General features: G+C 40.8%; 2 protein-coding genes across 3 annotated transcripts; one reads left to right on the top strand and one right to left on the bottom strand.

The window, feature by feature from the left end:
* Nucleotides 1-100,763: 100,763 nt before the first annotated feature.
* Nucleotides 100,764-217,578, bottom strand: LOC124607184 (PHD finger protein 21A-like). Of its 2 annotated transcripts, XM_047139403.1 has the most exons (11): nucleotides 217,524-217,578; nucleotides 217,154-217,397; nucleotides 216,143-216,175; nucleotides 215,974-216,039; nucleotides 109,159-109,436; nucleotides 107,475-107,599; nucleotides 107,104-107,216; nucleotides 106,516-106,912; nucleotides 105,199-105,387; nucleotides 102,075-102,178; nucleotides 100,764-101,792 (listed from the first exon to the last, which is right to left on the bottom strand). In XM_047139403.1, exons 2-11 carry the CDS (start codon nucleotides 217,229-217,231, stop codon nucleotides 101,664-101,666), a joined length of 1,512 nt encoding a protein of 503 aa, XP_046995359.1. In that variant the 5' UTR covers nucleotides 217,232-217,397; nucleotides 217,524-217,578; the 3' UTR covers nucleotides 100,764-101,663. The 2 variants fall into 2 exon arrangements, with proteins under 2 accessions (XP_046995359.1, XP_046995360.1); XM_047139404.1 differs by lacking the exon at nucleotides 102,075-102,178 and having other exon boundaries at nucleotides 101,705-101,792.
* LOC124607185 (nuclear pore complex protein Nup50) lies at nucleotides 217,520-258,794 on the top strand. The gene is made up of 5 exons (XM_047139405.1): nucleotides 217,520-217,646; nucleotides 217,848-218,070; nucleotides 223,994-224,715; nucleotides 244,305-244,448; nucleotides 258,144-258,794. Exons 2-5 carry the CDS (start codon nucleotides 217,888-217,890, stop codon nucleotides 258,451-258,453), a joined length of 1,359 nt encoding a protein of 452 aa, XP_046995361.1. The 5' UTR covers nucleotides 217,520-217,646; nucleotides 217,848-217,887; the 3' UTR covers nucleotides 258,454-258,794.
* The last annotated feature ends 29,564 nt before the right edge of the window (nucleotides 258,795-288,358 follow it).

The following is a 288,358-nucleotide window of genomic DNA, read 5'->3' as shown; positions in this document are numbered from 1 at the left end:
TCAGAAAGACAGAAATGCCAAACTAATCTCTTGCATACATGTTGCTGTTTATTTACCCACATTGAAGTTACACTATGTAGCACGTATGCTGCAGGTGCATCCTCAAACAGAAACTTTTTGAGTGCTCCTGACGCAGTCCTTAATATTTTACATGCCAAGTTTTGTTCTAGTTGTGCCACAGGACAATGAGTATCCAGATATAAATATTTCATATGTGTTGTATCCGTATCCCTACGATGTCTGGGTGGGAAGCCATACCAGTCCCCGGTACGAATCCGCCTGGCAGATTTGTGTTGAGGTCCAGTGTGCCGGCCAGTTTGTGGATGGTTTTTAAGGCAGTTTTCCATCTGCTTCAGCAAATGCGGGTTGGTTCCTCTTATTCTGCCTCAGTTACACTATGTTGGCGAGTGCTGGGCAAACACTTTCTCCCCGTACGCGTACACCACAATTACTCTACCGTGCAAACATTGGAGTTACACTCGTCTGATGTGAGACATTCCCAGTGGGGTCCACTGGGGGCCAAACCGCACAATAACCCTGAGTTCAGTGTAGGGCGGCAGTGCAGTGAGTGGAGTGCTGTAGCCTGTTGTGGGGTTGTGTACCACTGCGGGGACGAAGCCTCTCCGTAGTTTCTAGGTCCCCAATTCCAAACGATACAATACAATACAATCCCTATTATGAGTTAAGTAATTCTGTCAGTTTTCAGGTGGTATTACAATTATATCCCTTATTTCATATTAAACTCTATCTGTCTGTACTGTTGAATATGACAAGAAGTCAAACCAATATAAATGAAAAATAGTTATAAAATTTCAGAGACAGATCGGCTGGTCAGGCTTCAGGACATGAAATTCCAGCACTGTCAATCAACACATTAAAAGTGAAAAAAAATTAATCATACTAGGTAGGAAAGAGGGATACTTTGGGGAGTTGTAAAGGCCTTGCAGGATACTCAGGCACTAGGATGAGAGGGACCCATCTGTAGTGAGGACAAGGGGATACAAAGATCACAAATGGTTCTGTTTTAATAGGCCCTCTTTACCACTTCATCTACAGTCATTGTATATAACCTCCAATCTTATATATATCGAATGGTTTTACTGCTACATATAAGTATCTTCAATCAAATGAAAACATCTGCATTTGACAACTAGCTCAGAGCACTCAGTCAATTAGTGTAGTGTCCTCCAATCACTATCAAATGCTTGAAGAGGGCACTGATCTATTATTTGCTCCTCCACTCTGCTGTCACAGTTAGTAGATGGATCGAAACTCAACTTTTTCAATGTATAACCACATCTTCCTTGGCTTGTTGTAACGCAATTCAGCTTCAACTGGGTTTGACACAGTAGCTGGAATGTATCAACCTTCTTTGTTGGATCATGAACAAGGTGAGCATTCTAGGGGACTGTTTGTTTCAGCTTTGTCACCACTTGGAGGTAAAATGTTGAAAGAATTAGCAATTAACCAACCCAGGGTGGTTTGATGGTTTCAGACGAGTTGTTGGTGGTTCTTGTAGGGCATCCTACAATGGAGAGTTCTTCTGAGAAGTTATCTTCTTCAGCATGTTTGCCTTAGCTGCTTTCCTCTGTAGATCTTGTAGAACAGTATTAGCTAGGACAAACAACCACTGAATTGGGGTAGCTGTAACAGTACCAGTGATAACTCTCATGGTTTCATTAAACTGCACATATGGCAGCAGAATACACAAATCTTTGTCCTCCAGATGCCTAAATATTCAGTAGATGGGGTCAGGTAAAACAGAACTCTGCCTTTGCCCAACACCTTAAAGCCACTGGTCATAGTCCTCTGCAAGTACAAAATCTTAAGATTTTGCATTTTGCGCAGAAGGGTAGGAATGTAAACATTTTGGAAGAAGTTGAAATATTTAGGCATATGGAGGACAAAGATTTTTCCCTCCTTAACGACCGAATATTTGGCATTAATCAGGTCTTTTTAAAAGTTATGAAATCGGTGTTATTAATGTAGGCCTGGGGCTCTTGTAATTCTGCCTAAATATGAGCCCTGTTCCTCTCTGGCCTTATGTCACCTTGTTAGGCAATCCATTAGAGGTTCTTTGACTCAAATATGATACTTGCGAGTTTGTCACTTTAAATTTCGACGCATTTTACACATTTTAATGTAGCTATAAAATGGAAATGGGAAAAAGTTCACCTGCATTACGTCCGTCTTCCACGTTGGTGTGTATTTTTTAAGTGTAATAATTTTACTTGTATTTTATAAAAAAGAATTTTCTTGTTAGGTAGAATTCCTAGCTCCGAATGATGCAGTATTGCATGTTCTAGGGGGGGTCTCTTCATCTGAAATTATGGTTCTGTGTTTTTTAATGTTCTCGTTCTAGTGATATATGATACGTAAAATCTGTTGAGGTACTGCATCTGCGTGTTGTATTATACACCCTGTTTTCTCTTTCTAAATTTACTGCCTTCATTTGTATGTTACTTCATCAAAATTTTTTAGATAAGTTATTGCACAGGTGTTGCTCCTAGTAATTTCATGTTATTAATGTTTTATGTGCATTACATTTATAAAGTTTTAGTGGCTATTTATATCCATTTTACGATCTCTCATTCTTACCAGCAGCTGCATGACATCGCCACATATTGAGGTGATTCTGTATTAGGTGTCAGTACTACCACATGATGCTGTAGTGCATTATGCTTACAACTTGAGCCCCATCTTATTCTATTACTCACTCCTGTGAACGGGAACACATCACGCAGGTCTTGGAGTCACTCACGTCCATCTAGGAAGTTTTTACTGAGTTTAATGAAGGTGATGTTGGCTTTATGTATTCAATGATGCCCTTTGGCTACACTGTTTAAAGGATCCTTCTAAGAAATACCAAATTAAGATCAACGTGAAGATGCCTAAATAAGGTGAAACTCATAGTTGAAAAATAAAAAAAATAAAATTGCAACTAAGACTGTTTTTAACCAATACAATTATAATTGTGTTATCTGCAAACATGGCAAAGTTTCATGCTTTGTTTGAGGACAGAGGTAGGTCATTAATATATATGAGAAATAGCAGGGGACCAAGGACAGAACCTTGTGGAACGCCATAATGTGCTGTTCCCCAGTCAGACTATATCCCTCCTACCTGCATGTTGTTACCATCTAACACTATTTTCTGTTGCCTACCCTATAGAAAGGATATGGGCCAGTTGCCCATTTGTCCTCTCATTCCATAATGGCATACTTTTCTTTTTAAAATCATATTGACTGTTAATCAACCATAACTGTTTCAAAAATATGAAAAGGTTTTACAAAACAAGATTTCTTGGCTGTTAATGTCAATGAATTGAAACTACCTTTTCCCCTTTAAGCAGCTTATCTGTTATCCACCTGAGGCTGGATGAATCTGCCACAGTTCTCTTGCTGAGGAAAAATACACAACAGTAAAAGGGACTGAACTTCAGTGTTCCAGGAGCAGTCATGCTGACACATCACCTACAAATGTATAAAATTGTATGAAGGTAGTGCACCATCTCCCTGTGAAATTACTTTGTTTTTGTCACTATGAAAGAAAACTCAGTGAAATTCCAAGTAAGTCATTACCTTAGTAAAAGTAAAACATCAACATCTATACTTTGTGGATCACTATGTATGACAGAGGAACTTTTTGTTAAGCCACACATTAAGTTTAGTTCCCGTTCCATTCACACATGGAATGTGGAGTGAGTTATTTGTACACCTCTGCATGAGCAGTTATTGGCCTAATTTTATCTTCATGATTTCGAATCGATAGTTATGTAAGTGGCTGAAGAATTTTCATATTTTCTATCCTGAAAGCTAGCTCAAGGAGTTCCCTAAGTACATCCTTATGAAATGTACTGCTCCTTTCTTTGAGTGTTTACTGCTACAAATTTTTCAGTGTATCTGTAACGTTCTATCACCAGTGAAACTAGTCTGTAATCATTTGCACCAGTCTTCTTTGTATATTCTCTATGTGCCATGTTAGTCACATCTAATATGGATTCCTTACAGATCAGTTGTGTTTGCAGATGATATATTTGTTTTAAAGGAAAATTTTCAAGGATAAAGAATCCCTGATTTCATCAAGAATACACCTGATAGATAAGAATCAGTGTCCCAGTTAAACAGATTGACTCTGGACATCTAAAAATGCATATGGCACAGCTCAGGACCCAACAAGAAAAATGCTAGGAAACAAACAGACCATAAGAATGATGTAGTAGAAATGGAATCTCAGATTTCTAGGACTAAATCTATATAATAATTTAAATTATAATACTTTCATTTGCAATTCAAATATTTTCCAGTGCCACTGACATCAAGGTTTGGAGTATTATGTGCCACAGTTATTTCACATCAGTAATAAGGCATGGCATATTTTTTTGGGGAAGCTCTGGTAATATCTCACTTATAGTTGACCTTCATAAAAAAGTTATTAGAAACATGTGTTGCATGTCAATGGGAATAATATCATCTATTCTTTAAAAATCTGGAAAACATTCTCCTCGCTATACATCTTCAAGACAACTGTCTTTTTATACAGCAAACCAGAATTATTTATTAAAAATTGTTTTGATCATTCATAAAGAGCAACAAATAAAGATAATTTTATATCTTTCTGGTCATTAATTTAAATTATATTCTCAGAGTCCTCAGTAACTTGAATGGGAATGAAAACTTTCAACAGACGAAAGACAAGAATATTCTAAAAATTGCCACTCAGCTGTTATCCCAAGAAGATTTTGTGAATAACCATAGTTGTCCTGTACACTTACCTGGATTACACACGGTATAATTTCAGTGTTTATAAATGATTCTCCATCCAACATAATAGACTGCATCCTGCCTATCAAGAACATTTTGATGAAGTCGCGAAACTGTTTACATATCCTACAGAAACATATGTTCCTAAGAAAGCATCAATGTTGCATTACATGAAAAGCTTTACAATGGTAGAGAAATATCAAATCAATCTGGTTTCCTCTACACATGGCACTTGGGATATTGTCTGTGAGGACTGCAAGTTGGATTTTTCAGCATCAGTGTTTTTCAAGCCAGTGGTTAGTTCCACAGAAAAGTTAATTTTTGCCAGAGATTTCCGTGGTATTTGAATTGGAGATATGTTCTAGGATTCTGTAAAATCAGATTTGAGTGATATAGGACAGTAGTTCTGTGGATGAGTTCCTCTTCTATTTTTGTAGATATGTGTAACTTTTGCTCCATTCCAATCACTGGGAACATTTCTCTGCTCGAGGGATCTGCAATAATTTATGATCAAGATTGGAAGTAATCCATCTGTAAATTATGTGCAGAACTGAACAGGAACCCCATCTGGTCTTTGGTACTTACAGAGTTATAGTAATTTAAGACTACACTTGAATATTAACCCATTGCTTTTCAGTTTTGCTGTTCAGCTGGTGATAATTTAATGATAATTATTATTAATTAATGTTATTTAACACTTATAAGCAGAGCGTTATTTTACACTATACTGATGATTATTTCTATTCATTTTACAGAGTACTGCTACCAGGTGGTGGAGCGGATGGTAAATACCAATAATGGATCAAGTTTTATCGGGAGATTATCTTTTTAGGAGGCAACATGTTACGGTAAACCAGAAACAATTGTATAATAAGTATTTCAATACTACTGCAAACTTAACAGAATTTTAATGACTTCTCAACAGTATTGATTGTTAATAACACCAAGATAAAAATATTTTAACTGCTTTTGCAGAAAATCTTCATATTGTACCACTGTTCTGCAGCATGCTTGCACAAAGTTTCTTTTATTTACATGTCCCAAATTTTACTTTATTGCTTCATTGGACTTCTTATGAGGATATCCATACATTTACTTGACTGTAAACCTACACTGTATTAATAAAATTATCATCTGCATAATATTTGAAAGTTATTGTTGGTAATACTGCTACAACTACTACCAGTACTACTTCTACTACTACTACTACTTCTACTAATAATAATAATAATAATAATAATGAAATAACACTTTTTCAAATATGAGAGGAGACTATTGTCACACTCTACTTAAAAATTGTTAGAATCACAATAAATCTAATGGAAAATTGGGGACAGAAAGTCTGAATCATGACACAAATGCACTAAGGAAAGTTGTGCAATCCTTCTGGCAGCATAGTTTTGCAAGAAACTCCAGAATGAAAGTTTTAGCTCTGCAGTGGAGTATAAGCTGTCATGAAACACAAACTGTTGTGTCAAACCAGTACTCAAACTAGGACCTTGCGGAAACAAGTTTCATATCAGACTGTGAGTCTGGATTTCTCAGTGGGCATATTGCTGCATATGAAGGAAAGAGATCTGGCTTTGAATCCTGGACCATTCCCTGTCAGCAAGTTTAATCACTCCCTGTCAAATAAACAAAGAAAATGGACCTGGGACCATGAGATATTTTAAGCTTGTCACTGTCAATTTAGAAATCCTTAGAGCATTCCTACATATGGAAGGAAAGACAGGATATACAGTGGAAGTTAAGCATTTGCTAAAAAGTAGAGACCAAAAACCACTGCCCCCCACCCCCCTCCCACTTTCTTATCTCCAAACTTGCTTCATCATTAATGTCCATTCTGAAGCATCTCTCCCTTGCTAGAAATCTCCTTGCAATCCTCTTCTGTTCGTTAATGATGTCACTAGCTTCCCCAACCCTCTTTTGGACTCCTTCTCTTCCTCCTCCTCCTTGTCCTCCTCTCTTGATCCTTCCATTCCCACAATCTCTGTGGTCAATGGCCTTGCCCCATTTCCTCATATAGCCATAGCATTCCAGCCTACTCTACGCTATTTCCTGAAGTGCCTCTTTATCTAGCCCCATTATCCTTTTTACTTCTTCAGCACTCTTCCATTGTAGTGTCAATATTCAACAAACTCTTATGAAACAATTTCCCAATCTACTAATCTTAATTGATTTCTCATCCTGCTTGCATATATTTGTGATCCATAGCACAATACACTTTGAATATTTTCTTTGTCATCATAATATTTTTTGCTACATGCAACACATGATTTGTTTAGTTTTGAGCTAATTTGGCCCAAAATATCCTTAAAGAAATTCCTCTCTTATGAGGGTAATCCCAAAAGTAAGGTCTCCTGTTTTTTTATAAGTACATAGACCTGTTTATTTCAACAATGGTTTACATCAGTTTACAGCTTGAACATTTAGCTAATTTTCGACATAATCACCATTTCTGTCGATGCATTTTTGTAGATACTGTGGCAGTTTCTGTATGCCCATGTCATACCAGCTCACTGCCATGCTGTTCAGAAAGTTATGAACCTCTTCTTTCACCTTGTCGTTGGAGCTGAATCGCTTTCCAGCCAAATGTTCTTTTAACGTAGGGAACAGGTGATAGTCACTGGGCACCAAGTCAGGACTATAGGGTGGATGGGTGATTATGTTCCACTGAAACTGTTGTAGGAGAGCAACGGTTTGCCAAGCAATGTGTGGGCGAGCGTTGAAATGAAGAGTGTGTACGCCCTTTCTCAACATTCCTCTTGTCCGGTTCTGAATTGCCTATATGAGTTTTTTCAGAGTCTCACAGTACCTGTCAGTGTTAATTGTGGTCCCAGCAATTCAACTCCGACAGTGAGGTGAAAGTCTGTAATTTTCCCTATTGATAGTTGCATAATTAAAATCTCTACTGATGTTTACAGTATAAACTGATGTTTTCTCTAGAGTTTTCCTTTACATCAGGAGATGAGTCTGGTGGTAAATAGAAGGATTCAGTTAAAATTCTCTGCCTGGTGGTCAATAGAAGGATTCAGTTACAATTTTATGCCCACCCCTGATATTGAGTCCTGTCCAAACAGTGTCAAATGCAGCTTCAATTTCTGTGTTGGCGGATTTGAGTGTCTTGTCTACTATGAAAAATGCACCACCTGCATTTCCCATTAGCATATTCTTTCAGCGGTCACTTCAAGTTTCCCCAAAAATCTCACTGCCATCAACTTCAGATTTTAACCAGCTTTCTGTGCATGGTACAGGCTGGGGCAGAGAAACTTGCTTCTTTGAATTTGGTGCCCTAAAGCTATGGTTGCTCTGAGGAGGATGGAGATGGGCACATTTGAGAAGATAGGGCATGAAGTTGCAGTTCTGCCTAGTTTAGTTAGCATTATAGAGTGGATGAAGGTGTAGCATGTGTGATTCTGAACTTTTTGGTCTGTGTTTCCTAGACAACATAAAACAAAAGCCAAGACTGATTAACATAATTAGACCTATTTAAACCTGTTGTTCTATATATATTTCTTCAAGAATGAAAGGATAGAATGACAGACTTTTATTATGAAATATTATATTTACATGAGATGTCAAAATAACAAATGAAAATACGAGGGTAAGTCAATTATTATCTGCAATTTAGTTATATTTTTGTTTATTTTGGTAGTACTGCCATTTTACGTTGATGACGCATGCTTTAGTTATTTGTTGTTTTATCTTTAAAATTTTCAAGCTGCTAGGTTAGTTTCATTATCACTGATGTGCTGTTGATCATGGCTGCTCCACTGTCTATTTGCACCAAAGAAGAGCAATTTTCAGTGATCCGATTTTTGTGCTTAGAAGGCGTATAAGGAGTCAAAATTCATCGAAGACTTTCGGTACAGTAGGGGAACAGTGTTTTGGCATAACGGAGTGTCTATAAATTGATTGAAAAATTCTGAAATGGTCACACAAGTATTACGCACGATGAAGGAGCCGGACGACTGTTTACCGCCGTAAATGAAAAAACCATTGAGAGTTCACGTGAAATGATTCCCATAGACAGATGATTAACTATTGACAAAGTGGCACATCTTCTGAAAATTATTCATGGTTCTGCCTATGAAATCATCCACAACAGACTTGAGTTTCATAAAGTTTGTGCAAGATGGATCCCAAAACAATTCACACAGTTGCATAAACAAACACACTTGGACATCTACAAAAAACATTTGGATCGCTATGGTAACAAAAGGGACAGCTTCTTAGACACGATCATTACTGGTGACGAAATGTGGATCCATCATTACGAGCCAGAGAGTAAATGGCAGAGTATAGACTGGAAACATCCAAATTTGCCGGTGCAAGAAAAAGTTCAAGACCTAATCGTCCACAGGAAAACTGATGCTTACAGTTTTTTGGGATGCACAAGGTCCAGTACTGGAACATTATGGGGAAAGGGGCACAACAATGTTGTTGCACGACAATGACCATCTGCATGCTGCTGTCCACACTGCTGAAACGCTCCAGAAACTCAAATTTGAGGTACTGGATCATCCTCCATATAGTCCCGGTCTTGCCCCTTCTATCACTTGTTGGTCCATTAAGGGGACGTTGATTTGCCTCGGACAAAGCAGTGAAAGAAGCGGTGCATTCCTGGCTCGCAGCTCAACCGAGAACCTTCTTTTATGCGGGCATCAGGAAGCCTGTACAACAATGGTCCAAGTGCATTGAAATGCAAGGAGACTACATTGAAAAATGATGTTCTTGTAAGTTTCCTACTTGATTACAATAAAATTTTATAACTATTTTGCAGTTAATAATTGACTTACCGTCATATTATGAATGACTGAAAGATATTTATTTATTTATTTCATGTTCCGTAGATCCAGTTAGTGAGTCAATCACAAGGATATGGAACATGTCAAATTGTACAGGTTTCAATTTAAACTTACAATAAATACAAGGGCAATTCAATGCAAAATTGTACATAGTTTAAGTAAGACATACTATAAATACAGTAATAGATACAATTTTAGCTTCATAACATAACTACCATTTAACAGAAAAGGGAGTTTCAAATAAAGGTTATAAATAAGAGCACAAAATTAAATCAGATATTAGGCCTACAAGAGTAAATACAGATATAGCCAATCTGTTGTTACAAAAAGTGAGATAATGCTCAAATACTCAATAAAATCAATTGAAATAGTTCTAGACACAATAAGTTCGGTGATGGTATACATTTTCTTTCAAATATTCATCCACAGGTAATCTTTGAGAACTTGTTTAAATGTTGGCAGTTCTGTATGAACACATTTGATATGTAGTGGGAGAGCATTGAACAGCTTAATGCTGAAATAGTAAACTCCTTTTTGTATCAGAGTGAGACGTTTCATTTTGACACGAAGATTGTTTTTGTTTCTGGTGTTATAGCCATGGAATTTATTGTTGTCGTGGTAGATAGAATAATTTTTGTTACACACAAAGATCAGCAAGGAAAAAATATACTGTGAGGCAGTTGTTAGGATACCTATCTTTCGAAACAAGTGCTTGCAAGAGTGTCTTTGATGGACCCCACACATTATTCTGATTGATTTTTTTTTTTTTTTACTGTGAAAACTTTTTTTGCAAGTGGTTGGTTCCCCCAGAATATGATAGCATATGACATCAATGAGTGGAAGTAGCCAAAGTAGGCAACCTTAATGGCGTCAACTTCAGTCACTGAAGAAATTACCCCTAATGCAAATGTTGCCAAGCTAAGTTTTTTACATAGATGAAGAATGTGAACTGACCAATTACATTTGCTGTCTATATAAGCACCCAGGAATTTTGTATCTTCAACTTTCTGTATTGGTTGATCTCTACATTTTATGTTAATTTTATCAAGATTACTTTGTGATGTGTGGAACCTCATATAATGAGTTTTATTTGCATTGAGTGAGAGGCCATTTGAGGAGAACCAATTTAAGATGTCGATAAAAACAGCATTTGTAGTTTGTTCAAGATTGTGATCTATCAAATTGTCAATTAGAATTGTGGTATCATCAGCAAACAGGGTAAATTTGCTGTTTATCTCAGAACAAAGAGGAAGACCATTAATGAAGATGAGGAATAGCAGTGGGCCCAAAACGGAGCCTTGAGGCACACCACATGTTATCATGCCCCACTCAGACGAGGCAGGTTCTCCAGAAGAGCCATTTAGCATTACAGTCTGCTTCTGATCCTTTAGGTATGATTGTAGCCGCAGGCCAACAGTATCACCTAAACCACAGTATTCTGCCTTTTTCAAAAGAGTTTGACGGTTTACACAGTCAAAGGCTTTCGTAAGATCACAAAAAATACCCACTGGAGACATTTTTTTTTGTTAATGGCGCCCAAAACTTGGTTCCTGATAGAGAATATTGCCTGTTCAGTACAAAGACCAGCACGAAAACCAAACTGATTTTTGCTTAAGATACTGTGGAAGTTGAGATGATCTACAATCCTTCTGTGTATGAGTTTTTCAATTATTTTTGAGAAGGTAGTTAATAGGGATATTGGGTAATAGTTTATTTTTATCGGCTTTCTTAAAGAGAGGAATCACTGCAGCCAATTTTAGTCTGTCAGGGACAATCCCTTCTTGTAGGGATGTATTGTATATGCTGCGTAAGACGGGACTGACAAATTTATAACAGTGTTTCAGTATTTTACTAGAAATATTGTCCACACCAGCAGAATTTTTATTTTTTAAAGATCTAATTACTTTTATGACTTCACTTACAGTGACAGCAGGTAAAGATAACTGTGTGATTCTGTTGCTAATACCTTTCTGTAGGAGGGACAATGATTCTTCCATAGAACCATTACAGCCTGTCTTCTCTGCTGCTCTCAAAAAGTGGTTATTAAATATTTATGCAACCAACTCAGGTTTCTTTATGATACTGACCCCTGTTTTAATCTCTACCTTAGACATGTTCCCTGTTTCCCTGCCAGTTTCCCTCTTTATTATATTCCGATAGTTTTAATTTTATTTTCTGAGCTTTCAATTTCTGATTTTATGCACATACTTTTAGATTTATTTATAACCTTCTTGAGAATGCTACAGTATAGTTTGTAGTGTTGTCATTTCTTTGGATCATTACAAGTCCTGAGAGAACTGTATAACATGGCCTTGGAAAGCAACTTGTTACATTAAAGCTAGTGGAAATTATTCAGAGACTGCAATACTTACCAACAACATCATCAGTGGTACCTGTATCATCATCACAGAAAGTATCTCTAGGAGTGACTAATGCAGAATCAGATACAGTAACAGAAAATGCAGCAGAAGTACCTAAAGAAGCAATACTAACAGAAGTAGAATCAACAGCAGTGTCAGAAGAACCACGTTCAGTAACAGCAGAAGTAACTCCTCCAGCATTAGAACGAGCTCCTACAGCAGTAACACCATCTCCCTCACCAGCAGTAACAGCACAAACTACTTCACCAGAAATAACAGAAGAAACACCATCAGCAACAGCAGAAGCAACTCCTCCAGCAGTAGAACCAGTTCCTATAGCAGCAGCACCATCTCCCACACCAGCAGTAGTAGAACCAACTCCTTTACCAGTAATAGCAGCAACAACTCCTCCACCAGCAGCAACTAAACCAACTTCACCAACAGCAGAAACAGTACCAGCTCCTCCTCCATCACCTTCAAGAGTAGCAGAAAAGAATAGACCAGTCACAGTAAGTAAAGTATCATCTTTGTCTCATGATGAAGTGATACCAAATGATTTGGGAAAACATGTTCCTATAAAACTTGTGGACAGTAAAGTGAAACAAACTTCCTACCGTGTTTCAAACAGACCCAAAAAATTACCTAAGAGAAATGAAGATTTTTTATGGTTTATCCCAAGGAAGTCCAACCGCCACCTAACATAGATTCCAGGGCTGAAAAAACAATTAAATGTTCTCCATTGCCCCATAATACTGTACTCCTCCCCTCCTGTGACAGTAACTCTATCTTATTTCTGCACTTAAATGTCAGGTCTCTGAAAAATAAAGCTGATGAGCTTGGTATACTATTAAAAAGTAACAAAAGAATGATTTTATGTATAAACGAACATTGGTTAAAGGAAGAGGATATAAAACTGTATGTACCATCAGGTTTCAGATTAGCTACAGACTTCTGCAGACCCAGTGAATCCTATGGGGGTTCATCCATATATATTAGCAATGATCTAGACCTAAAGTTTTCTGTTCTTGAAGTTAGTGACCTATGCACTAAAGGTGTTTTTGAAGCAGCTGCTTTTATTATACCTAGTATACAGCTCATAACTGTGTCTTTATATCACACTCCTGAAAGTAATGTAGAACAATTTATAGAACGTTTAGAAAAACTTGTGATCAGTATACAAAAATATACTAAATACAAAATTTTAATCTTTGGGGATCTAAACATAGACATTAGGCAAATGACAGCCAGAAATGTTAATTTAGTAAACATGTTAAGATCCTATAATCTCTTTTGTGCTAAAGAAAGTCCTACAAGGCACTCCTCCTGTCTTGACAATCTAATAACAAATGTATACAAATGTGATTTTGAGCTAGGCTTACTTAATGTCGATTACCTGTCAGACCATAGAGGTATATGGGTGAAACTAATTACTAAAAAACCAGAAGAAGACGAGGAACAAACTCAGTGTGTCAGACTATCTACAGATACAAATATTAGCAAGTATAGAGAAGAACTTAAGTCTATAGAGTGGAATACTGTTATACATTCCTCCAGAAATGTTGATGAAGCCTTCAGCACATTCCTCAAAATCATTTCTGAAATCTTCCACACATGCTGTCCACTGGTTAAAAAACAAAAAAACAAAAAAGTTAGGAAACCTAGCCACTCAACTTTACAGAAGTGGTTTTCACCCCATTTACAAAAACTGAGACTATTGGTAATTACTTGTCACAATAAGGTCAAAAAGGGAGCAGTAGATAAAGAAACTTACAAAAACTTGAAAAGAAAATATAGATCTGAAATTAAAATAGCCAAGTGTAAGGCAAATGGTGATTTCATTAAAAAATCACACAATAAATGTAAGGCTGCATGGATAGTAATAAAAGCAGAGCTAGGTATGGATATAAACTACAAAGACAACACAAATGCTGCTAACGTCACTGCTGATGATTTCAATCACTTTTTTGTCAACTCTGCCAACCTTAGCCTTCCAACCCATAGCAACCAGAATTCCAATTCAACACATACACCTATTTCTCACCCCATATCTGGCAGAAATTTTCAACAAAACATTACAAACATAGTGTCAGCTTGTAAATGGAGAGAAGTACAAGTAACTGATATAATTAAAGCAACCTCTAAATTAGGATACTCTAGATCTGAAGATGTGTATGGCCTGTCAAACTATGTAATTAAAAAAGTTGTAGATCTCATAACATACCCTCTTTGCATACTGATAAACTGGATGCTCTCGAGTGGTCACTTTCCAGAATGTCTCAAAAAAACAGTTGTCATACCATTATACAAAAAGGGTGACAAGTCCTGTATCAATAATTATAGACCAATTTCACTTGTGCCTATTCTCTCAAATATAATAGAACATTGCATAATGCAGCAAATATGCATACACCTATCAGACAATAATATATTGAATGATTCTCAGTATGGATTCAGGTCAAACTTATCAACAGTCAAAGCAGTTGAAAACCTTATCTCTTTTGTACTAAGCGCATTTGAGTCAGAATTATCTGCTGAAGCCATTCTAATTGACTTGAGTAAGGCTTTCGACTCAGTTAACCACAAATTATTATTAGATAAACTGTGTTGCTATGGAATCAAACACTTGCAACTCTCACTAATTGAATCATACCTCAGCAATAGAAAACAAATAGTAAAGCATAATGACCAACAGTCACAGACTTTAAGTATAAAACGAGGTGTTCCTCAGGGCTCAGTGCTTGGCCCTCTACTATTTATATTGTTTGTAAATGACTTTCCGAACAACTTACCCTGTAAATCTATCCTCTATGCTGATGACACAACATTAGCTAATTCTGGAAAGGATACAAACATATTGAAGGAGGAAAGTGAAGAATGTCTCAAAATATCTAATATCTGGTTTAAAGCTAATGACTTATCTATGAACCATGAAAAGACTGTCAAGATAATCTTCAGTTTATCAAACAGTAACATGGAGTTATCATCTGTTAAACTACTAGGAATACACATTGACTCAAAATTAACTTGGGACACACATACAGATTATGTATGTCGAAAGCTATCACGAGTTATCTACCTACTAGCCAAACTACACACATGTGTTACACAAGATTTATTGCTTCAGTCATACTATGCCTTCTTTCATTGCCATCTACAATATGGCATTCTTTTATGGGGTAACTCTCCAGGAGCCAAAAAAATTTTCACTTGGCAGAAGAAAGCAATTAGACGTTTGTACGGAATCACTGACAACAAGACCTCATGTAGACCTTATTTTAGAGACTTAAAAATTCTCACAGTCCCATCTCTTTACATATATTGTTGCCTCTTAAACATAAAAGAAAACTTAAACCACTCCACTATAAGGAAATCAGTTCATCAACACAATACTCGACAAACAAATATGATTGATATACCCACAACCAGGCTTAAGAAAACCCAATCTAGCTATGAATACATAGGCATAAAATTATTCAACACTTTACCCGTACAGGCTCAATTGGTTTCAATGGATATTTTCAAAACTAAAACCAAAGTGTGGATGAAGAAAAACTGAAAAAACAAATTTACTTAGAGCTTTTAGACTACAAAAAAGAATCATCCGGGCAATGGTGGGAGCAAAACCAAAGCAACACTGCAAACCTTTATTTGTAAAACTGGATCTAATGAGCATTCCAAGCATATACATCTATGAAACTCTCACTTTCACGAAAAGAAACCCACAACTTTTTGAGGGCAACTTCTTCTTGCATCAATATGATACAAGACATAGAACGAGCTACATGTTACCCACCCACCGTTTAAAAACATATGAAAAAACCCCATACTATATGGGCATGAAATTTGTAAATAAAATATGGAAAGATATGGATGACCCAAATGTAAAAGGCACCAAAAGAGACCTGGAAAAATATCTGAAAGATAAATGTTACTATAGTGTAAAAGATTTCATGAATGGTAACAATGCATTATAATTGTAATTAAAATACCTCTTTGAAGATGTTACACCATGTATATTATTAGTTTATTGTATTTTTAGTATTGTTATATATAGTGTCAAAACTGACAAGTCACCTATGTCACAATCTTTGATTGTATAAGGCATGTTATGTGATAATAAAAATTGAATTGAATTGAATTGAATTGAAGAATTTCAGAATAGTTGTAAAGATGATCTAATTTATTGATAAACTAAGGCTTACTGTTATGTATAGTTATGGATGTAGAGGCAGCTAGCTATAAGCTAATAGGGTACAACACTATCTTTTTTTTTCCATGTAATATTTTTGTTATATGAAACATAATGTACAAATAGCTATAATACTTCTGACAACATTGATTGCATGTTAATGCTGATAAATTATGGCTTACTGTTATGTATGGATCTAGGTGTAGAGGCTGTTGTAAGCTAATAGTTTACAACATTGCTATATTTTTACTATGTAATATTTTGGTATGTAAAACATAATGTACAAATAGCTGTAACTCTTCTGACGACATCGATTGCATGTAGGTGCTGAAAGATGGATAAAATAAATAAATAAATAAACATCCTCTTTGTTCTACAAGATGTTATTATCCCTGTAGTGATCCAAGACTTCTTGGCATTGCCTATATGACTATTTCTAACTACTTTTTTGGGAAAGATGTATTCAAATAAAGACATGAATTCATTTAAAAATGAATTGTACTTTTTTTACGTCTGTTTCCCTATAAACTGGGCTCCAATCCATCTCTTTTAGGCTGTCATTGAATTTATTAAGGCCCTCTTCATTTATTATCCTAAAATATTTCCCAGAATGCTCAGGACTGTTGCACACACTGATGTAATTGAGCATAAGCAATTGACCACCATGATCAGAAAGGCCAAGGATTGGATGTACAGTGATCTCATTGCATTTAGACTTATCTATAAATATATTATTTATCAGACTTTTACTGTTAACAGCAACCCTAGTTGGAAATCTACTATTGCCATCAGATTATAAGACTCAATTAAATGTACTAATTCATCTTTACTATTGCTCTCATTTAGGAAATCAATGTTAAAATCACCATTAATTATCAAGTTCTTGGACTTTGAGTACAGCTTAGATAATACAGATTATAAGTGCTTAAGAAATACATTCAAATTCCCTGAGGGAGATCTATACAGTGCTAACACTAGAACCGTGAAGTCATTTACAGTAATCTCAACACCACATACTTCAATTTGTTGCTCTATACAATGGCTCTTTAAATCTAATTCATTGTAAGATATGTTGTTTTTTACATAAATTACCACTCCACGTTTTTCCATGATGGTTCTAGAGTAATGCGCTGCCTGGCAGTAACCACTTAGCTGCAACCTTTCAATGTCTTTCACATGATGTTCACTAAAACATAATACATTAGTATCTTTTATTCCTTGTGGTTCCTCTAACAGAACATTAATGTCATTTACTTCATTACCAAGTCCTCCCTCATTTTGGTGAAAAATTGTCATTTGCTTTAGAAGTAGATGCAGATGTAAACTTTTGCCTAAAAAATTATCTGAAGCTACGGAAACAGTACATTCATTACTAACAATTTCCTGAAATATTTGAGTTTGAAACTGAGTCTGACTTGATGGCTGGAGCCATTTAAGTGTGATTGGTTCCAACTTTGGAGTACATTTGTGGACTTCTTCCAATATTTTTGTTTTTAAAAGGGTACCAAATGCTTTTTTCCTGATCTGTTCAGGTGCATACCATGTTATGTAAATAATTCTCGTTCAAAACTGCTTGTATCTATAACACAAGTATTGTTAAAATGCTTACACAACTTTGCTAATTTAGAGTTCGCTTGTGAGATAGTCTCATTTACACAGGACTGTGGGATTAAGTCATGTCTCTTTGGAATGTTCATAACAAATACTTTAGACTGATGAAGCGCCGATATTTTCTTCCTGAGTGACTGTATGACATCATTCCCTTCGCTGCAGGCAACGTTGTTTGAGCAACCTATTAAGATCACACACCCATTTTTTACTTTTTCAGGGTCACATCCCGCTACAACTTCTTGAAGTTTAGCACCTGATTTCACAATTCCACAAACATCAGCACCATTAAAACTGCTTTTCACTGTATCAGCCATGCCTCTACCATGACTATCAGCGAAAATGTGAAGACGATTTGTTGATGTTTCACTCACAGCAGACTGGATCATGCCACTGCCACTTTCACTGCTATTAACTGAACTTTGTGGCTTTGGGAGATCAAACCTAACATTTTTCCAATACTTTACTGGTACACTCTTCTTATGATTGTTTTCACTTTCTGTGTGACTATTACTAGAACAAAGTACATCAAAATTGTTTACATTCTCAAACCTCGAAACGTTTGCTGTAGACGATGTTTTAGTGCCGAATGTTTGATGATTGTTGTGTACTATCTTCCATTTTGATGATGTATCAGCGTCATTTTGCGGGTGACATTGACTTGTGAGGGGATAGATTAGATAAAGGTTAAATGAATGTGATGATTGGTGGAGAGATACAATCCTCATCTTCATACAGCTAGTAGTTTTAGTGTATTGCAAACATCCTGATGAATGGTTAGTACGTGGTGTTTCCAAATCAGTTTACAATCAAGGATCAGTCCAATGTGTTTTTGCATCTTAGCACATTCAGTAGGATAGTCATAAGAAATAACTGGAACAGAAGCTGAAGGTGATCATCATGTACAAATTTCTTGCTTTATCGTGAGTAGCCACAGGTTGCACCAAGACATAAACTGACTAAAATGGAGTTAGAAGTAATGTTAAGGTTTCTGGAGAATTACTAGGAAAGCGTTTCATTGGCATACTGTAGGGTGTAGTGTAGGATTATCGATGGTCTAGAGGATATACAAGTGAACAGGGAGGGCAGAGCCTTTGGGCAAACGTGCGGTGGGACAGAATATGCGAGGATTGATATTGTTAATGATTTTAAATGATAGGCAACTGAAAGTGCATATTCAAGATTTGGAAGAGGAGACCAGAATTCCATAGGTGGTCATAGGCTGGCTTTCTTGAGGTGAAGTGACGTAATAATTGTGAATTTTCTATTATTACGTTGATGCAACAGAATACGGGTGATGTACAGGAATTTGTCATCAGAGAAGGGAAAACATGGGAAGAGGAAAAGGATTGTACTGACAGATGACTTTGTTACTCCCACCATTGGTGTCTGCATGTAATATGTCACCTAGTATCCATTTGCGAAGCAGGTATCTCAAAGGACTGACAGAATATCTGTACAAATATCACCAAACACTTTAGGTTATACCACCATAGACATATAAAACATGCATCCATCGCTAATGACCTTGATGTCAATGGGATATTAAACCCAAATCTTCCTTCTTCTCTATAAATCATACAATTGCACTGTCAGCCTGATATTTAAAAAACCATCTTCAAAACGCAATCTAAGCTATTGTATAAGCCTGATGGGCAAAGGCTAGAGGTGTTGTTCTTACATAAACTAGACATTCAAAACACTAGACTTTTTGCTTGTTACTTATTTGAAGGACAGATCATCAGCTGTTGGAGTAAGGACCAGGTATGCCATTAATGCTGCTAAAAATCGCTGAAAAACAATTCATTCAAAAGGAACTAATCAGTAGAGAAAAAGTGCCAATTTAGTGTTACCATATGCAAAAGGGGCAACGTATAACATTTATATCCTGGCATTGAGATGTTGCTGATACAAATGAATCTTGGTTTTTGTTATGTTTGTACATGTAAAATGGTAGCTTTATATCCAGAACACTTTTATTTATATGGTTTTTAAAGTTGTCAAATTGTGTATTTCATCATAAATGGTATATGCGTACTATGCAATCATCAAACTCTTGTGTTTGGATGGTATGTACCTCAACAGAAATTCATCCAAAGTTGGTGAAGTTTTATAAGGGTTCTTCTACTCCCATTTTCAACAGCTAAGAAATAGTTGGATGAATTCAAACATTTCCTTGCTTCACATGAAGAGGATACACTCCAAGGATATACTAAAACTGTGACCTCAGATGAAATTCTAAGAAACACTCAGTGTGCGTTGAAAATTCTTTGATGAAAAGTGTATAAAAATAAATCATGCTATAAGCAAATTTGAAGTAAGATTATGAAATATTTTACATAAAGAATTGCAAAAGCAAACTTATCAACAATGTTTGGACAGTTTTAAAAATAATCTAATTCATTTTTTCACCTAATTATTACTATGGGTGATAAATGTATCCATTGCTTCATGCTTAAAATGAAACACCAATTATTCGTCCATTGATTATTTAACCTGACCAGGTTAGGGTCTTACAGCCCTCTCTTACATTTCACAGGGAACAACACATACCAGAAAACATTACGTAATGATCACAGTAATAATTTGTGTTAATAATAATGATATCTACAATAAGTAATAATAATAATAGTAGATAATATTAAGAATGATATTGATTAGTTTAGCAGGTTTAGTATCATCAGAAGTGGAAAGCATACTGAAAGAGGAGAAGCATGAAATGAAACTGACAGTGGCTGTTAGGAAAGAACAGAATATCAATAGAGAACACAGCAGACAAGGGGAGGGCAAAGGGTGGGGAATGGAGAGTTGATGAGACTGAGCTGCAGACAAGTACATCCCCTTCAGCCTTCATTGTTGAAGCACCAAGAGACTTCAAAGTGGCATATTTAGCTTTTCTGTTTATGTTCTCAGTTTAATTCTTAAATTCTTTTCGTGTTTTTGTGTGCTCGCAGAGTTTCATTCTTGAATTCATTGCATATTTTTGTATTTTAGAGTTATAGTATCTCATTTTAGTAATGGTAACTTGTACATCTGCACAGTTGTCATTTTTCATTTGTTTAATTTGGATGGGCAGTAACTATCAGCCACAGCCAGCCAGCCATCAGCCTTTGTTAATGAAATGCCAAGAAACCAGCAAGTTGCATATTTAGCTTTTCTGTTTGTGTTCTCAGCTTAAATTCTTTCAGCACTTTTGTGTGCTTGTAAAGTTTAATTGCTAAATTCATTGTGTGTTGTTGCATTTGAGAGGTAGAGTAACATGTTTTAGTAACAGTAAAGTGTACATTCACACAGTCTGTACAGCAGCAGTCATTTATTTGTTTGTTTTCGGATGGCCTTTTACTGTTGACAACAACTCAATCAGCTCCCAGCCTCCATTGGTCAAGTGCCAGGGGACTAGTGAGCCACAATTCAACTTGTTCTATAGTTAAATTCTCAAGTTAGTAGTAACGTGCTGTGTACGGATGCAGGAGGAACTGGCCACAGTTCATGAACGCTGGAGACGCTCAGAATCATGATCAGCCATCTCCAGGCTGCTGCCTCAGGGCTGGTGGCAGTGGAGAAACTGGCGAGTTGCTTGGGACATCTGAGATGTCGCTTGGTTCGCCCATGGGCTCTGCTGTTTAGGATCTTCCATTGTACCCAATGCTCATTGCAAAGTGAATGGCCAGTTGTTACATGCTAGTGTCACTTGAGGTAGAGTCTCTCACCAATTCACTCATGAGCGGACAGGTGGCCACCCCTTCAGCAGGGTCTGAGCTGGCACAAAGGAGGAGAGGTTTACTAGTTATCCATAGCTCCAATGTTAGGTGTTTTATGGAGACCCCTAGGAAAATAGCGTCCTGATCTGGAAACCATTCCAATATGCACTCCACGTGTCTGCTGGTGGGCTCATCCAAGACATGAAGGAGGCCCTGCCTGCAGCTATCAAAGATGTGGGGTGCTTTAGTCTGAAAGTTGTTGCTCTTGTCAGCACCAGTGATGCCTCAGTCCCTACAGAGTGGCTCAGAGAAGTGGCGAAGACTGTTGGCCTCACTCGCAAAGTGCAAGCAAAGCAAACAACTTGCAGCTTTGTACTTGGATGTGATCACGATCCTGTGTTTTGGAGCTTAGTGGATGGTCTCAATGAGAGGCTGTGTCAGTTCTGTGACAGTTGTGGCTGCAGATTTCTGGACCCATGTTATAATGTGCAGAGTTGTAGGATTCCCCTTGATAGGAGAGAGGTGCACCACACAAAAGAAGCAGCTAGTTTTGGTCATGGAGTACTTGTGGAGTGCACATCAGTGATTTTTAGCCTAGGCAGTAGTATGATGTCCTCTGATGAATTCTCGCCAGTCAATATGCAGAAAGTGAAATCAGATCGTGTGCTAAGTAGAGACATTTCTCCTATCAAAATTTTAACAGCAAATTGTTGAAGTGTTCATAATAAACTAGTGACCTAAAGAAGCAAGCTTCAAAATATTTATCCAGTTCTTGAACATATATAGGAAGGACAGATTAGATGCCATAGGAGGGGTAGTGTTCATAGCAGTTGATAAAAATATTGTCTCCAATGAGGTCGAAAGTGAGTGTGACAGTGAAGTTTCCTGGACTTAACAGGTCAGTATGGAATGAAGTTAATTGTTGGATGTTTTTACTGGCCATCTGATTCCACTGTGACAGTTCTAACATCATCAGAGGAAAGTCTATTGTTAGTAGCACGGAAATACCCTGATCATGTAATATTAATTTGAGGTGACTTTAACCTAGTGGGTATAGACTGGGATGTCTCTGGATTCACTGCAGGTGGTACACACAGACAGTTTTGTTAAGTATTTCTGAACAAGTTTACCAAAAACTGCCTTGAACAACTAGTTAGACAATCCACATGCAATGGAAATGTTTTGGACCTCGTAGCTACTGACAAGTCTGAATTTATCAACAGTGTCACTATAGACACAGAGATTAGTGATCATAATGTCATCATAGCAATGAGGGTTACTAAAGTTAATAAATCTGCCTAAAAGACCACGAGAGTGTTTGTGCTAGAAAAATCAGATAAGCAGTTGTTAGCATACCACTTAGACAATGAAGGGATATCACGTAGCTCCAGTTTGACAGACATAGAGGGCAAAATTTAAACTAATTTGAAGCACACACTGGAGACATATGTGCCAAATAAGTGAGTTAAGGATGGAAAGGACACTCCATGCTTTAATAATTAAGTTCAGCAAATACTGAAGAAATGGAGATTGTTGCACTCTTGGTTAAAAAATGAGGACTTAGTTGTTGACAGGCAAATGGTAATAGAAATTCAGGTGTATGTAAGAAGATCAAAGTGTGTTGCATACAGCAACTTCCAACATCATATCTCAGCAAAAGAAGTTGTTGGGAACCCAAGAAAATTACTGTTGTACTTAAAATCACTAAACGGTTCAGTGGCTTCTATTCACAAACTTGTTGAATAGTCAGCAACAGAAGACAGCAAAAGGAAAGTTGAAGTTTTGAACTTCATGTTTAAGAAATCATTCATGCAGGAGGATTGTACAAACATACCATCATTTAACTGTCATACAGACTCCCACATGGAGGACACAGAAATTAGCACCTGTGGTGTAGAGTGGCAACTGAAGAAGTTGAAAACAAATAAGTCACCAGATCCAGGTGGAATCCCTGTGATTTATTGTGACTCTTTTGCTCAGTGATAAATCCCAAGTGACTGAAAAAAGTGCAGGTGACTCATGTATATATGAAAGGTAAATGAACTGACCAATATTCTCTATGTATGATGAAGAGATTGAAGGAATGTATGATGAGAAAAAAAATTGTGCAAGTAGTTAAGGGAGATGAAAATCTAATTATGATGTGGTCTGGAATTTGGTAGTAGGAAGTGAAAGAGAAGGAAAAATATACGGAAATATGGACTTGGGGAAAGGAATGAAAGAGGAAACTGCCTGGTAGAATTTTGCACAGAGCACAATTTAATCATCACAAACACTCAGTTTAAGAATCATGGAAGAAGGTTGTATATGTGGAGGATACCTGGAGGCTCTGGAAGGTTTCATATTGATTATATAATGGTAAGGCAGAGATTTCAGAACCAGATTTTAAATTGTAAGACATTTCCAGGGGCACATGTGCACTCTGATGACGATTTATTGCTTATGAACTGTAGATCAAAACTGAAGAAATTGCAAAAATATACGAAATTAAGGAGATAGGACCTGTATAAACAGAAAGAACCAGAGGTTGTAGAGAGTTCCAGAGGGAGCATTAGGGAACAACTGACAAGAACAGGGGAAAGGAGTATAGCTGAAGGAGAATTGGTAGCTTTGGGAGATGAAATAGTGAAGGCAGCAGAGGATCAAATTGGTAAAAAGACGAGGTCTAGTAGAAACCCTTGGGTAACATAAGAGATATTGAATTTAATTGATGAAAAGAGAAAATATAAAAATGCAGTAAATAAAGCTGGTGAAAAGGAAATACAAACATCTAAAAAAAAAATGAAGTTGGCAGGAAGTGCAAAGTGGCTAAGCAGGAACGGCTAGAGGACAAACATAAGGATTTAAAAGCATGTATCATTAGAGGAAAGATAGATACAGCCTACAAGAAAATTAAAGATGCCTTTGGAGAAAAGAGAATCACATGTATTAATATCAAGAGCTCAGATGGAAAACAATTCCTAAGCAAAGAAGGGAAATCTGAAAGGGGGAAGGAGTGTATAGAGGGTCTATAAAAGAGAGATGTACTTGAAGGCAGTGTTCTAGGAATGGAAGACAACGTAGATGAAGATGATATGGGAGACATGATACTGCAGGAAGAATTTGACAGAGCGCTGAAAGATCTAAGTTGAAACAAGGTCCTGGGTAAACAAAAGAAAAATTTGGAATAGGAATTAAAGTCCAGGGAGACGAAATAAAAACTTTGAGATTTGCTGATGACACTGCAATTCTGTCAGAGACATTAAAGGACTAGAAGAGCAGTTGAATGGAAATTGACATTGTCTTGAGAGGAGGGTATAAGATCAAAATCAACAAAAGCAAAATGAGATAATGGAATGTAGTTGAATTAAATCAGCTGATGCTGAGGGAGTTAGTTTAGGAAATAAGACACATAAAGTAGTAGATGAGATGTGTTATTTGGGCAACAAGATAATGATGATGGTTGAAGAAGAGAGGATATAAAATGTAGACTGGCAATGGCAATAAAAGCATTTCTAAAGAAGAGAAATTTGTGAACATCAAGTATAGACTTAACTGTCAGGAAGTCTTTTCTGAAAGTATTTGTATGAAGTGTTTGTATGGAAGTGAAACATGGACAATAAATAGTTTCGACAAGAAGAGAATAGAAGCTTTTAAAGTGTGGTGCCCCAGAACAATGCTGAAGATTAGATAGGTAGATCATGGAATTAATGAGGAGATACTCAGTAAAATTGGAGAGTGAAGAAGTTTGTGGCACAATCTGACTAGAAGAAGGGATCAGTTGATAGGACACATTCTGAGACATCATGGGTTCACCAATTTAGTACTGGAGGGTAGTATAGGGATGGGTGTAAAAGTTTTAGAGGGCACCAAGAAATGAATACAGTAACAGACTGAGAAGGACGTAGGATGCAGTAGTTACTTGGAGATAAAGAGGCTTGCACATGATAGAGATGCATGGAGAGCTGCATCAAACCAGTATTTGGACTGTAGACCTCAAGGGCAACATGACTCCATTATAATGACATACACAGTCACACATACACCCACTCACACTGCACCACGTGCATATGTCACTTTTGGAGCTAGTATGTTAATTAATTAGACTTTGTTCCTGAATTTAAAAAGAAATGTATATTTACATACCTTAAATCAGACATATGTGAACAGTAGGAAATATGTGACCTTGGGAGCTAACTATTAAGCAGTGCCCAACCACTGCAACAGCACAGAGTGAGTCTGACTGATTTTCTGAACTGAACCAAAGAAGGCGAGTGATTGTGGGTGAGGACACCACCGCACATCAGCTGTGTGGCCAATCTGGCACACAAATGAGTCACTTGCGGAGAAACCCACGGTAGGGAAGAGGCATGGAAGAGGACAACTAATATATTAGCAGACGGGCACCAGTTACTGCTGTGTCTGGGCTATTGTGGGTTGGTTTCTTCGTTGCACATTGCTGGACACATATATTGGACAGCTCTGTGCTAGACTGACTGAAAGATGTTGGAGACTAAAAAAGGAAGATTCCACTTTTGCTAAACATGCTCTGGATGAATGTCATTCTTATGATATTAAATTTGGTGTTCTCCATAGAGGAAATAAAGGCAGAAAACTAACATTACTCAAAATTCTGGCCATTAACAAGCAGTATCAAGTAATCCTGATCTAATCCATAATGACCAAGCACAGTTAAATTGTTCTCCTTTATTAGTGAGAGAATTGATCCCTGAAGTAATGATTCCATAACAGATAATGTGTGCACATGAGAAAAATAGGCTGTCTCGGTGATCTTCTGGTCACCAGCATGAGAAAGTGTTCTTAAATAAGGAGCAGGTGAGCTCTATTTTTCATAGTGAGAATTATATGATATTCCTAGTTTCGTTTGTAGTCAAAGCAAAGACATAAACTTGTACCTGTAACTATTCCTTATTGTACACCTGTCTGAACAAACTGATTGTGTCTAGTTCCATGTACAGCTACATTTATGGTGAACAACCAACTGTGCAGTGCATGGAAGAGGGTAGTGTACCAATATCACACCATCCTCCAATCCCCCCCCCCCCCCCCTATGTTCTGCCTTAGTTTTCACCTGATGTTTCCAAAAGACTGTTACTCTATTTCCAAATAACCTTCAATTTATTTAATACTACTTTCATGGTCATACTATAAGAGTCCTATGGAAAATGGGAGTTCAATTATAAGACTTAATTGCTGGCCATTATTTATTTTCAGGAAATATCTTCTGATAAACACATTTAAAAGAACATGACACCTCCTAGCCTCTGGAACAATTAGTTTCTTAATCAGGGAGGAGAGAGGGATAGGTTGGAGAAGGTTAGAATGGAAAGTCTTCTTGTTGTCTGACTGATCTACACTTTATTTTTAACTTTCCCCAACCTGGCCCTTTGTCCTTCTCAAGGAAGCAACTAACAGATCCAGAAAGCAGGCTAGTGTCATATTCTTTTACATGTGTCTATCAGCAGTACTAAATCTTTTCTTTTGCTAAAGTGAAATACTAGTGAGTAACTCTGTCTCATAATTTCATATTTTTATGGAGTGAATTTTCCTATTGTTATGAGAAATATAATGAGTTTATTGAGTAATTTTGGAGTGTCCACTTCTTGAAATTTACTAAGAAGCCTTTCAGTAAAGATTAACATCTTTCTATCATTGTCTGCCTTTGGGAAGCATTGATAATTTCAGTAGTACTCATGTGCTGGATAAAGAACCCCTTGCCAAATTATGCAGCTCTTATCTGAGTCATTTCAATCCCTTCCATCCGTTTGACTAGCTAATGGCGTGCCGGTGTCTAAAAATCCTGAAGGATCATTTTGACAAACATTTTATAACGAGTTTTTTTTTAAATAATAAATGATACTGCTAGTGATCTCATTCTGGAATTTGATTTTCCCACAACTAAAGAGCCTAAAACCAATTTTGTACCACCCTCATGACTTCCATATTTTGTTTCCTTGATGAGAGACCTCTCTCTCAACACACTTTTGGTGACAAGAAATTGATATGTGCAGCTGCCCGTGTAATGGAGCTGAAAGTAAATCTGCAGTCTCTGTTCAGTTCAGTAGAGCGTTCCAGGTCTCTGGTCATGTATTGGGCAGTGCAGGTAGTGTCCTGCATTCCACCAGCCAACATGCCTCAAAGTGTCATTTCCAGCTTATACCATGTACATGTTACCACTTAACAGCAGGAAGAGTTGTCAATATAGGACATTGCATGCCAAATTGATGTCAGTGTTATTGGGACACAGCTGACTGGTTCCTATATTATGGTGAGCTTAAACAGTATGATATCTCCTCATTTATTCATGTACATTGTGTTATATTTGCCTGTACTGAGTGTCAGCTGTCAGTCTTGAAGCATCTTGAAGTGCACTGAATATTTCTTGCACTTCTGAAACTGTATCCCTATTAAGAACAACGTATTGACTAATTTTTCTCTAAAAATCTTCAAAGAAGTTGATAATGTGTAACTGGGTCAAAGGTTTTTCTGGAAGTCATTGGTTCAATGACTGACTTTTAAGTGCTATGATCACGTTAACAAAGGCACTTTGCTAAAAATTATACCCCTACATCACATGGATGGTGATAAACACTTCAAGTGTTCATGGCATCACTCATGGAATGTGTCACAGATTTCTTGCCATACAAATTTGTATGTAATCTCAATCATTCAATTAGTTTTTCTGTTGTCATCATTTTATCACATGGTCTACAGGTAACTCCTTATTATAGAGACAGAGCTTGAGCTTATATACAGAAACGGTGTAGCTAAAAATCCATGAAACATTTACCCAACTTCAATGTCCTCTCACTTAAATATCTTGTTCTAATTTGTGATATTTATTTTTATTTCATTCAACCTCCATGTTTGTAACACATACCTATGAAATGTATCTCTAAATATCCCAAACTTTTGGAGAACAACCACACTGAATACAAATATCAAAATGACAATTCTAGTGGTGGTGATGATGATGATGAAGATGATGATAATCAACATCACTCAACATATCGTGCAACAATTAAACCATGTATCGAAATAAAATATTTCACCTTACAAAGTCCAATAATGGGTAAGAAATGGTAAACTTGTCAGGCATGCCTGTTTGTTTAAACCATTACATTATATAAATGTAAGCAGCCAGTTCTGATTGTGTATGTTGAAATTTACAATGTTGAGACTTCATATTATGTAATCAGTTGGATAGGTAAAAATCTACTCACCAAGTGGTGAGAGGAAAACACATATAAAGAAGGTATTGTGAGTACATATGCAAGCTTTTGGAGCCACGAGCTTCTTCTTTTTCTGGCAGAAGGGTTGAAGGGAAAGGTTGAGGGGTGAAGTAAAAGGACTGGAAAGATTTAGGAAAGAGGGTGGGGTTCGGAAAAAGGCACCCAGAACCCCAGGTCAGGGGGGATTTACCAGATGGGATGAAAAGGAAAGACTTGATTGTTGGGGACTGCACTGGCCAACATCTTAAAACTTGAGAGCCTAAAGGTGGAATGTAGGTAATATGCAAGACAGAGATTACTGCTAAAACACTATGCATGAGTTAATAAGAATGAAAAGCTAAGTGGATTGTATGTGATAGAAGTGGGAGGGGGATGGCAAAAAATAGACAAGTCAGAAAATGAAAAACGTAGAAAACTGAAATGGAGTGAAGGAATAAATGCTGAGATTGAAGAAATTACCGAAAATTAAGGCTAGATGGATGGTGAGAACCAAGTACATGTTGTAGCACCAGTTCCCACCTACAGAGTTCTGAGATACTGGTGTCTGGGAGAAGAATCCATATGGCATGTGTGGTGAAACAGGCATCAAGGTCATGACTGTCATATTGTAGTGCATGCTCTGCAAAAGGATATTGTGTGTTGCTGGTATACATCCTCTGTCTGTGCCCATTCATCCTAGCTGATAGCTTGATGGTAGTCATGCTGATGTAAAAGGCCGAATAGTGTTTACGTAACATCTGGTATATGACGTGTCATTTAACAAGTGGCTCTCCCTTTGACACTATATATTTTGCCAGTTACAGTGCAGGTATGGGTGATGGTAGGAGGGTGCATACGCGGGTGGTGACAGCCACAGGGGTAGGAGCCATAGGGCAGGGAGAAGAATGCATAAGGAGTATAGGGTCTGATAAGGATACTGCAGAAATTGGGAGGGCAATGAAAAGCTACTCTAGGTGTGGTGGGCAAAATCTCAGACAGGATGGGCCTCATTTCGGGGCATGATTTTAGGAAGTCATGGCCTCATAGAAGTAGCTGATTAATACAGTAAGACCGGGATAGTACTGAGTGACTAGTGATGAACTCATAAGTCATTTTTTGAAGGGATCAGTATTATCAGACTGGATGTGATGATGGGAAATCTGTTTTTGAACCAGACTGGTGGGGTAATTACATCCAGTGGAGGCTGAGTTGACAATGGTGATGTATTGCTGTAAAGGGACTGCACCTGAACAAATATGTTTTCCTCAAATTCAAGGCTGTGTGGGAGGGAATGTTTGACACAAAAGGATGGCAACTGTCAAAATACAAGTACTGTTGTTTGTTAGTGGGTTTAATGTGGACAGATGTGTGTAACTGGCCTTTGGTGAGGATGAGATCAGCATCAAGGAAAATGGCATGGGATTTGGAATATGACCATGTGAAATTTAGTTGGGAGAATGTATTTAGAGATTCCAGGAATTTTTACAAGTCAGCCTCACCATGAGTCCACATGGCAAAGATGTCATCAATATCTCTAAACCAAAGTGGTGTATACATAACAGCTTTTTTATATGTGTATTCTCCTGCTGCCACTTGGTGAGTAGATTTTTATCTATCCAACTACATAAAATTTTCAAAAATTTGATTATTTTTGTTGATATATTATGTAATCAGTGAGTTAAAATTACCATACCATTAAATTATCATTACAGTATCATGCAGTAACATGATCGATGCACCCTGTCCTGTGTTCCAATATTTTAGTTGTGACAATGCTCACAGTTACTACAAACAATCGTGATGATAATTCTGTAGCACAGCTTACCATTGGTTGGATTAAATTATAATTTTCTTTTGCATTCATTACTATGCCTTTTTCTGGTGTAGCAACTTTCAAATTATTGCCATACTGAAACCTAAGAGCGATTTTTAGAAGAACCCTGCAAATTATGAGTTAAATTTTAGAAATGCTTGAAGCTATAAGAATACTCAAAATATTCTTCCAGGTTCAAGTGTTTTCAATTGCTGTCTCATAATTTGTATATTTGTCTTAAAAAAAACATGCTTAGCATATAATATGACAATTATTTCAAAATGGCTACACTGATGAAGCTGCACAGTAACGTAGGCAAAAATAAAATGATATTTTAATCAAGACAATGTCAGACAGTGCAGCAGAATGTTATCATTCATTTCTCAATTCTGTCTTCTTGTCTCACTGTATGTCTTTCTGTATGGTTTTCTCCTTCCTTTACTTCCCATCTCATAGGTCCAGCCAGGAGACAGCAGTGGCCACATAGTTGATTGTGTGTTAACTCTGAAGACACTACTCTGGCACAGAAACAGTTTCCCATCACCTTATCTATTTTGCATCTGTCCTTATATACACAATATGGATCTAATGAACTCTTGTTGCAGAGAGTGTTCTCACCTGTACAGCCCAGGAAAGCTTCTATAAATTGGACAGGTGAGAACTCTCCCTGCCAAATAAACTTTGTTCCCGTAAACCCCTGACCTCAACCTTCACTATCTCTGTCCCCCATCCCCTCCTTGCTCCCAAATCAGCCACACACATGACTTCTATCCTCCCATATCAACTGCATTGTCCTTTTCCTTTTGATGCACTTTCTCTCAGCATAGCTATCCTGAGGCTGCAGTTAGCGGCCCACCATCTTGTCTCAGCCACACATTTGCAGTCCCACAGGCAGCACTACAGCATCTTTCCTCACCCCTACCCTGTTATCCTATCCCCTCCCCTCTCCCCTCCAAACCTGTCTTGAACACTCGCCACCCACAGCCGCCGAGATTGCTTCTCAGCTCAGTGGAGCCACAGTACCAAGAAATATCAGTGGCCATGTGTGTGTGTGTGTGTGTGTGTGTGTGTGTGTGTGTGTGTGTGTGTGTGTGTGCGTGCAGTTGTTGTGCAAAATTTATACAAGTTCTGTGCGGAGATACTGTAGGCCTATTTTTATTTCTTAAAATATTCTGTGGTGTAGGTCTGCTTTTGACAGGAGTTGACTTTTTTTTGCACGGCATTTCAAATTTTTCTTGAAGCAATAATGTCCCTGTACTGAAACCCCCTGTAGTCCATATAATCTAGAAGAGCATCAACACATTACTATATGATACAGTGACTGACTAGGTCACTATCTTCATCCTCACTTTCACATTCACTGTTGTTTTCTTGTGCAGCAGGGTCCACACTTTCATGCAGCAGGGTCCACAATTCCAGCATCACTCATGCACTGAGTTCACATGTGTCAGTCTTTACTCATTTAAGTTTTCTTCATCGACATCTTCAAAACCATTTACACCTCTTACCAGACTCATTATTTGTGCAGTTGTTCTTTCTTCACCGCTGAAACCTTGAAAACCACTTTCTTCTATATCTGGAAGGTATATAAAACTAATGTATGTGGCTGGAATTCCTTTCAGGCATTAGAAATCCCATTATGGCATCTAGAATTGTCAACATCTTCCAGAATGCCACTGAATCATCCCCAACAACGACCAGCCTGGTAACACCATTTTACTGAGGCAGTCACACCTTGGTCCGTTGGCTGCATGATGGTAGTCACATTAGGAGGTAAAAACTTAGTTACAATGAGACCATCATCAGATATGAGAATCCTCTGATTGAGATGTGGAGGGGCATTGTCAAGCAACAGAACAGCCTTCTGAGGCAATCCTTTCCCTTCTAGAAATTGCTGAACTTGTGGTACAAAATGTGTGTGATACCAGTTTTGGAATTTTCACTATCCATCCATGCTCCTTTTTGGTTTTAACAATGCACCAACAGATCCTTAGCTGTGATATCCCCAAATGCTGCTTGCCCTTTTTTTTCACTAGTAATTTCTCTTTATGATTCCCAGAAGCATTAGCAGTGCAGAAAATTGCATTGTGTCCTTTAGAGACAGGAGCATGAACTTTGCTCTTAAAAGAAAGGGTCCTGGTTGAGAGACATTTCCAGTACAGACCACTTTTTTACATTTGGTCCAGTGTCAAATTCATTTCTTCCACAAATTTCTGAATCTCTTCTCACAAGGAATCAGCTGCTGCAATGTTTGAATTAAGCCACTCTCCTTCCACAGTACATTCCTGAATCGCATGACATTGTTTGAATCTACTCCATTCAGGTGAGGCATTAAATTTTCCCTATAGCTTCATGAAAAAATTAGGTTTTTTAGCACCCGTCACACCTGAAACAATGTCAGCTTCTGCTCTTTTTATTCATCAAACGTAGAGCTCTTGATAGTTTTTCATGTGGATGATCCAGAACTATAACCGAATCACATTTCCTGATAAAATCCTATATTTTCTGCTTATTCTTTTTAATTTCCCAAACAGTCTGCATTCCAATACTGTAATTAACACTTAGTTTTGCAGCAGTTTCCCCCTTCTCAAATCTTCCAGTAAATTGCAATTTTTGTTTTAATCTCAACAGATGTTTCTTTCTTTTCTCTATCATATCTTTTACAAATTTCTTTTAACTTGCTTCATTGACACTTGCTTGCCGATTGACGTCAGAAAATAGTCTGTTTTCAGTTTACATGGAACAGGCATGAATAATCCACAGACTAGATAATCCCCTTACATGCAAGTGAACAATTTATTTTAAGTCATGTTGTTGTTATGCCATCCCAGATTTTCCACTGAACAAGTTCATGTCAGACACGTGGCTCATATGTGATATGTGCACTGTTACACGAGTGTAAGAATACCACTTGTATTCAATCCAAACAACATGTTAACCAATCTGGTTTATTGATTCCTTCCAGCAATACTTACTGGCCATTTGTTGTGACAGAGTAGTAGGGGAATGGTTCAACATCATTCCATCCAAAGTGGATGTCAAAGTATTGCTTGTAGTGTTACTGGCGCCCACCTTACTCTGAGATGATAAAAGTCATGGTCATATGACAACAGTATCACATACATAAGGTAAAAAGGTGCCGTGCACTGGCGGAGCTATCATTTGTACTCAGGTGATTCACGTTTAGAGGTTTCTGACATGATTAAGCACACACGGTAGGAATTAACAGGCTTTGAACATGGAATGGTAGTTGGAGCTAGAGGCATGGGACATTCAATTTCGGAAATTGTTAGGGAATTCAATATTCCAGTATCCACGGTGACAAGATGTGCTGAGAATATCATATCTCAGGCATTACCTGTCACCATTGACAATGCAGTGCCCAATGGCCTTCAGCTAACAACTGAGAGCTGAAGTGCTTGTGTAGAGTTGTCAGTGCTAACAAGACAAGCAACGCAGAGTGAAATAACACCAGAAATCAATGTGGGATGTACGATGAATGTATCCATTACAAAAGTATGATGAAATATGGCATTAATGGGCTATGGCAGCAGATAACCAATGCAAGTGCCTTTGCTAACAGCACAACATCACCTACAGTGCCTCTCCTGGGCTCAAGACCATATTGGTTGGACCCTAGATGACAGAAAAATTGTGGCCTGGTCAGATGAATCCCAGTTTCAGTTGGTAAGAAGTGATAGTAGGGTTCAAGTGTGGTGCAAACCCCAAAAAGCCATGGACCCAAGTTATCAACAATACATTGTACAAGCTAGTGGTGGCTCCATAAATGGTGTGGGCTGTGTTTAAATGGACTGAAGTGATCATTGACTGGAAATGGCAATGTTCGGCTACTTGGAGGCCATTTGCAACCATTCATGGGCTTCATGTTCCCAGACAGTAATGAAATTTTTATAGATGACAATGCGCCATGTCACTGGGCCACAATTGGTTTGAAGAACATTCTGGACAATTCAAGCAAGTGGTTTGGCCACCCAGATTATCTGATATGACTCCCATCAAAAATTTATGAGATATAATTGAGAGGTCAGTTCGTGTACAAAATCTTGCACTGGCAACACTTTTGCTTATTATGGACAGCTATGGAGGCAGTTTGGCTCAATATTTCTGCAGTGGACTTCCAGTGACTTGTTGAGTCCATCCAACATCAAGTTTCTGCAATACGCCACGCAAAAGTAGGTCCAGCACAATATTAGTAGGTATTCCATGACTTTTGTCACCTCAGTGTGTATTGTGGTTTGAGACAATATTAAAATCTGCGAGACATCAGAGGTATAATATCCCATTTATTTTCAAATTTCTTGTTACTTTGTTATTTTCTCTGGATGTAAAGAAAAAACCAAAACATAAGTTTAGTAGTTTTGCAAAGTGTTGACATGTGTAAGTTTTTGGTGTCACTAATTTTTCTGTGATTGTACTATGACTTCTGTCCTGTAAATTAGAGATTTGTGGAAAATGCTGAGGCTAAAACAATACATTATTTACATGAAAGGAGGAGACCTTCTATATGGCCTGCTAGTAAATGTATTCATGAGAAACTCATGAAGCAGACTGTTAGTGTTTCAGTGGTTTGTATTGTTTCTGAACAGACTGAGCAGAGGTAAATAAAAATTGGAAGAAGAGAGAAAATATGTATTAACAATTATTATATGAACTATTCAGGCACAGATGTTATTGTAGGATGGGGAAAAACTCTCAGCTATTTGATATGACCATATACAGTGTCCTATCTTTGTTTGTCACAGACTTCGACCGGCCTGGTGGCTATGGAGAGGCTGGAGCGCACATATATGAAGTAGCCAAAGAGATGAATAGACAGGGTGACTACTTCCCACTGTGGGGGACATGCCTTGGAATGGAGCTATTGGCACATGTTTCAGCTGGGCGACGTGAGCTACGAGCTGACTGTTGGGCCTCTAACCTGGCAATGCCACTTAACTTATGTCCAGGTACAGGAATTGCTCAGTTCTCACTACAATGCAGAAACAAAATACAGCTATTGCTTCTGTGTTATATGTAATTTTGTATTATACTGCCTTCTTATTGGTATACTGATTTTCTGCTGTATTCTGATTTTCTGCTGTATACATGTGAGGTTTCCTCTGTGTACTCGACTGAAAGTGTGCTTTTGGGTGTTGGGTTCAGCTGCCATTTCCATTCTATTGACAATATTTTGATGACCAACTCAGTCATCTTCTTCAGGTGCTGCAAGTTGTTCTGTTATGTGACATCCCTGTTTGAATTCCAGTGAGAATGCCACACACATAAAATGGAAGGTTATCTAAGTACATAGAAGCCCATTAATTGCCGTATGGCAGGGACGACCAAGAATTTGGCACAAGCCATGCACTGGCATGAGTGCCACAGCACTTAGTCCAGCTGCAAACTTCCCACACTGCTGCACCACATTGTCTGAGCATGTGGAGAGCAAAGAGGAGGAAACTGCAAATGCACCACATTTAAATGGCGATGCAGTCATACTGATATGACTTAGTTTTACATTTCACATTTCTCAACAACGTACATCACAAACAAAACAAATTTTCAGAATTATTTAATTACTTTTGACCTGCTGGAGACATAATATAATTTTTGTCTGCTACAGACTTACCATACAGACAGATGCAAATAATTTCACAGATTTTTCTCTTTCTAATTATATAATCATGATTTATTTAGTTTCATAACCAAAAAATGCCTTTCACACATATATGGTGACTGAAATATTTGATCACATTTGCAATGTCATTATGGAGTGATGGCAAGTCTTCCTGAGGCAAACAATGTAGATTTCCCAGACAGTTTTAATGTCAAAGAATTTGTCTTTTAAATGGGAATTACAGTGGAGATCAGTCACTCCCACCTGCACATGCACTGAGATGTTTGCAACTGAAACTGCAAACGGTCTTGAAAACAGCTCAAAAACAGATGTAAGATTAGCAGTGTCCTCAAAATGTTTAGGAAAATATCCGTTAATTCAAGGCCATAATGAATTTTTCAAACCTCACATTTTCTTTAATGCCAGTGAGCTTAGAGTAATGGACAGTATTTTTCGTCAGACTTTGTCCCTTCCAAAATATGATTTTCTTTTTAAATGCATCTCCATCAAACCAGAAATAAGTTGTTTCTCATCTTGCAGCATCTTTCTGTGGGCAACTTGCAGCTGAGTTCATAAAAAATGTGAAGAATGCAAACCATTCCAGATGTTCTGGTTTTAATTTCTATTTTTCTTTTTCCTTCATAAATTCAACAATAGCCTGACCCTTGGCTTAACCAAAATACTTGGCAGTAAAGTTCCATCATAAATAGTTCCAGCTGACAGTGGCATAATGTGTACAACTTCAGAAAATCTTTTTATTCTTCCCACCAATTTCACCAGGAGCTCAGTTCCTGAAAGTGTAGTGCAAATTGGGTCTAGATGTACAGAACAATGAGTCCCATCTGTTGCTATTTGTAATTTTTGCTCTTTCATCATCAACTGCACCTTTACATTCTTCCCACAGTGGTGTAATGTCATTCCACAACAAATTTGTGGTACCCATTGACTGTGCGACTGTGTATCACATAATAGATATCGAGAATTCTTATCCTTCTCTCCTGTTGCTCCTGTTTATTTTAAAGGCTTCTGATGATAGATCACTAGACCTGTTTCATGTGTGCACAAATCATAGTTGTGTCTGAAGAGATTTTCCTTTTTTAAGATCCTCCCTTTTGTGAAAATTAGTATTTTTTATATATACAAGCAAGACAGTGGCAATATTTTGAGTGTTTGAAAAAGGGTACTATAGGAATCCTTGCATTTAATTTTTTTAATCACCCTGTTATTTTTTTCTGTATTTTAAATGTTTTTGTAGAAGATGTATAATTCCTCCAAAAAATTATCCCGTACATAAGTAGCGACTGTATACTGCAATGGTACATTGTCAGCACTGATGAGCAGCTTGTATTCTGAGTGAGGATCCTAACAGCATATGCCAGTGATTTCAGTCTGTTATTTAAATTTTTTAGGTGCATCTCCGACTTCTGCCTGAAAATAAATGCCTAGAAATTTTGTATAACTGACCTTTGACACATTTTTTCTTCGATAGTGTAAACAACGTTTGCAGGATGGAGGTTCTGTGTGGTGTGGAAGTTAACTGCCACAATTTTTTCATAATTTATGGTGAGCCTGTTGGTCCTGAACCAGTGCATTAAGGTATGCATAACTGATATTGCAGCCTCTTGCAGATTTTCCTTGTTCTGTGATTTAATTAGAATATTAGTGTCATCTGTAGAGAGTAAAGTGGTTCCATCATGTATTTTACTAGCCAAGTCATTTATGTACAGCAGAAATAGGGCAGGTCCCAGAACTGACACTTGTGGGACTCCATACTTGATTTTCTCCTCATTACTGAAAAAACTAGAAATTTTTTGTGTTTCACTATCTTTATGTTTTATTTCTCTAATATGCTGACGATAACTGAGGTACAACGGGAGCCGCCTTTCAAACTGGTCTCTAATTCCGCAATTACTTAATTTATGCAAATGAATGCCATGATCAATAACATCGAAGGCTTTACTTAGATCCAGAAATATCCCAGACACATGTTGCTTACCATCCACTGCTTTTAATACTTCATTTAAGAAGGCAAAATTTGCTGTCTGAGTTGACTTTCCAGCTCTGACCCCAAGTTGGGAGTCACTTATCAGCGTCTCTTTATTCAAAAACGCTATTTATCTTCTAAGAAATGTTTTTTCCACAATTTTGCTGCAGCCTGACACTACTGAAACTGGCCTGTAATTAGCAATATCACTTTTTGCACCCTTCTCATGCAAAGGTATTACTTTTGGAGTTTTTAGATTATTTGGAAACACATCACTCTCAAAAGATGAATTTACTATGTCTGTTAGTGGTTCCACAATAAATGTTGTGCTAGCTTTGATAATAACTTCTGATATCTCATCAACACCTGCTGAATGTTTATTAGGTAATTCTTTTAGGATTCTTGGCAGTTCCTCAGGTGTTGCTGGATAAATTAAAAATGTGTTTGGATGAATTTTCCGTCTGAGTGACTGGCTGGCTGTTTGTCAAGGTGTGTATTTATTAACTGCTGTGCTATATTAGAGAAATAATTGTTGAAAGCATTAGCCATGTCTTTGGGGTCAGGGAGTTTACTTTTATTCTTAATCAGCTCTTAGTACTGTGATTAATTGTCCTAGTGCCCATTGCTTTCCTTATAATTTGCCAGGTTGCTTTAGTTTTATTCTTGCAATTACACAACATTTTTTTTGCTTTTGAAATAACTACTGTTAGTATTCTTTTGTATCTTTTGATATATGTAATTAAATCTGGATTAGTATTTTACTTGGAGTACTCATACAGTCTCCTTTTATTTTGACATGATATCCGTATCCTTTTGTTATCCACTTATTTGTTTTTCGAGTAGAGTTAAACATAGTTATTTTCTTGGAAAAAGCCATTTTAAAAAAATGTTTGAATGTAGCAATAAACTTATCATATTTCTCATTGGAATCATTACAGTCATATACATCTTTCCAGCTTTCGCCCTTTAGGAGAGAACAAAAATATTCCACATTTTTTGTACAGAAATTCCTTACAGTGGGTTGTATTCTACTGGGAATTGAGTGTCCTGAAATATTCATTGCAAGAATTTGAGCATTGTGATCACTAAAACCTGTGTTTACAACTTGTATGTTATAGGCATATTTGCATGTATTTATCAAGATCTGATCAATAATGGATGCAGAGGTTGGTGTTTTTCGAGTTGGTTCAGTTACCGTTGCAGTGATGTTAAATGATTGTAGTAGATTTATAATGTCACCTCTGAATTTATTGGATTTCGAGAAAATAATATTAAAGTCACCACATATAATTATATTTTTCTTGGGAGAGTGAATTTCTTCCAAGGGTTCCTCAGTCACTTTTTTGTCTCCATCTGGTGACCTCTATATACAAATAGTAACTGTGTTTTGCCTTGGTAGTTCATCTATAGAGAGTTCTATATCTTTTTCACAGGACAGTTTATGATGTTCAGTTACACTATTGAATTCAGTATTTTCTTTAAAATATACACAGGTACCCCATAATTTGATATTTTCCTACAAAACGTGTTTGTATGTTTGAGCTGAGGAATGTATGTTTGCTCTAACATATCGTGTTTGAGCCAGTGTTCTGTAAAGCATAAAACAGAAATATCATTTAGGTCATTTAACATTATTTCTGTTTCATTTAGTTTATTTGAGAGTGATTGAACATTTATGGAGTAATTCAAAATTAGGGATCGGGAGTAAATCATTTCTTGCTTCATCACGTATCTCACTATTTGATCTAGTAGGGAAAAAACCTCATTTTTTCCAGGGATGGCATTCGTGGTGTTTGATGTATGGCTTGCTGGTTCACCATATGTGGGTTCCTGTCTTTCTTCTGTTGAAATGTTTCCAATTCCACTTTTTTCCCGTCCTTTTTCACCCATCTGTCCATTACTGACTGCCTTGTTGCTGCATTTGATGGCTTGATATTTAACCTAGTAAGTGTGTTGTGACTTTCGTTGAGCTTATTTTTTGTTATATACTGATCCATAACTGTCTGTTTTTTTGTTGATGGAACTTTCACTTTGAGACTGGCACTTTTTTTCTGACTGTCCATTTGCATATGCTTTTCCCCTGTGCCTGTAATTGGTTTTTCAGTTTTCGCCATGTGTATGAAAGAAGCAAGCCTATTACAAATGCGAATCTTCCCTTGTTTGTTTAGATGTAAACCATGAGTTGTATATTCATTCCTTTTCAGGCATTCCATCTCGAAATTCACATATAATCTCTTCCTAAATATGTCTTTGGCAGTGTTGATTTTTTCTAACATAATGCGGTTTACAGATCTGATTTTTTTCTTTTAAACATTGTGCGTCATGTCTAAGCAGTATTAGATGGTAAACATGTGTTGTAAAATGCATACTCTGGGAGCTTTGAGCAATTCTTCATTCTCTTCTATTGCAAGCTCCTTACTTTCCAAGTTTTTAGAGGTCGTATTATGGACCAAAATGAGAAAAAAATGTCTAGTAAACATGGGCTCTAAATTGTGTGGTTGAAGAACTACGAGCACATGTTCATTTTGTTACCATGAAACTCATGTCTTCTACTGAACAAGTGCTCATATCTATTAAGCCATGCAATTTAGAGCCCATGTGTACTAGATCTTTTTTTTTTTTCTTTTTTGGGGTATACTTTCCAAAATATGGGAAGCGACGGGATTTCAGTAGAAGAGATTTATTTCACAGTATCAAGGATGAAGAAGTGCTCATGGTTCTTAAACCATGCATTTTAGAGACCACGTTTTCTAGACTTTTTTGCTCTGAATGGTCATTCCTGTCATATTCCTGAATACTGACCATCCCTCCTGGGGCACTCTGTATATACTGGCAAAATCAGAATGTGTGTAACACAAAGTGTTAAGAGTTACGTGGAATTTACATTCCTGAATCCAAGTAAGCTGATGAACAGTGGAAGGAATAGCTAATGAAGAATTTTTTACTGTGTTTTTAAACATTTTGGGATTTTGCACAAATATGAAACTCCCTATGGAACCATAGGGAGGAACGCATAGTCTATATGGAAATTATTTCTACTTCTAGTATTGTGATAGTGGATTGATTAGTTCTTCCTAAATTTAATCTTGTTATTAACCACAGATACCATCAAGGAGTATGTAAATTGGCATGTGAGTGTAAGGGTCCTTAAGTCACTGAAGGAACCTATGCAAGAGATTCAGTGATCAATGTTACACAATGTTCGTACTGTACACTACTGCAGAACAAAAATTTTTTTCACTTTATTAATGCAGATATGCCATAGAACAGAACTGATTTGAAGTATGCTAGAAATCTTCTCTGTAATTAACACCACAACAGAAATTTCTTAGCACAAAGCAAACAGACTGTAGCTTTCTGGTTAATTAATGTACCTGCTGGTGCCAACTCAGTTTATTATACATCTGTATGCCCAAGAGCTTCGCACATGGATTCTCTTACAGTTTATGACCATTGATCCTTACTTCTGGTAGCTGTAAGTCCTTTTTATTTGTTAGGAATTGCATAATATGAGTTTTCGGAGAGTCAAATGGTCATAAGGGAAATGCAACATGATATCATTTTAAAAAAAGTTGTAAGCATGTTTCATTATTATCCCAGCTGTATCTGACAGAAATGTGTTTATACCCTCTATCAATATTCTTGTGTGATTGACAAACATCATAGTTTTTGATGAGTTCTCCACTATCCTGGGGGATTCATTTATCTAGACCAAGAACAACTTTGGGCTAAACACCATCCTGAATTCCATCTTACTCCTGCCCTTCATTTGTTAATGTGATCCTCTGTTTTGTATTATTAAAATATGACTCCATCTATGCAAAAGGATGACCTTTAGGACCATACCATTTTAGTTTCCCTAGCAGAATGAGGCCTTGACAAGACCACAGAATATGCCAACAAGGTAATTTTTATTGTTTAGTTCTTTTCGAATTGAGTTTGTGAGATTGTGCTGTGCTTTCTCAATATAGGATAGTTGTTAAAAGTTTATTATCAGAAAGGTAGTTCAGTGCTCTGTTGAAGCTACATTCTCAGAAAGATTTTAGACCACAGGATGGAGGGAGTTTGGTCTACAATTAGAGGTCAGTTGCTTAACTCCACATTTGTGTCTTGATATTACTTTTACATATTTCATTCTTTCAGAAAATGTTCCTTGACTCATTGCCCAGTTGTAAAGGTAACTCAAGGTTGATACTACCAAGTCAGGACAAGGTTTTTGCAATTTGGCTGAGATACTACCATAAATAGAAGCACTACTATCAGGTTGTTGAATAAGTTTGTAGCATTTTTGTTTTGCATGTTGGTTTTCCAGTTTCTGTGTGTCTATTTAGTGATTGTCATTTTTTACTTGTAGTTCACTGTGGCTATTTGAGTTTACATATTGTCATTTTGTCATCTGGATACAGTGAGCAGAGCTGTGGTTATTAGAAAATTGAGTGCCAAATGGAGAAATAAGAACATTTCTGACATTCTTCTGCAGAGAGGTGACAGCTGTGGAGGCAGCCAGAAGCATTTACATCATGCATGGGGATAATTCCATTGGACAGAGCACAGCGAGAACATTGTTTTCTCATTTTAAGGAGGATCATTTTGACATTAGTGACTTTCCACATTTAGGAAAACATTCAGGGTTTTATGAAGTGCATTTAAACACATTAATCCACAATGATCCATGTCAGTATACTTGTGAACTGGCAAATGTGATGAACTGTCATCATTCCATCATTGTGTGACATTTTCACATAGTGGGGGAGGTTCAAAAATTGGGTGTATAGGTATTGCATCCTCTGAGCCAAAATCATAAAAATCAGTGGGTGGCCATATGTGCATCTCTGCTTGTTTGTCATCAGTTAGCTCATGAACAACATCAATCATTCCTATCCTGTATTGTTTCTGGTGATAAGAAATGGTGTCTTTATGCTAACAAAAGGAAAAGAAAGTAATGGTTGGGCCCAAACTAAGTAGCAATTCCCCGTGCAAAAACTTGTGTTCACCCACAAAAGATAATGTTACGCATCTAGTGGAACAGTGATGGTCTGATGTACTGTGAATAGCTTACTTGAGATGAAACCATCCCTACTGAGATTCACTGTCAACAACTGAGATGTCTTCCAGAGGCAATCCAAGAACAATGTCAAGGAAAACTGTGTGAAATGATGCTACTCCACAGTAATGCCTGCCCCCACCCACATTCTGCTATACTGTCAAAAAGCTCTTTACAGGAGTTGGATTGGGAAATTATTCCACACCCACCTTATTCACCTGGTCTTGTACTCTCAGACTTTCACCTTTTCTGCTATATACCGAACAATCTTCAAGGAACTTCCTTTCTGAATGAAAATGCACTCCAAACCTAGCTTGATGAGTTCTTCACTTCAAAACCATGTGATTTCTACAGTTGCAGAATTGAAAAGCTATCCCAGCATTGGCCAACTGTCGTAAATAATGAAGGAGAATATATTATTGGTGACTAAAGTCTCTGTTATGTGTGTCTGTTGCATTTATTAAACTTATGGAAAAATGCTACGAGCTTATGCACCAAATTAATACTTTTTAGTTGCATAATGATTTTTGTTATCTCTCTAACAGATGAGTTAGCAGAACTGTGGTCTAGTGGTGGAACTGGCATTGCCTGTCTAAGCAAGTTTATTAGATGTGCTTTTGATGGACCGTTTTTAGCTGTGTTTTTAGCTACTAATAGAAAGAATTAATTAAATTTAGTAGCCAGTAATTTAAATTTCATATCATATGTGTCACTGCCTCTGCCATCTAGGAGTGGAATATCGTTTCCCTTGCTGAGTTTATTCATTTCATTTCTAATATCACTCCAAATTTCCATTGCTTTGTCCTAGGAATATTTGGTTTGCACGTCCCTGATAACAGGCTGAAGAATGTTACAGTACTGTTTTTAGTGCATTTTACTTCTTTGTTAAAGCTAGATCTTTGCATTAAATAAAGCACATTCTTCTTAGTACAAGATATTTTGATCCCAGATGTTAGCCTCCTCTATTCTTGGCTATCACTGTAAATGTTCCTGATCCATTGTAAAGGAAAACTGAATTCATACTATTGTAAAAATATCTTTAAAAGAGAAGTAATTCTCATTTACTGTGTGTCCTTGGTAAGTTTCCAAATTGTTTAATTATGAACTTTTCTTCCGCAATCAGCTTGTGAGATGTTTCTCCAGCGGTTTCTATTCCAGTAGGCCATGTGTGATGATAAGAAGTGGTGTGAAGTTGGATTGCAGTTCTCTCACATTGGTTCACTTAATTGATCTGCACAGCCAATCTACTTCTCTGAATTGCTGGCTATGTCGATCTCCAAACCCTTCTTCTCTGAAGAATAACGCTGGTTAATTGAATTTATAAGACCCTCTCTCTATTTTTGAAATAATTTAGTACTCGAGAATACTTTCAATTCAGTCATGGCATATTTCAACTTCCACAGAGAACAAATTAGATATTTCCCACATATAAATATTCAAACTCGTGCAAGCCAACTGACTCATCTCACATCAGATCCGATTAGAATACAGTTACAATATAGTTGGCTTAATAACCACTAGCAGTTATGCACGTGGGCTACTTCTCTGAAGTCCCATATATGAATTTTGATTAACAATGTTTCAACTGCTCTTTTTTCTCGTTACAATAACCAACAATATAAAACACCATAAGACACATAAGCACTCCTTGTTTTTCCAATACAGCTTCTGTGGTGCGAGTGGCAAACACTTGTTGATGCCGTTCGACCATCGTGTCTTCCTTGTGCTTGTGACTCCTTTCCAGTCTGCACACACAAACATGTGTCGTGCTGTATGTACATTCTCTCACACTTATTTTTTAAAATATCATGTGTTCGAGATGGTAGAAGGATGAGTGGTTCTAGAATTTATGCGGAAAGTCTCGAAGCACTACACATCCCTCCCCTCAGTTTGAACGGGCGACATTTTATACATACTCATTATGTACATTAGTATTAAAAATTGGAGTCACAATAGGCCTAATACAGAAGCAGTCCAAAGTACTTTGGACAAATGGGTCATAAAGAAAGATGCGATGTCTTATAAAAAAGGTGATGCAGAATTAAATTGCAAATATAGACTGAAGATTGTACACAAAAATGTACAGTCATTAACAAACAAAGTTGATGAAATAAATATACTCCTCAATAGTGAATGGAAAGATGTTTCAATGTTATGTTCTTGTTAGCATTGGTTACAAAATGATTATTTTGAGTACTTAAAAATATTACATTTTAACCTTGCAAACTGCTTTTGTAGAATGGAATCAAAACATGGGGGAACTTGTATATATGCAAAAGAAAATGTAGATTATAAGAGTATAGTATCTGTTTGCAAACTTGGTTGTGAAAGAGACTTTGAAATCTCAGCTGTTGAGTTAATGTCTGAAAACACTATTATTTTATGTGTGTATAGATCTCCTGTTAGCAACATAAGTGGTTCCCCCCCCCCCAAAAAATATTGGACCTTGCTTTAGGCAAACTTAAGACAACTGGGAAAACAGTGGTACTAGTGGTACTATGTGGTGATTTTAATACTGACTTTCTGAGCCATAGCCCTCACAGAGAAACGTTTTTAAATATTATAAAAGCCTACAATCTTTGTCTTACTGTTAGCTCTCCAACACATGTAACTAAAACTAGTTTCACTCTCCTTGATCGGGTACGTGTAAATGTGGACAACTGTACATCAGAAAACTTTGATACCGGCTATAGTGACCACCTTTTGCAATTACTGACCATACCTGTAAATCACATTTCGACCAATATAGAAAATGTTAGCCATAAAAGGATTTATAGTAGGAAAAATATTGAATACTTCCAGTACCTAATCAGCGAACAATCTTGGAGAGAAGTATATGATACCTCTAATAGTAACGAAAAGATGGAACATTTTTTGAACATTTTCAAGCATAATTTTGACATATCTTTTCCACAAAGGAAAGTGATTTCAAAAAGCACAGTTAGAGTCAAAAACTGGATTACACCAGGCATCAGAGTATCTTGTAAAAGGAAGCAGGAACTTTTTCTGCAGTCAAAAACTCACAGCAGTCCAGAATTTATTAATTATTTCAAAAAAATACAAGCTAGTTTTTAAACGTGTCATAAAGGAGGCAAAAATTAAGGAAAATGCAAATATATTATGAAGTCATCCAATAAAACTAAGTTCATGTGGAAAGCTGTGCAGGATCTTCCGGGGAAGAAGACAACTCACAAAAATATTGGGATATCACATGATGGCAAGAATGTCACTGACCCTAGGGAACTTGCAAACAGTTTCAATTCTTACAATGCAGCTGTTGCTGGAAAATTAGTGAAGGAAAAATTTGGAAATCCACCTAATACAACATGGAAAGAACTTTCATCTATTGAAATAAATAATATATCCCTGTTCCTCAGTCCAGTAAGCCCAACTGAGCTCCTAAATAACATTAATTCACTGAAGAGTAAGTATTCAACTGGTATTGATGATATTCCAGATTATATTATAAAAATAACAGCAAGACAAATACTTTCACCTTTATTGGACATATGCAATTCGTCCTTATCATGTGGTGTCTTCCCTCAGCAACTGAAAATGGTAAAAGTAATACCCCTATATACAAAAGGTGATCATCAATGTATGGGTAACTATAGGCCTGTGTCTCTATTGTCAGGGTTTTCAAAAATGATTGAAAAAGTGTTCCTTTCAAAACTAGTTACATTCTTCGACAAGAATAATATTATTTCTGGATGTCAACATGGCTTCAGACCACAGAGATCAATTGAAACTGCCACTTTCAATCTGATAAACCATGTCTTAAATGCAGTGGACAACCATAGAAATATCTCAGGTTTATTCTTGGACCTAACAAAAGCTTTTGATGTGATTGATCATTCTATACTCCTGAGGAAGCTCGAATGGTATTGTGTAAGAGGTGTGCGAAATCAGTGGAGTAAATCATATTTCGAATATCGCTCTCAGGTAACTGAAATTAAGTACATGGAAGGAAACGAACTCCAGGTACACCTTTCAAAACCATGTGGACTAAGCCATGGTGTTCCACAGGGCTCCATTTTAGGTCCCTTTCTTTTTTTGGTCTACATTAATGATTTCCCATCACACATTAGGGTTTCTGAACCAGTACTGTTTGTAGATGACACCAGTCTAGTGACTGAAGGGAATAATGAAGAAAATCTTACTGCATCTGCAAAAGATATTACAAAAAGGAGTGTCTGAATGGTTTACCAGAAACAGGCTAATAGTTAATCCCCAAAAAACAGTACTCATGAATTTCCACACTAACCAAAATAAAAATCCGGCACAACCTGTAATATGTATAGATAACCAAACCATTAGTGCTGTAAATGAAACTAAATTTATTTGGATTCATATCCATGGAAATCTTAAATGGAACACTCATATCACAGCCCTAAATTCACAACTAGCAAAAATGAGCTATATGGTAAGAATTCTCTGCAACAGTACTAGTACAGAAATAGTTAGGGCTGTATGCTTTGCTCATGTACATTCAATACTGAAGTACGGCATCATTTTCTGGGGAAATGTATATCAGGCCATAACAGTTTTCAGGAAACAAAAGGCAATTATAAGAATAATGAAACAAGTGAGCAGCAGAAAATCATGTAAACCTTTCTTTAAAGATCTAAAGATCCCTGCATTTATATACTGGAAGTAGTCACACATGCCAAAAAAAGCATACTGAGAAAAGAAATCCTTTTTCCTCAAAACAAAAGTGTCCATGATTACAGTACCAGGTCAGACAGTGACATACATGTTAATCATTGTAACACCACATTATGCCAAAAAGGTGTATATCATGCAGGAACAAAACTTTACAACATATCACCAAGACATATAAAATCTCTTGTCTGTGACATCCTACCTTCTGAAAAACTGCTACTATTTAATCTCACAGTATCTTATGCAAGAAAAAATGTAATTTGTATCCTTAATGGTAGAAATAAGTTATAAATAAACAGTATTTCAAAAATTTGTAATTATTAACTGTATAGATCCAATTTGTCATAAAAATTTATAAAATGTATGTTTGACATTTGAAAAACCAATAGCTAAAAATGTTTTCTGTCCAATATCGTGTATACAATATATGTTCTTAAAAGGAGATATATATGGACAAATAAATAAATAAATATTACATATAATAACAATTCATATTTCAAAAGTAAGCATTCCACATCATTTTTATTAACTGCGCATAAATCTTTTATTTACTATTTAGCTTTTCTTTTTTCATTTTACTTTGATTATAAAACAGGAGTATTTCATTTAATGTTGGAGTCAATTCTGTTATATCTAGGAGTTGTGGGGCCTAAACTTTTGGTTGCCAATTGTAAGCTCCAGGTGCAGTAGCCACCAGAAAGATCGCGGGAGGCACACATCGGCATGGCGCGTCACAGACAGTAGTTGCTGCAAGTAAAGTCCCGCCCACCAGAGGGCATGCAAGAATTCAGCCGCGACCTCTGCCAGCGGAACAACAACAACTCAGGCAGCACGGGCCGTGCCCAGTTGAGTTCACATCGGGCATGCCTAGCAGATAGTTCCCGGTCTACACTATGTGAAGTCCGATGGAAAACGTGAATCGTGTTGCTACACAATTGGCGATGAATAGGGTCGTTCTTTCGCTTGCTGCATCGTTGTTCCAGTTTTGCAGCTTATCCATGGCATGGAGGATTTAGTGCGGGTTTTGGTTGAGCAGCAGACAGAGCTCATGGCAACCATGAAACAATTGCTTTGGGCGTTGATCTCCACGCAGTATGCTCCAGCGCTGTTCCCTCCTCCCTTTCCCCCGTATGACGAGACAGCGGAGGATTGGGACGCATATGAACATTGCCTTCGGCAGCATTTCCAGGCGTTTCATGTTGCCAATGCAGAGGTATGTCATGCTCTTTTCTTGTCTTGGATATCTCCCTCGCTTTATCAAGTTTTGCGGCAGCTAGCGCCGTTGCAGGAACCCTCGTCCTTGTCTTTTGACACATTGTGTTCATTGCTGTCTTCATATTATCGCCGCTGCACGCATATTGTGGCGGCTAGGGTCGAGTTCTATCAATGCAAGAAACAGCCCCATCAGTCTTACCGGACATGGGACGCTACCCTGCATGATCTTAGTCACAAGTGTCATTTTGTCATGGAGCAGTCGCGAGAGTCGTACGCCCACGTTATGGTACGCGACGTCATTGTTCGTTCGGCCCCTGATAGGGAGGTCCGGCAACGGGCCCTGCAGTTGGGAGACCCTTTCCTTGAGAAAGTCCTGTCCATTGCGCAATCGTATGAAGTCTCTCACGCCGCAGGTCGACATTTGGAAGCGTGGAGCGACGTCGCGGCGGTTCAGGGAGGCGCGGCCGCGTCCACTGCGTCTGGGGTGGATGACGTGCGAGCGGTACAATCCGGCCATTATGGCCGCTCCCGCATGGTGCGTAAACAGAGATCTGGCATCGGTCCCTGTTACCATTCTGTGCGTCATGCTATATACATTGTGAACGGTCAGAGTGCCCCCAGCATTGGGCCGTTTGTCGCAAATTTAATAAAAAAGGACACATTGCTAAAGTTTGCGCTCAGCCTCAAAAGAATCAAAGGAAGCAGGTACAGGGGATATGGATGTTGACATTCAGGATGTTTCATCAGGCCAGGCTCCTGATGCATCGGCACACAAACTCTTTATCGAGGTGTCGGTTCGGTCATGCTGATTACAACTGCAAGTAGATACGGGCGTGGCGGTTTCCTTGTTGAATGCACAAACTTACTCTGACCTTGGGTTCCCCCTGTTGGCGCCAGTTTACCAGCGTGTATGCGGTTATGGTGAACAGTTCATTCCCATACTGGGTCAATTCACTACCGACGTTACTTACAAATCAGTCACTCGGCCTCTTACTTTTATTGTCGTCTGCAGCCCTTTTTGGATTGGATGCCTTTCAAGCTTTTGGTTTTTCTATCGCAGACACCGTACAGTTGGTCTCCGAAGACATTCCCTATCAATCTTTGGACTCTTTGATCTCTGACTTTAAGGATATCTTTGAGGAGGGCCTGGGGCGTGTTTCAGACTTTGAAGCTCACTTAACGTTGAAGATGTCGGCTCGTCTGCGTTTTCTACGTGCGAGGCATATCCCCTTGGCTCTCCACCCTCAGGTAAAAGCAGAGCTAGACCGGATGCAAGCCTTCGGGGTCGTTCTTCCCATTTCTTCTAGTCAGTGGGCTTTGCCCCTCGTTATTGTCAGGAAACACTCGGGAAAATTACGTCTTTGTGGCGATTTCAGGGCCACCATTAATTCCAAACTGGTGGTGGACATATATCCCTTGCCTCGTTCTGATGAATTGTTCTCTGCCATGGCGGGAGGCCAATATTTTTTGAAAACCAATCTTTCGAAGGCTTATCATCAGATATCACTTGATGAGGACTCCAAACGACTGGCGGTCGTCAACATCCCGTTTGGCCTTTACCATTACCAGCGGTTGGCCTTCGGAATATCCAGTGCCCCGGTGATATTCCAGCATTATCTTGAGCATGGCATGTCGACAATCCCTCATTGTATTAATTACCTGGACAATATAATTGTCACACGCCACAGCACGAAGGAACACTTACACAACCTTCAAACCCTCTTTCTCAAATTCAGGTTCGTGGGCCTGCATTGCAACCTGCATAAGTCGAACTTCTTCCAACCGTCCATTGAGTATGTGGGCTACACCATCTCTTGGCACGGCATCCAGCCGCTAGGAAGTTTGGTCCAAGGTATCGTTGACCGTCCACGGCCCACTTTGCTGAAGGAGTTACAAGCTTTTTTAGGCAAGATTGCCTATTACCACCGGTTCATTCCCAGGGCTTCCACCATAGCCCGTCCCCTGTACTGCCTTCTGCACAAGGGTGTTCCTTTTGATTGGTCGCCTGCATGTTAGTGAGCGTTAAGCTCATTGAGGGGTCTCCTCACGTCAGCACCTTATTTGGCTACTTTTGACCCCAATAAGCCGTTCATCCTGACTACAGATGCGTCGCAGTATGGGGTGGGGGCGGTCCTGGGCCATCGCAACGCAGATGGTTTCGAGCAGGCACTGGCGTTTGCGTCTAAAACTCTTAGTCCCATGCTGGCCCATTACTCCCAGGTGGAAAAAGAGGCATCGGCTGTTGTCTATGCTGTTACCAAGTTTCACCCTTTCTTGTATGGCATGAAGTTTCAGTTAATCACTGACCATAAGCCATTAATATCGTTATTTGGCCCTGTCTCTCAGATTCCGGATAGGGCAGCCCACAGACTGCAGCACTGGGCCTTGTTCCTCTCTAGGTACCATTATGACATTCATTTTCACCCTACCGGACAGCATGCCAACGCTGACGCTCTTTCCCTTCTTCCGGTGGGCCCAGATCCTAAGTTCGATCAGGAGGAGATTATGTGTTTTCATTTGGATGTGGCGTCCCACCAAGCAGTTGATGGCTTCCCGATCACTAGTTCTAGAGTCTCCAGGGAAATGGCAGCTGACCCGGTTCTCTGGCAAGTAGTTCGCCTCGTTCAGCAGGGGTGGTCATCCCGACCTCCAAGCCGGGCCTCGGACCCTCTTCGTAAATATTTTGTTCTACGAGACCGCCTCTCTGTCTTGGAAGGAGTTCTCCTTCTGGCTACCGATGATACAGCTCCTCACATGGTTGTTCCTGCAAGTTTGCGAAAGGAGGTCCTCACGTTATTACATTCGGGACACTGGGGTGTTTCCCCGTACTAAAATCTTGGCTCGCAGACATGTGTACTGGCCCAGTATTGACAGAGAAATTGAGCACTTGGTGGCCGCCTGTTCCCAGTGTGCGAGCCAACAGGCATCTCCCAGGTCAGTGTTCTCTTCATGGCCACCTGCAACCCAGGCATGGGAACGTGTTCACATAGATTTTGCGGGCACGTTTCTCAATGGGCTTTGGCTCATTGTCATTGATGCTTATTCCCGATTCCCATATGTGGTTCGCCGCTCCTCAACCACTTCAGAAGTTGCAATCCAGGCACTAGGAAAAATATTTTCTGTGGAAGGTCTGCCAGTCACTCTGGTATCGGACAATGTACCTCAGTTTATTTCACAGACCTTCCAGGATTTTTGTAGGCGCTTCGGTATTCGGCTCATTTGCTCTCCCCCATTTCATCCACAATCAATGGGAGAATGAAGCCCTGCAGAGCTCCTCCATGGGCGCCAACCTAGGACTCTGCTGCACCTCCTCCGGCCTGGTCCTCGCCAGTCTTCGCAAAACAGGGTACCCGGCTTTCCACTGGGTATGTCGGTCTGGGCACTTGGGTTTGGTCGCAATCCACATTGGATACTGGCAGTGGTCCTGCACCGCAATGGCCGCCAGCTCTATACCTTGCAGGCAGGGGACTGGGAGGTACGTCGTCACCAAAATCAGCTACGTCCACGTTTGGGCACCCACCCTCCGACCCCTCGGGTGCCGGCTTCCCCATTGCGGGCTTTTCTCAGGGGACACTACCGCCCCTCCCACCTGTGACTCTGCCACACTGCGATGATTCTCAGCCTTGGTGGCCTCCATTAGCTCCAGCACCGGCATCGCCATCGTTAGAGATGGCCCAGCGAGAGCCGGCCCCCCTCGCAGGCCCAGTTTCTCAGGAGGTTGGTTCATCTGTGGTCGTCCCTTCCCCATCATCCCCACCACTGGTCTTGCCCATCCCGAGGTGGATCGGGATCTGGAGTTTGACGGCTTGTCGCCCGTTCTGTCCTGGGCTCCGGTGGTGGGACGACGGGGGCCTCTTTGTGTGGGTCACTTCCAACCATATTTGGCAGGTCCCCCCGACTCCAGCCTTCCAATGGATGTGGAGGTCATCGCTACTACACAACGCTCCATCTTCCAATGCAGTGGATCACAGTGGCTTCGCCCCCCAAAGGAGGAGGAGTGCAGTAGCCACCAGAAAGATCGCGGGAGGCGCACATCGGCGCGGCACGTCCCGGACAGTGGTTGCCACAAGTAAAGTCCCATCCACCAGAGGGCACGCGATTATTCAGTCACGACCTCTGCCAGCAGAACAACAACAACTCAGGCAGCATGGGCCGTGCCCAGCTGAGTTCACATCGGGCATGCCTAGCAGACAGTTCCCGGTCTATGCTATGTGAAGTCCAATGGAAAACGTGAATCGTGTTGCTACACCAGGTGTTCATGACACTTGAGTATTTTACTCTTTATTCGGATTCCTTGTACTGCTTCTTCAGTATGTAATAGCCTTATTAATTATAGACTGCTTGTAGTCTGGAGGAACTATGGCCAAATGAAAGTGTTCTTCTCGACACTTGTAAACTCACGCGCTTTTTTAAAACATCTCTGTTCATCAGGCCACAGGTCGTCCTATCTCCATATAGGTACGCCTGCCCTATATCCTTTGCAAATGCCGGGTACACCCCCCTTATCCTTTATGAGTTCGCCTCATGGTTCATTGTTGTAGTATGCATCTCTATGTACACTATAATTAAATATTTCCTGGTAAAAATAAAAATCTATTCACACTTCACACCCACTTCTTAATACTTCATTTAATACCCTAGAATCCTCCTTCATTCTTCAACTTCTTAATAGACACTATGTTTACCTATACATCAACTCTTAGTAGATACTATGTCTACGTATATTGTTCAGTATATGATATGTTTACTTAGGAATACTTCATTTAATACTCTAGAGGCCTCCTTTCCTACAAATCATCAGAATATTTGTTAGACTGACATTCCTTAATAATTATCACAATCAGTTTCTCTCTGGCCTGTGTTCTCCTTAATTACTCATGCTTCCTTCTTATGTATACCTGATGTAAAATTATCATAGTTTATATATATACTTATGTATATATGCGATATGAAATCATCATAGTTCTCATATGTATATATATATTTTCCTACATATATGTGCGATGTAGAACCGTCACAATAAACAACAATGTGTGCATATTTCCCAATGTACACATACCTTCCCCCTACAACACTTGACGGTTCATACCTCTCGACAGGTTTCTAGTTAGTAGTTTCATTGTTTATGTACGCGTATATCTTTGTGTGTATGATGTGTGTTCAGCCTGATTCTTTGGCTTTCTTATCTGGAGATAAGTTGTAAGTTATTGGAAACCACAGAGAATATGAAGGACTTCTGTGAAGCAGATGAATATGAAAAGAGGGTAAAAATAGGCAGGTACTTAAAAGAGAAGTAAGAAAGGAAAATATAGAAATGGTTGCTAAGATCGAAGAAGAGAAAAAAGATAGCCCCAAAGACAGGAAACCCTTCCCACCCCCCTTCCCCAGGATCCCTGCCTCTCCGGTACTTGAGTGAGAAGCCGGAGAAGATATGGTGTTAAATCATCTCCTACAGAATAGATGTTCTCACCTTCACCCTTGAGGTCCTCAAAGAAAATCTTAGCAACCCCTATGGAACAGCAAATAGTGAAGAACCAGTCACACGTGTTTGTGAGGGTTGTCCAAAAGGTGTGGTGTGTGTTCTGTGTTAGCCATGATTTATGTGTTGTTGTAAATCATGTTTTAATCTACAATACCCACCTCTTCCAAAAATTATACAAACCTTCCCATTTACATCACCTCTCATAAAAGGTGTAAAATATTATGTATCAAGTATAAAATTATATATTCTACTCATTTTCCTAGGCAAATTCTGCTTCAATGACTTTAATTCAATTAACTTACATTCAGTGTGAGAGTGGTATTCTCATGAATTCGGAAATTATCTCAAATGTTATGTGCCAGGTATGGTCCTCCCACTTTACTTAGGACTAGGATTACCAGGCATCTTTCCTGAAAACTAATGTTTTTTCTTTTGGATCACTCATATTAGTAGATTTAATGATGTTGACTTCACCCAGACTTCTGTCCACAGATTTGCACAGAACACTGGTGAAGTGATTACTTACAAAGACTAATTCAGGCAAAAATAAAACCTAACTACTTGTGGATGGCAGGAGAGACTGGCTGGCTAGGCAGATTTAGTCTATCTTACCTCAAGGGTAAAGTGTGCACCAATTCCCATCTCATGTCGCCGCCTAGTAAGTCAGAATAAGTTGGGATAAGACGAGACGAGCCATAGGGAGAAGTAGTGGCACCCCCTGGAATAACCGAGGATGATGCAATCAAAATTCCTAGTGGGCACAACTCTCTAACAACTGTGTATGATGCAGTCAAACTCGTAGCGGGCACAACTCTCTAACAACCAAGGATGACGCAGTCAAACTCCTGGCGGGCACAACTCTCTAACAACCGAAGATGATGCAGTCAAACTCCTGGCAGGCACAACTCTCTAACAACCAAGGATGACGCAATCAAACTCCTGGCAGGCACAACTCTCTAACAACCAAGGATGATGCAGTCAAACTCCTAGCGGGCACAACTCTCTAACAACCAGTCACACACCAGGAGCAGTTGTGGGTGACATAATCACAATTTCTCTCTGGTATGTTTCTCTATTAAACTGTAAACAGGGGATGATAGCATAGTGTAAGAAGCAGGGGGATAGTGCAAGAAGTTGGGGTAATTCGGTGCATGTTTTTTTTTTTTTTTTTTTAGTTTTTTTTTATTTTATTTTTTTTTTCCCCAGAAGAAACACTGAAAACAACTCAGGATACGACGGTTGTCACTCTTACCGTTAACAAAGAACGTTAACGTCCCTTGGAGACATATGTGGCCCTGCCTGGATCCCATGGATCTGATTTTAACTTCACTTGAGCAAGCGCAGACCAGTACTTCTCATTAAATTTGGTGTGCACGTTTCCCCACGGCAAAACAATTACCACTTTACTAGGTAACACAAAATCAGGTAAAGTTATTCTGTTTTCTACTCAGTCCTGGATAAATTAGAATCCTTTCCACAAGTCACCTATAACCTTGCTGGTATTATTAAGTTTGAAAGAAGCAATAGTCAAAATGTTTCCTGAGGTTACTCTCGCGGCAACTCCTCGATCTTTCATTTCTGCAAATGATTCCTCCAGGCTACTTATATTTATCACATCTTAAGTTGCAAGTTTCTCTTTAAAGTTTCATTCCACATTATGTACTCGAGTATTGACGCCTGCAATTTGCAGTTGGACTAGTGGTGATAACTTGTCCTGTTTCTCAACACTCTCTTTTAAAGTGTGTAAGCTATGTTTTACAGCATCGAACGTAACGTTACATACACTTTGAAATGATCCTAATTTTTCACCAAGTTCAACTTCTACATTATTATATTTATCTTCAATATCCAATTCTAACTTTTTAGCTAAGTCCTGAAATTGGTTGCTCTGTGTCTGACAAAAGTCAGTGAACAGTTGGTTTACATGACTGCTTAACGAACTAGCTAATTTCTCTTTCACCAAGCAAGGTGGTGCAGTGGTTAGCACACTGGACTCGCATTCGGGAGGAAGACGGTTCAATCCTGCGTCCGGCCATCCTGATTTAGGTTTTCCGTGATTTCCCTAAATCGCTTCAGGCTAATGCCGGGATGGTTCCTTTGAAAGGGCACGGCCGACTTCCTTCCCCATCCTTCCCTAATGCGATGAGACCGATGACCTCACAGTTTGGTCCCCCCCCCCCACCCTCCCTTAATCAACCAACCAACCAATTCCTCTTTCAGATCTATTTTAAAATTTTCTACTTTAGTAGTTAAAGCATCAAATTCAGTCTTCAAATTTCCCATACCTTCACATAAATTACTAAAGTCTTTACTTTGTGAATCTACCTTAGCACTTAACAATTCTAAAGTTTCATTCTGAACATCCAATTTATTATTTAATTGAGTGTTCACTGAATCTAATTTAAGACTTTGAGCATTTAAAGTTGTATTTTGATCATCCAATCGAGACTTTAAAGTTTTATTTAACTGAGTAGTTACTGAGTCTAATTTAAGACTTAGTTCCTCTGCCTCTGAATCTGCCCTTTGGGCTTTGATTAAATTTACTACTTCAACCAGTCAGGCACCACCTTCGTCACTTTCATTGCCATGGCTGGTTCTGAAGTTTCCCAAATTCTCTGTGTATTATCCATATTTCTCTTAGTTTTCGATCTATTAATCATCAAAAAAAATTCTACACTGAGTATAATAACTATACTAACAGTCTATTATTCAACAGTTTCGTTTAACTTTACACTCAAACAATTATTGTTTTGCGCTCACCCGGTGTAGAGTTCTAGCTTCGTTGGTGAGCAGATGTGTAATCAGCACCAGTGAACAGCACTGGCGCCAGCGGTATCAAATGTTGGTTTCAGCATCAGCGTCGGCAGGCATACGTGGAATCAGCATTGGTGATCAGCGGCTGGTGCCAGCGACGTGGGAATTAGGCTGGTTTCCACATCTGCATACCTGTGATGTGTGTGAGAGCTGCTTACTCCCCACACCGGATCTTTGATGAATTATTCTCATCATATTTCTTCTTAGTCTAATACGTCAGAATCTTCTCTCTCTTCTTTTAATATTATATCTTCCTTACGTCTTCTCTTTTATTGTGTTTATTAATTTTCACCATTTGAACTTTTTAGGCAGAATGCAATTCCATGAAACAGTTCTCTTCTCTTGTTATACCCGGTTGCTATGGCAACGCATCATATCTTCTGCTTCGATTCCTCTCAAACTTCCCATTTTTTCAAGTCCTTTCCACTGGTTGCCATGTTCTAACAATGTGTGATGGTAAGAAGTGGTGTGAAGTTGGATTGCAGCTCTCTCACATCGGTTGACTTACTTGATCTGCACAGCTGATCTTCTTCTCTGGATTGCCAGCTATGTTGATCTCCAAGGACTTCTTCCCCAAAGAATAATGCTGGTTATGGGAATTTGTAAGACTCTCTATTTTTGAAATAATGTAGTACTCAAAGAATACTTTTAATTCAGCCATAGTATATTTCAACTTCCATAGAGAACAGATTCAATATTTCCCACATATAAATATTCAAACTCATGCAAGTCAACTGATTCGTCTCACGTCAGATCCGATTAGAATACATTTACAACATAGTTGGCTTAATAACCACAAGCAGTTATGCACATGTCCTACTTCTCTGAAGTCCCATATATGAATTTTGATTAACAATGTTTCAGCTGTTCTTCTTTTTTCTCATTACAATAGTCAATGATATAAAACACCATAAGATACATACGCACTCCTTGTTTTTCCAATACAGATTCTGTGGCGCAAGTGGCAAACACTTGTCAATGCTGTTTGACCATCACGTCTCTCCCTTGTGTTCATGACTCCTTTCCAGTCTGCATACACAAACATGTCTCGTGCAGTATGTATGTTCTCTCACACTTAGTTTTTTAAATATCATATGTTTGAGACAGTAGAAGAACAAGTGGTTCTAGAATTTACATGGATTTACTACACAGATGAGTTAGCAAAACTGTTGTCTAGTGGTGGAACGAGCATTGCCTGTCTAAGCAAGTTTATTAGATGTGCTTTTGATGGACCATTTTTTAGCTGTGTTTTTAGCTACTAATAGAAAGAATTAATTAAATTTAGTAGCCAGTAATTTAAATTTCATATCATATGTCTCACTTCCACTGCCATCTAGGAGCTGAATATCATTTGCCTTGCTCAGTTTATTCATTTCACGCCTAATATCACTACAAATTTTGGTTGCCTTGTCCTAGGAATTTTTTGACCGTAATATTTGGTTTGCACCTTTTTGATAATATGCTGAAGAATTTTACAGTACTGTTTTAGTGCATTTTTAAGTCTTTGTTAAAGCTAGGTCTTTGCATTAAATAAAGCACAATCTTCTTAGTACAAGATATTTTGATCCCAGATGTTAGCCACCACTGTTCTTGGCTATCACTGTAAATGTTCCTGATCCATTGTGATGGAAAACTGAATTCATACTATTCTAAGAATATCTTTAAAAGAGAAGTAATTCTCATTTACTGTGTGTTCTTGTTAAGTTTCCAAATTATTTAATTAAGTTTTTTCTTCCATTATCAGCTTGTGTGATGTTTCTCTAGTGGCTTCTATTCCAGTAGTCCATTGTCTAGCACATTGCAAAACTATTTGATGTGGTGATCTTTTTAAGCAATTACTGGATCTAATGTGGAAAATCAAAGTATCTGTTCATGTCCTAATTTCATCAATAATATGGCTAAGAAAACTCTGGAAAAATTGTTGTTTGAAAGAGGAAGAATGTAATATTGCACAATCATATTTGTTCACTCAGTGTTTTATAACTGCAGAAACTACTGCCAATTGTTTATGTAGAATGCTACACTAATTTCCGATTTTATAGAAAGCTTCTTGTATTCTGCACCACCTACCTGAAGCACATCAGAATGACAGACAATTTCATTACAAATGCTTATCAAGATAATTATACCAAATATGTCGGCTACTTTTAAGTTCTACTTATGAGGCAAGGAATTTCTCCTTCTGTTCAGGTCAAGAGAGATCTCATTGTATTTGCTAGCATTTATGAAAGTAACAAATCAAGAAACAAATTAACTATGAGGTGTGTTTAAAAAGTAAGGTGACTTTATATTTTTACAAAAAAATATTTATGTCTTCATCAATATTCATGTCATCCCCTTCAAAGTAATCCCCATCAGATACAATACACTTGTGCCAACGCATCTTCCGATCCTCAAAGCACTTTTTGGTACAGCCTTGAGTACTTCCAGCGATGCAGTTTTTATTTCCTCAGTCGTTGAAAATCTTCATTTTTTCATAGGTCTCTTCAGTTTTGGGAACAGGAAAAAGTCACAGGGGGCCAAATCTGGTGAATATGGTGGCTGAGGCATGATTGTCATGTTGTTTTTGGCGAAAAAATCTCTTGCAAGCAACAATGAATAAGCAGGTGCATTGTCATGATGCAAAAGCCATGACATGTTTTCCCACAATTCCGGATGTTTTTTATGTATTGCGTCTCACAAATGGTGCATAACATCAAGGTAGTACTCCTTATTGACCGTAAAACTGTGAGGCAAACATTCATGATCCACTACGCCATGCTAACTGAAAAAAACAGTGAGCAAAACTTTGACATTTGGTCGTACGTGGCATGCTTTTTTCGGTCTTGGCTCTCCGGGATGCTTCCATTGGGACGACTGGGCTTTGGTTTCGACTTCACAACCGTGAATCCATGTTTCATCACCAGTTATGACCCTTTTGAGCAAATCAGGATCATCATTGACATCATTCAAGAGCTCCTGAGCGATGGTAATGTGACAGTTCTTCTTATCAAAATTGAGAAGTTTTGGAACAAACTTGTCTCAGTGTGTATGCTGTTACAACTAGTGAGTAGGAGCTATATGCAACTACCAAATATATTTGGACCACAGCACTATCTTGAATTCTTGAAAGTTCATTCTACCTGATGTGGGCTGGATTGTTGGCATACATGCTGTTATGGTGGCTTATGTTTTTCACAAACCACAAATACCACAAGACGGTAATGAACATGTGGATGTTGTACAGGTGTGTTGGGTGGAAAAAACGTAGCATTTTTACACGAGTCCCATTTGAAACCTGCCTATAGTGTTAATTTCTTTTGGGATGGATCCACAGTTACAGTAAACTTTTTGAAAGTGAAAACCATTCTTTCACCTTCAGCTGTATTTAGTTTTTAAATAATTGTTTATTTTTCAATCATTTGTGCAATATCGGATGAGTTTTAAATGTAGTAATTATCATGAGCTTCAAAGAATCCAAGCTCCTTCTGGACTTGGCAGACATTGCAATAATATGGAAACATTAACAAAACTTTCCACCACACATGTTCCATTACCCTCAATATAAGTCATGCCAACATCAGAATGAATAAGAGCCAATATTACACTGGATTACAAATGATTTCATAAATAGCAGATGCATAAAATGAGGCCATGAAGTCCTCACACTTTTGCTAATTTAGAGAATCTCATGAACCTGCTTGAAGCACTCGATATTGACTATGCACCAAAATCAGCTCAAATTGCATAAATAAATTATGAAACAAAAAAATATTGATTTATAGTAATGGAAAGTCCTTGGTGTAACATAAGTAAATAAAGAAGTAAAGATAACAAATTATTGTATATTTGGGGCACTGAGAGATCGATAGGGATATAAACAAGACTGACAACATTGCTAAGCTTTTGGATGATCTGCTACATTGATCTAGCTGACGAAATGGTATCAACACTGTGATTCATCTTATATCAGGACAATCTAGCTGTGCAGATGTATGTGTATGTGTACTCTCAACTGGTTAGATTTGTAGAAGGTAAGGAGAGTAGTATCCAAAGGTTTGGCAACATTTTTAATCCTATTTGTATACTCTTCAGCTGTTCAGCAACTCATTGAAATGACTGGTTGTTACCTTTTCTCCTTATATGTTCATTATCAACAGTCATTTTAAAAAGTTTAGACAGCTTAAGATGGTTAAACAGTTACAACCTTCAAAAACAGTCCTACAGCAATAGTTGCATTTGTGTTAGCTTCTAATGTGGTGACAGTTTGGTACAGCACTGGATACAATGAAGTATGTTTACCAAGGACAATCTAAACAACAGCTTGAGTCATGGCAGTGACATATAATTTCACTGAATCATGATGGCTGATTAAGATAAGAAAGGACGTTGGAGCAGAACACTTATGTGTGCGGTCTTTTATTTTAGTTTGATTGGCAAAAACGGCATTATGATCTGAGCTATGTGTCACAAGGTATTTCAGTTTTGATTAAGGCCTGGAATCAGAATTTCCTGTGAAGCCATCCGCTGTTAGTGAGGCAGCTGAGTGCTGAGAATTGCAAGTCATCATGGTGAACATTTGGAGTGCAGGATCAATAAGTTGCCTGGAGGATTGGCGTAAGAATACAATGAGCAGAACTAAAAGTTATATGCAGTTTGCAGTTGCAGACATCCCTTGGCAACAAGCAGGTCAAACCCATCCCAGGCCCTGAAGCATTGGAAAGAAAAAATAGTCTGTTCAGAATTTACATTTTTTGAAAGTTAGCATGAAAGGGAGAAGTGTCTTGTCAATTGTAATTAGTTTTCAATCATGTAAGCCTTATGAATTCTGATGAGTGCTACTTGTAGCTTTACATAATTGTTGAAACTAATGTACACCAACCAAACTGGAAGACGAAGGGCTTCAACAGTATATTGTGATATTAGCAGATTAGGTCGTTCTTCATTTCATTGTGTACCAACTTCTCCCAGAGTGTTGTTGTTTTAATACAAAGGTTAATAAGTTTTCCCTTATGATAGTGCACTGTATGAACAACAGCATAACATAAAAATCCAGGTAACATTAGCACGTCAAGCATATGCAGTTAGTGTAAGAAGGTAGGTCTGTGTTGTAATGCAGTCAGGCAACTGTGTTAGTGCTCTGCTTACTGTGCCAGGCAGGTTGTTCTATATTACAATGGTTTTTGGTTTCTCTGTGTCTTAAACCAAGGTGTGAATAGGTTATGAATAAGTAAATCTACATAATGTTGATTATTGCAGTTCATATGCTGATTAGCATCAAAACTGCTAAATAAATTAAATTTATAACAAGGAGAAAATAAGATGCTCCCAGTTGCTACATCAGAAAGGTTTTAGCACCTGAGTCCCCACCCCTCCTTTAGGGGGGACAACATCCAGCCACAATTGGCAAGGAATATGTAAGCCTTCTCTGAACAGCAATGGACAACTATGTTTCCTGGCATGGATCTTTGCCTGATGTGTTACTTATCCAACATGTTTGGGATTTTATTGGCAGCCAACTTCTTTATCACAGTCATACTACAACCATCTATGATGTTTTGTGGAATTGCATACAAGCTGTAGGGAGGAAGGCCTTCTTCAATTGCATGCCACGACATTCAGAAGCTCTTACTGTAGCACATGAGGCTTCATCATATAGAATCTGCAAGATGGAGTTCTTGTATAGTTAAGTAAACTTAATATCATGTATATTTTTTCATATCTGAGGGCTGTTCAAAAAGTAAGGTGACTTTTCAAATTGCGTGGGCAATGTACATTCGATTATCGATCTTTTTTTTGTTATGTTGGTACACATGTCCTGAAGATATGTTCACAATTTCAAGTGTACAGCATACTTCATTTGTTTTTGACATGTAGAAAGATTAGACATGTTTTAGTGTGCTCGGTGATTTTCGATTATCATAAAAAAGGGAGCAAAGAATCTGTGTCAAATTTTGTGTGAGAAATGGATTCAAGTACCCTAAAACACTTGAAATGTTGACAGTGGCATACGGTGAGTCTGCTCTAACTAAAAAAAAATGTTTAAAAGTGGTACAAGCCCTTCCAAGTTGGCGGAGAAAATGCTAATGATGAACCTCGCTCTGGACGCCCCAGCACATCAACAACAGATGATAACGTCGAAGCTGTGAAGAAAATTGTTTTTGAAAATTGTCAAGTTGCTGAGGATGTTGGCATATCGGTCGGCTAATGTCATGCAATTTTTTTAGATGTTCTGGCATGAGACGTGTGCCAGAGACCGATCATTTTGCCGCAGTAAAAGTATACATATATTTTTTTGGCACTCTTTGATATCAGTGAGGTATACTGTCACTTTCTTCTACATTTCCACTTTGCTTACAACTCTACAGAATAATGTTTGTGTAATGCTGACTATTCAGCTCATACAAAAAGGGTGTTACTGGGCATGGTGTAAATTGTCTCTCCATTACCATAATCGTTAATTCTCGTACACTATTCTACAAATTCAAGTGTCATGAACCTCATAAATTTTGGTGTCCAGTTAGAAAAAGAAGAAATCCATACAATATCACAGAGTCCTGAGTCTAAAGGAGTCAGAGCACAGCTCACATATCTTAGAAAATATTACACACATGCTAGTACGGCACAGTTTTGTCTTTCTAAAAAACAAGATGAACTTATCATTCAACAACAGATAAATTTGCCCCCTTTGTTTCAATAAAGGAAGAAATGGACGTACATTACTTTGACTCAGTCGCTTTTGAGTGTCTTCCACATTCTGGACATTAGTTTAGATGTTGTGTAGAGCGTAAAATTCACTTTTACAGTTCTGATGAATGTCTAGTTTATAAATGAGAGTAAAGTGACAGGAATCGTCCATTTATAAACACACACAACATCAGGTCACAAAATCTCTAGCTGCTTCTATCGTCATTTATACCAGCTGTAATCTCTTATGATCGTATGATTAAATTAAACCTTAAGAGAATGTGAATGACTATGTGAAGGCTGAAAAATTCTATGCTTTAATAGTGAGTACTCTTTTGCAATACACAAAGACCTCCCCGTTTGCTACCTAAACTGTGCTGTCAGTTAAGCTTCTCTCAGCACATAAGCAGCCTAGTGCCATAACTTGTTGATATCATTGTTGATTCCTACCTGTAATCTTTAGCTGCATGCAATGAGTTACAGTTACACTGCATACTGCATAAATATTTTATTACCTGATTGCTATCTTGCACCAATGAAAGTTGTAGGCTTTTTTCTAGCATAGAAAATGCCTACCAGTATTCATTTATTCTAAAAAACCAACTCGTGGTTGCAGAACCGTAACTATGAAAGAATTACTTTGCATCAGTTTCATCCTTTTTAGTCCTCTTTATCTTTTATAGCACTGGATGCTACACATATTGGATACATCAGATTCATTGAAATTATGGTATACACAGCTTTCCATACTTTACTTAAATTGTTAAATGAATTAAACATTTGTTGTAATTCTAAAGCCAATATTAGCACTCAACTGCTACATTTAAACGAAACATACATGAGTAGAAAGCTGAACACAGTACAGTATTTCTCAAGTCCATGTATTCACTGGCTGAATAGAAGCAGTGGCACCATAAATATGACTAATGATTCTTTAAAGAGGTTTATATCCTTGATGGTGTTTAAGTTCTGATGGAGATTACTAAAAAGCTTTAAACTGATGTGTAATGAGCCCTTCTGCCACCATACAGTATTGGAGAGAAACTTCCTGGCAGATTAAAACTGTGTGCCCGACCGAGACTCAAACTCGGGACCTTTGCCTTTCGCGGGCAAGTGCTCTACCATCTGAGCTACCGAAGCATGACTCACACCCAGTCCTCACAGCTTTACTTCTGCCAGTAGCTCAGATGGTAGAGCACTTGCCCGCGAAAGGCAAAGGTCCTGAGTTCGAGTCTCGGTTGGGCACACAGTTTTAATCTGCCAGGAAGTTTCATATCAGCGCACACTCCGCTGCAGAGTGAAAATCTCATTCTGGAAACATCCCCCAGGCTGTGGCTAAGCCATGTCTCCGCAGTATCCTTTCTTTCAGGAGTGCTAGTTCTGCAAGGTTCGCAGGAGAGCTTCTGTAAAGTTTGGAAGATAGGAGACGAGATACTGGCAGAAGTAAAGCTGTGAGGACCGGACGTGAGTCGTGCTTCGGTAGCTCAGATGGTAGAGCACTTGCCCGTGAAAGGCAAAGGTCCCGAGTTCGAGTCTCGGTCGGGCACACAGTTTTAATCTGCCAGGAAGTTTCATATCAGCGCACACTCCGCTGCAGAGTGAAAATCTCATTCTGGAAAGTATTGGAGAGAGTTACATGGAGGTATCTGTTCAGCCAGTAATGTTTCTAAATGTCATACTCCTTTGTCATATTTTGTAATTGTGAGTTAAATGTACAGTAAGGATAAGGAATGCTTCTCTGATAATATATACATGCCAGAGGAAATATATTAATTGCCTCGAAAACAGGTTTGCATGAGTCTCTTATTTTACTTTTATTTGTTATTCTAATGGCGCTCTTCTACATTCTAAATGTACTGAGTCATCCTGGCAATTTCCCCAGAAAACACCGTAATTTAAGTGGAACTGAATATCATAATTGTTTCCACATTGGTACGAGGTTCCAGAGCTCTCATGGCATAACAACCTCTACCAAGCTTGGCATTAAAATACTCAATATGCTTAAACAATGGAAACTGCTTACCATAAAGAAGGCACATTAAGTTACAGACAGGCACAATTAAAGGACACTTACATAAAGGGTTCAGTTACAACTTTCTTAAGCAAAAGAGAAACACACACAATTCATTCACACAAGTAATCGCACCTGACCGCCAACTCCAGCATCTTGGGCGAGACTGCAACTATCACATTAGATGCAAGTGGCAATCTGGAGGGGAAGGGATAGTAGTGTATGGGTGAGGAGAGAGATTAATGCTGTCCAGTGGAGAGTGCAGGGCTAGAATGACAACAAGCACAGTGTCAGGAGGTTGTGTGGCAGGGAGGAGTGAAAAAAGAGAGGAGCAGGGAACGATGGGAGCATGTATTGGCAGAGGGCAGCAAATCAACAGGACAGGAAATGATAATGGGGAGGAGATGGTAGCACAAAGAGGGTGGAAAACTGTTGAGTGGAGGGAGGACTGCTGGTTGGTAGTCATACCAATATAAAAAGCTGTCAAATGATTGCAGCAGATCTGGTAAATGTCGTGGCTGCATTCACAGGTGGCCCAGCCCCTGAAGAGGTAGGATAAAACTGTGACATCACTGGAATAGGAAGAGCACAATGGGTGGATTAGGCAGGTCTTGCACCTGGGTCTTCCACAGGGATACGATCCTTGTGACAAGGGGTCAGGATTGGGAGTGGCATAAGGATGGACTATGACATTGTAGAGGTTGGGTGGGTGATAAAAACTAAACTCCATCTGAACAGGCCTTGGAAGGCCACCGTGTCATCTGCAGCCCATAGACATCACTGGATGCGGATATGGAGGAGCATGTGGTCAGCACACCACTCTCCCGGCCATATGTCAGTTTACGAGACCATGGGTGGGTGATGGAACACCCCTTTAGGAAGGGTGGGAAGTATCTCAGGTAGGATGTCCCTCATTACAGGGCGTGATGATAGATAATCAAAGCCCTGGTGACAGATGTGGTTCATTTGTTCCAGGTTAGGATGCTAGTGGGTGATGAAAGGGACACTCCTTTGTGGCTGGTTCTTGGGAGTGGAGGGAGGATTGGGGGTGCGAGGGGAAATGACATAGTAAATCTGTTTGCAGACTGGGTCTGGGGTTAGTACCTGTGTGTGAAGACCTTGGTGAGACCATCACCACACTGAGCAAGGGACATCTTGTCACTGCATATATCCCGTTCCCAGGTGGCCAGTCTGTGTTGCACAGATTTTTTGGTGTGAGAGGGATGACAGCCATAGAAATGTAGGTACTGTTGGTGGTTGGTGGGTTTAATGTGGACAGAGGTGTGGATGGAGCCATCAGAGAGGAAGAGATCAACATCTAGGTAGGTGGCACACTGGAATGAGGAGGATGACATGAAGCAGATGGAACAGAAGGTGTTGAGTTTTTGAAGGAACAGAATAGGGTGTCTTGTGGGCCTGAGTCAAGATCATGAAGATATCATCAGTAAACCAGAACCATGTTAGGGGTTTGGTGTTTTAGAAGGCTAGGTAAGTTTCTTCTAGATGGCCTATTAAAAGTTTGGCATAGGAAGGTGCCATGCAGGTGCCCATGGCTGTACTGCAGATTCGTTTATGTACCTTCCCTTCAAAGGAGAAGTAGTTGTGGGTTAGGATAAAGTTATTAAGGTGTATGAGGTAAGACGTAGTGGGCTTAGAGTCTGAAAGACATTGAGAAGAGTAGTGTTCAATAGTGGCAAGATCATGGGCATGAGGGATGTTCGTGTGTAGAGAGATGGTGTCAACAGTGACAAGTAGGGACCCAGGAGGTAAAGAGGTGTGAATGGTGGTGAGTTGGTTAAGGAAGTGGTTGGTGTCCTTGCTGTGGGGGGCTAGATTATGGGCAATTGGTTGAAGTGGTTTGCCAGTGAGGGCTGAAAATCTTTTAGTGGTAGCACAATAACCATCCACAATGGGGCATGCAGCACTGTTGGATCACCTTCAACCTAGCCTCACCATCCTTCCCCAGGTCCCTTCCTCAGAACACTAACCTTACAGTAGAAGAAAGAATAGCCATACACAACCTCAAAACAAATCCTGGCCTAATCACCCTACCTGCACACTAAGTTCCACCACTGTGACTACCTGCAGAAGGCCGACACCAGTTATCTGACCTCTCCATTTATAAACTTTGTCAGAGTGATCCCATCCCAGAAGTCCAACACAACCTCCAATCCATGCTGAAAGCCTTAGGCACTTCCAAGAACCTCTCCCCTGAATGTATTTCCCTTCTCACCATTATGACATCCTGCACACACTTATTCTACATGCTCCCCATTTCCCCCATGCATTTCAATGGCTGTCATCCCTTTTGCACCAAAAAATTCCTCCCATACAGCCTGGCCACCCAGGAACGGCATCTCTGCAACAATAAGAACTCCCTTGCTCAGTATGAGGGTCTCACTAAGGCCTTCACAGACAGGCACTATCCCCCAGGCCTAGTCCGTGAACAGATCTCCTGTGTGTAATGGGACATCCTCCTCTAGATTACTTTTCCTCAACAGCAGTTGTTGATACCAGAACTATTTTTTGAATTTCGGACAGGTCGATATTATCTCAGCTGCTTTTCTGAAAACTTTCATATAATTTTATACACAGTATGTTGTATTTGAAGCTAAAATTTATGAAAGGAGATACTTTATTTTTATGTTATAATTGATAAGTACTAGTTATGAATGTAAAGTTAAAATTATTTTTTTAGAAACATTTGAAATTATGAACTATTAGCACACTTAAAATTTCTGTTATTAATTATGCAATACTATACTGGTTATTATGTGTATTTCTGGATTCATTTATAAAATAATAATCAAAGGTAATAATGTAACAGAAACTAATGGAAATTCAGTTGTCAAGAAAAATTGTAAACCCTTTGGAATATTGTTATTCCGTTGAGTGAGACAGTAGCAAGCATGCCTCTGATGTGATCAGGTGTATTTTTTTTCTTTTTTGCAAACAATGTGATTTTGGCTTTGCTAATGCAGGGGCAGATGTGGGTTTTGAGTCTGAAAGACGTTGAGAAGAGTAGTGTTCAATAGTGGCAAGATCATGGGCATGAGGGATGTTCACGTGTAGAGAGATGGTGTCAACAGTGACAACCACAACTTGACCAGAAGAAGGGATCGGTTGGTAGGACATGTTCTGAGGCATCAAGGGATCACCAATTTAGTATTGGAGGGCAGCGTGGAGAGTAAAAATCGTAGAGGGAGGCCAAGAGATGAATACACTAAGCAGATTCAGAAGGATGTAGGTTGCTGTAGGTACTGGGAGATGATGAAGCTTGCACAGGATAGAGTAGCATGGAGAGCTGCATCAAACCAGTCTCAGGACTGAAGACCACAACAACACATAATGCAAAAAATCAAAAGACTGTATGATATACTAAAATGTGACAAAATATATTAATGTAACAACAAAAATTCTGCAACAACCATCTTCAAATTTATTTAGATCAGTCCAACCATGAGGTTCTAAAATTTGACTTTTTCAGCTTCAAGAATCAGACCTCTAGACAAGAAGAACAGGAACCATTTCTACACAAACAGATAAGTAAACTAGGAAGTTTATTGTAATCTTCACTCCTCTCAAATCTTCATGAAACACTATTGTGGATAATAAATTGGAATTAGGAAGGAGGGGGGAAATTACACGTGCCATTTCCCCTCATACCTCCCAATCATATCCCTCAGGAAAACCCAAGTACAAGACCTGCCTAATCCACTCATCATGCAAGTCCTGTTCCAATGATGTCACAGGTTTATCCTACCCCTTCAGGGGCTGGGCCACCTGTGAAAGCAGCCATGTCATTTACCAGATCTGCTGCAATCATTTGACAGCTTTTTATATTGGTATGACTACCAACCAGCAGTCCTCTAGCATGAATGGCCATCGCCAAACTGTGGCCAAGAGCACAGTAGGCCAACCTGTGGCACAACATGCAGCTGAATGTAACATACTTGAATTCATTTGCTGCTTCACTACCCAACCCATTTGGATCCTTCCATCCACCACCAGCTTTTCTGAACTGTGCAGATGAGAGTTATCCTTACAACACATTCACCTCTCCTTTAATTATCCTGGCCTCAACCTACAGTAACATACTGTCTCGACACCTTCCACTCAACAGTTTTCCACCTCCTTTGTGCTACCATTCTCATCTCCCATCCTGTTTATCTGCCACCCTCTGCCAACACATGCTCCCATCTTTCCCTGCTCCTCTCTTTTTTCACTCCCTTTTTCCCCACCTCCCTGCCTCATAACCTCCTGACACTGTGCTTGTTGGCATTCTAGCCCTGCACTTTCCACCAGACAGTGTTCATCTCTCTCCTCACTCATACACTACTATCCCTTCCCCTTTCCCTCCAGATTGCTGCTTGCATCTCGTGTGATAGTTGCAGTCTCGCCCAAGATGCTGGTGTTGGCGGTCAGGATTGATTACTTGTGTGAATGAATTGTGTGTGTTTCTCTTTTGCTTGAGGAGGTTGTAGCTGAAAGCTTTATGTAAGTGTCTTTTAATTGTGCCTGTCTGTAACTTAACGTGTCTTCTTTATGGTAAGTTGCAATCTGTCTTTTCCTACATTGGCAATATGCTTCACTCATTTGAAGTCATCTTGCATCCATATAACTACAGATTTTGCTTATAAGCTTCTTAGCTTCTTAATTGAAACAGCAGGTTCATCTGGATCCTTATTTTGAGGCATATAAAAGCTCAGTATTACAGTGTTCTTGTTATTTATGATTAACTGGTTACCGTGTGCCCAACTATTGACTTGTTTCTCAACACAGTTTACTGATTGCTGTACTTCTTCAACATTCTTGCCATTAAGTAAAACTGTTCCATAAGCAGCATATAAGATAGTTTTATGAGTTCCCAAATTTAGACTCATATTATTAATATAATAGGACAAATAGAAGAGCTCGCATAACTAAACCCTGTAACACCCCACATTTGATTCACCCCTCATTTGATAGTATTTCAGTGGCTGATTTTCACTTCTATTAGGTGTACCTCACAGATACCAGTTGTTTCTGATTACAAGGAAAGAACTGATCCACTTGTTTGGGGGTACTGGTATATCACAATGTTCAATCTTAGCAAGAAGGCTTTTGGGATCAACCACATCAAAAGCTTGAAAAGTCTAAAACATAACTGTTAATTGGTTATTGTCCATCGGATTTTGAGTATCATTGAGGCATTCATATGTTGCAGTCTGTGCTGATTTTATCCTTCTGAATCCATCCCTTGATCCAAACAGAATATCATTTTTACCAATGAAGATCTTAGCTTAAAAAAAATTATTTCCTCTTATAACTTTTGATATACTATAAAATACTGATGGACATGTAGTTATTTGTGTCATCTTTTGCACCCTTTTTAAACATTGATGTGGTTTTAGTTGGTTTCAAGTCACTTTGTCGAAATGAGTGTAGAAATGTGTTAATTTTGTTATATTCTGGGCACTCTTATTTAAAATTACTGCAGGAATGCCATCAATACCTACTGAGCCTGTTAGCTCTCTCATTGCTTTTGGAGCCTCAACTCTCGCAACAGTAATGATAATCATGGTCGTGGAGCACAAATCCTTTTTTGTGTGGTAAATGAATTTTTATTATTTGGCATAAAATAGCAAGAAAATGTTTCTGCAAAAGAGAAGTTTGTTAACACTGAATATATGTTTAAATATAAGGAAGTTTTTGCTGAAGATATTTGTGTAGTGCGTTGCCTCAGACCAAAGTGAAATGTAGATGAAATACAGTTCAGGCAAGAGGTGGGTAGAACCTTTTGCAATGTGGTGCTACAAAAGAATGCTGAAGATTAAATGGGTAGAGGAGATTACTAATGAAAAGTTGTAGCATTGTATGGAGGAAAAAGAAATTTGTGGCACAACTTGTCTAAAAGAAGGAATCTGTTAATAGGAACTGTCAGTTTGGTAATGGAACGGATTGTGGGGGTAAAAATTGTGTAGGAAGACCATGACTTAAGTAAGCAGAGTCAAATGGATGCAGGCTGCAGTAGTTTCACAGAGATGAAGGGACTTGCGCACAGGATAGTCTAGTGTGGAGAGCTCCGTAAAGCCAGAATTCAGACTGAAGGCCACAAGTACAGTGTGGTAGACACAGATTTCATCTTACAGTTGTATTTTATTGCATTTTCTGCAATTCCAGTATAGAAATTATTAAATATATTTGCAGCTTTTGAAGGATTGTTTATCTTATGATGCATTTCATATTTGCGTGAGTGTTATTATTTTCCGCATTTATTTTTTTGTAAGATTCCTCATGGTTTTAACTAAAGTTATTGAGTTGTTTGTATAGTCACTGATGTGCAGTCTCTTAGCAAGTCATATTACTTGATGTAGTACATTAATGTATGTTTGGTAGTAAGCATATACCTCAGCTAATGCATTGGGCTGGTTACAGATTTTGTGGAGGAATCTCTTTTTGTGGCAGGTGATTTGTGCACCTGCAGTGATCCATTTATGGTAGATAGCATTGATTTCCTAGTTACCATGTTTAAGGGAAATGCCATTTGGAAGTGGTGAGATAGGTCTGTATGAAAAGGGCATATTCATGTCACTTTCTCTGTAATCAGTAACATATTAAAGGAGTTAATTTTTTTCACTGAATAATCTGTATGATTTATCTAGTTAGACATTCAGCATCTTTTAAACAAAACCACATTAGCACACTGACTATACCATTGATTACAATTTCCACATATGCAATTTAGATCTTAGGTAAGTGATAAGTAGCACATACTCTGGTGCAGAGTGAAAACTACTTGTGTTAAGTTGGGTAGGTAGAAGACAAGTTACTGGCAGAAGTAAAACTGTTAGGTCAGGTCATGAGTTGTACTTGGGTAGCTCAGTCGATAGAGCACTTGCCCGTGAAAGGCAAAGGTCTCGAGTTCAACTCTCGGCCTGCCACACAGTTTTAATCAGCCACAAAGATTCAATCCTTAAGTAGTTAAAGGTGCTGAACGCAGCAATTGTCAACTATATATGTTTACTACACATGTACACACCAAGACATTATACATGTTGGGCATGTAGATTCAGGCTGGGCATGTGCCAGACTTTTCTCTTATAAGATGCAGGAACATGTAGAGAAACATTTTGCTGATTTCTGGGTATAACCAAAATTACTTTATTCTCCAGCATAAGATATGGTTCCACTTTCTAGGCTGTTGCTCTGAGATAAAGGCAAATACTTCTTTAGGACAGTTTAACAATGATGTAAGAGGTATCAGACTCTTAAAATACATTGGATGTCAGTCTGTTGCACAAAAGGGAGGGTAGCATACAACTTGCAAAAAGCCTTGTTAAAATTATCATATTTGGATATGGATCTATTATCACTTTACATGTGGCACCCACTTACGTCCATGTTGTAAGCAAGGTCTTTGTTGTATATAACAGCTGTGATACAGACAGGTAGTTGGAGAGTATAATGTGGACAGAATACTTATACACATGCCAAAGAAGTTGTATAGGCATGCATATTCAAATACAGAGATATGTAAAGAGGCAGAATACAGCACTGTGGTCAGCAACACCTGTATAAGACAACAATTGTTAGATAAGTAATTGCTCCTACAATGGCAAGTTATCAAGATGTATGTGAATTTGAACGTGGTGTTATAGTTAGCACACGAGCGGTGGGACACAGCATCTCTGAGGTAGGGATGAAGTAGGGATTTTCCCATTGACCATTTCACGAGTGTACCATGAATATCAGGAATCTGGTAAAACATCAAATCTCCAACACTGCTGCGGCCGGAAAAAGATCCTGCAAGAACAGGACCAACAACGACCGAAGAGAATCGTTCAATGTGACAGAAGAGCAACCCTTCCACAAATTGATTCAGATTTCAATGCTGGGCCATCAACAACCATTCAAAGAAACATTATTGATAAGGGCTTTCGGAGCTGAAAGCCCACTCATGTTCCCTTGCTGGCTGCACAACACAAAGCTCTACACCTCACCTGGGCACATCAACACCAACATTGAACTATTGATGACTGGAAACGTTGTCTGGTCGGATGAGTATCATTTCAAGTTGTATTGAGTGGATGGACGTGTATGGGAATGGAGACAAACTCATCAACTGCTGGACTCTGCAAGTCAGCAGGGGATGTTTGTGATTGTGGGGGCTCTGTAATGGTGTGGGGCGTGTGCAGTGGAACTGATATGGGACCGCTGATACATCTAGATATGATTCTGGCAGGTGACATGTACACAAGCACCCTGTCTGATCACCTGCATCCATTCATGTCCACTGTGAATTCCGACAGACTTGGGCAATTCCAGCAGGACAACGCAACACTCCACACGTCCCAAATTGCTACAGAACAGCTCCAGGAACACTGTTCTGAGTTTAAACACTTCTGTTGGCCACCAAACTCCCAAGACAAGAACGTTATTGAGCATATCTAGGATGTCTTGTATCATGCTGTTCAGTCTCCACCCCCTCATACCCTTACGGATTTATGGACAGTGCTGCAGGATTCAGGCATCAGTTCCCTCCATCACTATTTCAGACATTAGTTGAGTCTATGTCATGCTATTTTGTGGCACTTCTGCATGCTTGCTGGGGCTTTATGCAATATTAGGCAGGTGTACCAGTTTCTTTGTCCCTTTGCTGTATATCATCCAGGTGCTGGCAATGGTGATGGATGCAGGGCACTCAACAACATGGCCATGGAATATCAGAATGCCATTCTCATAGGAGGAGGGGAGGAATTTGTCCCCACAGATGGAGTTGCTTACAATGTATTAAAGTCCGAGTATCCGTAACAAGTACCGTCATGATACACTCAACTATGACACTGAAAATCAAGTAATAAAAATGGTAATCTGCCCAGGCAAGCTATCCATTCAGAGCATGCTGACCTTTTCTCCCAGGCACTTTATGTATGAGACCCAACAGTTCACAAAATTCTGAAATTCATGTTACACTGGTGTTGCATTGCTAAGGATGGTAAGCAGATACCTAGCTAAACAATATAAAACACACATAGACATGGTGAACCAAAAGTGCCACACCACAAACTTCACAGAGTGGTGGATCAAAGGAAAGTAAGGAAGGAAGATGGACAATGAAGTCTTAGAGATGGAGCACAAGCTCATGTCAGGGAATGAGTGGGAGGGAAATCAGGCATGCCCATTGAAAGGAACCATCCCTGCATTTGCATTATGTGATTTAGGGAAAACCTAAATCTGGATGGCCAGACTGGGAACTGAACTGTTGTCCTCCCAAATGCAAGTCTAGTTTGTGTTGAATTCACAGTAAGATGTCATAGGTGAAGTGAATCAACTAGTATACTGGATACATTTGGTGGACCACTTGTAGTACACTGAATGAGTCAACAAGAGGAGAAACTTTGTACTGTTATGCCTTTGCAACTGCTCTGCTTCCTTGACAGAGCCATGGAAGTCCACATTATAATTTGTAAATTTTTCTGGAAGACATACTTCAAAAATACTATCAGAGAAAGCAGCTGAGCATCTAAATGTATTCCCTTACTGGTATGGTTCTGTATACACAATGATAAGACATGGTATGTATTTAAAATTGAAGAAAACGGATTTGTGAAAATGTAACTTCAAGTACAAGTTTTCTTGTACTGTGTGGGCCTCTGAAGATGCCAAGGCAGCAGTTTGTTCCATCCACAGTTGCTTATTCTGAGGACTAAAATATCCAGACCCTTGAGACAATCTGCAGCACGGATCTTGAGTGGTTTGGTTGCATGGGATTGATTCCCTAACAGCCGCTCACTGTTAGAGTGGACCACATCACTAAATGCCAATGTCAAACCAGAAGAAGACACTGCCAAATTTGGATTCATAGACTTTGAATTGGGCTGGCCTGTAGTCTCCAGTCAATATCTGAATGCCCTTGTGGTGTACAGCATCTGATGTCTAGCATTTTGAGATCCATAAACCTTGCTGCTGTAATCTAATCATGACCTGACAGATAACGTGTATATCTGCAGGAAGTGAGACCTGTCAGCTCTCCCATGCCTTGCCACTGAGGCATTTCAAAATATTCAATGACTTGATGATTTTTGTTCACAGGTACTCAGACGCAGGAGCCAGGTAAATTTTGTGTCAAATAGTAGGCCAAAAAATGCACACAATGTCCTTAAAATGTAAAGTACTATCCCTCATTCTGAGCTCTGGCTGGTTGAAACTGCGATGAGCCTGGTTAAAATTGACACAAATAGTATTCTCTAGTGAAAAACCTAACACTAGTTTCACTGGCTCACATTTCCAGGCTCCTGATTCAGCTGATTATTGTCATAAGATTGGAAGATGTGTAAAAGATTGCAACATCATCCACAAACGAAGAACTTTTCAAAAGGATTCCAGCTGCACAGGAGATGCCATTTATAGTGACTGCAAAAAGCATGAGATTGAGTACTCTGCCTTGGGGGATCCTGTTTTTGTGCACAAAGTGATCAGACAAGGTATCACCAATGCAAAAGCTAAAGCGTGTGTCCTCAAGGAAGGACTGAATAAGAACAAAATGCACACTGACTAAATGGTTTGGGTGTCAGGGAGACCCTTGTATCGCCACCTCCAGTGGAATGAAATTGTCAGTGAGAAAACTTAAGCACCTGTAACTGCACTGGGAGTGGCACAGGTGAACTTGGGATTTGAGATGAGGTGGCAGTTGACCGTGCGCTTGAGTGTGTTACCCACACAGCTGGTAAGGGCTGTAGTCTGTTAACTGTTAATTGTTGGTATGACTCATGTCTGGTTTCCATAAGGGATTTGATATTGCCTTCTTGCAAATGATGGGGTACTGCTGATCAACTCAGATCTGACTGAAGCAAGACAGGTGTTTGCCATTGGCACATACGGCAGATCACTGCATAATGATTCTGATCCATAATTTATGATTGTAGATCTTCTCATTACACAAGAAGAAGTGGAGCTTCTTATTCCCACAGCTGGACAGAATGTCTGTAACTCAGGAGTTTGTACAGCTGGAGCTCTGGTGGTAAAATCATATTCAACTAGAACCTGAGTCACACCTCTAGGATGTCCACCAAGACCCCATTTCGCAACAAGATCCTAAGGGTGTACAGTCCTTGCCTGAAATCTTCCTCACTGTTTCCCAAACTAGTATAGTCAGATTGGACTGATTAATGGAAGTCCTGAATTCCTTCCAGGAGTTACTCTTCCATTCTATTATCTTTCATCTTGCAGTACTGAAGACATGAAAATCTTCTGCAGTTGGTGTTTGAATTTCCACAAAGCTGTGTGTCTGGTGCCGCTTGCTGAGTGGCATTCTTTGTTCCACCAAAGAGCAGGCTGTCATCTGAGGCCATTGCTAGACTGGCAAGTTGGTGATATGTCCTGGCCACATTCCTGTTGTTCAAAGACAGCCCACTGATTGTACTGCAATAACTTTGCCCTTTGGAGCAACTATCTTTACGATCTTCCGATCACCATCCTAGTTCGCAGGTGGATCCACAGGAATGCAAATCTATGGCCACTTGCAATGGACAGAGTCTGCAAGATCTGGAGGGTAAAAACAAAGGTCAGTTGTTAAAGATGGCCCTATACCTGTGTAAACCATGTCTTCTGACCAAAGTTCAAAAGGCAGAAACTCTTCGAACTGACAAAGTGCTCAGTTATTTAGTCCCTGGGGCATGGTGTAGCTGAGCCCCACAACACACTGTGTGCACTGAAGTCACCTGTGACAAAGGGGAGTGGCTGAAAAAGCACTGTCAGGCATCGTGATATGTAAGTCACACACTACTTCTGTCTTTTTTCCGGATAGTATGCCAATGATCGGTAAAATAGTACATACATTACATCTCAAAACAAAAATCAGTACTGAATGTATGTGGATTTTAGATAACATAAAATATTTTGAAAGATTTTTTCAGGAGCCAATTATTTGGAGCAATACCTGATGATATTTTGACAATATTGTCATCTGACCCAGTCAACGCACATTTTCATCATTACTGTGTCACTGAAAAGGTAAATATTGTGAATTGTAGTTGTAATTGAATTGCAGCCTTTATGTAGTCTAGTATCAGTGAATGTTTAATGTCTAGAACATGACGGAGTATGGTATTTTACATAAGTGGCACATCTTGGCTATGAACCACGATGTTGAGGGAATGGAATTTGTTTCTGTCATTGAATCAAGGAAATATCCATTTTATGGAATTATTTTTCACCCTGAGAAAAATGCTTATGAATGGGCTACTGAAAGAGACAACCCTCACTCTACAGATGCTATAAAAGCCATGCAGTATTTCGGCAACTTTTTTGTTAATGAAGGTATGAAGGTACTGCATTACATTCATTGTGCTAGAAGTAACTAAGCTTTGTTCCACCACTGTTTTAATGTTTTCTTTTTTTCAGCGCGGAAGAGTAACCACTCTTTTCAGTCTCGTGCAACTGAACGAAATTCGTTAATTTATAATTACGAAATTAAACATACAGGAACAGCATCTGTTTTTGAACAGGTTTATTTCCTTTAGAAGGAAATGTAAATCTCAAGTGGCTGCAGTGAAGACATGTGATACATTGTTTCGGTTATATATTTGATGTACTGTTAACTGCAGCTCTTTTACTTGATATTTGATACTATTTCAGAAACTTTTAGTAAACTAATTATTTTGTATGTATACATATTAAGAAAGATAATAGGTTCAATGCTGGAATACTGAACATGAGGGCTAATAAAATCCGCAATTACTAGGAATTTAAGTAGTAGTCCACTTAACTACTATGTATTGTAGGTTTTACATGAATTTTCATTATTACCTCAGAAGGCAGTCATCAGTACTAAGAAATTGTACATATTGCAAGGAAGAAACACACATTTTATAATTCTGTGTAAACAACAAAGGGAACAATTTGTACAACATTTGGCATAAAGATAATTTAATCATTTTGACAGCATCTTCAAATACATGAAAACTCATCTCTTAGAAGATAAACTGATTAGATCACACTTTTTCTCCTTATTTTGAAAATGCTGCCCTCAGCAGCACTGTAAATGACTGCCCACAATTTTAGTAGCGCCACTTCCTAGCATTTTATCCTTTCTCTTACGATTCCACTTAGTTGAATTGATTTTTTTATTTTATATTTTGTTAATCTATGACATTATTTCAGTGTCAAAGAATGATTACATTCTTTCATTTGTGGAAATATAATTTTTATTATTTGAGTAAAAGATATCTGCTAGGATGCAAAATCTATATCCATTGCTGACTGTTGTGAATAATCTCTTAGTCTCTCATCTATTTATCAGTAACGTGTTGGTGGAGTAGCTGAGGCTGATGTCTCAACTGTGTTTAAAGCTTCCCAGTACAATGTCGCATTGAGTGCAACAGTGTGAAATAAGATACTTCAGTGTTACAGATATTTAATGTAAAATGATTGCCAAAAGATATTTAGGACTGAAGTAGCTTCCAATATGGTAACCTATTAAACATTGACTACCAATCAGCTCCATGCTCATAATTTTGTATCAGTGTCTGTTAAACATACAAACATCTGTAAAATTTAGGTTGCGAGACAGCAATGTTTAAAACCATTGCAAACATTATGACCCTTAGTAGGATACAAATGTGATAATTGGCACATACAAATGTAATACTGTATCACACCTCCATTAATTGTCTGTTATCTGTAGTACAACAACAGTGTTTAATATTTCCTCATTTCTGTACGTTGTTGCCAAGTTCATCAACAAAGATATAAAAATGGTAAAAGAATGGAAATATGCCAGATAAGTTATTTGTAACAATATGTTGAAGGAAAGAAAGCTACTGCACTTGCACCTACAGCACTATTTTAATAATACAGTAATACATACTAAAAACCACATCACAAAAATAGATCTACTGTCTCCCAAATTGCTCAGTAATTACTACTCATGACTTTAAAACAGCAGCAGCATTAATATAAAGGTAGGAATGAAAATTACCAACAGTATTTATGACATTACCATCTCACAGAAACGTGCTAATTGTATAATTAAGAAAATGCTCAGACATTACAAAGTTAATTAAAGGTGTTAAAAATATTTTTAAACACCTCTCTCTCATCCATTGATCTATACTTCTGCACAAGTTATTACTAATAGAATACTGTGGACTTGCAAGAAGACTGCTTACAAATCACTTGTGCAAACCATTCTGAAATATTGCTCTAGTGTATGAGACCCATACCAGATAGTACAGTAGAGTCCCATTAACCCAAACTAATTGGGACCAGACCTTGTTCGGATTACTGTTTTATTTGGATTAGCTGGAATTATGGTGACGAGTTTCTAGAATGAAGTATACCAAGCAGATAAGTAGGTACACCATGGTACCAAGTGTGGTAACAATGGCTCACTATCATTCCCTGCCCTTGTTGTTGTGCATTGTTGAGACCTTTGTTGTGTCTGAGGTCAGTGCACTACCAGTTGGCTTGCAAAGCATTTGGTTATGTTAGTTATCTATCGCTGGCAAGCATGACAGTTGTACAGTATTCGTTCAGGTGTAGTGGTGTACGTATTTTCGACACGAGTAAACAGAAACATACAACGTTAACTCTCCAAGAAAAACTGAATGCTTTGAAGTGGATTGACAATGGTGAGAACGTATCTAAGCTGGCAAGGGAACTGGGTGTTGGTAAAGCAGCCATTTGTGATTGGAAGAAGAACCGAGTGAAGCTTGAACAGTCCTGTCCAACATCTTCGGGAAAAACACTCGAAATTCAGCAGACTTTGAAACAGTCCCAGTACGATAAAGTCGATGAAGCTCTTGTACTTTGGTTTACACACGGAAGAGAAAGGGGAACTCCTTTGAGTGGAGCACTGGTTGGGGAAAAGGCTGTTACCTGAACAAGTTAATGAATGGTGACGAGTCTTTTAGTGCGAGTACTGGTTGGTTGGACAGATTCAAAAAAAGTCATGGAATACGTCAGCTAACAATTACTGGAGAGAAGCTTTCTTCTGACTGTGATGCAGTGAAGGAATACTTGGGTGAGTTTGAAAAAATGGTAAGAGAGGGAACATATTCTCCCCAACAAATATATAACGCTGATGAGACTGGCCTTAATTTTAGGGTATTGCCAACAAAAAGTCTGGCATCAAAAGCAGAAGAGCATGTTCCTGGTTTTAAAATGTGCAAAGATCATGTGATGCATGCAGCGATGCTGCTGGTAACCACAAGCTGCCTTTAATGCTGATTGGCAAATCTGCTAGGCCCAGAGCTTTTAAAAACTGCAACATGAAGTCCCTGCCCCTATATTATCGCAACCAGAAAAAAGGGTGGATGGATGGTAAGCTGTTCAAAGAATGGTTTCATGGTCAGTTTGTTCCCTCTGTTCAATGGTTTTCTAAGGGAAATCTTTTGTCTCCCTGTGCACTCCTTTTGATTGATAACACGCCATCTTACCCCAGCACTGAGGAATTATGTGATGGCAAAATTGTGGTGAAGTTTTTGCCGCGGCATATTACACTACTTCTACAGCTGATGGACCAGGGCATACTGCAAACATTAAAACTGATTTACAGAAAACAATTTTTAAGGATGCTGATCCAAGATGATAGCATTCCTCTAGTGGACAAAATAAAAAATACCAATGCGTAGGATGTTGTTTATTGGGCCACTGAGGTGTGGCAGAATATTCAGAAAATGTTTTGAGAAAATCGTGGAGGAAACTGTGGACATCTCTTGAATTTCTGGACAACCTAGTTGAAAATGAAGAGGAAAATCTACTACAAATGATACAGACAATCCCTGGATGTGAAGAAGCTAGTGAAGGAGACCTAGATGAGTGAATGGCAGGGGTTGAGGCATGTGTGGAGAACCTTAATGACACTGATTTAGTTGCTGCTCTGACTCAAGACAAGGAAGTGGCACCGAGCCTGAAAGTGACAAAGGAGAATTGGTACCACACGGTGACGCAGCAGAAGCCCTTGACCTCGTGCTATGTTATTTGGAGAAACAGCCCATTGCTACACCTGCTGATCTGATGTTTATGAGGCGGTGGCACAACTATGCATCATATAACAGACTGTCTTCATTATCCCAAAAAACAATGACTGAATTTTTGTCATCTAAAACCATGGACCTTGCCGTTGGTGGGGAGGCTTGCATGCTTCAACGATACAGATAGCCGTACTGTAGGTGCAACCACAACGGAGGAGTATCTGTTGAGAGGCCAGACAAACGTGTGGTTCCTGAAGAGGGGCAGCAGCCTTTTCAGTAGTTGCAGGGGCAACAGTCTGGATGATTGACTGATCTAGCCTTGTAACACTAACCAAAACGGCCTTGCTGTGCTGGTATTGCGAGCGGCTGAAAGCAAGGGGAAACTACAGCCGTAATTCTTCCCGAGAGCATGCAGCTATACTGTATGGTTAAATGATGATGGCGTCCTCTTGGGTAAAATATTCCGGAGGTAAAATAGCCCCACCCCCCCACTCGGATCTCCGGGCGGGGACTACTCAAGAGGACATTGTTATCAGAAGAAAGAAAACTGGCGTTCTACAGATAGGAGTGTGGAATGTCAGATCCCTTAATTGGGCAGGTAGGTTAGAAAATTTAAAAAGGGAATGGATAGGTTAAAGTTAGATATAATGGGGATTAGTGAAGTTCAGTTGCAGGAGGAACAAGACTTTTGGTCAGGTGATCACACGGTTATAAATACAAAATCAAATAGGGGTAATGCAGGAGTAGGTTTAATAATGAATAAAAAAATAGGAGTGCAGGTAAGCTACTACAAGCAGCATAGTGAACGCATTATTGTGGCCAAGATAGACACGAAGCCCATGCGTACTACAGTAGTACAAGTTTATATGCCAACTAGCTCTGCAGGTGATGAAGAAATTGATGAAATGTATGATGAGATAAAACAAATTATTCAGGTAGTGAAGGGAGAGAGAAAGTTATGTTGAAGAAAGAAACAAAGTCAAACAGATAATTGCAGCATCCAAGAAGAAATCTTGGGAAGACATTGGAAACAGGTTGGAGACTATGGGTCAAGCTGCTGGAAAACCATTCTGGAGTGTAATTAGCAGTCTTCGAAAGGAAGGTAAGAAGGAAATGACAAGTATTTTGGACAGGCCAGGAAAACTGCTGGTGAATCCTGTGGATTCCTTGGGCAGATGGAGGGAATATTTTGAAGAGTTGCTCAATGTAGGTGAAAATACGATCAGTAATGTTTCAGATTTCGAGGTACAATGGGATAGGAATGACGATGGAAATAGGATCACATTTGAGGAAGTGGAGAAAATGGTCAATAGATTGCAGTGCAATAAAGCAGCTGGGGTGGATGAAATTAAGTCGGAACTCATCAAATACAGTGGAATGTCAGGTCTTAAATGGCTACACAGGATAATTGAAATGGCCTGGGAGTCGGGACAGGTTCCATCAGACTGGACAAAAGCAGTAATCACACCAATCTTTAAACATGGAAACAGAAAAGATTGTAACAGCTACAGAGGTATCTCTTTAATCAGCGTTGTGGGTAAAATCTTCTCAGGTATTGTTGAAAGGAAAGTGCGAGTATTAGTTGAGGACCAACTGGATGAAAATCAGTGTGGGTTTAGGCCTCTTAGAGGTTGTCAGGAGGTTATGAGCGGAACAGGGAATTGTATCTATGCTTTACAGATCTAGAAAAGGCATATGACCGGGTTCCTAGGAGGAAGTTATTGTCTGTTCTATGAGATTATGGAATAGGAGGCAAACTTTTGCAAGCAATTAAAGGTCATTACATGGATAGTCAGGCAGCACTTAGAGTTGACGGTAAATTGAGTTCATGGTTCAGAGTAGTTTCAGGGGTAAGACAAGGCTGCAACCTGTCTCCACTGTTGTTCATATTATTTATGGATCATATGTTGAAAACAATAGACTGGCTGGGTGAGATTAAGATATGTGAACACAAAATAAGCAGTCTTGCATATGCGGATGACTTAGTTGTGATGGCAGATTCAATTGAAAGTTTGCGAAGTAATATTTCAGAGCTAGATCAGAAATGTAAGGACTATGGTATGAAGATTAGCATCTCCAAAACAAAAGTAATGTCAGTGGGAAAGAAATATAAACGGATTGAGTGCCAAATAGGAGGAACAAAGTTAGAACAGGTGGACAGTTTCAAGTACTTAGGATGCATATTCTCACAGGATGGCAACATTGTGAAAGAATTGGAAGCGAGGTGTAGCAAAGCTAATGCAGTGAGTGCTCAGCTACGATCTACTCTCTTCTGCAAGAAGGAAGTCAGTACCAAGACCAACTTATCTGTGCACCGTTCAATCTTTCGACCAACTTTGTTGTATGGGAGCGAAAGCTGGGTGGATTCAGGTTACCTTATCAACAAGGTTGAGGTTACGGATATGAAAGTAGCTAGGATGATTGCAGGTACTAGTAGATGGGAACAATGGCAGGAGGGTGTCCACAATGAGGAAATCAAAGAAAAACTGGGAATGAACTCTATAGATGTAGCAGTCAGGGTGAACAGGCTTAGATGGTGGGGTCATGTTACACGCATGGGAGAAGCAAGGTTACCCAAGAGACTCATGGGTTCAGCAGTAGAGGGTAGGAGGAGTCAGGGCAGACCAAGGAGAAGGTACCTGGATTCGGTTAAGAATGATTTTGAAGTAATAGGTTTAACATCAGAAGAGACACCAATCTTAGCACTGAATAGGGGATCATGGATGAATTTTATAAGGGGGCTATGCTCCAGACTGAACGCTGAAAGGCATAATCAGTCTTAAATGATGATGATGATGATGATGGTGAAGGGAGACGAAAATTTAATAGTTGTGAGTGACTAGAATTCGAGAGCAGGCAAAAGGGAGAGGAGGAAACATAGAAGGTGAATATGGATTGGGGGTAAGAAATGAAAGAGGAAGCCGTCTAGTAGAATTTTGCACAGAGCATAACTTAATCATAGAATTCAAGAATCATAAAAGAAGGATGTATACATGGAAGAATCCTGGAGATACTAGAAGGCATCAGATAGATTCTATAATGGTAAGACAGAGATTTAGGAACCAGGTTTTAAATTGTAAGACATTTCCAGGGGCAGATGTGGACTCTGACCACAATCTATTGGTTATGAACTGTAGATTAAAACTGAAGAAACTGCAAAAAGTTGAGAATTTAAGGAAATGGGACCTAGATAAACTGCTAAACCAGAGGTTGTACAGAGTTTCAGGGAGAGCATACGGGAGTAATTGACAGGAATGGGGGAAAGAAATACAGAAGAAGAAGAAGAACGGGTAGCTCTGAGGGATGAAGTAGTGAAGGCAGCAGAGAATCAAGCAGGTAAAAAGACGAGGGCTAGTAGAAATCCTTGGGTAACAGAAGAAATATTGAATTTAATTGGTGAAAGGAGAAAATATAAAAATGCAGTAAATGAAGCAGGCAAAAAGGAATACAAACGTCCCAAAAATGAGATCGACAGAAGTGCAAAATGACTAAACAGGGATGGCTAGAGGACAAATGTAAGGATGTAGAGGCTTATCTCACTAGAGGCAAGATAGATACTGCCTACAGCCCCCCAGGGGCTTGGCGACCCCGGGGCCCTGAGCTGGGGACTGGTCAGCGCCGCCAGTCTCCTGTCACCGTAACCCCTGGACATGCTTCAGCAACCACCGCATGGCGCGGCGGTGGAATGTTGTGTGCTGCGGGGAATGGTAATCTTGGCTTGACCGCCTGGATTGCGAGGAAGGTAAACCTCTATAAAAACCCCTCGATCTTACGGTGTGCTGCGCGCCTATAAGATGCATGGCTGTTGTGATGGAACACTCGCAAGCGGGCAACCTCTGGGGCACCTGCCGCACCCCAGTTGTATAAGGCTTACTCAGGCACGTGGGGCTCTGTCTGAGCGGACCTTTAGTTCCGTAGCTGCTTGTGGGACCACAATGGACCCTTCGACCTCTACGTTTCCCCCCACCAGTGGATTGGGTGGGCCACTGGTAGGAAAACACACCCCATCGAAAAAGCGACTTCGTGCTGCGAGTCCTCCAGCGCCTGGTGTTACTAGAAATTTATCAGACTGTCGTAACAGAGCACACGCTGATAACCAGAATGTGTTTTTGATTGTCAAACGGAAGGAAGGTAGCTTTGAGAGAGTTTCTCCCTTTTACATCCACAAGGATCTTGAGGGAATTGCAGGAACACTGAAATCTGTGAAGCGACTGCGCAATGGGACTCTGTTAGTTGAAACTTCTAGCTCCCGTCAAGTCACTTCTCTTCGAAAAGCAACCTGTCTCGGAGAATACGCTATCGAGACCGAGCTCCACTCCACTTTGAACTATAGTAAGGGTGTTGTGACATGTAGGGACTTGGTGGATATCCCCAAGGACAAGTTGAAATGTGAGTGGGCTGACAAAGGTATTGTCGACGTGCAGCATATTATGAAACAAGTCGGTGGGGACCTAGTCAAATCCAACTCGTTTATTCTCACGTTCAATTGCCCGAGACTCCAAGAGCATGTTAAAGCGGGTTTCTTACGTTTGCCAGTACGGCCACATTTCCCCAACCCAATGCGCTGTTTTAAATGTCAGCGCTTTGGGCATACTACGTTGGGGTGCAATGGGATAGCCACTTGTGGTAAATGTGGTCAGCTTGCCCATGAAGGAGCCGATTGTTCATCGCCTGTGAAGTGCGCGAATTGCTCTGGGAGTCACCCTGCCTGGAGCCGGGTCTGCCCCATCTATCTCAAGGAACGGAAGATGCAGGGGATCATAACATCTAAGCGCATCCCCTATGGTGAGGCCAAGAAGCTCTTTAAGGCCATGCAGCCTCCTGTGTTTACAACATCTTTCGCTTCCACTCTGCAGAAACCGGTACAGTTGGCCACTGTTGCTACACAAACGGATGTTGCTAGTGTCAGCACTAATACCTGCATTTGCCAGTGCACTTGTGCTGCTGCGGTTGTTTTGCAACCTGTAGCTCTCCCCACAATGTCGGACAAGGCCGTGGTTGCTGACATTGGGGTACTTCCTGCCCCTCCCCATATGGCACCTTCTGCCCAGGGGAGTAAAGCTCCAACTGTTGACAAGGTTCTGCATTCTAAGCCCCCAAGACGGAGATGCCGAAGGTGAAGGTTTTGCCACCTGAGGAGACTAGTCAGGGTCAGTCCGATGACGATGCCATCGTACTGACTGACATCTCCCTTGGGTCACCATCGGAGCTGATGGACATTGATGTCGACCGGGGCGATATTCTCACCCCAGGAATAAATCTCCGGCCAGTACATGCTCTCCTCCAAAGCACCGAGGCAGGGTGAAAATTCAGCCACCCTGATCACTGGCTCCCATATTACAGTGGAACCTGAATGGGTTCAGGAAGCATGTGGCCGAATTACAACTCCTTGTACGAGAGCGCCCCTTGTGCTTATGTCTCCAAGAGACACATTTTCGGGCCACCGATGCTCCTTCTTTGCGGGGCTATACCGTGTATCGAAAAGATGATCTGATGGGGGAAAGGGCAAAGGGTGGCGTTGTGCTTTTTGTCCATGACATGCACCACTCATCTGAGCTCCCTCTCGTTACAGACTTGCAAGCAGTTGCAGTTGACCTTCTTGTGGGGCGGAGGCTCATAATCTGTTCCGTTTACTTACCGCCTCAGGATGCAATTGACTCTGAGGCTCTCACAGACCTTATTAGCCAACTCCCCCGCCCATTTCTCCTTCTGGGGGACTTCAATGCTCATAATGTCTTATGGGGATCTACGACTACTTGCCCGAGGGGTCGCATTCTGGAAAGCCTCATGGCGTCCGAAGAACTGTGCATCCTCAACTCTGGTGCTCCCACTCATTTCTGTACTGCTTCTGGGTCATCGTCAGCTATTGACCTTTCCTTTTGCTCTCCAGCACTCGCAGATTCTGCTCTGTGGGAGGTTGCCGCTGACCTCCATTCTAGTGACCACTTCCCCCTTTGGATTTGCCTCCTGGATGAGACTGTGGCATTACCAGTGCCGCCCAGGTGGCACCTCTGCAGAGCTGACTGGACACTTTTCAGCCATTTAGCTGTTTTGGAACACCGTGCCAGCGTCCACGAATGGGTTGACCATGTTACAGCCATGATCTCCCATGCTGCTGAATTGTCGATCCCTCGGTCCTCAAGTCATCCCAAAAGGCGTCCTGTCCCTTGGTGGACCACTGAGTGCCGCTCAGCCATCCGAGCCCACCGTGCAGCTCTGCACCGCTTCAAGTGCCGTCCCTCAGCTGACAATCTTGCGGCCTTTCGGGTGGCAAGAGCCAAGGCGTGGCGAGTGATTAAAGAGAGCAAACGAAGGTCATGGCAATCGTTCTTGAACTCCATCTCCTGCTCCACTAGTTCTACGAAGGTATGGGAAGCCATCAGGAGGATTTCCGGGAAACGCAGCCAACTACCTGTCACGGCATTGCTGCATCAGGGTTGTCTACTCATGGCACTGAGAGACATTGCCCAGACACTGGCCACGTATTTTGCCGAATCTACTGCCACTATTATCTGTAATCCAGATTTCTGCCACTACCGCACTGCCATCGAGAGGGATCACTTGGACTTCCGGTCTCCAAATTCTGAACCTTACAACAGCCCCTTCACAATGTGGGAACTGGATTCGGCGCTGTCTGTAGCTCATGATACTGCGCCAGGTGATGATCAAATCCTGTTCAGCATGCTGCAGCACTTGTTGCTGCCATCCAAGGAAGTTCTCCTGAATTGTTTTAATATGCTATGGTCATTCGGCACGTTCCCTGACTCGTGGAGGGAGGCGATTTTGATTCCCCTCCTCAAACTGGGGAAGGACCGAATGCATCCCAGTAGTTATCGGAGTATTGCTTTGACGAGCTGTGTCGGGAAGACATTGGAACGCATGGTCAACCGTCGCCTGGTTTGGCTGCTCCAGACCAGGCAGCTCCTTAGCCACTATTAGTGTGGCTTTCGGAGACGTCGTTCAACTATAGACAACTTGACCCTGCTTGAGGCCTTCCTACGTAACCAGCATTGTCTAGGTGTATTCTTTGACATTAATAAGGTGTATGACACTACTTGGCGCCACCTTATCCTCAATCAACTCCATCAGTTGGGCTTTCATGGCCATCTCCCCATCTTTATTCGGTCCTTTCTTTCCCGCCGCCTCTTTCGATATCGGGTTGGTAATGTGCTATCTGATTTGTACGTACAGGAGAATGGTGTTCCTCAGGGAAGCGTTTTAAGTGTCACCCTCTTTGCCATCGCCATTAACAGTATCACGTCCACTGTCCGGAGTCCTGCCCAGTGCTCCTTGTTTGTGGACGATTTTGCTGTTTTCTGTTCTTCCTCCAGTCTTGTCACTGCTAGTCGGCAGCTGCAGCTTACGATAAAGCAATTAGAGGCATGGACTGCGAAGACGGGTTTTACCTTTTCTGCAGACAAATGTGTGTGTGTTTATTTTAATCGTTTTCGACGTGCTTTTACCTCCCCTGAATTGCGTCTGAGGGACACCATTCTTCCTTTCAGAGACACTGTGAGGCTCCTGGGCCTCACTTTTGATTCCAGGTTGTCGTGGTTGCCACACCTTAAAGACCTCAAGGTACGGGCTCTGAAGGCGCTGAATATTTTGAAGTGTCTGAGCCATCGGTCCTGGGGAGCAGATCGGGCGCGTCTGCTGCAGTTTTATAGGGCTTTCGTCCGGTCGCGTCTTGACTGTGGATGCACCGTGCATGGGTCAGCGAGGCCTTCGTGTCTGAAGATTCTTGACGTAGTACACCATGAGAGTATCAGGTTTGCCACTGGTGCCTTCCGTACCAGTCCCATCCCCAGCCTGTGTGCTGAGGCAGGGGAACTGCCGCTCGCCATCCGGCGGAAACTCCTCATGGTGCGACGAGTGTTTCAATTCCTTGCCTGTCCTACCTCCCCTGCGTACCCTACTGTTGCCCGACTGCCTATGGAACATCTCTTTTCAAGTCGTCCAAGGGCAACGAGACCATTTGGGATTCGTGCTAATCATTTGCTTGAGTCCCTTGGTGTGGAGCATGTGGCACCCCAACTCCAGGGTTTTACCCGCCTGCCTCCCTGGTTGCTCCAGAGGCCCAGCGCCCTTTTAGACTTTTCAGAGTACCGCAGGAGCTGCACTCCTGCTTTTGTTTTTACCTCCTTATTTTACGATATTTTAAACCAGCATCCCGACCATGTACCAGTACTTACGGATGGCTCTAAACAGGGAGACTCTGTTGGTTGTGTTGTTGTTTCCCTGATAGAGTCATCAAGTTACGGCTTCCTGCGGCATTTACCATCTTTAATGCCGAATTGTTTGCGATCTTGTCGGCATTGGACCAGATGAGATGTGTTCCCAGTTTTAAGTTTCTCATCTGTTCTGACTCCCTGAGTGCCCTTCAGACCATGCAACACTTGTACCCAGCGGATACGGTCGTCCGGAACATCCATGATGCCCTACTCCACCTGCAACGGCAGGGGAAGAAGGTTTCCTTCTGCTGGGTGCTGGGGCACGTGGGCATTAGGGGAAACAAAGTGGCGGATGTGGCTGCCAAAGATGCATGTTCCCTCCCTCAAGTTGTTGAATGTGCCGTTCCCCTCCATGCTGTTACCTCCTTTTTGCGTTTTCGTGTTATGCGTCAATGGGAAGAGGAGTGGCTGGCAGCCGGTGAAAATAAGCTGCGTTTGGTCAAGGCCACCACGCGGCCATGGCGTACGTCCTACCAGTCGTGCAGGTGGGATGAGGTTCTCCTCACTCGCCTCTGCATCGGGCACAGTCCCTTAACACATGGTTTTTTACTCCGCCGGGAGGACCCCCCAATCTGCAGTGCTTGTGGTGTCCAGATTACTGTCCGCCACATTTTACTTGACTGTCCTTTATTCTCTGACCAGAGGGCAGTGGTTTCCTTGCCACCGGATTTGCCCTCTATTTTGCAAGACGACGCAACGACTGTGGTTAAGGTCTTACGGTTTTGTGTCCTGTCCAATTTGTTGCCTCGGATTTTAGGGAGAGGATTTTGATGTGCTGCTGGGCGACTGGCTCACCCAGGTTTTAGGTAAGCTGTCTGCCAGTCACGATTACCTACTTGTTTCACTTAGATTTCTGTTCTCTTTTCCTTGTGTTTCCTTTCCTTATTTAGTGTGTTTCTTTTCCTCTTGTTTTGCCTCTGCATAAGAGGATTTGGAACTGCATCAGGCCTGTGTCTTTTAGCCGTTCTCCTTGTTCGCTGTCCGTCTTCGTCCCTTCACCGCATGTGTTCCTGTTTCTATGCATTTGGGCGCTGATGACCACGCTGTTTAGTGCCCGAAAACCTCAAACCAACCACCCCCCCCCCCCCCCCCCCACACACACACACACACACACACACACACACACACACACACACACACAACCCACACACACACACACACACACAGCCTACAGGAAAATTTGAGAGACCTTTGGAGAAAAGAGAGCCACTTGTATGAATATCAAGAGCTCAGATGGAAACCCAGTTCTAAGCAAAGAAGGGAAATCAGAAAGGTGGAAAGAGTATATAGAGGGTCTATACAAGGGCGATGTACTTGAGGACAATATTATGGAAATGGAAGAGGATGTAGATGAAGATGAAATGGGAGATACGATACTGTGTGAAGAGTTTGACAGAGCACTGAAAAACCTGAGTCAAAACAAGGCCCCGGGAGTAGACAGCATTCCATTAGATCTACTGACAACCTAGGGAGAACCGTCCTGACAAAACTCTACCATCTGGTGAGCAAGATGTATGAGACAGGCGAAATACCCTCTGACTTCAAGAAGAATACAATAACTCCAATCCCAAAGAAAGCAGGTGTTGAGAGATGTGAAAATTACTGAACTATCCGTTTAATAAGTCACAGCTGCAAAATACTAACAAGAATTCTTTACAGATGAATGGAAAAACTGGTAGAAGCCGACCTGCGGGAAGATCAGTTTGGATTCCGTAGAAATGTTGGAACACGTGAGGCAATACTGACCTTACGAGTTATCTTAGAAGAAAGATTAAGGAAAGGTAAACCTACGTTTCTAGCATTTGTAGACTTAGAGAAAGGTTTTGACAATGTTGACTGGAATACTCTCTTTCAAATTCTAAAGGTGGCAGGGGTAAAATACAGGGAGCAAAAGGCTATTTACAATTTGTACAGAAACCAGATGGCAGTTATAAGAGTCGAGGGGCGCGAAAGGGAAGCAGTGGTTGGGAAGGGAGTGAGACAGGGTTGTAGCCTCTCCCCGATGTTATTCAATCTGTATACTGAGCAAGCAGTAAAGGAAACAAAAGAAAAATTCAGAGTGGGTATCAAAATCAGTGGAGAAGAAGTAAAACTTTGAGGTTCGCCGATGACATTGTAATTCTGTCAGAGACAGCAAAGGACTTGGAAGAGCAGTTGAATGGAATGGACATTGTCTTGAAAGGAGGATATAAGATGAACATCAACAAAAGCAAAACGAGGATTATGGAATGTAGTCGAATTAAGTCGGGTGATGCTGAGGGAATTAGATCAGGAAATGAGACACTTAAAGTAGTAAAGGAGTTTTGCTATTTGGGGAGCAAATTAACTGATGATGGTCTAAGTAGAGAGGATATAAAATGTAGACTGGCAATGGCAAGGAAAGAGTCTCTGAAGAAGAGAAATTTGTTAACATCGAGTATAGATTTAAATGTCAGGAAGTCGTTTCTGAAAGTATTTGTGTGGAGTTAGCCATGTATGGAAGCAAAACATGGACGATAAATAGTTTGGACGAGAAGAGAACAGAAGCTTTGGAAATGTGGTGCTACAGAAGAATGCTGAAGATTAGATGGGTAAATCACATAACTAATGAGGAGGTATTGAATAGAATTGGGGAGAAGAGGAGTTTGTGGCACAACTTGACAAGAAGAAGGGACCGGTTGGTAGGACATGTTCTGAGGCATCAGGGGATCACAAATTTAGCAATGGAGGGCAGTATGGAGGGTAAAAATCGGAGACCAAGAGATGAATACACTAAGCAGATTCAGAAGGATGTAGGTTGCAGTAAGTACTGGGAGATGAAGAAGCTTGCACAGGATAGAGTAGCATGGAGAGCTGCATCAAACCAGTCTCAGGACTGAAGACCACCACCACCACCACCACCACCACCACCAACAACAACAACAACAAAAAGTAGGGATAAAATGTCTGCTGTATTTTAGTAAGTTTGACAGCTTTTCTTTCATTGTTATGCATTGTTTAAACCTAATGTTTTTTTGCCAATTTTTCTAATACATGTTTACTGTACTGTGTAAATTAAAATAGTGTGTATGTACAGCAGTTTACCACACAGTTTCCCACACTTAGATTAACATTTTTCACGTTTTGATTAACCGAACGTTCGGATTACCGGGACTCTGTTAACAGGGTATATTCAATACATGCAGAGAACGGCAGCACCAATGGCCACAAGTTAGCCTACTTGCAAAGTTTCAAGAACAGGCTTGAAATGTTGATCCTTTGAATATACTCCCCCCCCCTATGTATCACTGACGTGGGGGTCATGAGGACAAAGTTAGATTAATTACATCACATGCAGAGGCTTTAAACAATCATTTTTCCAGTGCTCACAATAAAGTGCCTGGCAGAGGGTTCAATGAATTGCCTTCAAGCCGTCTCTCTACCGTTCCACTCTCAAACAGCGAGCGGGGAAAACAGGCACTTAACTTTTTCTGTGCGAGCCCTGATTTCTCTTATTTTACCATGACAATCATTTCTCCCTATGTAGGTGGGTGCCAACAGAACATTTTGGCAATCTGAGGAGAAAACTGGTGATTTAAATTTCATGAGAAGATCCCATCACAACGTAAAATGCCTTTGTTTTAATGATTGCCACTCCAAGTCACGTATCATGTCTGTGGCAGTATCTCCCCTATTTTGCAATAATGCAAAACAAGCTGCCTGTCTCTGAACTTTTTCGATGACATCCATCAGTCCCACCTGATGCGGGTCACACACAGCACAGCAGTACTACAGAATAGGGCATACAAGCATGTTGTAAACAGTTTCTTCAGCAGACTTGTTGCACCTTCCAAGTGTTCTGCCAGTGCATCACAGTCTTTGGTTTGCTCTACCAACAACATTATCTATACGATTGTCCCAATTTTGGTTATTTGTAATTTTATTCCCTAAGTATTTAGTAGAATTCACAGCCTTCAGATTTGTGTGACTTGTCGCATAATCAAAATTTAATGGATTTCTTTTAGTGCTCGTGTGAAGAACTTCACACTTTTATTTATTCAGGGTCAACTGCCATTTTCGCACCATAAGGAGATCTTATCTAAATCATTTTGCAATTCGTTTTGGTCATCTGATGACTTTACAAGATGGTAAATGAGAGCAGCGTCTGCAAACAATCCAAGAGGGCTACTCAGATTGTCTCCTACGTTGTTAATATAGATCAGGAACAACAGAGGGCCTATAACACTTCCTTGGGGAACACTGGATATTACTTCTTTTTTACTCCAAGACTTTCTGTCTATATTACAAACTGTGACCTTTCTGACATGAAATCACGAATCCAGCCACACAACTGAGGCGATATTCCATAGGCACGCAGTTTGGTTAGAAGATGCTTGTGAGGAATGTTGTCTAAAGCCTTCTGGACATCTAAAAATATGGAATCAGTCTGACATCCCCTGCCGATAGCACTCATTACTTCACGAGAATAAAGATCTAGTTTTGTTTCACAAGAACGATATTTTCTGAATACGTGCTGACTATGTGTCAAATCATTTTCTACGACGTAATTCGTAATGTTTGAACACAGTATATGTTCCAAAACCCTACTGCAAATCAACATTAGTGATATGGGCCTGTAATTCAGCAGATTAATCATACTTCCCTTTTTGGGTATTGGTGTGACTTAAGCAATTTTCCAGTCTTTAGGTACGGATCTTCCTGTGAGCAAGCATTTATATATAATCGTTAAATATGGAGCTATTGCATCAGCATACTCTGAAAAGAACCTGACTGGTATACAAAATATGGGCCGGAGGCCTTGCCTTTATTAAGTGATTTAAACTGCTTTGGTACACTGGGGATATCAACTTCTATAATTTCTCTTTGCAGTTGTTCTTGATTGGAATTCAGGAATATTTACTTCGACTTCTTTGGTGAAGGAGTTTTGGAAAACAGTGTTTAATAACTCTGCTTTAGTGGCACTATCATCAGTGACTTCACCATTATTGCACAGTGATGGTATTGATTGTGTCTTGCCGCTGGTGTGCTTTATGTATGACCAGAATCTCTCTGGGTTTTCTGACAGATTCCTAGACGGAGTTTCATAGTGGAAATTATTAAAAGCATCTCGCATTGAAGTACGCACTATATTTCAGACTTCTGCAGAACTTTGCCAGTCTTGGGGATTTTGCGTTCTTTTAAATGTCTCACGCTTTTATCGCTGGTTCTGCAACAGCGATCTGACCCATTTTGTGTACCATGGGGGATCAGTAACATCACTTATTAACTTATGTGGCACATATCTCTTAATTGCCATCGATACTATCTCTTTGAAATCATTCCACACCTTTTCTACACCTACGTGATTAGATCAAAAGGAGAGGAGACTGTCTCTTAAAAAGGCATTAAGAGCATTTTTATCAGCTTTTTTAAACAGATGCACTTTGCGTTTCTTTTTGATGGTTGTGAGTGTTACCGTATTCAGCCTAACAGCAATTACCTTGTGGTCACAATTTTCTGAGAAAGCATTCAGTACAATTTTGGATGCCGTTTTATGCCTGCCACCGGCTTTAAATGTAAATTTTTCCAGCATATCGAGGGTAGATTGAAGGTCCCAATGACTATAATTGTATTAGTGGGGTACCTATTTGAAATGAGACTCAAGTTTTCTTTGAACTGTTCAGCAACTATATCTTCTGAGTCGGGGGTTGGTAAAATGATCCAATTAATAATTTAGTCCAGTTGTCAAGTATAACTTCTACGCATACTACTTCGCAGGAACTACCTACTTCAATTTCACTACAAGGTAGACTACATCTCACATCTATCAATACTCCAGCATCAACTGTATGTAATCTATTCTTTCAGAACACTGTTAGGTTGTCACAAAAAAATTTTAACTGAACTTATTTCTGGCTTTAGCCAGCTTTCCATACCTATAACTATTTGAGCTTCTGTGCTTTCTATTAGGGCATGGATTTCTGGTTCTTTCCCAACACAGCTACGACAATTTATAACTACAACACTAATTGTTGCTACAACTACTTCAGTGCGCTTCACCTGCCACTTTCATATGGATGCCCTTTCTGTGATTTCCTGATGCCCTCTAACCTAAAAGACCGCCCAGTCCCTTCCACAGAGCCCCTGCTACCTGTGTAGGTGCTTTCTGTGTGTAGTGGACTCCTGACCTATTAAGCGGAACCTGGAAACCCACCACCTGATGGCCCAAGTCAAGGAATCTGCAGCCTACACAGTCACAGAACCACCTGAGCCTCTGATTCTGACCCTCCACTCAGCTTTGCACCAAAGGACCACTGTCAGTTCTATCGATGATGCTGCAGATGGTGAGCTCCGCTTTCATCTTGCAAGCGAGACTGGCAGTCTTTACCATTTCCGCTAGCCACCCGAAACCAGAGAGAATTTCCTCCAATCCAAAGACTTTGGACTGATTTCTCACTCTACCATGGGTGAGGGATCAACCTCAGTGCAAGCAGTACCCAGGGCAGCTACAGCAGTGGACCGATTGAGGGACATGCTCGAAATCCCCCACATCCCTCGTCCGGCCCTCTACAGTGACGCCCCTTGGCAGCAGCCTCAAGCTGTGTGACTGAAGCCAACACCACCACCAGCTGTGAGTGAAGGGTCAGCAACTCGGCTCTCATCTGTACACAATGATCACAGTTCCTATCAATTACTGAAGTCATTCCTGTTTGATGCTCATAAAAATTTGCAACAAATGAACAGTGTACTCAGCTTATTAGCAGCAGAAACTCGAGGTGCCCTTCACTGACAGTCTAACCTACACCAACGAATGGAATGATAAGAGCTATTCACATTGTTACTGAAATTTCCCAGCAAATGAAAACTGTGTGCCAGACTGGGAGTCAAACCTAGGAACTTTGCTTTCCTGTATTATACTGACAGTGTGATCCAAGCACAAAAAATTCTGGGAAGTTTGGAAGTTAGGAAATGAAGTACTGGAGTAAAGTTGTTTTGTTTTAAATCTCATTTTGTTCATTATTGGTCATTGTATTTGTTCAAGGCAAAAGTCCCACGACACTTTTTCAAGTTCATCGTTGATCCATTCATTCAGTTTTTATTACAGATTGCAGCTAACCCTTTCACCAAGCACACTGTGCCACGATGTTAGGGCAGGTGAGGTGTCATGCTTGGATAGCTCAGTAGGTAGAGCACTTGCCCACAAAATGCAAAGGTCCTAGGTTCAAGCTCCAGTCTGGCACACAATTTTGATCTGTCATGAAGTCTCAAATCAGCACACACACTGCTGTAGAATGAAAATTCGTTCTGGAAGCATATCACGATTCTTATTCCATTATGGATTTTCCATTGTTTTGAACTTGCCTACTGGATTCTCTTCCATGCTACATGCAGTACAATCATTTGCATTTATTAATGTTTCCATCCCATTAAGTCACTCACTCAGTGTCCAGCCATTTCTTTCTCTTTTACCTGTGCAAACTGTGTAATATCTAATAGTCTACTTTTAAATGTGCCTCTCTGTAACTCAAAAATTAAGTTTTACCATTCACAATTACTGATGCAGTTCATTGTGGTTGGTACACTGTTAATAGAGAATGGTAACTACAGGAGGCTGGTAGCAGTATCTTTGATCTCCAGGATATACAGTAGATGGTGTTGTCTAAAGGCAGTCTCCAAATTCAACAGTCTTATCACCTGTATTCCAATTTCTAACAGATTTTTAAGCAAGTAAACTCTACAAATACCAATCATTTCAACCAAATAATTGAAGGAACCTATCATACATACAAACACTGTCAGTTCGTCTGTATGAAAGACCAATGTTTTGTTTTGCTTCTGGAATATGGAACTAGTTGAGAGAGAGAGAGAGAGAGAGAGAGAGAGAGAGAGAGAGAGAGAGAGAGAGAGAATGTATTTATTTGATAATTTTCATATTTGACAAAATCTTTGGGCAAGATTCTGCAGGAAAATGATGCATGCTTATTTTACCATTTTTATTAACAATATCGAGATTATTGTACTTTTGGCATAAGGAAGAAGTTTGTTAAAAATGACAGTTTACAACAAACTATGTTAAATAGAAGCAAAAGAAATGTGATGAATTTTAAGCGTGTAAGTACCTCTGTACTAAAAGTTATTAAAATTCCTGAAAATAAAAATTTTATACCCATTTTCATATTGATTCATCTATGCAAATACAGCAAAGTTTTCTTGCGATACAAATAAATACCACATTTGAAAGACTACTTGTGAGAGTTTGTAATTACTTTAATAAGAACAACAAAAAGTGTGTTTTGTTTATCTGCCAATGTGCCACTTCTGAGAAATTACAAAACAGGTTCTTAGAGGGGAAACGCTCTTCAATAACTATTAGAAGCATAATTAACTTCAGGCAGATCAATGCTACCACTGGTCTCAACTATTCAACAAAATGTGGTCCTGCATTTCAATAGCATTATTTCTAGATTCTTGATAACAGTATTACTGACAACCACACTAAAATAAAATACCATAACTGAGGTTAATCTCTCAATCCATTTTACAAATATAAATCAAGTACATGTATTCTGCTTCTTAGAATAAAATGCAAGCACAAAGGTGAAGCCAACAAAATAGTTTTGAAAATGGGCATTCAGCACAAAAGGGCAAACAGTTCTATTTTCAAATTTGAGTTAATGCAACTTATTGTTATTTCAAAACATACTTTCTTGCTGTGTGCATATCTACAGCCTTCTTGAAATAGAATGTGATCAAGTTTGATTCAACATTCACATAATTGACAGGAAATGGCCAACTAAGAGCACAAGTACACAATACTGCACTGGTTAACCTTTTGTTTCAACTATCTCATTTATATGTATGTGTTTTTTCTTTTTCTCTCTCTTTTTTTTTCTTTTTCTCTCTCTTTTTTTTTCTTTTTCTTTTTCAGTCGTGTTGCCTCCAAAGCAAGTGCTCTCATTATTACACTTGAGACAACCATAGACGAAGGAATGTGCCATTTGCAGTATGTACAGTTGCAATTTTACAAATAATCTCAGTTTCAATTTATAGTCATGAAATCCTGCAAAATGACAGCAGAAGAAAATCAATTCTGCAATACAGTGCAGCAAAGGAAAATGCATAGATTTTTAGTGGTGCTTATTCTGAATATAAGCACAAAATCCTCTTGAATAAGAACTCTCAGAAACTTAAAGAAGTAAATATTTTCTCTTTATGTACAGAATAATAATAGGCACAAACTGGGCTGACTACAAGACCTGGAGGGAACACTTGTGATGAGACTTTTATATCTAATAAACACAGAAGCTCATAAATTGAGGAGTGACAAAAATAACAAAACAAGAAGTAACAGGTGACTGATACTGTTGGACATAAATGATTGACAATGAGCTAACAAATAGATTTTCAAGTACCTTTAAGCTAAGAAACTGTAAGCTGGGTCCAATAATTTAAATAATTTAAACAAAATTTAGAAATGTTCTGTGCTAAAGAAGGAACAGCAGAAAGAAATGTTTTCAGAAGAAAAATGGTGAAATTAGCAGCAGTTCAGAGCAGACGTGGTTAAAATATGGATTTGAAGTGGCCAAAAGAAAATAAAGGAGAAACATGAAGAAAAAGGAACAAATGAGACTGAATTTTAATAGGAACTAAAATTATTTGAAGATGAGAAATACTGCATTAATTTATGCCACACTTAAGATAATCTTACACCTTATCTCAACCCCCCCCCCCTCTCTCTCTCTCTCTCTCTTTCTTTCCCCCCCCCCCCCTCCACACCAAAGAGGAGTGGGGGGGGGGGGGGGGGGATCAGTGACACTTATGTCAGTTAATTTATTATATAAGAGAAACATAGAAGAAACTAAACTCATAACTTGTTGGATACTTCATAACATTTCGAATGTTTGGCTTCTTATTTTGGTAAGTATGTAGAACTACACCAAGTAAACAAAGGTTGCTATTAAATATCACACACTGATATGGACTGCAAAACTTTTCATCAAAAGAACATCAAGTCTGTGTGTAAGATACGAATGTAGAGGTAGCAATGGCAATGAACACATTATTTGAAGTGTGCAGTTCAAGTAGCAAATGATTATGTATAATTTCTGACATGATTTATTGGGAGGAGGTTCACAATACAATCTACACACAGAATCCAAGTGCACTAAAAAACTGAGCCCAACATATATAACGCAGGAGTGAGAAATGACATCAAAGCTGTCGGGCTGTAACACGACACGATGCAGATCATCAAATATGCAGAAAAGATGCAGACAAGTTTGAAAAGGTAAATCTGCCTTGACATTGAAGTTTAGGAAGGTGGGACAACAGGGAGTATGTTGAAATATGCACTGCACGAGAAGAACCAAACACAAAAGAAGAAAAATAACCCCTGCCATATGTTTGTACAGGAACTTTATTTAGAAGCATCTGCTGTATAACCATGATGTAATTATGTCCCTGGGAGTGCTATGTAAAACAAACAAGATGTACTCCATTGCAAACCTATAATACATTTACATTTTTCACTGTACTGGCTAGCTTTCAATATTTATTTTCTATCTTTGTGCATAGTGCCATGAAAACCATAGTGTCATTTACAGCAACTATTGTACTGTTTCTGGGAGACTTACAAATAATTACTTAACATTAAAATAAATTTCTAATTGCTTGTTGGCACATTTCAGTCCAGATAACACATAATATTCTTGAGTTAAACCTGTAGCAAACCAGTTCAAAGGGGTAAATAAGTTCCTGAGAAACTTTTACATAGACACATTTTCTAGTGATAAATATGCTTTATTCAGCTGGCTGTAAGCATAACAATAACAGCAGCAATTAAAATACAGATTTTCAGTTTGATGCAGGCAGCATTATATTGGTGCATTCCCCCACTGTAATTTAATGAGGTTAATATCACATTTCTCAATAAATAACCTTTACAGATTCACTGAATTACAGATATATACAAAACATACATTTATTGCTCATATTATTTTCGCAGATTTTGTTAGTCATCACATAATTCAGATGTATGTAAGTAACCTAAGCAGGTTTATTATAAAAAGGAATCTTTTACAGTCTTGCTTATAAAATAATTTCCATTGCAAAAAAAGAAATATGTGGAAATTTATTTTTGTTATCTTTGAGTATTTCCATTCCCAATAGCTGTCACTTTCTTTATTTTACTTTAAACAAATGAGCAAAAAAGTTAATAAATAACATTAAGCTATATAAACCATTCATGTCTTTTAGGGCCAAAGGAAAAAATGCAAAAGTAACTAACAATAACACTACAAATAATACACTAAGAGAAACAAACAGAAGCAAGTTAACACAACAAATGTGTTGAAAATTAAAAGTGGTCCCATTAATTCTTTTAATCTGCTAAAAGAATCGACTGGTGCAATTATTTCTGCTTGCTTCTCACATAGTGAGAAATCTGTTCCACATTTCCTGAGAAAATCCAGTATAAAAACTGGATTACTGCATCACTGTTCACACAAATTACAGCGTCATCACAGAAAATCCTTGCACATTGTAAAAGTTATAACTGTGGATGCACTTCATTAACTTTTGTCTTTTGCTGCAACTGATCGAGTTGTCTTTATTACACTTATAAAATTATTGATCACTTGTATCTTGTTTCGAATAACTTCTTCTGACTGGAGGATTACTTTTTTTTGCGATGCTTGGGCCTGGAAAAACACAAGTAATTAATTCATTTAGCATTGTAAAGCAAGTGAGGACAAATACATAAGTGTGATGATAAAAATTCGACAACCTGTCTCCCTTCCGGCTTCAGAAAAAGTAGGTACATGGAGTATGACAGGCAAGGATAAATATCCTACTTTTGACTATTTTTTTTTCGCCCCTCTCTCACACAAGGCAGCTAGAACCATTAATTCTTGAAATAATTCTCCATCTCATCATTAACACTGTTAAGAATATCTGCCACCACAATCTGCTCATGATCTTACCTCCAATGATATAGTTAATTCTGCAGCTCTTTTTTCCATTAAGTTTTTTTCTGACTTTAGTCTGCTGTTAACGTGCGCTAAACGTTCTTTCAAGGCTCTACGTTCTGAAATAAATTTTATTCCTTGTGTTTTTATCCGATTTTTTAAAACCATTTTATACACATGCAAACATATATATATACTGTACAGTCTACAAGTGCTCTATGTTAAAAACTTTCAGACCATTAAGCACTCTCAACTTACATAAAGGAAAATACCATTTACAAAACATATGCAGAGACATATCCGAACTAGCTATGCTCTCCATCTGCGAATGTACCCTACAAAAAAGAATATCAAGATTTGGAACCAATTGTCTTAAGTGCAAACTAACATGTTATTCACGTAAGGAACAAGGTAATGCTCAGAGGAATTGTTTGAAGTGTAAACTGACAGTCTCATGTATACATTACATTAGCTCAGAAAATTTCTCCTGTGCCATCTTGAATATACTAGTGCCTGTTATACAATGAGACCAATATCTAGCACCATAGCGACCAGATCCACCTAAGTTTCAAGTGCAATTTCATGCAATAATGAGTTCAATAATACCATATGAAAGGAGAGAGCTGGCAATGGTACAGGACCTCAACCTCAATAACAACAGTTATGGTCCCTCTCATAAATATGTTTGCAAGCATTGAAAGCGGTCAGATGCAGCAATAAGATGTAGAGTGTCCATTGATTCTGGCAACACATCTCTTATAAACCAGTCAAACACAATGACAGGAGATATGAACTCATCAGTAACATAGTACTATTCCTGCTCATCACACGAGAATCACTGCTGCTGACCAGAGACATGAGTGGATTTTATATTACTCCAGTCCACACATCCTTACTGTGATGTGTTTGCCTTCACTACAGCAGTGTAATGACTGCTAGAGCTTTTCACGGTGATAGGTGTTTTGATATTTATGATTCACATTCCAGCAAATAAATACATGTTCCCCAGCCATCTGAGACATGGATGAACGACTAAAGAAGGAAGAAGAGGAGCGCATTGCCCATCACAAACGTGTGGAAGCAATCATGTCACGCAACACCCCACAAGCACTTCTGTTAAGGTGAGTAATTAATGTTTTTGAGATTACGAATTGTATTGTGATGCATGCCACTAAGTAAATGTTGGCAAACAGACTGCAGTTATGTAATGCACCGTATTTAATGACCTCAATGAGACAAACCTTGGAGATCCTTCTTCAATTTTTAAATAACCTGGAATTTCAAGCCGGCCGCGGTGGTCTAGCGGTTCTAGGCGCTCAGTCCGGAACCGCGCGACTGCTACGGTCGCAGGTTCGAATCCTGCCTCGGGCATGGATGTGTGTGATGTCCTTAGGTTAGTTAGGTTTAAGTAGTTCCAAGTTCTAGGGGACTGATGACCACAGATGTTAAGTCCCATAGTGCTCAGAGCCACTTGAACCATTTTTGGAATTTCAAATTAATAACACTGTTGTAGCTCTGTGTTCAGTTTGATTGCAAGGCTTCTACAGGTGGTATAGTTTCACTCTTATTATTTCACATTCCACATGCTATTTGAGTGAGGCAAAGGTTTGGGCTCAAGTCCATGTCCAGCCATCCATATTTAAATCTCTATGGTTTCTCTCAATTGAATGAAAGTGTATTTCCTTTCTCGTCATTTCCCAGTTCAGCAGTACTTCCCCACTTTTATGTTATAAACTAATCTTCCTTCCTTCCTTATTTCTTTTCATCCATCCATCCATCGAACCACCCTTTTGATTGAAGTGGCCCAGTGATAAAGTAATTGACTCATATTTTAAAGGAGCTGGGTTCAAATCCTGATCCACCATTTGTGATTTAAATTTAATATAATGTTCCAAACTCATTCCATATAAAAGCCTGGCTAGTTCTTCCTCATGTCTTTGTTGAACCTGAGCTGTAGCTTTGTCAGCAGGGCTAAACCCACAAAGAAAGAAAAACATTATAATGGTTGACGGAGCCCAAAGATTCTTCACATAATACTGGTTTTTGAAACTATTTAAGTAACCCTTCTCAGGGTAATAAATGTCTATCTTCAAGTATCTGCCAATAAAGGTTTTATAGCATTTCTATGGACGTTTCCTGTGAGCCAATCAAACCTGTGATCATTTGTGCGGCCCTTCTTTTGTATGTGTTCAGTATCATCCATTCGTCCTACTTGTTCAAACACTTTAACATTATTTTAGGATATATTCCATGTGAGGGGTTTTTTTTTTTTTTCTTCTTCAATTCAATTGACACCTGTTATGAAACTTCTCTCATTTTGTACCAATTATTTGGATTCCTAAGCACTAAATCCTCCTAATTATACTTCAAATATTTGTCTTTTGGTTCCTGGGAATAATATTCCCTTTTTGAGAACCAGTCATAAACAGTGAATGTTTATACATTATATCCCAAGTGATTGTGTACTGTTTTGCAACCTAGTGCCACCATCCCTAATGATGCAGGCTTGCTTGTCATGAAACAAAGCTATTTAAAAGCATGATGAACATATGTATTAGAGACCTCTTGCAGCTGAGAACTGATTTTCCAGCCATTGATTCAAAATCTCTAAGTGCATTTAATACTTGTGGTTGTTACAGGTCAAACACAGCTGCCTGCGGGACTACGGACAGAAGATAGCTTTGAATATTGCATTTTAAATGACAGAGGTATTTCAAAATCACTAAAGTTCATATAATATAAGGTGTATATCTTTGCAACTAATCATCACAGAAAGCCAAACAATCTGATGTAATATTAAAAAATTATTATGTTTTTTCTCACTACTTGTGGTTACTTATCAGTGTAACGACAAGTTATTAATTGCTGATGTACAATTCTGCCATAAAATCTTTCAGATTAAGTTTCAGTGCAGTTAGGAAACAACAAACATTATGCATAGCAATTTTTTAAATTTCTGATAAAAATATTTTGGTTTTTATAGTCATTTACTCCAGCTAACAACTCTTGTGATAACCAACGAAGCTCTTATTTTAAGCAGAAATTGCAGGAATCCACATACAAAATTATCTACAGAGTTCATTGTAACATAGAAACAATAATTTTGTACCAGCACTGCCACTATTACTACAGTATTCACCTGAGAAACTAGCCTGCAGTGGAACTGTCGTTTGCTGTATAATAAGTCCGTTTGGTGGCTCATTCGATCCTTTCTTGGCTTCTATGTAGCTGCTGCCTTGATCTGTGTTGCACTTTGGACAACATGAAGCTTCTTTTGAACAGGAAGGATGGAAGTATGCACTGCAGTTCTTACACGAAGAGAGCATTCCTGCAATAAGGAGAAAAATTATAAGTATAGGTGTAAAATATATTTAGCTTGACAATTAACACATTCTAGCTGTGCAGATACATAATTTCTGTCTTTCAACTCCTCAACTTCGAATACAAAGATGAGATAGTTAACTCACTGCAGGTAAATCCATGATCAGCCGTGAGAGCAGTACACATTACAATGGAGACAGAAATGCATTCTTATGGATGAACAAAAGAACTGTTTCGTAAACCAGTATTATATGTTGAATACCAACAGCAGCGTAGATCATTACTATCACGACTGCAGCAATATTTTGCTGCTGATCTGACAGAAGCTCTGTCTGCTGGGATTTTTTTTTCCCCCAGACAGACATCTCACCCGGATAAATTTGTCTCCATTCCCTTACTGTGTTAGGTTTAAAAGGTAGCCCACGCTTTCACAACTTCCTCCGTTGACATTGCCTTTAATGACTAAAGTAACTGATATTACAGTAGTATTTTACATAAACAGCTTATTAAATTACAGTGTGGTGAATGCCTACAATGAAGGATACTAGTGCACATTTCATTGTAGCCCTTTACTGCTATGGGTATGGGTATAACTCATGTCTCAAAGTAGTTTTTACACAATAGCTTCTCTGATAGAGTTCCTGCAGGTTGGTGCACTACTTGAAATAATTATCAGATTAAATGAGGCCTTTTTTTGTTTTTGAATATTTCTCATCTCTCTTCCATCATCAGCATATATTCCAGTCAGCTAATAATACACTTGAATTAAGACATATTAATTACAAGAATAGTCTGCAAAACTGAACTGACAACGTCTAGTGAGATGTATTTAATCAGGTGCATTCATTGGAAATGTCTAATTAAACACATGAAAATTTGGAAAGAAATATAAAAACTCCAGTTGTAATCTCTGGTAACATATACATAGCTACACAAAGTTTCATTAAGAGAAATTTGTCTTCAGACTCTGTCTGACATTCATGTCATTAAAAGATGATTTGTTTTCTTATTTTCAAATGCATCCACCATTTGAAGAATATTACTCTACATTTTTGGACTTTACATTAATTGGTACATTACCATGTACCCTCCGAAAATGGTCCAATCTTGAAAGAAACATAGTAAAACATCTTACCAGTAGATCCACAGATGATGCAAACATGGGGTGGACTATTCACTCTTTCTATAGTTAGAGATGCTGGAAGACTTGCGAGACGTAACGAAGTTTTTGGCAAGTTTGTCCCAGAAGTACGTAGCAGCGATCTTGAGATTTCTTTAGGAGTGATCTGATACACTGATGCATTAGTCTTGTCTGAAGCTGTGTGCCGAGTTACGGAAGATTGCGATACTGAAGAAGAAACTGGTGTCATCTTTTCTAGTGCAGAGGTTACAGGCATAACAATTCTATCATTTTCAGCAAACAATACTTGATGTTTATCTTTTTGGTGTTGCTGCTTTTGATGTACTTGAGGCTTCCTTTTTGTTTTTATTTGTGGCGATGTGGATAAGAGATAACCATTCTTCTTCCGTTTCTGTAGTTAAAAGAAAGAGGAACAGTGAGTAAAATTAAATATTTCTAATATTGAACAGTAACAAAGAATACTAAAAGTGGCTAATTTAATAATAATATTACACTCTGCTTTTATTAAGAAGGAATTGCTGTTACTGAAGAACAACAACTTAAAGGGGGACAAAAATCAACAGCAACATTCATGAATCTTACCGAAACATCCCAGTGACTTCCATATACGAACTGGGTATGATTTGCAGTGCTACGACGCTTTCTTTCGACTCTGCGGTTCTGTAGGTCTGAGAGAATTTCACGAGTTATGAGTCCTGGAAAAGTAAAAGAAAAATATATAATACAAGAACATATTCATTACGAAGAGATCTACGTATTTACAAGGCAAATGAAGATCTTCCAAAAATAAAAGAAGTGAAACCATCTGGCACCCAAACAAAACAATCTTTTATTTGGACACAGTTACACAAATAATCATTTTTGTGACCATGAATGACAAAAGATGAAGAACATGATAAATGAAGTTCATATTTCGAGAAATCTGAAGCAATTGTGACAGGAAAACAACATACCGACAGCCTGTAGAAATGCTATTTTCTCTTGAGAAATTTCTGCAGCCAAAGACTCTTGTATTTCTCTTTCATCATCTGAGGAACTTGAAGAAGGGGAAGAAGAAGGTGAGGAAGCTGCTGATAATCTGCAATAAGTAAGAAGCCCATGAACGACATGACAAATCAGAACACCAGACTACAAATTTGTAAACATTGTCTCTTGGTGATTATTAATGTACCCTCATAATATCTGGCGCTAAATAGCCATTTAAAGTAAATAACATGTGAGACCAATTTACTGTACTACTGTACAAAGATGTTTTGACACTTTTTATTAGAGCTCATAGATGTTACAAAAGTTTGATTGTCAGTAATTGAGGATTTGATCCTGGTTTTATCCCATCCCTAAGCAGTAGGGTGCAAAATCTGTCTGGTAAGTTTTTCTGGAAAAGGTTCATTACAACATAAGGGAAGGAAGTTAAATTTCTGTCTACTACTGGCATTTGTTTTAAGTCTAGCTTCAAAATTAAATTTAACCTTGACAGTTAAATGCAGTTCAAAACCTCTCCATATGAAAAAGGTAACACTTAGCTAGTAATCTTTCCCTCTATTTTCAAAGGAATGGTGGTAGTATCAATCATGGAAATATTACATCACCAAGGTTGTATAAGAACTGAGAGAGGATCCACTATGGCCTTGTTGAGGGAACTATTTTAAAATCTACTTTTAATAATTCAATAGAGCCATGGAAAGAAAACATGAATCAAGATTGCTGGATTGTGGCCTGACTTAGATTCTAGAGAAAGAGATCTTCTACTACTTCTGGTCAGCTCTAAATGGTCTCAGCAATGCGATGTAGGTTGAGCTGGTTTGAATTAGGTTTTGTTTTAGGGTGCAAAAAGAACTGAAGTCATAAGCACCCGTGTCATAACCATAGAATACTAATAAATAAAAGATGTTAAAACCGACGACACGTTAAGCACAATTGATGGAAGGAGAAAAAGCTAAAAACGAGGACTTCCCTCTGGAGAAAGGTCCACGAAATATGTCACAGAGACAGATTTATTCACTGCGGTTGGTTTGAAGGGTGGCCAGATGCCCTTCCTGTCACCACCCGATTAACCCCTGGGATTGAATGTGTGTACTGCAACTTTTTGTTTGTTTATTTGTTTGCGGGTAGTGTTACTCATGTAAAAGTGAGCAAAGTGTTACTCATGTAAAAGTGAGCAAAAGCTTTTGAAATATTTGCAAATCCTGTAACTGACACAAGACTTTGTTACCAGTCAGGTATTATTCACCTAGTGGGATATGGGAAAACACCTGAAACACCGACCATCATCATTAATCCAAGGCAGCGCATCTTTCATTGTCGGAAAAAGTGCTTTAACATACATAGTTAATTTTTGTTAACATGAAGATTTTTATATGTAATCGTTTCTTCGTTATATTTCATTGTAACTTTTATAATGGTGACATGTTTTTACATTTATGGAAAGGTTACATTACTGGCATATAATCTCACTAAACTGTTAAAAAACCTATAAAAGATAGTCTCACAAACTGGGTACATCTAAAGAAATTAGTTACACAGCAAAATAATAATTGACAATATTAAGAATCATTTGCTAATGGATTTCTATAATTTCATTATTTAAGAGAGAGATGTGAATACATGTTAACTAGAACATTAGTTACACAAACACACCTTACTTCATCTGAAGAACCATTTCCTGAACCATCTACTGCACTAATGTAAATAATTCCATTTTGTGTTTTATTTGCATCTTTGGAGACTGTGGTAATACTGCTTTTTGTGTTTACTGTGCTAACAATCCCACCAGCGCTGGAACTACTGCTGTTATTAGTTTGTATGATTTCAATATCATTATCTTTCTCAGCACATTTAACAGTGCTTTTGTTGTTCAATGTGCTGTTTGTTGAATTTGCTTCTAACTCTTTCCTTAGTCGCTGAATTAGTTGTTTCTGTAAGAAGAAAAAGAAAGATTAACAGTATAACGTTTAAGTATTTTGTAACACATACTCAGACTCATGCGCCCTTGAAGTGTGGTTAAAGGAGGAGTGAAGGAGTGGACAGTCTCAGGAAAGGACTGAAAACGTGGGAGGGATAGGAAATATTCATGCAACACCACTAACATATATCTTTAGTGCTGCAAATTAACATCCCAGTGAAACTACAGAAGTGTTTAACAGATGTTGAACTACAAGCTGCAAGAATTGTTTGCAAGTTAGGGTGCACACACACATTGAAATAATGCTGCTGGTCTCAAATCCGAATGAAAACTTGAGCTTTGTTTACTTGGCTTGGGTGGTCTGACAGTACAAAACTAGCAGTTACGTAGCAGATGCAAGTTACAAAATACATGAGAGAACAACACGAATTCACACAGTAAAGTTTTTAAAAGTGTCACATAGATCATAGTTATAACATAGTCTTTAACTGTCAGAATGAATCTGACTAACTATAAAATGCATTTCTCACTGAAGACAATACTACAGAGTAATGCATTTTGCAATATACTTTTTTTTTAACTTTATTGCAGCCAATGTCGCACTCACTGTGCTACACAGAGAGGCTGACACTTTTCTCAACGTACAAGTAGAAATAGTCGAAATGTTACATTGTAGTGTATGAGCGGGGAAGATATCAGTCTAGGTGTCTGTTTTCATGTACTTGTTTCTACTAGTATATAATAAATCATTTTATGCCTCAGTTCAGTCTCTGTTTTTATGTATTTAGTTATGTACCTTGTGGTTCATGTTTCTGTATGCCTGTGTATTTACGATGTAAATGATTGCTTGGAAAACAACAAATCTGATAATCTTTCTATGGATGGGTTCCAAAACGTGAAATAGATTAAAGGAGGACATACACTCGCTCATTACATCAAAGCTTACGCAATAACAAGAGCAGAGCCTGGCAGACACCGATAATATTTGATTTTCGTCATTCAGTAAGTACAAGTCTGATTCTTCGCTATAGGTATGTACGTATTAATCTGGAATAAGCGCCGGGTGGTGAGTATGTCGGTGCCCGTTCACAAGTTTGCAGTATCGGCCGCCTGCAGTACATGACGGCGCTGCGCTTCGTGTCAAAACGACCGCTACGAGTATCACGTGTTCTGTTGCGGGCGCTCCAAGCGACGAACAGCAGAAACATTAAGACAACGCGCACGCGTCAGCCGCCGCTACCCGGAGCGCCGCCCATCAACGGATACTTCGACGAAATACTGCTGCGACGTTTAGAGTAGCTCACAAATGTTAATATTTTCACACGTAGTACCATTCGGAAAAATTTTCAATTCTTCATCATTCAGTTCGAGCAGCCTCACAAACTTGTATAATTGCACTTATTTAATTCCTGCATAAATTTCTAACTCCATTATCACAACGAGTTGACGTGGGTTATTCAGGCTGGTGCTTTCTTACAGCCTGTGAAGATATTAATTAATGCACTTTGGTATCTTCCGTAAAACATTTTACGATGCGCTACATGACAGTCAAATACTTCAAGGACAGGCAGTCGACACACTATGAAGACTGGATTTCACTACTCCAGCTGTTCTTTTCTTTCATTTACTTTTACAGCTGTCTCCAAATCGAAGATAATTCCTTTACTGTCAGAAGTGGTATTACAGATTTTTGTATTAACTTTATATGAGTACTTTAGGCGCTCTTACGATTTTACGAAAGCACAGTGGTACTATCTCTTTGTATTTTTGGTGATTGTGGTCCGAGGCATTTTAAGATTTAAAAATCGAGCAGTTTTTATAGCCCCCGCGGATATCCCCAGCGTTAGGAGATGATAATGACAAGGCTTACGTTACATCACTGCGTAATGCCCATAAAAGAGAAATCAGCTTTTTCGTTTCTGATGTCAAGACTTCGGGATTCCAGTACCCGTCAGATGAAACCAAGCTGGATCTCTGGAACGATCAAACTGCATCTGAATACGAAACAAATGGATTCACATAAAAATAACGAATTACAATAGTTTTTCGTTGCTTTCCAAACACGTGTCTATACCGTTAATGATATGGATACTGCTGTAGTCTTTGACAAATGTGCCTCACTTTGAAATGGGGATGCCTTGAGTATGCACCAAGTCCTATGTCGCACCTTTTCTCCGCAACCGTGCCATCTACGCCCTCGGAAAATTTTAAAAGCGCCTGGAATGACGCTATTAGTAACTGCAATGTAACAGGTGGTAACATAACAGACTTTCGTATACAGAAGAGCCAATCGGAATACGTAATCGCTGGTCACAAATATCTGAAAGGTACATGTAACTACCAGCAGTCTGCTACGAAAATAAATATAGGAAAAAGTGTGTTAACACCATCTAACAGCTAAATAAGCTTTACTTGAACGAAAACATTTTCTGTTTCGCGCTGATATGTGGGCAAAGCCTCATTTTGTAGAGCACAAACGGGGCTTGTGAGACGTTATTGATTCTGCAACCCGGCAAGAGAATGGGTCCGCTTGGCTAATATGTAAAATGTTCGCATACCTCTGCTGTTTTTTGGATGCAGGGCAGAACCACGTCAACCAGCAGCCTGGACTTCAGTTACTTCGCCTTCATTCAGTTTCTTTACTGTCTTGTTCACATACAGCGTAAATTAATAAGCTTTTCTTTATAATTTCCTTCGGTGTATGTTTGAACTTCTCATCTCAATAAGGATTAACATATTTTAGGCTGTGGTAGTACAAACTAATTCGAATAAAGTATTCCATAAAAACAGGTAACCAATTTTTATTAATTACATAGATACAGCTGTTAGAATGTAACCCAAACACACACTCATAGGAAGTTTAAAGCAAAGACCAAGTTACTGTTGAGTTTCATAAATTAAACCTCCGACATCAACGCACTTTCGATTTCTCTTGACAACGCGATGTGAAGCTCTTCTGAGATCGTCTTGGCGTTCTTTCATGGGGGACAGCAATATTGCATTATCATAACGGTCAACTCGTCTCTCGTGTTTGCTTTCCATTTGCAGACTTCGCCTTTCAACCATCCTCACATTGATAAACTCTAAAGGGATAAGGCCCAGGGAACTTTGTGGCCAAATAACCTGTAACCGCGAACCATCTTCTGGGGAATGTCAGTTTTAGACGAAGTGTCAGATGATGACTGGAAAGTCCAAAGGTTCTGTCGTGCTGGAAGAATATACCGATGCTCGTCAAATGAACCTCTTCCAATAATGCTGGAAGCTAGTTTTCAAGAAAGTCTTGACTGGGCCCCGTAAGACGATGCGGTAACAAAAGAGCCAAATCAACTGATTGTATAAATGAGTGTCGCGATATGATAGACAAACAAGTGTTCTTGGAAATGTCTCTCCATAGAAGCATGTTGGTTTCCGTTGGGCCACCGATTTGAGTTACGCCTGTTATTGGTACCGTTACGAGTGAAAGTGGCTTCACTAGTAGACAGTGTTAGGCCCCAATGTGGTTACTCTGCGATCTGCAAGTAGCCAACGACGAAATTCCATTCGGATATCTTCTGGACGATGTTGAATCCGCCGTAAGTAACATCACAGAGACCGTGCATGTCTAATGTATGCCACATTCTTGTACGTGGGACACCGAGAGCCGTAGGAAATTCTGCGTGTGTTCGTTGAAGGACTACGTTCGAGCCGGCCGCTGTGGCCGAGCGGTTCTAGGCGCTACAGTCTGGAACCGTGCGACCGCTACGGTCGCAGGTTCGAATCCTGCCTCGGGCATGGATGTGTGTGATGTCCTTAGGTTAGTTAGGTTTAATTAGTTCTAAGTCCTAGGGGACTGATGACCTCAGAAGTTAAGTCCCATAGTTCTCAGAGCCATTTGAATTACGTTCGGCCAACTGAATAATTTCTTCTACTTCATCCAGTTTCTTCATTCGCACGTTCAGACGAAGTATGACTGCTGAACACTGTACCAGGCTCACGCTATTTAGTGAAAACGCAAGTAAACACACTTGGATCTGCTACTACACTTGGATCTGCTACTCTGCTGCCAGGAAATACTCTAGAAGTAGTGACAGCAGCGTCTCCATTACAAAACACGAACACGAACACACTGATCAGGCAGAACTTGATGACCACCTACCACATGGCAGGTATGCCCAGCTTCGGCACGGATAACAGCTATAACGCGTCGTGGTATGAAGAAATGAGTTCGTGGATGGTCGCAGGATTTTTTTTTTGGGGGTGGGGTGGGGCGGGGGGTGGGGGGGTGGGGTGTGAGCTCTGACATCGCGATCAATCACATCCGAGATGCGTTCGATCGTGTTCAGATCTGGCGAGTGGGGGGGGGGGGGGCGGGGGGGGGGGGGGGGGGGGGAAGTGCATCAACTGGAACTCGCCGCTGTGCTCCTCGAACCACTCCACCACACTCCTGGTCTTGTGACATGGAGGAGCATTCTCTTGTTGAAAAATACCACTGCCATCGGAAAATATGACTGTCACGAAGGGGTGTACGTGGTCTGCAACCAGTGTGCGATGCTCCTTGGCGGCCATGGTGCCTTGCACAGGCTCCAGTGAACCCATGGACGCCTACAAAAATGTTCCCCACATCATGATGGAACCGCCGCCAGCTTGTCTCCGCCGCAGTACGGGCGTCAGAAGCCGTTCCCCTCAAAGACAACGAATTCGCGCCCTCCGATCGGCATGATGAAGGTATCTAGAGTTATCAGACCATGCAACGCTCTGCCGCTACGTCTACGTCCAGTGCCGATGGTCAAGTGCCCGGTTCGGTCCTAGCTGCTAATGTCGCTGTGTTAACATTGGCACGCGCATAGATCGTCGGCTGCGGGGGCTCATCGTTCCGAGTGTTCGGTGCACTGGGAGTTCAGACACAATACTGTGCCCGCTTTCAAGTCTGATGTTAGTTCGCCGACTGTCCTGCTCTACCGGTCTGCCCAGCCTACGACGTCAGACATCTGTAATGAGGGGTGGTGGCCGTCGAAACCCCACGACATCTCGACGTGGATTCACCTCGGTTTCGCCAAGTGTTGAAGACACCACAGCATTCGTCGAACATTCGACAAGTCGGGCAGTTTCCCAAATGCTCGTCTCAAGCCCCCGGGCCATCACAATTCACTCTCAGATAGATCGTGCGCCTTCTCCATCCTACATACTGACAGCACGCTCAATGATACTACATGCACCGTGCGTGTGTCTGACTAGCAGTCACTCGTCGCCAGGTGGCTGGTTTATATCGATTGTCGGTCGGTGGTCATAGCGTTCTGGCTGATCAGCGTATGTGCGGCATGCTTAAAAGATACTGTGGAATTGGAAAAACCCACAACCACAGCTGAAAAATTCAATCAAGTAAGTTTTAGCACAATTTCAACTTCGAAATAAATATGACAATCGATAAATAAACCCATATCAACTGAAATTCCAACAAGCGAAATAAGAACTTCTCTCTGTAACCAAAAAAATTCGCATGTTATATAGAATGTTTTATAAAAGTTAATGTATATTTCCACCGCCTAACATATTTATTACGTATATATTTTCAGTGCTTCGTTGTTTCAAGCTGTCCCGCCAGCCAATAACTGAGCACTCTCAGAAATGGCCAACAAGCTTAAATATTTTTATGCACACTCATCGTAGCACAACTTTCTCCTTGTGTGCTGTACATACAAACATGAATCATCATGTACAAGAAACGGCTATCGGGGTTCATGGAGTTTCAAGTAATAAAGTAGTAAACTTTATACATGTTACTAGAAAGATCATAATTTCCTTACCAAGCTTTGGGTGTTCCAAACGAGGAACGACCAACACCGCACTAGAGACGGTGCGTTGATTAAAACTAACAGAGACAAGAGGAAAGGAGTGGTTTCTAGCAGACCAATTAGGAAACTGTGCGACAGGCAGCTTCAGGGGTATTAATTCAATCAAGTAGGGTACGATACCAGTTTGATTAACCCAATGCAAGCGTTCCTGCACATGACACGTTCTCGCCATTATTCTGGAAAAGTGTCAGTATATACTGTTTCGTAATTGATTTTGATGTACGTTACTGTAAATATCATTTCACCTGAACAACCAATAAATTGTTTTCCACGCGAAACAAAATAGCAAACAAATGGACTGTGTGCCAAACACGTGTTCATGCAGATTATCACGATTTCGTCGTTTCTTATACTTCACACCAAGTCCACAGACACTTAACAACAGCGAATACCACTCTGTACATAAGGCTAGATGTCTGAGAAGGAAGTAATTCAAAGGTAAGAAAAAATAATTAATCCTCGACTAGTTTTTCCCGCAAATCTACATAATTAAATCTACCTAATTTTGGAAAAAAAAAATTCTCTCCACGGACGAAAACGTCTACATTTGGCGATGATGCACGACGGGCTGGGGCGGACACTGCCTATTATACGCATGAACGCCAAACATACTGACTTCTCTGTGAAGTATGAAGGAAGAGTGCGTTGGTTTGGGGCTTATGAGCCATGTAGCGCTGGCCTAGCCGTTCTCAATCAGATTCAAATGTAGACGGTTGCTGAAACATTTTGCAAAATGACTTCTCGGAAAATGTGTGGTAACTGAGGTGGAAGCTTTTTATGCATTTAAAAACGAAGTATTAACATCCGGGAGTGGTTAACACATAAACCAACCCAACAGTTAAGGGAGGTAAACAACCGGAACAATAATAATAAAAAAATGTTTATATTTGAGAACAAATCAAGAAACTGCAGTGCTCTTCGCGATATGCGAATCGGGAACTTAAAAACAGTTTGGAAGAGTCACAACTTATCTTGTGGATTAGGCGCCTATTTTAACGCAACTTTTGTGCTCCGTCACTGAGTTACGTGTAGAAAATAATGTTAGTGCTTCAAGGTTACACTTATTTTCTTTTGAAGATATGCCAAGTTTAACGTAAATGTAACCAAAATTATCGGAAAAGCATAGTATTTTTTTTTTTAAATCATTGCATACCTCTGGTCTTTCTGCAGTACCAATTTCGTGTTTCGTGTCGCCCCCTCTCCCCCCCCCCCCCCCCCCCCCCCCCGCGGAAAGAAGAGAGAGAGAGAGAGAGAGAGAGAGAGAGAGAGAGAGAGAGAGAGTGTGTGAGTGTCCCTGAAGTAGTCAACACATTCATAGTTCAATACATCAAACCGTAATGGGCATTAAGTTCAAAATAGGCGTTCCACTATCTTATTTCACGATCGTCATATCGCCCTTACGGCTGCCCAAGTTGCGCTTATAGAGAGTCAGCAATAACAGCAAATCCACGACATGACAGCAGCTTCCTCATAGATAACGCGTGTCTTCCCTCAATGGTGCCGTCGCTTCGCGGAAAACATCGAAGTCCAGCTAGGAAAGGAAAAAACTGACCGGTTAAAACCGATATCCGTATTTTAGTTCTAAATAACCACTATTTTACGGTATTTATTTGGTCTCTATATCATCTGTTGCCTTATTTTCACTTATAACAGAGTGAAAGAATCGGCAAATTAGGCATAGCAGCAGCGCTACAATTTTTCGTTTTTAAATGAACATTTTTTTAAAAAAAGTCAGACTTATTTGTGAAATTTGCATTGGTTTGAAATATTTCGTTAGTATAGAAAGTGGGAAAAGCGATCAGTGCTATTTTTGACAACAATGTCGACAGAAACGAGCAACGAACACGTGGCATATGAACTGGTACAGTATTGCTGAGATGGTACGTCCCTTAAACGTGCAAGACTTGCCCACACCTCGTTTATACGGTAATTTCTCGCCGTCGTCGCCAGCCATCCATTGTACTGCAGAATGGCACGAAGACTAGTTCGCCTCATTTTCTTTAAAAGATTACATATTTGTCTACAATTTCTACGAAATAATAAATGAGGAAGCAAATCATGGTAACAGTAATAAATCAAAAACTTATCAATATTTCATTCATAGTACACAATTAAAATATAAATCAGCTGATCTGCTGACTGTATGTAATATGCCTTTATCTGCTTGTACCCTTGGAAACGCACCAAATTAATGCGAAAAACTGTTCTTCAAACTTCAGTTTCCACACTTTACCACTGACTATCCGTAATGTCCAAATAGTGGTATGATGGCTGGTAGCATAATTTTTTAGCAGTTTAAAAAATTACCATCAATAGAACACGTGATTTTTTGCAGTATTCAACCACCTATTCTTTTGAGAAAAGCAGCGAACGGTGGACGGATCAAGTTCTCTCATTCGCCTACTTGATTTAAAGTTTTTGTTCTATGCGTTTTGCAACAGAGCGTCAAAAATTTTTCCATCTTTGTTCGATTTCTGCGTCTATTACAGGAAATAATAGGAACAAACCGAAAATCGGTTACTTCAGAAACCGGCTATTTTGAGCGGTTTTAACAGTCAGATTAAACCAATGTGGGCAAAAACAGATACAACCAAAAACCGGTTGTTTCAGCGATAACCGCCATAACTACAGTCAACACGTTAAACGCGACTTCCACGGAGATGCCACATTCGCTGGTACTCTACCGCTTCACTGCCAAGTATCATTCACAAGCTACTAGCTGAAACAATTTTAACATTTTCATAATCAAATGGACATGATGAAGGTGTTAAACGCTTCTGTACAATAACTGCAGCAACAGCACCAAAAGGTTTTCAACAAGAGAATAACGACAAGGAAAGCACAACACACGCAACGTTCGTACAGAGATGATGATGGATCGAAATGGGATGTTGATGAGTACTGCTATGACGTGTTCAGTTGGGGTTCACAGGGAAGTGGAGGTACTGGTATTAACCGCGACGAACATGTTTCCTCTGACCACCGCCCGCACTTCATTCACACGGAGGGTTGGGCACAATAGTTACCAATTTCATTCTTATTCGAGAGTGGTCCTCCTAGATTTAGGTTTGTCCTTAGTCATCCCACTTCAGGCGATTGTCGGAATGGAGCTCTCATGTCTACGGCTGATAATGTTCTCCGTTCGCTCCCAACTGGAGTTCATCTGCCTTTGTGACTTACATGTCGATGATACCCCTAATTTCGTTCCGTCGCGCTTTTCCATCTTCCTTCGTCGTCTCTCTCATCTACTTTTTCACATATCTCATTTATAGGTGTCAGAAACCGCATGTTTAACGCAGCTGAGACCGACCGGAAATACTGACACTAGCAAAAACTATACGAGGTGTGATAAAGTAACGGGCAGTTTCGTTTTCCTTAAAGAACCTTTCTATATTCATCAAAATCAACTTTATCTCCTACAAAGTAAATCAGAAACTCACTTTTCGTTATGGTCTTCAGCTCCTTCGGAAATTTTGTTTGTATCTCATCGATGGTTGCAAAACTACGTCCTTGCATGGTTCTCTTCAGGCCTCCGGAATAGAAAGATGTCGCAGGGGGTGATGCCCAGCAAATACGTTAGCTGAGGCAATTTGCCAAAAAAAAAAAAAAAATCACTAACAAACATGGAGTTGTGAGCGGGAGCATTACTGTTATATATATTTCCAAGGGTGACTGCCATAATTCTGGTCTTTTCTTCGGATTGCTTCACGCAAACCGAGTAGAACTCCCGCGTAGTACTCCTTGTTGACCGTACGACCGTAACGCAGGAACTCACGATGCAATATCCCATTGTAGTCTAAGATAACCGTGAGAAGAACCTTCATATGTGATCGAACTTCATTTTTTTCGGTTTTGGCTCTTCTGGCAGTTTCCATTGAGAGACTGGGCTCTGGTTTCGACGTCATACTCGTATAGCCATGTTTCGTCACCTGTTATAACCTTTTAAAAAAGTTCTGGATCGTTATCGACTTGATTCAGTAATTCCTCAGCGATGTCTACCGCGACGTCGTTTCTTGCTTCGAAATTGTTTTTATTCGGCATTCAACAATGTCGGAACAAACTCTGCTGCGACACTTTTCATGCCCAAAACATCCGAAAAAATTGCTTGGCATGAGACAAAGGGCATGCCACCTCTCTGACAGTGATTCGGCCATTTTCCAGTACCTTTTTCTTTACTTCTTCCACATTGTCGTCAGTAATTTATGTGCTAGGCCGTCCAGAGTGGTCGTCGTCTTCAGCATCTTCTCGACCCTCTTTGAAACGTTTTTATTATACGTAAACTCTTGTCTTACTGATAGTATATACGCCGAAAGCCCGTCAAAGTTCCGAATGCGGTGCTGCACTTTATTCCATTTTCACGCAAAATTTAATGCAAATTCTATAATCCATCTTTTTAGAAAGCAAAAATTCGCCGAGCACTGGAATACACATACGATCTTCTCGACTGTCAACAATACACTAAATATTCAAAACAATTGAAAATGTATATTTGCATCAGGAACACTTGTGTTGACATGACGATAAAATTTGAAAATAGGATGTATAAATCCCGCGAAATTAAAAAAAATTCCCGTTACTTTTTGATCACGCCTCGTATATAATTTTTTTTTTTTATATTATGCAGCGTCGATTTCGGCGCTCTTCTGTAGTCGAGATGGATACGAAACGTTTCAGAACCATGCCTAAATAATGACCTCTGTCCTGACGTCACTTCCTCGCACAGCCCTTATCGACCTGTAGATTGCACAACGGAAACATAAGTTTTTCTGTTGAAGGAGTTTCCACGATGACGTGCTGAATACACTGAAGAGTTTTATGCGGCACAGCTACTGCTTCAACTCTCTGAAGAACGCGACCATTCTACACTGTAGTGTGTACGTCTATACTTTATCTAGGGAACTAAACACATCAGTCGGAAAAAAAACTGTTTTCTGCGACAGAAGTGGGGATAAAAACTGGAAATTTCGAGGTCGCATAGATGTTCTCTCCAGGGACTGAGACCTTCATCAGAGCGCCAGACGCAGTCAGAGCTATGAATTCTACAGGCCTGTCGGCCTGACTACAGTTATTTGACAATCTCAAGAGACGAGGACTGCCTTGATTCTGTCCTGGACCGTCAAAAGCCGGTTCTGCCGGCCAATTTGAGGGCGGTTTTGGGAGACTTCTCACATTCATTCAGTCAAATGTTGGCTCTGGGTTACACTTTTTCCAGCGTGGGCGAGTGCAAAGCTTCGTAAGTAAACAGTTTTGGAGGTGTCGTCATAGTTACGTGTTTCCAAAGGTTTATTCCGTGTTTCTCCACTTGAAACACTCAAGTGGAATTTTTGTTGATATCTCGCAGGATTTCTCAATAGTTTTGACATTTTATGTTCCAGGCTTCGAATTTCAGTGTGAGCCTAACACTGCTGGAATATAACATTTTTAAAAAATATTTTCTACTTATATTTCGTACATCATTGGTTACCTTACATGTAATTATATGATGTATAATTTTAGATTATTGAATAAAATTGGTAGCATTCTTTTTTGATACTGATAATATTATAAGGTGACAAACACTAATTAAACATGCATGCCGTTTAGGAATAAGGAAGAACGCGACCTGCATTTCTCTAAGTTATTGTCAACTTGCAGCACTGTAGAATTCTGTGACAAACTATTGTTGCCGCTGAGGCGCATAACATGAACATTTTTACGTAGTCTCCGAACTTTAACGCCATGAGAATGAAAAAGCCATCAGGTTACAGAGAGCTCCTAGCGAGCGACACGGCGCCGCCGTACGTAAACGAATGGCTACGCTTATTGCCGACTTCCGCCAGTTAAAACCGCGCCGCGACGTCCATGTAGCGGACATATAGTACTACAATAAAGGGCCACCGATCGTAAACAGTGCGGGAGTGTCGGCACAACTGGCGCCGCGCTTGAAATCTGAGGGGCACTCAAAATGAAAACGGGAAAGATGGAAAAAATGGGCAACGTAGTTGTTATTTCAAAAGTAATCGCTGCAACTGTGAACATATTTACCCCACTGTTTGAGACACAACGGCCGACGCCTTCATAGAAAAATGTGTGTTGCCTACGGAGCCGTGATTCTTTGCAGATGTCCAAAGGGATAAAAAAAAATACGGAAATCGCATGGGGGGGGGGACAATCGGGACCTTACGGAGGATGTGTAAAGGCTTCCCAGCGAAACTTCCGCAGTGCAGTCTAAAGAACCTTGGCAACACGTAGAATGTATGAGAAACAGGTGCAATACATTTAAAAACAATACCCTCTAAGTACGGTAATTTGCTCCAGCTGTTAGTGTTCTGAGGAAAAACAAAACGACACATTCAGCACAATATCCTGAGCAACTATATGTTACGTATTTTAGAAACGAAGTTGTAATGCGAAGTGAAACCGCCCTTTTGAGAAAAACATTCGAAAATGCCCCATCTCACTTTTTTCCGCAGGTATGTATGCTGTCACAAAGGTATCCATATTATCTACAGAAATAAATTTTTCAGCTTGCCAATGGCAGAAGAAAATTGTTTGTAAAATTTAAGTCATACAGAGTGATGTGCAAATATAGCATGTTTACATCAACTTACCTCCAGTTCGTCAGCTCTTCAGGATTAAAGGCAGGAGCAGAAAGTTTCCAAGAAATCTGCACAGATGTTTTTCCGCCTGCTAACAAACTAGCTTTGAGACCGGCTCAAGCGTAATGAACATACTTGGTGCTTCAATACTAATGGAAGTACTATGCAACGACACGCTGCAAGCTGAACTGTGTGTTGGATGTCCGACCGGATTATAGTATTTAATAATAAAAACCTAAAGAGCGCTGTTGTCCCCAAGTACTGTCTCAGTTACAGAGTTGCCCACTTTTACGGTATTCAAACAAAGTCCCTATCTTCGCGCGAAAGTGCGATCAAGTAAAAATATAGCTCTAATTTAACGAAAGTGAGAATTTTTTTCCTGATTTTATGTATGTAATGTGTATATCACGGTTTACTAGTTTTTGGTTTTGCTGACGAGATATTTTGTTAGTACGATATTACGGTGATTTCCCTACCTGCCTTCCTCCCGTATGCACGCTTCCACATACCGACAAAGAATCACAATGTTAGAAATTTTAGACCAATCAAAAAGCTATGCCACACCGTGCAAAAATATTAAGTAGGGAAGATAATAAAAGCCAGTACTCTTCACCAGAAGTAAGTACTGCGATAGGATGCTGTACTTCCCACTCATTTATCTTTCAAATATTTTTAAGTAATAGGAGCACTTTTGAGATTCCACCTTGTCTTTCGAAAGGTGGACAGGTATCCAGTAGCAGGTCGAAACCTGTTTGAAGTGAGTGTGTGTTTCGCTATCCGCATTGTTGGGGCACGACACACCCCCAGCACAGTGTTAACGTAAGTATTTCCGCATTTTCCTTTTTATGAAGTTGTCTGTGGTTTTCACATTTACATTCTTGCGAGAGAAAATGGGATTTGTGATCATCTATTGGGATTACTGTCTACTGTATGATCAATCAGTGTAAACAGTGAAGTCAGTGGTATTCAGTTGGTCGGTTAGTAGTAGCGTCCTTTCAGCCTATGTTTTCTATATGTGGTAATTTTCTCGTGAGATCAGGTGGTGTTTCATCATTTATCCTAACTATTTTCACGTCTTTTGTAGTAGGTTTGTGATTGTTTTTTCTTACATGTTTTCCAAAAGTCAAGTGGCTTGTCCCGTATTTCCACGCACTGATATGTTCTTTGTACCGGGTGTCGAGTCTTCTGCTCGTTTATCCTACATGTCTTACATCACACGTGTGCGTTGTAGTTGGTATTTCTTGCTTTCTGGTAGAAGTTTGCCTCTTGCAATTTTTGGGACGTACTTTTGGATTAAACTTTCTGCTTTGAATGCTGAGTTAATGTCTTGTCTTTCGAAAATATTTTGTGTGTGAGTTTGTGCTTTTAATTATGTTGATAAGTGGGATCTATAGTTCGCGAGGACAGCATTCACGGGTAGGGAGCATAGATATAGAGAAATGAGATGTTTCCAAACAGAATTTAAGCAAAATAAATGTCCATTTCCAGGCTTTACTTAACCTAGATCATCTGTCCTGTTAATCTGGTACAGTGATCTCTAGGGCACCATATGCGACACCGTTGATGAAGATCGACGCGTGTACCACGATGCAGCTATCTGCGTATTTCGTTTAATTCTTACAGTTGGAGCAATGTTCGGCAGCTTCAGTCGTTGTGCAGCTATCTGACTCCTTTAAACATTTCTTCAAAAATGATAGGGCCTCAGATGGAACCAACGAAACTGTGACCGGAGGTAGAAGACCGAAGACGTAGACATCACGTGAGAGAGTGCCGGCAGCAGATACTTGCTCCCTCGCTCACTGAGCGCAGCACCACCGGTACTCGTCGGCAGCTGAGCCGCGGCGGCACAAAAGCGTCGCCAGTGGGGCAGGTCGCCGCTCGCCGGGACATCGATACGCCCGCCGCGAGAGGGCGGCCGCCGCCGTGCCCGACAAACTTCTGGCGCAGCACGTGCCGCCGCGGCGCAGCGCATGCGCGCCAGATCGCACGCTTCCCACTCCGGGGCAGCACCGATGTCAGCACACGCCCGCTCGTCTTCCGCGCCTCTCGCCTGCACCAAGTCGCTTTCCTTCTCATTGAGTCCTAATCATCATCATTTCATACCCATCGACGCGCAAGTCACCGAAGCGGCGTCAAATCGAAATACTTGCACCAGGCGAACGGTCTACCCGACGGGAGGCCCTCGTCATACGACATTTTTGTTTTTAGTCATCGGTAGGGTAGGCGATTATCGTTGAAACAACCGATTTAGGTTATAGCGGGTTCTTCGAAGCCAGTCCAACCTAGCTGTTGAATCTGCTGAAAATGACCGGTTTCTGAAATAATCGATTTTGGGTTTTTTTTTCTGTAGCGATAGTGGAAAATTATCTTGCTGCAAAGTGCTGCTTGTGAAAGAAGCATTTTCTCCGTATTTGCGCTTCGTAAATGTTGAAATAAATCTTGTCAAACACTCAGTTCCTATTATTTTCTGTAATAAACGTAGAAATCGAACAAAGACTGAAAAATTTTGACTCGGTTTCAAGATATAGAAAATCAAAATATTAAATTAAATAGGCAAATAAAACTTGGTCCATCCGTCATTCACGGCTTATTCTTGAAAAATAATATATTATTGAATACCACGAAAAATTTGATTTTTGAAATTGCTCAAAAATATTGAAATGGGGGATCATATCACTATTTGGGCATTACGAATAGGTAGCGATTAAGGGTGAAAACTGAGGCCGAATAACGCTCTTTCTCTGGTTAATTTGTCCGTTTTCAAGAGGTACAAGCAGATAAATGCTTATTACGTAGACACTGACAGGTAGCAGAGCACTTACTCTATATTTTAATTGTATAGTATGAATGAATTGTTCAAGATTTTAATTTATTACTGTTGTCAAAATTTTTCCCTCTTATTATTTTGTAGATCTTTTAAAGGAAATGAAGCATTCCACGTCATTGCTACGTGACTCCGCAAAAATATTTCCAGACTAAGGTTGGTGCCATTCTGCAATACAACGGATGTCCGGCAAATAGCCTACAGCGAGAAGCTACCGTACAGGCGAAATGCGGTCGAGTCTTCTGCATGTTGCACGTAGACGCGTACGTTAAGTCACTACAGACTGCAAAAGGGACTTACCGTCTCAGTAGCGTTGTAAGATTTCTTACGCCATGTGTTTGTTGCTTGTTTCTAACTGTTTGCGTTGTTACTAAAATAGCACTGATCGGTTTTCCCATTTTCTATACCAACACTATATTTGAAGCCAATGCAAATAAAAGGAAGAACAATGCGCGTTCTTTATAAAAAGGTTTATTTAAAACCTAACAATTTTAGCGCTGCTGCTTTAGCTAATTTATATTTCGATTTTTTTACTCGGTTATTAGTAGAAAAATAGACACCTCGTTATAACCGAGACGAAACAAATACCGAAAATATAGGTTATTCTGAACTAAAATACCGGTATCGGCTGTAACCGATTGGTTTTTCGAACCCCTAGTCGTGAGCCTTCCCGCCGGTTTCATGCGGCCCGCCGCGATCTTTTCTTGTAGAGTGTCAGGTCTCCTCCACGTCGGGCTGAAGGAAGACTTCGAAGCAATTCAGAGCGCTGCATCTCATCTCTTCTTCTAGTTAATATTTCTCGTAGATTAAGCTTATCCGTTACGGAATCTGTAGCACCTCGTGCTCTTACTTTAAATGAAATATAAATAGAGATAATTGCGACCATTCACATATGAAATGGTGTCTTTAGCTTCATAAACTACTTTTAGAGTCTCTTCAGACTCATTTTCGGATGAGGCATGCAGGAGATTACATACTCCTGTTTTGACATGTTGGGTACTGGAAGTTACTTCACCTGTGACCTCTTCTGGTCAGAAAAAATACGCATCGCCTTGTTTGTTACATGGCAAGGTGTGTCGAAAAATTATTTTTTACTTATTGCGCAATAACAGCGGTACTGCCGTTTAACACCCAATAGGCATTTTCCACCGTCACTGTCTATCGGGTATCGCGTTAGGCACTAAGAGGGATGATAATGAAAACTGCCAATTGGTTGTTAGTACCAGTACCGCTGTTACTGTCTTACTGTCGCAATAAGTAAACGGCGACGCATGTGTGTTTACTACCTTATATCTAGTCACACGGAAATAACCTCCAAAACCAACATAGTGCTAATGGTATTGATGTGTTAACTTCTGCTTGCTTCAACTCAAGTCTCGAGAATTACTTCATGGAAATAAAGACATTTCGCAATTGGCCGCTCGCAGCTATCTGCGTTTATATTTCATTTCCTGTATAATACTTAGGAAAACTTTCTGATTATTTGTCTACTTCCTGTTCAGCCCCCCACAACTAAAACTCTTCGAATTCCCCCCCCCCCCCACGATTTTCTCACTTCCATACAACGCTTTACTCCAGACGTAGGGTCTCAAAATCTTTCTTCAAATGATGGTCCAAGTTTGCCACTTTTAGACACTTTTGCGAGCAAAGCTCTGTTTACCTGTGGTAGTTTGTTTCTTACATCTTCCGTGCTTCGCCTGTGAGGCTTTGTTCGTTTACTTGCTGGGCAACAGAATTCCTTCAGTCTGTTACCATGTGCCCCCTCGCCGTTTGACGCTAAGTTTATTACTAATCTCGTTTCTGCTATTTACTATAACTTTCAGTTACATCAGTCCATATTCTGAGTTCCGCAGACTGTCGATTCCTTTCCAGCCCACTCCATCACTTCCTCAGTTTCACGGAGCACAGTAATGCCATGAGCGAATCTGATCGCTGATATCCTTTCATCTTCAAGTTTAACCCAGCGTCTGCACCTTTCCTTCATCTCCTTCATTGCTTCTTCGCTAGATACCTTGAACAGCTAAGCCGAGATATTGTATCCTCGCCTTACGCCAGTGTTAATCACTCCATTTCTAAAATTTTAACCTGATCGAGGCATTTCTATCACTGACTGCGTTCTTATTATGCCGTCAATTACATGAATTTGCCATTACAGATTGCAGTTCCAACAAACATTCCTCTTCATAGCTTCTGTAGAGTGCAAAAATAGACTAACGTACACGTAATTTCGTTAAAAAAAACTACCTTTACATACATGCTGGACAACGTAGGGCATATTTATACCGTTCGCATGCACCACCACCACCATCGCAAGTTTTCTGGGTGTGGTACCTCATCATAATGTACAAAACTACTGCTGCTCGGCCACGGTTGCAGCGGCCTCCTCCTGGGTCTAGGTCATACGCGGAAAACTATGTCGACTCACTCTCGCCGCGGAAGCCTACGCAATTATATATGCCCTTTTGTGTTAAAGAAAAGAATGAAGACTCATAAAAAGACAATATTTGCGATACTGTGAGTATCTGTACGTTTGTTCCAACATCACTCGATACTAAACATCTTATCAAATACTGTATTGAAACGCCCCCACTTCCTTTCCTCTTCTATAAGCAGATGTTGCACTAGCAGACTAGGTGTCGGTAATTATGTGTGAGCAACATTTTCCTCCAGTTGTCTGTCACTGGAATCCAAAAGACGTGTGACACGAAGGCCGTACATATTTTGAGAGTAGAAATTTTAAGTATTCGCTGTTTTCGGCACTGCTCGCCGTTACGTTGGTGCTGTAGCAAATACTTGGTCAACTTTTGTGGCTGCGACCTCTCTCCCCACAACCTGCCCCCCCCCCCACCCCCAAAAGCAGTCCGCCTTCATGTCGGGATTTGGCACTACTGGCTGATCTTAACGCTGCAACGCACATTGTCCTTCAATGGCTAGCTACTACCAGTTGTTTAACGATCTTTGCGTCCCCGCCACACCTTACGGCAAGCGCTGCCAACAAAGCTCTGTAAAACAGAAGTAAAAGCACTGACGCTTGAGCTGGACTCTCGCCACGTCCGCGAACAACCAGAGAGAGAGCTATCTACGCTATCAACAACGGTGCGAACTGGAGCAGTTAAGTCACGCCTCGCCAGAACAGCGTGTGAGCCGCAGCCGGCGCTAGCACGCACGCACGCGGCGCAGCCGGCCAAACACGTACCAGCAACGAGTGCCGCCGACTTCACGGCCGCTGAACGAGGCCGGCTCGTGCATGACTAACCTCCGTCACCTCCAGCTGTAGCAGCGGATTGGGGGCGGGCCGGCGTTTACATCCAGGCCGACATATCAAGCGCAGGTCTTGGCTTCAGTGTGTATGAGATGAAGACGTGACAGACTGCCTTATGGATCTTGTTTCAAATCCCGAAACGCCCATATTATTTTTGGGTCAGTTTACCTCCCGTAATACCAGAAGACCGCGCTGTTCCCTCGAGTGTCGCACGGGCACCTTGCCTCCTCTGCCTCCTCCTCCTCCTCCTCCTCCTCCTCCTCCGGCTAGATTACTGTCTTTCGGTGTTGCACGAATGATCCGAAATCCTCAACTAATTTGGATAGGACTCATCCTCAAAATGGTCTGTTGGGCACGTTGCTTCATTCGATTCCGTATGAAACAGTCGGGACTAATTGCGCTATTTGACTGACTTTTGTAGTTTGCCCTGGATTCTTCATAGTTGCAGGTATACAGACTTTCAGGGAGTCTACAGTCCTCATCTTCTGCTCCTCTGGTCCCTGGTTGACAACTTCTCAAAACCATCTCAGTATAGGGCATTACATTCCTACACTACGAGTATCCCTGTCAAAACATTTGCTCGAGAAGATTTGTATTTCGTTGATTAGAACTTTGGTTTTTTTTCCACGGATCACGTTTGTCACACGAGTAGCGATTTAATGGTTCAAATGGCTCTGAGCACTATGGGACTTAACATCTGTGATCATCAGTCCCCTAGAACTTAGAACTACTTAAACGTAACTAACCTAAGGACATCACGCACATCCATGCCCGAGGCAGGATTCGAACCTGCGACCGCAGCAGTCGCGCGGTTCCAGACTGAGCGCCGAGAACCGCTAGACCACCGCGGCCGGCAGCGATTTAATAATGCTGTTTAATTAACACTGTGAAGGAAATAGATTCTTATTAACTGAATCCTGAGGTTTGGAGGAAGCATTACATCGGGGTCTTTTTGTAAATCTATATATATTCAGCCCTGATTAAGTCCAGATGACTAACTTACATGATTAGCGTTTAAGGTTCCGTCGACAACGAAGTCATTAGAGAGGAGCATAAGCTCGCAATAGGGAAGAATGAGAAGGAAAGCGGCAGTTTCCTTTCCAGGAAACCATCCGAGTATTTGCTTTAAGCGACTTAGGCATACCACGCAAACCTAACTCACGATGGCGTGAAGCAGGTTTGAATCATCGTCCTCCCGAATGCGAGCCCATTGAGGTAACCACTGTGCTACCCCGCTCGGTAGGTCGTATCAACTGTCTGGAAGTTCAGACAGATCTTAATTGTTTACCGTTCAGATACTTTCTTTCATTTTTAATCTTTTAAGTTGCTGCAATCGCCATGTGATACATCGGTATCTTAAAACTTTGCGCTAACGGCTGTACAAATTTTTACCCTGTTATTGTAAAATCGCCATTGTCAAACGTAAAACAAAATAATTAGTGCCAAGTCACGGCACATATATAACAAATAACAGCACTCTTTTACAATTGTACACTTTACAACGCCGAAATTACAACATCAGAATAAAAACTTCTACAGCCATAACTGGAAAACAAAGTCCTTTAAAAATTCATGAACTTGTGTTACAAAAAGCTTCAATACAGTGAAGAGTCAACGAAACTGGTACACCTGCCTAATATGGCGTAGGACCCCCGCGAGCACGCAGAAGTGCCGCAACTCTACGTCGCATGGACTCGACTAATGTCTGACGTAGTGCAAGAGGGAATCGACACCATCAGGCCTGCAGGGCTGTCCATAAATCCGTAGGAGTACGAGGGGGCGGAGATCTCTTCTTGACAGTACGTTTCAAGGCATCCCAGATATGCTCTGTAACGTTTCATGTCTGGGGAGTTTGATTAATACCAGAACTATTTAAACTCTGAGGATTGTTCCTGGAGCCACTCTATAGCAATTATGAACGTGTGGGTGTTGCATTGCCCTGCTGGAATTGCCCGAGTCCGTCGGAATGCACAATGGTCATGAATGGATGCAAGCTGATCAGACAGGATGCTTACGTACGAGTCACCTGTCACAGTCTGTCTAGACGCATCAGGTGTACCATATCACTCGAACTGCACACATCCCACACTATTAGAGGACCTCCACTAGCTTGAACACTCCCCTGCTGATATGCAGAATCCAAGAATTCATGAGATTGTCTCTATACCCGTAGACGTCCATCCGCTCGATACAATTTGACACGAGACTCGTTCGACCAGGCAACATCGTTCCAGTTATCAACAGTCTGATGCCGATGTTCACGCGCTCAGGCCAAGTGCAAAGCTTTGTGTCGTGCAGTCGTCAATGGTACACGAGTGGACCTTCGGCTCCAAAGCCCATATCGAAGATGTTTCGTTGAATGGTTCGCACGTTGACACTTGCTGATGGCCGAGCATTGCACTTCTGTCACGTTAAACGATTCTCTTCAGTCGTCACTGGTCCCGTTCTTGCAGGATCTTTCTCCTCTTTCTCTGGCCGCAGCGATGTAGGAGATTTGATGCTTTATCGGATTCCTGTTATTCACAGTACACTCGTGATATGGTGGTACGGGGAAGTTCCCACTTCATCGCTACCTCGCAGATGCTGTGTCCCATCGATCGTGCGCCGACATTCAAACTCACTTCAGTGTTTACGACCTGTTGTTATAAGCAGCAGTAACCGATCTGACAAATGCGCCAGACACTTTTCTTACATACGCGTTGCTGACCGCAGCGCCGTATTCTGCCAATTTACATATCTCTGTATTTGGATACGCATGGCTTTACCAGTTTCTTTGGCGCTTCAGGGTATATGCTTTCCTGCAGTAGATGTTACGGTTAACAAAATTTTCTTTGGTATTAGGCAATGGTGAAATAAATATAACGTTTGCGCACTCGGGGAGTAAGTAACTACATTTACAACGGCATTAGATCTCATATAACTACAATCGTGCACTGACTTCCGTGGAGAAGGTAAGGCTTATCGCAGTCTAAATTTTATATACTATCGAACCAACTGAACCGACAAACCACCACGCGGGACATACTCGTAGCGAAGTTGGACTGCCCCGAGAACAGGTTTGTGCGCGTGACAACAGCGCAGGCGCCGGCAGTGGCAGAGCGCATGCTCCGCAGCAGGCAGCGCCCCGAGCGAGGACAGCCGCAACAAACGGCCCTGAGCTACAATGCCCGCCTCACGTATCGCACCCGGTGCAACGCCAAAACCAGCCATTAACCAATGTTGGAGAGATGGTCGCGCTGACAAAGTGCTGATGATAATTTGCGTAAAATGTGTGTCAATAAGTGCCATCTGCCCGTTATCTCTGAACAGCTCGTGAAACTGAAGCTACCACCACGTTACAAATGATTTATTAACGAATTTTCCAATGAAATTTTCTATTGCAGTGCGGTGTATTTTCATAACTAACAATATTCCCGTCCTGTCAAACCAATAAAACGAAACATTTATTTGTGAGCCTTACTGATTACGTTCAATGTAACTAAACATATTACATCGACGCAGTAGTCACAAACAACATGTTACTTTACACGAAACGGAACTACAAGATAACACTTCCGGTCTAAGTTACTCTTCTACAGCTAGAAGTAGTTTGCGAACCACTCCAAAGCACTATGACACTTCTTCATAAGGCGATACCGAACTAGAAATTTGTGCCGATATCGAGCCGTCTTCTATTAAGACGAGCGTTTTGACGAGACCTGAAAGGATGATATGTGGCATGGATCTGGCTGCATCTTCTGTGGACTTTGGCGAGGTCGTCCAGTAACGCGGAGGTAAGGAAGGGATACTGACGCGAGATTCTGAGAAGAGGATTGTGTTTCAAGTATGTGCACACATTCGTATCTTCAGAGCAGAGAGGTTATACATGAATAGCCGCACTATAAACAAGTCACTTACGAATTACATGAAGTCAATTGACAGGACTATTTTCAATTAGGACCGTTCTGATCATGCGCTAGAAAAATGCTTGGAGAAAACAGAAAACGAGATAATATGAAGATTCTGTTCTCTTCGGTTGTAGAAGCATTAGACGTAGCTTACACGGAGATAGCAAATTCCCCTCCCTACTGTTTGACGACGGAACCGATATCTTATCGTGTACGACGGATCCGACGTCAGTCGCTGACATCACTGCCTTTTGTTTCCGTCTCTCCAGATTACTAACCCGAGCAGTAAGGAAAATTCGTTGTAATTCCGATAACTATCATCGCTGATTGTGGTTACAGCGTGTATGAGTAAGGACTTCCACTGAATAGTGGTTTTTCTTACCGAACGGTGCTGGCACATAATGAGAAGCAGAAAAAAAGGCCAAAAACAATTTATTAGACTATGAAGACACTACAGCTTTACATTGGAGCTTAACTGCCAGTGAATTCATTACAGTTGATGCGGATGCATGTATGATTTTTCGCGAGAACGTTTCTCCCACATGTTGACACCGCTTGTGGCAACGTGGTAATATATCGAAAGCTGTTTAGATAAGGAGGCTATGTTTATGGGCACTGATTTCCAAATTACTTTTTTTCATCACAACATTATTCTCTCTCTCTCTCTCTCTCTCTCTCTCTCTCTCTCTCTCTCTCTCTGTCTGTCTGTCTGTCTGTCTGTCTACATTTGAAGAGCTGCTATACAGGAAAGTTCTACTAACACACTGTTGTGTTTTAACAGTACGTTCACTGTCACTAATATGTTTCATTCCTCTGCGATCCCTACTATCTGGTTATTCGTTATTTAAAACCGTAAGGGGCGTGGCGGAAGCAGAAACTTTAAAGCATTGCATTTCATATATTCGGATTTTCTTGTCGTATGTGCAGGGCACTGCCCTACTGTTGCACAGGGACTATGTACAAATAATTCTCTGGACATCTGCCTTATGGATTATCGTTACTTCTGCCAATTTGATCAGAGAGAGAGAGAGAGAGAGAGAGAGAGAGAGAGGAGGAGGAGGAGGAGGAGGATCGATACGCAAATTTATCAACTGGCCTAATTCTTTTTCTGTTCATGTTCTTCCTTCTCTTAAACTCTCTACATGTCTGTGACGTTACATATCTGACAAGCAAATGCAAAATAGGCCCTAGCACTTCATTTCCGATCAGTCGCTGCATGTCAGCATAACCTATACTGTGCTACAAATTGCGTAGTAACGCCTTTTACTGCAGTGTCCCTCCCACAACAAACTTCTGCACTCCGCTACTACGATTCTTCAAGATGAAACAAATACATTAATACGTTACAATAGCACTGCCTACGAAAACGCAACTATCAGACTGCCCCTGTTACAGAATAAATCAGAACGTCGTACAATTAAATTTAATTCTGTATTACGCGCGTGTTATTTCAGACTTCTCCGGTAGTTACTTAAAAGAATGTCATTACAAATAAAATTTCGAAGAGACAAAATTTCTAATGTTTTTCTCAAGGAGTTACTTTTCCAGAACATATCATTTACGGACTAAATGTTTTTGTTCATAATTGAAACTAAATTCACTCGTGCGTGAAATTTGCAACACAAAGAGCTGATTAGCGATAGATGAATAGCAATCTATTCTACAAAAATTAATATTCCGGGGCCAGTGACAAATACAGCATGATACTAGCCTTGACACTACACTCCTCCCCGCTACGCTGTTTTTTACTCGTACGGCTTCCAATGCCTATTCACAAACTGGGCGCTTAGGTTTCGCACGTCTACTTTTCCCTAACGTACCCGACCCCACTCAGGCGCTGCGTATGTAAATCGGTACAATTACGATACTGGGAAAGCCGCAGTATAGTGTTCACAGCACTCTGTCAAATCGCCCGTATTCATGCTGCCAAACAGATAAGACGTATTGGTCTGTAACAATTTACTACCGATTAGCAAATCTCTTAGATGCGCTGCCAACTGTGGAATAACGAAACCCGCTGCAGGACGGACGGCAGCACGCATGCGCACGACTGCCGGAGCGCGCAACAAGTTTCAGACTTTAACGATTCGCTTAGCGAGCGCACACAACTACATTCCAGCAAAACGACACCATCCTTCTCCGCGCAACTTTGAGTGGGATATCAAAGGACGGCACAATGCCTACCACTCCCTGTCGACGCTCCGTTCTTTCTTTACTACGTCGTTATGATTTCCGTCCGCCGCTGCCACCAAGTGTTATGTGCTGCCTCTGGTGTTGTAACAAGCGCGAAGGAGCCTGAAGAGATTATCCGTTGCTTATGACGTCTTAATTAGCTGCGACAGGAAGCCAGCATACGTCACCTGCGAATTCTGCATCAGTCTGTTATTGGTACGATTACCGCGATCATACACACGTAACTGCCCAGCGCTGTTCACCATTAAATGATCGCACTGTTAGTGATGTCACACCCGTGAGATATCAAAACTATGATATTTTCGTTTCACCAGTGACAATATGTTTTAATTAACAACATTTAAGTATAGCATTAATAAGAAAATAGAAAGGGTACTGAGATATATTTAACTTTTTTGAAAAGTTATGGCAACACAGATTTCCCCCACAAAGTGAGGACTATATCAGTAATCTAGGTAGTTCATTATCTGGTCAGTATACCCTCATGCTCAGTCTCTTCTGAGGGTTTTGCGGATATCTATATTTGAAGAAAGGCTAAGACACGGTATGAAAGGAGGTACTTTATCAGATTTTAGAAGCGCACAATTGCATCAGAAGAAGAGAAACAAGAACCGTTCTGAACTGTTAGCCTTGTATCACAGGTCACTCGCCTTTTAACAGTGGTGATACTATGAAGAAAGATGAATATGCGCTTTTTGTTACTAAGTTCACCTGTTCAGCTTAAGTAAAAACAGCTCAACATGGTGCGGAATTCTGCACGTACACTTATCAGACACGATAAAGGAAGAACGTGGCGTCTTTATCCAAGAATCTGTTACAATGTTTAAGACTATTCACATTGCGTAGTGGCATTTTTTTCATACATAGCCGAAAAACAATTTTTATAAAAACAGGGCACATAAAACTACTTGGTGTACGTATGGGGTTTTTGTCCTCCAAGGAGCTACAGGGAAGAAGGAAGTAAAATAGTAAGTCTGACAGTCCCATTGTGAGTATTATTGCAAGTGCTCAACTTTTCAGTTGCAGCAATGAAACAGAATGTGCATCTATAGAGAAGCAACTCTGATGTACCAAATATTCCCATCGTTTGGTTGACGACTTCGAAATCCAGCACAACCAGAGTCCTGGTGTCCGCGATTCTGCATGTCTGGAATACAAAAAATTCCTAAACTAGCTGCAAGGGAGCGATAGGCTATACAGGGTAAATCACCTAAAACTTGCATCGCAAATATGCGGAAGTGGAAAGTGCTGTTGATGTGCGGTTACCACAGAACGGATACGAGGTCAGGGGCTGGTATTGTTAGCCAGCAAACAAATTGTAGTAACACTTACAAAGTTTATTCCTTGAGCAAACATACTGTTTTTTAAATGGAACAATGCCTATTGACATTAACAAACTAAAAGCAGCGTCAGTTACAACGTCAGTGGTGTTTGTTGCAGGAGTGTAGTAAAATAGCAGTTTCTATTCCCGCAATATTTGCGGTGAAAATTCGGGTGATTCGCCTGTATACAATTTGTACAGAAACCAGACAGCGTTGTAAGAGCTGAAGGACATGAAATCGGAAACAATAGCTGAGAACGTGGAAGACAGGCTACAACCCTGTCTCCGATGTTATAGAATATATACACTGAGTTCAAGGAGAAGAGATAGAAACTCTTAGGTTTACCAATGGTATTTTAATTCCGTCAGTGACGACAAAAGACTGAGGAGGAGCTGAAAGGAATGGATGTTTTTTAGAACAGACGCATAAAAAACTATGGTAATTAAATGTTGTCAAATTACAAATGGCTCTTAGCACTACGGGACTTAACTGCTGAGATCATCAGTCCCCTATAACTTAGAACTACTTAAACCTAACTAACCTAAGGACATCACACACATCCATGCCCGAGGCAGGATTCGAACCTGCGACGTAGCGGTCGCGCGGTTCCTGACTGTAGCGCCTAGAACCGCTCAGCCACTCCAACCGGCGTCAAATTACATCAGACGATGTTGGGGGGAATTAGATTAGAAAGTGAGACGCTAAAAGCAGATGAATTATGCTGTTTGGATAGCAAAATAGCTGCTAACGGGCAAAGTAGAAAGTATAAAACGAAGATTGGCTACAACACGAAAAAACATTTCTGAGAAAGAGGAATTTGTTATTGCTTAACAAAAATTGTAAGTGTATCCTGAACGTATGCGTGTGGACTGTACCCTTGTATGGAAGCGAAACGATGACGGCATTCAGATCAGGCGAGAATATAATTTCCTTTTTTCCAACTGTGATGTTACAGAAAAATGCTGATGATTCGATGGGCGAGTTACTGAATAAAACTGGGGTAAAAGATTGTGGCAGAAGAAGTTGATTGAAAAGAAAAAAAAAGAAAAAAGGTATCTACTGATAGCACACGTCATGTAACAACAAAGGGGGGGAGGGGGGAGGGGGAGGGGGGGAGAGAGAGAGAGAGAGAGAGAGAGAGAGAGAGAGAGAGAGAGAGACGACGGGGTAGAGTGTGACAAAGGCTTTACTACAGTAAGCAAGTTCTAATGGATGCAAGCTGCGCTATTTAGTAGTTACGCAGAGATTAAGAGGCTTGCACAGAAATCGACTAGAAAAAGAAGCAGAAGAAGAACAAATTACCTAAAGTAGGCCGTTTTAATGTGCTCCCTCTAAGTTTGTAGAAATAGTATTTCGACGCCCTGTACAGTGCTGCGTGACCGGGGGATGGGGAGTATCTAACTTGCAGGAGGTAAAGCAGATCGAAGCTACTACCTTGCCACAGCAAGTATACAGGGCTGCAGCCGTGAACTATGCCGTTCAGCCGACACTGGCGCTCGCCGTCATCCATGGCAGTAGCCTGAACCAATCGATAGACAGAAATGGAGGTGTAGGTTATCAATAACTCGAACGCGAGTTTCGTAACGCCACAGCTCATGGCGTATTCATACATGCAAAAGCTACCTTTATCAGGGACGAAGGCAAGCTCCGGCAATACTTAACAGTGGAGAGACACAGATAACGGGACAAATTGTTGTTTTAAGACATTTGGATAATCGATAATGCGGATAACTGAATGTATGAAGAAAAGTGAATTTTGTATTATTAACTCTGGAAGGATAACCTAAGTTGACCGCATGTGGTAATGTTTCTACAGTTAATACAGTGTTAGGTGTTTATTCAAAATAATTAAAACAAACTTCTTAAAATTCCTAATATACTACAAACCATCATGAGATACCTAACAAAGCTCATCTATGACACTGTAATTTGATTCTGTTTGCAATACCTGGTAATTGTCATTTGACGTAAACAATTTCTTTCCACTGCTGCTACATCAAGACTTCAATTTGGTAGTAGTAGACACACGATTTTTCTTCTTTAGGGCCGAGATATGTCTGATAGTGACATGATTATTAGAATGATGCACCAGAATAGCTGCTGATAATAATTAGTCTTTATTAATGCACACTATTTCGGCATTTCTCGGAACTGTCAAGTATGTTTAGATTGAGGTGACGTAGATATTACGTCGTTAGTGAACTGTCTTATAACTGTCACCGTTTTGATAAGATGGTAAACGATGTAAATACATTGAAAATAAACAGGTTCTAGGGTTTGAAATGCTTCTGCACGAGACCGTCCTGCATCATTTTCTACGTCTGTTTTCTCGTGTTTCATCTTGCATTTCCTGCGGCTCGTTAGTCTGCAATATGTTTCCAACAATTTCATCATCTGACATGATCTGAAAACCTTGATCGTTAATGTCACCGGTGAGCTACTCTTTCATATCATCCGCATCCCATAGCTGGCATATTTATGTATTTGTCTCCAAAACAAAATCATCCGTATCGGTTATTGAATTTTCGTGCTCCTGTTTTAGTATTCTGTTCCAAGCTTTGTTCAGAGTCTTCCTTTCAATCAAATCCACCCATGTACAACCATATAACAACACTTCATTAAATTTATTCGCTTGAAAAATGACGAAACGACTTCTACACTATCTTCATCAAAAAATAAAAATCTACGTAAAAGTAGTTTTCTATAAAGTTGCTTTAATGTTCCAATTGTTATTCGCTGGTTGAACCAATAAGGCCTCTCATTAGCAGGCGAAAATTTTCTTGTCAATATTCAGTTTTCTCTCTCTAACAGTCCATCCGACGGATGCAAAGGTAGGAATCTGCCTTGTTACCAATTTCGTTTGAAATTTTTTTGATACACTGGCTGAAGTATTTCGGTGTTCATCAATGCTCTTTTTGGGTTTTTACAAATTAAGGGAACCCCGATATTTTCGAAACATCTCTGGTTTTTGGATTTTCTGATGATGAATAACGGCATTTTATGGGTTTCGGTAGCGTTTGCACAAACTAATTGTTATGTACTCGCTCTTTGCTGGTTTTATACGCTGGAGCTAAACTCTCATGCCGAGAAGCTAAAGATTTTGACGCTAGTGATTTCCAGTTTAATCAGGTTTCATCAGCGTTGTAAACAAAGTCCAAGTTAGTAATTGGCACCAAATTCTATTTTTAAAACCGCCTTTAAAAGAATATGCTGCATCTAAATGAAGTGACATTTACAGTTCGCGAATTGCCTGACGAGATTTGAATATGTTACTTGCCACAAACTATTCATCGCCACCTTGTTTTTAAATTTAACTATAATGCCTTTTCACAGACCAAAGTACCAGATGTCGGTTGCCCAGTTGATCCTTTGTGTAAAAAACAACGATACAAAGCTTCGTCCAATATCCGTCTTCAATACCAAGTTTGGAAGTTTTGACGTAAACTTAAGCGGTACTGTTCTTCACATCGCTTATGACAAACGTACATACACCAAACTTGTCGGCTGACTTATTACGTGCCGGCCGAAGTGGCCGAGCGGTTCTAGGCGCTACCGTCTGGAACCGCGCGACCGCTACGGTTGCAGGTTCGAATCCTGCCTCGGGCATGGATGTATGTGATGTCCCTAGGTTAGTTAGGTTTAAGTAGTTCTACGTTCTAGGGGACTGATGACTTCAGAAGTTACGTCCCATAGTGCTCAGAACCATTTGAACTTATTACGTGCCGTTTCTCCTTTTCATAATAAATCAATAATGTTTGTTGCATCTGTAAGAGAACACCACTCTCGCGCTTAGACATCCTTAAGAATAGAGGCTACACGGCTAGGGATGCAAACAATACATCGATGTTTGGAAAACATCGAAGTTTCGTCCATAAATATCAATCAAGGTTAACATAGATGTTTTGAATGGCGATACATGTCATTGCATCGATGACAACAGTCTAAAAACATCGACATCGTTCTACAATTCATCACGCAACCCGTTCGTGGATGCCCAGCCTTCGACGCGTCCAGTCTCTTAAATCGTGCGGTGCAACATTTATTGCTGTCCTCGTTCTGTGTGTACTTTTGTAGTAGTAATTAAGTAAAAATGATGTTTCCAAGGTTGTGATTGAATTCAGGTAGTCTCTACTGAATCATGCTCTGCAATAACTGGGTTCTCATTGTCCCAGTGTCCACTGTACAAGATACGAAGTCGAGAAACAATATAAACCAAGGTTGACGCTAAGTATGAGACATCGAATGATATTTTTAAAACACACGTAAGGAGTGCTTAAAACAAGTGCATTACCTACGATATTTGGACATAACCAATGCAAAATGAATCATTCGTGTAGACAAGACTCCTCAGCGGAACGTTAGGTATTTTTCAGCAAACAGAACACCACACATCGTGTGCGTCACTGAAAAACTGACAAGTTTCTCTACGAACTACGAATTGGAGAAATTGCTACGACCATTTGAAAAATTAACAAAAGAAATTTCAGGAGGCACTTAAGTTACATCAAGAAAGTTATCCTGTTCGTTGTGTTCGGCATGCAGTTAAAAAATGAAACCTATAAATGAAATTTAAAAACTAAATAAATAAACAAACAACACGCAAGAAGGTTCGACAACTTCAAACATTCCCTCATTCTGGCAATTTCAGCAACAACTCTTCACCTAAGATTCAAGTTCGCACACTAGGTGATTCAAATTCACCCACTTCAAAGATGCCGTCGCCGAATAAATGGTAATTACTTGCTTAAGTAAATCGCTACAGGAATTTAACATACCGGTACTTACAGTGAAAAAACGTCACATCCATTAAGTGCGATAAGCAAGCTTTAGTCTGACATGTACAAATACCACAAGCCGTTGGCACAAAGAGACATGACAAGTAAGTAGCCAACAACTGCTGGGAAAATTAGTGAAAATGGGGTTCAGATGTACCTCTCGTCTCGTGTTACACCAATGGAAACACGCAATATTGAAATCTGGGATGCCATAGCTTTTCGCAATCCTTGCAACGGTATTTCTTCCCGTTGTCGCCACATCTGTGACAAGCGAGCGCTGAATCCCGGAGGCCGTGGCGACCACACCTCCCTCTTCCGCCCCCCCCCCTCCCCCAAAAAATCTAAGGACTAGACATCATAAAAACATCGATGGTTTTCCGTGTGGACATCGATACTGAGAGCAATATTGCCAGTTCTTTACACAGCGCAGCGATTGTCAACTGCCTAACTAACAATAATGAAACGCACGGGGCGCGAGCGGCTAGTGCCAGCGGGCCGACTAGACTGCGACGGTATTTGCTCGCGGTTAACTATCCGGATAATCGCGAATCTGTGTTAACTGAGGTTCAGTTAATCGACTCTCCACTATACGACAAGCTACCGCACACAACCCTAGTCGATCCAACATCGCTTTACCTGTTATAGAGAAGAGTAGCGAGGCAGCCCCTCTGTAACACCTTTGTTTTACTCTTGACTAATCTGGGCACTACTGCTACAAGATCAAGAAGTTTAACTGTTGATTTTTTGTTTTTGTTTTTAAACCAGATTGACAGACTTTTGAAGACGAGTCTGACGGAGAAGATTGGGTCGAACCTCCAACAACACATCAAATATTTTATAGGATTTGGAGGCAGTTTAATACATAAACATGTAACAAGGATTTTGCAACTTTGTACATTTGACACTTCCTTGTACGAGACAAATGCATGACAGACAAACATGGTTATTACCACTTACAGCCATCAAAAGTTTTAATTGCGACTGTTATTTAGATTTTAGAATACTCCTGGTTTTGAAGCAACTGAATACATACTTTACATCTGTTTTACCCAAAGGTTCATAAAAAGAAACCTGTATTTTACACAAAATATCCACCTCTGTGGGTGGGCAGTTCTTAAAAATCAAAGTTATACATTCGCGCACAGGCATAAACACAGCCGCTATCCCGGACTTCATATATTCATACGACTACACTAAAATCTTTGTATCCAATGTGCTTACGTTTTTTTCTGCCACTAGGGTCATACATTCTTTGAAGTTGTCTTTATAGTCAATCTGCTTGATTTGTAATTGTCAAGCGCGAGACTACGAACTGTGGAATATAAATACATTATTGGCAAATTTTTATGTATTTCTGTTTATTGTTATGACCTAGATAGCGCTCATATTCGAAAAGCGCATGTGTTTATGCCTGGATGCATATTTGCAGTATGATGATTTAGTACTGGTCATCCGCAGTTTCGAGTTACGTTGTATAGAAAGTATGTTATTATCGACAAACCGATGTATACTATAATCCCCGTTGCTTGATAACAAGGAATACTCGGCTTGTAATTGCACTAAATACACATTTTTGACAGCCGTAAACGATAGTTACCGCATTTAAAAAGTACACGAAGGGCAAGGACCCATTCCACATCGGACGAACGGCAAATGGTTTCAACCGATGGAAGATCGTAAACAGGACAACTCGCAGTGGGAACTGGTAACGTATGGCGATTTTCGAGGGATGCTCAAAACCTCTACAAACAGCCGCCGGCCCGCCGGCGCCAGGGCGTGGCACCGGCAGCCCAGCAGAGCTGCACTCGCCCCACACAGGTGTGGACCGCGGGGAGACAGACGCCGGGTCCGAGATAAGATTACCACTCGCCGGACAGCAAGCGACAGCGCAGTGACCCCTTGCTGCGCTGCTGCAGAGTTCGAAACAAGCCCAGTGATATCCGACGAGCAGTAAAACTCTTTATCGATTCATTTATTTGTTTGTTGCTGCCTGTAGACCTGTTGGCTATATTCAATACTTCGTGCCAACATCATTAAAACAACTTATTTGTTTTCACTGATAAAGCTGTGTCTTTCATTGCAAAAATTATAATAAAATGTTAAGAGCGATAGCGATCAAGTAACTGTAAAGATATTACACATTAGTAGCAGTATTAATTGATATGGTCCAGGTTCTTTCCACAATTACCTGGCGGGCTGCTAGCGGGCAACGGGGATTCCCAATATGGAATACAGGGATGAGGTGAACAGCTCCGCCATTTACCCCAGTACCAAGGGAAACCTCGCAAAAACCTTGGTCGGAACAGGGATTGGAACTATTTGTAATTTAATTCTGCAAAAACGTTATGCATTTCCCATACAAAAATCAAAATGAATGGGTGAGTTGGGAAGGGAGGGGAGAGGAGAGGGTAGGAGGGGCGCGTATCATCGAAGAGAAAAAAAAAAAAGTGGCGGATGAAATTTTCACCTCCAGTATTTGGCCAGCACGTGCACGAGAGGTGGTGGCGTGAAGCTTCTGACCATCAGTCTTTGCACCAACATCCTGGATTAAGCACCAGACCTCTCCGCAGTGTCTTATGAAGTGAGGGCATGTGACGCAGTTGGTGAACCGTCCATCGGTTTCTTTGGTGCTATTCGAGAGGAGTAAGCAATCTGCCAGTACCGGGTTTCACACTCTGCTTTGTCTCACCACCACAGCACTACACTACACACGCATCCACTACGCTCACCTACACTAAAAATACATCTACGACATCTCTTTTTTTTTGTCATCAGTCTACTGACTGGTTTGATGCGGCCCGCCACGAATTCCTTTCCTGTGCTAACCTCTTCATCTCTCTTCATCTCAAAGTAGCAATTGCAACCTACGTCCTCAATTACTTGCTTGACGTATTCCACTCTCTGTCTTCCTCTACAGTTTTTGCCCTCTACAGCTCCCTCTAGTACCATGGAAGTCATTCCCTCATGCCTTAGCAGATGTCCTATCATCCTGTCCCTTCTCCTTATCAGTGTTTTCCACATATTCCTTTCCTCTCCGATTCTGCGTAGAACCTCCTCATTCCTTACCTTATCAGTCCACCTAATTTTCAACATTCGTCTATAGCACCACATCTCAAATGCTTCGATTCTCTTCTGTTCCGGTTTTCCCACCGTCCATGTTTCACTACCATACAATGCTGTACTCCAGACGTACATTCTCAGAAATTTCTTCCTCAAATTAAGGCCGGTATTTGATATTAGTAGACTTCTCTTGGCCAGAAATGCCTTTTTTGCCATAGCGAGTCTGCTTTTGATGTCCTCCTTGCTCCGTCCGTCATTGGTTATTTTACTACCTAGGTAGCAGAATTCCTTAACTTCATTGACTTCGTGACCATCAATCCTGATGTTAAGTTTCTCGCCGTTCTCATTTCTACTACTTCTCATTACCTTCGTCTTTCTCCGATTTACTCTCAAAACCATACTGTGTACTCATTAGACTGTTCATTCCGTTCAGCAGATCATTTAATTCTTCTTCACTTTCACTCAGGATAGCAATGTCATCAGCGAATCGTATCATTGATATCCTTTCGTCTTGTATTTTAATTCCACTCCTGAACCTTTCTTTTATTTCCATCATTGCTTCCTCGATGTACAGATTGAAGAGTAGGGGCGAAAGGCTACAGCCTTGTCTTACACCCTTCTTAATACGAGCACTTCGTTCTTGATCGTTCACTCTTATTATTCCCTCTTGGTTGTTGTACATATTGTATATGACCCGTCTCTCCCTATAGCTTACCCCTACTTTTTTCAGAATCTCTAACAGCTTGCACCATTTTATATTGTCGAACGCTTTTTCCAGGTCGACAAATCCTATGAAAGTGTCTTGATTTTTCTTTAGCCTTGCTTCCATTATCAGCCGTAACGTCAGAATTGCCTCTCTCGTCCCTTTACTTTTCCTAAAGCCAAACTGATCGTCACCTAGCGCATTCTCAATTTTCTTTTCCATTCTTCTGTATATTATTCTTGTAAGCAGCTTCGATGCATGAGCTGTTAAGCTGCTTGTGCGATAATTCTCGCACTTGTCAGCTCTTGCCGTCTTCGGAATTGTGTGGATGATGCAAGTCAGATGGTATATCGCCAGACTCATATATTCTACACACCAACGTGAATAGTCGTTTTGTTGCCACTTCCCCCAATGAATTTAGAAATTCTGATGGAATGTTATCTATCCCTTCTGCCTTATTTGACCGTAAGTCCTCCAAAGCTCTTTTAAATTCCGATTCTAATACTGGATCCCCTATCTCTTCTAAATCGACTCCTGTTTCTCCTAATATCACATCAGACAAATCTTCACCCTCATAGAGGCTTTCAATGCATTCTTTCCACCTATCTGCTCTCTCCTCTGCATTTAACAGTGGAATTCCCGTTACACTCTTAATGTTACCACCGTTGCTTTTAATGTAGGTTGTTTTGACTTTCCTGTATGCTGAGTCTGTCCTTCCGACAATCATATCTTTTTAGATGTCTTCACATTTTTCCCGCAGCCATTTCGTCTTAGCTTCCCTGCACTTCCTATTTATTTCGTTCCTCAGCGACTTGTATTTCTGTATTCCTGACTTACCCGGAACATGTTTGTACTTCCTCCTTTCATCAATCAACTGAAGTATTTCTTCTGTTACCCATGGTTTCTTCGCAGCTACCTTCTTTGTACCTATGTTTTCCTTCCCAACTTCTGTGATGGCCCTTTTTAGAGATGTCCATTCCTCTTCAACTGTACTGCTACTGCGCTATTCCTTATTACTGTATCTATAGCGTTTGAGAACTTCAAACGTATCTCGTCATTCCTTAGTACGTCCGTATCCCATTTCCTTGCGTATTGATTCTTCCTGACTAATGTCTTGAACTTCAGCCTACTCTTCATCACTACTATATTGTGATCTGAGTCTATATCTGCTCTTGGGTACGCCTTACAATCCAGTATCTGATTTCGGAATCTCTGTCTGACCATGATGTAATCTAATTGAAATCTTCCCGTACCTCCCGGCCTTTTCCAAGTATACCACCTCCTCTTGTGATTCTTGAACAGGGTATTCGCTATTACTAGCTGAAACTTGTTACAGAACTCAATTAGTCTTTCTCCTCTTTCATTCCTCGTCCCAATCCCATATTCTCCTGTAACCTTTTCTTCTACTCTTTCCCCTACAACTGCATTCCAGTCGCCCATGACTATTAGCTTTTCGTCCCCCTTTACATACTGTATTACCCTTTCAATATCCTCATACACTCTATCTGTTCATCTTCAGCCTGCGACGTCGGCATGTATACCTGAACTATCGTTGTCGGTGTTGGTCTGCTGTTGATTCTGATTAGAACAACCCGGTCACTGAACTGTTCACAGTAACACGCCGTCTGCCCTACCTTCCTATTCATAACGAATCCTACACCTGTTATACCATTTTCTGCTGCTGTTGATATTACCCGATACTCATCTGACCAGAAATCCTTGTCTTCCTTCCACTTCACTTCACTGACCCCTACTATATCTAGATTGAGCCTTTGCATTTCCCTTTTCAGATTTTCTAGTTTCCCTACCACGTTCAAGCTTCTGACATTCGACGCCCCGACTCGTAGAATGTTATCCTTTCGTTGATTATTCAATCTTTTTCTCATGGTAACCTCCCCCTTGGCAGTCCCCTCCCGGAGATCCGAATGGGGGACTATTCCGGAATCTTTTGCCAATGGAGAGATCATCAAGACACTTCTTCAATTACAGGCCACATGTCCTGTGGATACACGTTACGTGTCTTTAATGCAGTGGTTTCCATTGCCTTCTGCATCCTCATGTCGTTGATCATTGCTGATTCTTCCGCCTTTAGGGGCAATTTCCCACCCCTAGGACAGGAGAGTGCCCTGAACCTCTATCCGCTGCTCCGCCCTCTTTGACAAGGCCGTTGGCAGAATGAGGCTGACTTTTTATGCCGGAAGTCTTCGGCCGCCAATGCTGATTATTTATCAAAATTTAGGCAGTGGCGGGGATCGAACCCTGGACCGAAAACGTTTTTGATTATGAATCAAAGACGCTACCCCTAGACCACGGGTACATCTCTCATATACACGTTAGGAAAGGAGCCAGCGTGCGCGGAGGAAGAACGTCCTTTCCGACCGGCGGCTGAATCGACCCCCTGAGACATACCAGCCGACAATGACGTACAACAATTACATTTTTACTTTGGCTAAAAATAAAGGAGATTAATAATGGCTGGACAGGGCAATTGAAAATGGATATAGTGATTACCAGAGCCGATTTTATGTAATATAAAATTAAGAAGTATGTACATGAATATGTAACAAAAATTGCCGAAATATGTGAATAAACATTTAAGGCAGCAAAATATGTAAAAGTCAAACATTTTATTCTTTACTAATAATACACGTTTACTGGGTGCCTAGTCAAATATCTATGTTTATGCTTCATCTGTTCACTTTTTAAGATGGTCATGTAATTTTTGGTTTTTGTATATTATCGATGTGCACGTCGGAGATGGAGCAAGTTACGTTACTCTTCAATAATATGTGGTCTTGTACATAGAGTAAACATTTACTCTATGGTCTTTTCATGGCGCTGTCTTTGCCTCTGCGCTGTGTGGAGTGTGGACGTATTAAGTAGTCCTGCATTGACGTTTGATTCTATCTGTTAGATGAAGAAAGATTAACTGTAAAGGACAGCAAGGGTGACTAAGATGAATACGTTAGGAAAACATTTATTTTGAAGAGAAGAAGTTTGAGGTAAGACTGCAGCTACACTAGGAATGATTTTGTCAGATAGTTAGCTTGCTGAGAATTGAAAGACCACCCCACTTCCCTGATTCATGCATTCACATATTAACTGATTAAGTTGTTCGGTTTTTATAGAAATTCTCTGTTAACACTGTACCCTTTTTAAATCATCGTTCACTTTTTTAAGCATAATATTGTTCTGACCAGTGTAATGTGTGAAGATGACGCGAAGTTTTACTCTGTCTGTTTGAATGCATACTTCATACAAAAATCGTTGTCCTGGAATATCATTTCATAGGAATAGTTATTCCCCCCGCCCCACTGTTTATTATTTGGCATAACCACATGGTAAAGTTCGAATCAGTATTTAGAAATAGAAATCCAACTCAACCGCTACCTGCTTGCTCTCTGTCTTGCTTTCGAGAAATCTGCGACAATGTTGTCAAGACGCGAGGTAAGTTGAAATTTTAATTAGGGTCAGGTAATCATTTTACTTCGGTTACGCATGTAATATGAAGACAAGTTGCATTCAGATCAGTTACAATTCAGTTCAAATTAAGTTCAGTTTAGTCAAGGGTTAGCATACGAGCTTAAGTTGGATAACAGCTTGTGGGGACATAGTTTTGGTAATACGTAGACTTTTATAGAGTGGGATATCAAGTTGGGCTAAATTTCAGACAAACAAAATATAGTGGGGAGTATACAACTTCTTCTACGAAGTACTCAAGTCTCCAGCTTCTCGATGTACTTTCTTCGTTGCCGATATCACTGTATGTATTCTAGGAATTTATGTCTAACTGTCTCTGTCACTCATTTCACTGCATCAGTCGTACATCTAACATATACTACCTAACGCACGGCTTTCCGGAGTGGGAAGGAGCGCCTGGTCCCCGGCACGAATCCGGCCGGCGGACTTAGGTCGAAGTCCGGTGAACCGGCCGGTCTGTGGATGGTTTTTCGGCGATTTTCCGTCTGCCTCGGCGAATGCGGGCTGGTCCCCCTTATTCCGCCTCAGTCATATAACGGCGATTGCTGCGCAAACAAGTTCTCCACGTACGCGTACACCACCATTACTCTACCACGCAAACGTAGGGGCTACACTCGTCTGGTGTGAGACGTTCCCTGGGGGGGTCCACCGGGGGCCGAACCGCACAATAACCCTGGTTTCGATGTGGGGCGGCGGAGGGGTTAAGTGGACTGCGGTAGCCGTCGTGGGGTTGTGGACCACTGCTGCTGCGGCGGCGACGGAGCCTCTCCGTCGTTTCTAGGTCCCCGGTTAACATACAACATGTACTAAGTATGCATAAAATACTTTTAAGTGATTTCCCCGCTTTCAACATGTATGGAACTGTGTAAATCAATAGGACCCTCCTTTTTCTTTTACTCTGTCTGGCCATAATACCTTATGTCCATCATTAATTAATCTAGCAATTGTTGAAATATTTGTTGCCTCCAGAGTAAACTAAACAGGGTTTAGATGCAGCGTCAGAGTAACTTGCCGACATTTAAATTTGCGGTGAAACGGTCGACAGCACCCGTGATATCAGCAGAAATCAATATAGGTGATTTGTCGATTTCAGCCTTTATTTTTTCTAATGTGTCAACGTAGCAAGAATATAGGTAATTCTTTCTGAAAGTGGGCTCGTCGGGAGTGTTGCTGCTGCAGTATCTCTGTAAGAAATGTTTAAATTCAGGTACTTCAAGTTTGTTACAGGATAAGTTTCCTGCCACAAATGCAAAAACACAGTTCTTTGTAAAATTCCTAATTAGATGCTGTAGGAAGTTTCTGCAACTGTTAAGTGGAACCTTTTTCATTGAAGAAATCCGTTGTTTATTCCTAATATGTAGATCGCTTGGTAAATGATGTTCAGTTTGAGATTTCATCGTGCATCCTATACGTTTACCACAATTTTGGCAGAGGGCTATTTTAGCAACGACTGTTAAAGTACTGTCAATAGTAATCCATGTTTTCAGCTTTAATGACAACGAAGACGCCACCGATGCCATGGTTAACTTAAACGCAACTGACTGTTGCGCACTATGAAGCGTTTGAGAACACGAGAAGAAAGCGTTTAAAACGAGTCACTGTTATCCGCATCGAACTTACACAAGTATGAGACACAGTGATAAAACATTTTTTTCTTACGGGAAGGTAGGTGTACTTGGATTGAAGTAAGCATGAGTGACGTTTCTTCGGCGGGCCGAGTGTCAGAAGCCACAGACGCCAGCGAGCCACGGCGCTTCCTCGACCGCCACACCACGCCACGCGCTCGCCGTGTCGCAGGTGCGGAAGCGGCGTGCTGAGCCCGCCACCTGCACCGCGACATAACTCGCCATTTTTCTCACACTGACAGAGACCAAAGAAGCAACAAGTGACAAAGTTCTTAGACTGAACACCGAATGTGACACGCCCAAATGGTCGCCCTGGATTAGTACGTGTCTTTTCAACCGCCGACTACCATTTTGCCGCAATGAAAAGGGCGTAGTACTAGATGTGTATTTTTCCGCTGGCTGCAGTTTTCTGGTATCCTATTGACCAGTAAGAGTACAGGAGGAGACGAGGTAGCAGTCCTCTTTTGCTTCATTGTACACTAACTTAGCAAATGTCATGGGGCAGATGGCGCAGGTGTATTGTGTGCGCAACCGCGCCCCCTGTGCAAGCTGCAGCTGCGTAGGAGACATTCTGAGAAGTGGGTGTGCAAGTGATTTGTGGAACACGCAACGTCTTCGTGAGCTAACCCCGATTGAACGAGGTATGTTGATCGGCGCCAGGCGGATGGGAATTCCGATTTCGGCATTGGTACAGGCATTCGGCTTCTCACATTCAACCATTCCAAGGCTGTATCAGGAATGATTGAATGAGGGTATCACAGTTCATGAAAGACCAACTCCCGGCCGCCCAGGCACCTCGATGACTGTGACCGGCGGCATCCGAGGCGGATTGTCAGTAGTGAGTGAAGGACGAACCTGCAACAAGTCGCGGGCTCGAGTCACCGCAAGACACGTCTCCAATGGGCCATCCGTCGGAACATGTCGTACGGAAGCCGGCGCCACACACTGTTACCCCTTTTAACCCAACCTCATCAGGCGCAACGCCTTGCATTTGTCGCCAATCACCAGGGATGGCGACTGGAACACTGCCGTAACGATTTCAACTGCACCATGCCGACGGGAGGCACCGTACGTCGCGCAGTCCACATGAGTCTATGGATCAGCCTGCCAAGACGGTATGGTACTTTTTTTGTTATGGTTTTAGGGCGCAAAACTGCTACGGTGATTAGCGCCCAGTCTGTGACTTAGGAAAAGGTAAAAAAAACGAAACTGGGAACCAGAAGCAATGGGAGCGAAACTAAAAAAGTGAGTAAACTAGAAACAGAAGAAAAGCTTAAAAAACCACTATAGAAGGGGGGTTGTTTGTCCCCAAAAAGAGCTTCAAATGACTGACGTCATCTCACTGGCACTGATAAACTCGAGAACGCGATCGGCTGAGCGAGTGTCATCTCCTAAAATGGAAGATATATCAGGCGACAGCTGTAGACGTGTGCGTAACGGAGTAAAATAGGGGCACTCGAGTAAAAGGTGTCTCACCGTCCACAGTTGAGAGCAGTGGGGACAGAGTGGGGGAGGATCGCCGCTTAAAAGATGTCGATGGCTAAAAAGATAGTGCCCTATCCGGAGTCTAGTTAAAATTACCGCCGGTGGACCAGAGGGTGGACAGGGTAGAGAGCTTGGAGATTGAGGAGACAACTGAGCGAATCTGAGCGGATAACATACTGTATCCGCTGATGGCGACGGATGTATTGGGCAGCCTGGAGAACAGCGTAAAGCTCCGCAGTAAAAACCGTACACTGTTCTGGAAGCCGAAATCGATTGGGGGTATCGCCAACAATACAGGCACTACCAACACCTAATGATGTTTTTGAGCCGTCAGTGTAAATGAGGCATCCTTCATTTGTGCACATAGAGCAGCAAGTGCCCGACGATAAACAATAGAAGGGGTACCATCCTTGGGAAACTTACAAAGGTCACGGAGCTGGCAGGTCCGGGGCCGGAGCCAAGGCGGTGCTGTAACCCAAGTTGTCTGAGGAAAGTGGAAGGAAAGAGAATGGAGCAGTTGACGGAAGGGTGTGGTACATAGCGGTGGTGTGTTACAGCACGGGTGCAGTTTCCTGGTACTGAATGGAACCCCTGGTTGTTCTAGAAGGAACTCTGAATGGTCCAGGGTATGCCGAGCTGCTCGGGGACCATCTATGCCAATTTTTTAACCTTCCCCAACAACCTGACGGTTCTGCGATGTTTCAAGATGATGACACCCCGCCACATCGCTCCCACGTCGCCCGGGAATTGCTCCAGGAACATACAGGTGAGGTCCAAAGACTGAGGTGGCCACCTTGGAGCCCAGATCTGAACCCTATCGAGGGTATCTGGGATGGCGTGGAACGTAGACTTCTTGCCAGGTGCACCCCCAGGCCAGCATTGGCTGCCGCTCTGCTAACGATTTGGTGTCAGCTGCTGCCAGATGAGTACCAGAGATTTGTACACTCACTTCCACGGCATCTCAATGCACTGCGCATGGCCAGAGGCGGCCGCATGCGATATTAAGGTCCCTATCGCATGACATTTTCTAAGTCGCTGTGTATCAGAACTCTGAGACCATCTGTCTCCCGCTCTCTAGTAATGAAGAGCGTGTGGCACCGTATGCGAACTATACAACAGGTGCGAGACGTATCTTTCGGTGAGCTCTGATCAGAAAACCACAATCACAACGACTCAGAGAGCAAACTACGATGGCTTGAAGGTGCATCTGAGCCCCACAACCGTCGACGAGAGAGGGGACGGAAGAGTAGAGCTTACCGTAGTATCGATATCGATGCCATTGACGGCCGACTGCTTTGCGCAAGCAAGGCGAAGGAAATGGGCAGTGGCCTATTCAAATGACACTTCGCGGTGTCAGCCTTAAGTGAACCAGTGACTGGAAGAGTCTTAGAATATTCACGTCCTGATGTCACTAATATTTATGGAAAGTAGAGGAATGAGTGAAACCATTAAATGACACTTGATATGACGTTTCAGGCTTGCCCACATTCTAAAATAGAACATACAACCACCTGAGAAGCACCTATCGGATATTTTTTTGGAATATCTTCCAGGTTTTCCCTGGTGCAGCTGTCATAGCATGCTACTGAAAACCGGCCTTTGCATCAGACGACCCCCGACACGTATCATTCTTGTTACCCGCTGCCCTTGTATTCGCAATACGGAATCGTGTTGCCTGGGCAAATAGATCAGGAATACGTGAAGGCAGCGCTATGCTGTGTTGTGTTAACACCTGTGTTACTATACAGCGTGCCGCCAAAACAGAGCTACGTTGCCTTTATTTTACCTACAAGGTAACTGTACCACGACCCTGGCCCTGTGGCATTAAATCTGATTTGAGAAGCGCAGTGATGAATGGCGATGAACGCTCTCGTACTGAGATCAATCGATTAGCGACCTTTTCCGAGATGTCATTTCCGATGAGCGCCAACTACCCGTTCACAAGTCGCCATCTCGTTGCCCAGAGGAATCGCGTGACCTGAGCGCGTAAATAGTCGTACTGCGCCCTTTGTTTCCGGTCCCGCACCAGGGACGTACACACCCTCACTCCGACATGCGACTCTTTTGAATGCCAAAGATCAAGCCAAATTACTATTATAAGCGGCGTGGCAGTGGTTTAGTTTATCACTGCGTAGAGTATGCAGTGAAATACTTGGCAACAGTACGTTTGCATGGCCATTTCGCGTAGTAGCTGTCGTATGTCAGTTACTAATTCTTGTCATCTTAAGCGTATTGCAGTTTTAGAGTGTTTTAGACAAGACGCGTTTCGCTTTTATTTACAAAGTGTTATCACTGGTCATTAGTGTTTACTGCATTTTTTTTACAAGTTCTGAAGATGGCACGTTTCTCCTCGTCGTAACCGAAGGACGAAGTCGAAAAACTTCGTTGCAATTTGACCCTTCGTAGTTATTCGGCTTTTTTGAACACACTTTTACTGCATTTGCGTTCTTTTCACTTCTATTAAAGGTCACGAACGTTGTGCTCATAGAAACAGTAAAGTCATTTCACATAGTTTGCATACAGCACTGTCTTACAACACTTCAGAAAAGTAAAGCTAAGGGCAAAGAACGCAAATGCAGAAAAAAGAAGTGGGTTCGTAAAAGCAGAAAAATCGCGCAAGGTGAAATTTCTATAAGGTCTTTGTCGACACTAACTTGTCTAATAATAAGGAACAAACCTCCTAATTTTAGAACATATAAAAAAAGACAAACTCTCCTGACCAATGGTGATGGTTTGTAAATAAAAGCGAAACGTGTTGTAACCAAAATGCAGTAGGCACAAGACGAAGAAAAAGCAAATACTGGTTGGCTTTGTAACGAGGTCTAAAAACGTTTCAGGTCATTCGGAACGGACCGACTATTTTCATGTCTGTTATGAGAGAGTGGCAACATGCCAAGCGAATTCTACATCTGCATCGATACTCTGCAAATAACATATAAGTGCCTCGCAGAGGGTTCATCGATCCATCTTCACAATAATTCTCTATTATTCGAATCACGTACAGCGCGCGGAAGGAACGAACACCTGTATCTTTCCGTACGAGCTCTGATTAGCCTTGTTTTATCATGATGATCGTTTCTCCCTTTGTAGGTCGGCGTCAACAAACTTTTCGCATTCGGAGGAGAAAGTTGGTGATTGAAATTTCGTGAGAAGATTCCACCACAACGAAAACCGCCTTTGTTTTAATGTCGTCCACCTTAAATCCTATATCATTTCAGTGACACACACTCCCCTATTTCGCGATAATACAAAACGTGCTGCCCTTCTTTGAACTTTCCCGACGTACTCCGTCAGTCCTATTTGGTAAGGATCCCACATTGCGCAGCAGTATTCTGAAACTGGACGGACAAGCGTAGTGTAGGCAGTCTCTTTAGTAGATTTGTTACATTTTCTGTGTGTACCTTCCAATTTAAGCTGTTCGTAATTGTAATGACTAGGTATTTAGCTGAATTTACGGTCTTTAGATTCGACTGATTTATCGTGTAACCGAAGTTTAACGGATTGCTCTTAGCACTCATGTGGACGAGCTCACACTTTTGGTTATTTAGTATCAACTGCCAATTTTTGCATCATACAAATATCTTTTCTAAATCGTTTTGCAATTTGTTTTGATCTTCCGATGACTTTACTAGGCAATAAACGACAGCGACATCTGCAAACAACCTAAGACGGCTCAGATTGGCTCCCAAATCGTTTATATAGATAAGGAACAGCAAACGGCCCATAACACTACCTTGGGGAACGCCAGAAATCACTTCTGTTTTACTCGATGACTTTCCGTTAATTGCTACGACCTGTGACCTCTCTGACAGGATATCATAAATCCAATCACATAACTGAGACAATATTCCATAAGCACGCAATTTCACTACAAGCCGCTTGTGTGGTACAGTGTCAAAAGCCTTCTGGAAATCTAGACATACGGAATCAATTTGAAATCCCTTGCCAGTAGCACTCAACACTTCATGTGAATGTTTCACAGAACGATGTTTTCTTAATCCGTGCTAACCGTGTGTCAACAGACCGTTTTCTTCGAGGTACTGCACAATGTTCGAAACAGTATATGTTCCAAAATCCTGCTGCGTATCAGCTTTAATATGGGCCTGTAATTTAGTGGACTACTACTACCTTTCTTGAATATTGGTGTGACGTGTGCAACTTTTCATTCTTTGGGTACGGATCTTTCGTCGAGCAAACGGTTGTATATGATTGTGAAGCGTGGAGCTAATGCATCAGTATTCTATGAAAGGAGCCTAATTGATATACAGTCTGGACCAGAAGACCTGCTTTAATTAAGTGATTTAAGTTGCCTCACGACTCCGAGGATATTTACTTCTACGGTACTCGTGATTGCAGCTGTTCTTGATTCGAATTCTGGAATATTTACTTCGTCGTCTTTGATGAAGGAATTTCGAAAGGCTGTGTTTAGTAACTCTGCTTTGGCAGCACTGTCGTCGATAGTATTTCTACTGCTATCGCGCAGAGAAGGCATTGATTGTGTCTTGCCGCTAGCATACCTGACGTACGACCAGAACCTCTTTGGATTTTCTGTCCTTCAGGGGACGGCGGTTCAAATCCCCGCCCAGTCAGGCAGACTACGGTTTTCCGTGGTCTCCCTAAAAAGCGGCAGCAAATGCCGGAATGGTTTCTTCATATTTACAAGGCCGATTTCATTGCTAATTAGTGGGCAGTGTCTATCGACCCCGCTCTCGACGAGACATTAAGCACTAATCTTCCTTCCTACTTCCACAGGCACAATAACTCTTTCAATGAACCACAACAGGCTGCAATTACCTGTGCAAATGCAATCCCAGTCGGTGACGAGTTTTCTACCAACACCGAGAAAAACAAGTCATCTTACGTGTCCCATGCCCACTGCCGTCCTTCTTGGGTATTAATGCGATTCCAATATATTTCTATTTTTTATTTCCACTGTCAGCACAAATGCCCACATGTGCAACTCGTTGCCGTGGATTAGTACACGCCTTGCTATCCCGTAAACGAACATTCATGTCGCAGTGAAAATACTAGACTAGCAATTTTCTGTTGACTGCAGCTTCCTGGTATTCTTCTGGCTGGTCAGAGTATAGGAGCAGACGAGAGACTGGTTTGTTCCTTTTATCACACATTGTATGCTGGAGTGTATATCAGAACGATAGTACTACCCGGCATGAACGAAGAGCGCGTGGCATCGTATACGAGATATATACATTATACATGTCGCGCCACATGCACCACACAGTATTTTGCTGTAAAGGCAGTCATCCCTGTAAATATTCGTGTTGAAGTTAAATGAGGACGATTAACTGTTAAGACAAGAATTCAATGTAAGCTTTCGACGTACAGTTACACAAGGATGCGATATACATCTCAGTAAATTAGCTTACCACGCTTATTTTCATTCTCTGGTTTCGTATGGCATCATATTCTGAGGTAACTCATCACTGAGTAAAAGAGTGTTCATTGCACAAAAACGTTTAATCAGAATAATTGCTGGAGCTCATCCAAGAGCATCCTGCAGACACTTATTTAAAGAGCTAGAGAGCTTCACTGTAGCCTCACTATATATATATTCGCTTATGAAATTTGTTATTAATCCGAATGAATTCAAAAGTAATAGCAGTGTACATGGGTACAACACTAGGAGAAAGTATGGTCTTCATTACTCAAGGTTAAATCTAACTTTGGCTCAGAAGGTGGTAAATTATGCTGCCACAAAAGTCTTGCCACTTACCAAATAGCATCAAAAGTCTGACATAGTCAAAAATGGCTCTGAGCACTATGGGACTTAACATCTATCGTCATCAGTCCCCTAGAACCTAGAACTACTTAAACCTAAGTAACCTAAGGACATCACACAACACCCAGTCATCACGAGGCAGAGAAAATCCCTGACCCCGCCGGGAATCGAACCCGGGAACCCGGGCGCGGGAAGCGAGAACGCTACCGCACGACCACGAGATGCGGACTGACAGATAGTCATATAGCATTTAAAAGGAAATTAAAAGAATTTCTTAATGGCAACTCCTCCCACTCCTTAGATGAATTTTTGGATATAGTAACTGGGTAATTTCCCCCCCCCCCCCCCCAAAAAAAAAAAATTAAGCGTCATGTAATATTTTTTGTAATGTAATATCTTGAAGACACCTTTTATTAACCTGACACGTTCCACATCATTACGAAGTGTCGTGTTCATGATCTATGGAACAAGTGCTAATCTAATCTAGCATCAGGTAAGTCGACCGGGTAAGTAATGAATAGCTCGTCAATCCAATCGCGAGAAAATTAAATGTGCGGCACACACCCGACTAAACGAAGCGCCAGTTTAATACTGGGGAAGGAAGGGAAGGAGGGAGGGAGGGGGACGTAGGTGATTAAAATTTCTGGAGGAGGATCAAGGATAGGGTGGAGTAAGAGGGTACAGGTGGACCGACGACGACAAGATGGCGATTCTCTGACACTACTTGTACCAAAAAGCTTTATGGTTCTACTACTCTTAGGGGCATTTATCACATTCGCAAGTTGTAGAAAGATGAAGAAAAAAAAAAGAAGAAAAAAAAAAAGAGTCCAACATCGCCCTACACATGTGGAATATTGACAATGTTCTGGTTTTTCTACAAACTGCAGCTTCATCCCAGTCGGTACAAAGCGGGAGGAGGAACCTTGTGTGTTCCGCGTCCTTCTAGGATCGAGGCAGCCGTCTTCAGGTAAACAGCGACACACTGCTCTGGGGTGTCGCTAACGGGTTATTCCCGGTCATTATCCATAACACCGAAGCGCCCAGTGTAGACACTGCTACTCCGGGTGGACCACGCGGAGGCAGTCTTTAGTATCTATCTACCTCCTAACGGTCTGCGAAACTCTTGCAACCTCGCACAACCGCTGTACCACGGAACGCAGGGCCTCGCGAGGGAGGATCGTTATATCTCTGAAAGTATCAGACACCTACTTCAAAGACGAAGCATAATAATTATGCTGAGTTGCACCAACATGCGGTAAAGAGGAGCAGACCTATTCAACGGAAAAATCCGCTCTTAATTTTTGGAGAACCTATGGGAAAACTACAACAGCACTGCCCGACAGATTTCGACGCAGGTGGTCACAAGCAAAAGCTCATTGTCAAACATAAGGAGCCCTCACACATTCAATCGTGTTGTCAAACCATCAATATTTTGAGCGTATGAGGGCGCATGTTTATGTATTGTCAATACTAGAAATATCGACGAGTCATATTGATGGTCCTGAAAATGTCCTCAGTGTTCTCAATACTTACTAAACGTGTGAGGTCTAATATTCACTGTTTGACAATACTCTCCACTCAGGTGTTGACAGAGCTTTATGAACAAGCCACCTGGCGTTAATGAGCACTCTTATTGATGTTTTCAATTCGCCTTTGCGCATATCATACATCAGATTCAATTTTTCTTAGTATTTTAAAACAATTGTAATAAGTCTGTACAAAGGCAATCACTGTATATATCACTTTAGAATGGTCAACGGAGGATTCTCTGTAACACTGCTGGCTTTATGAATTTGAAAATATAGTGCACCTATAGGTTGTTGAATTGTATAGCTATTTGGCGAAAAAGTCTTCCACTTCTAAAAATACTTCACATATCTCCAATGACTAGTTAAGAGGTGCGCAAAATCGTAAAAAAATGTTTTAATTACGTGAAAATATTCTTGTCAGACAAATATAATTGCTTCGGACAGCTTTACTAATTGTGTTTGCTGATGTTACAGAAGTATACTGCAGCACTAAATGAACTGTGTCGCCAAAAGTCTGAAACTTACTCCTAATCTCTCGTTGGCAGCGAATGATCCCTCATTAACGTTCTTTCTTCTCTATTTTATTACGTATCGATATAACAATGTTTCCTACGATGCAGGGCAGATCTTTTAGGAAAGTCATTACGATTTCATTCAGGAAATTAACAAGTCGCTCTTTTTTAGCCATTTTGTGACCAATTTAGTCTTCGTTGTTTTTTTGTTGTCACAGCAAATATAATTGCGACACAATTTCTTCTGAATGTTCGACATGTTAACCTCGTAAAATAGCATCGCCAAGTGACAACGTAGACAGTAATATTGATGATGTGTAGACTGCTTCAATATACTGAAGGTCTGAAAAGAGCATTGTCAATGGATATGGAACGTGCGTAATTCCCTACAGAGCCTCGTCCTTCCGCCCGCTGACGTGGAATTATTCTCCGAGAAATCCAGCACATTTGTGTCCAGTGGAATTTATCGACCACGTCTGATTGATGTCCAGTCTCCATTATGGTCGAAATCCGTTTAACTTCGCCTTGCCCCAGAACCTCGTGACCATATTCTAACGCTCCAGCAGTGACGTCACGCCTCCTCGCTGCTTCTGCAGACGGCTCTGAAACTGCACACCACAACCCATCTCCATCCCGTCCTGAATTCAGAATTTGCATTGTCTCACTGAATAACTTAGGCCAATATCGGGATGTTTCTGTATGCCCATCCTCTTGATGGCCGTTCACTATTGTAAGAAAATGAAACTCTTACAGCCGTCCTTATGATTTAACTTACTGCGTACCTACCAGTTTCGGTACTTCAACGCGCAATCTTCAGGCCTTAGTTAATGCTGAACGGGTTATCACGGTCCATATATATACGCTGCATCAGTGGTCAACATAACTGATTCATGCAGACTATCTGTAACTGTGATGTGAGCACTCCAACCATCTACTGGCACTTGATGGTTGGAGCTTGAATAGAAATTATCTGGTTTTTCCCCGTTTTCGTCGTTTGGGTTTGGAGATGCCCATCATCCAGGATACTAGCGCCCATGTGTGTGTGTGTGTGTGTGTGTGTGTGTGTGAGAAGAAAAAAAATATTACTTTCATCAACTGTTATTTACAGAAGCACTAATGGTTACAGAATAAAATGATTTTCAAGAATATGAGAAATAGTAAGAGAAAAGTCGTTAAAACTTTAGGCTGGTTGACGGCAAAGAAGAAGGGACCAACAACTCTGATAAATGCCAAAACCTACACACACACACACACACACACACACACACACACACACACATACACATACACACACACACACTTTCAAGATTCTGTGTTAGTGAAAAGATGAAATACGAAATGCAGTATTGAAATAATACTAGTTAAAGCTTTATACAAATGTTAGTGGTTGGCTGACAGCCGACATAAGAAGGGAAACAACTAGCCACTCAGGTGCCGGTTAAAATCTACGCATCCAATAGTTCTTGGCTGGCAAGCTGGAATAAACGACTTGTTACCGCGTGGTTTCGAGCATGTGACACCCATGAACTGATTGTTTTTGCCGCATTCGTGAAATGTAAATGTCTTACTATGGCTGACTATACACAATAAAAACCTGGTGCTTTAGGTCCTACCAACAAACTTTGAGGGCGATAGGTTGGAAGATTTTTTTATTAAGTATTCTTTGTAGCCCATTATTTATGAGTTCTGTCCCTGGGACGTACGTACATTTGAGAAAAAAAACAACAATTGCACTAGAATTACATTTCGTTGGAGGTATTTTCGGATGAATTTATGTCTTCGAACAGTTTGCCCTAAGTCTCGTTACTTCTGTGCTGATCACGTCAAGAAACGCAGCTTTGATTCACGTAATCAGGTCAACGTAGAGCAGCGTCTGCCATTCTCTTGATATGAACCCAGACTAGTAAAGGAAGCAAAAAACAAAAAAGCCGTCGTCATTAAATGGAGGGAACGGCGGCCACACAACAGGTCCTGCCCGACATACCAAATGATCCCCCAAGTTGACAGTTGGCTGCGCTCGCGAACCCGCAGTGAAATCTGCTTAGCCTCCGCCGTGCTGCAACCGGAAGTTAGTGCGCAAAGTAAGTACTATATAGTCCACTAGAACCTCAAGTGTGGTAGGTATAATCACCACCCCGCCGCCGTGCGCTAGAGCACCCGTGGATTATTGCACTTAGTCTCGCAGCCTGCCGCAACACAGCCACCCTAGATGGAGGAATTCTATACCCAATAGCGCTCTAATTTTCCCGCAAATAAAACTCCAGCCGGTATAGGCATGTAGAAGGGGGTGGGGTGAGGGGACGGAGTGCACTTCTTCCTAACCAGGACATGTTTTTTCGACGTCGATGGACACTAACGCAAATGATGAGTCGGGTTCATCGTGCTAGCTGTCCATGTTTCGTTGCACTAATAACGGCACATGTAGCAGATGTGTTTTCATAAATTAACTAATACGATTATTTGTAGAAAATTAGCTGTAACTTCGAAGTAAAGCGTTTGCGGACGCGTAATTGTGTACCACACTTCCCACACCTCGTACCCAGTAGAGGCGTTACGTACTGGTTGACGGGAGAGTCTGAACGGTACGCAGTGTAGGGCAGCGAAATGCAGCGGGCAGCAGCGCGACAGAATGCTCCGGCTGCGGGTCGACTGCGGGCGTGCCTCGCGGTCGATCGGAGACACACAGCCCTCCGCCGAAGCAGGTTACTAAGGGGGCGCGAGCACCCCTACCCCGTATAAACGGCGGCAGGTCTGGATACTGCTGCGGCAACTAGGACCCGCCTTCTTTGGCGTCACTTCAACTATGTATGGAGAGCAGCAGACGTGTGGTTAGCGACAAACTTGCACCAGAACTGGGACCTATGAAGGAGACTTTTTCGGCTTCCATTCTCAAGCCTGAAGAGAGACAGTGGGCTGAAGAGAAAGCTCATGTTTTTTTCACCCGTATGTTTAGTTCTGTTTTGTTACCAGTTACTTTTAAATCGGGAGGAAGGTGAACTTCGAAGTTCCTGTCTTTTCGTTTTTCTTTTGCTGATTTGGTTTTGCTTTTCATTTCGGTTTCGGTTTGAGGGGGGCAAATTATAATCCCAGCTTTCACGTTACAGGTGAGGGGAATCCCCTGTAAAACCTTACCTGGGATCATTTCGTATACAGCAGATTTGATAGTTATTTCCTAGTAAGACACGGTTGATACTGTTGATACTGTTGTCTCTCCCTTTTTGCAGTTCTACTTCGTTGTATTTTCCTCTGTTTACTTCATCCATCGGTATTTTGTAGCTAGCAGGTAAAAAACTGAAATCTTGGAATGATTTTACCCTGAAGTATTACGTTGGTGCACAAGTTCGTAGCGTTTTTGTTTTGCTTATCGGTATTCCATTTGCTATGGGTTTATTTATCGATTGCCATGTTTTATTTCACTGTTGCTATTTAACATTGTTATTTTGTCATTTGGAGAGTGAGCGGAGCTGTGGACGCTCATATTCTTTGACAGCAGCGGAGGCAGCCAGAAACATTTGCCTCTTCAATGGCAATAACGCCATTGGACACAGCACGGCAAGAAAAAAGTTTTCTTGCTTTAAGGAGGATCGTTTTGACATTAGTGGCTCTCCACGTTCATCAAGACCTTCATCCAACCTGAAGATCGTTTTAACGTATCAATCCTCAGTGATACACCTCAGTTTACTCTGAAAACTGGCAGATGTGGTGAACTGTGATTATTCCACCATCGTGCGACATATGCGTGAATCGATTGAAAAACAGGTCGTAAGGCTACCACATGCTCTAAGCCAAAATCACAAAAACCAGCGGGGGCATCTCTGCTACCTCGTCACCAACTGGCTCGTAGACAATACCGATCGTTCCTATCTTGTATTGCTACTGGTGGCGAGAAAAGGAAAAGAATTTTTGAGCCCAAACGAAGTAGCAACCATCGTACAAAGATCTGCGTGCATCCATGAAAGAATGTTATGCAACTGGTGGAACAGCGCCGTTGTGGTGTACTACAATTGCTTCCACGAGGTGTAACCACCACTGCTAACATTTGTTGTCAACAACTGAGACGTCTTGCAGACGCAAACCGAGAACAACAGTCAGAAAAGATTGCGTGAAGTGATGCTGCTCCACAATGGCACCCGCCCGCATTGGCTGCTACTCCAAAAACACTGTACAGCAGATGGGACGGGAAGTCATTCCGCACCCACCTGATTCACCCTATCTTGCGTCTTTATATTTTCACCTTTTCCGTTTTATATCGAACAAACTCCCAGGAACTTCGTTTCTGGATCAAAATGCGCTCTGAACGTGGCTCGACAAGTTCTTCGCCTCAAAACAACTTCATTTTTATAGTCGCAGAATCGAGAACTTACCGCAGCGCTCGCAGACTTGTAAATAGTGAAGGAGAATATATTTTTGACGATTGAAGTCTCGGAGGGCATTCTTTGACCAGGTGTTCCACGATCTGCCCACGACCTCTACGGTCGCATGGTGGATCAGCTGCGATTCCCGTTTTTTTTACAGTGGACCCTCCATCTGGCACAGCCAGCACCCACATGCACTGAAGTAACAGAAGTCACGAGACAGCGGTAAGCACATATGCTGAGGGCGGCAGTATCGCGTACGCAAGGTATAAGCGGAGCTTTCATTTGTACTCAACTGACTCACATGAAAAGATTTCCGGTGCGATTATGGCCTCACGACGGGAATTAACAGACACTGAACGTGGAATAATAGTCTATGCTACTGGACACGTGGGACATTCCAATTCGGAAATAGGAAATTTGGTATTGCGAAATGCACAGTGTCAAGAGTGTGCTGAGAATACCAAATTTCAGGCATTACCTTTCACCACTTACAACGCTGTGGCTGACGGCCTCCACCAAACGACGCACAGCAGCGGCGTTTGCTTAGAGTTGTCAGTGCTGACAGACAAGCAACACTGCGTGAGATAACCACAGAAATCAATGTGGGATGTACGGCGACCGTATCCGATAGGGCAGAGCGGCGAAATTTGGCATTAATGAGCTACGGCAGCAGACGACCGGCGCGGGTGCCTTTGCTAACATCACGACATTGCCTGCTGCGTGTCTCCTGGGCTCGTGGCCGTATCGGTTGCACCCTACGTAACTGGAAAACCGTGGCCTCGGCAGAGCAATCCAAATTTCACATGGTAAGAACTGATGGTAGGTTTCGATTGCGGCGGAGACCCCACAAAACGATGAACCCAAGTTGTCGACAAGGTACTGTGCACGTTGGTGGTGGCTCCATTACAGTCTGGGGTGTGTGTACATGGAATGGACTAGGTCCTCTCATCGAGCTAAGCTCATCATTGGAAATGGCCGTGTTCGGCTACTTCGAGACCATTTGCAGCCACTCGTGGCTTTTATGTTCCCAAACAACGACGGAATTTTTATGGACGACAGCGCGCCATGTCACCAGGCCACAATCGTTCACAATTGGTTTGAAGAACATTCTGGAAAATTAGAGCGAATAGCATGGCCACCCGGGTCGGCCGACACGAACCCCACTGAACATTTATGGGACATAATAGAGAGGTCAGTTCGTGCACAAACTCCTGCACCGGCAACATTTTCGCAATTATGGACGGCTGTAGAGGCAGCATAGCTAAATATTTCTACCGGGGACTCCAACGACTTGTTGAGTGCATGCCACTCCGAGCTGCTGCACTAGCCCGGGCGAAAGGAGCTCCGACACGATATCAGCAGGTATCCCGTGACTTATCACCTCAGTGCATTCTTTTCAATTTGAAGACTTAATTTGAGGGGTTTCTGGAACCACAGTCACTCGATGTTGTACCTCAGATTTTATCATGGTGGAGTTCTGCACTTTAAGCCCTTAGTTGGAAGGGGGGCTCTCGTGGGATGCCGCCTGGGACTTCATGGTCCTTTGGAAGGTTTGAGTGTTGCAAGTTTTCCGATTCTGGCGCTCTTACTTTCTGGCATCACAGGTCTCTTGCGGTCATGTGAGGCAACAGCACGATACGAATGAAAGTAGCGACACTTTTCGAAGGAAATCAATGTATAATCTTCGGATCCCTGTGTCCATAGCATTCATATCAAAGTATGAATGCAGTACTTCATGACGGTGGTCTGTGTGTGTCAGGCGACCAATCAATAGTCCTACCAATTTTCCTGGGCATCGGACAGGGGCGCACAGATAAAGACCCTGTGATTTAGTATGCAAAGTGACACCAGCAGCATATTCATTTGGCGACAAGCTGAAAGGCTTTATTAAGCTCCGCACACCCAAGAAGTCGAAGTCTTCGAACACGCCAATTCCGGGTTCTTGCTAGATGACCAGCCTTGGAAGTGTTCTTATAAGGTTCCCCACGGCAGCTTGTGCTCTACTCATAAATTACGGAAGTCTAAACTGAGCCGATATAGTTATGTACTTAATATTTCTCCCCACTAATTTAACACGGTACTACATCACTTCCATAAGCAGTGCCAGTCTCTCTCTTGTGCAACGTTTTTTTCCACTTCTGCTGCAGTTTGGAAAGTAAACCAACGGTTACTTACTTTACTATTCTGTTCACAATCATCTCACTTCGTACCGTTTTTTTAGCAGCCGGTATTGCACGAATCCGAAATTGCTGATTTCTGGTTTATCAACGGTCCACGTCTTACATTAGCGGGCTCCAAATGTTTTACGAACTTTTCTGGTGCTGCGTTTTCTTTACTTTTTACCTGTTGTTCTACAATACGACCTCTATGTTGCAATCTGTTCTTTCTGGGCTTACAACTGACTGAAAACGTAAAACACGTTTATGCTGCCTATATCTGAGCAATACTGTCCAACTCTTGTCGTTCGAGAGTTGCGATTCATCTATCTTCATTTACGTTTACAGCGTGGGAACTTTTTATGTCCGTTATGCATTACATCAGAAGTAGTGGAGTACAGGAAGATGAGAAAGTTCCAAAGTGACCAATAAGGAATAAATAATTACTTTGTCGAATCAATTGTGCAAACAACGTACCTGACAAACTCTGAAATCAAGCGACACACGCCCATGTCCACTGGAAGAGAAAGTGGTTTTGCGACGGGGAACGGGTGGGACGAGGGGATTCGGAACTATTCCGGAATTTATCAGCCTCTCACATGTTCGCTCGACAGTTTGTCGGCAAATTGGGAGCACTGCCAGCATTATATACCAGGCGCAACGTATACAGACTATCTTCGTTAAGACTGGGCCGTAGCTTCGCCGTCAGTCTGTTCGCACCCAACGCCTTGCGCTAGCTCCTCACGCAACTGCGCATGCGCTAATTCCTTCGCGTCTTAGCTTGCTGCAGCGAACAAGTGGTTGGTTTAGTGGTAGAAGACGTCTCTCTGAGGATGCAGCAAATGTCGGAATCTCTACTAAAACACTAAATATAGTATGCAAACGGAGAGCTGTAGTTTGCTTTGTAAGAATTAGCATGGGATATTTAAAAAATTACCCTTTCCATTCTGCCATGGACTCTGAACTGCCGTAGCCTTCCTGGCGCACTTTCTTTGTGGTACACTTGCCACTGAATATGAAGTGCTTCAGGAGTGCATGGCAACATGCAGAATATTGTCGAACACACAGGTATCTTGAAGACAACGCAAAACTCTGCGAACGTTGCTTCAGAAAATGTGCCATAGGAAATATTAATTAAATCATTAATATAGGCATTTAAATGATTTGCTGTACACACACACACACACACACACACACACACACACACACACACACACACACACACACACCACTGCGTATGACGATGGAGCTTGGCAAAGAGTTGGTTGCGCTTAAGGAAGGAGGACTAGGGTTCAACGTCCCGTCGACAGCCAGGTGATTACAGATGGAGCACAGGGCAGAATGCTTCAAGGATGGGGAAGTAAGTCGACCGTGCCTTTCAAAGGAACCATCCCGCCATCCACCTGAAGCAATTTAGGAAAATTAAAGAAAACCTATATCTGGATTTCCGGACGCTGACTTGAAATGTCGTCCTCCCGAATGCGAGATAAGTGGCTAACCACTGCGCCACCTCGATTGCTGGTGGTGCTTACACCGTGTTACAGGATTCCAAGCGTCTGGGCTAACTTTTAACCTAGATCTCCTAAAGGATCCCTTCACGATCAATATCAATTATTTACAATCTATATGTTACTGCAGTAGTCTTTTCAGGAGCGTTGGAATGCCGCTATAAAGTATACCATGCCATTTAAAACACTGAGATGATCATAGGTGCTTGAGTATCACGGTTAACAGAAGAGTTAACTGAGCAAGCAACGAAATTACGCGGCCTCTGCGTACTATTTGCGGAAAACGTCGTTTTGGTATATTGTACGTTCCAAGAAATAAAACGCGTGTGTTATCAACCACGCGAGTTTAGGGAAACGCCCTAAACCATCCAGCGTGGCACAACCTACCACCCAGCAGGCTGGGCTCCAAGAACTTTTAACACGGTCGTACGCATTTGGTTCGGATCCTCTGAGGAGAAGCACTTCTGGGCAAGGACAGTGAGATAGGTGCAGTCGACTAGGGATGGCAGCGGCTGAATCGTGTGGTTTTCCTCTACGGATATTCAGCCGTTACCCAAGATATGTCAGACTTGCATTATTGGTCCACCGCGATTTGGTAAGGAACTATCGTTCTCGTTTTTCCACCCCGTATGTGAGTCGGGACAAGAAAAGCCCGCTAAGCTGCGCAATATCAACGCACGTATAGACTGGCTGTCTTCATTTCCGCACTGGCTCGCACGCAGTCCACCGGCCGGGCCTCAGTCACCGTGGGCCACGCCCCGCCATGGCGAGGCCCCGCGTACCGCGGGCTGCTTTGCTCGCTCACACACCCACCAGCAGCAGAGGGGAAAGCGCAGAGCAGGCTGCGTGACCGAGCGCAGTCTCTGGCCCCGTTCCTCGAGACTCGCTGAATCATCTGCCGCCAACACGTCGCTCTTATTGTGTCCCATGCCTCTCAGCGGTGTATAACAAGCCGAGTCCGTAGGTTAAATGTGTCACGGGATAACTCCCGTGGTTCTAGAGGGAGCCGCAGGGGACAAAGAATGTAAGGGTAGGCATAGTTATACAGGGCTCTCTAAAATTCCCGTAACAAAGTTCTAGAACTTGTAGAGGGGGGCAGACAATACGATATTTGGAATAGTAAAACATGTCCGAAAACGTAGAGTTTCCGTGCTATAGCCGCTCGAAAACATGTTTGCTACGTAGGTAAAGGGTAATCGCGGTGAAGGTGGGGTGCGGGGTGGGGGCGGAGGTGTTACGTCTGCTTGGCTGATATCCTTTGACGTCTGTCCTACCCCTCTGATCTGGCACGAGCCTCGTTCACGTGTGCGAGCAAAATGCACGAGTTCACGTTTGCAGAATTCACTGACATGATCCTTCCGTACAGTGAAGCTCACGCTAATGGAAGAGCTCCTCCTAGCCTCTGTTATCCACAACGTCCGAGTCCATCGCATACCTCCTTCACAATAGAGAAGTGTTTCACACTAGCGAAGATGAACACGTGTTCATAGCGCCTCAGGTATGCATTTTAGCGCTTATTGTTCACTGCACACTTTTTCTTATCTACGTCCATACTACCACCCCTAAAAGTCGCCTACACCACACACACACACACACACACACACACACACACACACACACACACACACACATTTACAGGCCCCGGCGCCGATAACTCCGACACCTTGTAGCGTCGCTGGATGACGTTTGCGGACGTGGATTCCTACGTAAAACTTTATCAACTAAGTTCCCTCTACAGCCTCTAGGCGTGTGTAGCATGAACTGTCAGACACGCTGTAGATATTCTGCTGCTCTTAGTTTCACGACAAACTGATTATGCAGTCTGGACTCTTACATCACTGAACTTCACTGGGAAAGTACCTTATTTTACGAACCTGATTTCTCTTATGCAAGTATAGATCCACTTAAGAGAGAGTACACGGAATTATTTTACAACATTCATTTATCCATGTGTTCCTTACTGTATACAGTACTGGGCACCGACAGAAAGGACACTGACTAAAACACGGACTGCAGAAATGAAGTCCTTGACTACGAGAGGCTACTTGGGAACGGATCATATAAAAATCTGTGTGTTAAGAACAAAGCGGAAACAACTGTGTAATAATGTGCGTGCTCCTAAATAGGCGACATTCAAACCACGATTGGAGTAAATAGGGTTCCTTAAATGAGGGTTAAATTACAAACCAAACAAAGGTCGTCGACTACACTAGTTTTTCCAAACATTCTTGAAAGTTATCCAGTTTGGCAACATCCTCACCATATTTGTGCGTGACGTCTCATACGTGATATTTTAATACATAACTTTTTCTTAGATAAAATCCATGCTTACTGTTTCATCTTGCGCCAGCCATAATTTGTTTGTCCCAAGTGATGGCGGTCTCGAGTTACAGTGCAGCTCAGCGGACATTCGTGGAGCAGCAAAAAATGCATGCCGCGACTGTCAGCTAAGAGCGTTTATTGACATGATGTATCCTACTTGTCTATTCGCCTCACCCAAATTTGATTCAATCAAATAACTAGAAATTATCAGAACAAGCTGCAGGTTAAATGCTTGTCTAATACGCTCTGTAGCGAACATATTATAACCATACACCTTTAATTTCTCACGCAGATGTAGATATCTCCCTTTTATACAAGTTATTTTCTAGGGCAGAAGAAATCAGGGCATACACGCGTTTTCACATCGCACCAGATAGCTCAAATGGGAATCCCTGGAGCGAAGATTATCTTTTCGAGGAACACTATAACGACATTTGAAGCCGACCGCAGAAGGCTTTACTGCCGTCAACACACATTTTGCACAAGGGCCACGCTACTAAAACACGATCACAACAGCTGTGTTACTGTCAGCCTGCATAAAAAAGTGGTCTTGGTTCTACAGGCACACACATGAGTTGCTGATAGCGTCACGCTTTCTGGTGGAAATTCTGTCCGAAGTTTGTAGTTAATGATTACAGCTACTGGTGAGTCATATTCGTGCCAATCTCATCTCTCTAAACGAGCCACCTTTTTCGAACCTAACTGCTAAGGATCCCATACAGCAAAACTCCAACATGGCTTTAGTCAGTCACTCTGCATCTTGTAACTGTTCCTCAGCCCCTGCCTCCATCTTCCCTGCAGTTTTGTCCATGTGACCGTTCCGACTTAATTTGGAACTGAATGGAAGACAGCGAGCGCTATACCTGAGACCTTCTGCATCCCGTAGGTAAACAGGATGAGCTAAGTTAGTGCAACAGGACCTTGTTTTGATCAATTGGTGGAAATGCGAACATATTGTCATAGCTGCGTGAACCTGTGCAACATGAAGTAGTAGAAAAGACAGCAGGAGCAGTTACAGTGGTGTCTATTATTGGGAAAATTAGCAATACTCCACATTATACAGGACTGGGAGGATGATGAGAATTTTGCTACTCCATTGCAGTGCATCTTCGAATTACATACAGGTACTGCAGTCTGAAGATCTGTGTCTCTCAGAGTGCATTCATGCCTGTCATCCAAACATTCTCTCTACCATCTCTATCACTATCTCTACCCTTGTTAGTGTCTACCACCCAAAGGTGAAAAACTGAACTACACAAACTCTGCGAACATCACCCGGTACAAAAGTCAATAATATACTACCATGTCCTTGCCTTCCGATATATCGAGAAAAAAAAAATACTGTGAGCACGCTGGCATAGAGCATATGTGGCGATCCTGTTAAATATACAGCTATTGATCTATTAGAGCAGAAGGCCTACGATCAGTCGCTTCCAAAGACCAGTCTAAAGTTTCATCACCTGTACTGTAGGAGGACCCTATCCCACAGGCTATCAACCAGAAAAGAGGGCCCCAATGTTGTTGTTTGATACGTTTGTTTCCTTCTACTGTAACACATCGAAGCAGTTTATGACTACAGTTTCGAACAACGCCAGCATTTTGTTTTTCTCCATGTCTGGTCTGCCTCAGGTGCTGAACTGACATTAACACAACTCTCAGAAAACTGGGCATCGCAAGGAGTAAGCTATGCCGCTACTCCAACAACACGCAGTACGATTGAAGTAAACGACAGAGGCAGTGTTTCTTATTAACAAAACTGCAGAACACATCACAACACACGGAAAGTGGAAAAGTTTGCAGCATTGTGGAGCGTTTTCAAATAGCTGCTCAAAGGTGATTGACTATCTCTACATTTAAACTCATCTTTCACAGTGACGGGGTAGCAGATGTCTAGGTGTTGCACTTCCATTGATCCCTCATATTGCAGTCACATACATAGTCACTGTTTCGGTGCTGGCTATCCCCTCAAGGTGTTTCTCCCATCAAGATTATTAACAAGCCTAGCAGGGTTTACAAATGGCGTCGCAATGTGTTCACGTAAGGATCGCGGTTCGGCACTACAACAGATGATTGTGGGCACGTATGTGGACCAACTGGGGGAGGTCCCATTCTTCCAATGTTTTGGAGAGGCAAAGTGGTGTTACTCCTGATGTCACGGTGTGGGAAGCCATCAGGTATGACTTCAGGTCACGACTGGTACTGACTGAGGAGGCTCTGATGGCACAACACTGACACCTCCTGTCCTCACTCGTTACTCCTCAGCCGACAATATTGTGGTGCCATTTCCAACAGGTTAATGCTCGTTCACATATGGCTCATGTCTGTATGAACTGTGTGCACGACTTTGACGTACTCCGGTGGCCAGCAAGGGCCCCATACCTGTCCCCGATAGAACTTGAGTGGGACCAATTCAGACGTGAAATCCGTCCCAGTGTCAGTACGCATCGAGTGCAGGGCCAGTTCAACAGTTGGTGGCCAGCTTGCCTCAGGAGAGGCTACAGTGACTTTATGACACCCTTACCAACAGGATCAGTGCATACATCTAGGGCAGACAGCGCACAACGTCATACTGGTAAGTGGGCTCATACTGCTAAGTTCTTTATAAATTTGTCAACACTTTGCAATCACTGAAAACTGTCGCGAGTGTACTGGGAGAATCTAATAGTATAGCAAATGTGAGTCACCAGTAGCTCTGTTTCAACCACGAAAGTGACTGAAGTCAGTACGGTAAGCTTATTTCTATAATTATACTCGACAGTAGTGGTATATCACCATGCAAATTCAAACCTTACTTTGCCCAGACTGAATCAGTTTCCCAGGTTTCACTATATCTCCTCCACGGCGTTCAAGCATGAATACAGAAGGCCGGGCGGGGAACTGAACCGTCGTCCTCCCTGATGATAAGCCTATGTTTTTACCATGCGCGACCTCACCTCACTCTGTTACAATCCTAAAGATTGTTTGCCGGGCGATAAGGCAGCACCGAACGACGCTCCGACGCGGAAGGAAACGCACGCATCCTTCCGAGTGAATTAGATCGAAGGGAGCGTGGTGGATGAGTGTGACACTGAACTATTTCAGCATCAGCGGTGTTCATATCCTCCTCTGGCTGTACAGGTTAATATTTCCAGTGAGGCGAAGGTGGTGTGCTTCCTTCAACGAGGTAACAGCCGATTCCTGACACCATCCCTCCCCACGCCCCATTCTCGATACTTGTTCTAATGGACAATCTCCAATAACCGCTACCTCAAGGGGACCTCGCGTTTTCCTCAGTCGATCGACGATACTTATAATTCCTAATGTAGGAGGACATAACATTTAACAGAAAATGTCAGAACTGTTGATCGTGGAAAATTTAATTCCCAGTCGTGTAAGCCACTGGTCCGGCGTATCTGGGTACAGTTGAACACAAAGGCGATTCCCTGGCACACGCCCCAAGTGTGAAGCGCGTGCCGACCGGCTCGGGAACGTGGGTGTCAGCGAAAATCGCGATGCATCCGCCAGACCGACTCAAATAATGCGAGGGGCCCACCCCGCGCAGCGATCAATGCGCCACTGACTGAGCGGCCCCGCTTTGGCTGTGCCCGCCACTCGTAAACAGTCGTCAGCGACTGTACGCACGGTTATGGTGTGGCTGCCAAGCAAGTGGATTTCCCACCCACAAATCACTGTCTACTAGGACCCCCAAGTACACCTGTATCACAGTCTGGGTGTGATTTTTGCACTGTTCCCGAGTGTATTAGAAAGTTTATTAACGAGTAATTATCCTCAACAATAACAATTTATACTACAGATAACTTACGCAGTGACTATTTATTCCGCTAACAATGTTGATGCAGCAAGAAAGAGCAAGCGCTTCCTGAGCGTCGCTTACACACAACTCACTGACGGCGGCACTCGCAGCCATGTGGCCAACTTTGATTATTTTGAAACTTCCTGGCAGATTAAAACTGTGTGCCGGACCGAGACTCGAACTCAGGACCTTCTCTGCCACTTGAGTACTTGCCCGCGAAAGGCAAAGGACCCGAGTTCGAGTCTCGGTCCGGCACGCAGTTTTAATCTGCCACGAAGTTTCATATCAGTGCACACTCCGCTGCAGAGTGAAAATCTTATTCTTTGTTTATTTTCTTTTCCGGAAGCAAAGGGAGAGAACGAGGGAAATGAACCATTGCTGAATGAAAGCGTTCAGACAGCGCAGGCTCTCCAGTTTGTCACGGCTCGTGGATTCTAAGCAGAAAATTAGCTGCCGCTGTTGTGACAACAGGGAAATTTACACTTGGTCACGAGACGCACAAAGTTACATTACAGCCGAAGACTCCATTATGCTCATGCCATCTCATTTCCACTGTTGGAATAAATCGCTACAATGGCGTTTATGTAACGAGTCGCAAAAGAAAGAAAAAACTCCAAGCACTAAAAGTACGATACAAATCTGTATTACTAAAGGGGTAAAACTTATCTAGTCACAATTGAAGACTGTTTACCTATCTAACGGCTTTCAGGGGCAACACAAAAATTGATTTTCACTGTATCGCATAATTTTTTAACGAATCTAGAAACATTAAAACGCTCTATCACAATTACTTGTTAAGGGGTATAATCTTGAATTAGAGATTTAAAAACGTATATCGGATATTAAGTTGGAAAATGTATAACTTTTCAAGCAGTGTAAGTCACGACGTGCGAATTATCCAAGGTTATACACACCCAGTGTTTCACAAAAGGAGCACTTGCCGACTTCCAACATGTTTTATACACGGCAGCCCGTTTCTTGAAGGAAACAGGAGGGGGGGGGGGGGGGGAGACTGGTAAGCTATGAAACACTTGTTTGTTAGGCTCAATCTTTTCTAGAACATATTGTCATGGCATAACAAAGATCATTCGCAAAAAAGACTTAGGAGGTTCTCGATTAGTGTGTGATCGTTTCTTGACCTTAGTGACGAACGTCTTAAGAATGTCATTTCGTGCGACTATTTAGAAGCAATACGAAGCCGCCAGAGGTGAAATGGGGGCGCAGAAACAGGCGATTTTTATTTGTCGAAAGGGTTCTGGGAAAACGCAACGCACCTACAAAGAAAAGTTGCATGCTAGGCCTTAGAGCGACGTATTCTACAGTAGACCTATTCTTCCGTTTTTTTTCAGTCCGTATCAAGTAGGCATCGGCAAATAAATGGAACGAATTCAAAGACGCACTGCTCGGATCGTAACAGACCCGTATAGGCCATATGAAACTGTAGCAGAAGTAGTACAGGAAGTTAAATGGCAGTCTTTAAAAGAAGGGCGACTCTGTGCTGGGAAAAACTCTACTGGGATAAATTTAAAGTACCTGTATTCGAAGAAGATACTGCAGATCTTTATTGTGCCCCCACTGAACAAGTAGAGAAGGGGTCATGAGAATAAGACAAGAGATTAGGACGCGTAAGGTAGTCACTAACATGAAGGTTGATTCTAACACCACAGCACTTTCACTAGCCGTGGTCCTACTGGAGAAATGATACGCCCGCTGCCTTACTCCCACCTTTAAACTAACCCAACCAGCTATTGGCGGACCTATACTTTAACATCGATTCCGAACTACAGCGCAACTTGCCACTTTTCTTTTACATTGACAAATCACTGCTAGAAGAAAGACATTTACCACTTTTTTTCAGTGCTTCTTTTCATCTAGTTACGTAGCGCTGTATGTCTATCATATGACCTGCCACTAAAAATAAACTATTTTTAATAAAAAATGAATTTCAATGTGTGTTAGCATTTCCATTCGTTGACATGTGTGTAATTTGAAACTTAAGTTACTTCTAGTGACTTTACAGTTAATAAACATCTTTGTAACGCGTTTTTTAATCGAGCCTCCTGCCACCCCTTCAGCCCTTTCTTGTGCTCGCCAGCATGTGCCTTTTCGGTGTGGTTTCAGAAGTCAAACAAATTTTTCCGTTTTCCAGCAAAATCAATACGATTCTGGTTCGATTACTGCGTGCGGAAATTTCAATAAAAATCTACTCACTTCTTCATAAAACTGTAATTGCCTCTTCAGCTAAATAAAAGTAACAAACAGTTGTTCATAAATAACTACTCTTTTCACTTGTGTTGGTTTCGAGGAGAAAATAAAGTAAGTACAAGACCGTGGTGCAAGCTCGCAAGCTGACTATCGGCCCGAGGACGGCACTTCTATGAGAATGCAGGCTTTCTTGGCGAATCTCTCTGATAAAATCTTCTCGGGTTGACAGACGAGTCAATGCGTCGTTCGCCGGCAACGTTTCAGCAAATGTCTAACTTGCCATCTTCAGGCGAAGTGTCGGGTTCACGTCTCCTCCGGGTCTTCACTAAGAGACGTGAACCCGACACTTCGCCTGAAGATGGCAAGTAAGAAACTTGCTGAAACGTTGCCGGAGTACGACGCATTGAGTCGGCTGTCAACCCGAGAAGATTTTAACAGCACTTCTACTCGCCGCGTCACTAGCAGGTTACCCCAGTGGACGTGCGCCGTCCTGGAGAGACTGGAACGAGGAAAAATCTCCGCCCTCATCCGGGGTTGAAGCCGGTACTCCAACGGCGCAGTCCAGTCCTCTACCCGCTAGACCACCAGGGCCAACACACACCACAAACGATGCAGTATACGTCAATGTCGTTATCGTTTAGAACAACACAACAACTTTGAAATCATCGAAACAACCTTGACATCTGACTGAGATATTAATTACGTACTTTTGTGAATGGAGATTACAGCCAAATCCTACAAAACCTAAATTACATGTTTCCATGTCAATAATAAATCAGCAAGCAAACAACTTTACGTTCGTCTCTAGGGAAATCGGCTTCGTTCTAACGAGCATCCAAAGTACCTTGGAGTCAGTTTGGACAGAGCGCTTACTTATGAACGAAATCTGGAAAATACTGCAGCCAAACTAAAGACGAGGAATAACATTCTCCAGAAGCTGTGCGCCTCTACTTGGGGCTCCTCGGCTGACACGGTACACACGTCGGCAATCAAGACTGGTCTACTCGGCCGCGGAGCACTGTGCTCCGTTCTGGATGAACAGAATTCAAAAATAAAAAAAAATAAATCTACGTGCAGCTGAATAGCACGATGCTAATTGTTAGCGGAACCATGAGATCAACCCCAACACATTGGCTGCCAATTCTGAGCCACATACCACCTGCGGACCTACGTCGAAAGAATGCTCTTCTCCGGGAATATAGGAAGATACTCGACAACGTCCAGTCCCCTATACACTACGACATGCCTGCCCTGGAAATAAACAGGCTTCGGTCTAGACATCCAACAATGATAACAGCGAAGGAATTGCAATGTATAAACTTTAATGCAATAAAGACCTGGAGGGAGCAATGGCGAGCGGTGTGCCCTGAGCATTGTCAAGCCCTCTCCTGCATCACTGAGAGACCGCCCTGGTATGAACTACCGCGTAAAATATGGCCATCCCTTAATAGAATACGCACAAATCATGGACGATGTGCAGATACTCTTTACAAATGGGCAACTGTTACTGCGGAACCGACTGACAGACCATCCGCCACACCGCCCAAGAGTGCGACAGAAGAGCATACAGCGGCGAGTTCAGTGCAGTCGTTTTCTGATGGCAACAGACGCCGCAAAAGACTATACATATATATAATCTTGATGTCCGTATTTAATTGTATTGTCCATTATCCGTATGTTTTATACTTCTTATATAGCACATTTTACTGTGTTTTTATGTATATCTTTGTTTAAACATTGGTAAGAAGCGTAAAATGATGTGCACTGTCATATGATAAGTAAATAAAATAGCAGCATAATTTATGCCCTGCATCAGTTTTATTACGATATTGAACTATTCCATGCGAGCGCAATATTTTTATAATATTCCCAAAATCTCCCTCAAGATCACCTTCATGGGATTCAAATCGATTATGAGATTTGTGTTCCTCAACAGAGCCCTCGACATTGAGGACAGCCACATTTAAAGTTTTAGTAAACTGTGGTATCTAAAAGAACTGGGGTCATTTCCTCTTGTGATATGCAACTACCATTGATTTTTCTCTGTTTACCGCAATGACTCGGGATTGATTCCATGAATGTTGTCATTTCCAGTATCAATCAACAATGGAAGTTATCTGTTGGTTGTAGATGCCCCATTTTCCTCTTCGGCCTCCATTTCAGTGGCTCAGTTCAGTTCACTATACTTACGGTTTTATCCTCATTTCTTCCTTCATATTTCCTTCTTGCAGAGCGCCCGCTAGTTGCCGGGCCTTCTACAATATTAGTTCTTTAACTTAGGCTGAGGTAAGGTTTTCTTCCTTTTTTTATTCTCACTGGTGTTAGGAATTCTCAGGGTGTATCTTTTTGTTCTGATATTCCGTGAGTTTGTTCTTGTCCTTCAGTTTGATTTGACGTGATTTGTGTGTCATTTTGGGAGCTCCCTTTAGCTGCTGGATGAGCTATCCGTTTCTTATTCTTACGGGTACTGCAACACGATCTTGTTACGTACTGCTGCCTGTGTCTAAGTAATTCGTGTCATCCGGTACGGATTTCCGTAGGAGAGTAGTGCACAGTTTTCAATGTTTTCAGCAGGTCCCATTTTCCTCTGATTGGACTCTGTACGTTCAGAAGTCACGTGCAATTCTGAGTTTTCAGTCACTGAGGCATCCTCGCTTCCCGTTTCCGGGATACTGTTTGTCGCCAGAGGCGCACACGTCAGCGGCGTGTTGACATCGCCGTCTGCGCCCCTGCCTGACCAGTAGCTTCACAAACAGAAATTTCTCGCGTCCATGTTCACTTAAAACATGACTTATGGAATTATGTGAGATTTCAAACGGGGCTCTAATACTGTTACGGTGGGCAATCCCAGCGAGCATGTGTTATCTGAACGCCACGCATACTTCCATCAAGCAAGTGTAATTTTCGTAGTGCCTTCTGTCTCTTCAGTTACATGACTAACAATTCTGGAATCGTTAAGGTACACATAAACAAGAGTAGCGACTGCGGAAAAAGCACACCAATAACACCGTGGAAGGAAATACTTCCATTCTCAATTACAGAATTGTTAAACTCAAATGCACTAGGCGTAACACAGTCACGATCGAAACTAAACTTAGAAGTATATCTTCTTGACGTTAACACCATCTTCAAACAATATACATCAACAAAAACAACTGCACAATAGCCAAATACTGAACGAAGAATAAAGCAAACTTCGTCTTTCTTTCTTCAGTACATTGCTCAGCGTCAACACGCCCGCTCGTGACTATGTCCCATCCACGGACATGTAGATTCACTTTTCCCTTGCGCAGTACGCGAATGGAAAATGAAAAAAAAATCGATAATCTTGAGAAGGGCATTTCGAGCATCTGTTGTAAGTGTGTGTTGTTGAACTCCAACCACCTAAATTGCAAGCTTTCATTAGTAACTCATATACGAAGGATTTTTGGACATACGTCTATATGAACTTTATTTCTTGTTTTGGGATTAGGAACCAGTCACCAAAGTTTGTAAAAGTATTTTTGAAACGCCCTGATAATGGCCGTCTCTTACGCTGTGACAAGTGTCAAACTAACTCCAGGGATGTTTACTACAGACGAGTTTTTGCATCCTGCTGGGAGGCTGCAATAGCAGAGCCCCTGCGTAGTCTCACAAGAAATGACAACTAAAGAGCCGAATAAGGCCCTTCTTGGCAATAGGGTGCGACATTATGAAACACGACATACAACTTTGCAGCTGCAAACTGGTAAAAAAGTCTGTTTTGTAGCTGTTTTCAGGCTTTCAAAATGACGAGGCCTAACATCAAAAAGGGTCTCATTCAAATCAACATTGTCCATGGAAGTTTAAGTTCTTACGGCACGTAGAAATGTTGGGAACAGTTTAAGACAGACAACCGCCGCTAGTGTATATCTACATCAATACTACGCAATCCACTTGACGGCGTGTGGCGGAGTTTACTTTGTAAATTAATAATGCTTCGAATAAACATAAAATATAAATATACATTATTCGCGAAAAAGGGATAATTTTATCTGAATTCGTTATTCGAAAAATTTTGCCCACCTCTGGTGGTGGGATATGTGCGCCACACACGTGCTACCCGTGTGCAAATGAGTGCGAACGCGTGTTATCTGTGTGGCCGCAGACAAATGAGTTAACGCATCGGTCATTTTCGCCAAATCCCGCCAACGTAATTTTATTTAGATATTTTGGCTTAAATAAGCTTATGCGGCAAACAGGAAGCATTTTCGGAACCGTTTGCGGCATGTTAATGTAGAAATCCCTCGGCTCTTGCAGTTCTTCGGCTCAGGTACTATTCGCTGGAAGAGTAACGCGCCCACTTCTGCAAGCGCGGCGGCAACGTAATTAGTAAAGCTTTACAGCGCTTTCACTGGACGTGTTGACAAACCCGCCACTGACAACGAGGCCGCCCTCTGTCGGCAAGAACGCGCTGTCCGCGAACTCCGTTCAAAGACTCTCTCCCTCCCCCCTCCCCCCAAACCATACCCCCACCACACGGCACGCAGGCCGCCATTGATTGGCCCGGCCGGCCGGCGCGGGCCGTTCGCTGCTTTTAAACAAACGACGCGCGCTCGGCCGCAGAGCGCGAGTGGCCGCGCACGCGCCGATGCAACCGCCTGACGGCGGGGCGGGCGGGTGCAGCGCGCGAGAACGGCGGTTCCAGGCACTCGTAAACAAAGAGCGCGCGTGGAACTTGAACGGCTGCCAGGTGCCCGGCGCTCAGCTGAACGGCGAATGGCCCGTATGGCAGATCTTCTCAGCATCAGCTCCACGTAGCGTTTAGCGAGCGGTCGCAGGGCCCACCATGTCCCAATTAGCTTATGTCAACCATCGTGAAACTTTGCATGTTCCCGGCACAATGTTGCGATACAATATAGGCGAAAACTTTATGCGCCTGGGCATGGGAAAAGTCTTCCGTCTGGTTAAGAAAGGAGGTCGGAAAACAAGAAATATTTCGTTGCGCGCTGGAAGTTTCTGACCTTGACGATGCTCTGAACGTGTGTCCTTGAAGTATCAACAGAGAGAATTGCTCAGAACACAACAGGGGATCCTTAGCGGACGTAACTTCGGGAGCCTTCGAGCAAAACCTACCGAAGAGCAGGCACTGTATTATCGTGTCTACAGTTAACATACAACGAATTCGCTTTCTGTAGTTTTTCTCTAATACTGCTCAGGTGTGCATGTCACCTATCATCTCTAACAGAAACTGAGTAACTGGAAAGATGAGTTGCTTTCGTTTATTGCCTGAACATTAAGGTGCTGTGCCAACAGCGAATTTTCTATACAGGCCATTTCTGAAGAAATATGTCCTCCCTATTACACGTGCCCTGCTTCATTTCTAGGAAAAGCCAACGAATGTGTCGACAGCTGCGGGAACTTTCGTATACGGCTACGGCTAAGATGATTATTTTGTTAAGCTCGACGTGAAACAGTTTTAAATTTTTCGCGATAAAGGATGACAGCCAAAACAGTTACAGGATAAAATTTATTAAAACTCTTAATAATAAAAAAAATTTATCCTGCAACTGTTTTGGCTGTCATCCTTTATCGTGAAGAATTTCAACATTTGCTGTTGCAGCCATGTTTAAAATCTTGAAAGTTTTAAATTTTGTCACACCCTCAACAATTAAGGCAATTTCTTTTTCAGAAATTCTTCCAGTATGCGTATCAAAAGCAACAGTGTACGAGGAAGATGAATTACAGTTCTACTTACATCCATCATCTCGGCTGAACTATAGTCGTCCGCCTAGTTCTTACAAATGACAATCCGTAATTATTCGCTTCAACAGTGAGAGGAGATATATGCAGGTGTGCAACTGCACATAGTATGAAAACAAACACTCCACAGCAAATACTTTACAGAAGCATAAGGAGCGGCAATTTCGTAAGGTCAAGGGAATCGCACCAACAGAGGCAAACAAGAAACACACACACACACACACACACACACACACAGACACACACACACAGACAGACAGACAGACAGAGAGAGAGAGAGAGAGAGAGAGCCTTTCCGCCATACTCAGCGTTGCATAACTCGCTTAACCGGGCGTAAATCTTTTGACACGAGAGATACGCATATCTGACGTCCGCCTTGACGTATTCTGCATCCTTCAATGAAGTTAATCTTCCGTCCCACTCTCGCAGTGACATCTGCGGTACTAGTATGCAGACTTCGCTTCACCTGGGAACAGAGTCCTCTGGACATCCTATCACAAGGGGGACGGGAAATCTTGCGAATGTCTGGTACTACTTTCAGTCCTGACAGCTGCCCCCTGTAAACATTTCCAAGATTATTTTGGTTCTCCCGCTGTTAACGCGTTAACGGTACAACCTATTCGGCCAGTAAAATCACATTTAAAAGGCAGCGAGGCAGCTTAGACACTCAAGTCCGTTTTAGACGACCGACTTTCTGATCTAAATCGACGACTACTCCTGCGTGAGCGTCTCGTGCTTGCGTGTAAATCGGCCGCCGACAGCTTCGTGAGTGGGAGAGAGACGTCAATGATCAGCTGACTGTGACGAATGTGGTGGAGTCTCTTAGAACCAGACTTGGAACCTTCAGTACGCCGCAGACCGCGCATGCGCAGAAATGGGCCGCCGTCTGCTACCGTCGGAAGTTACCCTATTCTCGCGGAGATCACTCTTACTATAGTAATGGATTTTTTGTGTCGTCTTAATATTTATTTTGTTGTTTGCTTATTTTCGTGACACACTGGGAAGGTTGCAACAGGGCCAAGTATTTTCCAGCTAGTATTCTCCCACCAATGTGCTATTTACGTATTTCAATGGCTGGGCAAAGAAATGCCTACACTATAGTTATATAAGAACGTAAATAGATAAACACTTTTTAATGAAAGTTATTTAAACAGTGAAAAAAAGCACATCTATTTAACTAGAAAAGGAATTTTCGATGTTATTTGGCCCTTAGAAAGCAAGATACAAAGGATCAACTAAAGAAGTTCTGCTCACTGATATCTAAATATTGTCTGACGAGTTTGTAAGTACTTTATACACTTTCTCTAGGAAATAAATGTAGCCGTTTTCAAATGTTTGGACGATACTTTTTCTATTCCCTTAATTCTCAGGATCGTGAAGATTCTACCATACTGCCTCATTTAAGAATATACACAATGAATTCCGCTTTGGTCTTTAATAAGCTATTTTGTTTGTTCCCACATTCTGTTACTGTATTTAGATTTTTTCGTAAAGAGAATGGTGCCTCTTCACTCCACCGTTCAGACGCAGCAGATTGTCCCCACCACACGCAATTCTGGCGACGACGTGGAAATGGAGAAGACTGCTCTGACAGGCGAAACATGTACATAAATAAAACGCTAGGAGCGCTGCAGTAGACTATTGACATGAGCAGTCGACTAAGAACGAAAGTCACTCGTAAAAGGTAGTTAAGGATCTATGGAACATGAGATCATTACGAGACGAAGTTCAAGTTCATTTTGGATACTGAGAGTGGGGATGGGGGGGGGGGGGGGCGTAGGATGGATGCGGAGGGCAGGGAAGCGGAAAGGGGGAGGAGGAGCAGGAGGAGGGGGAGGAGAGAAGAAATTGTCCGCTCTCTCTCTCTCTCTCTCTCTCTCTCTCTCTCTCTCTCTCTCTCTCTCTCTCTGCCCCCCCCCCCCCCCCCCCCCGCAGGTACCAGCCCGACTTTTGCCTTAAATGATTTACGGGATCCATCGACGGCCTAAATTCGTATGGCCGGACGGGTTTTGAAGCCCGCTTTCCGAATGCAAATCTAGCGGCTTACCACTGAGTCGCGTCGCTCGGTGTGTACATTCATAATGTGTTCAAGTAGGCACAAAGGTCAACATCGGTTCAGTACTGTTGTTACTGATCGAAGAGTTGTGCGCAGCAAGTGGATCGCTTATTACTGGAAATGGGTTGACTGAAGGACGAAGCAAATAACCGCTGATAAATAATAGGGTACGTACCAAACATGGGGAAGTGCTCACACAGCATATGCACTGCGTATTCTTCAATACCGTTTTGATATGGAGACTTAGGAGTTTGTCGTGCCTAACGCAATTCGTACAGAGGTAATTTCACGCCAGTTAAGCCCGTGTCGTACTAAATACGAACGTTTGTAATATGTCATTACTGTACTCTTAAGTAAGCACGCAACGTCAGGATAAGAATTACGCCCTGTGATTTATTTACATTACGTACATGATCGTCGGCCATTTTGAAATGCACTGCTGGCTAAGGCTTCCTCCAGATTCATTCATGAACTACGGTTTTCATCTTTACGCCATCCATGTTGCTCCAGCATTTTTTGTTGATATCAATTGCCCGTCACTCTTTACAGCGTCATCTCTATAACGTGCGTGTTTTTTATGTGTGTGTAGGGGGAGGAGGGGTTAAAACTTTTACGCCGAATAGAGAGCGAAATAAAAATTGTTTTAAAGTCACACTCGCTAGAAAATGAACGATAAACATTACGCCTGAAAAGACATACGTCTGCCATTTTGACATGCACTGCAAAATGGCAGACGAGTATTTCTAAATGTCAGAGAAATGACTATTTTCAACAACCAAGACCACAGCCAGAACACACAAGATAAAAAAATTAATGAAAAAACAACTATTTCCGGAAGTTATATTTTCATGTGTTGAACTGGTTTCCCGCTTCATTTTCCGGTCTGCATCAGCTAATTGACGATTTTGGTCACCGTCCGGTGCCGGTAGCAATTATCTCGGTAAGTGTCTACCGTTAGGATTGTAAGCTGTCAAAGCTTTTGAAGTAAAACCGAGCACACCTAAAAATATAAAATTATTGTGCAATAAAAGGGAATCTTCTACAAATCAGGCTCAAAACCATCTTTTTCTGTCGATCACGACGGCATAGCGTCTTCAAATAACTAACAATTAAAGTATTTCTCAATTCTGCGATATACCAGTACGTAGTTCAGACTGTCAGCGGCATGGAAATGAAACTCCGCAATACGATATTGCATGTCTACGACCTAGGATACAGCGAATGTAAAGACCAACGTAACAATTTTTATAACAAGCCGCAAAATGCCACTGAAGAAGATAACTGCGTCCACGTAGCTGCAAATATGGAAGACAGGCCTAAATTATTGGCCGCAACCTGTGTGTTTTAGTACACAGTTCAGTATTTAATCTTACTCTTTCTTGATAATTCGAGACAAATAGGAACAAAATTCCTACACAGGTTTCAAATCAGTTTTGATAGTCTGTACACATTTGGCGTCGCTATAAAGCGACTCTGCACATCGGCGACAAAAACACAGCAGCTGAGACGTTTCGTCAAGAATGCGTATGCGAACTGTCTCCTCCTTGGGTCGGCGTCCAGTGCGATAACGTGCAGCACGGCGTTCAATACGTCAGGACTGCGTCATTGTTAACGACTTAGCAAAGATAACTTCGCACCGGGCAGGAGTTAACTCGAATAGCACTTACTCTCTGCTGCTGAGATTAATCTTTACTGTCGCTATGAGCTTCGGCTGCGGTGACACCTGTAGCAGCTGCTGCCATCTACAGCTCTGTCGAAGTTTCTGTATCTGCCTGCCTACTTCTGCGTAAACACGCGGTTTCCGCACATCAACTCACATGTGAGTCTCCAGAAAGTTAATCTGACAGGCTTCCATTTTGCTGATGTGAAAACGTCTTTAAATCGATATCGTGTATGTGACGGCAACCGCGTCTAAATATATGACATTTACTGTTAAGTACTAGGTTTATTCGAAAAGTTAGGACCGTTCGGTCATAATAAAATTTATTCATTTGAAAGAGATTTAATTGTTGGCGTTAGTGTCCAACGAATCTACTTCATATTACTACAAATCACTATTCCCTTATAAGCGATTTTAGTAATGTTCCACTAGTTTAAACCCTTTCTGCTCCGAAGTTCGAATTCAATCGGTGGTGAACAGTGGTTTGGTTCCTATGAAATAGACGCCGCCGATCCCTCTAGCTTTCCCCATCCAGAGCTTGTATAACGTCACTTACGACTTAGTCGTCTATGGGATGTTAAATCGTACACTACCCTCCCCCTTTTTTGAGTGCCGTTTAAGGGCAGACACGAGGAAGAGCGCCTTTACAGACTCTGATCTAGAAGCTTCGCCCACCTGAGTTACATCGCCACATTACCACAACTTTTCGTGTGGTTATGAAGTGGAGCGTGCTTATCATTAATTATGGAAATTCTGTTTCCGCCTATTATGCAAATAACTTTTTTCTTGCAAACGTCCAAACGTTTGTCGCCGCCTTTGTGCCATCTACAGTATTTTTATTCAGTTCTTGTAAGAAAGGAAATGTAGTCTAAGTACTGCTTATTCTATCGATGTTAGATCCAAAACCGATTATAAGGTTTACCTTATTTTCTACGTTGCTGGGTTCTGCAGCACGCACTTTACATTAGTGTATGCCGGTGGCAAGTCACCTGTAACAACGGCGTTACTGCGAGTTTTGTTGGCGATTTAAGAAATCAACTCATGGGTAAACGTAATATTGCTGTGCGAAAATATTTTGCCACCTCACTACTCGTCCGTAAAGTTCCGAGACTTACACTAAGTGATCGAAAGTATCCAGACACCCCCAAAACCATACGTTTTTCATATCAGGTGCATTGTACTGCCACCTATTACCAGGTACTCCATATCAGCGACCTCAGTAGTCATTAGACATCGTGAGAGCAGAATAGGGCGCTCCGCGGAACTCTCAGAGTCCGAACGTGGTCAGGTGATTGGGTGTCACTTGTGTCATACGTCCCACCAACCTGTCCCTTCCTATGGTAAAGGTCTTCTCACATATTAGTTTTGCTTCTTCATTTCATACTTCACCCGTCCACTTAATTTTTAACGTTCATCGATAGCAACACATTTCTAAAGCTTCCAAATTCCTCCTGATTTCCGATGGTCCACGTTTCACTTCCAAACAACGCTGTGGTTCTAACGCACACGTTAAGTATCCTCTTCCTCAGTTCTGTATCAGTAGAGCCTTTCTATTTAAGGAAACTTTCACCGCCTTTGCCAGTCTATTTCTGATATTTCCCTTGCTTCTTACACAGGGTGTGTCAGACCTTTTGGGTCAAACAAACAGGTGATACTGGGTTCATAACCGACTATATTGAGACAGGGAACCAATGGTTGGAAATGCATATTTACTGTACACCGCATACAACGTAGCTCATAGTAGTTGTTCAAAGCGATGACTGTCAGTCTCAGGGGATGTACTGCGACGTTGCATGCAGCTCTGTCGCACAGTCGCAAAGACCCAGGTGCCTGCTGTACACTTGAACAGGCAGCGGGTGATAAACAACATACACACCCTTCGATGTTGATGTTCGTGGGCACCCGAACAACACTTAGCCTCATCGTGTGCGTGTGTGTTTTTGTTGCCTGGGGAGATTTGGGGAATTCACGGAAATCCCCAATCCGGTTGACCAGACGCGGGTTTGAACCGTCATCCTTCCTCCCGAGTGCGAGTCCAATACACTAACCACTGCACCCCCTCACTCTGTCAGTATTAGCACGTACTGCTCTTAACAGCCTGTAGTGGCCACGCCGGAAATACCAGATTTCATTAGCGGTGGGTAGGGAGGCTGTCACTGAGTCACACAAACACTTGCGCCTGCGGACCGTTGTCCGAACTGCGTCCTGATACGGCAGATAAGTCGCCAGCCGCCAGGCCGATGCAGGAGGCTGATAACGCTGGCAGTGTGTTGTTGGTCTGTAGTCTGTCTTAACCAACGACGCAAGCACATCGTCGGCTTTCTTGTCTGTTGGATGGTTTTTAGGCTTTGTCTGTTCGTATGATTTTCCACTTTAGAGTTCTAGTAAGCATGCTGACGAAAGCAACCGCCTTATTATCTGCCAATATTTAAATATTGCCACGAACTATTTACAGAAGAATAGAGTAACCAGTAGAAGCCGACAGTGCGGAAGATCAGTTTTGGATCCCGGAGGCAAGTAGCAACGCGCGAGACAATACTGATCCTACGAGTTATTTTAGCAGATAGGTTAAAGTAATGCAAATCTACCTTTATAGCACTTACAGAATTAGAGAAAGTTTTTCACAGTGTTGACTGGAATAGTCTGACTTTGTGAAGAGAGGCGACTACCACCATCTTTGTTCCCTCAATGTTTAAAAAGTGTGATGATGCATGTGATGCAGTACGAGAGAGAACGCAGTCATGGTACAGACCATCAAAAATGTTCGTATTTACAGTGAAAAGTCTGTATTCTTTGTAAATACCTAATAATGTCAAAAAACAGAGAGCAAAGTGACATAAGGTGCAGAGGTTCTACTGACGTGTTAGCATTTACATAGCGGTACATATTTTTTAAAGGAAATAAATATAGATATATACATATGCTTCGACGACGCTTTTCCTATTGTTAAGAGTTCTCACCAGTTTGGCATTAAGAACAGTCGTTATGAACTTTGCTGCGACCAGAATGAATTCTGTAATTGCTAGTAGAGATCAAGCCGTGAAGACACCAAGTTCAAATAGATGTAGGTCGCAATAGTTAGGCCGAAATGAAGAGGCTAGTGTAGAGTAGCTTGCAACCTGCATCAAACCAGTCTTCGGACCGACGGCGACAACGACTGCCAGTTACTAAATTCTTATACTACATTCGGCCATTTTGCATCACCTAACTTCACTTCCATCGCTCGGTATTGCGATAAGCGAACTAGCGTTGTATCGGCGTTCCGCCTAGTGTGAACACCGTTCCGTTCGACGGGTGATTCTCCGTTCCCATCACGTACAGTGTGAAGCTTCCTTTAACCAGCCGGTTATAAGAGAACCGACAGTTTAACGTTCATTCCAAACCAACGCACAACTTGGCATTTCTCTCATTTACAAAGCACAGAGAGGAGAAAGAAGCAATACGACACAGAAAAAAATCCTGTGAGTCAGCGATGAATGAATCTCAAACGTCTGGATTGACTATGTGACACTTATCCACCGAGCCGCATTCAATATGATTTACGATTAAATAATCGATCAGAAAGCTTAATTTTGAGTGACGTCTAATTTTCTCGTAATTTATATATTACTGGGATTTCGTGGAACTGTATCATTGTGGAAGGAAGGAAGGGAGGGAGGGAGTGTTGTCAGGATTAAAGGGAGCGGTACTGACCGACACACCGAACGTCTCTGTATTTTTCCCCACCCTCATCAATGGTTAGCGTCATTTTCAAGTTAGAGCATTAACCTCCGCAACTACCACCTTTTAAAAGTATTGCAAACTAATCAGTTAAGTTCTATTTTCATTATTATTTGTTTTAATGAAATTTTCTATCAGACTATATATATTTTTCAAAGTTTCATTTGCACTTAACCCAAAAATTTAAGTTTCAGTAGTAGTAACAGGAGCAGTAGTAGCGGCCCAATGAATATCGCATTCAATATCTCCAGGTTGAGAGCTTTCCTTACACATCAGTATATCTCTAAAAGTATGTTGTGAGTAAAAGTCAACATCAGTGAGCGAAATTTGCTTTTTAAATTTTTTGTAATTGTCATAATACATAGTAAACTTTATTTAAAAGTGTGTTGATATTGCTGATAGAGCGCTAAGTGAGATTTTCAGGATCTGGACCCTGCGTGCACATCAGTATATCTTTCAAAATTTTACTGTTGATAAAATTCGACACTTAAAGAATTTTTTCAGTTTTTAAAGGTGGACATAAAGTACCGCTCACCCCACCCATTGGTAATGTATGTTACGGAAAATTGCTAGGATTAATTCCATTTTTCAGCACAGTTTCAACGCCAAACTGAACCAAAGAAGAGAGTTTGACAGTTAGGCGACCGAGCGACAGCTCCGATCCCGACTATTATTACACCCAACAAGAAATCCATAAACCATAATTTTGTGGCTTTTAAACGACTGCGATGTGGGCACCGCCTGACACGGTGAAAGCGTCTAATGTGGTTATCTTCCCAGGACAAACGTAAAATGACTGATTAATGACAAACCACGTCACGAATTAGTACTGCTGGCAAGAAAATGATCCCATCCAGAATCAATCTATCATCCTGAAGTGTGCACTCCTTTCAAAACTCCTGAGAGATTAAAACTGCGTGGAAAACCGGCGCTCCAGACGAAAACCTTGTCTTTCACGGGCATTGATCTTACCGACTGGGCTATCCATGAAGAGCGCCTCCTCAATTTTGACGTGTTCGAGAACCAGATCGGCAGTCAGTTTTAATCGATCAGAACGTATAATATGACACCACGTGGCAACTATCATCACAGGTTATATTCATGTAGTGGTAAAATGACCCCTCGTTATCTACCAACATTCTACCTTAAGTGTCATGTCCATAGCATCTACAAGCTCTGAACGAACACTTCTCGGGATACACAGTCATTGCTGAAACACCCTGTAAGGCCTCGGCAAACATCGCTTAAAAGTGACCCCACAACTTCATTACTTTCGCCTAGTCAGTAACACAATTAAGGCGATACAAAAAATTTCGAACCCTTCCGAGTACCTCAAGCCATCGAGGTGCCTGCCAAAGTTACCAGAATACACGCTGTTACGCGCGAATACAAGAAAAACGCGGACAGCGCGTCGACAGTGCAACTGCTGCGAAGCTTGGCATTCCACCCGAGCTGACTCACAGCTCTCCGATCCCGCCCGTTCCGACACAGGGTGAGGCGGACCGGGGAACTTGCCAATTACTCACGTCCATAGGCGGCAGTCAAAGCCGAAACGTTTTTCCCCATGAATTACAGAACACAGTTATACATACCGAATTTACTTGCATGTCACTGTTCAAATATGACAAATATCCCGCTGCACTCTGAAGCAAGCCTTTCAGACCTTCAGAAGTTCTTCACAATGTGTCATTGTTCGCTCCTCCCCACCACAGTCATACGCAGCTCTGTCACAATACCCTCACTTCAAGATGTCGCTCGCAACTCCCTTGTCCGGTTAGGATGCGCTGGAGTCTCGGACCTTCTTGGTTGAGCTCTGAAGTAGATTGGCCTGGAAGATCGGTGAAGCTGGCTTGCGCGACTTCACGCGTGTAGCTGGTGGATCTTTGAAAGCGCTATTCATACGATTCAGTCCTCTTAAATATTTCCAGCTTCGAAGCCTTTCTTCTACGGGCTGCATTAACGGAGGAATTTTAACAAGAGTGCAAAATAAACTTAGCATCTCCGTTATACTTTGGTGTGGGCTATACCGACTTGTTACGATACTAACTGCGTGTCTGAATGTTGTGACGCTTCTGTCCGCTCTAGTCGATAAGATGCTCAGAAAATTTAACAGAAGCTCACAAGACCTTTCCTTGTCATGACCTCAACAAATACACTGCACGGCCCCAGACTCTTGAGTTTATTTTCGTCTTACCAATCGTGATGTGACAAGTTACTTCCATTTCACATCGCTTCTTAATATCGTCCACACATGTTTAATTGTTGTGACAAGTTAATATGTATATAGTAATCGGATACTGCCAGTTCCTCTAATTTGTGTGAATTATCTCGCATTCCCGCGATCTGCGTTTAAATTTGTACAACATTTTAAAAAGAATCGTCTTATATTTAACACAGTTTATAAAAAGTGAATTTTTAACTCTTCCGTCTTTGAAAGATTTGATTTAAAACTTCATTTGCTGCCAATTTATAATTGCACGTAGCCATAATGAAACAATGTTGTTGAGGTTACCAAGTCATCTTGAACAAACTAAGCTGAAACCGAAGGTAGCCGATTCGAACTTTACAAGACGAATCGGTTTCTTGAGAGACTGGGGACAGGTTTAGTGTAGAATATTGCCTTGAAAAGGCGAAAAAATAAAGAATCTGCTCGCATTACTGGGAACTATTTGCATTGTGTGCGTGAGGGGCACAACTTTTCTCCTACACCGAACTTCGTCCTTGTGCTGTGACAAGTTTCATAAAAAATCAGTCATCACGGTGGCAGTTGAAGACTACTTTACTACAGACTGTTCTTGCGGTCCGCCTTAAAAAGGGGGGGGGGGGGGGGAGGAGGAACACCTGCACAACCTCTCACAGAACGACACACACATTTCGAACAATGAGAGGTATGAACGTGCATGTGCGTGCAACCAAATGCGACGTATTATACACAGATATACCAGCTGTTTAATGTGGTGTTCATCCACCTTCGGAACGCAACAGGGCAGCGCTTTAGCGCCGCATGGATTCGGCAAATCCTCGACAGGTTTCCGGAGTCACGTGGCAGCAGACGTCTACGCACAGGACACGCAATTCCCCTCAGATCAGGCCAAGATAACAACGTCAGGTCACTATCACGCTCCTGAAAATGCTGTCGTACGATTCTGGCCGTGTGACACGAACAGGTGTTCTGCTGAAAGATGTCATAGACGGAGGAGAGGACATCAAAGCGTGAAGGAATACAAGTGATCCCCAATAACGTTCACGTTGTCCGCAGCTGTCATGACTCTTTCGATTACTAACACAGGTCCCACGGGATCCCAGGTGACCGTCCACACATAGGTACAAGTTCAGCCCCCACCGACTTGGGTGCGTGGCGCGGTTCGTTTTTTCTAGCAGCCGCTCGCCTGGATGCCGTCTGATCAGGACACGACCAGCGACCTGGAGTATCAAGAAACGCGATTCACCCGGCCAGACCACACCTTTACACTGATCGACAATCCAATCTCGATTCTTAACTATGTGGAGTTGGGTCAACGTGTGGCAAAGTTGGGGCCGCCTGCTGTGGAGTCTCACAATCAACAATGTGCCTGCGCGAGCTCTGTACCTGTAGTCAGATCTAGTCGCAGATCGACGCCTATCCTCTTCCACACAGCGGGTAAGCCTCAGACCACGTTCTGTGATGAAGCCGGGCGTCCAACACTACGCCTAATCCTGATTTCACTGTCCATCAACCACTTGCCGAACGTGCCCACGACAGCAGAGCGCGAGCAGCCAATTATCTTTGCTTTTGGCGATACGATAGAGCCCAGGCGCCGCGTCATAACAATTTGCCTTTGATCAGTGTCAATGTCAGTGGATTTTCGGATTTGTAGCCCGTATAGCCACTAGAACGATTCCCCATTCGTCTCTTCCATACCGCGTAATGTGCAAGCAAACTCACCAGGCGGAATGTATCATGCGGTGGGCAGTTATCTTAGTGTTTTGGCTCATCGATGTTTTACGGAAAATTCCAAGAAGCGATATTAAACGTGAAAATTTAAAATCAACATAGGCGAATGGAATACTTAAATTTTCTGGAAAGGTTTTGCGGAAGTGTCAGTGCCTACTTACAGGAAATAGCAATTAAGATGCTTATGAGTCCAATTCGAGGAAAATTTTGAAGAATCAATATCAGAGGAAGACTGTGTGACAACGCTGATGACAGTGTCATATCATGTGCAGGGACTACGAGAGACATACTGATACTTCGCCCTCGCTAAATCATCATCATTTAAGACTGATTATGCCTTTCACAGCGTTCAGTCTGGAGCATAGCCCCCTTATAAAATTCCTCCATGATCCCCTATTCAGTGTTAACATTGGTGCCTCTTCTGATGTTAAACCCATTACTTCAAAATCATTCTTAACCGAATCCAGGTACCTTCTCCTTGGTCTGCCCCGACTCCTCCTACCCTCTACTGCTCAACCCATGAGTCTCTTTGGTAACCTTGCTTCTCCCATGCGTGTAACATGACCCCACCATCTAAGCCTGTTCGCCCTGACTGCTACATCTATAGAGTTCATTCCCAGGTTGTCTTTGATTTCCTCATTGTAGACATCCTCCTGCCATTGCTCCCATCTACTAGTACCTGCAATCATCCTAGCTACTTTCATATCCGTAACCTCAACCTTGTTGATAAGGTAACCTGAATCCACCCAGCTTTCGCTCCCATACAACAAAGTTGGTCGAAAGATTGAACGGTGCACAGGTAACTTAGTCTTGGTACTGACTTCCTTCTTGCAGAAGAGAGTAGATCGTAGCTGAGCGCTCACTGCATTGGCTTTGCTACTCCTCGCTTCCAATTCTTTCACTATGTTGCCGTCCTGTGAGAATATGCATCCCAAGTACTTGAAACCGTCCACCTGTTCTAACTTTGTTCCTCCTATTTGGCACTCAATCCGTTTATACTTCTTTCCGACTGACATTACTTTCGTTTTGGAGATGCTAATCCTCATACCATAGTTCTTACATTTCTGATCTAGCTCTGAAATATTACTTCGCAAACTTTCAATCGAATCTGCCATCACAACTAAGTCATCCGCATATGCAAGACTACTTATTTTGTGTTCACATATATCTCACCCATCCAGTCTATTGTTTTCAACATATGATCCATAAATAATATGAACAACAGTGGAGACAGGTTGCAGCCTTGTCTTACCCCTAAAACTACTCTGAACCATGAACTCAATTTACCGTCAACGCTAACTGCTGCCTGACTATCCATGTAAAGACTTAATTGCTTGCAAAAGTTTGCCTCCTATTCCATAATCTTATAGAACAGACAATAACTTCCTCCTAGGAACCCGGTCATATGCCTTTTCTAGATCTATAAAGCATAGATACAATTCCCTGTTCCACTCGTAACACTTCTCCATTATTTGCCGTAAGCTTAAGATCTGGTCCTGACAACCTCTAAGAAGCCTAAACCCACACTGATTTTCATCGAATTGGTCTTCAACTAATATTCGCACTTTCCTTTCAACAATACCTGAGAAGATTTTACCCACAACACTGATTAAAGAGATACCTCTGTAGTTGTTACAATCTTTTCTGTTTCCATGTTTAAAGATTGATACGATTACTGCTTTTGTCCAGTCTGATGGAACCTGTCCCGACTCCCAGGTCATTTCAATTATCCTGTGTAGACATTTAAGACCTGACATTCCACTGTATTTGATGACTTCCGACTTAATTTCATCCACCCCAGCTGCTTTATTGCACTGCGATCTATTGACCATTTTCTCCACTTCCTCAAATGTGATTCTATTTCCATCATCATTCCTATCCCGTTCTACCTCGAAATCTGAAACATTACTAATCGTATTTTCACCTACATTGAGCAACTCTTCAAAATATTCCCTCCATCTGCCCAAGGCATCCACAGAATTCACCAGCAGTTTTCCTGACCTGTCCGAAATACTTGTTTCCTTCTTACCTCCCTTTCGAAGATTGCTAATTACACTCCAGAGTGGTTTTCCAGCAGCTTGACCCATAATCTCCAACCTGTTTCCAAAGTCTTCCCACGATTTCTTCTTGGATGCTGCAATTATCTGTTTGGATTTGTTTCTTTCTTCAACATAACTTTCTCTGTCTACCTGAGTTCTAGTATGAAGTCATTGTTGATACGCCTTCTTTTTCCTTTTACAGGCTGCCTTGACTGTGTCATTCCACCAAGCTGTTTGCTTCATCCTATCTTTACACACTACTGTTCCAAGATATTCTTTAGCCACTTCTACTACTCTGTCCCTGTACCTTGTCAATTCCTTTTCCAATGACTGTAATTGACTACATTCAACTAACTAAACCTTTCTGAGATCGCTGTTATGTACTTGTGCCTGATTTCCTTATCCTGAAGTTTCTCCACTCTTATCCTCCTACATATGGACCTGACCTCCTGCACTTTCGGCCTCACAATCGCAATTTCACTCGCTAAATAGTAAAGGTAATAGATAGTAAAACGATAATGTTAGTACCGGTTCCCCAGCTATGCATTGTACAGTGACTAGCGGAGTATAAACAGGGCGTCCATAATTGAAGTTCCAGGTTCAAAACATTGTAGAAATAGAACCACTGCTCAGAATGACGTCAAATCTGTACAGGATATTATTGACGCAGATGGAAACGTAATGGAACAAGAAACCATTTAACCAAAATTTGACCAATAGGCGACGGTGTACGCATCAGAATACACACACTGCTGTTCCTCGGTTCGCGTCCGAGATGCCCAATATCACCCTATCGCGCTGCCGGTAAAGCTCTTTTACAAGAACGCTGACTGCGAGCCAGTAGCTATGCAGAACACGTAAGAATACGAAAAAAAGGCACTGGTCCGAAGTCCGGTAACAAAATTTTAAAAGACAGCTTCTTTTGAAGTGCAATGTCGCAAATGGAGGAAAGCAATGTCGCAGACTGAGGACGTCTGTCAAAGATGACCACGGCATTGCAGGAAGGGTCGAGCGGTGGTGTGGAAGCAAAAGCGCACGGGGACATGCCCGAATGTTGGACTTGCCTGTGAGCTATGTGCACAAAATCCTACGAAACGTTCTGCACTGCTGACCACACAAAATCGAACATGTTCAAGAGTTACTTCGTGCTAACGTGCCAGCAAGACAAACTTTCGCTTTGGAATTTCTTGCTCGTATGAAAGGAGAAAATGAATGGCCATGGGCCATTTTGTGGACAGACGATGCCCACTTCCATGTATACGGACATGCCAATACGCAGAAATGTAGAATATGGTAACGGAAAATCCGTACGCACATCAACCGGTAACACTTCAAAGATGACTGTTTATCGTAGGGCCGTATTTTTTCGAGGAGATGAGTCCTGTGGGACCATCACTGGTAAACGCTAACATCATTCCAACCCTTCAACAGCGTGGATGTGCGGGTAGGGTCATTTTTACGCAAGATGGCGCTCCTCCGCACACTGCAGCGGCTACTCAAGAGGCTACTGCAGACATTTTCGAAATGCCGCAATTATTAGCTGTCATTTCCCCACAGTTTGGTCGTCCAGGTCACCTTATCTTTTCTATGGGACTTTTCCCTGTGGGGTCATCTGAAATGTGTTATGTTCTGTGCTCCCATTATGAACGTAGCTGAATTGAAGGCACACATTGTGCGTGCATTCTGAACGTGACCCCCCGAGACTCTCCGATCAGTTGTGTCACATGCTGTTTCTAGATTTCAACTTCTGGCACAAAACGGTGGACAACATATTGAACATGTCTTGCGCCAGTCTGACGACAGTTAGAAACCTATGTCATTTTGCTTTTTATGCGGTTTTTGGCCCCAGAATAATTACAAACCGATTTTTCCCATCCGATGTCGGACCTCGCCGGGCTGGATTGTCCTACGTCTTACCTAACTAACAGTGTCACAACTACTGACTGCCGAACTTGTGCAGTCACGTACGGTGGAGAGTACGGATGGTGAAATTTGCAATTTAAACCATAGCCGTCGTATTGTTATACATCTGTCATCTGTAGCCGACCCCATTTAACAGCGCCACCTGTTGGTAAAATTTTCTTTAACTTTAGTCCCATGACGTCTCCCCTGAGTCGATAATACGCTGTCCAAATGTCACATTCTGAGCAGCGGTTCTCTTTCAACGGCGTTTTGAAACTGGAACTTTAATTATGAAAACGCTGTTCGCAGAGGAATAATCCTTGCAGCATTCTTCGCCCATGACTCAGACAAGTGGTCTGCATTACGTACGACAGAAAGACACACGAAGTTCGTGTGGCGAGCGCCGGAAATCTTAGCCTTTATCGATTCCGCGGCTGAGAACTGCTAGATAGTCGTGTGCCGCGAGCAAATGAAGAGCGCGCGCCTCCCTGGGCCCCCTACACACCACCCACGCCCTCCCTAGCCACTCCCCCCACCATCACCTCTCCCCTCCCACCCCCACACCCCAGACAACACTGCGGCCGACGTCCCTCAGGGCCGTGCTCGCAGAACGCTAGCACAAGATAACCTACTCCAGTGCAGCGGTTCCTAAACTCTCTGCTGTAGGATGCGAAAAAATGAAACAATGAATTATTTCCGCAAAAAATGCATTTCTTCTTCGTTGCAGTTTTTTCCGCTGTAACCGACTCCGCGTCTTCGTATCTCGGAATGCCACTTTTTACGATTTATTGCATCTTATGATTTGAGACAAGCAATTCTTGGTGGTATTGAGCAAAAATAACCATTGGCTTGAGCGCGATGAAATTTTTTTGGACACGGAGAATCTGAATCTCTCCACTCATTGGACTGTGATTTCAATTCCGGTTCAAAGTCTCTACTCCACGTTTCATCAATAGCGACAATTCAACATAGGAATTGTCGACCTTCACGGTCGAATCGTTTGAGCAACGTTGCAACGTCCAGGCGTTTCTGCTTCTCTTCAGCAGTCCAACAGTGTGGGACACATCGCAGATATTTCTCTCTTCTCCAAATCATTTATCATAATACGGAATACTGACGTTGGGGGAATTCCCGTGGCTTCAGAGTTTTTCTTACACGTCTCACTGCGATCTTTTAGAGCACCTGCCATAACTTTCACACTTTGTTCAGCTGCAGCCGTTTTGGCCTCCTGGGTCTAATTATCGTCTACGCTCATACGACCGTCACGAAAACGATAAACCCAACGCGAAACTGTGTTATGTTCCACTCTAAACTCACCACAAACTTCACTCCACGCACTGTCGATTTCTGTCGCGTGTAGTTTCAACTTTGACTTCTGGTCTACAACAATCACAGTACCCGAGATTCCTGCAGGGTCCGTTTCTACCTCTCGCAAATTTTATGTTAAGAGTACACAGGGAAAAAACAAATCACGTGCTTCTTTCTCAAACTCCTAACTACATCTGACAATTTTCATTGTTGCATCAAACAATCCACAATAATACCAACCTGTGCATTATATATGAAACTTCCCTCGTAGTATTAATCAACAGTCGCTTGTTCCTTCGTGTAAATTAATTACGTATCGAAAGACACGCACACGCTATTAAGCTACATGCAATAATAATAGCACTACTACTACTACTACTACTACTACTACTACTACTACTACCACCAACAATAACCACCACCACCACCACCACCACCGGAGACATAGTTTACGATAGGCATCTGCTCTCAATGTCACTTTCGGTAACCTACGTATAGGCAATAAGATAATTTTTTATCGTGTATGACTCCAGATTCTTACGTGAACCGTACGCCCCATCATACAAAGGCACAACAACTACTCGTTAATTCCCTTTGAGAACTTCCAGCAGTAATGACGCACCATCACTGCCTTTCTGCAACAATCAAAATATCTGAAAATTAAGCAGAAATGGTGTGAGGAGAACACCTATAGTTATCTGTTTCACTGCTGAGCGCGAGGAAAGGCATTCGCAACATAGCATCGTGCATGTATAAAAGCCCCTTCTCCAACCACGTGGACTTTATTGTGTGTCGGTCCCCTCCCATTACCATGACAAAGCGCACCCCAGGCACCTTAAACAGATGAGCCAATGATCCGCTCGCGGTAGTGGGACGCATGGAAGTCACCCAGTTTGTAACTGAGAGCCATGCTTCAGCTGCGAAAGGTCAGAATCTTTCGGTTCAAAGGGCTCTACGGCTCGCCTAACACGCGATTTCTACGATTCTGCAGGCATTCCCCGTGAATGTCAGACTATCGCCCTATAAAATACTTCCAACGTTCTCTTCCGTGACGTTTTTTTCTAAAACTAGCTGATGTTCTGTATCTGAGGGCTTCGCTGCCTAGCGAGAAGTGAATCCAACAGGTTCTGATGCTATAGGCCTAACTTCAATTCATCTGCAGTTGATTAAGTATAACCACGTCGGCAATGGAACCTGAATAAAAAAATCTTTTAAGACGTGATGTTTGTTGTTGTCGTCGTCGTCGTCGTCGTCGGGTTCGTTCTGAGCCTGGTTCGATGCAGTACTCCACGCTAGTATTATCCTAAAGAAATGTCCCACCTCTAAATTACTAGCGCTACGTAATCCATTTGAACTTTTTTAGTATATTCTGGCACTGATCTCCCTATACAATTTGTACTCCTTCGCACTTCCTTCCTTGATGTTGCACGCTGTTTTCTGTCAATCGATACCCTAATACTTCATTTAGTCAAATTGTTCCACGAGTCTGCTCCAACCCAACACAGTACCTTTTCTTCCGAAGCACCACGTTTCAAAAACTTCCATTCTGTTCTTATCTGAACTACTTATTGTTCACGTTTCACTTCCGTACAAGGCTATTTCTAGACTAGTACCTTCAGAAAAGCTTCCGTAACACAAATTTATATTCGACATAGACAAATTTCTCTTTTTCAGAAATGCGCTTCTCGCTATTGACAACCTGCATTTTATATCCTCTCTAGTTCAGTCACCATCAGCTATTTTTATGTCCAAATAGCCAAGCCTGTCGACTAATTTCCTCAACATCGCCTCACTTAAGTCGACTACACTACATTTTCTTGTTTTATTGATGCTCATGTCGTAACCTCCTTTCCTTTCAAGACACTACTACTGTCAACTACGTTTCCAAATCCTTTATCGTCTCAGAGAAATGCGTCACTGGCAAAGCTCAAAGTTTTTATTTCTTTTTCCTGAACTTTCTAGTTGGTTCCTTCACGACCTGGTCACTGTAAAGGCTGAACACCATTCGAAATAAGCTACAGCGCTGTCTCACTAGATTCTCAATTACTGCTTCACTTTCATGTCCTTCGACTCTTATAGGACCATTACTTTTGTCAGATACATATAAAAGACATATTATAGGAGGCTTTAAGCAGAGGATGCTGTTCTACACAGGTAAGTCGCAACGCTAGAAAATTATACCGAAATTCAGGAAGACCTGCGGAGTATCGACGCTTGGTGCAGAGAGACGTAGCTGACCCTCAACATAAACAAATGTAAAGTATTGCGTATACATATACAAAAATATCCACATTAGTATGACTTCAAGATCGCAGAAGAATCACAGGAAGCTGTTACTTCCATAAAATATTTAGAAGTATGCTTGCGGAGCAATTTAACGAGGAACGACCACAGAAAACTAGGCGCAGGAGAGGTAACTGCCAGAAGCATCCATTGGAAGAACCCTCGGGAAATTTATCTCAACACTGAGGGTGTCTTACAAAACCCTCCTTCGACCAGTACTTTAATACTGCTCGTCAGTATGGGATCTGTACCAGAGAGGATCGACAAAGGAAATAGAGAAGAGAGAAAGAACAGCGCGTTCCTTACACTGAAGAGGCAAAGAAACAGGCACACCAGCCTAATATCGTGCAGGGCCCTCGCGAGCACGCAGAAGTACCACAACACGACGTGACATGGACTCGACTAATGTCTGATGTAATGCTGGAGGAAACTGACACCGTGAATCCTGCAGGGCTGTCCATAACGAGGGGGTGGAGATCTCTTCTGAACAGCACGTTGCAAGGCATACCAGATACGCTCAATAATGTTCATGTTCGGGGTGTTTGGTGGCCAGCGGAAGTGTGTTCCTGGAGCCACTCTGTAGCCTTTCTGGACGTGTGGGTGTCTCATTGGCCTACTGGAATTGCCCGAGTCCGTCGGAATGCACAAGGGACATGAATGGACGCAGGAGATCAGACATGATGCTTACGTACGTGTCACCTGTCAAGAGTCGTATCTAGACATATCAGGGGTGCCATATCACTCTAACTGCACACGCCCCACGCCATTACAGAGCCTTCACCAGCTTGAACAGTCTCCTGCTGACATAAAGGGTCCATGGATTCATGAGGTTGTCGCCGTACACGTCCATCCGCTTGATACAATGTGAAACGAGACTCGTCCAACCAAGCAAAATGTTTTCAGTCATCAACAGTCCAAGGTCGGTGTTGATGGGCCCAGACGAGGCGTGTAAATCTTTGTGTTGTGCAGTTAGCAAGGGTACACAAGTGGACCTTCGGCTCCGAAGGCCCATATCGATGATGTTTCGCTGAATGGTTCGCAAGCTCACATTTCTTGATGCCTCAGCATTGAAATCTACAGCAATTTTTGGAAGGGTTGCACTTCTGTCATGATGCACGGTTCACTTCAGTCATCGTTGGTCCCGTTCTTGTAGATCTTTTTCCGGCCCCAGCGATGTCGCAGGATTTGATGTTTTATCGGATTCCTGAAATTCGCGGTACACTTGTGAAATGGTCATATGGGAAAAATCCCCACTTCATCGCTACCTCGGAGATCCTGCGTCCCATCGCTCGTGCACCGACTGTAACACCACGTTCGAACACACTAAAATCTTGATAACCTGCTATTGTAGCAGCAATAACCGATCTAAAAACTGCGCCAGACAGCTGTCTTGTATAGGCGATGCCGACCGCAGCGCAGTATTCTGCCTGGTCACGTATCTCTCTACTGATACAGATGCCTATCCCAGTTTCTTTGGCACTTCATTGTAGTAAGCACGAGAGCGTCACAGAGATGATCAACCAATTCTAGTGGCAGACTCTGAAAGATTGACGTTCTGCAGCACGGTGTTTATTATTATTATTATTATTATTATTATTATTATTAAAATTGTGACTGCGTACGTTCTTCGAATAGTCAATAAATATATTGCTTCCTCCTGTATATATCTCGCGAAAATACTATGACAAAGAAATTAGATTCGAACCCGCAAGGAGGCTTACCGGCAATCTTTCTTCCCGCGAACCATTCGCGACTGGAACAGGAAAGGAAGAAGTGACAGTGGAACACAAAATACTCTCCACCACACACCGCAAGGTGGCTTGCGGATCAGAAATGTAGAACCCCGAGGCTGGGTCTGTACAATTTGTACATAACCTTTCGGTCTCTGTATTTTATCCCAGCTACCTTCAGAATTTAAAGACTGGGGGATGATTATTTGCATTCGGGAGGAATGTTTGTAATATGCGAGGCAATACTGACCGTACGTTTTATCTTAGAATATAGACTGAAAAAGGCAAACCAGTACTTGTATAATTTGTAGATCTAGGGAGCGTTTGGAAATACTGACGGGAAACACGAAGTGAAATTCTAGAACATAATGCAGAAACGTATTTGTTTGTACAGGGCACTGGTGAAGGGCAGCAGAGGCAATGGTCCGAAGCAGCCGTGCGGCAGCCGCTAACCGCGCATTCAGCATTAAAACGCTGGGCCTTTAGCAATTGCAGTTGACGTGCTAGGAGAACTGTCTGCCGTTTCCACCATGCTATGTCAGTAAACGTAGCCGACGGCAATACGCCAAACACCATTCGTCCGATTAACTGACTGACTACCAAGACGTATTTATGAGGCTGAACGCTTCTTTCGAAGAACTGTCCGACGTGGTGTGCGTAGATTGCCAACTGTCTATCAAAGTGTTGGTGCTGATGGTACAAGGAAAGTTACCGAACGACATAAGATAGGGCGGGGAGAGGGGGGGGGGGGGGGGGGGCGAGCAGTAGTTGGAACATTACCCAGTTCTTATAGATTACGTGGTTATTGCAACAATCCGTAGCGGCAACACTTCCTCATAGTTAACCGCGTCATCTGAGAAAAAACTGAGTGCTGCCTTTCCCTTCGCGCGAAATCGGTGACTACGTAAAATGTCTGATACCGCGTTGCTACGTCAGTAGTGTTAAAATTTGACAAACTTGTTGGTCTTAGTCGAATGTTCTTACCGTTTCATATGAGGATGCAATGGAGAAGTACTGATTGTTTATACGCCATCTTATAAGTTTTCTTCTCGAAACAATCACCACCACCACCACATCTGTTCTCCTTATCATAACCATCATCATTCCATTCCTTCGTTTCTCTTCCCGTTTTTATCCACTTCATCTATGTGAAAGTGCAGTGGTCAGTATACTGGACTCATTCGAGAGGACGTCGGTTCAGATCTCCACCAGGTCTTCCAGATTTACGTTTTCCTTGGTTTCCCCAATAGATTAACACAAATACGCTTAAGGCGAATGCCGGGATTATTCCTTTGAAAAAGGACGCGGTCGATTTTCTGCCACAACTGATGACCTTTACGTCGTCGGGACAAACGGTAATCTTCCTTCCTGGTTGCTAGTAACAGCAGGATCACACATCCACTGCCGATCGCATGCCGACAGCAGTATGAATTTGGTCGAATGCTGCACCCGGAGTTATCAGCTGCTGCGACAATTTAATAGACCATCGCTGCACCGCCCGCCTACTGTCGAGAAACACGACAATGACACTTCACGCACTCTTCCGATCATCGAACGCGGTCTCTAAGACGTCTGGTCTCTCCTTAGCTTTCCCAAAGAAACCCGTGTGGCACATGACGCGATAGCGTTGTCATAGCCCGCATTACCGACACCAGTCGCAACAGGTGGGGGTATTTAAGGGGGAGTGGCCAATCTCCCCCCCCCCCCCCCCCACCTCCCCGTCCCCATGGAAATTAGAGCATACAGTTTTTAATCATTACAGAATTCTCATGCACTTCTAGCAGTGAAGGGATAACCATCAATTCTCTGGGGTATAATAAGTTATTTGTGTCACCTACAAAAATTTAGTTCTTGTGATAGGACACGTCTCTAATATTACCAACGTATTTAAATCTGAAATGGCACCATTATCGTCTTCCCCTGCTCCCTGGATAAATTCCTCCGGACATCCATGCCTCATCTGCCACCTAGGCACGATTGCTAGACGCTACTGCAGCTAACGGGTGGCTTTTACAAGATATTCAGTTGCTGCTGCAAACGATGTGTCCAAAGGTGAATGACCCTGTTATGTTTATGTGCAACTTACGGGTCGTATTATATGTGAATATAGCTTCATACAAGTGGGATCGTGCTTCAAAGTCTTTCGTTTTCCATTAAATTTTAGTACGCTCAACAGATAAATATTTCTTACCCCTTTAAAAGATATGCTAGTCCCGCTCGTAGCCCTGGAGATGGAGTAAATCTGATAAAAGGTTGTCCTGTAACGCTACATAGCAGACTTACGTCATGGTACCGAAGTGGTGGTGTACGTGCCACTCGGTTGTATGGAAAGACGGGTCGACGTGGCGACTTGACAGAAAGAAGCTACTGTATTTGGATGTGCTGACAACAAACCGTGAATGGAATTGCTCGGTCTTTTGGTTTCTCAAAGTGAACTGGCCAACATGTTTACAAGGGCTGTTCAAACAGTCAGTATCTGACATTTATTGTTGAAACCAATAATGAATAGGGCGCATTTTCTACGTTTGTGGGCATACGTAATCCGCATGCCTGATTTTTTCACGACTGCGGGAACAACTAGTCGTTGGATGGCCGTTGACAACTGAACACTTGTAGGCAGTATTTGTTGAATTTTGTGTTGTGTGCAAAATGACAGAAAGTGAAACAACGTCCCTGCATCACAGCTTAGCGATACTCAAGTTGAAACAATCCGTGTGATTCAACAAGGGTTCAGAGACGAAACAATGGGCAACACACACAAAAAGGAGCTGTACAACCGCTCCAAAGATGGCCGCTCATCCGTGAAGATTAAAGCACATTCAAGTAGACCCTCAACGTGCGCGAATGAGGCTTTTATTGATCATGTACGGACTGTGGTGATGCAGGATGGACGAAATTAGTATTGCATTCATTCATTCCATTTTAATGGAACATTTTTATATCAGGAAGATCCCAGCAAAATTTGTGTCAACGTTGCTAGCAACTGAGCAGAAGTAACTTGCTTCGGAGATCGCACAGGACATGTTGGATACTGCCAACGGTAATCCCAACTTTAACACTATGGTCACTGGTCATGAGTCCTGGGTTTACGGGTACGAACCAGAAACAAAGTTCTAGTCATCGTACTGGAGACGTCCATCATCCCAGAGAGGCACGTCATCAGCGATGTGGAAGTCATGCTGACCGTCTGTTTTGACTCCGATGGCGTGATCCATCACGAGTATGCCCTACCAAGTACAAGTGTCAATATGGAGTACTACCAAGAGGTTCTGCGTCGCCTCTGTGAAGCAGTGACTTGGGGGCACCTTCATCACAATAATGCACCCGCTCATCTTTCTCAATTCATTCAGAGTTTTTTGGCCAAACACAACACGGCTGTTGTTTGTCAGCCTCCATATTCCCCTGATTTAACGTCTACTCACTTCTGGCTTTCCCCCAAACTGAAAAAGAAGCTTAAAGGGGCCAGTTTTAACAAGGGGAAGACATCACGCAGAATTGTATGGAGCAGCTGCGCGGCATACCAAAAGATGCTTCTTTCCAGCGATGCTTCCGGCAGTGACAGCAGCATTGGGAAGGGTGTGTAGGGGCTTAGGAGACTACTACTTTCAGGAGTGCTAGTTCTGCATGGTTCGCAGATGAGCTTCTGTAAAGTTTGGAAGGTAGGAGACGAGATACTGGCAGAAGTAAAGCTGTGGGTACTGGACGTGAGTCGTGCTTCGGTAGCTCATTGGTAGAGCACTTGCCCGCGAAAGGCAAAGGTCCCGAGTTCGAGTCTCGGTCGGGCACACAGTTTTAATCTGCCAGGAAGTTTCATACTTTGAAGATGACTAGTGTCAATTTTACCTGAATAAATGAAGTCGGATACTTTCTTAACCGCTCTCGTACAAGGAATGGTGTACCACTTGTCATGTAACACGGCATAAAATCGGTGGTGGTAGAAAGATTTGAATCGAAAGGGGCTGGATACAACTGTCACGCCTCGTCAATGACAATCGGCTTCAGACCGGATGGAATTGCTGCAATCAGTGAATCCGGTTCCATCTCTATCAATTTTCTAGCCAGCAGTGCGAAGGGAACTGCACGCAGTGGTCATCTGGATTCACGTACGCCACAAAATGGTACCTAATACTTTAGGTTATCTGTGGGCGAAACACGGGTACGGGACTGTAGCGTGTAGCGTGTTTCGACGAGTCGCGAATTTTACCCCTTTTTCAAATAATGGTTCGAGGAACGAGCGCACCGACGGCCAGGGTGGCGTGCAGTTCAGCATGGAGGGTGGTTCCCGTCTTCCAAGACGACAGCAGCCGTGTTGGCTGCACACACGCAGTCCTGGGCTGGGGAACGCCCAGTGACCCTCGACTGGCCCGCTAAATCACAAGTTCTTAATCCCGTACGAAATGCCGGAAAGTAGAGTCAGTTTCCTCGCAATTTTGTACCGTTAGCTCTGTGGGATCTAATGATCAATGAAGAAACTTCGATACTCGTCACCACGGAACTGATGCCACTAGAGACCGTGTCACACCGAATTGCCGTGACTTCTCCTGATGCGCATCTCTTATTTTCCCAAGTGCTTAGGATTGTTCGTTCGAACAGTGATTGAACATAACGCAAACTGGTAAATCGTAACGACAGGTATCCTAATAGAGTGGAACATCCAGGTCTTTCGATATTAGACCTAGCGAGACGTGATCGTAACTGGATTCAGTCAAGCCATATGATACCTGGTAGCAACGGGCGAGGAATACGTAGCGAAATGGATCTCACAGCTGTTTCCATTTACTGGCATAAGTGCGACTTATGACAGCTCTTGCTTAAACGCAATTTCATTGGACACAGTGAAATACTGCTTGGGTGAGTGAGATACGAGAGTAGCGAAAAAAAACGCACAGCAAATACAGGGCTATTACAAATGATTGGAGCGATTTCATAAATTCACTGTAGCTCCATTCATTGACATATGGTCACGACACACTACAGATACGTAGAAAAACTCAAAGTTTTGTTCGGCTGAAGCCGCACTTCAGGTTTCTGCCGCCAGAGCGCTCGAGATCGCGGTGAGACAAAATGGCGACAGGAGCCGAGAAAGCGTATGTCGTGCTTGAAATGCACTCACATCAGTCAGTCATAACAGTGCAACGACACTTCAGGACGAAGTTCAACAAAGATCCACCAACTGCTGACTCCATTCGGCGATGGTATGGGCAGTTTAAAGCTTCTGGATGCCTCTGTAAGGGGAAATCAACGGGTCGGCCTGCAGTGAGCGAAGAAACGGTTGAACGCGTGCGGGCAAGTTTCACGCGTAGCCCGCGGAAGTCGACGAATAAAGCAAGCAGGGAGCTAAACGTACCACAGCCGACGGTTTGGAAAATCTTACGGAAAAGGCTAAAGCAGAAGCATTTCTTAAACAGGAGATTGGAAAACCGATGGATCGGTCGTGGTGGAGATCATGATCAACAATTCACGTCATGGCCTCCACGCTCTCCCGACTTAACCCCATGCGATTTCTTTCTGTGGGGATATGTGAAAGATTCAGTGTTTAAACCTCCTCTACCAAGAAACGTGCCAGAACTGCGAGCTCGCATCAACGATGCTTTCGAACTCATTGATGGGGACATGCTGCGCCGAGTGTGGGAGGAACTTGATTATCGGCTTGATGTCTGCCGAATCACTAAAGGGGCACATATCGAACATTTGTGAATGCCTAAAAAAACTTTTCGAGTTTTTGTATGTGTGTGCAAAGCATTGTGAAAATATCTCAAATAATAAAGTTACTGTGGAGCTGTGAAATCGCTTCAATCATTTGTAATAACCCTGTACAGTAAGGTGACAGTCGTCGGATACCTCTTAACATCGTGTCGGCCCTTCTTATAACCGGCCCAGTGCAGCAACTCGACGTGGTATGGAATTAAAAGAGTCGTTGGAAGTCCGTGCAGAAATACTTAGCCATGCTGCCACTATAACCGTCCGAAAGCGTTTCCGGTGCAGGATTTTGTGTATGAACTGAATTCTCGATTATGCCCCACAAACGTTTGACGCGATTCATGACGCGCGATATCCGTGGCCACATCATTCGCTCTAATCGTCCAGAGTGTCCTCCGAACCAGTCGTGAACAACTGAGGACTGGTGACATTGGGCATTGCCAGCCATAAAAAATTCATCATTGTTTTGGGAAATAAATGGCTGAAAAAGGTCTCCAACTAGCCGAACATCCAGGGGAACCAGTCCATTCCACGTAAACACAGCCCACACCATTATGGAGTCACCACGAGCCTGCAGAGAGGCTTGTTGACAACTTGGATCCATGGCTTCGTGGGTCTGCACCACACACTGACCCTACCATCAGCTATTGCCAACTGAAATCAGGACTCATCTGACCAGGCCACGATTTTCCTGTTGTGACGGATTCAACCGGTATCATCACAAGTCCAGAAAAGACGTTGCACGTGATGTTCGATTAGCAAAGGCACTCGCGTCGGTCGTCTGCTGCCAAATTTCGCTCCACTGTCCCAGTATACGTTCGCCGAATGCCCCGCATTCATTTATGCGGTTATTTCAAACTTGCCTGTTAGCACTTACAACTATACGCAAACGTCACTGTTCTCCGTCGTTAAGAGAAAGCCGTCTGCCACTGTGTTGTCCGTGGTGAGACATAATGCGTGAAATTTGGCATTCTCGGCACACTCTTGTCACTGTGGACCTAGGAATACTGAATTCCCTAACGATTTCCGAAACTGAATGTACCATTTCGCGTTCAAAGTCTGCCAATTTCCGTCGGGCGGCCATAATCACGCAGGGAACCTGGGAAGCTTTTTACATGGACCACCTGAGTACAAATGACAGCTCCACTATAATGTACTGCCCTGTTACACCTTGTGTACGCGATACTACCGCCATCTGTATACATGCATATCGCTGTACCATCACATTTGTCACCTCAGTGAGGCAGAACTAAGAATGATACCGAAAGCTCCCGGAAACCTACTTCGGAAACTGAAAAACATTCAGAGTAAAGTTTGAGTATTTTCCAGCTCGCTGGGTACAGGTCCTGTAGGCATCACGATGATTAAATTGGACCAATAATAAGATGCACGAGGGCATACACAGCAACCATTCCTCCCATGCTCCATTCAATAATAGACATAGGTGGTACAGAAGTCCCAAGGAAGAACATCGTACCGTGGTGTCGCAGCTCTCGCGCCCTATGAGATACCACTCAGTTTCTGTATGATGTTATTGCGCCATCTCAGTTTTGCTGTGGTGTCTTCTGTTTTTTCTAAGAAAAGTTTCTATCAACAGTTACTCCCAAATTTTTTGGAAGTCATGGTGGTGGAGGACTTTTTTGTCACTAAAGGTGACATTCAGCTTTGCATTTTTCCATTCCGTTAATATCAAAACAGCATACCAAAGCTGTACATGTCCCCTAGGTGGCGGCAAACTAGTATCAAAGCTTGCAGCAAGACCTATCTATTACAGATCTCCTGGCTTAATAATATGAATGCATAAATTGAATTAAAGAGATTTCACAATATCGATCCAGAATTTGCGATTTGTTATTGTTAAAACAATGACTGCTTCCAAATTGGCCGAGTCTACAGAATGCGTTCAACAAACAGTATTGAGAAAAAACGTAAACCTCATATCAGTGTTTTCGCTGAGCTAATTCTTACAATTTTCGTCAAGTCTCAACAACAACGACTGGAACTCATTCAGTTAATATTTTGCCAACCAATCACCTCCACAAGAAGACTACTTTTTTGCAGAATTTCGTCGTGGCCGTGCTTTCGTCAGTGACAAATTTCGTGCAGTTCTAACAAAATCGGTAGTTGTTCCAAAAAACATCGATGTAGTTTCAAAAATTACTGAAGAATAGTGTCACTTGGCTTACCGTGAGATATAGGCTTGCCTGCTTGAATAGCTGGCTGTGAAGAGGATCAGTTGCCGAGGGATTCTGCACAATATTGGCCAAAGCTCAAAAACTGGCTCTTGTCCAAGCAAATGCTGAAAACATTCGACTGAACTATTACAGAATTCGTTACTAGGTCGTAACGGCAGAGTAAACTTCTATGTACACGAAGGACCCGAATACCAAGGGGCAATCAATTGTTTGGGCGTTCCAAGCTGAACGTAAACCAACGTAAGTTATTCGTTCGCCAGGCACTTCTAAGAAAATTATAGCTTGACAATGTACACTATCTGATCAAAAGTAGCCACCCATGTGGCTGAAAATGGCGCCCCCCATCGGTAATGCTGGAATTCAACATGGTGTTGGCCCACCCTTAGCCTTCATGACAGTTTCCACTCTCGCAGGCATACATTCAATCAGGTGCTGGAGAGTTTCTTGGGAAATGACAGCCCATTCTTCACCGAGTGCTGCACTGAGGAGAGGTATAGATGTCGGTCGGTAAGGCTTGCCACGAATTCGGCGTTCCAAAACAGCCCAAAGGTCTTCTATAGGATTCAGGTCAGGACTCTGTGCAGGACAGTCCTTTACAGGGATGCTCTTGTCGTGTAACCACTCAGCCACAGGCCGTGCATTATGAACAGGTGCTCGATCGTGTTGAAAGATACAATCGCCATCCCCGAACTGCTCTTCAACAGTGGGAAGCAAGAAGGTGCTTAAAACATCACTGTAGACCTGTGCTGTGACAGTGCCACGCAAAACGACAAGGGGTGCAAGCGCCCTCCACGAAAAACATGACCACACCATAAAACCATCGCCTCCGGATTTCACTGTTAGCACTACACACGCTGGCAGATGAAGTTCACCGGGCATTCGCTACACTCACACCCTGCCATCAGATCGCCACATTGTGTACCGTGATTCGTCACTCCACAACGTTTTCCCACTGTTCAATCTTCCAATGTTTACGCTCCTTACATCAAGCGAGGCGTTGTTTGGCCTGTTACACATTACGACCCTCTTTAACAGTCGGCTGTCTGTCAGTCAACAGAGGAGGTCGGCCTGTATGCCTTTGTGCTGTACGTGTCTCTTCACGTTTGCACTTCACTATCACGTCGGAAACAATGGACCTTGGGATGTTCAGGAATGCGTAAATCTCGCGTACAGACGTATGACAAGTGACACCCAATCACCTGACCACGTTCGAAGTCCATTAGTTCTGCTCTCTCACGATGTCCAATGACTACTGAGGTCGCTGATACGGAGTACCTGGCAGTAGGTGGCAGCACAAAGCACCTAATATGAAAAACATATGTTTTGGGGAGTGTCCCGATACTTTTGATTACATAGTGTAGTTTTTCGGGGCGACATTCTTGAATAAATGTTTCACGCAACTCTTGTCGCGTCAGATTGGTATCCAGTGTATCTTTGGACGAGTTCCTCCGCTGCCTTCGTCAAGAGACTTCAGTAGGCCGTTCGGTACTCTTTTCGGTCGGCCGAATTGTAAGTACCGAATATCCTAACGAACTCCGCTGGCGATGGCAGAGGAAATCGTTGACAGTTTTTGAGACTGAATGCAAATCTGGCACGGCAAGATCTTCGTGAAGCACTTATTCGAAAAATCCTAGCTTCAGTCTGGACACGTCGCGGCCATTACTTTTGGAGGATCGAAGAACAATTAACGCTGAGTGACACACAACCCATCATTCTTAATCATAACAGAGCAGGCACCCGCTCAGCACGCAAAACAATTGCAATAACGACGCGGAACTGCTACTTTTTGTTCCCTGTGTGAAACAAACCACCCTTGGACAGCGAGTTTGATCATCTCAGTGCACTGTTGAATCGCTGGGAAACCGTACGTTTGATGTGCCAACGTCAGAACAGAAAAAAAAAAGTTTCCAGAACTGTTTCGAACCATGTTGTTGTTGTTGTGGTCTTCAGTCCTGAGACTGGTTTGATGCAGCTCTCCATGCTACTCTATCCTGTGCAAGCTTCTTCATCTCCCAGTACCTACTGCAACCTACATCCTTCTGAATCTGCTTAGTGTATTCATCTCTTGGTCTCTCTCTACGATTTTTACCCTCCACGGTGCCCTCCAATGCTAAACTTGTGATCCCTTGATCCCTCAAAACATGTCCTACCAACCGATCCCTTCTTCTAGTCAAGTTGTGCCACAAACTTCTCTTCTCCCCAATCCTATTCAATACCTCCTCGTTAGTTAACGTGAGTTTCGAACCATACAGGCCAATATATAATTACGGAAACACGGTTCTGGTTTGAGCAAACAAGTTATTCTTGTTTAATACCCAAAAATGTTTCGGCTAAGTTTCACCATCGTCAGTGAGCACTTTCTTACTATCACATACTGATGTTTATGTGGCTCTTTGACATTGAGCACAGTTTATATTTTGCTCCAGTGTGTCACTTTTTGTTTCCGTTTTTTCATGCCTCTAGAAGGCGTATGAAGTGTGCTTTCTTGCACACACTGTATGTCAAAGTTCACATACCCATAGAGGCATGAAAAAGCAGAAACAACAAATGACAAACTTGAGCAACATATCAGCTGTACCGAAAACATGTCAGATAGCCACATAAATACAAGTCTGTGATAGTAAGAAAATCAACACACTGACGATTGTGAAACTTAACCGAAACATGTTTGGCTGTTAAATAAGAATAATTCTTGTTCGCTCAGGACAAAACGGTATTTCCGTATGTATACAGGGTGGACTAGAACTCTGCCAACAAACTTTCAACAGTGCTACTACGGACCAAAATAAGAAAAAAGTCTATTAAACATAGGCTTTAAAGTGAGTACCTTAAGGTCTAGGAGCTGCTGTTCATCTCCACTACTGTAAAACATCTCTTCTGTTGAACTGTTCATAATACGCGCATTTTACGGCCCATGTTTACTGGACTTTTGTTTCCTTGTTTTTGTGCATATTACCATCTTTAAAAATTTGTAGGCGAAGTTCTGGTTTACACTGCATACTAGACAGCAAATACGGACAAAAACTGAGCTGCAACAACAAGGTGAATGAAGACGAATAATTTGAGAAGGTGGCAGGGGTAAAATACAGGGAGCGAAAGGCTATTTACAATTTGTACAAAAACCAGAAGGGCACGAAAGGGAAGCAGTGGTTGGGAGGGGAGTGAGACAGGGTTGTAGCCTATACCCGATGTTATTCCATCTGTATATTGAGCAAGCACTAAAGGAAAAAAAAAAAAAAAAAAAAAAAAAAAAAAAAAAAAAAAAAAAAAAAAAAATTGGGGTAAGAATTAAAATCCTCGGAGAAGAGATAAAAACTTTGAGGTTTGCTGATGACACTGTAGTTCTGTCAGACAGCGAAGGGTCTGGGAGAGCAGTTAAACGGAATGGACGGTGTCCTGAAAGGAGGATTAAGATGAACATCAACAAAAGCAAAACGAGGATAATGGAATGTAGTCTAAATAAATCAGGTGATGTTGAGGGAATTGAGACAGTAGTAGATTTTTGCTATTTGGGGAGCAAAATAACTGATGATGGTCTAAGTAGAGAGGATATAAAATGTAGACTGGCAATGGCAAGGAAAGAGTTTCTGAAGAAGAGAAATTTGTTAACATTGACTACAGATTTAAGTGTCAGGAAGCCCTTTCTGAAAGTATTTGTATGGAGTGTAGCCATGTATGGAAGTGAAACATGGACGATAAATAGTTTAGACAAGAATAGAATAAAAACTTTGGAAATGTAGTGCCACAGAAGAATGCTTAAGATTAGATGGGTAGATCACATAACTAATGAGGAGGTACTGAATGGAATTGGGGAGAAGAGAAATCTGTGGCACAGCTTGACTAGAAGGGATCGGTTGGTAGGACATATTCTGAGGCCTCAAGGGATCATCAATTTAGTACTGGAAGGAAGCGAGGAGGGTAAAAACCGTAGAAACCAAGAAATGAATACACTAAGCAGATGCAGAAGGATGTAGGTTGCAGTAGTTACTCTGGGATGAAGCAGCTTGCATAGGTTAGAGTAGCGTGGAGAGCTGCATCAAACCAGTCTCTGGATTTGAAAACCAGAACAATTTGGGAAAACGATTAGTACAAAAAGTATTCTTTTTGTGAAAACAAACGACGGCATTCGTATACAGCAGTGCCGAAAAAACTGCGCGCTAAAGCGCGGCAGCGGCGTGCGGAAAGTTTTGGTTTCGTACAATCGTTGCACCCCCTATCGCTTCGCAGCGTGATTCGCTCGCCGGAGCGGAGTGGGGGGACACCTTGTCACTCACTGTCTCGCACGTGGGCAGCTGTGCCCTCTGTAGGCTCACCTCGCTACATGCAACGCCACCTGGCAGGCGAGAGTGCCTGCGAACCAACTCGAGGTACTGTCGCTCAGTCACCCCAACATGAGGCGCTCTATCAGAAACCACGTGCACGGAACGACGAACACCTACACTAACGAACAAGACTCTTCAGTCTTCTGAACGAAACTTTTCAGCGAAGCACAAGAAAACTGGAAATTCAAGACCTTTTACATTGGCATCCCCACGAAGCACGTACATTCCCCGCACACGCATTGTAACATCACGCCTGCGACTGCACATGTCAAACACTTCACTCTGTATAAAAGTAAACAATTACACTTATCCACCCATTAACGTTTCACTTTTTTCTGGCGCAGAGTTTAATTAAAAACATATCCTATACTCCGGTCCTGACATATGGAAGTTTCCTTTGGTTGCAAGCATACGCGTCAGCAAGGGTGAGGGAAGGGGCACTTGCCCCCCGGCCCCTTCCCTCCTGGAATCGGGAGTACAGAGGTTTTACTTAATACTCACTTCTAGAATGAGTGGACAATCAATTTTCTGAGATGTGACATGTTCTTCTGTATCACTTACAAAATTTATTTCTTGTGACATGACACGTCTAGAAACTGACCAACTCATTTATATAAAAATAACCTATTTTCGAGTCTTGCCCACATTTGGATAAACTTCTGCGGGCGCCCGTGGTTGTATATTAGGAACTCTAAATCCTCCAACACCCACCTCTGCCATTTCAGCACGTATTTGCCTGAAAATCTGGAGTACAGACCTTGGCTCTGTGATTAGTCACAGTATTCTAGCAGCTCGTTCTACCTTTATGGGTATTAAAACATCTGTGAGAGCTCTGAACAAAGTATCAAAATGAAAACATTTACAGTGTCCAAACGTTTCTTTTTTTTTTTTTTCTTCAATCCGTCGCCCTCTAAGCAGGCGCGGGCAACAGTAAGCTTTTTGCGATGAGCTCAAATGTCAAAGGAAGTACGGCAAAGCTTCACAGATGTGCCAGCTAGTGAAAGAATCGCCTGAAATCTGTCAGGGAAAAATTTGAAAACGCAAATCTGGATGGCCGAGAGGAGATTTAAAGTCGACTCCTCCCCGATTACGCATCCAATGAAGTCTCCGACGCGTCATCTCTCAATATCTCCTCAAACACCAATCGAGAAATCTGAATTTAGTATTTCCGTGAATCACTGAACTGGTGTGGCGGAATGTTTCCCCAATCAGTCACTCAGATTCCTTTCCTCGCGTTTTTTAACTCGCGTTCTGTCTCCAAAAGGACCTAGAGGGCAGATGCTGAAGGTAAATGAATAAGCATTCATACATCAAAAATTACCGGCAACTTCAGCACTTTATGTTTCACTGTCAGTAGAACCCCGCTATTCAGTACGTAAATTCCATTCCACATCTGCACGACCAAATCTGTCGCCATTCGTTAGTCTATATGAAGAGCCCAACATTCTGCAGGAAACATCAGTAGTGGGTTTTCGCTTCTCCTGTATCGTTGACGATTCATCTTTCGCTCAAAAATAATATTTATCTGGCTAGAACCCGAGGCCCTCTCGCTAGAAAACAAAACCGTTAGAGGATTAAAGTAGAATGGAAAGTATCGCTGAGAACATGAAGCGCACAGATCACTGCCCATTCAGCGTCTAAAATTACAGCACTTCTACATCATTGTAAGGTGTTGTAACAAAGGAGAATTCACATTTTTCTTGACAGTTTATTTATGGAATAACAATGCACTATACAACTGTCTTCTAAATCAAATTGTGCGCCCTACTACATTCTCTCGCTTAGTTAAGAAAGTTGCGCAGAACAGACCAGAACGCATCGTCCCATGCCCAGGAAACGGAGCGCCGTTTTCGAAGTTTGCTTGGTATTTTGGAGGTGCACCTTGATTAAGTACTGCACACCCCTATTGACACTTTTCGAGATTTTCAAATGGACACCACACTCACGTGCGTCTGGCAAGAATTGTTCTAAGAAGGGCCAAATGCCTTCAGCTGCCGTGCAATGAAATATACATATCTAGTCGGATGTACGGTTCATTGGAAACAAGCATGAATTTAGCGGTTCTGCGTGCCAACTTCAGAATGTTGTTAATTGTAGCCAAAAAACGAGTTTATGAGATTATGACACCCGTTAAGGTACAACGATCAATTTAAAGGGCAATTTGCTCGAATCTTTCGTATCTGCGGTATGTACCCCACTGAATTGCCGCACAAGTCAAGGCAGATACTGCAAGAAAATGAGTGAGAGAAGGTTAAACACGAAAGACAAAAAGCATTGGCTGTTGTGACATCTATCCTACGCGGGTGTTGCGGACCTGTTGCCTGGCTTTGTGACAACGTTCAAGAATATTCTTCATATGACCATTTTTCAACTACATGCGTTCTTTAGCCAGTATTCTTGGGGTAAATAACGTCAGTTATAATTCATCTCGCTTAGTCGGCGTTAACACTTTCAATTTGTGTTTATGTCATTTGCATACAACCTCAACGTCGAATCCACTGGTTCTAAACGTATCTATCATTGTATTTATCAACCTTGGCATCCCGTAAATCACTATTGTTACTGTCAACGCATTCAATTGTTGATGTGAACAAGAGCGCTAATCTTTTGCATTGCAGACCTGTTTACATAAAGATTTACAAAGACAAGAACGTTTTGTGTGTGAATATTTCGGTATGGCAGAAATAACGACTGCACAATATTTGTTTCTCCTGAGATATACATAACGTACTTTTGTAATCATCGTTGTAACTGTACGGGATGTACGTCGGGCGAACGACTAACAATGTTTTGGGAGGAGTTTATGGAAAAAACCACGTAAATCACACATACCTGTATTTCACCGAGAGATATGATGTGCCTCTGAGCATCACGGAGTTGCACCTGGATATGGATATTCTGAAAAAATAAACATTGAAATTTCGATTACTTTCAGGCGTTCTCTAATGCTCGTACTTAAAAAATGTGTTTAAAACTGACTATTTTTTTTAAAAAAACTTACGGTTGGATCTTCATTTTTCTTCTTCACCATCACCTGCAAACAGCGTTTTATTAATGACAATGCAGACAAGTAACCACAAAGCGAAACAAAAAAGGTGTAATGTCACAGACAGTAATATAACTACAATATATGACAAAAAGGAACAAATGATATAATTTATGCTAATGCATTACACGATGAAAAGTTAAAGACTGATAACTATAGTATGTCAATTAAATTTTGGTAAAGTAACGGTGAGTACCGCACTTTACGTCGCGTGCTTCCTTTACACAGAACTAACGTGAAGCTTGTGTTTGACATTTATCTCCTAGACACTGCACATCTTACACAGATCTACTATGGACACACTACTTTCATTCATATGTTACTTATATTGTATTCGTAGCACTGTGAGCAAGTTGTGTAGCGTCCTTCTATTCCTCAAACTTCTGCAATCTTATTACAGATGGCTGAATGTGACCTTGATGGCTACTAAACATCCGTTTGTTAACTCAGATATGTTTATAAAAGTTTTAAGTGGATTCCACGAGTTATCTTGGTTGCTCCTCAAGGCGTCGTCATATTCCAAAAGTTTCGAAAAGTACCTTCTTTAGTCATGACTCCTACTGTAACAAAACCATGTGTCGCCAACTTATAACTTTAACGACAGGATACTAATGAGAAATTACCAAATACGCACGACTTTATTCCAAATAAGACGCAGAGTTATGCAGGGCAGTAAGTTTTCTAGTTATCTTGCTTCAATGAGTACACTACGCGGTCACATAGAAATCAAACTACTCCGCAGCTAACAACGATTAAACAGGCAGAAATTGACTCCTGTATTAATGTACAGTGTACAGATCAGCGAGCGCGCATCATTTTCTCGCGGCTGAATATTTTTTTCATTGTGTTCATTGCGAACTATCACCAAGAAGTGCGAAGACGTAGTTCAGCAAGTGCGCCTGTGTCTGACTTTCCGGAAAACAGCTTAGCGAAGGAAAGAAGCTCAAATATAACTTCGTTTCTTACCTGATGATTCAGGATAGCAATCTTGAGCTGATTCTGGATATGCCTAATATCTGCCTGGAATGCTTTTGACACTTCCATTTTCACGTATCTACACAAAATCACTCACTATTTTAAATGAACACATCAGTCTTCCGAGTCGGCGCGATGCAACACCACACCGCCAGCCTGAGTGCTTTCTAAAGGTGGCAGTGGTAGGCATGCCGAAGCACACAATAAAGAAATCGACGCATAGTCGTGCGCTGTCCTAGTTTTAAAATAAAATGTTTGTTTTATGTTCGGTGGAATAATTTTACATTTTAAAATATCACAAAAATTGTAAAACATTATTAATACCTTATTTTTAATTAAGTAAAGACGTTAAATACTACACCTTTTAGCGATCTGCCTGAGAACCAAGTTTTGTGGCGACGTGATGTGTAAGTACGTTGCCGACAACGACTACGTCATGAAAATGTTGTCGGTTGTGATACAGAGCACGAAAGGTTAAAAAGTGGTATGTAAAGACTGCATATGCATGTTGGTTACTGCATATTATTAAATGCAAATTTTAATGTTTTAAATGTAGCTATTGTGAGTTGACTGCCAGTACTGTAAAAGAAATTTCAATTCTTGCACACAACATAACCTCAAATAGTTGTGTTTCTGGCGGGTGTGTGATTCCTATTTACATTTTTGGTTCATTAATCGGAAACAGAGGCTTCAAGGAAAATCTGTGGAGTCTTTATTTTGTGACAATGGCGAAAAGAATTGCATCTTCGGACTTAAACCATGATAACTGGGATAAGGAAGACAAACGTGAAGAAGCGGGAACATTTCGCAAAGCTGATAACAGTACCCTTCAGTCACGAGTAATAAGACAGGCTAAACGTAGATCAACATCAAGCCCTTATAGTTCTTCAGGTTCACCGCCGAAAACGGTAAGATAATATAAACATAACTGTTTTATTAATTACCTGTTAACAGAATAAGAATCACTTGTGTCTTCAACGAAGATGTGTGGATGCTTCTTATGATTTTTTTTACTGCGTTTGCAATATACTTTCAACTTTATGTGTTTACAAATTTTATTGGCTAATCTTGGTAATAATTACGTCCAAGCATTTGATATTTTGGGGATTACTGAATGGTATGTAAATAAGTGTGTTAGTTTGAAGATATATTCAGTAGATTCTGAAACAGTTTTTACTCTTCAGAGAAATAGACATTGTAAAACTGTAATAACTTAAAATTTCGGATAGCTATTAACAGAAAAGCCAGATGCTTTGTACTTTCAGTGTCTGCCTCTCTTCTGTAGAAGCTGTCACATTAATACTGTAGCGAAATATTTTTGTAATTATCAGTTTAGGAAGTCTGAAACATTGGAAGTGTTGTATGCATGTATCGTTGTAATATTGCTCTGCTAGCACTCTACCAAATAACAATATTAGTTTCTGCTTTTCTTCTATTGAGCTGTATTCACAAAAACTGTAGGGCTAGCATCAGCAATCAAATATAGTAACAGCAATTTCTATTAAAACTTCCAAAGCTTTCCGTTCCAGTGACGTATTTTTAAAGTACAGAATGAGAGAAAATACTTGTCAAAACCAGCTCTTATGTTTTTTTATGAGCATTTAGAAAGGGTATAAAGATTGTCAGAGTTTAATGCTCAAACTGTGTTTGATACTCATTGAAGCCTAAATATTATGATGATTTCTTTTAAGAAAACATTAAATTTGACTTGGAACCCAAGCACTTATAAGCTCTAGGCCTACATGAAACGAAAATGACCCAAAATGAGTGAAAAGTCAGTCAGTTTAGTGGATTGTGCATTGGACTGAAGTTGAGTGATGCTTCATTACAGACTGTTTGAGCAGCACTGAAACTATATACAGGTATATATTGTTTTTTGTTAGTCTTCGCTTAGTTCCTCAAGTGTGCTCAGAGCCTCAGCAGTGATAGCCTTCAGTAAATTACAATAAACTGTTTATTAAGAATCGCTATCCTTTTCACAGATGATAATGTGTTTTAAACCCAGTGTGCATCGTTTTTAACAACTTCACGTCAGAATTATTATGAAAGGATAGTTGTACTCATCGTATAGTGGAGATGCTGAGTCACACATAAGAATAATAAAAAGACTGGCAGAAAGTCGACCAACATTCTCGCTCTCTGGGATGCCGCCCCACACAGTTAATGTTGGTAAACTTTCTGACAGTCTTTTTGTTGTGCCCATCTGTGACTCAGCATCTCTGATCCATGGTGAGTAACAACTATATACTTTTCATATTATTGTCTTATTCCATCCCAGATTTTCCATAGTTTTATTAAGAAATCATCAACATAAATATAACTGTTTTTCATTCTGTGGTACTGGCATGTGAATAAACCTATTTCGTAAATTCTATTGTTTGTTTTTCCACTGTAACAACCTTGCACTTTGTTTGGTAGCAGGATGAAGAGGAGTATTCGATACTAGTTGTTGACTTTTACCAGTGGTGTAGAAAACATGACACAAATGATGTAAACAACGTGGTGACTTTAACATGATATGTAGCCTCCCTCCTCCCAAATTAACTTAGGTACATATGTCACCACAACCAAATTTTTTGCAACCACGTTCGTTGGCTTCACCAGCTATCAACTGGACTGTAAAAATACACACCATAATCAGCCGTCAACATTATGTCGCTGATTGGAGCCGACAACTACTATCAAATATCCCTCTTGACCCTGATAATGTGATACTCTCGAAATCTTGGGTGTGGTCACAGACTGATCTGTAACAGACGCGAGTGTTGCCATAGGCAATGAATGTGAATTTAAAATAAAAGTTGAGGTAAAAGATCTGTAGTGTAGTCCAGGGTGTATGTTTGTTGTATGTTTAACACACTTTTCAATATAAATCACCAAAACTGCAGAGTGAATTCATAAAATCTCTATTCCATAATAGATGAATTTCCAATTAGGTATTTTGGTACACAGTGTATAAAATGTCACACTACTAGTATGAAAAATGGAAAGGGGGTCACTGTGGAACCATTACCCAATTCAGAGCATATTTCTCTATTAATTTTGAGACCAGTACTTGGTTTTAATTATTCTGTACTCAAATATATGTTAGTCATTCAGTACAAACACATGAAACAGACCAGTATAATTTTGAAAGAAGTAATTTACTACATAAGTGAGACTAAAACTGTGCCACTGTGCTGTGTAAGTTGGCATTAGTGTTTTTCTGTTGTAAATATTTTCTCCTGAAACTTTTTAAAATCATTCTTTCTGTTTCCAGTGAATAGCAAACTCATATATTGAAGAGCAATGCATAAATGCTTTCTCATTTTCATATACAGTTTGAAATGCTTCGTTACTGTACAGATCACAATAAATGTGAACTGTACTTTTTTAACAACATGGTTCATATTTAACTAAACAATTTTATGACAGTTTTAGTCGGATTATTTCTACTGTATTTATTTACTTAGCTTGTGGTGGTAAACTTTGTGATAGTATAAATTAAGTTACAGATACATAAGTCAGTAGCATTAAGGAAAAGTAAATAAAGCATAAATTGTGAGTATAATACAGTGTGGTACCATAGTTTAATGTAGAAACACAATATTAAATTCTCAATCCAGTCAACAGCATGTATAGTCAAGTTTCAGGAAATATTCGCATTGCCTGGATATAATGTGAAAGAATATTCCTGCAAGTGTGGGATGGTCTAATGTGTCTTGCCACGACTGATAGATTTATTGGGCAGTTTCAGTCTAGTCAGATTGTCAGAAAAAAGCCTATACCTGCAAAAATAGGGAAGAATTTATTTATTTATTTGACTTGTTCACATGATTGGAAAGATTGGCAAGCCAAGTTTTGCCAACAAAAATTTATGTTGGTTAAACTTTCTGTAGCCGAAAAACGTTGAAAATTTTGGACTTTTCAGTTGTTTTTTTTTTTTTTTCCAGAAGATGCTCTTTTCGTGCACTCCTAGCACTTTGGGATCTAGTTACTTTTGAAAAGGGCACAAAATTGTCTATGGATTTAATTACAAAAACTTTATTTCTACACCCAATACCAAGGGCACTACAGTCTGTCAAAAAAATCAATTTTTCAAACTTCACGCAAAATGCCAAGGGACCATGTTTCTGAGCTCTTTTACTTCAGTTTCCATTTATATAGTAGAAATGCATTATATGTTATGTTATACATTGGAATCGAATATCTCACTTATCACAATCTCCCCCCCCCCCCCCCCAAAAAAAAGGGAGAAAATGTGCATTTCTCTTGCTTGTGAGTTTTCATGGCCATGTTAATTTATTTCATCCCTCTTGACTGCAATTAGCACACACTTGCACAGGAAGCTTGGCTCAAAACATTTCATTCTGGTTTTGTCCGCCCTTGGCTTCGCAGCATCTTACACTGAATCAGCCCTATTACAAGTATCTTTCATCCTTCAGCTTAACAACGAAAGAAACAGTGACATGTTTTGCCAATTTATGTATGACAATGCAGATTTCAATGTAAACACTCAAGATGGACCTGGTACTTTCTATGCACTGATAGACATAATGTGTGTTACTCCCTGTAATACATTTCTTCCTGAGAAAAGTATTGGAAAAGTTGAAATGTCCTCCCTCAGCTCAAGTTGGTAGTGAAGCTGGAAATCTTGATTGACAGACATTCTACAGAACACAAGTTGTGAGTAACATGCAGGACATTAGTGCAGAAATTGAATCATACTGTGAAGTGAGCGGTGTAACTTAGAACAAAACATAAACTGAAGTAGTTGTCACATTGATCGATATGATATGAACTTGGAAAAACTTGCTTGATTGGTTTTCACTACTGCTTCCCTTCACTGAAAGTGATTTTATAATTTCCGTCATCAGTGTGGAGAATTGAAAGTGTTACATGCATCACAAATAGGGAGTGAAAGGATGAAAAGAATTATTGATTACAGTTACCAGCATGTAAAGTTCCATAGAAAATAAAAAGTTGTGACTCTCCTTCCTGCCGTCAATATTATAAAACATGAGAACACTAAAGTTACTCCGGTTTGTCCAAAAGATTTGTTTAATGGAAAGAGAATTAAAAGCACTTCTGTAATATGAACTAGCTACTTGAAAAAGCCCTGTGAAAAGCAACAAAATCTTCTTTCTATTACATTTTGGTCCCAGTGAAGGATGTGGACTTTGGCACTGAATAAATTTTTTATCGCTGGTGGATGGTACCTTGTACACAAAGTAACTTGGCCTCAAAATGTTTCCTTCAAATCAGTAGTCCAAAGTTACATTTATTACTTGCAGTGACATTTTTTATCTTCATTTGCAATTGTATTTGATGGGTAACCATGTGAGGGAGAGCAATGTAGCACAGTTTGTTGAGAGGATGCATAGATGTAGAAAACATTCTTCGGTTAAGTTGTAGTTGAATCATAGATGGTAAACTAAGTCCCCGAGACGAGTTTTGTACAACGAATGAAAAAATCACTTGACCACACATCTTAAAAAGGAATCTCTAGAGTTTAGCATTGAGGTGGACTCAGCACAAGATGATGCTGACATTATGGTTGTAATATCTGCCATTTCAAGAACTGATGATTGAGGAAGTGTGGTCAAAGTGGGAGAAGTTTCTGACCTTGTGTACGACTGGTTTAGGACAACCCAGATTAGACACATTTGGAGGTCTCTTCCATGTGAATACATTGAAAACTTGGTTTCAAGTGTGCCTCGGAGATGCCAAGCAGTTATCAACACTGTAGTTGACTGGATGTAGTATGAATTATATAATTCATTTTTCTTTTGTTCATATATGATATATGTATATATTTTAGTTTGTTGTCAAATATATCTTTCTACTGATAAAACCCAACCACAACCTTACTTAACAAACTGTTAACTTGGTTTCACTTAGACCTGTTATACGCTATGACTTCACTGTCACCTCGAATTTGACATTAGTAGATATAACATTTTTGTCAACTTCAATGTACACACACCCTCCTGTGGTGCCTAATCTGTCTTTTTGATATACATTCCGTGAATCACTAAATATCTTGGAGCTTTCTACTTTGGGTTCCAGCCAGCTCTCAGTCCCCAGTATAATTTGATCGTGATAAGCTTACAGAATCACGAACCACCAGATTGCACATGGAGTAATTGAATACCGCAGAGTGAGATGTTCAATTCCAGTATGTAATGTAATTTGTTTTCTTTTAAAAAGGAAATATATACCAAAGTGCTAAGAGGATAAGAAACTGAGATTTTTGAAAAAAACTGAAAAAAGTGTGAAATTTTCAGTTACCCCCCCCCCCCCCCCCTCCCTCCCTCCCCTACAGAAAGTTCAGCGGCCGACATAAATTTAGTTTGCAAAACTTGGTTTTCCAATTTTTCCAACCATATGAATGAGTTAAAAAAACAAAATATTCTACCCCACCTTTTGCAAGTAAAATCTGCTATTTGACTGGACTATTTGTTCCATATTAAATCCTTGCGTGCTTCGTCTTTTGTGCAGATTATAGTAGCCATCTTCCACGTACTTAAATGTACATCAAAGTCTTCCATCTTTAGTGCAGGTGTATAGGTTAGTTTGTACTCACGGTAGTGGTGTTGCTGGATCCACATTTCCCATCTACAGCATGTATCAAATGCTTTCGCAACAAGTTCTGTAGTGGTGTGTATTGCTGCTTGTCGGTATTTTAGCCTTTTGGATGTAGTACTTGGGATATAGGCATGCTTTCTACCATTTGAGTTAAAGGTAGAGAGAGATTTTTACTCTAATGTGATTCGTCAAAATCATGTCAATAGCTATCAATTCTTACGATGCTTGGAAAACTTTTATATCAAGCCATCACTTCTGTTTCAGGGTGAGACAAAAAGTGTGTTTGCAAACTTCAGTGGATTTAAAATGCCTACCAGTACAAGTACAGTCACCTTCAATTTCGGCAGTGGCGGAACAGCAGCAGCTGACAGAAGTTCATCATCAAAAGAATCTTCCAGTGCTCCTATACAACAAAAAAATGGAGTTTTGAAAGGAAGTTCAAATGAAATGTCTACTAGAAAGGACGCTGAAGGTAAAAATGATATGGACAGATACACAAAGAAACCAAAGGAATTTTATGCAGATTTGAGGGCACTTAATGAATGTGTGTCAAAGTGGATAAAAATGCATGTGGAAAGAAATTCATGTTGTATACTTACACCAGTGTTCAAAGACTATGAAAGACATCTCAGTGACCTAGAAGACAAGTATACAACATCAAAAAATGTTGATACAGAACCATCCAAGAAAGAAACATGGAGTATACCTGCAGCACCTAAAGACATTAAAAGTGTTGCACAAGAATCATTTAATTTTTCTTTTGGATTAAAAAGTTCTGGAGACAAATTCAGTTCAAGTGGCTATTTTTCGACACCTCCTATAACAAAGACATTGGACAACAAAAATGTCCAGGAAGAGCCCTCTAAGACTCCAAGCAGCTCTGTTCTGTCTCCATTTAACCAGAAACTTGTGTCCCCAACACAGGCTTCAACATTGTCTTCTTCTGAAGAGAAGAATAAGCCACCATTGCAGTTTTCCTTTGGCAGGTATGATTCTGATTCACAAATTTATGAATGATATTCATGATGATTATTTGTAATTTTATTGTAAGAATAAACAAAATAAGGAAAGAGTCTAAAGTCTAGATCAAGGCCAGCATGTGTTGGCGGTGTTTCTGTACTGCTCATAGGTTGACATTGCTCAGTGACCCATAGCCATTGGCATGTTACCTTCATGCAACCAACAAGACACAAGGAAAGAGGCAGTGAATCGGAAACCATTCTCTTCACCCTTTTCACAAATATTTGATTGTTTGTTTAGAATATGTCATAAATTGTGGGGCTGTGGCTTCACTGTGCACCAATAACAGGTTTAAATTGCTGTGTTGAAATGGACAGTAATTAAATATATAATCTTGGTTGTCACAAATATTTTATCATTTACTCTGAATGTGTTAGAGATTGTTGTATATTGACACGGAAATATTGTATTATACCTTTGTCTCTTGCTTCGAAACATGTCAGCTGCTCTCTTATTGGCTGAATAGAACAGCAGCTAACACACCCTCATTGTTCCCATCATACCCCTTGGTGAGCATTGACAATACTGCTGCACGAAACATGTAAATACGCCACTGGGCCTGATCTAGACTGACTGGCAAAGCCAGTGGGTATGATGTGTTCAGAAAAAAATCGGTTACTTTTTGAACATTTAAAGCAGTTATTTCAGCTTTATATCATGTACCACAAAATATCTTTACTCAGGGTTGCCACAAGTTCTGGAAATTATGGAATATCTGTGAATTTCAAATGACTCAGGGAAATGTGAAAAGAAAACTGGAAAATCTCATTTTTGTCTCGTGTCAGTAGATAAAATGATCTGTTTTACTGAGATGTCAAGCATCAGTACTGGCTGGGTGCTGCTGAGTACATGCGCTGCTTCCCTACTTACTCATTCCTACTGTTTCTCCCCTTCCTACCACTCCCCTCTGCTTGCAGTCAGCACTGCCACCACTTCTTGCCTCTAGCCTAGCAGCTGCCAACAAGAGGCAAGGAGGTGTGAGCAGTGGTTGGTTTGGATGTGGTTCTCGGAGACCGTAGACGCAGCAGCTGGAGACAGTGTGTGTGTGTGTGTGTGTGTGTGTGTGTGTGTGTGTGTGTGCGCCCTTGTTTTCTGACAAAGTCTATTGCTGTAAATTTAGTTGTGACAGTGTGCTTGTCTTATCTATGTGCCTGTCTGTGGCTCAGTGGTCATCTTTACGGTGAGTTGCTACCCATCGTCATCAACATTATTATTATTATTATTATTATTATTATTATTATTACTTTTTTTGTCTCAGACGTTATGTCTGGTGAAAAATGGAAAGTGACGCAGATCTTGATCAAGCGTGACTTCCTTTTTAACTGTACAGTATATGTTACATTGTATTTAGGAACTTTCGGGTAATTGAACATGTATCAATAATTACAGATTTCTGTAGTTGTATATATACGGTTCGATGTAGCTGTATTGCGTTGATGTATTGGTGGATATTGTGTGGTATGACTCCTGTAGTTGATAGTATAATTGGTATGATGTCAAATTTATCCTGATGCCACATGTCTTTGGCTTCCTCAGCCAGTTGGATGTATTTTTCAATTTTTTCTCCTGTTTTCTTCTGTATATTTGTTGTATTGGATATGGATATTTCGATTAGTTGTGTTAATTTCTTCTTCTTATTGGTGAGTATGATGTCAGGTTTGTTATGTGGTGTTGTTTTATCTGTTATAATGGTTCTGTTCCAGTATAATTTCTATTCATCATTCCCCAGTACATTTTGTAGTGCATACTTGTATGTGGGAACGTGTTGTTTTATTAGTTTATGTTGTATGGCAAGTTGTTGAAGTATTATTTTTGCTACATTGTCATGTCTTCTGGGGTATTCTGTATTTGCTAGTATTGTACATCCGCTTGTTATGTGATCTACTGTTTCTATTTGTTGTTTGCAAAGTCTGCACTTATCTGTTGTGGTATTGGGATCTTTAATAATATGCTTGCTGTAATATCTGATGTTTATTGTTTGATCCTGTATTGCAATCATGAATCCTTCCATCTCACTGTATATATTGCCTTTTCTTAGCCATGTGTTGGATGCGTCTTGATCAATGTGTGGCTGTGTTAGATGATACGGGTGCTTGCCATGTAGGGTTTTCTTTTTCCAATTTACTTTCTTCGTATCTGTTGACGTTATGTGATCTGAAGGGTTGTTGATGTGGTTATGAAATTGCAATGGTGTAGCCGATGTATTTATATGAGTGATTGCTTTGTGTATTTTGCTAGTTTCTGCTCGTTCTATGTAAAGAATTTTCTTAAATTGTCTACCTGTCCATAATGTAGGTTTTTTATGTCAGTAAATCCCCTTCCTCCTTCCTTTCTGCTTAATGTGAATCTTTCTGTTGCTCAATGTATGTGATGTATTCTATATTTGTGGCATTGTGACCGTGTAAGTGTATTGAGTGCTTCTAGGTCTGTGTTACTCCATTTCACTACTACAAATGAGTAGGTCAATATTGGTATAGCATAGGTATTTATAGCTTTTGTCTTGTTTCTTACTGTCAATTCTGTTTTCAGTATTTTTGTTAGTCTTTGTCTATATTTTTCTTTTAGTTCTTCTTTATAATTTGTATTATCTATTCCTATTTTTTGTCTGTATCCTAGATATTTATAGGCATCTGTTTTTTCCATCGCTTCTATGCAGTCGCTGTGGTTATCCAATATGTAATCTTCTTGTTTAGTGTGTTTTCCCTTGACTAACCCTGCCTGCTGGATCTAGTCTCATCGAACTGCCCACAAGCTGAGTATGTTTGTTTGTGGTGTAATGTGGCGGATATTCGTGATTTATCCACAGGCCCGGGATAGCGGTGCTTCTCAACAGGCCAGAGGCCAAGGGGGATGGATTTCAGGAATTACAACTGGCTGGCCAGAAGTACATTGTACAGTGCGATGTTTTATAGACATTTTATTTGTTCTAGTAGATTTTGGCACTTTCAAAAGTAGTTTTTTATATTAGAAAGTATGGACGATAGGAAGAAGAAAATTGTGGCAGTCGCAGTTGGTTTGTATGCTGTGTATTCATATATTTCTGAAAGAAAAACCGCATAGTACCTGTAAAATAATAGACATAACACTGTGGGTAATAACCTACAATAAAGAATAAAGCAGAACCGTCATTTTATTGGTGGCCACTTATTGAGTTGGTTATACACCTGTTCTCCGCATTATACACTTTTTCAAGAGGCCTACTTTTGCCTTGAGGTTAATTGTGAAATCAGTGAATCTATTTTAAATGTCTTGCGACTCCAAAGAAATGCATATTTTATCACCAAATGTGTTTCATTTTTATTGAAATAAAATGACATCAGTCATCGTAATGAAACACACATACCATTTGGCTTGCTTTCTCCATCTAAAACAGTTCATTTACAAAAGATGTTGATGTTAATACTTCAGATGTTTGCACACATTAGAAAACACTGCCTGCTTGCAAGTTTTTCTTTACATATTTCCTTGTTTGGCATTATTGCTTCTTGTACCCTAGCTGCAAAGACAGATTTAAAATATCTTCAGTTATTATGAAGCAGCTATGGACAATATGGTCACACAAACAAATTTTTTTTTTCTGAAACTTCATTTCATATTTTTGTAATATAGTTTTTGATAACAGCACTGTGGTCCACAGTTGGAATACTGTCTAGAAAATTTTCATTCACCTCTTAGTACAATTTTATGTTTTTCAGTATGGTCATTGGTCCAGCCCCTTCATTATATTTGTAGCAATTAAAACTTGCTGTCTCATGAGAACCACACAGTCAGGAGTGGTGAGTTTCGAGTAACAGCTACATTTCGTTTGTTTCCTTGTTAAAATTTACTTTCTTTGGCAAAACAATGTGGAGTTTGGGTAATGCCACCTTGCTAACATCCTAATGCACTTGCAGTTATCACAGAATCCTGAAGCATTGGTTTATTAAAAGTTGATAACTTATCTTGTTGCAAATTGTTGCAAAGCCACACTAATTCTCATTTTAGCAGGTATTGGAGTTTTAAAAAAATTACAGCATTCCACTACATAAGTCTGCAGTTACTCACGTAACATGGTAAACAAGAAAATTCTACGTGCTTATCATGTAGAAAAATACTCAGATATTTCCGTGCTATCATTTGCCAAAATCTCGTTTCGATAACTCAGACTGTTTGAGGCATGGGGGATGCTGTGAGTATTTTATTCTCACATTCTGCAGGTAGAGTCTCAAAACCGGGCCTCGACAAACACTCAGGCAGTGGCTGCAGGTATCAAAGAATCTGCTGGAAATATCTGTGGTTCCTCAGGAAAATTCGTTTCTTGTGTGGCACCTCGCCTTCAAAGGCACACCAGCTTTTGACTGTTGCAGGAGTGTTATAAACAAACAACTTTCTGTCCTCAGTCATGTGGCAGCTCCCACAATGTTCTAGTAGTGTATCATGGTGAAACCAAGCAAGGTGAAATTCAGTGCTGAATGGCCGAATGATTGGAAGTTTGAGGGCATCAAGACACACAAGACGTCAGTATTCCAGGTGTATCACACTGTATGCAGCAAGTATTGTGCTCTCAGCAACACGGGGAAGATGAATGTGATCAGCCGTGTGGAAGGAGCTAAGCACTTCAAGGCAGTCATGGCGGTCAAGAAGACAGTGGATACTCATCAATCTTCGGTAAGTAAAGTGCTAAGACTATTAAATGATGCGTGGACTCTTAAAGGCTGCACAGCATCTTACTGACCTTAATGGGATTTTATCTTCAACGACTGCATTTCGTTTTTCCCCGCTGCTGTTTTGGTGCTGTGTTAGGCCATTAAAAGAGTATTCCAACAATATTTTAAAATGTAAAGGAAGAGAATGGGAACGTCAGGTGAGATGGGAAATCTTGCCAACGGAGTGGCACTCAAAAGTGACAGACTCACTTAGGCATTTTCGACATACCCTTGTGCAGCTTGATGTAACCTATCCTTTTCTAATATCAAGTTTTGGCATTCATTATGGAAACTTGCCACTAGCTTTCCATTGAAGAGGGAGGACCAGCAGGGTACACTTTGCTGCCTTCCTTTCCCACTGTTTCTGCTCCTCTTTGCCTCCTTTTTAGATAAGGGGGTGATTAATGTTGTCTGCATCATGCGTGCATTCTGAAGCTGGACACAACCAACTATTGACAACCACTGTTCTTTCTCTAATAGTCCGTACCTGCCAACTCTCCTGATTTAGGCGGGAGACTTAGATTTTCAGCTTTTCTCCAATCTCCCAATTATTCCACTATTTCTCCCAATTTTTAGGTAATGGTGGCGAAGACAGTTGTTTTAAATATCCATTGTTTCGGTTTTTGGCCAGTTGTAGAAAATCCCTTGCTAATTAGTCTTTTAATTCATGTACTCCTCAGAGTTCGTACAAATCAGAAAGTCACATATGACATGTAATAAATTGTACTTTTTCCTCTTTTCTGTGCATTTTGTAGAATGCATGCTCATATTGCTCAGTTTTGTGCTCCATGTGGACTTGCGTTTTGTGTGTTGCCACTATTCCAGCGCTGCCAAGTTAGTGGTTTTCCCACTAAATCTCGTGGTTTTGAGTGCCTGTCTAGTGGCTAGTGGGAATTACGGGAGATTTTAAACATATTAGGACGGTCTTACAGTAAAATTACTTCTAAAATGTCTTGATCCATTGAATACATAGAAAACAACACTATTTAATTTATAAATGTCTACTAGCTCTTGAATTTATATAACGTAAATATTTATAATGTCCGCCCCCGGTAGCTGAGTGGTCAGCGCTGCAAAACGTCAATCCTAAGGACCAGGGTTCAATTCCCAGCTGGGTTGGAGATTTTCTCCGCTCAGGGACTGGGTGTTGTGTTGTCCTAATCATCATCTCATCCCCATCGATGCACAAGTTGCCGAAGTGGTGTCAAATTGAAAGACTCGTACCTGGTGAACATTCTACCTGACAGGAGGCCCTAGTCACACGACATTTATTTATTTATGTATTTATAATAAATGGTATTCTATCTTCGTTCCAGTATTGTCATGTGTTCTAGTATTGATAAATCTGCACCTGCATACATTGTGCATACCTATAGCACCTGCATTAATGTGGTGTTTTTGTTTTTTTTTTCATAAATGGATATTATTTTAGCACTAAACGTGGGTATTGTAAAGGCACAGTAAGCCCAGAAATGTTATGCTGAATGGCTTTGCGATAGTAAATTTGCAAACTGGTCTGAAAGAATTTTTGGCGTTGACACAAGAGCATCTTCTAAATTATGTCATAGTACTTTGTTAGCATCTTATGCTGACACATAAGCCATAGTGGCACAAAAAACACAAGACAGCTGCAGCACCTTAAACAAAAATATCTTCGAAAACCATGAAAGAATCTGTAAAATTGAATCAAGCTGAGGGTTCCCTTCCATTTTTTGCCTTTATGTGATGTGAGTTGTATGTGAGTAAATTCAAACAATGATGTTGCCAGAAAACTTCAGATACATAGAAAAAAGTGTAGTGTCGTTATGAAACATGTACTAAGGCCCTGTTTTGTGGAAAATATGCGACAGGATATCGGTGACAGCATGTACAACATTGTAATCGAGGAATCAACAGTCATCAGCGTGAACAAATTTGTAGGAATGACAGCAATATATTACTTTGCTGCAACCAATGCACTCATTTCAACAATTTTTTAAATCCGCCAATCTTAAACATTTTCATTTTGTTTTCTGGGAGCAATATTACAACAGTTTCCATGCATTATTATGTCAAGGAAAAATCCTTGTTTGCATTTTATAATCTTTGTCTACATGACTAGCTTGCAATTCACACTTAAGTGCCTGACACAGGGTTCATCGTAGCATTTTAGATTATTTTTTTACCATTCTGCCTTGATTATCGCACAGGAAAAACGAACACCTAAATATTTCCATTCACACTCTGATTTATTTTGTTATGATGATACTGGTGATTGAAATTTCATATATAGTTCTCATCACAACAAATAACACTTTTGTTTTAATGATTACCACACCAGCTGGTGTATCATTTTTGTGACGCTCCCTCCCCTATCCTGCGATAATACAGAACGAGCTGCTCTTTTTTGGACTTCTTTGATGATCTCCATCAATCCTATCTGGTAAGGATCCCAGCAATACTCTAGCAGAGGGCAGACAAGTTTACTGTAGACGGTCTCTTTAGTTGATTTGCTGCATCTTCTAAGTGTCGTGCCAACAAAGTGCTGTCTTTGGTTCACCTTCCCCACATGTTATCTATATGGTCTTTCCAATTAAAGTTGTTCATAATTGTAATTCCTAGGTATTTAATTGAATTGACAGCCTTGAGGTTCGTGTGATTTATCTTGTAACTGAAATTGATGGATTTCTTTTAGTACTCCGTGGATGACCTCACGCTTTTCTTTATTTACCATGCAGATATCTTGTCTTTGCTGATGTGACATTTTTATATCACATGGTGGAAAAAGCAGTGTTCCAAACCACAGAGAAAATGTTAAGTAATTATGTACATCATTTACAATTTGCCAATTAATTGGACTGACTACGCGAGTGACCTGTTCAGGAAAATGTTACCAAATAGCAATGTTGTGAAAAAATACAGCTTTGCAGGAACAAGAACTGTTACAATCATAGGAGAAATGGTCAAAGAAACATCCCAACGTGTTACTGCTGTTGAACTACACTACAGATAACGGATATGGAATTGATGCTTTGGTTAGTTCCAGTGTTTTTATTTGTATTTTTATAGCCATTATACAACTTTTTGAATTCACATGAAAAGACTCACATCAGTTGTCTCAGTGCTAGGCTGAAAATGAGCCGCAATTTTCTATCATTTGTGCCCCCTGATTTTTTTTTTTTTAAACTGTATCTCCTGACTTTTGAATTTTAAAGATTGGAAGGTATGTAGTATCACAAGGATCATGTCATTGTTCTTATTTGTGGATATTTGATTGTTTTCAGGGTGCTGATACTTCCAGATATTGCTCCTTGTCACCTGACAAGATAACTGGGCATAATGAAGATGCTGCCTTGACATTTGATAAGATCAGTGACTGGTGAATCTGGAAGCTCGCAGTTCGCGGTCGGTTTGTCAATCTCCTAGCTATTGCAGTGCAGCATCACCTCCACCACTGCCACTAATGCTGCGTCAACTAGCAGTTGACGCACTGCTTTAACAGTGCATGGGCTAGCAGCCGTATTTCAAACTACCTGATTCAGGGTGATGTTACCAGTGTGGAAATATTATGGACTTCGCAGGCTGTCAAAAATCATGTGTTCTCTTCTACTACAGGAAAGCAGACTGCTGTGTTTCCAGTCATGATCCCTAACAATAACGTAGCTAGTAAGATGCAACTTGGGCGGACCAAGACATTATACAGTATTGTTCATGGGTTAGCTCCGCATTTTAGGAAAAATATTCGTGAACATCTTGATGGGGACGTTCTTTTTGTAATCTTATTTGATGAGAGACTTAACAAGGTGGCTGAGTTGTGGCAAATGAATATTGCACAAAGTTAGCAGACAATTTGAAATGTACTATTTTTCATCTGCGTTTCATACCACTGCTGCTGATATGTTGGATGGTTTTAAGAGGAGACTTCTGATCTGAATCTTACCAACATGCTTCACTTATCAGTGATTGGACCTAGTGTCAATCAGGCATTGTTGAAGGATTTTTGTCTTTATCTGAAGAGTATTCATGGGGATAGTGCATCGGCTTTTATTGTTATGGGATCTTGTGGTCTTCATGCAATTCATCAGATTTTTCAAGAACACAGCCTGAAAGGCTGGGGTGTTGTACCTTTTCTGACTTTGCTTTATAATGTGTTGAAGAACGTACCTGCAAGAAGAACTGATTATAAAAGGTTTAATAAATGTAAAAATCCACCCTTCCCTAAAAAAATTTTGCTCCATGTGCTGGATGGAAGACAAGGATGCAGTTGACCAGGGTGTAAAATTCATCCCCTTTCTAAAGACTTCTGCGGGGAAAGTAAAGGAGTACGAGATTAAAATAGATACTTACAGCTGGACAGCGATGTTGAAATATCTTGAAGATCCTCTGCTGCTGTCTAAAATATCTTTTTTTTTAGCTTTGTTTTGGTGCACCTTTTGTGTACAATGCTTTGTCAACTCTGCTTGCTGATGTAATGTCTCAGTTGTTCAGGCTGAAGTACGAAATCAGTGTATGATGTAAAACTTAATTATAAAGCTGGTCTTATTCCTGCAGTAGACATGAATTGTCTGATCTCAGAAAAGTAGAAGTGCTTACCAAAGATATTTTAACTTTCAGGACTGAGTGCAGGGACTTCTGATCGAAATGTACTCAGACCTCCTCCTAAACTCACCTTTGAAATACGGTGTTTGTAGATAATAAGCTTTTGTGATCCAGTTGTGATATACAACAGCCCAAGAACTAGCAGGGCTAGAATCTTGAATGCCTTGTAGAAATTATCTTCAGAAAATTGGACAAGTACTAAGGACTGTGACAAAGTTGAGAAATAATTCGTTCTACTTCTTAGCAATGAGATATTTTTGAATCTTGATCTCTGTGCAAACTACAGGAGGACTGAGACGAGTATCGATCACTTTTGGAGAGATTTATTGAATGGTGATATCATGTAACCGTGGTCTAGGGGTAGCGTCTCTGATTCATAATCAAAAACGTTTTCGGTCCCGGGTTCAATCCCCGCCACTGCCTAAATTTTGACAAATAATCAGCATTGGCGGCTGAAGACTTCCGGCATAAGAAGTCAGCCTCATTCTGCCAACGGCCTTGTCAAAGAGGGCGGAGGAGCGGATAAAGGTTCAGGGCACTCTCCTGTCCTAGGGGTGGGGAAATTGCCCCTAAAGGCGGAAGAATCAGCAATGATCAACGACATGAGGATGCAGAAGGCAATGGAAACCACTGCATTAAAGACACGTAAAGTGTATCCACAGGACATGTGGCCTGTAATTGAAGAAGTGTCATGATGATCTCTCCATTGGCAAAAGAGTCCGGAATAGTCCCCCATTCGGATCTCCGGGAGGGGACTGCCAAGGGGGAGGTTACCATGAGAAAAAGATTGAATAATCAATGAAAGGATAACATTCTACGAGTTGGGGCGTGGAATGTCAGAAGCTTGAACGTGGTAGGGAAACTAGAAAATCTGAAAAGGGAAATGCAAAGGCTCAATCTAGATATAGTAGGGGTCAGTGAAGTGAAGTGGAAGGAAGACAAGGATTTCTGGTCAGATAAGTATCGGGTAATATCAACAGCAGCAGAAAATTGTATAACAGGTGTAGGATTCGTTATGAATAGGAAGGCAGGGCAGAGGGTGTGTTACTGTGAACAGTTCAGTGACCGGGTTGTTCTAATCAGAATCGACAGCAGACCAACACCGACAACGATAGTTCAGGTATACATGCCGACGTCGCAAGTTGAAGATGAACAGATAGAGAAAGTGTATGAGGATATTGAAAGAGTAATGCAGTATGTAAAGGAGGACGAAAATCTAATAGTCATGGGCGACTGGAATGCAGTTGTAGGGGAAGGAGTAGAAGAAAAGGTTACGGGAGAATATGGGCTTGGGACAAGGAATGAAAGAGGAGAAAGACTAATTGAGTTCTGTAACAAGTTTCAGCTAGTAATAGCGAATACTCTATTCAAGAATCACAAGAGGAGGAGGTATACTTGGAAAAGGCCTTTCAATTAGATTACATCATGGTCAGACAGAGATTCCGAAATCAGATACTGGATTGTAAGGCGTACCCAGGAGCAGATATAGACTCAGATCACAATATAGTAGTGATGAAGAGTAGGCTGAAGTTCAAGACATTAGTCAGGAAGAATCAATACGCAAAGAAGTGGGATACAGAAGTACTAAGGAATGACGAGATACGTTTGAAGTTCTCTAACGCTATAGATACAGCAATAAGGAATAGCGCAGTAGGCAATACAGTTGAAGAGGAATGCACATCTCTAAAAAGGGCCATCACAGAAGTTGGGAAGGAAAACATAGGTACAAAGAAGGTAGCTGCGAAGAAACCATGGGTTACAGAAGAAATACTTCAGTTGATTGATGAAAGGAGGAAGTACAAACATGTTCCGGGAAAATCAAGAATACAGAAATACAAGTCACTGAGGAATGAAATAAATAGGAAGTGCAGGAAAGCTAAGACGAAATGGCTGCAGGAAAAATGTGAAGACATCGAAAAAGATATGATTGTCGGAAGGACAGACTCAGCATACAGGAAAGTCAAAACAACCTTTGGTGACATTAAAAGCAACGGTGGTAACATTAAGAGTGCAACAGGAATTCCACTGTTAAATGCAGAGGAGAGAGCAGATAGGTGGAAAGAATACATTGAAAGCCTCTATGAGGGTGAAGATTTGTCTGATGTGATATTAGGAGAAACAGGAGTCGATTTAGAAGAGATAGGGGATCCAGTATTAGAATCGGAATTTAAAAGAGCTTTGGAGGACTTACGGTCAAATAAGGCAGAAGGGATAGATAACATTCCATCAGAATTTCTAAAATCATTGGGGGAAGTGGCAACAAAACGACTATTCACGTTGGTGTGTAGAATATATGAGTCTGGCGATATACCATCTGACTTGCATCATCCACACAATTCCGAAGACGGCAAGAGCTGACAAGTGCGAAAATTATCGCACAAGCAGCTTAACAGCTCATGCATCGAAGCTGCTTACAAGAATAATATACAGAAGAATGGAAAAGAAAATTGAGAATGCGCTAGGTGACGATCAGTTTGGCTTTAGGAAAAGTAAAGGGACGAGAGAGGCAATTCTGACATTACGACTGATAATGGAAGCAAGGCTAAAGAAAAATCAAGACACTTTCATAGGATTTGTCGACCTGGAAAAAGGGTTCGACAATATAAAATCGTCCGAGCTGTTAGAGATTCTGAAAAAAGTAGGGGTAAGCTATAGGGAGAGGCGGGTCATATACAATATGTACAACAACCAAGGGGGAATAATAAGAGTGAACGATCAACAACGAAGTGCTCGTATTAAGAAGGGTGTAAGACAAGGCTGTAGCCTTTCACCCCTACTCTTCAATCTGTACATCGAGGAAGCAATGATGGAAATAAAAGAAAGGTTCAGGAGTGGAATTAAGATACAAGGCGAAAGGATATCAATGATACGATTCGCTGATGACATTGCTATCCTGAGTGAAAGGGAAGAAGAATTAAATGATCTGCTAAACGGAATGAACATTCTAATGAGTACACAGTATGGTTTGAGAGTAAATCGTAGAAAGACGAAGGTAATGAGAAGTAGTAGAAATGAGAACAGCGAGAAACTTAACATCAGGATTGATGGTCACGAAGTCAATGAAGTTAAGGAATTCTGCTACCTAGGCAGTAAAATAACTAATGATGGACGGAGCAAGGAGGACATCAAAAGCAGACTCGCTATGGCAAAAAAGGCATTTCTGGCCAAGAGAAGTCTACTAATATCAAATACCGGCCTTAATTTGAGGAAGAAATTTCTGAGGATGTACGTCTGGAGTACAGCATTGTATGGTAGTGAAACATGGACGGTGGAAAAACCGGAACAGAAGAGAATCGAAGCATTTGAGATGTGGTGCTATAGACGAATGTTGAAAATTAGGTGGACTGATAAGGTAAGGAATGAGGAGGTTCTACGCAGAATCGGAGAGGAAAGGAATATGTGGAAAACACTGATAAGGAGAAGGGACAGGATGATAGGACATCTGCTAAAACATGAGGGAATGACTTCCATGGTACTAGAGGGAGCTGTAGAGGGCAAAAACTGTAGAGGAAGACAGAGATTGGAATACGTCAAGCAAATAATTGAGGACGTAGGTTGCAAGTGCTACTCTGAGATGAAGAGGTTAACACAGGAAAGGAATTCGTGGCGGGCCACATCAAACCAGTCAGTAGACTGATGACAAAAAAAGATATCACGTGTTTGCATTTGTGTAGCTTTCTTCGAAAGGTTCTTGTTTTGTGCCACGGGCTAGCCTTTGGAGAGCAAGGTTCCCCCATTAATAAAGAGTGAATGATAGTCAACCAAGAAAACAAGTCATTGGTAGCTATATGTAAAGTATATGATGGCCTAAAATCAGATGGCGATGTTGTGAAGATTGACGTTAACAAGAGAATGCTTCTGGACTATCGCAAGGCTAGAGATGGAGATGGTTAAGCTTTAAACATTAAATAATGTGATAAAGATGAAGCAGCTGGGAGAGCTAGATGAAAGAGGTCCATCGTCTAGCAAGTTAAAGAACTGGAGGCCAAAAAGCCACAGATACTGTCCAAAAGTGCCACTGTACTGAGTGGAAACGAAGAAGAGTTTGCTTCTCTCACAAAGGAGTTTTGACTGGTTTTCATTGATTGGTTTTAATTCTTTGTTTGACAAAATAGAGTATTATTATTTGGCAGAGAAAAGTTACTGAACATATCCCATTGCTGTTCCTATTTTTTAAAATTTTAGTCTTATACAACATATTTCTGTTACAGGGTGACAATTATTGAACTATATGGAAAAAAACAACGTAAATTAGTTACAAAAAATAGCATGCACACATTTTATTCAACATGTAAAAGTCACTGCAGATATTCAGATTTAGGTTATGGCATGTTCGATAGCCTGCCATCATTTCAATGATATGACGCCGACAAATAGCGAAATTTGGCCCACGAAGCGGTGGAACGTTGATGCTGTCAGTGACCTCCTGAAAGGCTGTTTCGAGCTCAGTAATGGTTTTGGTATTATTTCTGTACACATTGTTTCTAATATTGCCCATCAAAAATGAGTCGCATCTGTTCATATCCGGAGAATATGGCAGCCAATCGAGGCCCATGCCAGTGGCCTCAGGGTAACCCAGTGCCAGAGTGCAGTTCCCAAAGTGCTCCTCCAGGACATAAAACACTGTCCTGTTTTGATGGGGTCAAGCTCCATCTTGAATGAACATCATCTTGTCAAAATCAGGGTCACTTTGGATAATGGGGATGAAATCATCTTCTAAAACATTCACATACCCCTTGGTAGCCACCATGCTATTAATGAATATTGCATTGATTATTCTGTGACTGGACATTGCACACCATGCAGTCACCCGTTGAGAGTGAAGAAACTTCTTGATGCGAAATGCGATTCCTCAGTCCCCCAAATGCGCCAATTTTCTTATTGACTAACCCATCCAAATGGGCTTCGTCGCTAAACTAAACCATATTCACATCAAAATCCTGTTTGTCAATTCTGTGGACAATAGTGGCAGAGCACAACTGCTATTCCATGGCCCTGGGGCTTAATGGCTGATGGGTTTGAGTTTGGTATGGGACTTGATGCAGGTCTTAAACAACAATTTGTCGCAGTGTCTCCCGGTTGATTCCCACTTGTTGTGCAGCTCATTTGATCGATTACCTGGTATTGGTTTGAAACACGGCACATGTCTTCTCGATGTTTTTAGGTGTTTTCACCTGTTTTGGGCAACCGACATTGTCAACACAGTCATCGTGAACACTACCCATTCTCTCAAACTTTTGAATCAAATTCTTGACTATTAGCACACTTGGACTAGTTGTCTTCAGCTTGAACTCAGTTGCAAACTTACTTTGAGCCACAGTTGGACTGTTATTGCTCGCATAGTAGGCCTTCACAAACACGATACGCCTGGCCACACTGTACCATGACATTTTCAGGTGCAAAAGGTCGACAAGAATAAGGGGCGTGCGCATGTTGTGACATTCAACTGATTTGTTTCTTCGTTGATAGTCCTTGGTGTCAACGTACTGCATTGTTATACTGGCTGAAATATGGGGGTTGGAAGTTGAATACTGACGACTATAAATGATTTAACCAACAGTTGCACAGTTGCGTTTCACAGACCTTTATTTTCACTGTTCACAACTGCCAATATTACATAGTTATATGGCCAGTTCACTATCGATAACTTTGATAAGTCCCAGATCGCAGGCAAACACCAGCATACTGCTACAATAGTTTGCTGTTGAACATCTATGAGCAATAAATACCTGACCACACAGTTCACTGTTCTTGGAGTATAATAAGGTATGTGTGACACTGTCAATTGAACAGGCACTGTCATTGTTTTAGCAAACGGCCTATTTGTGTTACACTAATTCCACTGGTAAATTGTTACTTGAAACGGTACATAATTTCCCTCTGAAAATCGGCCGTGGACTGACTGTCTCGAGACCAAAACTCGGTCCTTTATATATCCTCACAGTAATATGCACCAAATCTGTACACTGTTCAATGTTTAAGTTACAGAAATTACAATTAAGATGCAACTCATGCAGTTAACTGAATACATAAAAATTCCTCCTTTTTAATAGTTTATTCTACCACAAAGGCTAGGCTGAAGTATTTGTTTAAATAATGAAATTAACAATACTTTTGACAAACCTGGTAATTATTTTGGAATTAGTTATGGCCTGGTTTTGCTAATATGTTTTCGAATGGAGTCAAATAAATACTTTAAGAATTCTAGTTGTTCTTCTTCCAAATGTTAATAATTAATACAGAGTTTATATTTGTTTATAAGTCAACGATAGCATCTAAATCATGAAACAATTACTGATTTCACCCTATAACAAAAGACATTAACTAGGAATAGTTAAAATAAATAAGGAAATTAATTACATGCATAAAACTAAGCACAAAATTAGACCTGGTGGTGTATTATTTAAGACTGAGGGCCAACCTTTTTCTTTCAAGGAAATGCAGATTATACTCTTGCATGTTAAAGGTAATTAGGCAAAAATGAAAATAAAATGAATTTAAGGAGGCAGGTGGCAAGATGAGAGGAAGTAGAGAGATCCCAGCTTGTTTTGTCACAATGCACATACAAATTCCCATCATGCCCCGGGGCCAACTCGGCGGTTTGAATGTCCTAATGCAAAGTGTTCAGAAGTTACGATGATTTTATTTCATGTAGTTCAATAATTGTCACCCTGTATGTTTGTGTCGTCTGATGCATTATCTTGCCTGGAAAGTTCATAAATCCTATGAAGGTGTTACCAGGGTATGAAACCTAATGAAAAAGATTACTGAAAAGACCTCTGTCTACATTTTGATGCTCAGTTTGCTAGGCTTGACATGATACGAATACATGTTTTATAACTCTAGTTTGTGTCCCATTTTTTCCAAACCCTTTTGTAATATTTAGTGCCAGAATCTTGACCATAGCAAACAGCCCTTGACAATCAATCTTAATTTAGGGAAATAATGGCCAGGCAGTTTATGTGAGAGATGTAGACTGCGCACAAAGAAAAGAAAATTCATAAAGAAATTAGTTACAAAAATGTGACACAAACTGATGTCAAAAAGTATTTAAAGCCATGTCTTAAAACATTTGTTAATCCATTTCCTTCAATTGTGAAGGAGCCTCGTAACCATTTTGTGGACGAACCTCTTACGGCACAGCCTTTTGAGGCATGTGTTGTTACATACATCACTGCTTCAGTCTGTCAGTACCTATCTCAGATTTCCAAGTTCAATAGGGGTCCTGTACATGTGTGTAGGTTTGTGTCCTAAACCAGTAGACACTTTTGATCTATCAGGTAGGTGCATGACAACTGATAATCCTCTGTGGAAAGAAAGATGTAGTCTGAAAAACAGTTTTTGGGCTCATCCCTGCTGCAATATTTGTCCTCAGCCCGCCATTTGAAAAATGACTTACAAGGTTTGAGACAATACTTAAAAACGAGATAGTGGCAAGTCAATATTGTTAATTCACAGGCAAATTGCCATGTGTTTCAAGGTTGTGTATTATTATTATGATTTGAATTATTGCTAAAAAATTCTTATTTTCTTCCGTAGTGACTTTTCAGATACATTGTGTATTATGTAGGGCAGTTAAACATTCAGTATTTGCTTAAAGTTAACTTCAAGCACAAATTTTAAATTTCCTATGCCTGCACGTAGTAAAATATGTGATAACCATTATATGTGTGTCTTGTTATATTACTTTAGCACTTGTATATAGTTGTTCCATTTGCTTAGTGCTCCAGTCCCATATGGTAATTATTGGGACTGCAGCTATGTAAAAATACACACTCGATCATTTAGGACTGAATATAATGCCTGGACCATTTGACTGCTCATTTCATACATGTGGTGTGTTTCCTAACGGTTTAAAATTTGTTTGAATTTTACATGAAAGGACTGTGTCACCTAATTTGCTGAAAATTACTGAATTTTCACATGTTGTAACACCTAATGGAAAGGCAAAACTTGTGTTAAGTTTTCATTGAATCGAAATATTTCAGCACTTTAAATATGAAAGCAGTTTTGACAAAATTTGGTATTGATTTTAATCTGATGAACAGTTTTCTGTTCATACTAAATTCTTGAACTCTGATTTGTATGATGATTTGATGCCATCAGATATGTTTAAAAGTTTTGATTCCATGGAAAATGTTTTATCTCCAAAGGCATTGACAGAAGCTTAAAATTAGTGTTCAGTATGATGTATGAAATTTTGGAATGATAAATTGTATTTAAATATTGGGTCCTGCCATAAAAGTTTCTCTTAAATTATGATGTCATAACATGTCACTGCCATAGCTATTAGGTGCAAAACAATTTTAGCCATGTAAAATTTTCTGTACACACTTCAACTCTTTACTTTGTTAAATTTGTGTTTTTAAGAATACATCATAGACATACCGGTGTGTGTCAATACTTGTTCTGCATTGGAGAAGAATGATATTTTTGTAGTATTTTTACTTGAGTGTTTTACAGTGTAACATTCGCCATATGTGTATTTAAAAATTGAATAAAGCAACTAAAAAAGTAAGGTAACAGCAACAGAAGAAAAGTTCTTGAATAGAATGTTTCTTCATTTTTCTTCAATTTTTTCTGATTTAATGTCAGCAATTAAGGGATTGCTGTTAATTCAAAGTTGGAGTTAACTCATTAATAAAAATAGAAATTCCTCACCTAAAATCTTTCTTTTATGTAATTTACTGTTTACTAACCCTCCAGATCATAAATCCTGTAAAGAAAACAACTTTCTGTTCGTTCAAAACTACAGGGTTAATAACACGACTAGAAACACAAACGTCCTTACATGTTTTTGTGAACTTACGCCTTTACTTACTCTTGAGATCTCCAAATTTGTCAGGGGAAACTTGTGGCAACCCTTTTATTCTTTTTGGTCTTTCTCACTGTGTGTTTACAGCCAGCTGTTGATACACCTCCTTACTTTCCTGATACTGCTCGCTCTGAATGTTGTCAACATTACCCAACAAAACAGTGCCCCCATTCGAGGCTCATGCACACACAACCAGATTCACTCAAATGCCTTCACCATCAGTGTTATCAATGTGATTCACTGTGTCATTGAAGCATGTGTCCCTGCTAGCTACAAAGGCAGCTTCCATCGGGGCGGAAGGGTGCCACTCTGTCATAAGCAGCAGTTCATTAGCTTTGCATAAGTTCTGTTTCTGGCCAACTGCAGATGACTTCTCAGCATTCAGAGTAGCGAGTGTGAAATGTCACAGATAAGAATAGAAAGAAGAGATCATGATGAAGCTCTGTAAACTATTCCACTATGAATAAAATTGTGTGCGAGATGATTCAGAGGATGTCAAGGAGTGGCAAAAGCAGGGAGGTACTCGGTTTCTGCTTCAGAGTGACATTGAAGTCTCTGGACAAGTCTGTCAGCCTTGTTATTGGTGTATCATTTTGTCAGAGTTGCTGCAACCACCAGTTGGGATCCAGTTTTGTGGTGCCTCTGTGGTCACTGGAAAAGGGATAATTTTGATTTCAGCAGTGATGAAGCTTAGTTGTAAGTTTATCCAAGTGAGAATTGTATTTTGAAATGTCTGCTGCTCGTGGCATGACACAACCACTTATCATATGTTGCGACACTTTGCAGGGAGTAGTAAAGAAATATTTCTTTGATCACATCTTAGGGAGTAGTAAAGAAATATTTCTTTGATTACATCTGAATGACATAACAATTTCCTGATCCATGTGGAGATGTTATTTTAATTTCCTCTGTAAAATATGTGAAAATCCAAACAGGGTGGAGTGACTGTCATGTTGCTCTCATCAGGAAACATGTTGGAGTGGATGGTGAATTGTCTCTTCATCTGGGGCTTAAAATGAGACAAATCCCAAGTTACAAATGACTCTGTGCTCAGGGCATCTGTAGCTGTGGTAGTACATTTTGTGCAAGAACCCCGTAAACAGCAAGAACTGAACCAATTTTACTAGGGCAGTACTGGTTTTGTCCATTGAATTTTAATAAGACCTAACTTTTTAATTGGAAATTAACATAAAACATACTTTAATGAATGTAGACACATTATATATGCTAGCATATTGTGTGGTAGAATATGTTGGAAAGAAAATACATTTTGCAAACACATACTTATAATGCCAGATTTGTGTTAGCTAAGTAATCTTCTATGATGTTAACTAATATCAAAACATAGGTACTGTTACTATTTTATTATTCTGATGTTTTTACACTTGAATTTTAAAAAAAGTATTGTAAGAGCAGTGATGACTGGAAGATTATTTTTGTGCAAATTCATATGTCTCTGTAATCTTTGAATTCACAGCCAGAAGCCATTTACATTTGCAAATGTTTCAAAGCCAGAGGGAGGATCTGGTGAGAATGACAAAGATGGTAAAGATGACAACGAAGAGCCACCCAAAGCAGAATTCACCCCTGTTGTTGAGAAGGATGCAGTATACTCTCAAAGGTATACAATTATCAGTACTGTAATGTATAGTATAATACAGTTATGTGTTCATCTAAATGTTATGCAACGAGATTAAGTGAGGCTAGTTGAAGTCCACTGAAACATACACAGTATGACCCCTTAAAGTTAGAATTGTTACAAACACCTGATCAGATAATCTTATTATTAAGACCTTAACCATTGCTTCGAAAAGGTAGTTCTATATTTATTTCACAAAAAATGATGTTAAATTTGATTTGAGTTTTTTTAACCATTATGCTGCTTTTACTTGATTTTAAGCTTAGTGCAAGATTAATCACCTATAATCAAGTGGTGCTTTTTGCGTGTTTTGGATTTTCTCTTGTCATTTGTGTGTCTTTATTTCCTTGTAAACCTATTTCTTCATCTGCCTCCTTAATTCATTCACTAAGTTCCACTTTGATTTTTTTTCCTGGTCTTCTACATCTATACACATACTCTGCAAACCACCGTATGGTGCATGGCGGAGGGTACCTTGTACCACTTGTAGTCATTTTTTTCTCCTATTCCACATGCATGTAGAATAAGGGAAAAAGGCTGCCTAAAAGCCTCCATACAAGGCCTAATTACTCGCATCCTATCTTCATGGCCCCTAATCGAAATGTACATTGGCGGTCAGCTTCAACTACCAGTCCTCCAAATTTTTGCAATAGTGCCCTGCAGAAAGCATAGTCTTGCCTCCAGGAATTCCTTTTTGAGTTCAGTAAGCAACTCTGTAATACTTGTGTGAAGGTTTATCAATGAACAACAAATCTAGCAGCCTACATCTGAATTGCTTTGATTTCTTCCCTTAGTCCGACCTGGTGGAGACTCCAAATGCTCGAATGCTCACACTAGCATTCTGTGCACCGTCTCCTTTATGGACGAGCTAAACGTTCCCAAAATTCTTCCAATAAAATGAAGTTGAGCATTCACCTTCCCTACTGCCAACCTGATGTGCTCATTCCATCCCATTTCACATAGTGGAGGTGCCGAGTTGCAGATAGGCACATCATCTGCGACTCAGCGTCTTCGCTATATGGTGAGAAGTTTTTATTTATTTTCTAACAACAATATTATCCCCTTCAAAGTAGGTCCCTTTGGCAACTCAGTCATGTTCTTTTGAGAGACCCAAAATGACGTCCCTAAGACATTTTTCAATTTTGGGAAAAGAAAAGTTACAAGGATTCAGGTCAGGTGAATAGGGGTGCTTAGGAATAACAGGAATGCCTTTTGAGACCAAAAATTCTGTGATGGAACTGGCTTTGTGACACGTGGTATTGTCACTATACAGCATCCCCTTGTCTGCAGTGTCCGGCTTCATTCACTTCACCCTTTTCCTGAGCTTTCCAAGGTCATCTTTGTAAAACACTTTTGACAGTTTGTCCTAGAGGAACAAATTCTTTAAGCACTATACACCTACTGTCAAAAAAGCAAATTGACATAGTTTTGATCTTTGATTTGCTTATTCGAACTTCTTTTGGTTGAGGAGATGTCTCACTGTGTCGCTCCCCACTTTGCCCCCTTTTCAGGAGTGTACTAAAAAATCCCTGATACATCAGCTGTGATCACACGATGGTCATTGTCAGTCCTGTCAAGATGGTCAGCGCACACATTTCTTAGATTGCCCTTCTGCTCAGTTGCGGGGTGTGGAGCTTTTAGCACAGTTTTGGCACAAACCTTTTTCGTGTGCAAACCTTGGTAAGGAATTCCCTATAGGTCTGTTACACCTTTTCAGAGGCCACACTCGGGGATTGCCCAAGTTTAACACAAATCTTGGTGGCATAACATTGCTCTAAATTCCGCTGTTCTGTTTTTGTCCCTGGGACATGCCTGACGATACTCTTGCCTCTGTTGAACACTCACCATCGAGGACCGCATACTGCATTGTATTACTTATAAAGTCTCAGAGCCTCTCGCACATCTGGAACCTAAACCATTGTCAACACTCTGCTGTGGGGCACTGTGTCAAATGCTTTCCGGAAATCTAGGAATATGATATGCTTTCCCGAAATTAGGAATATTAAGTCTGTTTGTTGCCCTACATCCATGGTTTGTATGATATCGTGAGAAAAGGGCAAGCAGAGCTTAGCACAAGCAATGCTCTCTAAATCTGTGCTGATTTGTGGACAGGAGCTTTTCTGTCTTGAGGAAATTTATTAAATTCGAACTCCGAATGTTTCAAGAATTCTGCAGCAAACAAGTGTTAAGGATATTGGCCTGTAATTATTAGAGTCAGTTTTCTTACCTCTCTTGTATACAGGAGTCATCTGCGCTTTTTTCCATTCACTTGGGGCTCTTCACTGGGCAAGAGATTCGTGATAAATGGAGGCTAAGTAAAGGGCCAATACCTCTGTAAAACCAAACTGGGAGTCCATTTGGACTTGGTGACTTAATTGTTTTCAATTCTTCTAGTTGCTTCTCTATGCCACAGTTGTCAATTTCTATGTCGTCCTTGCAGGAGTCTGTACGAGTAAAATGATAGTATGGTCGTACGATCCTCTTGTGTTTATGATTTCTTAAATATGAAATTTAAAACTTAAGCTTTCCTGTTGCTGTGTTCTATTGCCATCCCAGACTGGTTGATGACTGACTGGGCAGATGACTTAGGTTGTATGTATAATCAGAATTTTCTCACTTTCTTTGCAAAATCCTTCACTGTAGTATCACAGTGGGACTTGTGGTATGCTTCATGGATTGCTCTTCTTACAGACACATACAAATTTCTACTAACTTTTGCATGTCCACATTTGCGCGCTCTTATTTTGAATCGAGAGTGCAACAAATTGCATTTCCTCAGCGTTTTCCGAATTTTGTTACTAAACCACGGAGGGTCCTTTCCGTCCTTAATTGACTTGGCACATACATTTCCAGAGTGCTATTTACAGTCAGTTTAAATCTTCCCAACAGTCCCTCTGGGTCTTTAGTAGTGGAGCTAAATTATTTCCACTCATTGTCTAATCGAGATGCTAACAACAGCTTATTTTCTTTTTTTTTTTTTTTTTTTTGCACTCTCCCATGAGCCTCTTGACAGGTTTATCAACTTTAGTAACCCTCATGATCCACTAATCCTTGTCTGTATATTGACATTGTTGATAAGATATGGCCTATTTGCTGATACATGGCCTAAAATATCTCCAGTGCATGTGGCTTGTCTTAAATAGTTGTTCAAGTTAGTTTTCGGAAAACATATTCAGGAGCACTTCACAAGCTTGTCATTCCGTACCACTTGTAATGAATCCGTAGACGACCCAACCTATACTCAGTAGGTTAAAACCAGCTCCAACTAATATTGTATGATCTGGGTGTTTCTGTGATACTGACCGTAGACTTCCCTTGACTGGTTCTAAAACTGTCACAGTGGAATCAGGTGTCGGTAAGAACATCCAGCAATTAACTTGATTTAACCTAGATGTGTTATACGCTTCCAGATAACTTCACTGTCACACTCAAATTCAACTTCACTAGAAACAATGCCCTAGAGGGCAGTAAATTTGGTAACCTTCTTACAAATAATGTGGCGATTTACTGTTAAAATGTTGACAGTCGAAGGGTGTCTGCTCTGTACAAGATGTGATTTCATTCTCTGTGTATCACCTGCTGGTGTCCACTGCTTCGTTTGTGTAGTGCACCTCTGACATATCATGGCAGAGCCCTACAACCCTGCACCCTATAATACAGGTCCAGAAATCTGCAGCTATGACAGTCACAGAATGGACAGAGCCTGTTGCTGAGACCCTCCACTCGGCTACAAACCAAAGGACCCCAATCAATTCTGGGTATGATGCTGCAAATTGTGAGCTTTGCTTTGATGCCGCAAGTGAGACCAGCAGTCTTCACCACTTCGATCCTTAGATATTTCATAATGCCCTCAAAGGTTTCCATGCAGTTTGTCCTACGATTTTTTTCTTTTGTTCCTGAATGTGTTCTACATCTACATCTACATTGATACTCCGCAAGCCACCCAACGGTGTGTGGCGGAGGGCACTTTACGTGCCACTGTCATTACCTCCCTTTCCTGTTCCAGTCGCGTATGGTTCGCGGGAAGAACGACTGTCTGAAAGCCTCCGTGCGCGCTCTAATCTCTCTAATTTTACATTCGTGATCTCCTCGGGAAGTATAAGTAGGGGGAAGCAATATATTCGATACCTCATCCAGAAACGCACCCTCTCGAAACCTGGCGAGCAAGCTACACCGCGATGCAGAGCGCCTCTCTTGCAGAGTCTGCCACTTGAGTTTATTAAACATCTCCGTAACGCTATCACGGTTACCAAATAACCCAGTGACGAAACGCGCCGCTCTTCTTTGGATCTTCTCTATCTCCTCCGTCAACCCGACCTGGTACGGATCCCACACTGATGAGCAATACTCAAGTATAGGTCGAACGAGTGTTTTGTAAGCCACCTCCTTTGTTGATGGACTACATTTTCTAAGCACTCTCCCAATGAATCTCAACCTGGTACCCGCCTTACCAACAATTAGTTTTATATGATCATTCCACTTCAAATCGTTCCGTACGCATACTCCCAGATATTTTACAGAAGTAACTGCTACCAGTGTTTGTTCCGCTATCATATAATCATACAATAAAGGATCCTTCTTTCTATGTATTCGCAATACATTACATTTGTCTATGTTAAGGGTCAGTTGCCACTCCCTGCACCAAGTGCCTATCCGCTGCAGATCTTCCTGTATTTCGCTACAATTTTCTAATGCAGCAACTTCTCTGTATACTACAGCATCATCCGCGAAAAGCCGCATGGAACTTCCGACACTATCTACTAAGTCATTTATATATATTGTGAAAAGCAATGGTCCCATAACACTCCCCTGTGGCACGCCAGAGGTTACTTTAACGTCTGTAGACGTCTCTCCATTGATAACAACATGCTGTGTTCTGTTTGCCAAAAACTCCTCAATCCAGCCACACAGCTGGTCTGATATTCCGTAGGCTCTTACTTTGCTTATCAGGCGACAGTGCGGAACTGTATCGAACGCCTTCCGGAAGTCAAGAAAAATAGCATCTACCTGGGAGCCTGTATCTAATATTTTCTGGGTCTCATGAACAAATAAGGCGAGTTGGGTCTCACACGATCGCTGTTTCCGGAATCCATGTTGATTCCTACATAGTAGATTCTGGGTTTCCAGAAATGACATGATACGCGAGCAAAAAACATGTTCTAAAATTCTACAAGAGATCGACGTAAGAGATATAGGTCTATAGTTTTGCGCATCTGCTCGACGACCCTTCTTGAAGACTGGGACTATCTGTGCTCTTTTCCAATCATTTGGAACCCTCCGTTCCTCTAGAGACTTGCGGTACACGGCTGTTAGAAGGGGGGCAAGTTCTTTCGCGTACTCTGTGTAGAATCGAATTGGTATCCCGTCAGGTCCAGTGCACTTTCCTCTATTGAGTGATTCCAGTTGCTTTTCTATTCCTTGGACACTTATTTCGATGTCTGCCATTTTTTCGTTTGTGCGAGGATTTAGAGAAGGAACTGCAGTGCGGTCTTCCTCTGTGAAACAGCTTTGGAAAAAGGTGTTTAGTATTTCAGCTTTACGCGTGTCATCCTCTGTTTCAATGCCATCATCATCCCGTAGTGTCTGGATATGCTGTTTCGAGCCACTTACTGATTTAACGTAAGACCAGAACTTCCTAGGATTTTCTGTCAAGTCGGTACATAGAATTTTACTTTCGAATTCAATGAACGCTTCACACATAGCCCTCCTTACGCTAACTTTGACATCGTTTAGCTTCTGTTTGTCTGAGAGGTTTTGGCTGCGTTTAAACTTGGAGTGGAGCTCTCTTTGCTGTCGCAGTAGTTTCCTAACTTTGTTGTTGTACCACGGTGGGTTTTTCCCGTCCCTCACCGTTTTACTCGGCACGTACCTGTCTAAAACGCATTTTACGATTGCCTTGAACTTTTTCCATAAACACTCAACATTGTCAGTGTCGGAACAGAAATTTTCGTTTTGATCTGTTAGGTAGTCTGAAATCTGCCTTCTATTACTCTTGCTAAACAGATAAACCTTCCTCCCTTTTTTTATATTCCTATTAACTTCCATATTCAGGGTGCAGTTTGATACCTTTGTCCTGTTAGAGGCCAAGTTTCTGAACTTAGAGTACTGACAGACAAAAATTTCACTCCACTGCTATTCTTTATCATCTGTTCTCAAAGATTAAATAGGGCTCTGAAATAGTAACATCTCCAGATTGCGAGTTTAGGGGTCCACATCGAACTGTTCAAACTTACAAGTTTTGCATTGTTAATGTCTTCAATGCATTCTTCAGAATAATTCCATTTCAGTCTTTAAATAGTACCATTTGTCTTCTCTTACTACTAATATAGACCAGTGCAAAATAAAAATCTCTTGTGAATTGTGTAGAACAAGCTGTTCCAATGCTGCCCAAGGGGGCACAGGTGCCGACACCTGCCTGTTAGCTCACTCGAGGGGAGCTGGAGGTGGGGTAAGCTACACACCAATAGCCCTACTGGACATGTTCTGTGCAGACACAAACCACTTCACGAACTTGGCTCACCACCACTCAACTTTGGGCGTACATTCACATAGACCGTGTGCTAGCTGCCCCTGACTGCCCCCATACCAGCTGTTCACCCAGCTCTCCCCACTTGTGCCCACAGGCTCCCCCCTGCTTGCATGTGTGGCAGCTCACACATCTGGTGTAGAAATTGATGGGGCTTGTAAATTCAGTGATTCTGTGGTTTTTGTTGGACAGAGTAAGAATAAAGTGTTTTGAGCTTCAAAGTACTTGAGACCATAACAGCAGCAAGAGTTATTACCTATTCAGAGTATCTACTAAATTAGTAAGAATAGTAGACATTGCAGGATGATGGCAATGAGTACTTGCAATTAACTGGATTTCAGTGAGATATTATTGTTAGTCTTTTGCAGGTTGGATTTTCCATCTGAGGAATTGCCTAATGTAAAATCCACATAGGAATATCGACAGTGTAAAAAAGATAGTTTGCTGCTTACTGTAAAGAAGACATGTTAAGTTGCAGACAGGCACAGTTAAGACACTTACACAAAGCTTTTGGCCACAGCCTTCATCAGCAAAAGAGAAACATAGAAACTTGAGCCATTCATACAGACAAACAGGCAATGGCATTGTGGCCTCAGCTGCTGGAGTTGGCGGACGTGTGGGTGAGGTGTGCCTGTTTGTGTGAATGGTGCGTGTTTCTCTGTTTCTTTTTTGCTGATGAAGGCTGTGCCTGAAAGCTTTGTGGAAGTGTCCTTTAATTGTGCTTGTCTGCAACTTAACATGTCTTCTTTACAGTAAGTAGCAATCTGTCTTTTCCTACATTTTGAATTGCCTAATGTGTAGGATGTAACATGTTACAGTGTATCAGTGGTACAACAGTCCTTGAAATGTGCACAAGGCTCCAGATGATAGCAGCATACAGATTTATGCCTCAATTGCTGTGCCATAGGAGACCCTATTGCTGATTATGTCACAATCTCATAAATTAGGACCAGTGTTGCATCCAGTGCCATTCAGGAACATGAGAAACCATTTGGTGGAAGTTGATGCCGCTTGCCAAACTACCTATTGCACTTTATCACTGTGCAGGCACCTCTGATGGTGTACCAAAAGATGCAACTAGAGGGCTTAAAGAGGAAGTTGTGTTAAGTGATGTGCAGATGCTATCTTGAGGTCAGTGATGATCGTTTGCTAGTATGGTTTTGATCACAAGATAGGCAGCTCTTGCAGTTTATCTGCCAAGAACATTGAGGATCAACTTTAAGTGTAATGCTGTGGTTCCCACAGCATTACACTTAATTACCACACACATGGAATTCATTGAGAGAACGCTGACTGGTGCAGCTTATATGCATAACATTGTCAATTACGTTACCTTTTATTCAACAGGGAAACGTGTTGTTCCAACAGGAAAGCAATGTGCTTATTTCTTGGAACGTCCAATAGGTGTTCCTTACTATTTGGCAACTACAGCGACAACCTAATCGCTAGAGCAGTCCTCCATTCAGCATTGTGGGAAGCCATCTATTCTCGTCAGCAGTACAAGCAACAACCCTTGACCACTTGTGACAACAGGTGTTGGTAGCTTGAAACTGTATCCCAAAATGGCATCAACATTCACTGTGATCATCTCTGCATTATTGCAGATCGTTGTAGCTTGGGAGGGTAGACAGTATAATCAGTCTCCATGCATATTACCGTTTGATTATGACCATAAACAATTTTCACCCCATCTAATATGTGAATGAAACTTCATTCATGTGGAACAATTGCTTCAGGGGGGTTATTTCATATGGAATGAATGTGTCTTCATCTGAATCAATGCCTCTTTTTACCACTTTTCATGAATCGTTCTAGCATTTTTTGCTGACTCATTCGTGGAAGTAGTATATGTTTTTATTATTACTTACTTTCTCACTTAGCAGTTTGACAATTTTTACCCTATTTCCATTTCATTTTCCTGTTGTTAACTTACTTCTGTTGTATTTCCGTCTACTTCTCCTCCTTTAAAAAGGTTGTTTGCTTTTGCATTTGCATTATCCGTTGTTATTTTCATGTACAGCATCTTGAGCTGTTGTTTTGTGCAATTGTCAGTTAATTTTACACCGTTAAAATATTAACTCATCTCTAATGCTCACTTTATGTCAGAAGCCTTTTTCGTGTTACTAACAGAGTAGACATCTGAACAGTTACATACTCATAGTTGCATCACACAACAGTACTTTAATAAGTAGTTGGACAGTACAAAACAAGTATTGTAAATGGTAACCTGGATGTGCTGTACATTCCTGCTATTTCCACTGCTTATCATATAGTTAGAAGGATTGTCACCAGTGATAGTAATAAGTGATTACTAATTTTCCTGTAATTTTCATCTAGATATTCAGTTCTTTGTGTTCTTGTATCCAGTTCAGATGTAATATAGGTTAGTGGGGGCATTAGATAAGTTGACGTGGGATGTAGTAGGGTTATCAGAAGCACAGTAAAATTGGAAGACAAAATTGAATGAAAATCAGGACAGAAGTTTTGTTACACAGAATCAGAGCAGAGATGACACTCATGTGAGATGTAGTGTAAGCAAACTGAGGATTTTGATGCAAGACTAGGCCAAAAATAATCCTTTTTGGGGCAAGACTTTTTTTCCAGAAGAAAATAAATAGAATCATTGTTGGGTAGGCATTGCATTTTGTCACTTAAGATGGCATATGGCAATATAAAGAAAATTTTACATGCAGTTGAAGATTTCTTTAAATATTTGTATAAGTCAGGAGATAAATGAGAAACACAGATAGTGAAATAATGACATTCTAGGAGGATGCCGTCAAAGGTATGAGGAAAGGAAATACATCAAAAATAATGTTTTTTTTAATGTGCGTACAGAGCCTCAGTTAATTGTTTAATTTAAAAGTAATGGTGTTTTGATAGAAATGATTAGAGCTGAAGACAGAGTAATGCAAAAGGAGATTACCAAGATTTACAGAATATGTGCAGAAGAAGGCAGCCCCTTAAGATTTGAGCAACATTGCAGTTGGTCTACATCACAAGAAGTGAGACAGACAAGACAAGAAAGCTAGGCAGCTTCTCTTCCCGTAATATAGTAGGTACTCACCTAAACTATTATAAGAGGTAACACTGGAGTTTAGTTAAACAAAGGGGCACACCAGCTTTAGAAGTGGAACACTGAATGAAATTATGGAATGGAGCCATGAGAAAAATTACCATTTTCTCTTGGGTTAATAGATTTTGAGTAGCTTTTGATCCTTTCAACTAAATCTGCAGTAGCAACCTGTGGGGAAGAAACGTTTGATTCAACAGGAGTTAATATACTGTAGGGTATACACTAGTAACCAAAACTTAAGGAAAATTGGCTTAATAACATGTTTGTCCAAGGTATGGGTTCAATAAGGCCTCAGTAGGTTTCTGGAGGTACATGGCGCCAGATACTGATGCAGATGTGTTCACAGGGTATGGTTTATGGAAGGAGAGCTGGTACCCGATAGCATCTCAGGTGTTTCCTTTGCATTCATATCAGGTGAATTTGATGGTCAAGACATCATCTCAAGTTTACTACTGTGCTCCTCAAACCACTCTAGCACAATTCTGGCCTTGTGATGAGGATAGCTATTCTGCTGGAAGATGTCATCACTTTGGGGAACATGAAGGGATGAGGTGGTCTACAGTAATGTCTATGTTGTCCTAAGCTGTCATGGTGCCTTACATTACTACCACAGGCCGCGTGGAAGGCCAGGTGAATGTGCCACATAGTGTAATACTTCCCCTCCAGCCTTTGTCAGTGGAACATTGCCTGGTTAGAGCAGTTGTTCACCTGGATGACAGTGTATCCAAGCACAACCATGGACTTGGTGTAAAAAGAAATGCAATTCATCTGATGAGATGACACGTTTCCATTTATCAATGATCCGTTGTCGACGATCCCACGTTGACTGCAATCCTAATTGTATATGGAAAAAGTAGGGGCCATCTACTACGGGTCTCCATGTTCAACAATGTGCTCTGCACAGTGTGCTCCAAAGCACTTGTCTGCACCAGTATTGTACCCTGTCATCGAGTATGCCTCGGATCACTGCACACTGCTTTATAGAGTGGGCAAGCCTTCGACCTCCACATTCTGTGATGGGTGGGTAGACGTCCGACACCTTGATCCCTGTTCACAGTGTCACCATATTTCAGCCACTTTCCATAGATGCTCCCAACAGTAGCATGTGAACAGCTGAACAACTTCACTGATTCGGAGTTGTCAAAGTCTCTTACAGCAATGGATTTTCCCATTTCTGCCCTGCATCATCTTTAAAATGACTCCCCATTCATCACTGATCCACTTACATACTTGACTTTCCACATCGCGTGATCATGATGCGACCAGGCAGCATTCAGTCATGCAGAGGATAATGGTTGTAATATTTTGGCTTATCAGTGTTGTAGTGTCCATCACCACCACCAAAGTGAGAAATTCAGAACTTGAAATAACTTTCAGACAAGATTTTGATGGAATATATAAGGAGCATTCAAAAAGAAAACAAGCCAGGGGATGTGAAATGAAAACTGCTGCAGGTATCATTATGGCAATGCCTAAGGAAGAAGGTGTGTTCTGTGTAAGAGAACTGAGGCCCCAAACTTGTCACTGGAGGAACATGAGCATACACCCATGTGACAACAAAGGGAAAACTTAAATGCATTAGGAACCCACTGCACCCTGTCATGGTGGAAATGGTGAACTGGAGGCTTCAAAAGAAGAGCCAAGAAGTGTAGTGCATTTCCGTACAGCGGAAGGAGTATGGGGAATGGAAATTCTTTGAAGAATGGCACATGTGTACAGAGAGCACTGCACGTTCATTGCAATTCCATTGCTCAGTTTGACATCTGGGGTAATGAGTGCTTCTATAACTCGCTGGTCTTAAGTAATGAGGGCATCTACATGCTGGATAATAGCATCAGGAATGGGATGTGGCATTACAGATCATGTGTTGTTGGCCAGTGTCATCCACTTTGATCCTTGCAACGCATACACACTGCTCTATGCACAGCTGAGCCATTGTTTAATAATTTCCATTCCCTGCACTCCTTCCACTGTCAGGAATGCATTACATCCCTTTGCTCTTATTTTGAAACCTCCACATCACCATTTTCAGCACAACTGAGTACGAGGTGCATTCAAGTTCTAAGGCCTCCGATTTTTTTACTAATTAACTACTCACCCAAAATCGATGAAACTGGCGTTACTTCTTGACGTAATCGGCCTGCAGACGTACACATTTTTCACAACGCTGACGCCATGATTCCATGGCAGCGGCGAAGGCTTCTTTAGGAGTCTGTTTTGACCACTGGAAAATCACTGAGGTAATAACAGCACGGCTGGTGAATGTGCGGCCACGGAGAGTGTCTTTCATTGTTGGAAAAAGCCAAAAGTCACTAGGAGCCAGGTCAGGTGAGTAGGGAGCATGAGGAATCACTTCAAAGTTGTTATCACGAAGAAACTGTTGCGTAACGTTAGCTCGATGTGGTTGCCTTGGTGAAACAGCACACGCGCAGCCCTTCCCGGACGTTTTTGTTGCAGTGCAGGAAGGAATTTGTTCTTCAAAACATTTTCGTAGGATGCACCTGTTACCGTAGTGCCCTTTGGAACGCAATGGATAAGGATTACGCCCTCGCTGTCCCAGAACATCGACACCATCATTTTCGTAGCACTGGTGGTTACATGAAATTTTTTTGGTGGCGGTGAATCTGTGTGCTTCCATTGAGCTGACTGGCGCTTTGTTTCTGGATTGAAAAATGGCATCCACGTCTAATCCATTGTCACAACCGACGAAAAGAAAGTCCCATTCATGCTGTCATTGCGCGTCAACATTGCTTGGCAACATGCCACATGGGCAGCCATGTGGTCATCCGACAGCATTCGTGGCACCCACCTGGATGACACTTTTTGCATTTTCAGGTCGTCATGCAGGATTGTGTGCACAGAACCCACAGAAATGCCAACTCTGGAGGCGATCTGTTCAACAGTCATTCGGCGATCCCCCAAAACAGTTCTCTCCACTTTCTTGATCATGTCGTCAGACCGGCTTGTGCGAGCCCGAGGTTGTTTCGGTTTGTTGTCACACGATATTCTGCCTTCATTAAACTGTCGCACCCACGAACGGACTTTCAACACATCCATAACTCCATCACCACATATCTCCTTCAACTGTCGATGAATTTCAATTGGTTTCACACCACACAAATTCAGAAAACAAATGATTGCACACTGTTCAAGTAAGGAAAACGTCACCATTTTAACTATTTAAAACGGTTCTCATTCTCACCGCTGGCGGTAAAATTCCATCTGCCGTACGGTGCTGCCATCTCTGGGACGTATTGACAATGAACGCGGCGTCATTTTAAAACAATGCGCATGTTTCTATCTCTTTCCAGTCGCAGAAAAAAAAATCGGAGGCCTTAGAACTTGAATGCACCTCGTACAATGTACGATTGATGCATGTATGTGCTTGCTCACAATTAGCAGTGAAATTTTTTTATATTATTAGGGTAGTTGAAGATGAGGACTGGACAGACAGCAAAATAAATAAACTTAAAAGGAAAGAGGCCTGTGGAGTGTTTTTGTCAAACTTCTTAGGCTTTTGAAAATTTAAGTTTTATTGGGTATGATAACAACAGTTTACCATAAATTTTATTACCAGTTTTGAAGTGTGATTGAGAGTTTTAATGTTGAAAACCATTCCAAATACACACATTTGCTCAGTGAGTAATAGACAGAAGTATGTTACGAATAAATGGGTGGCGGCGGGAGTGACAAAGAAATGGAATAGGGAGCAGACTGAAGTGGTTGATTTTATCAAGACTACAAGGAAAAATAAAATCAGGTGGGTGGGGCATAAAGCCTGATGAATCGATAGTAGGTGGGCCAAGGAAGTATTTTGCCAGATTTCAAGAAATAAGAAAAGACCTAGACAGTCCAAAGGAAGGTTGATAAATGGCATGAAAACATGAGGAAACAGCACTTGCAGTGACGGACAGAAAAGGGAGGAGTGTTAAGGTACTATCTAGAATTTGTGAATGGAGTTCCAAAGAATAAAACTGACCATGTAACAGCCATTTAATCTTTTCCATTTAAAGTATTTTTAAATGTTTTATTACATTATTAATTTCATAAGTGTTCATGTATTTTCTTTCTTCAGGTGCAAGGTGTTTGTAAAAAAAGGAGGGTCTTTCCAGGACCGCGGTGTTGGCACGTTGTTCCTGAAACCAGTGTCTGGTGGTGCCAAGACACAACTGCTAGTACGTGCAGATACCAGCCTGGGCAATGTGCTGCTCAACACTCTCCTCTTCCAGTCTATGCCTCTGCAGAGAATGGGGACCAATAATGTGATGTTAGTGTGTGTACCTACACCTGAAGCAGAACCACCTCCAATACCGGTCCTCCTAAGAGTTAAGACAGCTGAAGATGCAGATAAGCTCCTAGAAACATTGAAACAACACATCAAATAATCTGAACGCTCACCACATTTAGACGTATTTATGATTCTTAATAAATCAAAATGATCATTTTTAGGAAACTTGTGAGTGACTTTTCTTACAAAAAGTGTGTATTGTCTCAGTCTTTTGTAGAACTAAAGGATGATGATACAGTTTCATGTGTATTTGACTTGACTGGAATAGTCAAGCATCTGTTCCTTGCGTGTGTTAAAAATACACACTCATTTTTCTAAGACTTTATTGTAAATAACATGTTGCATATTCAGAAAAAACTGACACAGTGAAAACTTTTAAAAGTTTCATGTTTTTTATTGTGACATTTGAATAAAGATTCTTAAGTTTATATTTGTAAATGATGTTTAGTCCGTATTACAGCTTCTTTATGTCTACATCCTTTTAAAGAGTGGCAATTGCTTTTCTTAGGAGAAAATTAAACTTTGGTATAAGCCATTGTGTAGCGCAAATCTCTTTTCAGAAATAAGGTGTGCAGCTTTTATAGTGAAATGTCTGCTTTTTTTTCTCTCACGTCATGAGAGACATACTAATTAGATAACTTTACCTGTTTAACTGATGATGATGATGATGATGATAAGCAATGGAAAGAATCAAGACAGCTGCTTACTCTGGCTAGGTGGTGCTGAAGAAATAAAGCCCCCCCCCCCCCCCCAAAAAAAAAAAAAAAAATAAATAAAATAAACCACGGAGCAGTGTCCCAGCATTGTAGTGAAGGAGGGCATTTTCTAGAAACTCAACAATGTTTTCAGTGTCGTTTGTGCAATTGTAGATGGCACAACACCTCACATATACCTTTACTGTGTTCCTCTGTTATACTGAAATATGACAGTTGCAGTAGGCAGGCCCACAAAAAAAAAAAAAAAAAAAAAAAAAAAAAAAAAAAAAAAAATTGTACTTATCCTGGCTGGATCCCAGTTCCACACAACATTTGTGAAAGAACTCGCTGCATAACACGCTGAATAACGATCCAGCCCGTGGCTTGACCATGCAAATCCTCATTTCTGGATGTCACTTTTCTTCCACAAAGATTTCAGAGCTCTTGGATTCTCTTAATTGTCACATCCCACCAACATAATCCCACAAAAAGTGATTTTTATGGCTTAAGTATCCTGAACCACCTATATATCATTTGTAAAATAGCCCTTTCGTGAGCATGATTTTTCTGTACATTCATCTTTCGCATAAAAACTCTTGCAGTCCACAACCTGAGCACTATTCTAAGTGCCACATTAAAAACCTATCCAACGTACTAACTTCAGACTCCTACATTATGATACCCCCTGCCCATAAAGACAGCTTCAAGCACACCCCATGTTCCCTTCCAAAGAGGAAATCCTCACCAGCATCTTACCCTCACACCTGTCCCACAGATTGTACGCTGTGCCAGGCTGGTCTGTTTCACTTGCTATTTATTTGTTATTTATATTGCCATCTAACTGTGACCCTTCTCACTTCCTCCCTAGTATGTCGTGATAATCTTTTAGGTATTGCTGATCCTTAAACTTTCCTCACCTTCTTCAATTATGATGCGAATCTCATAAAAGGTATATTAGTTCTTGCTGCTAGGTATGAACTGTTGCATGCTTTCAAATACTCTCTGAGAGTTTCGAGAGGTTTCACAGGCTTTCATGACATGTCGATGAAGAGTTTATGCATCTGGGTGGTCTGCTACATGGGACACTTTTTTTAAGGTGCCCCAAGAGAGAATAATCCAAAGGACTGAGGTTGGGGTAATGTGCGGGCCATGGAATTGGTCCTGCTCTACCTATCCATGTGCCTTGGTAGTTAACAGCCAGTGGATCTTGAACACTGAGACTGAAATGTGCTTATTGCAGGAGAACATCTTCTATTAGTTCTTGGAGGATGTTCTGAATAATGTCCCTGTAGACGGCACCTGTAAGGTGTGCTGAAAAAATGTATGCCCTACCAGTTAGTCACCTAAATGCACATTAATCTTAAGCTGATGCTGATGTATAGCCTGTACTGTAGCGTGAGGATTGCAGTCAGCCCATATATGTTGATTGTAGAAATTTATTCCATCTCTTTCGAACATTACCTCATCGGTAAGCAAAACAGAAGAGAGAAACAATGGATTGGTAGGTGGTGCAACAAAACATCAGCAACAGTTGTCCTGTGGTGAGTGATTAGTGCAAGGTCCTGCATGTGTTGAAGAGGATACCAGTACACAAGATTCTCGTGAAGCATCCTCCATGCTGAAATTGGAGATGTATCACATGCCAGGATTACCTATCATGCACTGATTCCTGCCTCTTCTTTGACAACCCATAGAATGTGCTTCTCCTGGTCAGGAGTGTGAGCAACATGTGATTTTCTTTGATCTATAGTATGTGGTACTACCACTCCAGTCTCAGCAATCCAATAATGCACAGCACAGAAGGATGGAAGAGTTGATTGTCTTCGATCTGGATATGCAGCAGTGCAGCTTCGTGTCCACTATGATTTGTGTAGCCTTACGTAAAAATCGTGTATGTGTGCTTACGAAATGAATAGCCTGCCATGTGTGAGTGGAGCACTTTCAGTAGACTCACTACCTCTAGCACAAGTACACAATGGACATAGTGAAGAGAGATGAATGACAAATATAAACTAGTCTCACTGGCAACACAATGCTGTCTAGGATCAATGAATCAAATGGGTGCATAAATAAGTGGAGTTGAATCTTGAAAGCTGTTGAGCGTCAACTTTCATTAACAACTCGAAAACAAAAGATTTTTCACATTTTTGATGTAGGGAGCCTGTCCCCAGAGTTTGTAAAAGTATTTTGGAAACAAGGTAGAATACTTCTACCTTTCAGCTTTCTCTCCTTTGCTTAGTACAAGTTTGCCATCTGAGCTCTTGATGCTCATAAATATGCTTTTGTTTTTGCCAAAGATTTCTTTAATTTTCTTATTGGTCACATCTGTCTTTTCCCCTAGTCAAGAATGCTTCTACATATTTGGATTTATCCCCTAGCCATTCCCTCTTGTAGTTTATGCAGATTAATGCAGCTAAATGACAGGTAACAACTATTTAAGGGACGAAATAAATTTATGCTTTATTCACACAACTCATATTAATACATTTGACTACCAAATATATATTACATTGCCCCATCAACAAACACGGAACATGTATTTTCCCCAGAGTCTAATGCACTCTGCACATCATATCTTGTGCACCACTATGCACACTGGAAAATGTTTGTTCATGTATCCCCAACAGCATCAACTCTTCCCCACTGCAAGCTCCACAACTACACTGATGCAACTCCACGATCTGATGATGTCACAAACAGACTGATTAATGGATACATATAAACATTTTGGCATGCTGAGCTTGTTTGAGACTATTTGCTTTCTGAGCTGATAAATCCTCTAATAATGTCTCCAGCATGGAAGAAATAATGTTAGCCACGGAATTATGCCTTAGACCACAAGCTTTATGCCCAAACACAAATATCAGCAATAATGGAAATACTCGCCATGTAAGCCAGCACTCTATGAAAAAGACTCATTACTGTTTGCTTATATGGCTGACGAACAATTGCTGGGAACAGTAACAGCCATCAAATATCTGAGAGTACGTGTATAGAGCAATTTAAACTGGAACCACAACATATAACCAGTCACGGTAAAGGTAAATGCCAAACAGACAAGTTGAAGAATCTATCCATAAAGAGGTAGTTCACAAAATCTTCTTTCAGTTGCTACTTCAGTATTGCTTCTCAGTCTGTGACACTTACCAGGTAGGATTGAGAGAAAAAAGCAGAACATACAAAGAGCAGTCAATTTTGTCATGGGTTCATTTATGACATGCAAAATTGTCAAAGAAATGTTTGTCCAACTCTCATGGCAAAAAGTGGAAGTTAGGCGTTGTATGTCACTGTGCAATTTACTCTTAAATTTCCAAGAGCAGTCATTACTAGAAGAGACTATAAAGGTAAAAGTAGACAGATTCAAGCTCACAAGCAGTCTCTTCCTGAGCACCATCTGTAGAGGTGTGTGTGTGTGTGTGTGTGTGTGTGTGTGGGGGGGGGGGGGGGGGGGATGACAACGGTACACGCAAAGTACCCTCCACCACAAACCATGAAGCAGCTTGTGAGGTATGGATGTAGATCTAGCAGGATCCAGGGCTACCAGGTGCATATACAATTCCATGCGCACCGCAAAGTAAAACAATCTCTCTGGAAGTTCCGTTAAAACAGACACTTCACTCCACTGTGACAAAACTTGTGCTGGAATATAAGTATAATTTCAAACAGAAATACTAATTTAAAAATGGTTCAATATCATTGCTCTGTCTGCTGCAGTTTTGAAGTAGTATTTGAAGAGCACAGGAAAAGAATGTGCTTTGTCTAGATTATCAAAATGTTCAGGAGAGCTATTTTAAAATTAGAAACCAAATTTCATGGATGCTTATGGACAAAATTAATCATACAAAAGTCATTTGGAATGACATGTTGTATACATTAAATTTCATATAAATTGATTCCTTAAGTATTTAAATTGTGGTTTTATTGACAATATTGAAAGTAATGTCGTGTTACAAGGAGAAAAACGTGCTACATGTATATAGCAGATTAGAAGGTATTGCAGATAAAACTATTTTTTGTTAACCATCCAAGTGTATCAGATTATTTTTGAATGAAAAACAATGTTTGAAACAATAAAAATACTTCTTGGAAAGCAGTTTCTCTTTGTTATTTTAACTTTACGCGATAAAGTAGTAAAAAAGGAATAAAAGATAACTTTTTCCCAACATACACTTGTCAGCCTTATTTAAAAAGTTTGTGTAAAACACTCCAGCTTCTTGTTTGCAGTACTAGTACAAACCATGGAGGCACTGATACTTAGCTTTTGATGTTGCCAGAGGATCGTAAAGTCAAATTACCATTATTATTATAAACATTATTTAAAATTATTCTAAAAATATTTTATGAAAGAGAAGTTGCAACTCACCATATAGTGGAGATGCTGTGTTGCAGGTAGGCACAACAAAAATATTGTTACATTCCATCCTGGATTTTTCATTGTTTGATTTTATTATGCTTTTATATTTAACCTCTGTAAGCAGGGGATGGAAATTCTCCAAAGTGCTGCCCTTGTCATCGCAATGAAACTGTCGCCACCCATAAAATCCGAGCTATTATAAGTTACCCAAAGTTGAATGAAGCGGGGATGACTCTTTTGATGACTACCTCTCTGAAGGGGCTTGTTAGGAAAAGACATTCTTCAGAAATGTCTCCCAACTTTGTATTATATCTTGATCGGTTGCCGCAACATCAAGAGGCTTAGGTTTACATCAAGCTTCAACCATGATACACACCCAGTCCATTTTAACATCTGTTACTGTTTACGTATTAACCAGTTCCATATTCTTATCACACTCCATTAGTGTGTCCTCTAATGGAGGAAGTTACTTTCGCCACCCCCAAAAGTTTCAGTTTACTCACAAGATAATTAAAGTACCTTGATACAGTGTAATTCTTGTTCTGGCCTGAGCATGACTCACAAAAAACTTCAAGATGTTTGACATTCTTGTGCATTAATTCCATCAAAAAGCAGTTTACAAAGAAAACAACTTCATTGGACCCTTTTTTTCAAGATCTTCAGTGTAAGCAGTGTAAGTATAGCACACTGAAGTTGTATTTGAAAGCTGACGAATATTGGAAGAGTAAACAGACAACTGCCTTTTGTAATAGACATCATTAGTACTTAATGTTTGGTACACGTTCATTTTTTTGGTAGTCCATGCGGACTGCTTTTTTCATGGCTTCTTAAATGAGAATTTCTCCTTGTGGAATAAAGTGTTTTAGCTTTGATTTTCTAGTCAATGGTAATCTTATTAGTTTTTTCAATACTTTATTCTTCATGTCTTCATCCAAATTTTCAGATAACGTTGCATTCAGCACTATCATCTCAGAAGTGTCTGTATCACCGGTTGAGCATGTATCATTCCTTGCATACCCAAAAGCTATATTGAATTTGGTATAGAATACTGTTCTATGCATTGCATATTAAATGTCAAAATTCGGGTATTTTTCCTGGATCAGTTCATATAACATTTTTCCAGCAAATGTTCCTCTGGGAGATGCAACTTCTTGGCCTTGTCTTTGCTCTAAAGAGTTCATTTAACCTTTAGTAAATGATTGTGATCATAAACTGCCATTCCTACTTCTTTGTTAATTTTCCATGTCCTACTTCGATGTTTACCCATTCCAGCACGAAGACACTTGCTCAGCTTCAAAAATTTCTGAGCTGTCGTTAATCATCGTCTTGTTACTCCATGTACTGCCATGAAGGCTTTTCTGCAAATAGGAATTTCATGTACAATGTCGTCAGCTTTCACACTTCTCAAAGCTGTGCTTCATCTTCGTTCTTTCTTGATCACCTTCTGTGGAATTTAAGTGCTGTAATGAGCCTGTGAGATACAATGATTGTTCATTCCAGTCTACTATATCACTAAATATTTGTACAAAATTTGACCTTTCTTCAGCACGTACTATCTCAAAGCAGTTACAGTTGCATTCTACTCCTAGCTCATGGGACTGAATGTGTAATTTCTTCATGACTGTACTCATTTGCCCTCATTCTTGCCTTTCCCCAACACTGTTAGAATTTGAAGGTCTGTGTGTTTCATCGTCAGATAAAGTACTCGTCATTCAATATAAATAACAAACTATTAAAACTGAAATGAATAACTTAGAACACCTGCATTACTAAACAGAATGTCTCAGAATAAGGAAATGGTTTTCACTAGTATCAACAATGCATAAGAAGGAAAATTCTGTTTCTTGCTTCAGCATTATTTGCCAACACACAAGGAATATAAAACTTAATACACAACAGTGGACAAAGCACATTTAATTCCTTGTAGTGAGACACATTAGCACATTCTTTGTCTGCATGCATAATCTAAAATAGTTTATAGAACTTGGACTATTCATATTATCAAACTGGTCAGTTAACAATATTAAACAACACACAGTCCTACACCTCATGGCATACATAACTTTTTTTTTCTAAGTGGAAAAAGCATGTTCTTTTCCTGTACTTTTCGTTTGACACAAAGGTTGGTGGATGTTGATAAAGTGATAGAAGAATAGGATACACGGAGATAAAGAAAAAATGTACAGCTTTGAGTTATCTTTCTGGTGTGGTGGTTGTGAAACTAATACTGACAACACTAAAAGCTCACTTAACTCTAACAGCTGGAAGTGAGGGGAAACTACAGATGCTGTATTTTCTGAATACAAGCAGGTTTATGGCTTGATGATGGCATCGTGTTGGGTAAAATATTCCAGAGGTAATCTAGTCCCCCATTCACATCTCCAAGAGAGAAGGGGGGACTACTAAGAATGTCATCAAGAGAAACAAACCTGCATTCTACAGGCCAGAGCGTGCAGTGTTAGATTCCTTAATCATTTAGCTAGGTTACAGAATTTAAAAAGAGAAATGGGTTTGTTGAAGTTAGACATTGCGGGAAGTCATGAAATGTAGTGGCAAGAAGAACAAGACTCCTGGTCATATAAATACTAAGTTAAACATAAAATCAGATTGGGATAATGGAGGAACAGGTCTAATACAGAGTGAGAAAATACGAATGGGAGTAAGCTGCTATGAACAGCAAAGAGAAGTATTATCATAGCCAAGATAGATACAAGGACAAACACAAACCACAGTAGCACAGGTTTATATGTCCATTAGCTCAGCAGATGAAGAAATTGAAAGAATGTATGATGAGATGAAAGAAAATAATTGAGCTGTTAAGGGAGATGAAAATCTGATTGTGATTAACATACTTTTGCACGGTTGTGTGGTGTTAGGGAGCAGTCTAATGGTGTCTTAAATTGACTGTTGCATGGATACACAGAAACAGTTCAGCTTGTTTGAGACTAACTGCTTTCTGAGTCATTAAAGCCTCTGATGATGTCTCCACTATTGGAAAAGAAACTTTAGGCAGAGAATTATGCCTTGAACTATGGCCATATGCCCATAAAACAAAGATCAGCAGTAATGGGTTGTTTTACCTGTTTGGGCACTAAGTGACATTCGTTTGCGTTTAGAATCAACTGGCAAACCCTATTACTAAGTGTTGATCATCTGCAGGTCTTCCAGCATTTCACTACTATTTTCTAGCATTGCAACTTCTCTATGTACAACAGCATCATCCTCAAATAGCCTTATGGAGCTTCCAATATTATCCATGATGTCGTTTATATACTGACCAACATGAAAAATGCAACATGTGGCAAATGATGTGTAATTATCTGTTTGATCAAAGTGTGGCAATTAATATGATATTTTTACACGGCTTGTTTCATTTGTATGTTACTTGCATTGCTTTGTAAGCAAACAATGAAACATTGCTTTTTCCCACACAATCTGTAAAACACATCACTGGATGTGTGGCAATAATTTTTTCCTCACTCTTTGTCACACACAATGTTGTGTTGTATATGTTCCCTTTTCAGTCACATGTTTGTATGATCTTTCTGTGATTGCTGTAGCCAGCTCTCTGGAGTAAACATGTCATTAAACCCTGAAGCTGTTGCAAAAGCTGTTGTTTTATAGGAAGATGGTTGCAGCAAGCATTATGTTGCAGAAGTGTCAACAACTACACCTTCCAATTCTAAGAAGGTACAGGAAACTGGAGCCTATGCAAGGAAACCAGGATCAGGCCCAAGAAGAGTAACATGAGCAAGAAATGACCACTTCTTACAACTTCCAAGTTCTCCACAACCATCACACAATTGTCACTGAAGCCCAGAATTGACACCACCATGTTTGAGGAGCGAATGTTGGAGGGAGAACTACCTAAAGAAGTATGGAAGAAGTCAGTCTTCAATCCAGAAGACCTGCTAGATTCCTAGAACTCACCAGAGACCATTGCACAGCTCGACTACGTTACGCAAGAGAATATTATAGCTGAAGACTACACAATGGATTAAGTGTTGTTTATGAATGAGTTGCAATTTGCCCTCCAATCACCAGAAGGTAGTGAGAGGGTCTGAAAAAGGCTTAGGGGGAAAGATATACCTCTTTCACATTCTCATCTATGGTTCTCTGATGGTACTGGTAGGAACCAGTATGACTGCAAGGACAGATTCGGTCTAATGTAGAGCACCTGACCCTTACAACATATAGGTGTGTGCAGGAAATACTTTTGGAACATGTTGAGCTTTTTGCTCCATTTACTTTTGTTGATTTTACTCTAATGCATTTTGTAAGAATTGCACAAAAGTACTTGGATGAAGTGGAGATTCCTGCGATGACCTGGCCTGCTAGAAGCCCTGTTGACAATGTATGGGACCAGTTCAAAAGAAGGGCCTGTCAGCGCCATCCATAGACCTTATAGGACCTACGGTGGGCAAAGTACGTAATAATCAATTGATTTAACTGTAGTGATATGGAAATGGAAAACAGTAGAAACTCAGGAAGGGGGAAAAAAGTGCAGAAAGGTGAATAATGAATTAAAGAAAGACATAGAACAGACAAGGAACACGTGTAATAAAGAGAGATATAAAGAAATAGAAAAACTAGAAAAGGAAGGAAAATATGAAATGATGTATAGATTAGCTGCTGACCCAGTCTGTGAAGGAAAAAAAGCAGCACAGGTATGCGAATAGAAAGAAGTGATGGTACAATCATTCATAAAGTGTTGGGAAGGTGGCAAGAATATGTAAAATGTGTGTATGAGGTTGATCAGAAATCAAATGACACTGAGTTAGAAGAGGACAAAGGATGCTGCATCTAGGAAGGTGAAGTAGAAAGGGCTTTTTGAGATGAGGAATCATAAAGTAAGTGGAAGCGATGAATTACCAGCAGAATTGTTTAAAGAGCCTTGGGAGTAGTGGTGTGAAAGAGTTAACTTATCTATATAATAAGATACATAAAAAAGTTGATGGTTAGAAGACTTTCTATCAGTAGTAATGATACCGATTGAGAAGGAAAGCAGTTCCAAGGACTGTGAGGATTTTAGAATCATAAATTTAATTTATCATACACCAAAAGTTCTACTAAGGAAGACTGGAAAAAAGTATTGTGGAGGAACTATGGATGTCGAAGAGAGAAAAATACAAGAAGTTCAATTTGATTATTGAGAGTTGCTGGTTAAAAATACAATGAAAGAGGAAGAGAAGTTTGTACTCTCTTCATTTACTTAGAGAAAGCCTTTGATACAATACAGTGGAATAAATTAATGAACATCGAGAAAAAATGGAATCGACTGGATGGATAGAAGGCTGATTGAGAACCTATACCTACAACAGAAATATGAGTAAAGACTGGGAATAATGAGGAAAGCACAACTGGAAGGTGAGTGAGACAAAGCAGCTGTCTTTCCTCAATACTGTTTAAAATATACTTGGAGCATATTGTTCAGAAATGTTTGAAATGAAAAAGAGGAGTGTGGGTTGGTAGTAGGAGGGCAGAATGTATTTGATTTGCAGATGATATGATGTTATTGGCAGAGATCTAAATAACTATGGTTGCAGTGTCAAAATAATTAAATGAGACCTGTGAGGCATTCAGAATGAGAATTAATAATAAAAAGACAAAATGTATGGCAATAAGTGCAAGAAAAGTAAGAACAACTGTAAAGTTAGGACAGGGAGATGATACCTGGGAAGTGCAATTATGGAAGACGTGAGATTCAGTAAGGAGGTGAAAATGTGTATAGTAATTTCCAAGCAGGGCTGGTACATGGACAGGGACTTCAGAAAGAGACTGGAAAAGTGCCTTATGAGGAGTGTGGCATTATATAGAGTTGAGAGACGGTCACTGTGGAAAGAGGAAGACAGAAGAATAGAAGCATTTGAGATGTGGGTTTGGAGGAGGATAGAAGGGATAAAATGGGTAGAAAGTGAGATATGAGGTGACGTTGAGAAAAGTGGGGGGAGGGAGATGAAATTTTAAAGATAATCAGGAAGAAGAAACACAGCTGGCTTGGACGTTGGATGAGAAAAGATTTTTTTACTGATAGATACTATGGAAGGAATGGTGAATGCATGAAGGGGAAGGATGAAAATAAAGAAAAACAGGAAGAGGAGGACAAGGATGCAGTAGATAGCCGATGGTGGATAACATAGGGATAGAAAACAATTATGAGAAAATGAAGAGGGTAGCAAATCACAGGACTGGATGGATAGCTACATGTGAAGACCTGCCCTGGGACAGAACACTGGTGGTGGTGGTGGTGGTGGTGGTGGTGCTAGACAGATACTACAGTCTTTCAGTGTATAGGTACATATGTGAGTATTAGCTGTGATGGATAGCTGAATTAAACAAATCTTATGTCCTAGACAGCATGCTCAGTTGGACCACAGCAACTGCCTCTCTGAAGTCTGTGACATACATTATGGTTGATATTGTAAAAAAGCATGGCAATCATTTCTAGGAGAATTTTACAAGTTATGAATTTAACTTGTTTAATTCACAAACACAGTAATCTGACAATCAAACTTGTGTATTATTAACATATGAAGTACATAACTCAGACTTAACCATTTGACCTAAAAATCATTTGTAACTAACACTGCCCAGACATAGGAAATACTTTGTTTTAACCTTTTACGCTATAACTAATAGCAATGTATACATGTCTTTTCAGAAACAGCATTATATCAGATTAAGTTTTATCCAAAATGAAATTAACTGAATACGAAAATGAAATATCGTGTGGCTAGCGCCTCCTGTTGGGTAGACCATTCGCCTGGTGCAAGTCTTTCGAGTTGATGCCACTTCGGTGTCTTTCGCATTGATGGAGATGATATGATGAGGACAACACAACACCCAGTCCCTGAGCGGAGAAAATCTCCGACCCAACCAGGAATCGAGCCCGAGCCCCTTTGCACGGCATTCCGTCGCACTGACCACTCAGTTATCAGGGCGGACTATCTTAATATAATCACCACAAAACAGCAGTAAAAACAAAGGTAACTTCATTTGAGAAAACATCTCAAAAGTATGAAAAGAAGGGGGGAAAGCTGAGAATTATTGGTACATACATTTGAAATAATTTTACAAAGATTAATACACATGAGATACCAATGCACAATTTGACACATTGATCTCTCTATGCCCTTTTATTCATCACTTTCACTTACTGTGTATTGAGATGTGAGACAAACAATGTAGTGTTGAGGTCATTTGCTCAGGGGTTGTGTGTGGCACAACTATAGAAGTATGTATCCTTATTCACAAAATGTGGTGATAGCCTGGCACTAGAGTTAGCTGACAGCAGAATGCAGCCTCAAGCACAAGCATGCATTCTTTCTTCTGAGGGAATGGTATTTATACCAAACCAGGGGCTGAAGGCTTATGGATACCAGGAAGCCCCCTCCAAGCTTCCACCTTTAAGCTCTCGGGTTAACAAAACTGAGCATGCTGTCCAGGACATAAAATTTGTTTACATTCTGCTATCCATTGCAGCTAATATTCGCATATATACCTATACACTGAAAGACTACAGTATCTGTTTACCACCACCACCAGTGTGTAGTACATATTAATGTTCACTTGGCATGTCCCCACCAACCAGTGGAAAAGACACAGGATACACAGCAATATCATGTAATATAAACTTTTATGTGGTGTGCACACTGCTGTAATTATCCCAGCCTCACCCTATGGTAACATACTCTCCCCATGCCCTCCATCCAACAATTTCCACCCCATCTCTACTATCATCTCCTCCCCATTCTCATCTCCCACCCTGTTTATTTGCAGTATTCTGCCAACGCATCTGCCCTTCTTTTCCCAATCATCTCCTTTTTTTGTTCTTTTTTTCCCCATTGGCCTGCCCCACAAGCTCCCAACGCTGCACCTGTTGGCAGTCTAGTGCCTACACATTCCACCAGACAGCGTTTGTCTCTCTCCCCACCCATACACTACTGTCCCTTCCCCTCTACCACCCCTTCCAGATTGCTGCTTGCATCCCACGTAATGTTGCATTCTGGCCCAATATGCTGGAATTGGCAGTCGTGTGAGCATGAGATGTGCTTGCTTTTTTTTTTTCCTGTGTGTGTGTGTGTGTGTGTGTGTGTGTGTGTGTGAGTGTGTGTGTGTTTTACTGATAACTGATAAAGGCTGTGGCTGAAAGCTATATGTGAGTTTCTTTTAATTGCAACTTGATGTGTCTTCTTTATGGCAAGTGGTAATCTGACTTTCTACATTTGACCTAAATATTAATAGTAAATTTGTCATATTTTAGACTTTTGAAAAGTAAAGACTATCTTATAGAGGACACTTGTATCTAGCGCAAAGAGGGGAACAAAATCTAACAAATTTTTATATCTATATGAGACCGGTGTTTTACATTTTATAGCTAGTTTGACAATGCATGAACCTGTGTTCAGTGTATGCCGCCTTTAGGCATGAATTATATGTATTTCACATAAATTCAGTGAGATTACTAATAAACCTGGTTAAATATTGCACTTATTTTTAGGTTTTAATATAAATTTTCTTTTGTATTGTTTTAGAATCTGAAGATGGTCATTGTATGGCCAAAACAGTTATGACTGTGTCATAAGAATGTGATTGCATCTATAAATAAACAAAAAATTTTACAAAATAATCGATCACTTACTCCATAGACAAAATGTCATTTTTTCCAAAATGTCCCTACATTGTTGAACATGTCAATCATTGTTCATTCATAGCATGAATAATATAGAATCATAGTAAAATGGGGAACATGTGATGAGCACACAAAACAGATTCAATGATTGTGCAGCTCATCACAGCAATAATAAAATTTTGGGTTTTTCCACATGATGGAAACCAAAGTATGTAAAATATAGTATAATAGATAAAAAAAACTACTCACAGAGTGGCAGCAGGAGAACACCCATATAAAGGTATTACAATCTGCAAGCTTTCGGAGCCGGTATCTCCTCCTTCTAGCAGAAGGGAAGGAAGACGATCGAAGGAAAAGAATTGGTGAGGTTTAGGAAAAGGGAAGAGTTTGGAAAAGTCACCCAGAAACCAGGTCAGAGGAGACTTAATGGATGGTATGAGAAGGAAAGACTGATTGTTGAGGACTGCACTGGATGAGATTTGAAAACCTGAGAGCTAAAAGGTGGAAACTTGGAGGGAGCTTTCCCGGTATCCATAAGTCTTCAGCCCATAGTCTGATTTAGGTACATTGATGACATCTTGTCTATATTGACTCATGGTGAGGCTGACCTGTCAAAATTCTTGGAATCTCTAAATACATTCTCCCAATTAAATTTCGCATGATCTTATTCCAAATCCCATGCCACTATCCTTGATGTTGATCTCATCCTCACCGAAGGTGAGCTACACACGTCTGTTCACATTATGCCTACTAACAAACAACAGTACTTACATTTTGACAGGTGCCATCCTTTCAATGTCAAACGTTTCCTCCCATACAACCTTGGCATTCGAAGCAAACATATTTTTTAAAGAATTGGTTTTATGAGTGCACTTAGCATATCTCAATGTCTCTTTGTGGTGGACATACACAGTTTCTGGTGGACACAGATTCAGACCTAAGATTGCTACTGGTCAGTCATCTCTAGCAGCAGAACAGTGTGGTGGCTTCTCTACATCTTACAGTGGCGAACAATTCAGTCATCAAAGCATATACGGTAAGCAGAGCATGAAATTAGATACTGGCTTAAACAAACAAGTTGAGTGGAATATTTTGGTAGTGGATGTCAGTGACCCCGTTTTGAGGGGGTGGTTTTTTCACACGATTTTAAATTGGTCATGGACCTCAGACAGTTGGCATGTGAAACCATGCTGCTGCATTGCTAGCACCTAAGTTCACTCCTAAAAGGAAAATATATGGATGGGACAAAGAAGATAAAATGGCATACTGAATGACTGATGGCTTTTGGCAGTCGGGGACTATGTAGTGCGAGCTGTACAGCTTGCACATCAATGCCATAACATGCCTATAGCACTCATGGTAAATGCTAGTCAGGTGGCACTGGGGTCACTCTTACAGCTGTTCATAGATAGTACATGACAGTCGTTACCAATTTTCTCACAGGTTCTCACTGATGCTCAGAAGAACTGGAGAACCACTGAAAAAGAGTTGTATGCTGTGTATGCTGCCATCTGGCATTTTAGAGACTCACTTGATGGGGAAACATTTCTCCAGCTACACTGACTACACTATTATAACAACACTATTCACAAAAGGAACTTCCAACTGGCCTCCTAGACAATGCAGACATGCAGAGTTCATGTCACAGTTTATGACAAACAAGCATCACATTAGAGGAAGCAGAAATGTGGTCATGGTCTTTTTGTCCAGGTGCTGTATAAATATAAAGTCAATACAGTGAGACAGCATTGCTAATGCCCAAGCATTGGACACTGAGCTTTGTTTCCTGTGGGTACAAGGGCAATGCAGCCTGAAACTAGCGTAGGTGTGTGTCCCGGAGTGGGATACTTCTTTGTGGTGCAACAAATCTAATAATATGCTTTGAGTCTTTGCTCTCAAACAGTTTTGGAGTTTAGTCTTCAATGCATTTCATAACTTATGTCATCTGGGAGTGTGTGCCACAGTGCTGTACTGACAAAGAAAAAGATTTGACCTGTAATAAAGGATTGCAGAAGGTGGGCTCAACAATGTCAACATTGCCAGCAATGTAAGGTAGGCAGGCATGTACTGGTGCCTAGTGGCACCATTATTACACCTAAAGCATGATTCTCCCTTATTCATGTGGACTTGGTATGGCTGTTGCCACATTTAGACAATTACTGTTAGTTGCTCACACTTGTAGATCATTTCACTATATGGCCTGAGACATATTCCATAGCAGTCATTACCATCTTCATAGAGGCAAAGATGCTGGTTAATGTTCAGATTTAAGGATTCAGGTGTTCACAAATGATTACATCGATCAGGCAATGTGAAGCACCTTTGTTTCAGGAGTGACTTTGATTGTGGGGTTGCTTACACATTCACACCACCTGTTACCATCTTGCAAGTAATGGGATGGTTGAATGACTGCACAACACCTGGAAGGCAGCATTGGTGTGCAGAGGTAAAAAGTGGATGAACACCTTGCCTTTAGTCCTGCTGGGTTTAGGGACGGCTCTGAAAGAAGACAGAGAACACAAAGTGGCCGAGGTGGTCTATGGGGAAAACTTCAGACAGTGCGCTGAGCTTATTGTGGACAAACCTACACAGATTCCACTGGCAACACATACTTTTGAGTTTCGGAAGCTATTCCACAAGACAATGTCTCTGCTGTGGCTGACCAAACCTAAGCCTCATGGTGACAAACTGGTGTTCACTGACAGGGATCTATCCAATTCTATTCACATTTGGCTGCAAGATGATTCTATCCACCAACCTTTAATGCCAACATACACTGCACTGTAAGTGGTGACACAAAGAGGATCATACACTTTAAAAAAATTTTTGGAACTGGCACGAGGAGATGATTACAGCTGACCACTTAAGGCTGGCTCATCTTGCAGAGGAGAAGACCAAAAAGGATTCAACCAGGGGACAGTCTACAGGATAGCATCCATTATCACTTCAACCCAGATGATTAATTCAAATGGCATGAACAACAAGCAGACAGTATAGCATGATTTGAGCTACCTGATATTTGCGCGGCATGAACAAATTGATTCTGGGGGTTTCATAGAACAAAATCTTAATTTTGGTAATGGTCTCTGCAGAACAGATTGGACAAGTGTTTACTGTCTAAGCTGAACACAAATTTGAATGAAATGTTCTGAATGAAATACTCTGAATGTGCACCACATAACTCAAGAAAAGGCGAAACAGAAAAATGATCGTTGACACTGTATCCCTGAGAGACTGCTATTCAACAAAACACAAAAAAATGGACCAAACAAAATCATATAACAATTCACATCTCAAAGCTGGGGAGGGGGGGGGGGGGGGGGGGGGAGTGAAAGGAAATTGCAACCAACAATTGGCTGTAATAGTGACATAGCAATAGTGCATTCTGTAAACTTTGAGTGTATCAAAAGTATTTATCAACAAGCTGTGGATGCTATCATTCTGGGTCAGTGCATCACTCTCTAAGTCCTACAAAATGAATAGACAGAAACTGCAAAATCAATAATGGCTTGAGAAGACATGCAAGGCTGTAGAAGCATGCATGACTACGATGACTACGGGAAAATTAAAGAGACCTTTGCAGAAAAGAAAAGAACCTACATGAATTTTCAGAACTTAGATGGAAAGCCAGATCAAAGCACAGAAGGGAAGAATAAAGGTTTGAAAGAATAAACACAGGTTGTTTTATACAAGGATAGTGAACTTAAAATACAGTATTATAGAAAGAGGAAAGGATGTAATTGAAGTGAGGTAGAGCATGTAAAACTGAGAGAAAAATTTGACAGAGTCAGGTACCAGGAGAAAAAGACATTCCCTCAGAATCCTTGGGAGAGGCTACCTATGAGAAAATTACTCCACTCAGTATGCAAGATATATGAGACAGGCGAAATATCACCACATGTAATAATTCCAATTCTAAAGAAGACAGGTGCTGATAGGTGTAAATATTACCGAACCAACAGTATAATAGGACATGGTTGCAAAATACAGACATGAATTTTCCAGAATGGAAAAGTTTGTACAAGCAGACCTTGGGGAAGATCAGTTTGGGTTTTCAACAAATGTAGGAATAGAAGAGAAAATACTGGACCTACGACTCATCTTAGAAGATAGGCTGAAGAAAAGCATACCTATATTTAAAGCACTTACATATTTAGAGCAAGTTTTTGATAATGTTGGATGGATAACACATTTTTAAATTCTGAAAGTAGTGGGGATAATATACAGGGAGTTAAAATTCTATCTACATCTTGTACAGAGGCCAGGCTATAGCTATAAGAGATTATGGACATGAAAGGGAAGTTGTAGATCAGAAAGAGGTGAGATGAAGTTGTATCCTTTCCCTGATGTTGTTCAGTTTGTACATTGAGCAAGCAGCAAAGGAAACCAAAGATAAATGTGGAAAATGAATTAAATTTCAAAGAGAAGAAATAAAAACTTTTAAGATGTGTCGATGACATTCTAACTGTGTCAGATATGGCAAAAAACTTAGTAGAACAGTTGAATGTAACGATAACGTTTTAAAGGGACATTATAAGACAAACTTCAACAAATATAAAACAAGTGTAATGGAAGTGATTGTGACAATGGTTGGAGTTGAGAGGATATAAAATGCAGGCTGGCAATAACACTAGGAGCATTATGAAAAAGAGAAATTTTTTAACACAAAACATAAACTGAATTTCTAGGATTTTTTTCCTGAAGGTATTTTTCTGGAGTGTAGCCTTGTACAGAAGTTATACTTGAACACTAACCAATTCAGACAGGAAGAGAACAGAAACTTTTGAATGGTCGTGCATCAGAAGAATGCTGTAGGGTAGATGATGGTTCAAATAAATAATGAGGAAGTGCTGATTTGAATTAGGAGGAAAAGAAATTTCTGGCATAACATGATTAAAAGAAGGGTTCGGTTGATTGAAAACACCCTGAGGCAGCAGCTAAAAAATATAGGAAAAGGAGGAATATATTTTTTTCTTAATTACCATAATTATGAGTTTGGAAAGTTTCAAGAAACAACAGAATGATTTATTTACAAACATTTTCTTTTGTTGTTTTTGTAAAAACTTAAATGGTACCCAAAATTATATTCTCTTTCTGAGGTCAGTGTACTATAAATCTTAGCTTTCCAATATTCTGTAGCTTTTTTGGCACCATCTGTGTTTAACACAGGTCTTGGTGACTCACAGCTTCGTCTACATTTTGGCAGAGGAGATGATGTTCCACAGTCTGTGATTGTCCTCAGTTACAATCATCATCCTAAGTGTAACCCCATTTCACCATGTCACTTCTACATCTAAAACCTTAGTTGTCAGCTTAATGAGAATTTTCCAAGTGGCATGTAGTAAGTTGTGTCCACCTGCTATTTTTTCTGGAGTGGTGAATTCTGGATCTTCTGGGTAAAACTTTTTGCTAAGATGAATACTTCTGGCCTCTGGTGCAAAATCCATAGATTTGTTTCTCTAGAGGGAGCTATTCCTTGATCTGAGATATAGATTTTTGATGGTATGGTTGGTTGTACATGTAATGCCTACAGTTGGAAATCTGCTGCTTCTTTTCATTATCTCCAACAACAGCTTCGGAAGAGCTGTGCCAGCAAGATCATAGAATCTGCTTATCGAAACAGGCTTTAAAAAGCTTGTCTGAATTTTTGCAGTTTCTTTGAATGTGATATTGACACAATTTGTGTGGACAGATGCTTGTCAAACTGGACTGCATATTCACCTGCCACAATGCTTGGCAAGCTGGCCATCAATAGTAGAAGATCTGTGGGGCTTTCCACTGAGTTTGAAGTCCAATTATTGAGTTTTCCACTGCACTTGCTTATGTACCTGCACGTACAACTCATGTGACATTGATACTAGTATCAGAATATGATATGATGATGGACAGTAAGCTGAAACCAGTCATTTTCAGTTGGCTAGTAATGTGTGATCAAGACAAACATTTATAAATATAGAGCTGAACATGATCACAGACTCATTTATGGATGTCATGTCTTCAACTGATCAGTAACAGTGATAATAAAAGAACAGCACTCAACCACGGAAATACTCACTGCATCTGACAGTGTAGCTTCGGGCAGCAAAAAGACCACAAGAACAGCTGTAAGAGAACACAAACCTCTAGCCTGCAGCAGGATTTTCTGTGGGGCACACTACCAGAATTCACAGATAACATGCAAAGCTAAGGCAAGATCTGAGATAAGTGCAAATACAAGTAATTTGAAGAACTCAAAGTTAAAAGCTAACTTGTGGTTGTTCGATTAACTTATAAAGTACAGTTGTTGTCCAGTAAAGTAAGTGAAATTATAATTCTCCTAGAAAGCAAATTAAAAATACCTCATTTTGGTGCTTAATGCACATTGGCTGGATGAGGAAAAAACACATATGATGTTTATTACTAATATTCTAATCAGTAGTTATTTTTGGTGTAAGGTTTATATATATAATGGCAGTCGTATCTTTTAAGAACTGATGTAAATTGTGCTACTACACAGAAATTGATTGATTGTTTCACTAAATGTCAGATGTTATATGACAACGTCTTCATGTTACGAGAAAAACTTATATGATTTGACTGTGAGGAAAAAAAAGTCTGGTTTGAGTGTGTACATTATCACATTATCATCTTATCATTTTATAATAAGTCACCCCATCAATTCACATTATGTTTCTCATCATACTACACTGTCCATAATTATAGAAATTGACTTACACAGGATCATATTGTACATTAGGCACAATAAATGATTCAAACAATCAATAAAGGTACAATGCAATAGAAATGAAGACCTGGCACCCCTATTGGGATAACCCATGATCTTGCTAACATAACTTATAGGGTGGTCTAAAAAATTCTAGTTGAGAAACAAATGTTAACAGCTTCTCTCTTGTATGGACCTTTACCTTCATAACAGCATTTACCTTCATAAAAGCAAGTAGAGGGTCACATTGCCAAAAGAAAAACAGGAATAAAGTAAATTCGGAATGGGAGAACATAAACTGCAGAATCTCACCGTTTTCTGCACCTGGTGTACTCTTGTTACTAAGCTACATAAATGATATTCCAATAATTGCAATACTGTTCAAAAGCAATAAAGGTTGCTAATGACACCAGCAGTCTAACAAAATGTATAAACTCAGTCTTACCAGACACACCCTCGCCAATAGGTGAATTGGTTTAGCATCGGTTCATATCAAGCAGTGCAAGTCTTAAGCTTGTAAAGAATAATCACATGCAATTTGAAACAAGAAAAGCATAAAAAGAAAATGATCTCCTGACACCCTAAATAGGCATCAGATTCATATACTGAACGAAACAATACATGTAAAATATTTTGGAGGCAGGATCAGCACATGGAAAACTTATTAACAAGCTCGGTTTAGCACATTTTGCATCAAGTACCAGTTTGTTGTGTTGAAATTTGGTAATGGCTCATTTTAAGCACTTTCATGCCCTGATGTGGAAAATTCAGCAGCGGCTTATAGTTCCATGGTAAGCTCGTGAAGATGGGCCGTGCAGCTGATGCTCATTTAAAAAGAATATTGCTGTTACGTATTCATAAGCTGTATATGATCACAGAATAAAATTTTAATTTTTCAAGAAGAATTATATGTTCCACTCAGTCAAATGTGTGTATGAATCCACTTAGTTCATTCACTCATTAATTTTTATTCACACATATCTTTCTCATATGAGGGGCATATCCCATAATGAGGTACATGACTGGAATGTGGATGAAAACATTTCCTATGAGAAAGCAGCTACAGTAAGCTACCAGCTCATTTTTTCAAACACAGCTACCCCTCAGTTTGACTTGCATGTAGAATGATGGTGGCTGCTTAGCCAGTTCGGTATATAGTTCACATATTTATCCCCAACACATTTATTTAATACCAGATGACTTCCACAAAATTTTCAAGGCAACAAAAGTGCTATGACTCTAAACAGGCCATAATCTTACCAACCAGGCTTCAAAGAACCTGCTGCAGCACAGAATTAGAGAAAATTGTAACAGTCTGATAATAATCTCTCAGCCAAAGCACAATGTATTGTAACCTCCTCAAAAATGATGAAAGGTTAGTCAGAGGAGCAATTAATTATGCAAGGCATTCTTCACTGTTTGATTCCTCTACCATTCAACCCTTCAGAAGCAGGGAAAAATGCCGTATCAGTAATCTTTGTCAATATACCAATGTATTTTTCTCAAATCTTTCTGTTTGTGACCTAAGGATCATAATTCGTAATAAAAACCACAAGTTGATAAACTGCTTAAAAGGGAAACTATTGCTGAATGAATACAAATCCTGCATGTATGAATTTTCACTCATCACAAAGGTACTACAATGATTGGTAATGACACGATGTAAAATATCTTCTTAAACTGAGATATAACTACAAAATTTATTGGAATGATCAAACAATGAAAATTCCAAGATGAAATAACAACAATAAGGAAAACATAGATTGCTACTCACCACATAGACTAAGTGCTGAATCACAGACTGCACCATGAATAAGAATACTAGAAATATTTCAGCTTTTGCATTAATTTCGACTTGAGAAGTAGAACACACACCCACACACACACTCACATAAGCACAACTTGCACACTTATGGTCCAAGGACTTCTAGCATTCTTTTTAATTGTGCCTGTCTGTGACACAAATCTACTGGAATGCTGATGGATGACACACTATAATGGGTCTTTTTTAACAAGAAAATTTTTAGATAGGCAGACTAGCTTTTGCTATGCATTACAAAACTTACTGAAGTTGTAATGTTATCAACATTTGTTTTCAAATAGCAGCCACGGTCTCCAACCATGTCATCGTATGACAAAATTGCATTACTGAAGCTGGATATAGGGAAACTCTAAAATGTGAGTACTTTGCACATGCATTCTCATTTACTGAAGTCAGTTATATGGGAATACAAAAATGTGAGTACTTTGCATGTGCATTCTCTTTCATCAACAGAAAACAATGTGTAAATTAATGAATCTGTTACATTTTGTCATTGATAACTGTATAAAATAGTAAAGCGTATCACTATAATGAAAAGCAAAATACTATCTAGTTGCTCTTCCTTTCCCACAATTTCATTGCAAATATACTTGTAGAGGTTCCGCATCCATAACTGAGAAGACGATGTTTCTCACATATTGCATTAGATTGTAGTCTCCTTTCTCCCTTCTACAATTGCCTGGGAAAAGTAGTGTGAGGCGGACGAATAGCAATCTCTCTGCTAATAAAAAATAACAGACACTCATATCAGGTAGCTGATAAGTTTAATGTGTATTTTAGTAACATAGCAAATCAGTTAATACAAAATCAGTATGCAGCAAATGTATGTACCCACCACATTATTTAAATGATACTCTTAAGTCTATGTTCCTTCAAGAAGTCACACAGATAGAGACGAAGCTAATAATGTCAATCAAAAACAAATGTTCATTTGGGCTACATGACGTACCAGATTAAGCATTTAAAAAATCCTCTTACCTGCATAACAAAACCACATGTATGTAGTAAACACGAGGAAATGTTAGTTACTGTGCACAAAGACAGTGCAAGAGTTGAAAAAGGAGTTTTGGTGCAGCAAAGAATCTTTATTAGCGATATAGAAATTATGTCATTATGCTTTGGACGATTAGTAGTTACAAATTTTAATAAAGAGACTTGTGGATTACTTGCCTATGTGAGGTTATGTGGTAATTATGTCACTTGCAGCTTAATTACCCACAGTGGTCACCCCAATGTGGTTTGATAAGGAAGAGAATCAGAAATGAAAAAAAAATCATAAATGATAATGACTAACTTGTTATCACCTTTGATGTAGACAGAAGTTGAGGCAGAGTCAAACACAACTCCAAATACACTGCAACGAGCAGTAGCCGACAGAAACCAGCAAAACAAGTATAGTGTAAACTGACTGTGTCACATCAAGCTCCCATCGTTCTGGCATAATCGTTCCTCGTGTTCTTTTAAGAAACATATGCTTTCATATATGTATAAGGATGGTAGTGTCATGATTTTTAATTCTTTGAAAGCATGCCTACAAGAGTCTCTATATCCTATACCTTTTATTATTCTGACTGCCTTCTTTTGTAGTCTAAATGAATGTTTTGTTAGACTGTTGTTCCCCCAAAACTGTACACCGTATCTTAATAAACTGTGCATGAATGAGAAATAAACACATAACACTGTTTTAATATTACATGAGCTTTTAAGCATTCTAAATACATAACATGAATACAATAGAGGGAAACATTCCACGTGGGAAAAATATATCTAAAAACAAAGATGACTTACCAAACAAAAGCGATGGCAGGTTGATAGACACACAAACAAACACAAACATACACACAAAATTCAAGCTTTCGTAACCAATGGTTGCTTCATCAGGAAAGAGGGAAGGAGAGAGAAAGACGAAAGGATGTGGGTTTTAAGGGAGAGGGTAAGGAATCATTCCAATCCCGGGAGCGGAGACTCACCTTAGGGGGAAGAAGGACGGGTATACACTCGCGCGCACACACACACACACACACACACACACACACACACACACACACATATCCATCCACACATATACAGACATATTCAAAGGCCTTTGAATATGTCTGCTTGTGTCTGTATATGTGTGGATGGAGATATGTGTGTGTGTGTGTGTGTGTGTGTGTGTGTATGTCCAATGCACCCTCCCCCCACCACCACCTACTCCAGTCCTGTAGCCCGGAAGGTGTACACGATCAAAGGCAGAGTCACGTGTGAAAGCACCCACGTGATTTACCAACTGACCTGCCTACACTGTGAAGCTTTCTATGTGGGAATGACCAGCAACAAACTGTCCATTCGCATGACTGGACACAGGCAGACAGTGTTTGTTGGTAATGAGGATCACCCTGTGGCTAAACATGCCTTGGTGCACGGCCAGCACATCTTGGCACAGTGTTACACTGTCCGGGTTATCTGGATACTTCCCACTAACACCAACCTGTCAGAACTCCGGAGATGGGAACTTGCCCTTCAGTATATCCTCTCTTCTCGTTATCCGCCAGGCCTCAACCTCCGCTAATTTCAAGTTGCCGCTGCTCATACCTCACCTGTCTTTCAACAACATCTTTGCCTCTTTACTTCCGCCTCAACTGACACCTCTGCCCAAACTCTTTGCCTTTACAAATGTCTGCTTGTGTCTGTGTATGTGCGGATGGATATGTGTGTGTGTGTGTGTGTGTGTGTGTGTGTGTGTGCCAGTGTATACCTGTCCTTTTTTCCCCCTAAGGTAAGTCTTTCTGCTCCCGGGATTGGAATGACTCCTTACCCTCTCCCTTAAAACCCACATCCTTTCGTCTTTCCCTCTCCTTCCCTCTTTCCTGATGAAGCAACCGCTGGTTGCGAAAGCTTGAATTTTGTGTGTATGCTTGTGCTTGTTTGTGTGTCTATCAACCTGCCATCGCTTTCATTTGGTAAGTCACATCATCTTTGTTTTTAGATATAAATATATAACATGTTTGACTTAATTTTTTGTTCAATGATATTACATGCTTTTCCCATCTTAAGTGTTCATCAAACCATACTCCCAATAATTTAGTGTATTATGCTTGTTCAATCTTACACTTACTCAGTTCTACCGTAAGGTTAGTTTTTATTATATTTGTAATATCTATGAAGTTGATCCTCTTTGCTTTTTGGCATTCACAATGAGTCTGTTTTCATTAAACCATCTGTCTGCTTCGTCTGTTGTTAATGTGACTTTTTCCTGCAAGTCAGCTTCACTATTTGCTTTAACAAACAAACTTGTATCGTTAGCAAACAGTACTGCCTCTGCTTCAGATAGTTGACTTGGTAGGTCATTGATAAATATTAAAAACAGTAATGGCCCTGATACAGATCCCTGGGGTACTCCGTACAAAACTCTCTCGAATCTTGATGAATATATCCTGTCTGCATGGCTTATCTCCACCTTCTGATACCTGTCCGACAGTTATGATGCAAACCATTTGTGGGCAACTCCACGTATCCCATAGGCATATAACTTCCTAAGCAGTAACTTATGGTCGATGACCTCAAAGGCCTTTGATAAGTCTAAAAACAATCCACAATTTAATTCCTTTCTATTTATGGAATTTAGAACAACTTGCAAAAAATTGAAGATAGCTGTTTCAGTTGATTTATTTTTACGGAAACCATTTTGCGCATTAACCAATATTCTATTCTTAATAAGACATTTGTATAGTCTATGATACATTATCCTTTCTATTATTTTTGAGAAACCTGGTAACATTGATAAAGACTAAAGTAAAGTGGCTTTATAGTTGATATTTTAAGTTTTGATAGAAACACCCCTGTCTTAAAAGATTCATTTATAATATCAGTGAGATGTGAGGCTATGCTTCTTGCACTTTGCTTAATGACTTTGTCAGGAATCCCATCACACCCACAAGACATTTTATTTTTTAACTTATTTATAGCATTTAGTACCTCTGATTCAGTTACTGGATAAAGGAACATTGTCATGTCATTCATGGGGATTTTTACCTTGCTATTGGAATTGCATTTAGCTTCAATTAAATTTATGGCTATATTTGTGAAATGTTTGTGTTGTGTACATAGATCCGCATAATCAGCGCGTACACAACTTTCCCACTAGAGTGCGCCCCACTAAGCACAACAGTGCAGGCGCAGCGCTCGTACGTCTCCGCACTACGAGATGGCGCTGCCTTAGAGATGGACCAAATTCTGCTTCCGCCGATCTGCGTATTAGTATGTAACGCAGCCAATGAGATTGCTGCTAACGTAGAGCCTTTTCTCCTCGCGGATCACACTAGTGCAGTGATACCTGAACGCACGAGGTATTATAACGAGTGTACAGACCTCCGATTAGTCAGTCTGCATCTGTCTGCATTTGGCTGCACCAGTCTGCATTAGTCTGTACCAGTCTATAGTCAAGTTTCAGTCTGCCCCTAATAAGATTACCATATTCCTGTACATAGCCATGAAGATAAATGTATAGACACTTTGTGAAGTATCAGAGATATGTGAGAATAGGATCAACGTACCAAGACCAAAGGAACTTCAGATTGTCAATTGTAAACAGCATCCAGAATCAAGTTACGTAATGTCTATGCTTTTTATTATTTTAATAAATGTGTGCGAAAATTAATCAAGTTCTGTTTAAAGTTGGTCACTGTCAATCTGCTACTCTAAGCGTGCAAGTGGCATTTCTATCGTCTGACCTAACGGCAGAAGATAAATACGCCACGATAAGACCACGAGACATATTGCTGACACTCGCCTACTTCGTTAGAGCGCAAGTCAAATAATCTGATGGTGTGTGTACCGAAGGTCTTACAGTACGCACACCATAGTTTGTTAAATATGTTGGCAATCTGAAGTGGGTCCTTAACAGTTTTACCCCCACTTTTAATGACCTATATTTTTATTTATAACCTCCCAAGTTGACTTCCTTTTGTTGTTACCTTTCTCAATATATGAATCATTATCAAGCTTCTTAGCTGCAATTATTACTTTCTTGTACAGGCTTCTGTAACATTTCACATGTGCTTTCAATGCTACATTCTTCCTGGCTGATTTATTTAACTTTCTGAGAGTGTCTGATGACTTTCTACCGGTAATCCCCTGTGTAACCCATGTTTTGGTTTTATGTTTAGTTTTGACTCGTTTTATAGGAAAGGCAACATCGAAGCAGTGTTTGTAGCTTTCAAGGAATGAGTTAAAGTTTGTGTTGACATCACCACTTGATTCACTACCCCAGTTGTTATTGTCCAGAATGTAATTAAAAATTCTTATGCTGTCATCATTTATAAATCTCTATTCTCTGTAATTGTTACTGATAACAGGGTCCTTGTAAGACGTGACATTTAAACTCAATTTGATACCCTTGTGATCCGAGAAACCAGTGTCAATTACTTCAGTGTTATATTCACACTTGTCCTTGTTTATAAATACTTGATCCATTATAGTTTCAGACATATTTCCGCATCTGGTAACTTCATTTACAGTTGCCATCATATTATGACACAAAAACAGATTGTACAGTTGCTGTTGTTTACTACAATCATTCTTAAATTTAACATTAAAATCACCAAGAACAATTACATTATGTTTAAGTTCATTCAGTAGTCCCTCAAGGTTTTCCATAAATATGGCAAAGTTGCCCAATGGTGATCGGTACAAACACACAAATTTTTAATTTGGTTAGCTCACATATACTGTATTCAAAATATTTTTCTATGCATTTTAGTTTACATTTAATTTCTTTTGATTCTAACCCTGTCCTAACATAAACACATGTCCCACCCCCTTTATGGTTCATTCTACAAAATTTGCTAATCATTTCAAAATGTGGAATAATTATACTAGACGCTTGCATTTCTTTTACCCAGTGCTCACTTATGCATGGTATGTTAATGTCTTTCAGATAGTCAGTTAATAGAACTTCTATTTCAGCTAATTTACTTTCTAGTCCCTGCACATTTTGGTATACAACTATTAAAGTTTCATGTAATGGATTTGCTGCACCATTTACCTTTGTACTTTCTTGTTGCTGACACTGTAAAGATTCTACCTTTTCTTCTTCTTCGAATTGCGAAGATCCCATAAAAAATAGTCACTACGCACAGCAGCTCTTCTTATCCTGAGGCTCTTCCTTTGAGATGTCTGCAGAGCAGCTGATGAGTTTCTGGATCTAGTAGAATGGTTCTTGGCTGTTGGTGTGGTTGCAGTCCTAGTTACAAGTGAGCATGAGGCATTAAGTGTGTCGAATGTGCTGACAGCTTCTGCAACTATCCTGTCCAAAATCCCAGTGTGTTAAAACAGAAAGTGTACCTGACAGAAGTCACATAATGAGTGTTAAAGCAGCAAACGTTAAAACAAAGCCAACGTAAGAAAAAAGAGTGGAGCTGTTGGAAGATCAGGTTGTGCAGTTAAATTTGAAGCTGTCGGAACAACGGAACACATTCTGCTGTCTCTTAACCTTTCTCCTGAACACTGGATAAGGGAATGAAACGATAATTGACAGAGATTTGATGCAACTTCATCACAATGATGCTGATACCACAGGCATTTTGGGAGGCAGCTCGGCAGTGCACCAATTCCTGCAGCTACCCAATGGTTGTTGTCGAACATTAGAAGATGCTGACATTCGTCGCCAACAATGTGTGCATCCACAAAGCAAGGTTGAGAGGTGCTACGCTAATGCAATGCTGTCGGCAGTGCACCGGTTGCTGGAATTGTTTACCTATGATCACATATCTGGTCGAAATTTTCTTGTCAATTAGGGACTGGAAGCAAGTGTCTACCCCAAACAACTGTGCACTACTACGAACAGATCGACACAGCATATTCTCACTGCACCTTACAACTTGTGCACTAACACTCTTGCTGAATGGACAATGGCAATGGATCTGGGACTTCCTCACTAGTTTACATGTATGTTTATTGTTGCCAATGTTACTGACCCTATACTCAAAGCAATTTTTTGATGAATTTTTGTCCCATCAACAAACTTGGTAAAATGTCATCTGATCTTGTTATGGGATGGAAACATTTTTCAGCTGATGGAAATGGTCACAGCAGTTCAGGGCAGTGATCTGTTGGCTGCAACAGGAATTTCTGTTGCTTACCTGTCAGACCACCACTGATGGGAAGAGAAGCAACCAACAGAGCACCACATCCACATTACAATTTGAGTCTCCTGCCTCACAAGCTCCTGGCAGCACAAGCAGATTTCAAAGAGATGGTGAAAGCAGGGATCATGGTGATTGTGCAAGGATTGCAGTGCAGTTAACACTTGCAGAATTCCAGATCCATATGCCGTACCTGTCATGGCGGACTTTAACTATGCGATCACTAAAGTTCAGGTATTTAGTGTAGTTGACTGTAAAAAGCTAAATTTAAAAATTGTGGTAGTACCAGAATATGTGCAGAAAACACCTAAGGCATTTTTTTTCAATGCCTACAAGAGTATGGTATAGTTATTAATGCAGTAAAGTGAGTTTTTGACAAGACACAGGTCCAACTTTTAGGGCATTTAGTCTCAGCAGCAGGCGTCTCACCACTTCGGGGTTGGGTTGCAGCAGTACAAGATATATCTTTTCCGACAACCTACAAAAGGCCCCGCAGATTTTTATGGATGGTCAGTTACTACTGGCAAAACACTCCTGGACTAGAGTGGCGAATCGCATTGGTAAGTTTAGGAGGTGACACTGTGTAAACTCCACTGTGTTTTGGCAATAGAAATGTAGGTTTCAGTCAAAATTCACCTCTACGATGCTCCTCTGCAAATTACAAATGATAAG

The sequence above is a fragment of the Schistocerca americana genome, chromosome 3 (genome assembly GCF_021461395.2).
Source record: "Schistocerca americana isolate TAMUIC-IGC-003095 chromosome 3, iqSchAmer2.1, whole genome shotgun sequence".
NCBI classification, from domain to species: domain Eukaryota; kingdom Metazoa; phylum Arthropoda; class Insecta; order Orthoptera; family Acrididae; genus Schistocerca; species Schistocerca americana.
The sequence above is the reverse complement of the archived record's forward strand: the minus strand, read 5'-3'. Positions and strand labels throughout refer to the sequence as shown.

Excerpts from the sequence above, each read along its gene's own strand:
- LOC124607184 (XM_047139403.1), bottom strand. The coding sequence starts at position 217,231 with ATGGAAGTGTCAAAAGCATTCCAGGCAGATATTAGGCATATCCAGAAT. Across the intron at positions 216,176-217,153 it reads TTGCTATCCTGAATCATCAG|GTGATGGTGAAGAAGAAAAA; the intron begins GTAAGAAACGAA and ends CGCTGTTTGCAG. Across the intron at positions 216,040-216,142 it reads AGAAAAATGAAGATCCAACC|AATATCCATATCCAGGTGCA; the intron begins GTAAGTTTTTTT and ends TTATTTTTTCAG.
- LOC124607185 (XM_047139405.1), top strand. The coding sequence starts at position 217,888 with ATGGCGAAAAGAATTGCATCTTCGGACTTAAACCATGATAACTGGGAT. Across the intron at positions 224,716-244,304 it reads TTGCAGTTTTCCTTTGGCAG|CCAGAAGCCATTTACATTTG; the intron begins GTATGATTCTGA and ends TTGAATTCACAG. Across the intron at positions 244,449-258,143 it reads GATGCAGTATACTCTCAAAG|GTGCAAGGTGTTTGTAAAAA; the intron begins GTATACAATTAT and ends TTCTTTCTTCAG.